At 38.3% G+C, this 288358-nt stretch overlaps 5 protein-coding genes across 14 annotated transcripts; 3 read left to right on the top strand and 2 right to left on the bottom strand.

The window, feature by feature from the left end:
• Positions 1 to 13820: 13820 nt before the first annotated feature.
• TMEM117 (transmembrane protein 117) lies at positions 13821 to 193294 on the bottom strand. 7 transcript variants are annotated; one of them, XM_059847049.1, is made up of 9 exons: positions 193191 to 193294; positions 190273 to 190577; positions 166672 to 166804; positions 119194 to 119293; positions 81623 to 81720; positions 50945 to 51061; positions 49083 to 49242; positions 23023 to 23152; positions 13821 to 14796 (listed from the first exon to the last, which is right to left on the bottom strand). In XM_059847049.1, exons 2-9 carry the CDS (start codon positions 190547 to 190549, stop codon positions 14159 to 14161), a joined length of 1653 nt encoding a protein of 550 aa, XP_059703032.1. In that variant the 5' UTR covers positions 190550 to 190577; positions 193191 to 193294; the 3' UTR covers positions 13821 to 14158. The 7 variants fall into 7 exon arrangements, with proteins under 7 accessions (XP_059703032.1, XP_059703031.1, XP_059703030.1 ...); XM_059847048.1 differs by lacking the exon at positions 193191 to 193294 and adding an exon at positions 192933 to 193014; XM_059847047.1 differs by lacking the exon at positions 193191 to 193294 and adding an exon at positions 192461 to 192591.
• On the top strand, positions 168502 to 174170 carry LOC132327668 (P2Y purinoceptor 1-like). Its single transcript, XM_059847054.1, has 2 exons — positions 168502 to 168571; positions 173212 to 174170. The coding sequence occupies exons 1-2, from the start codon at positions 168502 to 168504 to the stop codon at positions 174168 to 174170; spliced, it is 1029 nt and encodes a 342-aa protein (XP_059703037.1).
• Positions 193295 to 205479: 12185 nt separating the features above from the next.
• Positions 205480 to 224466, top strand: TWF1 (twinfilin actin binding protein 1). Its single transcript, XM_059847060.1, has 9 exons — positions 205480 to 205606; positions 208824 to 208901; positions 211501 to 211679; positions 212904 to 212999; positions 214227 to 214331; positions 218804 to 218929; positions 219145 to 219295; positions 219697 to 219818; positions 221341 to 224466. Exons 1-9 carry the CDS (start codon positions 205582 to 205584, stop codon positions 221509 to 221511), a joined length of 1053 nt encoding a protein of 350 aa, XP_059703043.1. The 5' UTR covers positions 205480 to 205581; the 3' UTR covers positions 221512 to 224466.
• Positions 224467 to 225676: 1210 nt separating this feature from the next.
• Positions 225677 to 238353, bottom strand: IRAK4 (interleukin 1 receptor associated kinase 4). 3 transcript variants are annotated; one of them, XM_059847058.1, is made up of 12 exons: positions 238217 to 238353; positions 237862 to 238031; positions 236687 to 236832; positions 236169 to 236366; positions 235276 to 235436; positions 234545 to 234609; positions 234163 to 234277; positions 232067 to 232176; positions 228933 to 229116; positions 228066 to 228128; positions 227240 to 227398; positions 225677 to 227130 (listed from the first exon to the last, which is right to left on the bottom strand). In XM_059847058.1, the coding sequence occupies exons 1-12, from the start codon at positions 238217 to 238219 to the stop codon at positions 227098 to 227100; spliced, it is 1407 nt and encodes a 468-aa protein (XP_059703041.1). In that variant the 5' UTR covers positions 238220 to 238353; the 3' UTR covers positions 225677 to 227097. The 3 variants fall into 3 exon arrangements, with proteins under 3 accessions (XP_059703041.1, XP_059703040.1, XP_059703042.1); XM_059847057.1 differs by having other exon boundaries at positions 237862 to 238034; positions 238217 to 238342; XM_059847059.1 differs by lacking the exons at positions 237862 to 238031; positions 238217 to 238353 and adding an exon at positions 237708 to 237844.
• A 42-nt stretch (positions 238354 to 238395) lies between these two features.
• PUS7L (pseudouridine synthase 7 like) lies at positions 238396 to 249910 on the top strand. 2 transcript variants are annotated; one of them, XM_059847055.1, is made up of 8 exons: positions 238396 to 239666; positions 240343 to 240502; positions 241444 to 241639; positions 243332 to 243430; positions 244912 to 244993; positions 246346 to 246623; positions 248220 to 248273; positions 248859 to 249910. In XM_059847055.1, exons 1-8 carry the CDS (start codon positions 238769 to 238771, stop codon positions 249180 to 249182), a joined length of 2091 nt encoding a protein of 696 aa, XP_059703038.1. In that variant the 5' UTR covers positions 238396 to 238768; the 3' UTR covers positions 249183 to 249910. The 2 variants fall into 2 exon arrangements, with proteins under 2 accessions (XP_059703038.1, XP_059703039.1); XM_059847056.1 differs by having other exon boundaries at positions 240424 to 240502.
• Positions 249911 to 288358: the final 38448 nt, after the last annotated feature.

The following is a 288358-nucleotide window of genomic DNA, read 5'->3' on the forward strand; positions in this document are numbered from 1 at the left end:
TTGGTGTAATGGCAGCATGGAGATCATAGCTATAAGCTATTTTTGTAAATCATAAATCAGTGTCTGAGCTCCAAACCATGGGAGTCTAGCATTCAATTCATATATTATCACTAATTATAGTTTTTTTACTTGACAATGCATCATCACTCATGCAAGTAGCTATAAGCTATTTTTTTCACCCCTAACCACACAACTTGTACACAAGACAATGACTCCTGAAAACTGTCAAGCATGAATAAGGAAAAAGATATTTTTGTTATTGGCAATTCTGTACCCAGTTGAGAAACTGTTTCTTCTCATCACAGCCCAGGGCACTGAACAGTTCTTTTCCCTAAGAGTTTATCTTTGAACAAGGCAAGGCAAGGCAGAGATTCTGAGAATGAGACACAACAGCTAAAAACTGAGACTGAGTGACAGTTTGCAGTCAGCGTGTTAATTCAATTCTTTATTTCCTTAAAAGAAGAAACACCTGAGAACAGTATAAGTCAGGATGGGGCACAGAGGCTGTGAAAAAGAATCTTGACAGACTTCTAACAAGTAACTAATTAGCAAGGAGGAGGAAATACTTAAACTTCATTGTGCTTCTTTGACTTGTTTTCCAAACTGTTGGCTGTCCTGATCACTTAATTTTCAGCATTTCTCAGCATGTGCCCTAATCCTCAACCTGCAGGTGAGAACATTGTCTCTGGAACTGGGCTCTGCAGATCATGTGCTAGCGCTTTCCCTCTGAACTCACAACTCATCAGTTGCTCACAGATGTCACCTGCATCAGCCACGACATGATCCTCACTGCAGCCCTTGCTGGAGCTGTCTTTGTCCCTGCTCCCCTGGCTGAAGGTGTCTTTTCGATCTCCAATGCTGCATCCTTTTTCTTCCTTTCCCACATCTATCTGGGCCTGAGCATGGCAGACTTATTCTGTGCAGGTCTATCTCAAATCACTCTTACAGTGTTTTGGGGTGGGTTTTTATAGGCATATTTCTTCCCCATTAACATTATCATCAAGCTGCAGCAGCTCCAGCTAGCCGGAATCACTCTGATATGGCAGAGGAGCTCAGGAGACAAAATGGGCTGAGCTTCATCTCAGTCCCTTGCCTTTAGTTATGTTCACCAAAGCCTCCTACATTACAATAAATCTTGGCAATCATACTTGTGTTGGTGAGCAAGATTAATACTGCCAGCAGCAGCCTGCTCAGATGATTTGAGCCAACTGTGTGCAGCCAGCATGGTGACATCTATGGGCATTGTGGGCTGTGTGGGGGATTTGTGGGTGTGTTCTCACTGGTGGAGAGTCATGGAGCAGGGACCCCAGCAGCACCAGCTTCCACTCTTCCCTTATGCTAACAGTGAGAGAAGCTAACCTGTGCTGTCTGAGCCTGAGGAGCATTTGGCTGGCCCCAGCACAGATGGCCAACTGGTTCTGAACCTCACCAGTACCCGGATGGACTATGTCATGAGGTTGGACCTATAGGGAAGAGGTTTCCTGGGGTGGCTTCAGCAGAGGAATCTTGAGCTGGACTATGACAAGAGCATGGTTTGCACCAACCAGGCTGTCTACATATCCAAAGCTAGGAATTTTCACATAGAGGGTGAAACACTGGAAGGAAGCGCTGGCTAACTGAGCAGCATCTTTGCACTGGACTAGGAGGTGTGAAGTCAGAATTTTTCCAGTGTGGAGGAAGTCTTCCTTTGCAGTGTCCATGTGCTCTGTTTTTGTCCCATTCTCCTTTTCACATACATCATGTGGAAAACCAGAGCTTTGCAACTATCAGTCATGTTGTACAGAAAGCAGCATTTGGGAGCATGACTAGTTCCCCACGAGCAGTATCTGTGAAGTGAACATTTGTTGCACATAAATCTATAACAACCTTTCTAGGAGCAGGTAGGAAACTTTCAGTCACAAGCAGATCACTGAAACACTCTTTGGTCATCTAAAATTCTTGCCTTTGGTGTTCTTGACCAACATCTCAGTAGTTATCCACCAGGCATATGAGCTTTGTTTTATTTGCAAATATAGTAAAGGCATTATTAGAGTTGCTTTTGTATCTGTACTGAGAGACAAGAAAAGTGTGAGACAAACACTGAAAACACCAATAAAAGTGTGGTAATTTCACTGAATTGCAGAATCACAAAGTGGTTTAGGTTGGTTGCAGGTCTTCTGGTCCAAATCCCCTGCTCAAGCAGGGCTATGTAAAGCCTGTTGCCCAGGACCATATCCAGATGGCTTTTAAATTTCTCAAAAGAAAGAGACTCTACAACCTTCCTGAGCAACCTATTACACAGTGAAAAACTGTTTCCTGATATTCAGAGGGAACCTCCTGTGTTTCAGTTTGTTCTTATTGTCTTGTCTTGCCATTGAAGATATCCTAATTCTATCATCTTTGCACCTTCCTTTCAGATACTATACAACCCAGCATGCACACACATAAATGCAGAGCCAACTATGAAGATGTACAAATCTAATAAAAAGAGTGAAGTCAGTGGGTTGTAACAACCAGTGGGGTATAAGACAGTGGATTATTCCAGGAGATGCTTAAAGCAAACAGAATCCTCCTAGAGGGTGTACTCTGCTTTCTCTGCTTCTGTTTTTTAGGGTGTGAGAGTCTGAAATGTAACAGTTAATGGCTCAAACAATCAGCCACTTTCAAAAGCAGGGGTGCTTTGCTGTCAATGTGCAAGGTAATAGCCCAGGTGCAGAGGATGACCATGACAAATCAAATTTTTGTCTAGCAAAAAAATGGGGTTTGAGCCAGATAAGGGAAGAGGCCAATAAGAAGCAGATCCTGCTAGGTGGAATAGTGGTTTTTATCATGGCCACACTTACACAACTGGCTCAGGTATGAAAAGTTCCCTCTGGGGAAGTACTAGGACATTTACACATAGGTCTGAAGATATTCATCCCTTTGAGGGGCTTAACTGGCTAACAACACTGATGTGAGAGGCAGCTGTAATGTCTTAGAAAGTGTCATAAACCATCAAAGACACCCAAGCACTCTCTTTTCTCCGGGCCTTCCATCAGAGGCCTGTCATGATCCACATCATCAGTGTTGCATCAGACAGTGTAAAACTCCCCCAGCAGGGGAGGTATGTCAGCATTCCCACCTATACCTGAACACATATTAGCCCACTGAATTTTTGGTTTTTTGTTTCACAGGCTTCCCCCTATCCCCAGCCTCTATTGGATCAAGACTGCAACCATTGCTTTGACAAAGGGACATCTAAATTTTAACAATCAAGCCTCATCACTGAATCCATGAGTGATAACATCTTTCTACTCTTATCCTTTCTTTCTCTTTCTTTCTTTTGCTCCTTCTTCTCTTAACTTCTCAAAATATTGTAAACCATACTAAAAAGAGCTCCAGTCAATTCCTTGTGTCTGAGTAAGGCTAAAGTTGGTTAAGTTTAAGTTTGCTGAGTTAAAGTTTGTGAAGTGCCTTACATAGTCTGGATGCTGTTTTAAAGGTGCCTTATTCTACCTTAATGGTGTAAAGTTTTCAAGTAAATGTTCGTTATTGAGTTTCCTGCGAATTTTGCTGGTTTTCCCAGGTATCACCCAGAGTGAATCAAACTACCTTTCCCTGAACCTGTTGAGTGGACTGGGGAAAAACACAGGGTCTGCTGGGAATCCTGAAATTTAGTCTACAGGTCATAAGTTGTTGCTACCCTAGACTAGTTTAGTACTGAAGTTAGACTGTGCCAATATATGGAAACTGTGCTTTTGAGCTAAAACCTGCAGTGGTCAAAACTTCATTTCTTCTCTGACTTGGAAGGCCTACCTCATCCAAAGGTCATTTACCCCTTACACGTACGTTAAGGTCTTAGCCTTGATGTACTGCAGCATGCTGATGCTTCCTGAAGGCTACCAGATGTCACAATTCTGACAGAAAAGAGGGAGAAAGGCTGAGTTGGAAAAATCTTTTTTTTTTGTTATAAGAACAGGTACCTGTAAAACATCCCCGTTCACAATCTTTTCAGTTAAAGTTCAAATCTGTATTTTGCCCCCTACATATATATTCATGTTCTCAAAAGGGTTGAGCACCCCCATCCATCAAGACATGCCAATGCAGTACACTTTTATAACAGATTTTTACTACTGTAGCTCAGTCCTTTTCCTCCATTTCCAGCACTGAATACTTCTCACTTGACTGTAGAAGTGCTCTAAAAAGTCCAAGAAAGCCATTTTAAAACATTAAAGAAATTGTGGATCTGACCCTTCTTACCCCGAATACTCTGTGCCCCTCACTGCTGTTTGAACAGATTGCTGCTTTAGACACTCAGCTGCTGAAATTCTCTTGGTAGCCTGTTACTGTCTGGTGTTTGATCCTCCTACACGCCCTACTTGTGTCACATCTGATGTCTCTCTAAGAAGGGTGAATGCTTGGATGCAGGTGCCTGCTGACACATTACACTTTAATCCTGGTAAGCCATGACACTGCACAAGAAATTCAGTTTGGTCTGTCTGTGAGATAAAGACTGCTCAAGGAACTGACTTCTGCAAGTCATGGAATATGACTGGTAACATCTCTGGGCTAATTAGTTCCAGAAAAGGAAGAGTTTCAGTACTACCAGGGAAAACCAATCTCATCACCAGGAGAAACCTCCCAGTTAGAGCAAACCAGAAATGGGAGCTCCCAACACTGTGGGCAGTTTGAAACTCTCCAAGCACTGCTGTGCAGCATCAGTGACACCCCAGGAACTCCCTCATGTCCTTCATAGAAAGGTTGCCCCTCAAGTCACTCTTACCAGCATCCTCTTTGCACTTTCCCCATGGCTGCAGCCACCATCTCCCTTGCTGGGATATGCACTTTTTGAGTGAGGAAACACATTCAATTATCTGCAATTGACTTAGTTCTTCCAGTGTGCCTGAAGTTCCCAGTGCTGCTGAAAACCAAGCCTCTGTGTGGGGCCTCTGGGAGATGACTCCTGGGAGCACCCTGCAACCCACACAGCTGCTCAGAAACTTTCTAGGGTGCAATCAGTTCTGTGGTGTGCTTTCAGGGGGTTTGTGAGCATGCTTCTCTGTCATGGGGCTCACATCCCTCAGTCAAAGGGAGTCAGGGAACACAAGTGCACCTTTGTACCTAGGGGGAATTGCTTAAGGCCACCATCCTCTGGAGTCCAATGGTATGTGTAGGAAGTTAATCATTGATTAGACAGCAGGCACAGTTCAAAGAGGTGATGCAAAACAAGTCAGAGAAAGTGTGATCAAAGCTGTACATAGAACACAATCAGTATCTGAAAATCCTTTTGCACCACAGGACCTACATAAGCTCTGCACACAAAGCTGACTTCTCAGGCCACACCTGCAGCGAGGACTGAGAAATTTGTTCTTTTTCTGTAAATCCCCAGATTGTGCTGGGGGTGCAAACCAGACCACTCACACCAGTCCCAACTGCAGATCATTCTGGGAAGGGAACATTCATTTCTTTCAAAATTAAATTGCGAATCTGCTCACAGTTCAAAGTTATTCCTTCTACAAAAACAAGAACAATGCTGAAATAACTTTGTGCTGTATGATGTAAGTGCCTCAGGTTTCTACAAACTGTCAGAATAGAGAACATGACTTTTTTAATATTACAGTTATCTAAGAGGCTGATGTGTTTTAGTTTCCTCCCTTTTAGATTGTTTTAAGCACTTTCTTTTTCAGAGTTAGAACTCTGAAAATGTGGCTATGCTATCCATCGCTTTTTCTCCTAAGCTGTGAGGAAAAAAAATACAGGCTTTTCTCTCAACAAGAATATCCAATTTATATTATTAAAACTCAAGGCATCTTGGAATTGATCTCCAGAAAGATTCAGTCAGTAGGACAAAATTCTAGCAGTCTCGCATTCCCCACTATTATTCAAAGTAAAGTTTTGGCTCAAGAAACTAGAGAAAGAAAACTTTAAGTCTGGATGATAAAGCTGCCAGCAGATACATGTGTTTAAAAGTGCTTATCCCACCACCTGCCTTTCACCATTCCCTCCATCTGCACAGATTGACCTTGATTGGCAAAACACTCCAGCCTTGCTGTGTGCAGGCGGAGATGCAGCACAGTACTTGTCACTTTCTGCTGCTCGCCTGTGCTCTCACTGGGCAAATGTTTCCCCTCATCTCGTCTTAATCTGATACTGGCAGACTTTCACATCTCAGACAAGACTGTGTACCAGGACTCTAGGTGCAGACTCCCATTGCAAATAGATTGTTGTTTTACAGGTCTCTCAGTTTTATCATTCAAGAAAAAATTAATGCATTCATGGTTACATGACAGGAACATGTTAGCAGAATACTTTTTGTTGCTTGTCTTTTGAAGTCCCAGCATTGCTCCTCAGTGACACTTGATAGAGCTGAAGGAAAACACAATCCAGTATAAATTTTAAAGTTTCCATCACAAAAATGCTGTCAGTCTTTGCTATTTCTATAAAAAGGAATTTAACTACTTCCTATTTACAAAGGAACAATAGGATGTCACCATTTGAGGGGATAAAAGAGTGGCTTTGTAACTCCTTTACATGTTACTTGCTGTTACTTGAAGCCCTGTTAAAATCTGTTTTCTAGATCACAGCATCTGAAAGCAGACTGGTTTCTTCTGAAGGAAACTCTAAAAGACATTTGAAGAAGGACTGAGGTACTTCCACTTCTAGTGGTGGTTACCCTGAGGCAGTTTCATGGCACGAGACAGTGAGGATCTGATGCTAACAAAACTGCCTTCAGATTTCAAAAACCTAATTTCTCCAGCTTAAATTTATGCAAGGGTGAAATATGCCTAATTCTGTTCCGGGGATATTTCATGCCATGTCCATGTATATGTGAATCACATGAAGCAAAGAAAACATTTGACAGCAAGACACTAGAAAGACTAAAGTCCTAATAAAATATACAAGCAGGGGATACCTGATATGTATGAAATTGAGCAAATAAGTTAATGTCTTAGTCTTTTAATTTTCCTCTCTACTTTACATTTCTTTTTCATTGCAAAGTCTTCAAGCAGTGCCTTTCCAATCTTTGTAGCTATATTTGTCTGAGAGACTTACATGTGACAGTGGTGCCATTACAAGCGCAATACAATGAGTGGGTAGTTTTAGGAAAATACAGTTTCCAGTGACCACAGAAGATGGAGAGAAATCTCTAGGAAAGGTCTTGTAAACTTCCTAGTTAAGTTCTCCAAAAAGTTGGTGGGTGATGTGAAGCTGAAGCCTTTAAAATGCCAGGAGAGACATTTGGGCTAAATGTATTTATTCCTCCAGGTGCACTTTGAAAGCCATTAAAGTACATCCAAATGAGCAGACACCTTTGAAGTCTCGTCAGATCAGTATTACACTGTGTCTTTGTGGCACTCCTCAGAGCAACAGGGCTACGCTGCTCAGGAGCAGTGACCTAAAACAGCCACATGGCTCACATAGATCTGAGCCTCTATCTTTGAATGGTCCTACACGACTTTCCAGAACCTGTTGGTACAGACTGGTTGCTAGCTAAGGACCTATCTCTGTGCTCTCTTGGGTGATAGATGTATCCCCTGGGACTGAAAACTGAAAAAAACCCACTCAATTTTTAAAGTGCAACAACACGTATTTCTATGGAGCTTTCATTAAATACTACAGCCTAAACCTACCTGTAGTTGACAGGTTCAACAAATAATTATATTGGCCTTTGTAGGGGGTCCAATATAATTATTGGGGGGGGCTATTATAATATAATTATAATGGGGGGGCCACTTGCTATTAAAATGGAGCAGGAGGTTACTGCCAACTTCTATTGCATCTGCTTTAACTGGTTTTTATACAAATACAAACCTCCTTAGACCTTAGAATCAATATTTCTTTCTTTTTTATTTTTTATTTTTAATTGAATGAATGATGTCTGAAGTCTCTCCAGGACTGCATAGGAAAGAATTTGATTGCTGTTCCCTTTGGGATTATTTTTGAGGAGTAGCTTTGCTGTGGATCAGCAGGTCAAAGTTGATGGAAGGGGTGAAAAGGGAGTAAGAAGGTTGCAAAGATGAAGCAAAAATGGCTAGATTGTCTACTCATGATTTAACTTTAACCTTGCAAAGATTTGGAAGACATTCTGGTTTTTTTATAGCTTCATGAAGCAAAAATAGAAAGCGATCCAGTAACCATGGAAACATGGAAACAATGATTACTGGAAATTATCTCTACTTGTGCTATCATTGGAGGACACTAAAGTTAAGCCACACGTGCATCCTCAGCAATGCTGCCGCAGCTGACAGGGAATGAACCTCACAAAAGTCCTCAAACACCTGGAGCAGCTGGAGCCATTTCAGTTTTGGAATATTCTAATTCTAGCTGTTGGTGGCTCAAGCTATACCTGCTTTTTAAATACCAAAACTCTAACCATGTCTGAGTATGTGTTTTGTTGGCCAAAAGACCCAGTAGCCACCAGCACATAAAATGCCTTTATGTGCCTGCAGAGCTCTCAAAGGAAAGGTCAGCAAGGCATGCAGTGCCTCAGAGCAGTCACCATCAATGTTAATCCCCATTGAAGGGGAGGGAGAGGGATACAGATCGTACCAAATCAATAACAGCAATTTTGGGCCTTTGGAGGGTAACTCGCCGTTTAGGTCACTAACAATGAAAGTTTATTGGAAATAAAAACAGAGGAATGAAATGAAATGGACTTTTAGTGGGAAAAACGAGAGAAAAATGAAGACAAGAAGGAATTCAATATGAAGAGAATTGTTGCAGATGTCACAAACAGCTTGAGAGCTGTGTCTATGACCTGCCTGCCAGAATCAGATAAGCTGCTCTTATGCATACCCCAACTGCTACACATTAAAGGAAAAGCATGAGATTAGAAGTATCTCTGTGTCTGTGCTGCTGATATATTTTTGAAAGGATTTGATTTTGCTACTTCACTCCTCTTTGCAAAGCAGCTGGATTCATGCTTTTCCTTTCTCCAAGGAGTTTGCTGTGGAGAGTATCAGCCTCGTGGAGCATCTCCCTTACAATTTCTTTCCCACCTCCTTTTCAGAACACTACTCCACTTCCCCAAATAGTGAAAAGCTGCTGACATCCCCCATGCAGAGGAAGTGTTAGGAGGGAATTATGATGGTGTTAAAACCTAGTTACCCAGAAGTGCTACTCACCCAGAAGTCATCTGGAATCTGGGAACTGTTTGTGAACATTTGGAAACAGGGACTTGACGCTTCTGTTTGACTATCTGAAGGGGATGGAAAAGATTTCTAGTGATTTCCTGTCTCTCCATTTGTCCCTTTGTGCTCCCATGAAACGGGACTTCTATTTATATTGACTTGCTTCTGAAATGGTCACGTAAGTGACATTCTTCACCTTAAGGCCATAAAACTGACAGACCAGACTCCCCCCTTTCGCCTGCCCTTGGTTGTCCTTCTTGGAGCTGTATATTAGGCATTGCAATAACATGCCACAGCACACTCAGGTAGCCCAAACTCACCACTGGACAGTTTTGAGTGCACAGGGAAAGGAGCAACTCCTTTGTCATTTGCAAGTTAGCACGGACAGACAGGACAGAGGGCATTTGGCAGAAGAGCTGGTCTGTCTGGTGCTGGCAGTGGCACCTCTGTTGATAAAGGTGCTGCAACTGTTTGTTAATAAATGCAGTTGGGATCTTTGCATGGCACTATCTATAATTGCAAGCACAGGGCCACTCACACATCTGACATAAGTGTTTTGTCTCCATCCTGTGCCAGGAAGCACAAAGTGAATCACCCTCATATTCTTACTCACAGTGTTTAATTTTTATGGTTCTTGCAATCTGCTCAAAGTTTAAGTTGGTTACTTTTAAATACACCCTAAAAAGAGGAAACCTTTACCTCTGCTTTCAGGATGTAACTACTTCAAATTTATAGTCTAAGATAAAAAGTCCTCTCCCAATGAGCCCCTTTGAGAAGGCTGTTAAAATTAGGGCCAGTCTATTAAAAATCTGTTACATCTTCTACTAGTGAGCCATAACCTGTTCACTTGTGGGAAAACGAGCTTGCCAGTCTACTAAGGAGCTGACTTGCTACCTTCCCAGTCTTTGTGAGGTGTCTGCTTTTTGTTCACAGGTGGTTGTCATGATGGCTGCTGTTCAGTGCAGGAAAAACAATAATTTTACACATACTGTAATACAGTGTAGTAGCCCAAAGTATGATGATACTAGCCAGAAAGGAATGAAATCTTTTAAAACACAAAACATTTCGTTTCTGCAATAAATTAAAGTTGACAAAGAAATGAATTGGGGACACAGACAGCGCAATTAAATGCTCATTTTTTGGTCTTATATTTTCTCTGCAAAATAAGTAGAGTCAGAGGAGATGAAACAACCTGGAATATGTAACTGATGGAGCAATGTAGCATGAAAAGGGCAATAGTAAATTGCCTTGAGAAACTCAGCAGTTTTCCCAACAAAATCAACTAATCCCTGGGCTCCTAATGTACATACACATATGCATTTTATATATGTGGTTTTTGAAGATATCTATACACTTCCATAAGCATGAATATTATATTTAAAGTACCTTCTACAAAAATTCTTACTTTCTATTTGGTTCAGATAATTTCCATCTCAGTAAAGTTAATTGTTGAGAATGCTAAGGCAATTTATGGGCACCTGTGGACTCATAAATCTTATGTGCTTATCCTAGAGATGTATCTTCTATATATATACTATATCAGGTGGTTTCTATCATCCATCATTGTACAATGTATCTATGGTGAAAAAAAAGAGAGGTACCAAATCTGATCTTTGTCAAAGCAGACACTGGCCAGCCCTGTAGTGATGGCAGCTTCTACATGGTTCATTATAGAGGGTAGACTGGAGATGTGTAGTTTGTGAAAAAACACTTCCTCAAGTTTCTCCTCTCCTATGGGTTTTTCAATGTCCTCAGGAAAAGAAATAGAAGCCTAATAAATTTATCCAATAGTTAGGTTTTCAGGAGAAGGTCAAATGTCCATATTGAGGTCCCAGTTATGGGTACTAGAATAGAAAGCAGTTCAGACTGTTTTGAGTTAGCAACGTGTTTCAGAATGTTAAAAGTGAACAACAGCTGACAACAATGAATTGCGCTTGGAGGAAGAATATTTCCGTTTTGGGAAGAAGACTCAGAATGACTCTGCATTAGCAGCTAAGCTCAGGAGTAAAGTTGTGATTGTGCTCACTGGCTCTCCTCCAGATCAGACCTTGAGAGGTCCTCCAGCTCAGGGTCTCTGCATGTACCCCAGCCACTATCCTTCATTCACTGTATCAGGACCAAACAAGAGCTACACTGATGTAAACCCTTGAAAAGCACAAACAGTGGGCACTGGGTACTCAGCACCAACTCTACAAACCTGCTCTTGCTGGGTTGTACTACTCAGTCATGCAGAGATAAATGACTGAGTTAGGTACTGAATCATCTTTAGGGTGTGTGGCAGCAGCTCTCTGGCCACAGAGAGCAGGTACAGGCCTTCCCAGGCATTTTTCCTAGGGAAGGCTGTGAAAAAGCTCAGAGAAAGAATTAAAACAATTCTTATCTCCACTTGCTGCACCTGTAGCTAAGCAAATGTGGAATGTGTTATAGAAGTTTGTTTACCAAAGGGTGCTAGTGTTTTAGTTAGTTGACCAATGAGGTCAAAGTTATATCAGACAAGCTAGAAGTAGTTACGAGTTTCTTAAGAATATAGTAGGAATATAGTATAGCAGAATAAAGCCATGGCTCAGCCTTCTGCATCATAGAGTCAGTGCTAATTACATCTGTGCCGACAGGGGGGTTCAGTTCCCAAGTCTCTGTCTGTTTCAGAAGGTGCCTAGGGCAAGCCTGGCCATCTAACTCAGGCTTCTCAAACTTAACACTGGAGGTGGACAAGGAAAATACTCCTCTCTTCTTCCATCTATGTCTGTGATTACAAATGAGACTTCTATGTGACTGAGAAGTCCTTTCTCCATTAATTAACTAGATGAATTGACCATGGTGAGTGGTTACACTGAATCTTTAAACCTCTTACAACTTCATATAAGCAGCCTCTATGCTTGGCCATTATTTAAATACTCATGCAAAATCTAGGTTTACTTGATGTTTTTCTCTCTTTCATGAAGGCTTATAATGACCTTAAAAGCATTAACTCAATATGAGGTCAAGGAATTATTTTTGCTGTGAAATCAGTTGCTTAATACCACTTTCCTCAGAGTCAAGAAATCATGCAGGCTGTAAGGCTCAAGTAATTATTTCATTTTTCTGCCTACATATTCATGTATTTTACTACTACTCTGCACAAATAGAGAAATGAGTTAGCGAGAGATTTTCTTACTTGGGTTTACAGTGTCCAAAACATACAGAGAAGCATGTTTCTGCAAAATTAAACAGCGATTTCTGTAACTACTTGAGAAATCAAATGCTGTTTTAATGTCATGCATCAGTATATCAGCTCTTCTATAGTACAAGCAGGATCTCACACTGTTCTATCATTACTTATTAATGTCTTGGTTTTGATTATATTGTAAGTCAATTAAACAAGTTTGTATGTTGCAGCACGCAAAAGCAAATAAATTTGGGTTTAGCCATAATTTTTAATTGATAAAAGATTTGTATGATTATAAAATGATTTTTCCTGATAAGATAATAAATATTTCATTAACAAAATATTAGATTTTGACATCACTGTGATGCCGTCTTTTTTTTTTGTGTCAGAAATATTTATCAATTGAAATAGGGCAACGCATGGGTAAAATGGTTTGAAAAATTGCAAAACTGACAGAGTGTGTTCCTGCCTTATAATAAACAATTGTTGAATGATGTTTATTAAAATTGGCTCTCAAGTGACAGTTAATAAATGCATAGTTCTATTATGCATGCTAAATTCAGCATTCTGAAAACTTAAAAGCAAATAGATCAAAACCAACAGAGATAAAAAAGTCACAAAGACAAAATACAGCAACACCAGAAAGTGACATGGAAATAATTCAGTCTTAAAAATGACTTATTATTTGGTAACTCGTAACAACAATTTTATAGAACTGAAATAGAAGGACATCAGAGTCTTTCTGATGTTTTAGATATGTGATTTCTCTAGTGCATATAGTTTGATCATACAGCAGAGAAATTCACATTATGAAGTCCCCTTCAAAAAAAGCAAAAACCCCAGTTTCCCTCTGTTTCTGATTTCAAGTAATGAATCGTCAATGGATAACAAACAAAAGACAAAAAAAAAAGGTGCAATAAAATTTAACTTAATTTTTTTTAATTAAAAACCTTCAACATTTCTTCAGTATTTGGAGAAATTAGACTACAAGAAGTATGTTCCTATGCATGTTTCACATATACCCAGACCATATCTGCACTGAATTGCACCAATATTGGATTTAATGGGCTTTGTGTCCTTTACTGCAATCACTCTATTGGCTCTTTGATGCTGCATGGGGTTGGTGTGATGATGGAGAGTTGCTTCAACCATATATTTTCACCTCTGTTTCTAAAAGGTGAAGGGCAAAACTTTAAATCAAGGAGCAGTTTATCTTTAATTAGAAAAACATAATTAGGCATTATCACATAATTGCTATTACCGATGGAGAAACTCATATTTTCACAACTAGTGGCCCATGCCGTATTATGTCTCTGCTGTTTACTGCATAATAAATCTGTATTTGTGTTTGGCAGCTAGCCAGAAAAATTAAAAGGTAATCAACATGCTTCTCTGCAGTCTGGTCATCAAAATCTCTGACTTCACAGATGAGTAAATAACAAAGTCAAGTTGTGGTATCCTAACAGAAAACCTTCTTTAGGAATAACTATTTTTCTCCTCTGTCAAGACATCAAATGACACTTGAAACAACCATATACAAAAAGCTTTGCAAAGCAGATGAGAAGAACTGTGCAATAGACCTGGTGTTGAGTTAAAAAACAGTTTAATGTCTCAAGGCACCACCACGGTAGAATTTTATACCTGCAAGTAATCATCTAATACACTATTATACAGTTAAGGTAATGTATTAATAAATAGCTTGTGCAATTTTGGGAAGCAATCTATAAAGGAATGTTAGATATACAATAGGCACGTACTATAATACAAATAAAAAACAAAATTCCTAGAAAAAGCATGCTGAGCACCTCTTGGTATAGGTTGAGTTTCTTATTCTAAACACTATGTAAATCTTAACTTACAAAAGGTAAAACTGAAATCTTAGAGTAACTGCTTATTTAAACTGATTTTTCCTGGGTATTTTCCTTTATGTCACAGGATTATTCTTAGGGACAGAGGACTCTGGTACTGGCTGTAAAGGGCTGTCTTGCTCATTCAGTTGTGCGTTCAAGTTTTCAGAAGTTAGAAGAGAAGAATTAAAAACTATTTCACTTAAGTCTGATTTTATGGATACCAGGTGTGGTTCCTGAAAATTCAATGGTTCTTCTAACACCTGTGTATTTTCTCGTGTCATTCCCATATCTGATGGTGACTTTCGTTTCATTCTTGTGTACGATTTGTCTAAATTCTCCATGCCTTGGTCAGTTTTCTGAAATCGCCCAAAGAACCAGATGAAGAAACCAAACAAAGCAAAAGCCAGCAAACTTGGAATAAAAGCCAGGCATTTGACATCAAGGCTAGAGCCTGTGAACCTGCTGTGCAAGAACATGTCCCCTTCGGCATAGGTCCGGTTCGTCAGTGGGTTAGTGTTGTTGGATCTCCACTCCCAAGATAACTTAGTTCTGTTAAGGTCTTTCAAGCTCTCTGAGTCCTTCACTGTGTAGATCTTCTGTCCAGGACCGATATATTGACCATATTCATGAGGTTTGTAAAATATTTGGTTCTTCCACATATTCAGATCCAAGATTAAAACAAGGAAGATAATTCCATAGTTAAACCATTTGCCTGTTTGGAAAAAGAAAGTTCTGTCATCTGATATATCCATTTTAGAAGCAGTACAAATTACACATAAAAGATACTCAGAGAAAAAACAGTTCTTTTTTATTCATCTGTAAAGCAAAGTTGCAAATAAATTTCCACCACAGTCAGATTTATGCTGAATATCCCTTAGTATTTCACAATTAGGTCTGGACACAAAACAATTTTGTAACACAAGCACAGGAGTATAACTATTCAATTGACATTACAGTTTGTAAGTGACCAGCTTATTAGATCTCTAGGTGATGTGTTATAGATCAATAAACGTAGAAAAAGCATTAATTCCACAGCTTTAAAAATATTCACATGGAAATTTTCCATAAAAAGGTCACATTTGACAGAACCATTTATATTCCAGAAATTACTGAAGTGACTGAGGTTTTTGAGGTTGGTAATTATATGAACTTTAAGAGTATATACTTGTGTTGTTTGATATACCAACCGTGGAGTGCAGATATATTCAGGTATGAGCAATCAGACAAACTGCGATTTATAGAATCACAGTGAAATTATTGAGAAATAGCAAGGGCTGATTGTAGACTTCCGAGTCTAGCCAGCTTTGCTTTTTTTATAATCTGTGTCTATGAATACACATAACAAATTATACTATTTTCACAGTGAAGGCATATCTTACATTCTAGTTAGACATTTGTTAAGATCTCACCTGTGCAGTGATGACTGCCATCACCCAAGAACCTGGCAAATCTACATGTCAGCATTAAATGAAAATACATAGATGGAGGAATGTTACTGCTGGTGATGAGTGATCGTGGTCTTTGCTGGAATCACATCTAAGCTTCAAGTGAAAAAGAAAATGAACCATAGGATTTACCAAATTACTTAAGCTAGTGACTTGCAAAGAATTAATGGATTCCAGTTCCTGAAAGTATATGTGTTCAAATTGTATAACCAGAATTCTTCAGGAGGGCAAGGAGACTAACTTTATTAGGAGTTAGTCTCAGGAGTTATGTTTAATGGTTCTCTTCAGTTCAGATTAAATACATAAAATAAACGAGAATATTTATTCTCTTGTTATTCTCTTGTGTTGAACAGTCGTCACTGTTTGGAAACAAAACTGAACTGAAAAGACCTGGCAGACAATCCTATAATTCCTGAATAAGTCCTCTATCAAAGTCAGGTTGGATGAGCCTTTGAGCAAACCAGTATACAGGAAGGTATCCCTGCTAACATCAGAAGGCCAAGAACCAAATGTCCCTTAGGATCCCTTCCAACTGAAGCCATTCTATGATTTCTCCCTGTGATTTTGTCAATTTTATAACTGACGTGTTAAAGAAAACTATATTTTCAGACTATTAACAACACATTAAATAATATTTAAGTTTCTTAAATCAACACCAAGAGACTGAAAGCGATATTAAAGTATGAAATAATATAACTTACAATACAATGTAACTTGATGTTTCCTGTGGATGTTTGCCATGTATTTAATGTTTCTATTTTTCCCATCACATCTGTCTTTCAACAGAAAGACACAGGATTCACTGATCAACAGCTGTTGTCAAGCAGAATTTAATAGCTGACTTCTTGTTTTTTCCTCAGCTAGGCAATTAGATGACTCTTTACCTTACCACCATTTCTTAGGACACAGTGATAATAACACTGTTTTTCATATTCTCACTGTCTGAAAACGTTTTGAAAATGGCCATGGGTTCAGAAGTTATTTGATGCTGAGTGTTTCATAGAAAGATACACTGTTCCTGTTTCATAGAAAGTATGAACCTGAAATTCCTTCACTCAGCTCCTAGACAGAGCTAGGCAGGCAGAAACAACGCCCTGAGCTCAGCTGCTGAGGTTGTTAGGTCCATGTGGGCCATACAAACCACTTGGGTCCCTCATCCCGTTTAGTGAAGATGAACTGGCACCTGTATGTCTAAATGGCAGCTAGCTGACTGAGAACAGCTGCTGCTCTGTATCAGATTTTCTCAAAAATCCTTAAATTTGTCATTCCCAGACAATTTTTTCACCCTCTGCTTCACTGTTATGCTTGATGAGCTCTATAAATTTTCCTTTTCTTTTGAATACAGTTGTCACCAGAACCAAAGGCTTTGTATGAGTAACAGTCTCTTTATAACCATATATGAGCACAATGACATTTTTCTGCTCCTACTCAATAATCCCTTTATCCAAGGGCTGCATTAATGTCCTTAGAAACAAAATGACTGAGTTAGTGCTGTATTGGGTACTTACAGAAAGTGTTTACCTCTTTCTAGAATACCGTGTCCTCTGCCATCTATCCCTCTCCAAGACAGGTGTTCACTGCTCTGCTAGCTAGTATGGCAGCCAAAGAAGCCAACCAAGCCATCCTTCTAGATCTGTGATGTTTTGGAGCACAAAGATGTCATTGTGCTCCTGTGTGGTTATTCAGAGATTTAATATATTGACCAACCTTTAACATTACAACTTAAATGTTTATATTCTATGTATATGAAATTATTGTCTATTGCAACCTAATTTTAGCATAGCAAACTTTAAGTCATATATCAAACCTATAGGAAATAAGCTAGGTAAATGAAAAGTCAATGACAACCTTTGATCTTGCACATGAACAAATTCAAACTTGTAAATTTGCAAAGGATCATAACAAATATATTATAAAGGTATAGATATTAATTTTATTTTTAAAAATTTCAAGTTTCACTCCAGATTAAAAGTGACAAGGGAAAATGGAGCCCCACACTACAAAGTCATTTAACTTGTCTCTTACCCAGCTTCTGTAGGATTAGTATTAGTGCTGCTTTAGGGTTGGCCCTACTTCAATGAAATTTGTGTGGCCAATACTGGCATATACCTGACCCCACTTAGCCCTTCTTGGATGGAAAGTGGTTTATTCAAAGACAAAATTTGAAATGGAAGGATGTAATAGGATCAACTCTCAAGACTGGAAGGCTAGTCAATCCTTTCAGCAAACTGAAAAGAGTTTTATCCAGCCTTCAATGAAGTTAACAATGAAGAAAGTCATGTGGGAAAATAGGTTGTGTCATTCAGCCATGCACTACCTGAAAAGTGACCTGGTTAAAAACTTTATAACTTTCACAGCACTGACAGTTTTCATGCTGCACATAATATTTGGAAAGTTAGGAATCTGATTTGCTGTATTTGGAAACACAGTACAATACTGCCATGTGATGCAACAAAGATCCTCCAAAATAAAAACCAGACCCAAGTGTGTTAGTGTCCTTGTCAGGCTGTGACGCAAAACATGAAATGTTTTTATAGGCACTGTAGACTACAACCAGCTCTTGGGGATGAAAATTCACTCCTGTTTTCTGAGAAAGCATGATGGTTGAAGAAGATTGTATCCTCCTGGCTAGAATACTCACCAGAAGGGAAACCTTGACTCTACAATAATCTCCACTTGTGGCAGCTTGGACCTGCATCATAAGACCTTGCTCTGAACACCAGCCTGCACAGAACACTGCTTAGAAATAGTTTCCCCCTGCAGCTGAAGCTCAACAACTGTGCACTGCACATGAATGCCAGGGGTCTTCTCATTTTGGAAGAATGGATTTTTATTTTTCCCTTTTCCAGAAATTCACATATTTTTATCATCAAACAAGATTTTTGGGCAATCGTCCACACAACATTTGGAATATATCCCAATATTCTAAAACAGCTGCTGATTCTGGAGCAGTTTTATTTTTGTATGTCCACTCTGGAACAGACCATTCATTTCCCAGCAAAAGGATCTCATGTAGAAGGTAGTCCTCAGGAACCTTACTGAGGTCAGGAGGTAATGTGAAAATTCTACTTAATAAGGCTAGACGCAAGCAGCCTCATGCTGTGCAACCACAGCCAGAGGCTAGTGTAGGAAATGTTTGCTTTAGACTTCTATCTCAACTGTAATTTGTGTCTAAAACCAGTCAGACACTCCTGTAAAACATTTGAAATGTTCTTCCTATCTTCTGTCACATTAGTGTTATTAGCTAATACATGCATAGGGACAGACCACTCACAGCTGATCTATGTTAATCCTCAGAGACTTTTTCATGTCTGTGTGCACAGACAGCTTTGGTTTTACCTCTAACCTTTCTATTTTTGCCCACAGACTCCCTCAGGCTACTCTGTGTAAGCTTGGGCTGAATCTAGGGATGCTGTTGGTTTAACTCCACAAGCCAGCCATGCTGGTAACTCCCCAGCTCTGAAGGTGATGATTTCTCCTTTGGGTGGAAGGGTACTTGGGTCAGATGAGCCCTCAGAAACTGCTACAAACAGCCAGAGAAATCTCCCATCTCTTCTGATACCTAAATTGTAACATTTTCAGTTTGAAAATTACCTGCATACTTGACAGTAGATGCTCTTGGATTTCCAGTGCTGCCAATACTGGCCCCCCGCCCCAGTATCTTTTAATCACAAAAGAAGCTGAACAAAATTTACTTTTAAGTTCTACAAATTTCCCTGGGTATTTTAGAAACTAGGATAGACTATGTATTTTCATAAACATCAGCCTAAAAAGGAAAACACACACTTTGCAATGAACCATCTGTCAAGGGAAATCCAGATGAGCTAAGCAGATGCAGGAATTCAAGTTTTTTTTTTGATGTTCATAAAAAAATTAGCTATCAAAACAAAATGAAAATATTTAATACTCAGTAAGGAGTATTGCAAGGAGTTCCTAGCTGCAAAGAAATGAGAGTAAAATGAGGCACTCAGTTACCAGCAAAAACAAGATAGCTTTTCACAATAAATTCAAAATTATGCTGAAGAAAATCAGCTAGAGTCAGAAGATGTTAATCCACTATTATTGCCAGCAACATTAAGAAATCACAAATCAGGACTAAGAAAGCATGTTATTAGTTTAAAGTAGCATGGGTTAAAATAATACACCTTGTAGAGTTGTATTTTTCTGCCTTTTTAGACACTGAATTATTCAGAAGCAAATTTTATTTTTTTTTCTCTGCAATCATGATCTTTATTTTATGAAAGCTGAAATTCTCATTTACTCACTGTATTCAGAAGTCTTTAAGACAAAATAAAAGAAAAAGAAAAAGAAAGAAAGAAAAAGAAAAAGAAAAAGAAAAAGAAAAAGAAAAAGAAAAAGAAAAAGAAAAAGAAAAAGAAAAAGAAAAAGAAAAAGAAAAAGAAAAAGAAAAAGAAAAAGAAAAAGAAAAAGAAAAAGAAAGAAAAAGCACAACTGTCTTAAGACTTGTGACAAAGTCAGGAGAGGTGGCAACACAGAGCATGTAACTGAAATTATTCATTTGTACAGAACTTGCTCAAAGCCATTAAGGACAAACTAACAGAATGGTGGCTAGAAATTCTTGACTCCTCAGAATGTTGCTTTCCTTAGAGCTGCTCCTTTGTGGGACCATTGCTTATTTGAAAAAACAATATTGAATAGGGCTGCTTTTATTTATATCAATCAACAGTGACTAAAACAGACTGTAAAACCTAATAAAGAATAAACTTTGCCAGGAAAAGGATGGCAAATGTTATTTCAGCCATGCCTTCTTTCTCCTTTCTACTTGGGAGAAAATGGTTTTCAGTTTCTAAAAATTACAGCACAGGTCATAGATTTACAGCCTGGATTTATCTTTGTAGCTAGTACTAAAAGAAATGCTTTTCAGGCCTCAGTGTTCATTTCCTGCTTGTTACTTAAAAGAAGTCCTATGATTAAATTTAACATTCTGGATTCTGTGTATTAAACAGGACTTAAATAAAGCCAGCTCCCTGTCATTACCATTGTTCTACCCCCATGTCACCTGCTGCAGTTGCATCCATGTGCATCATTTTAGACTGGATTATAACAATCTCGATTTCATATACATATACATATACATATACATATACATATACATATACATATACATATACCTATACCTATATATATATATATACACATATACCTCTCTCTCTCTCTCTCTCTCTCTCTCTCTCTCTCTCTATATATATATATATATATATATAACTAGGGGGTTTTCCTTTTCAAATATTCTACACCTTGATTTGAGTAGAATATTCAAGTATCTGCACATCCAGACAGTCACTGGAGCTTGCAAATTATCCAACATGATGCCCTAACCTAAGACAAGAACTGATGGCAAGAACAGATGGTTCAAGCAAAACTTACCCAAAGGGAGGCTCTTGTGCCATGTGTTATGGCTGTTTATTAGATCTCCTAAAGGGTGGTGTAGCTCTGAGAGAAAGCAGGCTCTCAGTAGACAGGATACGTGATGTGCAGTCAAATGGATTGATTTGTCTAGCGAATCTAATAAATGGATCTTGTTAATGCTGAGCAGGGAAAAATTTTCCTCAGCCCTCATTCATTATCTCATCCTCATTAAAAGAATGCCTTCTCACTAGAAAAATCAGAAAGGACTCCAGTACTCTCTGCAGAAGACTACAGTGCATAAATATTGGTTTTATTTGGTTGGCCTGTTTTCAAACAGCAGCATTGCTTGTGATTGCATTTCTGATCACTAATTTATGTTCTTTGCACTTGTTTATTCTTTGATTATCCCTGATTATCATCTATGTCCCTGTCTCTTCTACAATGCAAAACTGTTCTTTGCTCTTCAATTTCTCTTTTATCACCCATTAATTATATGCCAAGTTTCTGTATCTAGTGACACAGCCCAAGCTACCATGCCTCAGCCATTTTTCCTACTCCTCTGTGCATCCATTCCACTACTTTTCCTTATACAATGGAATAACAGTATGGCATCTGGGAACCTTGTGGAACTGAGCCCCTCTAAATTCATTCCCTAGCTTTGAGAAAAAGGAAAAAAAAATCTTTTTTGCTATCCCTGAATTCCACATCTGTAATTCACATAAAACATCTGAGGCCTAAACTATTTTTTTTCCTCTGCTCCTTTCTCTTTCTGCTCACTTGGGAGAGAAAAATGTACACATCATGTACACATAACAATGTACATCATGTACACATAACATCTCCTTTCACCCTACACCTTCTAGTCACTGACTGGCCATCATCTACTTTATCCTGTTCCACAAACCATGAATGGCTCAAATGGTGTCCCTCAGATATGTACCAGCTCTTCTTTCTCCTTGTTAGCTGGCTGCTCTCTGTCAGCATTCCAGCAGGGCACCTACCTTCAATTTTGAAAAACTTTCTATCCCTCCATCTGTGATTCCTGCTGGCCCATTTGCCTTCCCTCAGTCAATAGCCAACAGGTAACTTCTGCACTATTTTTATATTCTTTTCTGTTTTTAAATCTCATTTCTGCATTCTCTGCTGAAAACATTTCTTTTCTGTGGCCTCATTCAGGCTGCCTCATCACAGTGCTGGTGTCATTCTTTCCTTTTGACACATTTTCTTCCTTCTGCTTCAGCTGTCTGCTGAGCTTGTGACTCACCTGCTAACTCTTGGCCTTACCTTTGTATCATCTCTGAATGCTCCTTTTGTCCCTGGTCTGCAGGAGTTTCTTTTGGCTTGCCCTTGGTTGCCTTCATCTATCTTATTTCTGTGTGGCGTCATGTGCTGTGACTTTTTATATTAGCAGTTAAAGACCCCTGCCAATTCACACCTGCATTCTTCTGTCATCCATTATTATCCATCTCTTCTCAATGTAGAGAGAGGAGCTATAGTCCTTTTGTATAGCTTGAAGGTAAAACCAAAATATTTATCCCTATTTAACCTCCTTCGCTTTTTCATTCCCTACTGTTATTAAAATACTGACTCACAGTATGCAAGGATCAGGTACTTTTTATCTATATGTACCATCCATTTCAATAGCTGCAATTCTATTTTATTTGAGGTTATTTAACTGTCTGCTTCTCATTAGATGACTGATGGAAGTAGGGTTACCAGTGGCCTTTGCCAGATGAGAATGACCGAAGTTATGACAAGATATTAGCATAAATCATGCAAAGGCATCTGAAAGCATAAGAGATTTGAAGATGAAATAAGCTACTAATTTCCCTGAGAGAGTAATTTTAGATAAAAGAAATCTGAAGTTACATTATGTATTACTTAATGTCACAAGAAGTTGCTGAAATCCATGAGAAACAGCAGGCTTCTCCGATTTGTAAGATACAGGTTCCTCATTTCCTTGAGATGCCTGCATATGGAGAATATGGATGTGGACAGATAAAGAGACAGAAAAAGTCTGGGACAAACCCAAAAAAATACACATTTAAGACCACGGTAGCACACATTTATTACACAGAAGCAGTTCGCTGTGTGACTGTGTCACGATCTGTAAGATTACCTACCTGTTATATGTATGTGATATTCCTCTTTCAGTATCTTTTGGAAATAAGGTACTTTGAATTGCATGTGTGCTGAGGGCAAGCCTGGAAGATTAACTTCAACATCACCCATAAAATGTGGAAACTCCCAGTCCTGTTAAAAAAGAAAAATAAGAGCCTAAAAGTAAGCTTTCACAGTATATTTTTACGTTTAGAATGGCTTAAATTAATTAAGCAGAAATGTTCTATATTTAAGCCTCCATTATTGGATTTTCTTACTTTAAATTTGCCTGACCCACTTGAAATAGAATACCTTATTTATATTAGATATTACAATATCATTTTTTCCTCAGCTCCATGTAATTGTATAAAATGTGTACAAAAGTTCATCTCAGAATGACAGTCCTGAACTCAACTTCCCAGCTGATAGTAAAAAAAAGAATAAGGATAAGAATACTTATTTAAAACCTGGCAACACTATGAATACCTATATAAAAACCTTGCTATGCTACTTACTTTCAGTAATTTGTAATTTGGCAAACAGTTTACAGGTATGAAATTGGCAAAGGTGGCCTGAGCCTTTCAAACACCACATATATCTGTATTCTACTTGTTCACCTTAGAGGTGTTTTCTGTATTTTGCCTTCATACATTTAAATAAACAATCACTGTATTGCAGGCCCTTCAGCATAATCTGCCTGAATCAACCCAAGCACAGTTTTCTCCACTGCCATATTTCAGCTGACAAGGTAATGCTGGAAATGTGGAAGCTCTTACCTAGCATTATGCAAATTTTGGTAGTGTGTGGTACCCCAGCTGAGGAAGAGCTGCATTTAAGGGAATTTTTCACTTGGTTATCTGTACCCACCATCAGTCACTTGAAAATGGGTATGATAGCATGGCTCATTAGAGCCCAAACTGAAAGCAATAGTGCTAGAATCAGGATGATTACTGCCAGTGTCATCACTCTGTGCACTGCAGATTGTGGATGATCTCCTGTTACAAACACACTGCCCCTCTTCCCACGCACTCCTGGATTTGTATCCAACAAGCTGGTGCCACAAGCACCTGAATTACTAAAAATAAAATAAAGGAATCCAAAATGGGAAGAACTCTGTGAGTGACTTCTGATTCCTTCACATGAAAACCATTCCAGCATAGCTGTCTTCCCGTGAGAACCAATTCCATTATTCAATTTTCAGTTTTGTAAGGATAGAAAGTTTCCTTAAAGAGTAATAAAAAAAAAATATTCAAAACTAAGAGTTATCTACTAAATTTGGAGAAACTGTTGACTCCCCCAAACGCAGAGAGGTTCTGCAGAGAGACTTTGGCAAATCAGAGGGCTGGGCAACCAACAACTGTATGAAGTTTAACAAAGACAAGTGCCAAATTCTGCACCCAGGATAGGGCAACCCTGTCTGTTCCCATCAGACTGGGAAGTGCAATACTGGAAAGCAGTGCTGGAGAAAGGGACTTGGGGGTCCTGGTCAATAGGAAGTTGAATTTGAGTCAGCAGTGGCCTTGGCAGCCAGGAGGGCCAACCCTGTCCTGGGTGCATCAGGCACAGCATTGGCAGCCGGGCAAGGGAGGGGATTGCTCTGTTCTGCTCTGCTCCGCTCCTCACCTCGAGTGCTGGAGACAGTTTTGGAGGCCATCACATAAAACAGATATAAAGCTATTAGAAAGTGTCCAAAGGTTACAACAAAGATGGTAAAGAACCTTGAGGGGAAGCCCTGTGAGGAGTGACTGTGGTAATTTGGTCTGTTCAGCCTGCAGAAGAGGAGACTGAGGGGAGACCTCATTGCAGTTACAACTTCCTCATGAGGGGAAGAGGAGGGGCAGACACTGATCTCTGCTCTGTGGTGACCAGTGACAGAACCCAAGAGAATGACCTGAAACTGTGTCAGGGGAGATTTATGTTCTATACCTCAAATGTTTCTCCCCAAAGGGTGGTTGAGCACAGGCTCCCCAGGGAAATGGTCATAGCACCAGCTGAACAGAGTTGAAGAAGTGTTTGGACAATGCCCTCAGGCACATGGTGTGATTTTTGGGGTTGTACAGTGCACAGCCAGAAGCAGTCCTTCTGGGTCCCTTTCAACTGAGGATATTCTATTCTGTATATACCTCTGAAAGATTAATCACTGTATTTAACTTAACTTCCAAGACTTGCTAAGGTCTCCAACATTTTCTACAATGAAAGGGAAATGGAAGAGTTTTATGATCTGGACATAGCACAGCCCAATCATTAACAGCTGATTTGGGCTGTTTGTTATACTGAGTTAAATGGATTAACAGGAGTGCAAGCAAAAAGAAAATCTGACACCCTTTACCTAGTTCTTGATGTTCACAGAAATGCAGAAAGTGCCAGTTTACAGATGTAGAAGATAAGAAAATAAGGATGCTCTCATTTTGCTTTATCATTAATGCAACACATGCGCTCCTGCTAATACCTGCCCAGCTGCAGTCCCTTACCCTGCATCTGTAGACATCCCCTCGCAGGGGGTAAGCATTCAAAAAATTCCCAGAGACAAAAATTTTATGTTAGCACACTTCCAGTTCACTGTTTTAATGTACATCTCAGGACTGGTGTCTGTTGTCAACTCATACATACTCTCACCCAGGAATAAATAGGAAGAAATACATTACAAATTCCTGAAAATAAATGAACGGAGAACTGTGAACTCTGCATTACTTATAAGCAAACATGGGTCTATAAATTTGGCCTCCGGTTCTTGCCTTGCCCCAAGGCTCCTACTGTGCCTTTTGCTGATTTACAGATAAAATTCCACCATGCAGAACTTTGTGGTCTGTGTCTCTGCATCTGAGTTTTTTATTAAAAAGAGTTTTCTCTCATCTGGATGAGTACTACCTGATAATAACATTTTCTCCATATATGCCCCATACTGTATGAAGCACGCCTGAATTGTATCATGGCCCTCATTACACTGCAGCACTGTAATATGGTGTGGCCATAATTACAGAGATGGGCACAGGCTGGTGCTGCAGACCTCATAGCTATAAACAACTCACTGGCATTCAGCTAAAGAAATGCAGATCTGGGCTGGGCAAAACTACTTTTAGGGGTAACAAGGAGAACAAAGAAGTATCTCATGTAAGACATTATCTGTAAAACCTATCTGTAATGTGAAGCTTCAGATCAAGGAGGAAACAGCAAGGTCTTAACATGTTATCAAATATAAAAACAGCCCCAAGCAGCTTCTAGCATAAGAAAAAAGAAACCATCATGATGAAGATCATATCCTTCCCAGCCAAGGACTCCAGATGCCAATGACATGCCATAATGCTCCCATTGAACCCCATCAGAATGAAACTGCCCATTTCAAGAACTACAGGAACAGAGGGAGGGTGGATGAAACATCAGCAAAAGCAATAGAAACTAAGAAGTGTTTGCATAAGAATTTAGACTTTATTATTATTATTATTTATTACTATTATTACTACTACTACTATTCCTACTACTACTACTGAAACTTCTTTCTGCACAAAAGTATTCTTTTCTGAAATGATTAGATCTCAACTAATAATCAGTGGATTACACTGTTTAAATTTAACACTAATAATAAAATCTTGGCTTTATATATAAAGGTCTTTCCTCACCCATAGATAAAATTTTGAATGCAACACCTTTATAAGAATGTTTACACAGTCTGTTCTTTAAGAACAGTCCCATGAAATTACAGAAATGAAGTATTTTTTTAAAGCCACCAACAAATAATAAAACGTATTTGAAAGCAATTTTAAGACAAGGAAAATAAAATAATGACTTAAACCTACTGACTTCCATGGAAGTCACTACAGATGCAGCAGTTAGGAAAATGAAGCTTTAAGTTGGGGATTAAATAGCCTTTGGATCTTCATTTGACTCACAGCTTTGCTAAGTGTGAGTGTCAACTGTCCACAGACAGACATTATCACCTGCAGACACATAGCTGTAGTATTATTACTGTGCCAAAGAAACGTAGATTATTATTACATTTCCAGGCTAATGCCAATATCAGGCTGTCAAATCCAAACCCGACAAAGTGTCCATTTCACTATCTAGATTCTAAGAAAATGTTGTCCAAAATCAAAAGATTTGCTTGTTTTAATATGTTTGTTTTTCTCTTTGACAGCCAAAAGACAACTTAATTTCAGCAATATCCAGAAAACCATTTTCCTAAGAAATTCAAGATGCCTTATAGATATAGTCCACCTCACTTGTAACAGCTACATGAACAGACCAAATGTTCAAGCCCATAATTCCAAACATTTCCCACTCTGGAACATAGCTCAGGCCTGCATCACGTTTCCCTACACAACGTTTTCTCTCTGTGGCCTCTGATATCAGTCTGTGCTCGCCACTGGAATATGAGTACCATGTGTTATGTTCTTAAAGTTTTCAGCTCATAATTATGCAAGGTTCATTTGATCCTTGACTTTAGTCCTCATTGCTGAGGTGCCTGTACTCTGCCATTTGTGGGATCTCATGAGGAACTGGGCCCACAATACCATACTTAGAATGCACTGCAGAATTGGAAAAATAAAGCTGTACAAACACACTGTTAGCTCATCTATGTACCTTTCATACTGCACAAACAGATTGTTTCTCCTTTAAATCCATCAGCATCAGATTTCTAATATTCATTGACTTCATTGGCATCAGATTTCTAATATTCACTGGCTCCAGTGGTTCCCAGCCTGGGGGAATGGGACTGCAGCACACAACCACTCCCTGCGTGGAGACAGAGCCAACCCAGAACCAGCAGGCTTAAATCAGCCACACAGAGGTCTCTAACCTCAGCAGAAAGTTTTGTGGCATGTGCAAATCAAATAAGGTTATTGCCTCATTTCACTCTAGTCATTGAAGAAAGGGCAGCCAGAGGATGAATTTAAAATCACTGAGGGCCTCATCCTGGTGTTGCAATGGGCAGAGAGTACCTCTGATTTCCATCAGCTACCTCATTAAATGCAGAAGCACAGAAAAAAACCTGAGGACATCATGGTATTTTGATTCTCTTTGCTTTGGTTCTAGCTACCCAGGCCAAACAGATGCATATACTCTCTGCTGCAATGCCAGGCGTTAGTTTAAGACCCTATAGTGCAGCTAGCAGAACCAGTTTGGTACCTCCTTAAGTAAAAATATTTTTAGCAATGGTAACTAAGCATCGAAGACAGACTTTCCAATATGATCTGGCCATTTTTTGCCATTGTCTGAGGAAAAGAGAAGGCATTTCCTGGGCAGCCCTATCCTGACCTTTCAAGCCAGGACACACAGCTGCCCAGGAGCATATGGCAATGCCTAGTGTCCTGGTTTGGTGCAGGATGGGTCCTTGGTGTTTTGCATTGCAGGTTCTGGGCCACGTCCCCAGAGGATGAGGAGCAGGTGCTGGCAGGATGAAGTCAGGATCATTAGCTGTCTGGGTGGGGAATGCTAGCCCTCAGCAAACCACATCCCATGCATCATGCACACACAACCCCACATGCCTCAGCCATAAGCCTCTTTCTCCCCGGGGTAAAATGCCACAGAGGAGGTGGGACCATGATTAGAAAACACTAACAACTAATGCTGAACAAATGTGCCACGGTTTTATCTCTCTTCCTCTTTGAATGTAGCTTTGGTGTGTTCATTGAATATGAAATAACACTAAGAATAATATAAACACTGCTGAAATATAATAGGGGAAGAGGAATAATACACACTGAATATTTCTGCTTTAAGTAATGATGACATATGGTATATTTATTGCTATGAACACACTTGTACTTTAAATGTCTCAAAATAGTAAATAAAAACAGGGCAGGAAATGAGAAAATGCATATATGAATGTTTATGTGTTTCAGAAACTGCCTATAGCATTTTAATGTATTTAGTAAAAACATTTTGAGGTGAGGACTGTTTTCAGATATCTTTGCATCTTAGAACATGACAGACACAGACATCATGAGGAAATTTCAGGAGCTGCAATGGTTTTGTATTTTTGCAAGTGTTTGAAATAAGAAATGAACAGCCAGAATTCAGAGGCAAAGGCCCAACTCCTCTGTGGTTATGCCTAACTTCATTGCAGTGCTGCAACTTGCTGTGATGTCTACTCCTGAGATCTCTGTGAGCTGCTAAACTGCCAACATATTTATAATATTTCATTCAAACATAGGTAAGAAGGGAAGTCAGCAGCCATGACTAGAACTCACTTTCATGCTTGTGAGACCAAACTTACTGCTCACCTTCTGACCTTCTGTTCTTTGACAAATAGAGGAAGACAGTTTGATAGCCAGTGCTGGTTTTAGCCCTTGCTAAACAAAAATACTACATCTACTTTTAACATTACCAAATGGCTTCAGTGGGGCTACTTAGCTCCCACAGGGAAAGATGGCACACTATTCTTCAGAAGACCCCCTCCTTCAAGTTGGTACTATCAGTGCTAATCTCTCCAAAATTTTCAAGTCCAGAAAGTTTTATTTGATCAGGTCATCTGCTTTTGTTTCACCTGTCTGGATTGTTACTGACACTAATGATAACAAAACCCCGTTAGGATCTGTGGCACCAATTCCCTTACTGAAGACACTGCTTCACCTTTTGCCGCTCAGTGTTGAGTTAAAGAATTTAAAATACGGAGAAAACACTGCAGTGGTGGAATAACTGCTTCAGTTGAGATCCAAGCTGCAGGGACAGAAGATTGAAGACAACTCCCAGGACCAGACATAGGTATAGAAAGACTATCCCTGCACTATATGGCAATGAAAAGCATTAACATATACAGAACCAAGATGTTGGTCTCCATAATTTTTGTGCTCTTTGCTCCTCAGTCTTTGCTTAGCTTCTTCAAGCTCCTAGCCTTTCTCTAAAAAGACCACTGCAAATCTTGCTCTTTTTCTCTCATGAGACAGCAATAATTCCCACTACGGAAGAGCAGCAATGCATGCTTGGCCTTGAATGACCTCTAATGATTAAAAAAAATCATTAGAGAATCCTTTGGTTTATTATCTATTTCTGCTTATTTAAAGGTGACAATTCCCAGGCTACATAGGACCCAAACAAGCACTCAGCAGTTCGAATCTACACATTAGTGCAATTTGAGCATAGATGAAGCTGTGTATGCACGTCCTTAAAACAGCACCATTTGTTACTGGACTGTCTGTATTGGTATTTAGCTTTTCCACAGGAAGGTCAAAGTAATCTCAGTATTTCAGTCCACCCAAAATAAGGAATGCTTGCATTTCACTGAAAGTCACATATCTACACCTGATTCATGACAGATGGCACCTCCCTCTCCTACCCCTGTGACTGTGGCTTGGATATGATCCTCTCTTCACTCCTCAGAACCTTGCAGTGCCTTGATACTGCAGATTTGTTTTGCATAATGTGTGACAGATATGAAGATTCTTACAAACCCCACAGTTAAAATTTTTATCAAGCCTCTCATCATCTGCTGTTCAGTTATATTGGCACCTTTCCCTCTGGCCTTCATGGGTGCTGTTCTCCACTGATACAGAAATGCTGCTGCAAAGACCATTCTCCTGGTCTGTTTTTTTGACCATGAAATTCTTATCTTTCATACAATAAAGTACAGGCCACTTCTTTCATTCAAATTCTTTTAGATCTTTCAACACCTATGTACAGACTGTCTATATGACAGCTGCTCCTTCATTCTAGAAGTTGAGGCTATGATTTTTTCTCTATTGAGAGATTTTTTTTTTCTCCTGAGCAGTTCTCTATCAGCTGAAGAGCTTTATCCTGTCTCATTCTTCTTTATTATTCTCTTTTGCATGACAAAATATTAGGATGTCATGAATTAGGTATTGTGGCTCACCTGTCATCCTGACCAATAAAGTTGCTACTTGTACCCACCTGTCTAACCAGTTATAACTCTGGGATTTTCTTTAGCAATGAAATTCTCTAGGACTGGAGTTGTACTCTGGCTGTCTTTAATTATCATCTAGCACAACACTGCTCTGGTCCTTAGTGATCATTGCTAGTTTCTGGACAGGAAAAATACTGCTAGTAGTGTGAAGAGTGAATGGCTATCCATTAATTTTCTTCCATTACAAGCAAATTGTGTTTGAAAACAAGCCAGTGCACAAGAACAGACAGACACTAGAAGGTATCAGATCTTGAGATGTGTAGTGACCAGGAACAGCAGTGGTAACGATTTCCTGCTGAGGACTGTCCTGTCCTACAGCTACCCTTTAAGTTTTAAGTACTTATTAGTGTCAAACAAGAGCAAAGTGAAACCCCTTTATCCATTCCTGGGGAGTGGCAGGCACCATAAAGCACAGCCTCTGTGCACTTACTCCCAGGATGTCCTAGGAGCAAGCCCACCAGTTTTTTCTTCAGGCAAATGTGAGGTCTCACACATCCAAGATGACACTCTGAGGCTCCTCTTTGTTGTAAATCACTGTTACCTGTTGAACAGCTATTCACAACTACTGACAACACTGATTTTAAAAATATACTCAAAAGTAAATGCTCTTTGATTTTATTTCAGCATCTCCATTTTCTGTAAGCTTTTACTCTTTTACTGCCTCAATCATGTCAGTTGAGCTTATCAGCTATCAGATATTCCATCTGGATGAGAAACACCAGTTAAAACTTTTCCAGTTAATTCCTGAGTCTGTTAAACTGCTAAACAGTGTTAATGCTACAAAAGTGTGTATCTGTAAAAGACAAGGAAATCAGCTCCAGTAAAGCAACTGTGTCTTGTTCTCTACTTGAAATTTCCCTAAACCACCAGCCAGTTGTAATGGTTTTTCAAACTACCTCAGTGACACACTTTATGAAAGTCATTTCTGCGGTGAATAGGAGAAATGAACATTCACTAATAATACACAATACTTATATTTACACATTTTCTGAGACTACATCCTACTGTCAAGGGAAATCACAAAAGAAGAGTCAATCTTTCTGGTACCCTAGAAAATATCTGACTATGATGTGGAGAATAAAAATAAATTTTAAATATATTGCTGTACAATAATCTTCAACACAATCAGAATATTGCAGAAGTACATGCAATGAAACATGTACCACTGCATTGCAGGAAATACATGCACACTGCAGCTGAGCAGTAAAATGGTATCTGGGGCATTTCAGGATTTGTAAACACTGCTAATGACATTTGTACCTATTTGAGAATAGCAAGCTCTTCTTAGGGTTCTAAAGTAATTTTACATTAAGATAACTGTCTGCAGCAAACTTCAGCTGTATTAAAATGAATATTGTTCCTTCTCCTTCCAAATATCCACATACATGAATTTCCTTGTTGCCTGATATTTAAATTTTAATGGTGTTCTTTAGTGTTACCTAAACCTGAGAAGAGACATTTGCTGTAAAATATTTGAGCAGGTATTTCCTTTCTATAAGCTTTGAAACACAATAAAAATGGTGTTATAAAAATAAAGAGCATCTGGAGCAAGGGGATTACTGTGTGTTGTTCACTGTAGGTGGAAAGTAAATCAATCCAATGCTGCATCAATGTTAGAAATGCATGACTGAGGAGCCACTCTGTTCTGGACAAAATTCCTTTGAATTATTATATGTGCCCTGAAGAGCTTTACCATCAACTATTCTGAGTCCCCAAAATTTGTGTCTGGTTCCAAAGAAAACTAAAAATTGCCCTTGAGTATTCAGTGTGATCTGAAGTGGCAGATTTGGAGCAATGGTCTCAGTTTAAAACTTTCATCCAGCTTGTTTTGGTTTAGCTATAACTAAAAAAAAATTGCATGTGCAGGGTTCAGCTTTCTGCAATTAAGGTAGTGAAACAGTAATATTAAATTTCCATTGGGAAAAACCCCAAGTATTACATGCTGCATTTGACTGATATTGAAAAAATAATAGAGCTGAAGGTGACATAAAGTAAAAACACTGAATGCATATGAAACACAGAGAGAAATGTCTCATGAATTTAAATGTGGGGTTTGCAAATAAGTCAATGTGAATTCCCTTTTCCTCAAAAAAGTTGTAATAGCTCCTTCCAAAATTATTTTCCTCTTCATAACTTGTGCTAATTAATATTCCAGTTCTAACATATAAGGAAAGATAAAGGAAACTGTGTGCAAATGTGAGAAGCAAAACAAATGTGTGACAGCACATGGATGTGTGACAGCAAAACATGGATATCTGTACCTAATTTTTGTTTCAGGGACAAGAGTAATATGGAATATACTTGGTCTTCCCAGCTCCCTCTGGTTTTTGAAGTTGAAGTTTAAATCTGGTGGTAGGATCAGCAGCGGCAGCACACTGTTTGCAAACACAATTTCATGTCCTGAAGGCAACTTATCCCATTCCTGAGCCCCATCTCCACGCTACCCCTCTACTTCCAGTTTTATCCTCAAAAGCTGTGGTGTGGCCATTAGGCACATCTGTTCCAAGAGCTGAGAAAAATAAGAAAACAGTAAGTCTCCCTATGTAAGTACAGGGCTACTAGTTTTATCATTTTTGGTAAATAAGAGGCTACAGAAAACTAGTGTGCAGCTGGGATTACTGAAGTGCATCTTCCACTGAGTGCACAGCATTACAGCATTACATTAGTCATTCTCTGCAGTTCAGTGACATGGCATATCCTCTGATTAGAGAGAGTGCATGCCACTTAATAGTTGCAGAATTATTTGCTTAAGCTCTCTCTTTCCTATCTGCCCTCCCCTCTCCAAGAAACCCATTCATTTTCTTATCCCTTGAGGCAGTGATGATAGTACTCTATGTTACACATACATAAATTACATCCCTTAGAGAATAAACAATATCATAACCCAAAAGGATGGTCTTCAATGGGAAGAAAAATTAGGGAAGATAAGTAATTTTCTACTGCCTCCTCTCTGACGCCCAATGCAAAACTCACTTCCTGAGCATGAGAGAGGAAAAATGCAATTTCAGCTTTTTATACTAGAGCAATATATCTGCCTTTGCCAAGCACATGCAGAAAACATGAACTTCATCCTAAAAGGTTTTCAGTGTTTAGAAAGCTCCTGGGAGAGCTTGTCAAAAACACAGTGAACCAAGTTCTAATTGGACAAACTCACCCTGGTCTTGGAAAACACTACTGTTTGGTCTGAATTTCAAAACTGTTCCCATCAAAATCCTTAGGAGCAGACAAAATGTTATTAAAGTTTGTTTTTGAGTCTCAGAGACAAAATCAAAGGCTGGTGGTATGCAATGAATTGAAGTATTCTCCTAGTGAGATTTGAATCTAAATACAGCAACTATGTTGACCACAAGTTAAGGCTGAATTAAAATTAAATAAAATAAAAAAAAAAGACAGATGAGACAGGGTGAGACAGGGTGAGACAGGGTGGACAAGCTCAAAAGATTTGGAAATTCAGTGTAGATAAGAAACCATATATACAGCTCTTGGCAGAAGCTTATCCAAATAACAGACACTCTTGAAGGATGTCCTCCTCCAACCCTTCTATTTGGTGTTTACTTTTGATCTGCAAGAAATTCTTTTTCCCCCTTCCTGCTGATGTTACTTTTGGAAGACAATTTGCTAATTTCTATTCAGAGAGAATTTTCTTCAAGAAAAATCATAAGTGTCCCATGAGCCACTTTTTTGGAGGGGAAGATGGTCTCTTACACCATTTCTTCAGAAATTTTGCTCTTTCATTTACACACATAACACTGCATCTCTCTAATTTTTGCCACAAACAATAACACTTAAATTCTTTTCCCTTTACTGTCTTTTCTCCCACAACTTTCTCCCTAACATCTACAAGTGATAGACTTAATTCAATAGTACATATTTTTAATTTTAGGAACTTTTCTGACAAAAATTATGGGAAATGACACATTGACTGTTCTCAGAGACACTGTTATGTGGGCAGTAAACAGACACAGGATCTTGCCTGCAAATAAGTGCATGGCTCCCAAACTTCCAAACTCCAAAACTTTTAATTACTGCCATCAATGAATCAAGGGAGCTACATTACAGCAGCTGAGTGATTACTCTGTCAGTCTGATTAATAGGCAGGTAGAGTTTTAAAGCAAGGTTCTGCATGTGTGTATGCATGCAGGCAAGAGGTAGATGTGTGTGGGTTTTTTGTGGGAGTTCCAGTTTAACTAGTCAAGACCGTAACAGTGGACAGCTACTGAAACTTTCTGAACAGGAAAGTATAGGATTCAAGCATTGTTTTCAATAGTTTAAAGAAAATGTTAAATCAATATTCTCATCAGAGGAGCTGTTTTAGAACAATTCACCAAGTCAAGAAAATGAATGAGCTGTTCTTTCACAGCATTCCTCAAGGAGGAATTATCCCAAATGATATGGTTACTTAATACGAACATTTATAAAGGGACAGTCATTATGCGAATTATGTATTTTACATAATTTATTTCAACTTTCAGTTTATAGCAGCACTTTTATCTTCCTTTCATTCTGTGATTAAAAAAGGCATCAATTATAATTCTAACACGTCTACAGAACAAATGTCTGCTACTGATGTTGCTGTGCTCATTCAAACATATCATTATTCATCTGAGGGTCCCAGGCAATCTACATTTACCAAAATAATGAATAAATAGAAACTGCACACTTACATGTAGCAGTTTTGGTACACAAGAAATGCTCTACAAAACATATTTAGGGATGTCGTGGTCTGTAGCAGCGCTACCTGCTATGTGTTGACTTGGCTGGGTACTTCTGCTAGTAATTATGAAAATGCAATTAAAGCCCAGAGAACAAGAGGCTTGCTGCCATGTTTTTAAAAGAAAACAGAGACCATTGCTTTGATGTCTCCTCAGACACAGTACATTTTTCCTGAGGTTTATCCAGTTTACATGTACAAAGCATGGCTTCAAGATATGCAAATATGAAAGAAATACGAGCAAACCAGATTATAACAAGTACTACTGCAATGTCAAAGAATCTATAATCAGAATTGGAGAGTTACAATGAAGGGAAAAAATGCTGAACCACACGACATGCTATTATTACAGAAATGTACTATTCAGAAATTGAAGACTACTGGGCTATTGGTCTGCATCAGCATGCCTGACAGCAGAGGTCGGCCAAATGGTCTGATCTGCCCAAAATTTAATTCTACTGGATTCTGCAAGCAAAAATTCAAAAGCTAAGTTACTAATAAAAAAACATTTCTCATGTGCTATGGTGAAGACACCCTATAGACCTTGCAATGCTGAAAAGCCCTGAAAGCTCCAGCTCATAGTCTTTCTACTTCAAGTCTCATTCACAAATGTGAGACTTCCCTGATCGAGGCTACAAAAATCACTGACCAGAAAAAAATTCTTTTAAAGTTTTTGCTCAAGTGAGCCATAGAAGATTACAAGCTCCTATAGGAACATAGCACAGGGGGATACATAATGCTCGAGGACACAAAATTCATTTTAACATTTTCCTGTCTTGTATTCTTGACCAATATAAAGATTGATCAAAGTATTGACTACTCCTTAACAGTCACTTAGAATGACCAAGCCTTTTATTAGGAACTCAGAATAAGAACTAGTATTAGTATTTAAATGCTCCTTTCTAAAATATTAATAAATTTTTTGCCTCTCATTCATAATTGTCTTCTGAGTTTTCCTGCAGTGAGCTGACAAACTTTTCAAGTTACATGCTGAGTCAAAATTCAAGGAAAATATCTCTTATTTAACTCTTGTAGCAATCATTTAAGAAGCAAGCAGTACTATTTCCTTCTGGTAAACATACTATTCAAGTCTACATTGCCTCATGCCTAATTCTAAATACTTAATTGTTTTCCATGAACTCATACCCAAAACATGGAAATCCTTTAGCTAATAAAGAGACTGAAGCCCCTTGAAACAGATTCTTTGACAGAAAAGAGTGATTAGAGGCTTGCTACTTAATTGGCACCAATGACAACATTCTACTTCCCTGAAAAAGCACTGAAAGTGTTCATTGATTTCCATGATAGAAGGGCAATTACCAATCATATAACTGATATCTATATTTATTTTTTTATGAGTATGATTCTGCACAATGATTTCTACCAGAATGTGTTACCTTTTTGGAACTGAATCACTAAAGAAAATCAAGTGCATGTTCTCATTCTAACTTTATTGCTACAGAAATCTATGATTTAGACACAAAACACAGTAATAATTTCATTTAATTTTCTTATACAACCTTAAGGCTCATCTAGCCTGTATGGTTCTGTGTGTGGCTACACAGACACAGTTATTCTATCCCCGACAGAACTTGCAGTTTAGCTACAGTTTTTTAAGATTCTCACCACTTTTCTGAATTTCCAGTAGCAACCTGGAAATTCTTATAAACAGCTTTTAGAAACAAAGAAGACCATTAGTTGATATAGTAGATAAAATGCATTTGCTGGATAATACTGTCCTGATAGACTGACTCTCACTGTCCCAGTGAGGAGTACTTTCTGATAAGCTATTTGCAGAGGAAACCTCACAACTGTGTATATTTGCATTGGGACACACTGTAGAAATTTATTTACCAGAACTGTATGCAGAACAAAAACTTCATTTTCCACTTTTTTGACAGTCAAAACTGCTTATACCTACAAGCACTATGTAAAGGAAAAGCAAGATTTTTATGGCTAGAAAAATGAATACAAAAATTAGGTTGAGAAAAGTTGCATGGAAGTGGCTAGATAACAACTCTGCTCAGACTCTGAGTATCACCAATATGAACCAGGCATTTTGCTGCAAACCAGCACAGTTGTGTCAAGGTGGAGACACCATCTCAGTGAGGGCTAAAAATGGAGCCATGATACTGGTGCACAGTTGTGTAGAGCTGGGAAAAGTCTCACCTCTGCTGGCCTGAAATTCAGCAGGTCAAGGAGCTGTTCCTCCTTCCAGACCCCTCCCACAGAGCAACAGAATGAGAAAACTCAGCCCTTAGTGAAGTTTTATAAAAGCAACTGAAAGAAATGCACAAGTTCCTTGCAGTATGAAAATAGAGTGGTTTCGGGTTTTTTTTGCTATAAAAATGGCACTAGAGGAATTCATACACAAGGGCACCCAGCTACCACTGTGGCAGGTGCCATATAGAACAGCCAGAAATCCCAGTGCTGCTTCTTATCATGCAAGTGGGCTTGTGAACATACTGATCTCATTTGCTTATAACTTTTCCAAATAGAATTGCTTGGGCTGAACACAGCCCATATCTAGTGTGTACCACAGGCTGCTTTATTTTTGTTTTTTTTCCCATTTAGTTCTATTTTTTTTTTTCCTATTTGGTTTCTGGTTTAAGGTTTTGACATTTTCAACTAGCACCATTTAATCACTTCTGAGAGTGAGACCAAACAGAAAATAAGTTGCTTTGCTCTGTAGAGATATCTCAAGTGGAGACATACAGTTTAGCAAGGGAGTAACTTTGCGTCAGAGATGTGCCTCTTGCTTCCCTGTAAATACCTGCACCAAACTGAAAAAGTTTCAGGTACCTTTGAAAAGTCAGTAATTTTCATACTTGCAAGAATCTAGCTAAAAGTTCAGAAATGTGCATTTTCCCAAACTGTGCATCACTCGGCATGCCAGAGAGTCCCTGTGCTCCTAGAGCATCAACCTCTAGTGAAACTGCAAATCTCAGAAGAGAGACAGAGCATCCTCCATCTCCCCTTTGTCTCCACCCCCATTTTTTTGCTGCTGCTGCTGCTGGCAGGACTCTGAGCTGCTCTCAAATAAGGACTGAGGTGGCCCTGCACAGCAGCCAAGAGACAGAGAGCCAGCTTTCCTCTAAATACTAATCCCAAGTACACTGTGTGCAGCTGGAGCTAGTCAAGTACAGCTTGAGCTAGGCATCTGGACTGGAGGGAAGATGAGGCAAAAGGGCATTTGGCTCTGGTTCTGAGACAGAGTGTAGCAGGGACTAGTTTTTAAAATTAATTTAAAATTAGAATTAATTTTTGGTCTTTTTCATTTTATTTTGCACGTAGCCCAACACAGCAGTGTGTTGAATCAAAGTAAAGATATTTAGACCTTTTTCAAGCTGTACATAGCTAGAGAAAAACTCTGTATTACGTGCACTGGAACAGGCTGCTCAGGGAAGTGATTAGGTCCCCATTCCTGGAGATATGTAAAAGACACTTAGATGTGATGTTTAGGGATAAAGTTTAGTGGTAGACTTGGCTGTATTAGATTAATAACTTGAGCTTAAGGGTCTTATTCTACCTAGATTATTCTGTGCTAAACCCTGCCCTCCTCCCTCCCCAGCAGCCCTCTCTAAGAGGCTGAGCAGAAGGCTTGGCATTTCCATGTGCAGCCACACAGCCTGGGCCATGCTGTGAAAGGAAATGACCACAGAGACACAAGGGTTTGATAGGAAAATTGGAATAGACTACACAAAAGGAGGGGGAAGAGAGGAGAGACTTGAATGAGGGCAAGAGGGTAAGGATGAGAGCAGGAGGTTGGGATCGGCTGGTTAAGGAAAAAGGGACCGAATTAGGGAGAGGGGGAAGGGGGACAAGGAGTGATTCTGGTTTGAACAGCAGCTGCAGGGTAGATGAGTCAGATTCACTAAAAATGGAGCCTAGAAATGAGAGACATGAAGACTTAAAGCTGGGACTGGATATAAATAATGGGATATGTCACAGAACTGGACACAAGGAGGACCCAGGACGGGGGCAAAAAAGGAGACACAGAGAGAGGACTTGGAAGTGACAGGAAGGAAAAAGCCACGCTTGGGGATGTGATCAGAAAGTGTCAGTACCACACTGGCTCTGGAGTTTGACCTGGTCACCATGCCTCTAATTATCACCACTCTCTGCTGTCAACAAGCAGAGGTGAAGTCCAGAGGCAAAGTATGCTGCTCTTCTTCCTCATGAACTGTCTCATCGGAAGAAAAAGCACACTGCTATTAGCAGTTGCTCACATGGCAAACATCCCTGCCGGGGAGGTAAAAGATCCAGTACCTGATAAAACACATGGGATTTTGATTTTGAGATTGCTATCTTTTTTGTAAAAAAATATCAGATTTATGCATGCAGAAAGTCCTGCATTAAGGCATCTGCCTGAATATTTCAATGGTGAAGACTCAAGAACTCAGACTAAGTTTATCTGTACCTTGTGGGTAGGCAAGGTACAATCTTTTCTTGGTTACTGGATCACAAAGAGTTTGTTCCAGAAGAAACAACCTTTTTTCATTAAAGAGTATCTAACTTATGATTGTGAGGTGGAAATATATAGTGACAGAGACCCCTGTAGTTCTCCTGCACTCTGCATCTGCTGCACAAGCTGGAAAGTGTGTGGGAAGAAGGGTGTAAATGCAAGAGACAGCAGCAGATGTGAAAACATTTGCCTCCTGTTACAGAAGTCATTGCTGCTAGGAGAAACTGAATTTGACCAGCTCTGCTATGACACATCTCTCAGCCTACTCTGCTATGAGACATCTAAGCGATACCAAGTGAATTTCTAGAACCAAACTATTATTTTTTCCCTGTGGGATTGCCTCCCCACCCTACCTACGTTTAGATTTGTGCAAGTGACAAGTGCCCATGGCTGGTATTGAAACTAACAAGAGCTGGACCTGAATATATCACCACTGGGAAGAGGAAGAGTTGACACAATATTCGTGGGGAGAAAAAAAGTCTTGTAGTGCATGGCACTATCCAGATAGGACTGAATTGTACTCCTTTAAGATCAGCATAAAAAAGTAACCAGACTTTTTATGGAGCTAGATATTTGACACAGTTATAGGCATCATTCACAGCAAGCAAAGAAACTGCTTTTAAAATAGTTTGAATGCTACAAGAGAAATAGGGCTGTCAGTATAATAATATATAAGATTACATCAAGAAAATATGTGGCTCGGTCTGTTACTGATGAAATAATATGCTAGACCCTCCTCCCTCAATTAGGTAACTGCTCGGATAAGACATGAATAATAATATGAATTTTCATAATAATGTCCTCAGACATCTCAAATTAGGGGCACTTTGGCTTTAATTTCTTTGTGCCTCAGAATAAAATGTGGACAATAATGGACAATAATACTCCTGTTGGGAAGGCTATTGTGAAGATAAATATATTAATGCTTGAGAAGCCCTTAGGAAATACAGCAATGAGTGTCACAAAAAAAGTCCACAAGGAAATGAATGATTTCATCTTCATATCAAGGTTCCAATCATGTGCAGTAAGTAAGGCCTGGGGCCACAGGCTGCACAGAAAAGGTAAACCAAAATATCGAATAGCTTCTCATTAAGCGAACACCATTCATCCAGTGCAGCAAGTGAGAGAGGTCCTGTGGAAAAATGGAATGTGAATAGATAATTAAAGATTGTATCACAATGCACGGACAAAATAGGGGTGAAAAGTTTATACTGGTGACTTAATTCTGACATCTCCTAATTCCTGAATGCACGATTCTGCAGCTTCAGTGGTGTTACATTTTTAACATCATTTTTTACATGTCACTGTATTCATCTTGCTTAAATTATCATCTGCTCATTTCTGGTATTAGGCTTGTTTGTGTGATGCTTTTCTTTCTCTCATCCTCTGTATTTAGAACACATTGTCCAGATATGAAAATCTTTGCAGCCTGACCTTGAGGAACAGTAAGAGTTTATGTAATTTAGATTAGTACAGTAATTGTTTGGCCCAGATGCCAGAAACATCCCCAAGGGTATTTAACATTCATTCAGAAGATGTAGCTGTTGCTTTTCAACTTAAGGTCAGGACGAAAGCACAACTTAGAGCCAAAAGAATGTGCTGCAGTTCTTGCCTGGGAGGTGGCAATTGCAGGTGGCTGGGACACCACCAAGCAGCTGCCTTCAGAAATGTCACCCAGACATCTGGGAAGTCTGGACAGCTTTCTCCAACACAGAGTCTGCAAAAACTGAGCCAAATCAAGATCATAAAAATGTACACTCACACTCCTGACATGGAACAACAATCTTCTTGGTTTCTTCCAACTCTAGCTGTCTGATAAAGCAGATCACTTAATCACGTCTTTTCTGCCACCTACTCCTTAAAAGATTGTGTGTTGTACATGGGATCAGTGCTGCTGTTGAGAATTGTTTCTCCACTTTGGACACACAGTTCTGAAGTGGAATGAAATTTCATTATAGACCAAATGCATGCTGCACATTGTATATAGTCAAGTCCAAAAATCACCTGAGCGAAACTAAAAGTAAAGAGCCATCCAAGGAGGATTATGGGATTATATCCTTAAATCCATAGTGAGTTACATTAGAAAGTGATGTACACTGTTTTCTCATTTTCATCTACAAGCAATAGAATGGATTACCTAGCCACAAATTTCCATCATTTAATTCCTTGTGTGGTACGTGATGCGGGAAACAACATCACAGCAAAGCTCAGTGAGAACTGATGGAGAGTGAAATCAAAACTGGGTTTATATGAAAGAAAGAGCTTCAATGTCTCTCCTGAAAGATGAAATAAAATCACAGACAAAATGACCATTACCAGCCAGAACAACTACAGTGCAGTCTTCTGACTTACTGTATCACTAAATTAATGCTGGCAGGGGTGCAAGCCATGAATTCACTGAGAAGTGCAGTGCTCCAGAGGCTTCTACGATTGTTGAAAAAGAGATGGAAATAGAGCTGGCCAGGACAGAGTAAAAGCTTCTTGAAGGTGGTGGCCAAATTTGATGGGCCACAGCAGGAAAGCAGCCCTGCCAAGTTTGGGTCACTGAAAGCATGAGTACTTCCCCGGGAGTGGGGCACCACCACCAGCAACTGCCTTTGGTCTGTGCCTCCCCCTGTGCCTCTGGTGCACTGTACAGCACTGCTGGATGGAGGGAGACCCTTGCAGGGGATTAAGCCAATTTCAAATCTTTCTGTCTGCTGATGTGTTAACATGCACAGCAGGACTATCCTGCTACCACCATGACCTTAATGCAGAGACAGGGAACTGCTTGCAAATGTCTGCTATGAGCTGGAGGTGGCCAGGCTTGAAGCTGCAGCCATGACTGCTGGGCCTGGGCTTGTTTCTCCCTTATGGCCCTCAGAAGTGCTTCAAACCACTCCCAGCTTTGGGCTGCCTTAGGACACACACTGCCTTCTCCAGAGCCAGTCCTGAAAGCAGCTCTTTAATTCAGCTATTTTCATCCAGGGAGAAATGGATTCCATGCCTGCTGTGACTGATTTCAGAGGCTCTGACAGCTCCACCTTGCATTGGCTGCTAATGGATAGTCCCCTCCATGCCTGTGGCTGCCCTCTCTGCTAATGAAGCGGGAGACGAAAGCAGATGGCACCATCACACCCTACCTGAGGCTGTGTCATTCTGGCATTAGAGGTATCAAGACAAGTTCAGCATTGCTGGCTACTGCAGCAATCAAAAAAGTGTTGGGGAGAGTGAGGTGAAAACTACAGCTCTTTTCCAATTTGAGCAACATCACCTTTGTCTCTGCTCGTACCATTTCGACAAGAGCGGTGACGTGTTGATGTGCCTACAGCACCCATGGGCTCAGGCAGGGCTCCAAGGAATCAGAATGAAAAATTATATTGCAAAAACTATCAGGGTACTAGGAAAAAACAAAGAAGAGGTTAATTATTTGGGGACCAGCTGAGGCATAGTACAGTCCAAAGCCAGCTGCAGGACACTACTGAGACTATTTGGGAGACTCTATAGGCATGTTGATTTCGTTGTTTTGCTGCTCCAGTGGGAAAGACAGAAATTACACTGTGTTATGTAGTGCTGGTGCCCAATCCATCTGTCAGACCTGGTGTTATTCTGGGGAATCTCCTTTCCCTAAAAATCATTACATGACAGAGAAGCAAACACGGTCAGATTCCAGAAGAAGGAAACTTTTTAGCTTCTGACCTGTAGGAAAGTAGAAACCTGGTTGACTGAAGGCCACACTTACACAACACCTATGACCCACAGGGACATGATGCCAAACACAGTATAGCTGAGTAATTAATGGTAGTTGAAACTCAGAAACCATCATAACCTATAATTTCAAATCACCAAAAGCACTAGGGAATACTTCCCCTCCTCTATACATACGGAAACCAATTATTTATTGATGGGCTCAGTAAAGTCTGGATTCTAACAGATGTAAAAATATCTAATGCATTTGGTATCTCAAGACACTCAGTGATTAAATATGTCTGTTTTGTTATACAAATAAAAGCAGAAGATTTATAGCATGTTAGAAGAAGTCAAAGGCAATAAAAGTAATTGTCTTTTTGCTAATGTTTCATATTACAGGCTTCAAACTTTTCCAGGAAGTATAAACATCTGCCATTCAATCAGCTTTGCAGAAATAACTCAGCTAGACTAACAATCTCAAGCATATTCTTGTTTCTTTTCCCCTCTAAGGTTTGATTAAGAGCAACCAAGCTGTTCTTGCTCCCTCTTCTTACTTGAACTCAGCATTATTGATAGGTGGATCTGTATGCTCTGTACAGTCTTGTATGTTCAATATGCCATGTAGCTAAAGGTAAGATATGGATGGGCATAAAACTTGTTGCCAAGGCAGTGCTCTGTCTAATGATGGCAAACTGAGGTTTATCTTTCTCTTTTTAATTCATAGCTTGCATTTAAAAATTGCAAGCAATTCTATCACTTAGCAGCTGAACCTGTTCAGCTTCATCTCAGAATTTTTATTTTCACATAAAAACCTGTGTAACACTCATAATAAAGCAGATTTCTACAGTCAAATAATACATTCCAGAGCATTGCTGTGGAGAGCTGAAATTATCTGAATGTCACCATTATTGTTATATCAACATAAATCACTCCAATATACTCTTAAGCAATGCGACATTTCTTACACGTACACCCAGCAATAACAAAGCCACACACTGATTACAGCAGAATCTATGAAAAGGCTCTCCTTGCTGTTAAAGATGAAAATAGTCCCATGAAAGGTTTGCAAACAATTCCCAGATTTTCTTGTTCCTGTGTTTGTATGTTTTTCTGTGAATTTGGGCTGGATATGTTGGTTTCCATGGGGAGTATGTGAAAATGCTGGGTCTACTTTTAGACAACTGCCTTGTTATTTCAGGCAAATACCTGCACTGCCAAAGAAGGGCCTCAGTCACATGTATGGCATGTACCCGTTGTCAGGGTAAAAGGGAATGACTGTGACAAATGAGAAGCTTTTTCAGCTAATTCATTTTGTGTGTAGTCATCTCAGAGCCATGAGGCTCCAGCTGGGACTGGTGCCTGATTACACAAGAAGCTGTACCAAGCCAGCCTCCTTCACTGAGCACCTTGGGGGCTTAAGCAGACAATCACATAAACAGTGAAAGAAAAGAACTACAGTTGTTCCTCTTCTGCAAATGAGGAACTAAGTGACAGAGCTAAAAAAAGGGCTCAGCCCTCAGCCAGTATAAATTGGCACAAGAGGATTCAGGTCATCACAATGCACCAAGTTACAGTGGCTAAAGAGAACACTGGAGTAGGATTCATAATGCCTGAGACAAATATAATGCATCCGAACAAGATTTAACCATCTGCAATCAGTATAAAAAATGAAATGTACTTAAAAATACTGTGCTTCACATGTCTTGTTTAATAAAATCCACAGCATAAAATGATGGTGCCAGTTATCAAACTAGACAAGCACAGAATGGTAACACTGCAAGAAAAACCAGACAGCTCGTTAAAATGGTAAGGTATATAATGTGCAGTAAGGGACAAAATACACCCACCTTTTCTCAGCAGAAAATGATTTTGCTTATAATTTTCTTAGTCCCAAAGTAACTGAAACAATTGAAGAAATAAACTGTAATTTATAGTGGGGTCTGGCAAGGGGGCAAAAGAATGTTTCAAGGATTTTTAGAAGGAATTTATATGTCCTGCTGGATCTTGAAAATATTTCAACAGAAACTTCTGGGTTTTAATTACTCATATCAATGCTTTTTGCCCCTCATCGCCCTTTTACATAAACACTACCTACACTTTCATTAAACTCTAAAGTGTTTTCCTTTAAACTAAAACCATTGGAAGCCAAAGCAATATTTCATTCTCTGATGTGTAAGTATAATAAATTTCCATTCCCTTTGCCTTATCCTCAGTAAACAACAAAGTGAGGGAGGTGTGGAGGCTCCATGCCCTGGTTACTCAGAACCTTACTTCCCTGCCAGGAGATGGGCAGGGACATTTCACTCTGTAGGACACTCCATTTCTATGAGCTTGTTCCTGAACTGGTCATTTCAGGGACCACACTAACTAGTCCCTCTTAGCACACAATAATTCACTCCCTTGCTACCAGTCACAGAGAGATGAGACAGGAAAATTAAGAGAAACAGATTCCTGATGGATGAAAGTGTAGCTCAGGAGACCTAGTGTTCTGTTCTCAAAATTGAAAGGAAAGAGACTTGATATCATTCAAAGCAGTGACTCTCACAGAAAAAAAAAACCAAAAAAACCAGCACTTTGGGACTGAGGCATTCAATGCAGCTATAAATCCATAAGTAGCAGCTGTAGAGGCAGATTCAAGAAAAGAAATCTAGGATAGGAAAGAAGGATTCACATCTGACCCACTACAAAGAAATGCCATGGTGCCAATAATGGCATGAGAAACATGAGATTTTTTTTGGTTAAATGGTATTTAGGAATACACTCAGGTATGTCATTGAATTTCATAATAAGTACAAATAATGTGAAGCTGTAGGTCAAAACTGTTCCTTTCTACTCCTTTAATTCACTTTTATTTTCAGGATAATTTTCAAATATTTTATATCAGTACTGATAAGGAACACTTGAACAGTCCATAGATATATAGATGAGGATGTAGAAAGGACAAAACAAGAGGGGAAAGTCTTTACTGTGTGAGAGACTGCAGGAAGGAAAATCTATTACTTGCTGCAGAAAGGTTTTTCCCAAAGTCACCCTACTTGAACCTGTCCCTTCTCCTTCAGAGATCTGCAGGCCACAGGAGATACACTACAAGAGAGCCAGCCCTCACAGCAGGATTCTTGGGCAGACATTGCACAATTAGCAGAGTACAAGTGTGTCTTCAAAATGGTTACCCACTACTGTAATGCTGTTTGACAGGCGTGTCTAAAATCTGCTGGGAAGAGCAATATACTCTGAGCAGAATGAAACACTCCACATAATTCTGACAAAAGCAGTCCAGGGTGTATGGCTCCTCCCTGTAAGACCTGCCTCAGAAATGGAGCTGGATCTGTCATCAGTTTTCTTAAAGGCAAATTTCCATCTCCTCTAACTACTCTGAAAAACCTGTCACTGGTCACCTGCACTTATTGCTAAGTTCACATCTGAGAGATGACCTTCTCAATCTCTGTCAGTATCTGAAGGGAAGGTGTCAAAAGGATGGAGCTGGGCTCTTTTTGGTGGTACCAAGCAATAGCACAAGAGGCAATGGGGAGAAACTGATGCACGGGGAGTTTCACCTGAAAATGAGGAAGAACTCATTTACTGTGCAGGTGATCAAGCACTGGAACAGGTTGCCCAGAGAGGTTGTGTAGTCTCCTTCACCGGAGATATTTAAGAATTATTTGGACACAGCCCTGTGTTCTAGGATGACTCTGCTTGAGCAGGGAGGCTGGACCAGATGACCCACTCTGGCCCCTTCCAACCTGGCCCATTCTGTGATTCCATGCGATTTAATACTTCCCTCTCTCAACATAGGATTATTGCTGTAGCAATGCTAAAACTACACTTTAAATAAAACATGCCAACATATTTTCACAGTCCAAATAAATAACTTCAAGTAAATTAATAACTCCATCATACAAATATCACTTAGAAATGCAATTAGAAAGAGCCTTTTGCTTTGTGTTATAAAAATATGAAAGATTACTCAGGCCAAGCTGTTTCACATAAGATTTTTCTCTATATTCAGCAACTCCAAGATCAAAATACTGGGATTTCATTTTTCAAAGCCAAAAGGATGGCTTAATAGTTATTTTATATGAAGACAGCTCTGTTTTTCTAGCCTGCATGAAATATCAAATTCAGTACAGCTTGATATATTTTCATTCATACTTTCATTACAGCTCTATAAAGAACAATAATTTATTATACATTCTCTGGAATCTTTTTGAAACATCAAACAAAATGTAAAATTCAAAGGTAGAGAACACAAAGCACCAGGAATCTTACAAGAAAAGCAGCATTATGAGAAAAACAGTATTTCCTTTCTTATCCTCCCAGTTCTAACCATGAACCACAGTGAGCACTGAACAGTAGTGGACATAGGAAAACAAAACTCACCTATAGGACTCTATGCACCTTTCAAGTCTGGGTACAGCAGTGATAAAATCTGAGTGCCATCACTGTAACCTCTATGATAATTACTCAAGTAATAGATAGCTTTTTAAAGAGAACTGAGTGTCTCAGAAACGCTCTCTGCTGGCAGAATTAATAATATATTGGAGAGGATAGACCCATTGGTTCTTCTCATATTCCTTGCTGACCTTCAGTTCAACAGTCTAACATGTCTAGAACTAAGAGCAGTCATGGGCCTTGCATACTCCTCTTCCTTACTCAGCCCAAATGACATAATTTATCACAGATCTTAGGGTGAATTATTCACACAAGGCTCAAACCACATGCAGATGCAAAGAGAAGAGCACAGCATCACATGAAGAAGGTTTCTGGACACATACTCGTGACCCAGACTCCTTTCTTAGCAGGTAGATTCAAAGGAGCAGACATCAGGCAAATTACAATGAATCATCTCCCCAGTTAAGCTTTCAGACAGAAGTCATTACACTACAAGGACCTGTCATCAAGTAAAAAAAAAATCACGTAGAAGTGGAAAGCTGAATCTTAATAGCAAATACTAATTTTCATCTATTAAAATATCTTAGTGTGTGTATACCTAATATTGGAAATGCTTGAAATTTGGAAGTGTTTCTTTCTTGTCTGTCTGAATTTATCTCATCTTCCTAAGAGAAGATTTGAATTTGCAAAACAACCAGCTTCTGTTTCTTTTACTGATGTAATTTTTGCAGAAAACACTTTCTAATTTGGAAAGTCATGCAGTTATTACCTAGCACTCTAAGTGAAATCAGCAATATTTTCACAATAAAAGGCCAGAGGCCTTTTTTGCAAAGTTACTGAGAATGATGTTACAAAATGCCATCACTCGTAATGATTGCAAACTAAACATTTATTTACCTTTTTGTAGCCTTAGCTAAACACCATTTGCTCTAGAGGAAATTGAGTGACTAGGCAGCCTCAACAGCCTGAGCGAAACGTTGGGAGAGTGTACCTGCATGACAATAAGAAGGTCAAACACCAAGATGAAAGAAGCCAAGAAGGCTCTTGAGACCTCATCACTTGGCAGAAATCCACGATTCAGCTTGTCCCAGCTGATCCAGTCAGTAGTGATGACAAGCACAACTACAGAGGTCAGAGTAAACAGAACCGTCCTGGAAGGAAGAAGAAAAAACAGTTCAGAGAGAATATGATAGTAATGAAGATGCATCATTCTATTTTATCTGTCTTCTAACGGTCAGCTAGTATTTTATCAGCACTTTCCCACTGATGAAAACAGACTAAAGAAAATTAAGTGAACAAACAAATCTTTTAATTTAAGAAAGAAAGCAGTCAGCTGTATCCTTAGTGAAAATAAATATAGTAGCTAGTACTAAGCATGTTGCAAAATTAGCTGGAGTATATCACTCTGGTTCTTCTTTCTGTACTTTTCACTGAAGATGAAAACCAGTTAAGAAAAGTAAGAGAGAAGTAAAATGTACCAAGGCCTGCATGATCTAGGCCAAATTCAAATCAACTAATTGAGAAAACATTGTCTAAGGAACCAAAGGCAATAGAACCTTTGAAAATATTTTCTAAACTGTAGGAGCTGTAAGACACTAACTGTGAAGTCTAATTTTTATACAGAAACCTGTCTCCATAAAAAAAAATTCAGTGCCTTAAATTGATTTTTTTTTCAAATTCTGGAGATTGTAGAAAGATTTTTCTTTGCATCTTATAAAATAAGATGTCCTTTGTAAAATTTTTCAACAATTTTATGACTTTTCTGAGAAGTCAGTGAAGAGTGAATCACAAAAGTATTAAGGCCTCTGTATAAATGCTACAAGAATTCCAGAAGACACATTTGACTAATTCATACAATTTTGAAACACAGTATTTAAGAAAATATCATTCTAAGCTATCCCTGAAAAATACCTCTGCATCATTTCCAGCATCACTTTGGTGATGCCTTACAGAGTTGGCAGCAGTGACTGATTGAATTTCTGGTTCTGTGGAAGCTGGAAAATTTAGCTGGTAATTTAAGGGTGAGCAAGGCTTCTTGAAGTAGCCATAGCTGTCAGCAAATCTGTGCTATAATAGTGGCATATCAAAATCTGAATGCAGGCTCATGGCTAAATAATTGTGGCAGGATTTTTTTTTTTTCTACAGCAGTAATATCTCATTTTCTTCAGCTACTGAGGGTTGTAAAATAAAGTGAAGAATATTTCCCATGACATTTCCAAACAGGACCAATACTCAGCAGAGGGGAAAAAAATCTATACACCAGTAGTCACAGGCTACTGGTGTACAGTCTGTATGCATTTCTTTTTATACAGCAGCCTTGTCTGTGTTTGTGAGGAAGAGAAACCAAATATGCACATAGGCAATACTATAAGACATTTGGACTTGTAAACATCATTCTTCTATGACATGATGAGCTGCACTTCTTCAGAATGTAATGAGACACAAAATTACTTGATTGCTACCACCTTTAACTTGGAATATCTATATTTGTTCTTAATAAATTAACTCAGTTGCATGCAACAATATGGTTGACACCCTAACAATTTCCCTTGGAAGAATTATTACCACCTAGGCAAGAAAAAAACCAATAAATGAGGCATAATAGACGTAATTAAACCTAAGCAATAGTCAAGCCTTATCCCAAAACATTTGCTTAGTTACCACCTCAACTGTCAGTACCTGAACCTGACTGACTTTTCTAGAAGCTCCTCTTTGGTACATACACAGAACAGTTCACTTTGGAAAGACGGTTCTCTCTCTTGCATATAGTCTCTTGAGACACACAAAGGTGTTTTTTCCAAACTTATTTCGCCTTCATATCTGAAATTCTCATGGTTAATGTTCTTACTTTACCTGAAAAGTTCTCCAGAAAGAAAGCAATCCTCAGCACTTGTCTGCTGACCAAGGCAGACTCCCCCAGCCACTAGGCACCCTGATTTTCCTTGACCTCTTTCTGTGGAACCACCTCTCCTGGGACAGAGGAAGTTTAAAACCATAATTCAAATCTGTGTATTTTGCTATAGGAAGCATATACCCAGAAGTTATGTTCAAGACTATTCTGCCTCAGTCCTCTTGAATTATGCATTTGCATTTTGGAGCAAGAGTTCAAAGCATGGAAGATCAGACTTTGGCATGTAGGCAGGCAAAGGCAGGCTTATTTTTATTCATGCTTTGTTGGCATGCATGCAAAGACCGATGTGTGTGCTCAAGTCCTGATTTCCTTGAGGAAATGCATATGCACTTAGAAAACGGCTTTGTTATTATTCATTCTGAAATGTCAAATAGGGAGGGAAGGGAGCAGAAAATGGGCCGCTAATAGAATAAGAAAATGCGAGACCAACAAAGAAGGTTAGAAATAAACTTTCAAAATGGTTTCATTAAGCAGCATAATTAGCACTCAGTTGTATTTTTGACCTATGATACTGGAACACAGCAAGATATTCAATACGTGCTTTTGGAGTTATTACAAACTGAGGTTTTTTGGGTTAGAGCTCAGTTCGCTTCTTGTGAAAGTACAGTGTCCTGGAGATTAAGAAAAAAAAAGGAGGATTTCATCTTACTTGACATACCTTGTGTTGGATAAACCAGTGTGAGCTGCCCTGCTATATCTAGCCCAGTACAGTTTGCCCTTTATTCTGCAATGAACATTATTGAGAAAGAGCTACACCATCAAACTATTCCCCACATTGCTGGCAGGACCTCTCCTCATTACAGAAGGGGAAAAGCTACAAGGTGAAGGGCAAGAGAGGACTGACTTTTCTCTGTACCAGGCATTAAGAAATGCAATTTCTGTCTCTAGTTCACGAAGGAAATACACTTTTATATTTCACTTCTAATTCTAGCTTGCTGTATTGAATGATTATGTGCCCTGGACACCTATTCAGCTGCAATAACACACATTTTACAACCTACTGCATACTCCTTAAGAGTGCAAATAAACACTGTCTAGACCAATAGCATACTGAGTAGTTAAAATTATTAGGTAGGTCCACCAAAGTCACTACTGTGCTTATCACTGCCAGCGATTATTCAAAATGCCCAGTGCTACTGGGGAGGGATAAAAAGGGGGAGGCTGAAAGAGAACTTTACTGTCTGAAACCTCTCAAAAAATTGGCAATTTTTTAGACTGTATCTTTATAATAATCTTTGATTGCCAGGACTGAGTTTGGTCATGAATTTCTCAAACCAAATCATGCATGCCAAACTGAATCCATGCTACAGGCGCATTTGTCAATAGAAGACTAATCTGGTTCTCAAAAACTTGGCAAGGTCCAAAACAGATGCATCTTCCTTCTACCCCTTTCCACAACACTTTCTTGCACTATAAGCTTTGATCAAACTGACCAACTTCAAGTCTATCATCCAGCATATTATGAGAGGTTGTGAACCACATGGACCAGAAACCTCAGCAGGTTTTAGTCACTGGTGGCGGCTCCCTCATGGCAGACAGGATCACAGCCTAAACCTTGTAGAGAGGAAACACAATGAGCTGCTGTGATCTTATGTCCTGGATGCTGCGAGACACTCTCTTCTGCTGTTTAGCATGTCCTACCTCCCTCATCAGGAGCTCCTAAGCAAAGCCCATGAGGCCACAACTCGTTCTCCTGCAGCCCCAAGGCAGCACCACAAAGCCATTCACAGTGCATCCCCTCCAAACCTACACCAGAGGTATCTTTGACTCCATCCACCCACACCCTCAGGAATCAGTCTGTTATTTGTCTGTACTGAGTGAAAAACTGAACAATCCAGAATTTTTCCCTGGAAAGATAAAAAAGAAGCTAATAAATGTATAAATTTACAAAACATTTAATGTTGGAAAAAAGAACTGTTTCCAAACTGAGTCTCATGATTCTACATGTCTAAATCAGCAGGGCAAAGTATATCAAAAATGGATTCTGGTCCGTGATGGAACTTTGTTTCTCAAACTGTAACATAGAGAAAATGAAGATTTTCATTCAAAGGCTCATTCATTCACACAATTCTCTGCACAACACTACCTTCCCTTTACTTGTGACTTTGAGCTGCTCATTTTTGGAGATGTTTAGAAGTTTCTTCTCTTACATGACCCTCTGCTAAATCTTTTGTGATGCTACAGCTTTGATGATCAGATAGTAAGAGTTCTGTTAAGACTGACTGAAGAGATGAAAGACAAACTTTAGTTATTTTCTGCATTTTCATTTTGTCTTTTTCAAGAGGCAAAACCATTATCTTGCCCTTTTACTACACCTTTTCCAGAAAAAGATCCTACCAGTGCTTAGTCAAAAGTAGCTCTCAGGTTTGTAAAACTCAGCATCTTGAGAACTTTTCATCTTAATTTCACACATAATTGTCACTAAACTGGGTCATTTGTAAATCATGAAACATTGTTAACAAGGATTCCAAGTGTTGCTTAATACAATGTTCATTTGGGATGGATCACATTAGACAGGACCAAGAAACTGTGCAGTCACACTCCTTAGGGATGCCCTTTGTGGGAGTGGGTGTCTGCCACTACTGCTGTCCCACCCACATCACACTGCCAGTTCCTGGCATGTCTCTGCACTTCCCTGAGGTTTCCCCAACTCAGAAACCACCCTCCCATATGTCACAATCCCTCACTTGCTGTGGAATGCACCTGCACTGGCTCTGATTGCCTTGGCAACTTCTCATGAATGTACCCAAATAGTTGCAAATATCCTGTGAAAACAGACACAGAAAAAGAACAACAAATTTAACTGCTCTTTATATTTAAAAAGGCTTTCCAGTCCTCAGGAAAGAAAGATAATCCATAGAGTCAAATACTCTACATAATTTTTAATCTCAGAATCAGCACTGGCCAAATATACAGTCGCACAGTGTACAGTAACTATAAAGAACAACACTACTGCAGATGTTCATATACAAATGCCAACACTTTTTATTTCACTTGTTTTAATTAAGAAGGGCTCTGTTATTTAATCTGTCAAAAATAGCAACTCTAAGCCCATTCAAAATAAAATATTTAGTCTGCCTGTTGCTTGGTGTCAGAACAACTTCTGCAATTAAGCAAATATAAGAGACAGATGCTCTGGTGGTGGAAAGCATCTGTGTTCCCTGGAGCAGCATAACTTTGATCCTCCAGCTGGCCACTGCTCTTCTGCCCCTATGGGACAGTCCTCTGAAAGGAGAGAGAGCAGGGCCTCGAGATTTCTGTGTTTACCAGCAGTTACTGCTGTGCCACACAGTGACACAGTTGGAGCTGAGATCCCATATTCACAGTGTCGTGTAGTGTGGACTGACCTGAGCACACATCCATAACTTCAGCACACCACATGAGAGATCCCAGTGTCCACCTCAGATGTATCCAGAAGAAATCCCACTTGTGCACCCCAGAGCAATCCATACCTTTAACCAAAGGGCAGGTGGAGACGTAACTGGCAGGTCCACCTCAGAAATGTGCTACTGAAGTGAATTGGTAATACATACAGGCCCTAGAAATCTTGGACTATTTGGTGAGTTAATTACATTGGACCTCTTTTGTTAAAATGAGGTGTTTGATCCTGATGGAGACAAGTACGTGGCAGACATATGGAGCAATACTATCTTCAGGTTTCAGAGCACCACACTCCCCATGGCATGCTAGGCAGGCATGAATAAATGGGAGAAATAACATTAATGCAGATTACCATCAATGAGACTTAATTAGCCGAAGTTAAATATCAATTAGAAGAAAATTGTTTATAATTCAAATGCTGAATCACATTATTTTTTAAAGTCCTTGTCACCACAAAAGTGTATGCCTGACTTCTGCTCTGTTGAAAGTAATGTATAAGTAATTCAGCATTTGCCATTAACTACCTGTTCTGAAATACCTGTCTGAAATTCCCTATACTGTGTATGGCTCATAACTACTTATCAATAGCAGATACTGCACATTTTGAGAACCATAGGTTCCCAGTTGAGTCTTTTAAACAATACTTCTTGTCATTCTGACTGGTGAGCTGAAGAAATTGGACACCACAGAGTATAAAGGATGCTCTGAGTGGCAAAATTGGAATTGTTTTTCTGCTTTTTTATATATTCACTTACTAACATTATGGGTTTTCCAGATGAGAAAGATGTAGAAGAAGCAGGGCTGGGGCCTTGACGGGATTGACTTGGTATGTCTTTTCCAGTCAGTGTCCCTAGAACTTGAGGCTCTTTTAATCTCTCAACCCTAACCCTAAGTATAACCCTAATGCTAACCCTAACGCCAGCCTCAGCTCTCAACCAAACAAAATCCTGTGTGTTTTCCAGACCAGAAAAATGGAGGCCCAGTAAGGCTGGGGCCTTGCAGGGATCATGTAGGCATGCCTTTTCCAGCCCCAGTGTGCCTAGAGATGTAAGCTCTTTGACTCTCTCACCCCTCACCCTAAAGCTAACACTAACCCTAAGCCTAACCCTAGCCCCAGCACTAGGCTAGCCCTAGCCCTGTACAATGGGTTTCCAGTTGAGAAAGGAGCAGGAGCAGCAAGGCTGGGGCTTTGCTGGGATGGTGTTGGCATGGCTTTTCCAGCCCCAGGGTTCCTGGAGCTCCAGGCTCTTGGACTCTCTCAACCCTAACCTTAAGCTGAACACTAAACCCTAACCCCAAGCCCAGTTTAAGCCCTAACAGTAAGCAAATCCTATGGGTTTTGCAGATGAGAGAAGAGGAGGAGCAGCAAGGCTGGGGCCTTGTTGGGATAGCCTTGTCTTGCCTTTTCCAGCCCCAGATGTTCCAGCAGTTAATCTAATCCCTAAAACCTTTCCCACAAACCTTGCTTTACATCTATCTTTTGGCTGTAACAGTTTTGATTTTATTAGTGTATCAATATGATCCCAGAGCTATTTGGGATTTTTGCACAAAGATTTGTATAAAGCCTGAAATTACATTTATGTTAATATATAACGGAAACATTTTGTTATGTTTCATGTAATAAAATTAATAAGATTAGGTAATGTTATCACATGGTGCAATATCAGAATTCTAGAGAGCATCATTTTTTATTACAGGTAGAAGCATCTTTGAGTTTCCTTTTGCCACACCATTAATTTACTAAAATGAAAGTGTTATCTGTTTCAAACAGCAGCTCATTTAAATTAAACTCATCACCATAAGCTTTACATTTCAAATGCCATTTCCTATCTGTGACACAAAAAAGCAAAAACAGTTTATGAAAGTTCAGGGTCTTACTTGTAAAAAACACTTTCAATCACTATCATATGCAAGGTAATATAAAACTCACATGAATCATATCCAAGGAATTCTACTTCATGCTCAAATTCCAAAGTTAGAAGTTAATTGCTTAACTGCAGCAGAAAGCATTTGGAAAAAAACCTGAACCAAAACAGAAAACCAAACACAATTCTATATAAGGTAAAGAGAAGCCATTTTTCTGTTTTACTTTCAGATGGATACATCACTTATTTCATCAATGGAATGGGGAGTGGAAGACACCTGCTCAAAAAACAACAGAAAAAAGATTTAAATAAAATATTTTCAGAGGAACAATATGCCTTAGGATAGATTTGCCCGGCAATTGTTCAGCAAAAATGGTGCATATTCAGACAAGTGCCGTTCATCAATATGCAAAATTTACCTGCGAAAGGGATGATTTCTGTAATGTGAGGGAAGCTGTGTCAGAGCTGGGCACAATTCCTGCACCTCATTGTGGCTGAGGAGCTAGGGCAGCACCTCAGTTACACAAGATGATACAAGCAGTGCAGAGGCCAATACGTGTTCTAAGTCAGACCAGCTATTTGAATATTAGTGTTAATGAGACCAGCTGGATGCAATAACAAGAAGATTTTCACATGCTACAAGGTACTATTTTCAGATTCTCTAGCTGGAGCTGGTCTACTTACTATACATGAGTCAGCATTAGTCATGATATGACATTAGTCATGAGTCAACAATTCTCAGGACCCAGATTTCCTACTCCCATGTGTCTTAGTGCTTACTTACTCCCAGTCCCTGGTTAGAGTGAGGTAAAGGCTGTTTATAATAGTGGCAAGACATGGGATATATGCCAAAACATACAAAACAGGGACTTTGGCTTTCATGTTTCCAGCATCCTCAGCAACTGCTAGAAACTCATTATGAGAAGAAAATGTTATTGGCCTCCATTTCTCAGTTACCATGAAATTCTCAGTAAAGTCTTAAATTCATTGCAATGTAGAATGGGAAAAAACTTTTGAAACAGAAAAGATATATGTTTTAACATTTAGAAGGAAAAACCTATTTCAAGCGCATTTAGATGGTAATTGAAATGCTATTCTAAAAGCCTAAAATTAAGCTTTTCAGACCTAGAGCAGGAGCTAGAAGTATGTCTCAACACCTCTTTGATTTTCCTGAATTGAGACACATTATTAAATTCTAATTTTAGAAACAAGAAAGAGTATAAGTGTGGATTTAACACCACATTTTCAATCCTGCTTATGATCTGCATTATTGGATTTCTAGATGATTGATTTAAGACAAACTGATTGATTTTCAGAAGACACAATTGAAAACATCTAATAAGAAAAGTGGTAAAAATTAATTAATATAATAAAGCTATTCTTTCATGAATAATTAATTACTTCTGAGTTGCTGAATTTACTAGCATTGTTTCTGTTCACAGTTAATTTAATCATTAATGGAACTTTTTAAAACTGATCAATGTTTTACTGTATAAACAACCCTCTGAATGTTTCCTTCAGGATATTCTAGACTCATACGTCTTTTCTGCATTTATGTTAGTCCAATTTTTTCTGAAGGCACAGTGAGGTCTGCCACATTTCTTCTAGAGCCAAGCAAAACCTGATTATTATTTTTTTAAAAGACATTATTTTTACATATGGGTTAATTTAGTGCAATTAGAACATTTTATAAGGAATTCAGAATTGGCCAGAAGCTCAACCATAGAGGGCTTTTTTTCAGAAGTCTACATGTGAAATAACATGTTTAATCTCTCGTGACAGTCAACAGAGATGTAGTGCGAGATTTGCTTGCCTAAACCAAATTTAGTTTAGTGGGATTTGGGCTGCAGTGGAGTACCTTGGTTGGTCTTCAAACCTTGTGACAGAAGGTCTCCTCTGAGCTCTGTGTCCTGTCCACCAGGCCTGTGCACTATCTCAGTACACCAAAGCATTTCTAATGTAGCCTATGCCTATGTTTAGGGACCTGAATCCCACCTTTATTCAAATGAGGAAGTTTGTAAAATTAGGCAGGTGCCTACAGGTAAGTTTTTACTTGTGGCAAACTGAATGATCACCATCTGCATTGACCAGAGCTCCACTGGCTGTAGCAGGAGCTGGCATGTTGATAGCCATGATCAACACACAAACACCAGACACCTGAACCCATAGCTGGAACTCAAAACTGAAGTCAGTTCTTGGTGTTTTAATTTCTTTAAATGAAAAGCCTTTGACTTCTTGAATTGAAAAACAAATACATTTTATGTAGGAATTAACAACACTCATATTTAAATAAAATAATGGAAAAATTTTATTTAGAAACTGTCAAATGAAAGCAGTCACTGAAAAGTTGGGGTTTACCTGCTTTTTAAAACATATTTTAGAAAACTGAAATGATTTCCTCACAAGTTTTTTGAAAAGAAAACAAGAACAGACCCCATAAAATCTCCCATAGTATATGTGATTATAAAAATATCACTCTATGGTTCTAAGAGTTACAAGGCATAAAGGATAAAAATGGAACTTACTTTATCTGAGCAGAACATATGGAACATGTTGTCCTTGCCCAGATACTGTCATGTTGCTACTCTTAGAAAACATTTATGATAAGTGGGTAGGAGAGCTGTACAGTGTACACTTACATTGTCAGGGCTTCTCAGACAACACATTGCAACAAAAACTGAAATTTAAAACACAGTTCAAATTCAGAATAAATTAAACATAACAGTTTAATAGCTTTCTATGTTCTAGACTAGATTAGCTGTATAATTTACCTGTACACTACTTTTATGGAACAAGAAATTTCCCATTATTTTATGCTTCATACACCATCACATCTATGGAATATAGCTTCTCATTCATCAAGGTGTTGTGCTTTTTACAATTATATCTTTGCAAACCCTATCACAGTAAAATATAATTGCAATTGTTTTGAACTGCTCTTCAGGTTTTTTTCCCCAAAGCATTTTAAATAAATACAGGGTCTTTCACCCAACAACTTGATTTTATTTTGAATAAATGTATTTCCAAAACAACTGCAACATTAAAAAAACCCCAAAAAACAAACAAAACTTTAATCTTGCTTCCTGAACAATATATTTTTATGTCAAAAATCTGTCAAATAGTATCAATTTTACCTCAGTGAGAAAAGAGCATTAGTAGACAGCAAGCTGAGTACATGCCAGGCATGTCTGCTGGCAATAAAGAAGTTCCAACAGTGTCCAGGGCTGCAATAACAGAGGCACAACCAGTACATCAAGGGACATTACTTTGCTCATATCCAGAATATCACATCCAGTTTTTGGCCAGCAGCACACAAAGAGCACCAATAAACTCAAGTGGGTTTTTTTAAAGTGGAGTATTTTAAAGCTTTACTGGTTAGGGGCTGAAGCACCTGTCCCATGAAGAGAGCCTGGGGGATGGAAGGAACTAACAGCTGCCCCCCACCAAATGCCTCTGAGGAGGTGAGCAAGAAGATGGAGCCAACCTCTTCCAAGAAAGTGAATGACAGGATGACAAGAGAATTTATACCAACTCAAAAGTTGTCTAGAAAATAAAAGTTCATATACCTTATTTTTCACAAGTTGAGTGAATTCCAGTATAAGGCTGACATTTCTTCTTAAGAAAAAAAGAAAAATTGCATGCAAATTACTGTGATTTTGACTTCCTGGAAAGTTAACCTTTCTAACAGTAGAACAGGACTAGAAATAAGATTGAACAAAAAGAAGTTAATAAAAAGACTCACCAAAATACATCCTGACAGTCAGTGCTGTTCCAATAATTATATTCTCAGCTCTGTGACAATGTGAATATTGTCACTTTTTCAGTGGAAGATAAACATTAGAAATTTCCAAGAAGAAGGTGCATAAGGCAACTTGGGAATTGTTATGGCTAAATTGACTAAGATGCTCAGATACATACTGGATAAACTTTGAGTTTTCCAGAAAATAGTTATCCCCCTCAAACAGAAACTTTTCAGTATTTCAGAAAAAGTCCAGTGTTCTGTCCTGAGACTAATCTGTACTCTTTTGCAAATTCTTCCAGTAAACAGAAACCAGATAAATCCTGGAAGGAAGAGTAATATTGAGGGAACTCAGCAAGTGCCGTAAACCCCAGGCTAAAGCTTGTCCCACAAAGGCCCTGCAAAGAGCAGTGCAGGGGCTCAGATCAGCAATCATCCATGTGGAATGGATCATCATGCTACTGGCTACTCTGAGGAGACAGGGGTCTCACTACTTCTGATCAGAAATTCCTTCCCATGGATGACAAACACTTATCAATGAAAGTTGAACTAATAATGATGCTTATTTGAACGTTTTGGTTTTCTTAAAATACAGCAATCAAAAGCTTTACTGCAGGATTCCCAAAAAACTGTAAGCAAAGATCCCTTTCCTCCATAAATAATATGTCATCCTTTACCTTCCAGTCTTGGTCTCTTCAACTTCTAACATCCTGACAAGTAATACTTGACTTTAAAGATGCTCAGAAATAACTATCTTAGTCACATAATGCTATGCTGAAAAAAAAACCCATTTGATTTTAGCTGACATTCCCTCCTCACAGTCAGTACTCATTCAATTACAGACCTGTTTCTTCCTCCTTACCTGCCCACTTGACCTGACTTAATTCTGAATGGATTTCCATGTGGTTTGAAACTTGTAATAGAGCCTCTCTGGCCCTAAGATTTGATGGTTGTTTGTTGATCTGGGACTAATGCATAAGGACACCTCAGCAGGATTTAAGGCAGGGGAGTAGTACTGGACTGCTGAATGACACTGCAGAGCTCAGGCAGTAGGGATTGACAGGGACTGCTAGAAGCCATCTTTTTTTTTTTTTTCCTGGGGTATAATCAGAGGCATTTGTTTCTTCTCCCATAGTTTTTTCTTGTGGATCTCCTTTAGGGTTATAACCATCTTGTGATTAATCACCCCTCTTATACCTATGCAACAAGGTAATTCTTTCACCAGACCCAGGCTACAAGCAGGGGACAGGCCTTTTATCTTGCCCAAGGAATAGATGAGCTGTCTGCACAAGGGGCCACATCTAGGTGAGGGTAGGTATTCACCCAGTTTATCTCCAGAGATCCAAATAGTACATCAGATTTTCCTTTGCTTGCATCATTATACTGTGCTCAAAATAGTTTGGCTGTGGCTAAAGACACCCCAAGTTTGACAGAGATTATGCTGACCAAATTTTGTTAAACATATATTCCATGTTTACTATTCTCTTAAACTCTTTTACTCTTCACTGATTGTGTCCCCTCTAGTTTTACAGCTCTGTGATCCTTTTCTTCCTGGTAAATACTTCAACATGTGTGTTTGACAGGCATAAATGCCTACAATTGCTCAATCAATCTCCAGCAAGCACCTACAGTGAGAAGACAGAGGAATACTTTTGGAAGGGCTATATTTTGCAGCTTCTCACTTTCTCTCTAAACAGGGCACCTTTGTATTGTTGATGAGACTTTGAAACAAATCAGAATTTGAAATAAATGGGCTTCTTTGATCAACCATTGGAAAGACTAGAATAAGCCACATTTTTAGACTTTTGTATTGCAAATAACTGCATCCATTTCACAAAGGTTCCAAGAGGGAAGACAGCTTTGGGGACTAGAGATATAGCACCTCAGAAAGCTTCAGTTAGTCATTTGGATTAACTTGGTTACTATTATCTTCAGTTTCTCCAAGGTCATCCGGTCATTGTACAGACTTGATATTAAATTAATTTGACCAGTTCTTCAATGAGTTTTTTGGCTTTTTGTTCTTCCTGGGAGCCCTGAAAATAACTGTCATCTCTAGCTAAGAGGCTGTGAAAGATGAATGTGACTTACAATCATGCCTGGGCCTTTCCATCCATTACTGGTAACCCATCACAGACATTTCTAAGTTGAAAACCCCATCAATGTCTATTAAAAAAAAAAAAAAAAAGAAAAGAAATCTATTTCTATGTCTACTAAAAAAAAAAAAAAAAAAAATCTATTTCATCTGAGGCAGGGGAAGGGGAACCTTCACTAAGTTGAAGTAGGTTTTCAGTACACAGCGAGAGTATTCTGATATTTATCTGGGGAGGAATAGACTTTACATTTAAAACTCCCCAAATATTGTAAAATGTTATACTAGATCAGCTGGATTTTTTTTTTTTTAGTTTGAAAAGTGTTCATAAATGCTATAACCAATGATTGCTGATATAGGCATTTCATTCTGCATTTAAAGGTGGCTTCAGATAAGGGTTATACAGGGCTGGGTGACAACCAGTTGCAATTACAAACAGTAATTGCAGAATGCCACAACATCTTCTCTGAAGCTACCTGCCTGCTAAGCAAGATGCCCTTAACTTCATTCAGAATATTCTATAGCCCACAAGTTCTTGAGAATATGCTGCTAGAATAAATTTTAACAATGCTTCCAGACACTAAAGCTGTTACCAATTTCTCTGTCAATCAAATTATACTTTCCTTGAATTTGCATAAATCTAAATGCTGGGAAAAGACATATTTAATTCTATTTAGATTTCTGTAATTACATTTGCATCAAATTTGTTTAAAGTATGGGATATGTGTAATGAATGACACTAGCAAAGCTCTATTGCTCCACTTGAATGGGAATAAGTGAACATATGAAGGTTTCTGGTTACAAGGCATAATTCAAAGAGATTGTATAGATCACCTCTCTCTAAAGGAAAAGAAAAAAAACAACCAAAAACCCAAACAAACAAAAAAATAGGTTTTCATAATTCAGTTTGAAGAATTAAGACTATTTCCTAGCTGGACTGACCATGTGGAAAAGTGTCCTCAAATCTCTTTCAGAAAGATGAGAACAGAACAGCTCACAAAGTCAAAAAGTTTGGAACAAACTAGTATCTTAACACCTGTGAAAGCTGATTAAAATCTTAGCTCCTGTTTAACATACTATGCTGGTGGTGTGTGTGCCTGCAGTGTTGACACCTTGGACCTTGCCATCAATTTCATTCCAAATAGGTCTGACCTAGGTGCTCTTTAGAAAGGAATTGTTTAAAAACACCTCCAAGAGCTTTCTACTTACATTATTACACTTTGCAGTGATTTTTAAAGCCAATTCTTTTTGCAACCCAAGGCCTGCTAGTGATTGTTTAGTTTCCTTTCATTTATACTGAAAAACTTAATATTAGGTAGCAAATTGAAATGCTTCTTTAATTTTGGATTGTTTCAGAACATAGTCACACCTGCTGCCAATTAGTGTGCTATTAATGCTCATTCAGTTTGTCATGTTGCAAAGAAAATTACAAAACTGAGCCCTAATTGCCAGTGTCCTAATGAGCACAGCTGTGTCACAAGGCCAAAAGTTCCTGAAACAATCCAAAGCCCAGACCTTAGATGGCAAAATTGGATAATAATATCTTTTTTCCTCTTTCTGCTCATCCAGGAAGGAAGAGACACGAAAAGTTGAATTCTTCCTCCCTTGGTTCAAGTATCTCTGGTTTTGTTCTTGTACTGGGAATTACCTCAACCACAGAAAGTCACATCATTGCAGATTTCCACATAGTATGAATGATCTTAAAAACAAAAATTATAAAAGTGAGGAGATAAAATAAATAATGGCAATACAAAGTAATGAGTCCTCCCTCCTTATCTATTTCAACCTGTTTCAATTTCCAAACTGATCGGAAAACACAAAAAGTGAACATAATAACATGGCTTGATAAGATGAATGGATAGTTAAAATTTTCACAAGGTCCATAGGAAGACCTTATGATGAAACTTTACTTTGTGACTGAAGCTAGGATCCTAAATCCATAGCTAGGGAATTATATTTAAATAGTCTGATTATCTTGAGTACTGCAAGCCCCACAAATATGTAGGCCAAATTCAAGATAATTTTTAATATATTTCAATGATTAAAATAATATTATAGGCCAGTAAATTCAGATGGGTAAGGTATGAATATTTTGGCTATGCCTGAATTTTCCAGAAGGGTAAAGCATTTTTCCTATGCATTACTTTCTGACTGCATACACCCAGCTATTAGTGTCAGCTTTCTTTAGTAGTCTGTTCTTCCATTGAGAGCAAAACCTGCTCTCACAAGACACAATAATCCAATCAGGTTTCTTATATAAGAAACATAAAGATATACATGTTAAGAATATTGTTATTACTCAAAATCAGAAAATAGATCTGTAAGAAAAAACTCAATAAATGAATGTAAAAAGGAGCCGGATTAGGTGGAAACAAACAAACAAACAAAAAAATAAACCAAAAAAACCAAAAACCCCCCATGCACTAAGCATCAGAGTTTTGCTTATGGAATAATGAGAAAATAACAACCAACACTGTGAAGAAAAAAATATAGAAGTTCTAAGAGGGAAGTACTATCAAAGTTGAGAAAAGGGTTTAAGACTAAACAAATCAAACAGGAAAGGTATCATTGTATGCTTGAGTAATCTATTTTTACAGATGCCATGGAGCTTATTAAACACTTCAAGGAAAAACATCCCCTACACCTAACTGGGAAAAACAAAATCTGTCAGTATCTAAAGGAGGATTAAAGTTTCACTGATGACTACTGGGCTTTTGTCGTTGATTTTCAAAAGATGAAGGTCAGGTGCTTATTTAAACACATGTGAATGTACCTATTCACTAAAAAAAGTCAATCATCTTGATGGTTAAAGTCAATATCAAAAGCCATGGACAGCAACTGTTCAGCAGCATAAAGATTTTCTTAAATTTGCAACTTCACCAAGATTGCTTATTCTATGCATGAATTGAAGGTCCTAAATAAATTCTGCTTCTTTATAAAATTAGATTATATGACATACTGCTGATATCTCTGGTAATATGTGTGATATTAACATAATATTTCTTTCATTAAAATTATTGATATTATTAACAGTTACAGATTGACTATAGATATAAAATGATTTTCTTCTAGACCTAAAGAAAATCTGCTGGAAGTTCTGAGGCCTCAAAACCACATTGCATTTAATAAAATAATGCTAGTGTCACTAGAAAGCAAATTTTGCTTCAATAACAACCTTGTAACTATATAAAGAAACAAAACCACATATCTGGCTTTAGTTCAGTGTTTACTTCACACAAATGCCTTTGCTTCACTGTGCCATTATCCACCAGCAGAGTATGCCATTACTGGAACACGAGCTCTCATTCCACTAATGGTATTGCTTAAAGAACATATTAAGATGCTGGTGTTTTCATTCGGGAGATATCCATACATCTTCCACAAGTAATTACCTTACCAGTAATCCTTTTAAAAGGCTCTCTTTGCTCAGTTGCTTTGCCAATAGCTCTAAGCTTGGTTACACGACAATCGCGCTCACTCATAGCGCATGAACTGATACCAGATGAACCAGTTAATACACTGGTGCTCTCGGATCACTCACAAATCATAGAACCCAGAGCCATCAAAGGAAACAAATGTGCTTTACAAAGCCCCAGGTAGTTTGGTTTTATTTATGGTGAAAACAGCAGAGAAAGCTGAATATAGCACGTCCCTACACACATTTTGCGAAGAACAACAACTACCAGGAAACAGAGCCACTAACTTTTTAAGGAGTGCTGGCATTCACAATGATATAAAAAAGCAGTCTTTAACTACAGGACAAGCATCTCTTTCCTGAAGGAAAGAAGCAGCAATATGAAGGTATGTGTCCTGGTTTAGGGCAAAATTGGGAGAGAATTCCCAAAAAGGGGCCCCTCCAGAAAGCAAACCCACACGGCCCCTCCCCCCAACCGGTTCGGGAAGAATTCCTCAGAGAGAAGTGGAAAGAACCTGTTTATTTAACAGGCACAGCACCCCCCAGCACACACAATGAACAATACTGGATGACACCACTCTTTCACTGCTCTGAAAAAGATGACAAATTCAGAAAGTCTCTCCTGGGGTGATCGCTCTGTTATCAGTCCCTCCGGCGCTGGGACAGCTGCTGCAGCCACAAGATGCAAACTCTCTCTCGGTGTTTCCCAGATCCCAGTCCAAAACAGGCTCGGACAAATCCAAAAAGGAAAGGAGAAACAGTCCAGGAAGAAATTTGGACTGTTTAGCTAAACTAACTAATGAGAAGAAGCAGAAAGCGAGAGCAAGCAGAAGCAAAGCAGAAGGAAGAGCAAAGCGAAAAAAGCAGGACAAAAAGCGAAAAGCAGCACTATTTGCTGTACTATCTGTATGTCCCGCTGAGTGGCTGATAAGAGGCCCAAAACAAAACTTTGACTCTGCAGAGCCAGTCTTAAAGGCACAAAACATAATATCCAGCATAAATAGCACACACGAAGGGAGATACCAGCGTCATAACGTCACCCTAGGACAGTATGGAATACCAGGCATATAATGAAATACTCTAATCACACCAACGGATTCAGACTAAGAAGTTTTGCTAAATATTCAAACACTGCCTGAATTAAACCTGAAGACTATTTTCCATACTGTGAATTATGTCAAATTCATTAATGAATAAAAACTGTTAACCTCAATACTAACCCTGCACTTTTCTCCTGTAGAGTCTATTCCTTGCTCCTGAGATAGTGATTAAAAATAGCAACTGTCATCGTATCTGTCAGTCAGTGTATACATAGATGATGCAGGAGCCAGTGTGCAGAAATGTTTTTGAATCATCAAGCAGCAGTACACAGAAAGGCAGAGAATAAATTAAACCAAAAAATAAGCCTCAGGCTGATGTGTTTGAACTTCACTGCAAACATTCTTCATACATATTTAATTGCTCCATTGAGACTGTGACTGTTCTGGAGATGTTCCAGGCATTATTTCCATTCCATTAGTACACTTGCAGTATGTGTACTCCTTAACCCAAAATGATTGATTCTATAAATGTCTTCCCACTTACTGACCTGAACACTAATTGAGGTTGTGTATAGATTAAAAGACAGTGTATGCTTTTTGAAACCAGCCAACATATATTGTAGTCACTGAAAGATCTTGTGGCACAAGAAGAAAGCGGTGCTCTTAACTGAAGACATCAGTATGTGGTTTCACTGAAATGTTTCAGGTAGGAAGAGCTGAAAATCATGAATACGACTTTAAACAGAAGATTAATTCTAAGTCCCACCTTTCTGAAACATAAACCAATCATTTTTTGAAATACAGTTATCACCTACCATATGCTTTTGTCTGTGCTTGCACCTTTTAAATTAATTTGCTTTGGGAGCAAGTATAAATTTTTTACATTCCATAAAAATAAAACTTTAAGATTCAGATAATTTTATCAGTTCAGTTGCACAGTTCAGAGGAAAAGTTGAATGTTTTTAAAACACCTTAATTAAAACTAAGATAACGTTGTACCCTGCAAATTATTCTACTATGAAACAAAACTTTTCCTGTTCAAATTATTAAAGGTAAATATAATTACAGTTTATCAGCTAAAATTTTGAGTAAGCCACCCTGAGGAAACAATCCTCAAGATCTCCATAAGCACTGCCCTGATTCCTGATTAACCTTGACGTGCTGGAGCATGCATATTCAAAGAAGGAGAAGAAAACCTATGAAGGGTCTGGAGCACAAGTCCATATCACAAGTATATGGAAGGGCTGAGGGAACTGTGCTTGTTTAGCCTGGAGAAAAACAGGCTCGGGGGGACCTTACTGTGAGTCAAGGGGTCAGCTGGAAATGTATTTAGATAATGTAAAGTTGTAGATGAGTCAAGGGGCCAGCTGGGCATATAATTGGGATAGTAGAAGATTGCATAATTAAGTTAAGATTTTAAAATTAGTAAAGAAGCTAAGTGAGTAATATAGGTGGCAAGAATAAAGTACATTAGTTAAAGAGTAACAAACACATTAGGAAAGAGAAGCTAGGAGGGACAGGGATAGATGTAGCAACTGTGATGGAGCAGAGACCACAGAAATACCTTGCCTTAAGAATAATCAAACCATTAAAAGAGGGTTGCACTGTGACCAGCAGATCCAAAAGTCCTGCCAACCGGCCATAGGTGAAGAGTTCACCATGAGGAAGATGGCTTTCCTCCTCCCATACGCCCACTCCTTTGATTATTTCAAAATCCCACCGACGCAATTAAGGGAGCACAGCTGTACAGCCATGGTGGATATTCAGGTGATTATAATACAAAATATATCAGGTAATGATAATGGATTATGTGTCCTTAGAAACCGCTTGCATATGTAAAACCTTTTTTGTATAAATAGAGGGCAGGAGTCTGCGACTCCTTGCACACGTATTTGGAAATGATTCCACGTGTGTCCTGCGCGCCGCAATAAACACCTTTCTTTTCAACTTTAATTAGTTGAAGAGTCGTCTGTCCATGCATCAGCTGCTCTCTACAACTGCCTAACAGGAGGCTGAGGACAGGTGGGGTCAGTCTCTTGTAACCAGCAACAAGTGACATAAAATGAAAGAATGTCAAGCAAGTTGTGCCAGGAGAGGTTTAGATTGGCTATCAGGATAAGTTTCCTCACTGAAAAGGTTCTCAGGCATTGGAACTAGCTGCCCAGGGAAGTGCTTGGAGGTATTTAAAAGACATGTAGACATGGCACTTAGGGATAAGGTTTAGTGGTGAACATGGTAGTGCTGGATTAACAGCTGGACTTGAAGGTCCTTTCCAATATAAATGATTCTATAATCAACCTGAAAGCTACAGAAAGTCTTAAATCCTTAGCATTTAAGACATTAAAATATCAGTTGTACCACATTTTGAAAGGAAAAATGCCTTATAATATAGATATGCCCATGCGACTTGGTCAAGCCTGTGTCAGACATTGAAAGAATACTTGAGAAACACTAATACTCATATTATACTTCATTTATAATGTTTGCAAACATGAGTATGGTAGATGTCATGTGACAGAATACTGGAGAGAAGCTCAGACAAGAAATCTGGACCCATCTTTGAGAGAAGTTTCATCCTGAGAAATAATGCATTAAAAATTACATTGCCAGCGCTGTCTTGCTCCAGACCCTCCAGATCAAATTTATTCAATTTAAAGCTGATTGTTTCCCACTTAAATTCCATCTCTCAACTCAGTATATCATTTAAAATTCAAATAAGATATTTCCAACTTGTTTACTGTCATTGAAAACATGCATCACTCTATTTCCTTCCCAAGACCTATGCTTCCCATACTATGCCAATTGGCCTTGAATATTTCAATAGAGGAGGTCAGGTCAAAGCATGCAAATAACTGGAAGCTGAGCATGTGTTCTGGTCTATCTTTTTACTGGCACACCACTTCTGTGAGCAGCAAATATGTGTTTACAGACGAGGGATTTAGCACATTTCTTTTTAAAATTAGAATTCCAGACAGTAACCTCCCTGGGGCAGAGTTCACTTCTGGGCTGTGCAATGCTGGCACAATGGAGGTCCCCTGTAAGAGCATTTATAACAGCAGATTGTTTTTAAACCATGGTCACAGGTGTTTGCTTATACAAAAACTAATTTTCTAAAAGTTATAAAATTATTGTTTCATTTTATAGTAGGGAAGCACAGAATCATAATGGTTTGGGTTGAAAGCGAATTTAAAGATCATCTTTTTCCAACTCTCCTGCCAGCACCTTTCACTATGTCAGGTTCCTCAGAGCACTGTCCAACCTGGCCTTGAACACTTCCAGGGCTAAGACATACATAAGTTCTCTGGGACAATCTCTTCCAGTGCCCCACCACCATCACACGAAAGTTCTTCCTTATGTCTGGTCTAAACCTATCTTCTTCCCATTTAAAGCCATTACCCCTCATCCTATCTTGACACCTCTTTGGAAAAAGTCTCTCTCCATCTTTCTTGTCAGCCCCTTTAGTCATTGCAAAGCTGCTATAAGGTCTCCCTGGAACTCTTTCATCTTCAATCTGAACAACTCCAGCTCTCTCAGCCTGTCTTCATAGAAGAGGTGCTTTAAAAAAAATTCAAACTAACCCATCTAAATGAAAAGTACCATGAATGAAAAAGGAGCTAGCACTGGAGCCAACAAAAGAGCACAATCTCAAAAAGGTTTGTTCAGAACTGGGACAAAGCTGTATCTAGTATTTTTAAAATAACAAATATCTTACTTTTTTTATTATTTTAAGCATAGCATTGAATAAATTAAAACTTCCATAGCAAGTCACAAAAGTGAAATGAAAACCTCCTTCATTTTAATATAATAATTTGATAATTTCTTGGTCCTTGTCCTTTACCTTCTCAGTTGTAAGATAGTCTTTAATAAATGAAATAAAATTCAAATTTTTCTACAGCAGAACTAGTAGAATCTGGTGTGATGTATAAAAAAGTAATGGGGAAGCAGCAAACAAGAGTACAACAGCAAAAAGCAGGAAACAAAGCTTTGTAAAATATGAACCTTTCTCAAGGCTAAGTTGTTTTCCAGTTGTTTTCACTGGCTTTACTTTACCCCTTGGCCATCACAAACACGGACTGATGCCCTTTCCAGTGAAATCCAGAAATATTTACTCTTTGTCTGCATGAGAAGCAGCACTGTGCTGACCAATGCACCAACACAATCAGCAATACAAAGCAAACAGCAGTAAATTGGAGTCAAGGTGGTTTTGAGTGAAGGAGTAGATCAATTATTTCAGTACATAAAGAATCTGAAAAGATGGAAAATGTCGAGTATTGTTGTAAAAGTATTGTTTACTGAAGCCCTTTGATTAGTCAATATCACAAAATCACTCTGTTCATTAGGATAACTTCCTGCTAGACAAAGCATGCTCAAATATGCATGGTCTGAAATTTAACTGGCAGCTGGTTTTGCAAGGGCTTAACTGCTAACATGATTTTTTTGTGTTAAAAGAAGAAAAATCTAGCAAAGATGCTAAAGTATCAAAACGTACATTATGAAACCAAGAGCCTTGCAGGGCACCTTTTGTTAACAACCTTTTGTTGTGATTTCATTGAAAATTTAATCTATTCTTTGTTTTAGGACTTGCTTTTTCCAGTCACAATTGCAGTCAGACAACATGCAATTATCTGAAATAAAAATACAGCCACAATATTCTCATTATGGTACACAGCCAAAAAAAGATATGATGTTGAATGCCTTGATTAAGATAGCTGTCAGCAGATGCATTTAATTTTACAGCCATACCAATTTTTTTCAAAGTAGAAAAGCAAGTAAGAAACAAAAGAAAGGCTCCTTACATCTAAATTGAGGTTTTATACATGGACTATATACGTTCATATTTATAACTGTTTTAAGCACATCCTAAAACGATAGTTTTAATTAAGTTTTCTTTTGTATTGAAAGGGGTTCATTCTGACAGTAGTCATGGGGTGTAAGAATATGAGTGGGGACAGAATGGGATAGAGGATGAAGTCTGGTAGCACTCAAATAATTTCTTCCTCCAACTTTAAGTCCAGTCTTTGCAAAAGACAGACTACCATAATTCTTTTTTTAGGCCTAAATAACTGAATTTGGATACACCAAGGTATTTTTTCCTTATTTTAAAGCATCTCAAGTTAGAATTTACAAGATGTGATTTCACTGGTACCATTATTACTCTCTGGTTGTTAGCCTGATTGCATCAGAAAACAGGTGGATATGATGGAGAGTTTCACTAATTGTATTTGAAAAATTGATGCCCAAAATACAGCAGAAGTCACATCATGAAGAACTATCAGGAAATCAAGGGGAATAAGACTTTTATAATCAGACACTCAATGCCATATCCTTCTGAAAACTGCAGAAGATTAATAAACTCATCCAGAGTGTCCCCAGGAAGACTGGTTTCAGTTCCCACTCTTAAAAAATCCCATTAATACTGGTGGAACAGTTTCACTGTGCTAGTGCATCCAGTTACACATGAAATCCACAGGTCTTAAAAACAGAGTTTCTAAGCTGACCTTCAACGAGCACAAATCAGTGTCAGAATTGCTTCTTCAGATGGATCTGAAAGCCAAACAACATTTAAAATGATAATGTGTAAATACTCAGTATTTACAGAAAACACAGGAATACTGATTTTTCTTCAAAAGGGAAGATTGATGCCTGGCAGTTTCAGTGGTCTACTGTGATGGCATTACAGCCTTGGCGGATAAGGAAAGAGCAACTGGCATCATCCACCTGGAATTGTGCAAAGCATTTAACATTGCACTGCGTGACAGCCTTCCTTCAAACTGGAGAGATGTGGATTTGATGGATGGACCACTGGGTGGATAAGGAATTGGCTGGATGGCACTCAAAGAGTTGTGATCAGCCACTTGTGACGGGTTATGATCCCAGGGGTTGGGCACTGTGTCACATCTGTGTCAGTGACATGGACAGCAGCATCAAGGGCACCTCAGCAAGGCTGCCAACACCAAACTGTGTGGTAGAATTGACATGCTGGAGGGAAGGGATCACACCCAGAGGGAACTTCACAGGACCGAGGAGTGGGTCTGTGAGATCTCATGAAGTTCCACAAGGCCAAGTGCGAGGTCCTGCACCTGGGTCAGCTTAATTCCAAGCACAAGTACAGGATGGGCAGAGAATGTTCTGGATTAATTTCTCCCCTTGGCAGAGGAGCCCTGGGGAGAAAGACCTGCAGGTGTTGATGGAGAAGAAGCTTCATGTGACCCAGCAATGGGCACTTGCAGCCCAGAAAACCAAATGTGCCCTGAGCTTCAGCAAAACGGCGTGGGCAGCAGGGTGAGGGAGGGGATTCTGCCCCTCTACTCCCCTCTCGTGACCCCACTTGAAATGCTGCATCCAACTCTAGGACTCCCCAAAGAAGGACATGGACATGTTGGGGAGAGTCCAAAGAAGGAACAAAAAGGTGGTTAGAGGACTGGAGCACCTCTCCCATGAAGACAGGCTGAGAGAGGTTGGGTGCTTCAAAACAGAGAAGAGAAGGCTCCAGGGAGACTTACTGCAGCTTTCCAGAACCCAAAGGGGCTACAAGAGAGGTGGAGAGGGACTTTTCACAAGGGCATTGGTGATAGGACAAGAAGGAATGGCTTTAAACTGAAAGAGGGCAGGCTTAGATAGGGAAGAAATCCTTTCCTGTAAGAGTGGTGGGGCACTGGAACAGGTTGTCCAGAGCAGTTGTGGATGCTCCATCCCTGGAATTGTTCAAGGCCAGTTTGAATGGGGCTTTTAGAAACCTGGTGTAGTGAAAGGCGTTGGCAGAGGGGCTGGAAAGAGTTAATCTTTAAATTCCCTTCCAACCTGTGCCATTCTACAATTCCAGGAGAAAGATGAGTCAGAAGTTAAGCTAAGTACATCAGCAAATTCTAAGATACAAATTTAAACATGCCATTAGAGAGAAATACAGTTTTTAAAAAATACTCCAGCATTCCAGGAAGGCAAGTAATTTCATTACTTTAATAATCACATTTATTTTAGAAAACTGTATTGATTTTTGGCATCTAGCCATGACAAAGTCTATGAACTCTGGATGTGAGCATGAGCAGCTGAAAGACTTACTTTCTGATCTCCATTGAACTTTGTGGGCTTTCAGAGTTCACATCTTGCACAAAACCACCAGCTTCTGCATGTACCAGGTCTTTGGTGGGATGGATTCTTTACAGCTTTCCCAAAGAAATGAGTTTCAGTTGAACTGACCAAGTTTTGGGCTATGATTTTGCCAGGCTTCTGCACTCAGCAGCAAGGATGCAAGACTGAATTTCTACATTGATAGTCTGAAATGTTTCCTTCTGTTGTAAGAATAATAGTCCACAAAATGCATACTGATGTAATTGCAATACTTGGAACTTCTGTCTTGGAGTGGCTATCTCAATTATCTGACTATATAAATATATTTTTATATTATATATTTCTTTATCTGTTAGCACTTTTTTCTGTCTATATGATCACATGATGTGTATTATGTGACAGCTACACTTATGATTTTGGGGTGGACCTAGAAGGAGGCCTAGGCTAGCTGTAAATGCTAAAGATAGAAAAAAATTTCTAATTACAAACAAAGTAAGAAAGGTGAAGAGCTCAAGCAAAAAGTGGCAATGATATAAAAACAACCATATCACTGATTCTGCTCTTCTGGAAAATCTTCCAGTGCCTGAGTGGGGAAAGAGGTGTCTCCTGCTCAGCAAAAATTCTGCAAAAAGTGGAGAGAAGGTGCTAAAAAAGAATTTGCTTCAACTGTGGTTGAACCAAGAACTGCAACTACCCATTCAGAGAAAAGAACTTTTTGGAATTTCCCAAGGAAAATTTTTATCAAAGAATTAGAGCTTTTCGGGTTTTGGCATAGAATGGGATTTTGTGAAACTATTGTCATTTGGCAGAACTGTTATTACTGAAACATTGGAGACAATGCACTTAACAAGTTTTATTAAAGCTATTCATTGGATGACATATTTTTAGCAATTGTTCATGATATACCTCTTTCTCAGTAACAGAGATGGAATAAAATGTACTTTTAGATGTACTTTCAGAAAGAGGTGAACGTGAATTGCCATACCCATCCAATTACAAAGGCTATTCTTAGGAATCTAGCAATCATGTAGGAATAAAAACAGGGTTTTTTCCTAGCAGGCTATCAACTACTGAATTGCAAGTATCTACCAAATATAACTCAAAAAACTTAAACAGGATGAGGAACTGAAAAGATATGGTATAAAATACATACGTACCACAGTGGTTCAGAAAATGTAAACCCAAATTAAAGGTAAAATTTATGTCTGTGGGCCCAGTCCAAAATCCCATTGCAGCTAATGGATGATGCTTTTCTCTCTTCATTATAATTATCTTTCAGTCACATTGGTCTGTAATTTTTCTTTTTTTTTTTAAACCCCAGGAAATGAAATGTTTCCACACTAACACTTACCAGGGAAATGGTAAGTGCAGGGGTGTTAGGAGCTCCCTTCCTCCCCTTTGTTGCCCTCTCAAGTGTGTGGTTGCTGTGTGGATTTAGATGGGCACATGGGGTCTATTTCATGTGGGAGGAAAGCTGCCACTATACTCACTATACTCACTCTCCTCCTCTGCCTCCTTCTCTTATTCATGCCAATACAGATAAGAAGCCACATATGTTTTTGTTTGATTTGTAGGAGTCTCCATTAGAAAAAAATAGGATGAGACTGCTTTATGTAACTTGAATGAGACAAATAAAGAACTTAATCTTCAAGCTAAAGAGATCTCACAATTTTACAAGTTTTGTTTGTTGCTTTGCTTTTAAAGTTGGTTTGGTTTTTTTTGTTTTTGAATCTCTGAGTTCAGAGCTCCTTACACTTAACTATATCTCTCTCAAATGCTTTGCCTTGAGAAGAAAAGTGAGATGAAGAGTGATTTGTCTCACTATTTTTCCTATCACGACTAGGGTGTGGGAAAATGAATGACACAGCCTTTCCAAATAGAGACTGGCACAGGCAAGCCACAGATTTCTTTCTTGGTAGTTGAGACAGATGGGAGACTTCCACCTGCATGCCCTCCCATATGCATACCTTTTCTCTGCTCATCCATAAATAATGCCATGCACAGCACCCACCCCCCTGCAGTGCATTAGCAGTCTGTGCAGAACACGCTCCATGCAGCTACAAGGGAGGCCTGTGCAGTGATTGCAGTCCCTGAGATGCTCCCAGGAAAGCCAGGGAAAGGACTGACTGACAACTTTAGATCAGCAAGTGCAACGTCAGAAGCCACTCTCCCCACAGCTGACCTAGGGCCCTAGGTCATCCTTACCCTTTCCCTTTGCAAGCACTGCAGCACTTTGGGCTGTTGCTGTGCAGGAGGAAGGGAGGAAGGGCAGAAGGGAGGGAAGGGGAAGGGCAGACGTGTTCTGCAGGGACTGAGGGACACTTCCAGCTGACAGCAGTACCTGCCGAGGAGAGCAGGTTGGTGGGAGAACCCTGAATTGCTGACACAATGGTTTTCATGCACTGAGGAGGGCTGGCATCTGAGAACAAGGTCCAAAAATGTATCTGACTCATGTGGTTGCCAAGCCTCAACCATTCTGGTGAGTTTTGACCACCTTTACTTTTCCATACAAGAACTCTGAAAACACTTTGTTATCCAAGTGGAAAAGTTTTCCCTGGGACAGTAAATTTTTACAGGACTGAACATAGATATTAATAAAAAATTTCCTGAAAATATTTCTGATAATAAAATATTTTTGTATTTTTTCATTGCTTTCAAATATTCAAAATAATAAATAATGAAAACTAAAAATAGGCAGAAATCCGAAACAACTCTCATTTACATGAAAGAAAGTTCACCACTATGTATTATGATGATTTATTTTCAACATTTTTTCATGCTAACAAATTGTCATTTCACAGCATAGCGTATCAATAATACCCAGAAATTAAATAAATGCTCTCAAAAATCTTTTAGTCATTTCTTGAAAAATTATAATCATACATCTTGATGGCCAGACTAAATGTAACAATCACTATTCATGGACAGTTATATCCTGATAGAATAGATTTAACAATGCCAGACAAGATTAGTAGTCAGATCACTCAATATAAATAATCTATGGAGGACCTTACTGAATTTTTTTGTATTGAGACAAAAAGGAAACCATAAGAGAGTTATGTATTGTCTTGCTTATCCAAACTGATATTATTCACTTGGGTTATAGTATGAGATTTACTGCGAGCAATAATGCTGGAAAATATTTGTATGTTCTTTTACACTATTTATGCTATTTACCAGGAAATCTGCCTTACCTTTTGGATGATTCCAGGCTTCTGTTCAGTAATCAGTGCCTTATCCCAAGATAAATTACTTAAATATGAAAGAATTAATAGATAAACTTAAAAACCTTCAAACCAGGGAGAGAGTACTTTATGTGTATCCAAATGCACATATATTATAGATACAATTATTTCATTGTTTCATGCAGTTTTATTTGTGGGAAGTTATCCCAAAAACTTTTACTCAAACTTCATGAAAGGTTTGTTTTGTTTCAGTTAGTACACAACTTAAATTGACTGAGCTATAATGTGTAGTTAGTTTTTCTCAATGCAGCCTATTGTGAGAAGAATGAATGTTTTTAGAAGACATTTTTTGAACATTCATATATGTTCAAAAGAACACATTTTTCCAGTATAAACTTATCATCTTGATTGTGAAAATATAGAATATGGAAATATAATTTATCAAACTAAACATTCAAATAGGTGCATAATAGAAAATATCTTCTAGAAACTGCTTTTATTTCTTTGTAGGAGATGTGGCTGTCTATCTCGTAAGGAAGGTTTCTCTAGATCCAGGGTACAAAATATTGTCCAGTTAATACTAACCTAAGCTATGTTTGACAGAATCCAGTATAAACATGTGCACATAAATTAGAACTCTCAAGAAATTCTGCACAATTATTTTGAATAAAAGCTTCTAAACCTATATTACTAGGTTGATTTGTTAAATTAAAATACTGTGATTCTTAACACACATTTCTGAACAGGTATAGCTGTATTTTTTACTAAAGAAAGCTAGTGGGAGCTTATGGAAATACATACTAATATAAGAATATTTAGTTTGCAAAGTCAAATAACAAACATAGAGAATCAAAAATTTACAATTATCTGTATTACTTCCCTGTTGGTATCTGTTTTGCATTATTTTAGACAAGAATCCTGTGTCAAAGGACAATTGTCTTTACTGCACCAATAAGGACTGATCATTGTGTACACATACAGTGAATGTCTAGCCAGGGACACCACAGAAATGGATTCCAGCCTGGAACTTGCATATTCAAAATTTCAGTTTGTGTATATTCTTCCACCACCCTGTCTGCAACCAAGATTCAGCTGCACAATCCACTGTTATCTCCACAATCCCCCATTTTGATAATCTACCTTTGAATATCAATTTTCTGTTACCTGCTTACACAGACCTCAGCAGCTCTTTTCCTCTATTCCCATAAACTGGTTTCTTTTTGACTGTGCTCTGTTTTTTCCCTATGGCTAAAAGTTCACATTCTTTAAGCTTTGCTCATTATAAACCCTCCATACTCTGTTAGGAAAATTTTGAGGGCAATAAAACATCAAAATTAAGTATGATTCTATATTGTCTTATTTATTTCTCTTACCATTAGCTACAGCTGTTGACTTGTCATCAGTCTTGCCCAGGATCTTTTTTTGACTTTATTCAACAAACTTCTTTTTGCTTCTTTCAAATGCCAGTCCTCTCTTGTCATATATAATTTGTCTCTCCTGAATCAGCCAAGTTATCAACATAGCAAAAAAAAATCAGCCTGTTTCAAGTCATGCTTACAATTTTGCAATACTGATGGTGATGACAGAGCACTGGAGACAGCGGACTGTGGAGAGACTCATCTGACTACAGGTGGTGAAGATATTTAACTTCTTATCTTTCTTTTGTGACCCACAAACATGTCTGCACTTAGTAATTTCATCAGGGTTCAAGATGCTTCATTGCTACCTAGAAGTCCTCTTGACAACACACTTCCTTAATTCCATGAGAAAGTGTGTCTGTGTTTGCATTGCATCACTTAGCATAGCATTACACAAAGCTGCCTCAGAATGCTGCAATTAGCCATGAGCAGAACTGGAAATAACGAAAACAGAGATCTTCTTTATGGGGAAAAAAAAAAAAAAAAGACAACTTCTGACTTCAAAACAAGTTGAAGACACTTCAAAGTACTCCTTAGTGATGGACTACGCAAAGGCAAATAGCAACCGATCATTCTTTAGCTAGATGAGCTGCTTGTGGAAGAATTGTATTGTGAAGAAATTCAGAAGTCAGCCAGAATCCTCAGGAGCAGCCAACAAGTGGTTGCTGACAATGCTTCCAGAGAATGATTTAAAACAGGAGATGATAAGATAAATCAAAACATTTGTGAATTCGTTGCATTGGAGAGTTGAAAACATTTCCAAATGAGAAACAAAGCAGCCACAAATTAACTATCATAAATAAATGGATGGTGCCTTCACCACCTTTACCATCCATCCATCTTTGGTACATTTACAGAAGTTTTCTAATTTTGCAAACTAAACACAAAAATAAAAAAGACATTAGCAGAAAAACAAGTCTAGTTTGTATCTAAGGTTTTCATATCATCCACCACTTTGGGCTGTGTATCATAGATCTATACTAGGAATAATAAAAATACACTGCACAGTGTTGCAGTAGTTGTCCTAAACAAATGTGCTACTAGAAAATGTCCTGAATTTTGACCTACCAGTATCTGGGTAGGACACACTGTTGAGGATGCTTCATTAGGACATTTCAGAAATGAGGCTATACACATCACATTGCTGAAGCAACAATACACTAAATACAAATACCTCATGTTACCATGCTTAACATTATCACTCCTTTATTTTTCCTACCTAGAGGAGAAAACAAAAATCTACTTTTACTGAAGTCTAATTAGCTCTATATAAACAATGTCTACAGAATATTGACTATCATCTAGGCTATTTTATTTCACTGTTTAAAGATAAAAAAAAAAGTATTTATGTCACCCTTTAGGTTTTGAGCATATCCTTTAGCATGAGACTCTCTCATGAAAACCCTCTTTTTTTAAACTTATCTCTATATTGAATTTTTGGTAGGATTTGTCTGTGAATATTATTAGAAATAAAATACAGATTTTTAACATTTCAGAGTGGAAAAAATCACTTGCAATAATATTTAAGTAATTTTAATACTGTTTTATTGGTTTTCAAGTCTAGCATAGAAATTTGAAAACTATCATGTCACCTTGCTTTTAATCCTTTTTTCCCATTTTTCCAGTCTTTTAATGTAATTAAGTTTTTTCTTTAATCTCAACTAATCTCCTTTTCAGTCTTTCACACAAAGCTTTCCTTCAGACAAGGGTGAAAAAAATCAATGATGTTTTAGACTGAGCTTTTTGCTCAGATGACATTGTAATCATTGGTTGCCCACTTAGTACCTGTCTGTGAATTTTTTTGATACATCTGCTTTACCTTTTTGCCCATCCCTGCCCACTGAGACAGAATCTTCCTCTGCACATCCTGGCATGATGACAAGGAGCTGCTTGAATCCCCCCACCCCCATCCATAACTCAAGTATTCAGTCACATTATTTTTTTCACCTAGTTTTCTAAGATCCCTCTTCCATGCATTTTTCAAATTATTAACTTAATCTTTAAATTCTCTCATGTCACTAATATTGATGATGAATATAAATAATAAATACTACTTCAAACATTAAATAACGTAACTCCTCAGGCTTATCAATGTAGCAGAAAATTATTATTTTATTAATAACTTCCACTGCACATTGCTGAGATTATTTCTAAATGTTAGCACACTTAGTCTTACTAGTTTTCTTAATTGCACTCAGTAAAGAACTTTGTAAAAACCCTTGGGAAAGTCCAAATAAATAATATCAAGCATTTCTCCTTCATCTATTACTTGTGACATGTGCATAGAGTTCTAACAGATCTGAGAAGGTTTTCTTTCAGCAAAGATTCCCCCATTTCCTTTAGCAGAAATTAATCTAAAGCTTTGCTCCTAATTCCATTATTGATATAAAGTGATCTATAGTATATAATCATATATTCAATCTGTTTAGCTAAAAATGAACTCAGACTTATAGGCCAGTAGGATATTACTAGTTTGCTGGGAAAAAAAAAAGGCAGAAAAAGCAAAATATCCAAATTTTAATATTCAATTTTTCAATAGGCAATTAAGTGCTAATAAAATTTGCATCAGCTTAACCCCTTCAGCTCCTTATAAGCTTGTGTGTAGCCAATCAGCCATCTGATTCCACTTTCCTTTCAAATTTCTCTTACTGTTTCCTTTATTGCCTCAACTTAATATAATAGTTTGTTTTTACTCTTTTAAAGTTCAAGATAGCTAATTGCATTTTCTGTAGGAAACTCCATACAAATAAATCTTTCAACTTCTTTGTAAGAGTTCTTTTGAAATCCATTCTTTTTAAAACAGCAGGTCTGATGACATTTTCATGAGTTTTTCTGGTTCTGACATAATTGAAAAAATCTTTGTTATTTCTTATATCTTCAGCCTGCTTCTTAGAATATATATTCTCCATCTTCCATTTTTCCTGTCATAATTTGTGTTCTGTTTCAATAGCTACATTTGTCTGGAATTTATCTGGAAGAAGCTACATTTGAGGTGAAATAAACTCTTAACCCTCACAGCTTTTTGCATTGCTTTTTCATATTTTTCTTAATCATCTGAGACTGCTGTGATGTTTTGAATCCTATTATTGGCCACAAAAGGAAATTCCAATATCTACTACAAGGAATTACAGTGGGACACGCAAATATAGCACACATACAGCAAAATTTCACAACTCAATTATAAAGCGTCCAAATGAATAAAAGAAATTTTATAAATCAATTAAAAAATTATATTTCTACACCAACTATTTTGATTAGGAACTCCTCACTCATGTACCATTTTTGCAATTTTTAGTTAGACCAGATTTACCCTTTTTTTTCAAACATATCTCTTTCTGCCAAAGATGGTCATAGGAGACATGTTTTTCAACGTTCCGTAAAAGGTTTGTTTACAGTAATTTGATTTTACTATTTTCTTACCAGAATAAAATGATCCTAATGTTTCCTTTCTTCCAGAAAGCTCTGGCAGACTTTCCCCAGTCTGGGTAGGGTTTATCCTGAAGCATCATATCTGTGACCTATAGGGAAAGAAGAAATAGTAGACAGTTACACTGGTGCTACATAAGGCAGGGCTAGCAAGGACTTTAGGAACATTTTTATTTATGTGTGGCACAGCTGCACCAGTTCTGATAATGAAAACAGACAGGGGACTAATAGTGTGTCCAGTGTTATTTGCAATCAAGATAACGAATATTGAGCTACATATTCTGCCTCTAGAAGTGCATGAAACTCCTTGAGTAACAATGAAACCTGTAGAGATCCAAAGATACGAAGATAAGAGGAACCAATCTAAAAGTTACAGTAACCCACAGGACGTGAGTTACATTCCCCTGTGGCTGTGGAGCCTTCTGGCCCAATTTGGGAGAGGAGAACACTTCCCTGAGAGCAGCATCAGCAGAATTTCCACTCTTGAAATCAGAACTGCAGCTAGGGAGTGGAAGCCTGTGCATTAAGCCCTGCATGACATTTATAATGTCCTCTCGTTCCTGCTATCAGTATAAAAAGCACACTTGGGACTGGCAATAGAAAAAAAAAAACCTTAAAACCTGCAAAAATTTTTAAAAGTATGAAATATTTATTCTAACTTTCATAATTCCTGTCTAAAGAGACCATCTGTTTCTCTGTCCAGAGACTCATATGGATGCAGTACTTCTGGGTGGCACATGAAAGTATTAGAAATGACTTTCAGCTCACTGAGGGAGGTGAGTACCTCTGAGGCACCTGCTTCTTTGGGAAGCTGTGATTTCATATCCATTTACTTCAAATTACCTGTACTAAAAAGCACCAGAAGTTACATCACAATAAACTCATAAATTCTGTTGTGCAAAAGAGACAGAGTGGAAAGCCTATCAATTTGTAAAGATTTAAGAAATAATTGATCAGCTAAAGGAAACGGGGGTGACCACCTGCTTCAAAATGCAGATAAGTAACAGAGTTGGAAATTACTATGTGTTTTGATCAAAATGAAAATAAATCTTAAGATTCCAGAAGGAAATAACTTCAAACTGAACACATAATTTCACAGATGCTTTAAAATCCAGTTTATCATCCAAAGTGTAAGCTACCACTTTCAATCAATGGCATGAAGAGTGTTTATCAAAGAGAACATGTGGCCAGTGAGTAAATTAAAATTAGATTCAACTCCTAAATTTTGGCTTCAAGTCCATTTGGGGCTAAAAGTGCTCAGTGTATTAGCCTGGGCTGGGTCCAAAGGATAATGACTATGTTAAATAAATAGAAATGCACATTCTAGAATTTTTATTATTCCATTATACCTAACCTTAACAAAGAACAGATAATATCCTAAAATATCACCTTTAATAACTGTTTAATGTGGGTAAATCTTTTCTCTGATCAGCAAGCTATGAACTTTTTTTATAAGATCCCAATTACCTAAATAAATATTTCAATAAATATTTAGTGCTGACTCAGACTTCTGTAAAGATTCAATTAAATTCATTTAGTAACACTTTTCTTTCCTCTTAGGAAGAGTTTACATAGTAATGAATATTTGCAAAGAGGAACAGCTATTTCAAGAGGCTTTATTCAAGTTTCAAAATAGTTTCTCCAGGCGCTTTCTGGAAAAATATTATATTTGGGAGAAGGATGCAATTTGCAGCTCTATGACCAATTACCAAAGGAGCATGTTTCATAAGAATGACATTTGAGATGGAGATATTTTCTGAGGAAAACGGCAAGATGAGGCAGGAGATGTTCTTTCTGATATCAAATAGCTGGTCTTTCATGTCCCAACTTTGGCATTTATTTAAAGTCATATCACCAGATCAATGTCAGGTCAGTTGCAGCTAAATTGGCTAAAGCAGAGACAGTCATTAAAGGGATGCATTCCATAAAGAGAAATCCAATTACCTTTTGCATTAGAGAAATCAAATTCATTTTCTGATTTGGTCAAGGACAGGCACTGTAGAAAACAGCTCACAGGAGAAAAGCACTCAACACTGTCATACAGTGGACAAGTTTTAAATATGTATCAAATACCCATTGTTTTTAGAAAAATAAAAAATATAAATTTTAATTTAATTTGCAGAACTTCATGTAAAGAAATATGTGTGGGGTTTTTTTCTCTATTTGTATTTCACAATGTAATTCCTGGACAGCATACATTTATTTCTGCTTTACTGGACTATGTTTGAAAACATTGCTGATACAGGGGAATAGAGAAAAACTGGACACTTTAGTAAATGTCTGCTCGCATCTTAGATAATCAAAATAAAATAGGGAAAGCCACTTACAATGTAATTAAGTAATGTATTTTTTTCTTGAACTAGGAGATGCAATATACTTTAATCAATAATTACACTGCTTCAGTTCGAAAAGGAATGGCCCCAACTACAGACAATGTATACATTTTCATTTTATTTAGTGTCTCATGAGAGAAACAGTTACACTATATTAAATTGTAAAAGCAAAGCTGTATCACACACACTGCCTGACTTTATAAGTCTCACAAATGCTACAAAAAACTCCATTTCCATTAATAATTACTATGTTTTGTATATATTATGGCATCTTAATTTTTATTTTGCCCTATAAAATATGACTTTATAAACTATTCATATTATGATATATCAATTATGAGGCTAACTCATAATGGTTTAAAAAAGATATATTGCTGTCATTAATAGCAAAATGTTATGATTCCCATTTTTCTATTACAGAAAAATAAAATTGTTCCTTTTGACATGATCCTTTGGATGTTTGATACAATCATCAAACCACAGAAAGGCTTGGGTTGGAATGGACCTTACAGATCCTCTAGTTCCAACCCCTCCCTGCCATGGGACACCTTACACTAGACCAGGTTGTTCAGAGCCCCATCCAACCTGGCCCATGATAGATACTATTATACAGTATATAACACAGTAATTTGTAATATTATATTGTATCACACAGAAAAAAGAATCTGGGATTCCAAGTCATTCAGAGCAAGTAATCTCCTCAGACAAGAAGTGCAGAAAGCAAAATCATAAAAAACTTCAAAAACACCTCCCAACAAAATAGTAAGGTGCCTAAGATATCTGAGATGTACCAAGTGGAGCAGTAAGACACCTTAAGGATCATTTAGACAACCTCTGCACTGGGAGTGTCAGCTAAGGCGAAGCATCCCTTATCCTTTTTAAATCAACAGCAAGTGAAATTTCCTTGAAAAGAAAAGAAAAACAACAACAACAACAACCAAAAAAAACCCAACAAAAATACAAAAAAAACCCCAAAACAACAACAACAACAAAAGAAAATTGCCTTACACTTTGGTCACGCCTACAAAGTATCATCCAAATACTCCACTAGCAGGAACTATGCTATCATCATCTTCAGAGCACAAAGGGATAACCCACAGAAAACTGATGCAGCACAGGCTGCTGGCCAAGCTGTTTTCATCTGACAGGCTGCATTTTAGAAATGTAGAAATATAAAACTATAAACATCAGTTGGTTTGATAGTAGCACTTCTTCATATAGGCAGCTGCAGAAACTGTTTCTTCTGGGCTTTATATCACAATATATTCTACACTGCAATATTCATGAAGTGGAGACAAACCCTTAACAGAGAATTTTCATTGCTTTATTCATACTTGGACAAATCATCAAAACAGGGTAATAGCAGACCTCCAGAATTCAACAGTAGGTAGAAGAATCCAAGATCCACAAGAAAAGCCTGACAAAACTAACCAAATCGTGAAATATGAAATATTTTTTGTATTCTTTTGATAAAGCAGTGAGTAGCAAAAAGTCTAAAGGACAGTAGGACTCCGACATAAAATATCAGTAAAGAAGCTGTTTGTGTGCAGCTACTCAGCCGGAAAGACATGACATCATGGTGTTATTGCTGGAAAATGGAGTATCCTGGATAACTGCATTTGACAAAATATACCTATCTACCACTGTCAAATACATGATTCAAGTATTAAAAGTTTTAATTTTTTCAATTTTTATAATCTTACCATTTTAAATATCTTATTTTAAATCATAAACCTCTTTGTAAGTAGCACTACATTAGTTTCACTTGACACTCAGCCTTTAAATCATGCATAACTTGCCCATCTCCACTCACACCAAACTCAAAACAAGAAACATTCTTTTCAGTCCTGCAACTGGGGCATTTCATTGGTAAGAATAAATATCATAAATTCTAAGTTCTTTTAGAAATTGTAAGGATGCCATAGTGACAGGACAGGCCAGAGGGCAGTTTCCCATGGCAAGGTTATGAACATTGCATTCCTCATCAAAAGAATCCATCAATAGCTTTGCAAAGACTGAACACTGCCTGTGTGTTTCTGAAAAGTATGTGAGTATTATTTCTAGAAAAAGCAGGGGCTAAATCAGGTTGAAGTAATTATGTTTTCTGAAGTCAGAGTGTGAAGTCAATGAGAGCTAATGCACACCGCTGAGGGGATACACTTCCCTTGCCTTGCTGTTATGTGCTTTTAGGTAAGAGCTATATATAGGTGTCCCACTAACTGCACATCAATTCTTTATCATATCTCAGTCTTTAAGTGCTGTACTACACCACAGTGATCATATACCAAACATTTAGTACTCAGTCATTAAAAGTTTCTATCCATCACTTTTCTCTTCTTTGAAATATGTTAAAGCTATGGAGCTGTTCACTTCATGTATAAAAGTAACCTATAGGGAAAATGTTTTTATGCTTTTTCCATCTGGATTTCTGGGAGAAAATTGTCTTCTGTGGATGGTGACCAATCTGATACTCCTCTATGATGGCGTGACAGGATGGGTCAATGAGAGGAGAATAGCTGATGTTGTCTGTCTCTACTCCAGCAAGGCTTTTGACTCTATTTCCCATAGTACCATCATGGATAAGCTCAGAAATTGTGGGTTAGATGAATGCACAGTGAGGTGGATCAAGAACTGGTGAATGGCAGAACTCAGAGGGTTGTGGTCAGAGAAGTAGGATCCAGTTGGAAGCCTGTAGTCAGTGGTGTTCCTCAGGGATCAATACTACAGCAATGTGGACAAAGGGATAGAATGGCACTGGAAGCCTGATAACATAAATCCCAACATGGTTTCCTACATTTTTTAGTGTGTCTCACCAAAGTGTCATAAACCTCAGCAAGTTTGCAGATGATGTAAAACTGTGGGGGGTGGTTGATACACTTGAAAGCTCTGCTGCCATTCAGTGGGACTTTGGTAAGCTGGAGAGCGCGGCAGAAAGAATCCTAATGAGGTTCAGAGAAGGCAAATCAGGATCCTGCACCTGGGGAGGATTAACCCCAAGTGCCAGAACAGGCTGGGGCTGACCTCCTGGAAGCAGCTCTGTGGAGAAGGACTATGGGGAACCTGGAAGGTGCAAGCTGACTGTGAGCCAGCAGTCTTCCTGTGGCCAGGAGGGCCAATGGTACCCTGGAGTGCATTGGGAAGAGTGTGGGCAGCAGGCTGAGGGAGGTGATCTTGCCTCTCCATTTGGCCCTAGTGAGGCCACATCTGGAGTGCTGTGTCAGTTCTGGGCTCCACAGTTCACAAAGGCAAAGACCTACTGGAGAGACCTACTGAGATGCTCCAGACCCCTCATCATCACCCTGCACAGTGATGATGAGGGGTCTGGAGCATCTCATCTTATGAGGAGACACTGTGGGAGCTGGACCTGTTTGGTCTGGAGAAGACTAAGGGGGATCTCAATACATATAAATATCTCAAAGGCAGGTGCCAAGAGGATGGTGCCAGACTCTTTTCAGCGGTGCCCAGTGGTAGGACAAGGAGCAATAACCATAAACTGAGAAAAAAGTAGTTCTACCTCAACATGAGGAGGAACTTCTCACAGAGGGTTGCAGAGAACTGGAAAAGGCCCAGGAAGGTTGTGGAGGTCTCCCCACTCTGGAGACATTCCAAACCCACCTGGACACATTCCTGCGTCATCTGCTCTAGGTGACTGTTTTGATAGGAGCTTGGACTAGGTGGTCTCCAGAAGTCCCTTCCAACCCTTGTGATTCTGTGATCATATCTCAACTGTTACACAGCTTACACATGATAATATGCAATGCTTCTTTTAATTCTGAAATTGTTTTGGCAGTTGAGCAGTAGTGTCAAGAAGTTTGTTACACATTCTTCTGAAATAACTGTTAATTTATTTCAATCCCCTCTGCTACATTTTGGAATAAACAAAATATGTGTGTTTGAAAACAAATTTAGCAAATATTTGTAATTAGGCTTACAGATCTATAAGGAGGGCGATATTTTTCAAGCTAAATATTATTAGTCAGCTGTAAATACACTACTAGATTTTAAAGTTTAGTCTGCTTCCTTTATTTTGGAACATTCCTAATTTAGTTGATTTCTACCCTACAAAAAATAAAGCTTCTTTTAGGCTACTTCTCCTTCCATTTAATTGCAATGAATCCTTTTCATATTTGCATTTTCAAAGCAACAACAATCACAGAGACAAAATGGCCCCTTCAATATACTTTCTATTGTTTTCTCATTTGAATCAGAGCCAGAACATTGTTCTTGTATTACGAACAAGTACTGTTCTAACAATAAGTAAATCCTGAAAAACAACTTTAAATTGCTGTCCCAATTCAGTAACCAATATAGGTGATAAAGAATATTATGGTTCACTTTTGTGGCTCCCACAATGGTCTCCAGTACAATTTTGTGCATTTGCATATTTCCCACCATGCTTTAAGTATTGCTCTTATGAGCTCTTATTCTCCCAGTCCACAACATTTGGACATGTGTACTGTCTTTCACCCAACTATTCACCAAAACCAGTTAAAGAACTTCTTCTGCATAAACATGGAGGAGACATGTTAATTAATGCTATCTTTACTGATCCATGCAAATTTATTTCTCCACCCACTGAGGAAGCAGCAAGCCTCTTCTTTTTTAGCTGGAATGTCTTGATTTGGTTCTGAATATAGTCATAATTGGTTCTGTGCAATCCATGCTGGGATAACAACTCAACAAGATGGCAACAACTAAAAATATATACACTTTAGGTTCAACTTCAGAAAAATCACTTCTGACAGCATTTCCTTTCAATTTCCAAATTCATTTAGGACAGAATGCTCCACAAAGCCAACATCTACCCATTATTAATTTCTGGTAAAAAAACCAGATATCAAAAGGTGAGTTAGGGAGAAATTGGTCTGCAATTATTTTAAGTCTATTCAACTTATTCTGGAAATTATACTTTGTATTCCAATACCAGCAGAAATAATTTCTAAATAGATTTTGATTTTCTTAAAAGCCAAATCTTTAAAAAAAAAAATAAAATTTAAGAAAAAAAATTCTTTTAACTGGAAATTCCTTGACAGTTCATACATATAAGTAACTGTTTAGGATCAATTTTACAATTGAAGCAGAGCTTCTGCAGAAAATCTCTAAGCTGTGCCATTTCATTTCCTAACATGTTTCAAGTCCCTACTGTGCACACAAATCACTGTACATGTGCAACAAAATGTCCTGGCTGCCATGTGGCAAGCACTTGCTGTTTATATAATCATTGACAGCACATTTCAGAAGACTTTTTTCCTTGCTTTGCAGCTTCCTTATTAGTGTTACAAATGCAGAGGCAGAGGTCTGGGTAATGTCACATATTAGAGACAAAGTGCAAGACAGAAAGCCACATCATGATTTTCATTTAAGGCATTCAGCTCAGTTCCATTTCAGGTTGTCATGGCAGGAAAGCTTGCTTTACTCATTTAGAGAGCTTGGTGATTCAGGTGAAAGGCCAGAGACAGAAGTCATGCCATGTTTGGTGCAATGGCACATGCATCTAAATCAATGTAGATTCTTTTTAATGTCAGTGAAAAGAAAAAAACATTTCTGGAGTGAAATTCACTTCCAAATAGGTTCTGTTGTAAAGATGTACCTATTTTTCTTCACTGTAAATCAGAACCTGCTCAGATGATCACACTGCTGGCACAGGAAGTCTGACAATATAAATCCCAACATGGTTTCCTACATTTTTAAGTGTTTCTCACCCAAGTGTCATTAACCCAATTAATGACATATGTGATGGCTCATAGGCGATGAGGTTTTATCATAGGAAAGAACTGTATTCACACATCCTGTGCATGAAATGTAGGCTGTTTCAGACAGAGATACTTAGAGAATCTTTAGAGTTCTTTTGGCAGGTCCTAGAGGGATCAAGCAAAGGATTTTAGAGAATGGAGAAGTCACATCACAAAAGGGTAACCCAGCCTAGGGAGCAGAGCCAACCAATGCAAATATCAGAGACAGAAGTACTTTCCTATGTTTCCGCAGGATGTGTTTCTGTATTTCTGAGTCTAAAACTGCAGAGTTGTCTAGGGAATGATACCAAAGGTGCATTGGTTTTCTTCTGTGAGGTAGATTATTGCTTAAAGCAGTCAAATCAGTGTGCCAAATTTTAGGCATGGATCTAACAGTGCTTATATCTTAACCAGTGCCACAGGCATTATCCATTGACTTTAATTCTAAAGACACACCTAGGCAAAGTAGCAGCCTTCAAGTCTCCCCATCTTCTGTAGCTGCAGAATCAGACTCTTTACAACTTATCTATCCTTTCTTTATTCCTGTGAATTACATTGTACAGCTATCTACAAACCAAAGCACCAAAGAAGAAAGAATTGAGCCAGCCCCTGATTAGTACAGAGGTAGCCTATGGCAGAAGGTTCAAAATGAGTTCATGCTGAAAAGGATTTTTTTTGCAAAGTTCAAATAGCAATTTTTAAATTAGGTTTGGATGCCTAATATTTTGGAATATTGGAGGAATGCGAGCATTTCCTCATTGACCTCAGTATTTACAGGTTCCCAGCTTTGAGCTGTACAATCACAGCCCATAATCACAGAGGTTTTGTTTTAGCACATATGAAACTATACACCAAATGGTGGCACACAGTAATTAAGGTGTGGTTCATCCTCTGAGACTGTCTTAACCTAGACAAAATTTTTTGATGCCTGAATGTACCCGTCACAGCCAAGTTCAACTGCCTGGTCCCATATAGAACATAGAATTCAGGGAAGTCACTATCTGCAGCAATAAAAAACTGGGAAAAAATTCTGGTTTTATTTGGCACATACAACACAGATGCTGAGCTGCTCTGGATAGATTGCCAGCCATTCTGGGCACATTGACAAGGAGTAGTTATGTCTCTAAAGACAGTTCTTCTGGACTTTGCAAATAGGAAGCTTACCAGAGTACCTGCTGTAGAGCAGAATACCAGCTCAGGCATGGAATAAATATCAGCTCCCAAGACATGAAGGAGGTTCACAAGACAAAGGTTTCTACTGATCAAATTTAATTTCAGGCCTATCTTCTTTCAACACCTCCTTCTAACAATTTTCTCAGTAGCGCTGGCACGTACCCATGTGCTCTAACAGATGCAGACAGCTTTCTGCATGGGCCATTAGCTATTACTCTTGAGCAGTGCCATCATTTTTATTTGTATCATGATACCCTCAGAGACTCACAGTTAGAGTTGCAAACTGTCACTGCAACGTCTGTGTAGTCTATGTTTTAAGTGCCAGGAGGTCAGCATTTGCTGTTCTGACAATTGTAGTTTTGAAGTTCTTGCTCTTCAGAAAAAAGTGACAACACACATGTGACTTGGTGCCTTTCACAAGCCTTCTCCTTTCCCACAAATACTTTTTACTTATATTTGGTGAGTTAAGGGATGAAAGAAGAACAACAAATAAACGTATAAATGTATAATATAATGTATAAATAATGTATATTTTGTGAGTTAAGGTATGAAAGAAGAACAACAAATGTATAAATAACAAATGTATAAATAACACTTGTCCAACACTTGAGTACACAGTGTTAATGTGATTTGGGGACATGTGACGAAGCAAAAAAGTAACCTTTGTGACAATAGCATATTTCCAATTAATTATTTGGGAGGTTGCCATTAACTTCCACTTAGGGACTAAAGAGGGAGTATCTTGTTATGAATGAGTGAATGTGAGATACAATTGGTGATTCTGTCTTGATTTTTGGGAATTGATTTCACTTTACACAGTTTGTTCTAGATCAACAGCTAAATAGGGTAAATATCAGTTACAAAAGCATATCTTTCAAAATTCTCTATTGGTGTCTACATAATGCAGAACCTAGTAAAAACAAACGAATGTGTTTGAATGAAGAATGTGATTTCAAGCTCTGATGTTTGCTCTCTGCCTTCCACCTCTCTGCACCCAGGCACATAACCACAGGAGAACCATGTGAACTCTGGGATGCCCCTGGCAAAGAGCAGGAGGCACACAGGCCACTCTGCTGAGACACTCGCCTGTCTCCTCCTGCCAGAACAAGGCACCTAATTAAATGAAAATCCACCTCCATGCTGCTGGCACCATGCTGCTTTTCCAGTTGATTCAAGGCTGTGATGTACTGACAGCTCAGAGTGGTTTCAATCCATTTCATTCCTGGAGCAGGTAAAGGGGAACTTGAAACTTCCTTTACATGGCTTTTTCTGTTCTGCACTCAAGGCAAACACAGCTACTACACGACAATATTTTCAGTCTAAATAGAGAATGAGAGAAATTCTGCACAAAACAAGTTTCTCATGTAAACTCTTACTGGAAAACAACCTGAAAAAAATCATGAAGCTCTTCTGAAAAACCTTTCATTGGCTCTTTCCCATATTTTCTTTATCATACTGTAAAGGATTATACAACTAGAATAATATTTATGTGCAGCTGCTGGTCCTTTGACAGATTTATGGCAGCATCATTAATTGCTTTTAATTATATTTTTATACTGAAGCTACAACCACACTGAGAACATAATCCATCAACACGTTATAAATCCTTCTATTTGTCCCCATTTCCTGTGCAATTCTGCACTTGAGGTGCAAGCATGGCCACAGTTTTGTTCAATCCTCTTTAAATGGTAAAGAATTACTTTGGTCTTACTTCCAGAATAAAGAGTACTCATGGAAGGTATTCAGTGGAAGGTGATTAGTACCAGTTTCACTCCAACAGAAGAAAATCTCCAGACTCTGTTGCAAAGTCATTTGCTATTCTGAATAACAAATATTTTGTTTTGAAAAGTCAGTCAATTATTTTTCCTGTTGGATTATGTTCTTTAAGAAAACCTAGGCAATTTTTTAACAACTCAGATTATAATTAAAATGTAAAAATACCCATCAGAAATTCACAAGAGGATGTAGCATCTTATTAGAAAGCTGAGAAATAATGATTTCTCTTAAACTGTATTGGCATTGCTCAAGGAATTCCGAGTGCTGAAAGAAGAACACAAAATGAATGTCCCTATTCCCTGAATAGGGAACTTTTGGGATTAGTTTAAAAAATTGAGATCATAACTAAAGTTGTCTCTATTAAAAAATCATAATATTCAAGGCCTTGAGGATTTCAAGTGATAATACTATTCCCTTAAAATTGTCTGATTGGCTTATCTCAGATATATCAAATTAAGAAAGATATCACCATTAAGTTTCATTTTATTTTCATTCAGGTTTTAAGGTTCATGTTTTTGTAGACTCTCCACCAAATTTGAAGCCTTCAAATAAAACAGAGGATAAGACACTCTTACACCACACAAAACTCCACTTGGGCTTTCAGATAAAATTGCTGCTACTTTCGAGTCAAGGAAAAATATTACAAATTTTAACAGCTCCAAATATTGATATTTTTTTGTACAGCAAGCACCAAAGGGGTAGCTGGTTATTAAACATTAATGCATACAACTGAAAATGTTTCACACTGATCCTTGTTTGGGAAGAATATTGAAGACACACAGGGGATAAGGGTTTGTGAAGAATTCGTAAGTACTTGTTGGGTTGCTAGAGAGGATTTCAGAAAAGGAAGCACAGCAAAAAGAGAGCTGAGAGAAATCGCAGTATCTCTAGGGACAGAATTTTACACTCCCTTCTGGACTTGTGCTGAAATATGTTCCACAGCCAATTTGACAGTAAGTAGATAAGAGGTTTTGCAGACTGGGAAGTCAATGATTGCTAGAAATGATTGGTAGGAACACTGCATTCTCACATGCCCTTGGCTATAGAAAATAGCAGTCTTTAACCAAAATGCTTAGATACTGAGCATAGGCAGAACTTTGTACCTTGGTTGGTTTTGTTCAATAAGAAGTGAAAGAATACCAGGACCTCTGGGCAAAGAACATTCAAAAAGAATGGAAAGAAATTTGTTCCACTTTCAAGCACACTTGAGAACACAATCCTTAAAATACAGTTGTTTTTCAGCCCCTGGTACACTTTCATTTGAAATTTAATATCTCTTATATAAACAAAGAATCAAGATTATTTTTTTCAGGTTTTCTTTTTGGTTTCTTATGCATCACTATCCATCTGCAAACATTCATCCCGTGGGAAAGCAGGATTGATGCCACTCAGAAGAAAACAAGCAACATTAGATCATGGCTGCACAGTTATTTGCCATTAGTTAGTCATGTTTGGCTTTTTTATCTACTGTCTACATACAAGACCAAGGGAAATCAGCTAATGGTCACTCATTAAAACATACTTTTGCCTTATACATATTCATAAGAAACACTGTAGGGAAAACCAATACATTCTTTCAAAAAAAGAACAAAGGAGAAAAAGCTCAAGGAGACCAACTTTACATGAAAGGGAAAGTTAGTTTGCTTAAATGTTCAGATGTTTCAAATTAAAAAATGCTGCTTTATCAACATGGTGTAAAGCAGATTTTTTTATCAGATTCTCTTTTGAGCAACAATTTGTGGTCAATTACTACTTCCCATGTGGACATTTCTCAAGGCTGAGCCACACTGTGTGCACAGCTGATATGGTACAATCTTTGCTCTACAGCTGGTCTTGTTTGTCATCTCGGCTTACTTGATGAAGTATTTTAATCAGTGTTTTGCTTAAGACCATGCACCTTCTGTTGAAAATTGTCTGGCTGGTATTTAGTTGAAAACCAGTTGACTTCACAACATCTTTCTTAGACTTTGTCCATTTCTCTTGCCATGATTTTTGAAAGGTTTATAATTAGTATATTAAATTCTTTCTTACAAAACAATAATGGATGTTCTCCAATATCTGCAAATTCTATACTAATAATGACGGTAAGCTGCTTCCAGTGAAGCTGCTAAGCTATTTTAAGTTAAGTATAATGCCATGGAGAATATATAACACAACTGTCTTATTTTGAGTTAAAACTTTGACCTTTTTGCCTCTAAAAACCAAAATACTGTGTTTAGTAAAATATTTATCCCTTATCTTCTGACTGTTTTGTTTAGTTACCCCTTTTATTCACCTAGATCAGGTGTTTTGATCATTTTCTTGGACAAAGTAGTTCTGATTTTTCTCCCAGAGTTCTCAGGAAATGAAATGCAGAGTATATTTACATGCTTGAACTAGCTTTGATGTACAATCTGAAATCACCTTTATTCTATTCATGCTATGTTTATATATGCCTCCCTTATGATATTAACATAACCCAGGAGCATTATCATTTGGGCTTTTCTGAGTAGACCATTTGGCTGAGCTCCAGCTGTTTGCCTTTCTCTCTTGGCACAAGGAGGGAGCCACCACATTTTGGGGAAATGTAAATCTGCCCTTCAGAGCCCACATCATATTTTCTAAATATCTTCTAGAAATTTTTGTTGCGAAATGAGAAACAAAAGCTCTATAAGCATAAACAGAAGGACTTTAAAGAATTATATCTTTACCTTATAACTGTAAAGAGAGGGCAAAGATTCAGTTAGAGTATTAGTGTTCTCAAATAGTAACTACATATTCTCAAGTGATATGAGACAAAAAAATCACTTTAGTTGGAAAAGATAAAGATACTATCTTTACTGGATATTTACTACTGCAATAGTTGAAGAAAATTTATATCTACAGCTGATTTACTTTAAATTACATCACCTCTCTAACAAATATGTGTGTTCTGCTTTATTAAGGTTTCATCCTCCCTGCCTTGACTATATTAAGTCACCTTTGAACCAGTCCTTAGACTACAGTTTTGATGCCTCTGAATTCTCACTGTCAATCCTAAGTTCTTGCTCAAAAAACATTTTTTTTTCAAATTACTCAGCCCAGGACTATGTAGCCCATTTATATGAGAGCACTGTGAGACTGCACCTGACAACTCCACTCTGATTCCAGTTGTAAGACAGTCTGTTGAAAACTAAGCTTGGGCTGATGCACTTGCATTTTAAGCCAGGTGGATGTTAACCTAGGAGGCATACTGCTGGTTTAATACTACCTAGCCAAATTAACGTGGAACCACTTCAAGCATAAATGGCAAATATAAGTGGTGATGCTCAATGTATGTATAATGCAGAAAGCTGCAATACATATTCCCTGATTTCTTTTGTCACATAAGCAGGAATCTCATGAAAAAATCCATGTCAGTTGGCTGAAAAATTGGAACAGAATTTTTAAGGTTTATTTATATAAGCGTATAAAATTCATCTATATATGCTTGAAAACTAGTAATGTCTGTGAACAGTTTTATTAAAATTGCAGCTCCTCTCTGTATATTGGCAAAACCATTTTATAACAGATGAATAATGAAATATGATTACAGATCTAGATTAGCTAAAATTGATATGACCTTAGGTCTACTATGAAGCATTTTTCATGTAAAAATACAGTATATACAGGCATTTTAGCTTGCTATAGGGCCTCCTGAATCCTATGCAAATCCAAAATTTAATAAAGACCCTTATCAGCTTTGAAAACCTTTTTCATTTTTTGACAGGAATATGAAACAAGAAAATAGACAGTCAAAGATGACTGAAAGAGATTCTAGAAAGAGAGTGAGATGGAAGACAGAGTGTGAGAAGTGTGGAAAAGATATAATACTAAAAATGAGAGTATGAGTTGAAATAAGCTTAGCAAATTGACATAATAATGTATAGTTGCAAAAGAATGGAGATCCAATTCAGAGCTCTTCACACTACCTTCAAAAAACAGAAGGATTGACACTGACAGATAGATTATCCCTAGATTAAAGAAAACTACAGCCTTAAACCAGGATATTTCATAGGAAATCTCAGACTGACTATTAATTACTGAAGTGTTTGAAAGGGAATTCAAACAGCTGCTCAAGTAAGACAAACTACCAACCCCCAGGACAAGAACCAAGCCAAGGCAGACCAAAGACACAACTTCCAGGAGCAGAAGGTTCACATCTAAGACCCCAGTGTCATCATATGCTTGAGAGACAGGCAGAAATTAGATACTATCTGAAGTTATTAAATATAAAATACTCCTAATTTGAGGAGTCTTTAGATTTTTCACATTCATGAGTAATTAAGATAGTTCACAGAATCCAGTGCTGCCATGTGAATCACTGAAGAAACAGTGAGGAGCAATGAAAAATTGCTTAGTGATTTACAAGCCTTACTATCTCATTGGATAAACATGTGAAGACACTTTATATAAGTCTTCAAAAACCTTTGGTCCACCATGGAGCAATGCTAGTGTCCAGCAAGGAAAACTCAAAACTGTCACCAGTACAAGGCAGCGTGTCTACTCAGGGGACTGCAATGCCATCTGCACACACTTAGCTTTGGTCCACAGGCAGCTGTTCTAATGTGCTTTGGCCTCCTGAGACACAGGCAGATTAATTTTGAGGGACCACAGCACATTGCTTTCATTTTTATGACCCAGGCCTGCCATCTATGCATTGTACACCCTTGTGCTTCTTGTGCTCGTTTTGAAAATATGGATTTGTTGCAACCCTGTATTCAGCAGTCAGCAGTTCAATTAAGTTTAGCATGAGAAGACTGGAGTTTTTCATTGCTCTAAATGATGCTCTATCAACTGCTGATTCATTGGGGCTTCTTCTGTACTGGTCTTCAAACAGGAAGGTGATTGTCACTGTTAAATGAAGGTTCTCTGTGTCAGATGCCTCTGGTAATGTATCTTCACCCATAAAACTTCTGGGTTCCAATAATGTTGGACATAAATCTGAACAGCTCTTGAATCCAGTATTGCAAAGCTACCAATCCCTGGCTTTCCACACAGATGTGTCTGCTATCAATAATTTTCAATACAAAAATAAGGCTATGAAATATCTGGGATAATCCTGGGAACAATTTATACACAGAATTTGCAGGCAAGCTGGGCATCAGGCTATGGAAGGACTGACTGCAGAATCAGATCCTTCAGTCTCAGTTCTTTAGCCATGGCTAGTATTAAAAGTTATAGCCCCAGTCACTATAAAAAAGCAATATTTCTATGATTTTCAGTAAAATTGCTTCTTATATTTCTGACACAATTACCAAAAACCTCACAAAGCCCAAAACAAAACCACACAAAAAGCTGAGAATTACCAGTGATGGTAAACAGAACATATTTATAGCTGTTACTTGCAACTTGCATACAATTGATTAAAAGAATTCAAAACATGATTATTTGTTAGCTGTTTCAGCATAACAATCAAGGTAGCATAAAAACAGCAAATTGATGTTTGATTTCCTGTGTCATATATGATAGATAGATATCTACATATCTGCATACTTCCTCTGTCAGATACTTCTATTAAGCCTTTCTACAAGGAGAAAAAGGAGGATGTAGGCTTTTGAAAAAATAAATGACTTGATGGATTCAAGTTTTTAAAATTACGTTAGTTTATTTTATTGGTGGATTTTTAATAGAACACTTAAAAGTGGCAGTCACATTTTGGTGACTACACATGCAAGTACAAAAATATTAATTTATACATAAGAAAAGGTACTTTTGCCTGTCTGTCCTCTTATGATCTGACTGGCAAAGACTAACACCCTGAAAAAATTAAACTGGGACATAGGTCCCAGTGCCACAAAGACTTTACAGCATATAGTTTGCAGACTGCAAAGCCAAATGCAGTCAGCATTCCCAGGCTCAAGCTCTTGCCCCAGTCTCTAAGGCAGGGAAATCTATTACACTGGACTGTCTACCCCCCTCTTACTGTCCTGTGTGCCACCTGCCTCCCAGCAGCATGCCATCCTCAGATTTGTCTCACTGAATATCTTCCCATCCCTATAATGAAAGAACATTACCTAATAAATAAACAAAGGATCTCATGGCTTAAGACTTTTTTTGTACAAGCTCAAAGATTAATTTTGTCCTCCATGGGTTTTTCTCCATTGATGCTTCTGGTTACAAAAAATGATCTAAAAACCTTCTTTGGGAGTCAGTGAGAAAGCTCAAAGTATGCCAACATTCTGGCAATCTGCATTGTCCCTATACTGCCACAACTCCACTGCAATTTTCACGTGCAAAATAAATTCAAAATACTAGAAAACAGAAATGGGCAGTAAGAAAGTGCTTCTAGATAGGAGGCTGACAAAGAGCTGAAGATACTCTGCTGCTGCAGAAATGTTACTGAAGCAAAGAACCAAGTACTTCAAATGGAAAATTAGTATCAGTTAAAAGGGCATACACAAGCAAACCAAGGCATATTTAGATATGTTTTTTTAGGCCATAGCATCATAAAAGTCCTCATTTCAGCAATAAGCAGGATATTTCTGAAGGGTGCTATTTTATGAAGGGCATTTCTCTGCCAAAATTCTTATATGACATTCTAAATATATAGTATTTACACATCTATACTATTTTTACAGCAAAATGTCCAGTCAGCACAGACACCATACATATGGCTGCCCTTAATAAAATATTTCACAGTACACATTCTGCTGTAGGAAGATTCTGAAATAGAACTAAAATACCTTTTGCCTCTGGTCATTCTTGTTTTTCTAACTGTTGTTAGACTATTTGATTAGTTTGAGTGGGTCTTCTTTCACATTCTATATCCTACATTTTTCTGATCCAAGAAGTTTCTGATTTTTAAATTCTTGCACTATTTTATTAGCACTCTACATGTTAGCATTATACAAACGTGTCACCCTTTGGAGAAATATCATTAATCATAATTATTTTAGCAGTTTTTAGAAGTTTTATAGGTAAGAAACTTGCAACCTATCTTCTTTCTTTTTAGTAGTGTGATAGCAACAAAATTCCATCTTGAAAATAAGTTCTGTGGTTTCCAATTATGCTCCTTTCACATTAACTGCCCTATAAATTAGAAACCCAACAATAAATATTATGGAACAATAATTAGGAATAGATTAAGTTGTCAGCTGGAACGTGACTAGCAGCAGATTCCTATGGCTCACGTTGTTTCATGACAATTTTACATTTATGAATAAAATTGGGGACTTTAAAGTCTATTTTTAGCTTCCTGAGATGGAAATAACAAGCTTTTGGCACCATTTTAAGCTGTCTGACTTTGTACTGAAGCTGATGGAGAAGGTTCACATGAGCCATTCTGCTTACTCATGTGTGGTTGGAATATCTGAAACTGATGGGTGGTAAAAGACACTGAAGAGGCTGTTAAAGAAAGTTTTGCATGGCCATGACCATCTTCATTTCCAGACTTTCGTTTGGTCTCCACATCATTACAGCAAGAAGAACATGCTGCTTTGTATTTCCCAGAGAATAAAAGAAAAAAAACAAACAGATAAAAAGTACCAACTACATGGAAATGTTAAGGAAGGCAAATGAACAAAGCCCACTTAATTTCAGCTCAGAGAGTTCAAAGGTACTTGCTCAGACAGCTCTACCAGTTCCTATACTGGAGATTTCACTGCTTTTTCATCACAGAAAATATTAAATGATGGGAATGTTTTGGACATGCTTTATTTTTTTCTGAAGCTGTCTTCGCAGACACATGATATTTGTTTCTGTGTGAAAAACAGTCTAATGTGACTTTCATTTAAAATCATTTTCTAATCTAACAGTGTTTCTTGGCCCAGACCCCTAGTCCCAGACTTGGGCATTAGAAGACAGTAAAAGCTTCAAACTACATTTGTACTTTTCTGCTCCAACATATCCTCAAGCTTTGACTCAGCTCTCAGTGTTCTGATTGATAAACAGCAATGTTGTTGGATCCCTTTTCAAGCCACCACCATCACAAATTTGCTGTCAATCTGCCAGGCAAAAAGTGTGATCTTTTTACACCTGCAGCTCCAGTTATAAATGTGCAAACTTCATTCCTCTAAGAGCAGCGAGGTTCACACACCTGGACTGATGAAGTGTAACTACGGCTGGCCAAAACCAACATATTTCCTTTTGTTTGTTGGGATTTTAGTAACAATATGATGCAAATACAGCAGATAATAGAAGTATGGCTTACCATCCAGATACCTACTGAAGGGGGAAGTAGCATGAGAATCTTCCCAGAAATATGCAGGATGTTGCACATGCCTGAAGAGTATGACACATCTCTTTGGAACTGCCCTTTGCAAAGTTAACATTTTGATGTTTGATGTGGAAGAAAAGTCTCAGCTGTTCTACCCATGGCAATAGAAATGCCTTTTCCAAACAAAAAGAAAATGGAGAAGTTTGTGATTCACATGGGATCCCAAAATACCTTCTGCTCATTTTGAAGGTTAACAGCAGGTCTGACTCAGAAACTGCATCTTGCCAATATCAGTGGAAAGTTACTATGAAAAAGGATGGAAGGGCTGAATTCTGCTCTCCATTGCACTGATTATGGCAAGTCCATTAATGTGACTGTATGGCAAGAAGGACCCTTATTCTAAACCCACCTAAAAGAGAACAGAGTTCAGCCTAGACTTTACTGTTCTGCCTGCACTCTTGTCCTTCATAAGGCAGTCAGACTTTCCTGTCATGTTTATTGTACTTTCATCAGATTTGTTTGACAGAAATTACAGATCTGACACTCTGGGTTCCTGTCACTGCTCCTCATTAACAATACGTAATGCATCTAGCACAATTGGCATCAATGGGGATGGCATGCTCAATGTAGGAACAGGTATGCTACAAAGTTGCTGAAAAGTACATTTGAAATACAGAACTTAAAATCACAAAAAATCTTCATCAACTAAATAAAATTCCAATCATGGGTCACAGTTTAAAAAATGAGATAAACAGTTTTAGAAATCATGCCGACTGCAAAAAAGTTTCTAAATATTAATTAAAGGTTCTATTTAGAAGTATTTCACGCATGATTTCCATACCATCTGTATTTGTAAAGTCTGAAAAGGAGAAAAATACAACATCTGGCTAAAATTACTTGAAGGTACTAATACTACACTGCTTGAATCTAAATTCAATAAAGGCATTCACCCTCCTTAAAAACATATTATTTTCTAGATGAAAAGACTACCAATATATTATCTTTGTAGACTTGTCATGTGTCTACAAGCAGTGTCAAACTGTATTTTTAGATATGGAGTTTACTTAATCCCACAAGGTTTTATCTTGCCTTTATGTTGACAAATGAACAAGGCTGAAATATACAGGATCTGAGCTTCTGTCAAGATACACCCTGTTTCAAAAGCCATTGTTCTTGCACAGCTGTTTCCTTTAAGCTGTTGACTTAAACACAGTTTTATTATTCTTTTGGGCTTATTACTGAATTCCTCAGTAGATGCAGTTCATTTTCTCCAAGCTTTATCTTTGTAGACAAGGCAAGAAAATGCAGCAGAATTATAACATGACATTCCAAGATGCAATGGGGTGACTTGGATAACTAATTTAACACACAGGGCTGTGTTGTGGCTAGGTTTTCTTACTCCCATGTTCTTGTTTTTCAAAATATACTTGCAACATACTACCAGATGAAAGTGAAAATGCTACATGCATTGCATGTGACACCTTTTAGTTATTAGCACAGGCAGCAATCATTAGTAGCACATAGGTGCTGCAGTGAAATGATTAAGTTAGCAAGTTGCCTTGCTGAGCATAGCACAGGAGACAGACTCATTACCTTGAATTTTCATGCCCTTTCTAATCAGCATTCTTCACAAAAAGTTCTTTCACCTAGATTTTAACATTTCTGGTGAATTAAGGGTTGGTAGGCTGCCTATAAAATCAGTAAGGTGCACAAATACTTGAAATTAAGTGATTTTCCTATTGTTACTAACAGAAGCCAGAGCAGGAAAATCCATAAAATCCTACAGTAATGTCAGAGGTGACAGTAGTGTGTTTTCTTCCTTTTATTCAGTATCTATGTGAGGCAATACATTCTCTTCAGAAACATGATTTTGAATAATCCTTCAAGGTCTTCTTAACTGCTCTGTGTAAAAATATTTCAAGAGTATGACATGAAAACTGTTTCCACAGAGCAGTTAGTCTAGCTGTCAGACATGCTTTTGAATCTCCTCTTTTTTTCATTTAGAAAAAGGATATTCATGGGTTTTTCTTAAAGCACCAATTACTTTAATATAAATACGTCTTAGTTGTTATTTTCAAGCAAATTAAAAGAAAAAGAAAACACTGAGAAGCACAGAGAACATTCAGATTACAGACGGGCTGTAGTTCCTTAGTTATACAGACATGGATACAGAGATAAATTTGAACTGCAGCTCTTAACAGGAAATTCTTAATCATCTAGTCAACAGCTGCCATCATATGAGCAAAGTGGGGAACCCATAAGCCTCACACTGTACCCATGGAAACTGAGTATTCTGAAGATGTAGGGGATAGATGGAATACAAGAACCACTCCTAAATCCTGTCAAACTACTACTCCTTCCTCTTCACTCCCAACAAAGACCACAAAGAAATGAAGAAAATCTGCCACCTTACTAAACATCAACTTATTGTTGAATGAAGCACCGAAAAATATAATTCTCTTCAGAATCAATCTGCCAGAGACTTGGCAGCAGGGATCCACAAACGTATGACCTCCAGATTGATTACTGCATCTCATAGTATCCAAGACTGAAAAATACATACTGTGAAAAGAACTCCCACTGCTACAAAAGCAGCTGCTAGTCTGCTTAGCAACACGAGCCACTGTGAATGCATCATTCTGGCACACTGGTCTCTGCACAAGCTCCCTCACGATTTCAGAGTCCAGGTGGAGGTTACTTCCATGGTCCTCAAAACTCTCTGTGGGACTGGCCTTGGGTACTTGAGAGACCTCCATCCCCTCTGCAGTGATGACCTTTTCTGACAGCTCTGTTCCCTTGGAACAATGAAGCTGTCAGCCAAGGGAAGAAGCTCAGCAATGCAGAAGAACTAACTTTGCAGAAGCTAAATCTTGGTGAGAGCACTACCATTAAGAAAAAAAGAAACTACTAAATCTCACCAGCCAAAATCCTCAGATCTTCCACAAGTTTCTTGCCCACCAAACTGCAAAATGGGTGGATGGATTGGATACCAGCCTTCAGTGTATAATCATTGCCAGATGTAAATGCAAAATAGGCAAACATAGTGAGAGGTGTAATGCTTTAATAACTGCTCTTATTGTGGTTCCTAGACTAGGAAAAAAAGCATAGAAAACTGCCTACCTACTCTGTCTCAAACACATCCTCTACTGAGGCCAATGGAAATTACTGAAAAGTGAGTTTCAAGTAATTCTTCCCAATTTCTTGCTCACTGGATTAGAGTTACTGGTAATTAAAATTTAGGTTCTTTCTCTAGAAAGACAATGGTCCTTACCACCAGTAAAGACACTTCTCTCTCCTTCTCCTATAAAGTACTTTTACTTTTACTTTGGGGAACTCAACAGTGACAGGAAATTCAAAGCAGTCCACTTAGAAGTGCTGTATTTTAAACAGTGCAGTGCTTCAGATGGACAGAAAAATATCCTCTTGAATATTTTTGTAAAAGGAAAGGAACATTCAGTCTCAAAAAATTTAACTCACTTTAACAAGTGTTTTCAGCAACTGAAAGAAAAATAGCACAGGCTGTCATAAACAGTTATTAGGATCAGAAGGAATGAGACTGAACTTTTAACACTCTTCATACTATGATGATGTCACACTTCAGTCCTGAGACTTTATCCTTAACTGAGATATGGGTGTTACTGAAGAAAAGTGCTGCACAGAGTTCAGAGATGTGTCAGCTGGTGAAAGCAACTGGACTGAGTAAAAACCTTAGGGTAATAAGATGACCTGGCATGAATACAAATGCATATCATTCACTCAAGGGATTACATTCCTGACATCATACACTACAAAAACACTGCCTCAATGCTGTATGGACAGCAGCAGAACCCCAAGAACAAAATCAACACAGCTCTCTGAAGTCATTCAGTACCCTGTATAGAATAGACTGTGAGCTCTTCAACACTTGAAGTTAAAAAATTTTAAAAACACAATGAATAATTCAATTTTTCTCTCAAGTGACCTCATGCAATGATGCTGGGGCCTGGATTCAATGTTTATAAGTGAACTGAAACTGGAGCAGCAGCTACTAGTGCTACAGCACAAGGAGTGGGAGCTCTCTTAAACTTTTGAAGGGCTCCTTCAAATTGACTGGTCTGTGGGCTTGATCTGTACACTACTTTTTACACAAATACTGCTGTAAGGGTTGTGGGATGATCATTCTCACATTGTCAAACTAGTTTTGATGAGGTTGCAGTTAAATGACTTTAAAAGTGCATGTGGAATCAGACTTTTCTTTTAAAAATACCTTGGCTCTAACATCATCAGTAACAAAATGTTTTTTCTGACTTTATTAGTACTAATGCTGATAGTTAGGACACTTTGCACAGAGGTTCACTATAGCTGCATGGGTGGCACACTGAGTCCTTCTGTAATGTTGACACGTTTTGCTGCCTGGTGACGTTCATCAATGAACTGTTCACAGGTTAATGCAGCAAAGTGAGCACATTTTCCTGTGCTGCTACTAAGTCTTAGAATTTATTTTTATTTAAATACAAGCTATTCAATCTACTCCTCTTCCAAAAATGAACTGATCATTGGCTGCAATTGTACACCTTATTCTGAAATGCATTATGAATTTAGCAATTAATTTTATTAAATGAATCAAAATTTCTAATGTCAATCTGAGTTTTCTCTGACAAGTTGGCCCTGCATTATCATGTTGAAATGAATATATGTCATCAGCATCTGTGCTTCATTACTAAGAGCAGGTGTAAAGATGTTTAACCAAAGAGAAAGGACCACATTCACCAAGGCCCACCTCATGCAACTGTGTACAGATAAAAGTTACAGCCAGGGTTAATTCAGCCTACACTGTCTGCTGCAATTTCCTTTAACTGTTTTATTAAAGTATAGCCATTAGAACTGGCTAGCAGATTGCTGTGGCCATGCCCCTGCTGTATTCCTATAAATCTCCCAATTTTAGTTTCTTTTGTATAGTCTGGTGGGACACTGATTAAAACCTCAGTAAAAAGGATTCAACCTTCTACATAATATTGACCCATTTGACAGAGAGGTCTCTCCTGGGCTGAAGAGGAGCATGTCGAGATCAGAAAATACACATCAGGACTGCACAGCAAGGACAGTGCTGGGTGCCAGGGAGAGCTGTAGGCTTGTACACAGTCCCCACTGAACATCAAAACAGACTACTCACCATGTTTATCATTGCAACAGGAAAACAGCAAGCGTGGGGGTGTGCAGGACTTACTCCATTGCCCATAACCAGTGAAAAATATTCAGTACCTTTTTTTACAACACAGAAATGTCAAAAAATAAAACACAGAAGACAGAAGCACAATAAATTAATAGATTGATTAAGTTATCATTAATTAAGTGGTTAGAATTTTAATTCTGTGCGAAAGAACTGAAGTGTAATGTGTATGGAGAGGCTGTTCAGTGTAAAAATACTGGGCAAGAGATTCAGAATGAACAAATTACAAAGACAGAAAGAAATACTAGGAGTTTAAGATATTGCGTGGTGCACAGAAAGGATGAGAGCAAGAAGAGAGACATGCAGAACCAGAAAAAGAAGATATTTGGGTACCACTCAGAATATCCCAGAATACTGACACACAGAAATAAGAATAGAAAAAGACAATCTTTTTTTAGCATCTACAGTTTGAAATGAATGACAAGCAATGAGTTTTAAAAAGAAACTTAAGAGGAAAAAGCTGATTTCTGAGGCAACAGTTAGAGACATCATCATTCAGTGGTTAGATTTCAGAGCTTTTAATACAAACTCCACATTACAGCTAAATTCTCAGTACCTTCCTTATTATCCCTTCTTGTCAAATAACTGGATTTTTGTAATACTTTTTAGTAATTCAGGTTTCATTTTTTCAGTCCAAGGTTTTATTCCAGTGAGTGCTAAACAGTCTTCAATAACCCAACAGGGCAACACCATGTAATGCTAGAATGGCTTGGAGGTCTCACTACATCATATTTTCAGCTCCAAATCTCTATGCATTTCTAAAGGAGAAAGAAGGTGTAGAGTTGACCAGACAAGAAGTCAGAGAAGCAACCTCACAGAGGAATAGTCAGCCAGCGTTGGCATCTGTTCTGAAATCATTCCCAAGTATCTGGCTTTGAGCACCATGTGGCTGATTCAGGCCCTTCATGCTGCCTAACTGATTTAACAGTCCTTCATCTACCAACTAGCATGAGAAAACTTTGTAAATAGGTTAAAGCAATAAAGTGGTCGGTTAGCAAAGCGAACTTTGCAGATGACACAGGCCCAGTCTGCCTTTGGTCACACCAATGAGAATGTACATGGAAATCACCACAGGACAGGAAATCCAGGGCAAATCAATGAGCCAAAGCTTTCTGTGGCCACAGATCAGCTTAGTCATAAATGTTTGCTTCAATTGCCTTATAAAGATGAAGGCTGTTTTGTATCAGTAACAGCAGAACACAAGAAAGGCTGCCTTTCAGGAACACGCACACGCACCAATTATTTCATCTATTAGTGCCTGATAGCCTTTGAAACATGGCTTGAAATTCAGATAACTTAAATAACATTTCTTCTTAGCAGTTTTCCTAACTTCAAGGCAAAATTTAAAGTTCTGGAGGATACACTCACATGCTTGTTCTCATTACTGTCCATACAATCCTTGATTTCACACTGCTGTTGCATGTGGATTCCTGCTGGTTTATTTATGTTATGGTTTAATTTACTCACTGCTGCATGAACCTCTGACTTCATGTGAAGTTCTTTTAAGTTTCATCAGGAAATCCTTGATACACTGGAAGTATTCCTTTACCTTCCCTAATTCCCAAGGGATGTTTAACAGTAAACCATTACATGTTTCAACTCTGCTGGTTTGTGGGACAACTTCTGGCATTTCTATACCCCCTATAAGTATCCTGGGTTTTCCCAGGACACAAAACCTTAATATCTTGAATGTAAATATCTAACTCTGAGTTGCCTTATAATTTCTTTATTACCAGTGGACAGAAATAAGTGGTTTTACAATGTGATTTATTTGCATCATTTTAGATGTCAACTATAGTCCAATGACTTAGCAGGCCTTTTTCTCTTCATCAATTACTAACACAACCCAGAAAATCAGCTCAGAATAAAATATCAAAATCTGTAGCTGTCTAAATGTAAATCTTACCAATTCTGAGACCAAACTGCTGCTTGGTCACACAAACCCTGCCTTCATTCTCTGGAACAAGCGTTGACCCAAGTAAAGCACAGTGTAAAGCCCTACAGGTACAAAGCCTGTTCTTCATCTGCCATGGATATTCTGGAGGTCTATGAGATATAAAAGGAAGTGCATGCAAAATATGTCTGCATTCAGAAAATTATGGTCCTGCCTAATACAACACTGAAGTGCTGCAACTTGAGCTGTGCCTGGCACTAGTGCTGGACCTTTGTGAGTGCTACACCAATGCAATCACACCTAAATGATTTGTCCTCATTCTGATAATGCTCCTGACAGGGCTCTGTCCATTATGAAGTACCTTTTCTTGTCTAACAACTCTACTTAAATTGTTTCTTTTCAATAAAATTAGGACGTTGGGCGGTAAAACTAATTTTGTGTCGTCACGTGATGAGCCAAAAAAATTTAAGAAAGAACCTCTTCAGGTTAAGAGAAAGGGAGTACGTGCCTTGATTCTCTGCAACCACACCTTAGTAGGAGCTTCATCCCTTTGGTACAGTTATACAAGCTATATACAAGTTATACCAGAAATACAAAGCAGAAGAGAAGACAGGCCAGAAATGAGCCCAGAACAAGCCATCATAGAAAAAAATATGTACTCTGGGTTCAGACACAACTGAAGCCAGGGAAAAGGGGAGCTCAGTCCAGAGGCATTCACCACTTGGAAATATCTCCAGTGCACATACATTCCATTGCAATTTTCCATTGAAGAAATTATTCAGCATCTTTGCAGAGGCAGATACCTCTTAGAATGCTGCCATCAGTGGGGATAGAGAGAATAATTTCCCTTAAAGATTTGAGGAGATCAGGGATGGGATGAATACAAAACTGAGGGCAGGGTTTTGTCTCAGCTCCATCACCAATTCCCTTTTTTCTTGTCCCTTTTCCTTTGTTTCAGCTCTCTATTGTAAAACAGGGGGATATTAGCATACATATCTCCATGAGTTGCTATAAAGATCAATCCCTAGTGTCTGCAAAATGCAAACCCTTTTTATTTCATTGCCAGTGTAGGAGGCAATGATTTCTTTTGTGATTTGGAGAAGTGTAGTACTGTAAGAAATTACAAAAATAGCTTTTTAATGGAGGTTTTAAAAGTACTTAGAAAAGTTTAAGTGAAACTCGACAATCTCTCTATCCATTAAAAAAAGTACTTCAAGTTCCCACTTTAAGTAATGTAAAATAAAAATAAGAAGAGACCAAGAAGAGATTAGAGTCATCTTACTGAGTGCTTTCTATTAAATGAAGTTTTATAATGAGTTTCAATTCATATCCATTGAAACTTTTTAATATCTCTAAAAACGAAAAAATTTAGTTTTTAAGAAGAAATTGTATATTTTAAGTCTGATACAATCAGCAGAATTCCACCAAAGTTAGATTTGGGTTTTGACCAAGTTTTTTTTTTTTTTTACCAAAAACCTAAATTTGGGTTTTTCCAAAATCAAAGAGCTTCTGGAAGCCAACCTATCTGATTATTTCCATAAAAACTGGGTTTGAACATACTGAATTTTCATTCTTTCTTGAGCACGATCACAAGTATGGATATCAAAAAAAATACCTTCTGGCTAGAGTATCATAAGCCTTAGTTTGACAGTTTTTAAGATTTCTCCATACATGCAAGACAGAGCTAGCGATTTCACTGACAGTTCAGGTTTCCTTGATCAATTCAATTTAGGGCTCATAGCAGAGTTGTTAAGAGAAGACTTCTTATATTACAATTCATATATTATGCAGTACTGCACATGAAACTTAATTCTGTGCTGTATTTGCTCAAGCACTTGTTTAATTGCTCTGCTATACTGTGGGTTGAGTTGACCTATGATAACAGGGAATACAATTTAAGGTACTGTAGCTGTTGTGACAATAATCTTTCATTTTTAGGTATAATGCAACACAAAACGAGTAATATTCTGGTAACTTGATTGATTAGGCCATTACTTTCTGGACATATTCTAAATACATTTTCTCTACAAAACAGCATCAGAGATAAAGTTTCTCAGCTGAACACCCACCCACCAAAATTATGCAATATAAGACCAGCAATAGTGTCTTTCTTAATTTACCAGTTTTAATCCTGCTCTTCCTTGTAGAGACGAGCTGATAATGTACAACATTCTCAACATCATTTTAGGCAAGAGTGCTGTGATATATTTTTTCATAATAAAACATACGTCTTTTCTTTTTTCCCTTCTACACTGTGTACAGTGTCTAATAGTTCATCCCACAGATTCTGAAGGAATTCAGGATTCATGAAATGTATTGCTGTGTACCACTGCCATCTGCTGCTAATCTCTCCCTGTGGATACAGAAGGTCTTATTTCACCATATATTTATTCCAGTAAAGATCTTCAGCTGAATGTGCATGGTTGGTCCAATACTCCTTCCATAATACTTTTTAAACCATCTTTCACAATTTTATCATACAGCTCCTGATTACACATCTTAGAGTAGGCAATTGTTTCAATTTCAGTTTCAGAAAGAAAATTATTTTCTTCCCCCAATCAGTGAAAAAGGTTTGTGCTGAAATCTCATCCAGAACCAGACTGTTCCAGAGAGGAAGTGTCCATCTTAGAGACTCCAACAGTTTACACATTTGCCATCTGTATTCAAAGATCTTCAGTGAGAACATGTTATTTCTAGAGTCCCACTTCTCCAGCACTTCTGACACCCACTCATTCACACCATTTCTAAGGAGTACATCATGTCAGAATGCAGAATTGCTGCATAGTTACTTTAATTTATATGCTGCTCTGACTTCAGTTTATAAATACATATACCCAGGATATATCAAGACGTGCTGCATAAATATCATCAAGAAACAAATACCATTCCACATGAAAAAGAGCAAAGAAGAGTATGACAACAAGGAAGAGAAAATAGAGGACCCCCAGGCTCATTTATAGCGGTATGGCTGCTTGAAGGTACAACACAAATAAATCAGACAAGATTTCAGTTGCAGAAAACATATCTTCTCCTTACAGCTTGTCTTTTGACTTCTACGATATTTGGAGAACAGAATTTCTCTTCTAATATTTGATATGACCCTTCCTGTATTTTTAGATGAGATTCAGACTGCAAGAAAAGTGCACAAGGTCACAGAAAGCTGTGTATGAGTTCATAAGCATTGAAATTTAAAAAAGGATAATTGGGAAAATGTCACACCTATTTGAAAGAACTCCTACTACTCCTTCTACTTGCTTGTAATTGGAAGATGTCAGTAGCTGCTTTGGAGTACACTAGGAGAGAGATATGTTGGGGCCTGACTTTGGGGTTTGCATTTCTTGCTCTTGAGCTCTGAGGTACCGCTGGCTGTGGCCTTCTTCAAAAAAAAATCCTGAGGCTTTTACTAGATATACTAAGCACATGTTTTAGAGCCCAGAAAATGGTTATCAACAAAGGTAACTGCTGTAACAATGAGCTGAAGGAACTCACTGGCTGGGAAATAGACAGGGATGAAGTAACACCTCTGGCAATGCCTGGTCAGGACTGAAATGACAAAGTAACAGGGGAATACAAAAAAAGATCAAGCTTGAAAAGGCAGATAATTATAATCTAGAGCAGATGAACAGATGGCAATACCATCAATCAATGAATAAATAATAGTGCAATCTGACTTGATGGGATGATTGGATGAACTCAGATGACACCAGGCACACTCCACCTTATATAACTAAGCGTCAGTCAGGAAGCAGAGCAGGATATGAGCACATTCATGCCCCAGAAAGTGGAAAAAAACAAAATTAGCAGCTCTCATATGACTGGATATATTTGGACTGCCATTGTGCTGATGAATTTACTTGTGGTTATCACCTGGAGATAGAACCACTAGCTACAGAATGTTTCTGCAACTAGACTGACCCTCAAGAAAAGAAAAGAAAACCAAAACAAGATAGACACGTGAACAAAAGGGGCAACTAGCTTTTGTATGCTTCTCTGAATGGAAAGAAAATATTGCCACTAATAATGCTATTAGTCACATTTCTGTGCAACCCTGGCAAGTGAGTTTAGGAGCAGTGTCATCCATTTTGCTCCTTCCAGTTCATGTCTCATAGTTCAATTTCATTTCCGCTACCCGAGAGCAGCAGAGTTGTTAGCTGTACGGCACTTCAGAGGCTGCTGCAAATTCAATTACAGTTTTATTTTGTCATTTGATACCCCAGTGGAATAGAAACAATCAAGAAGATTGACACTGATCATAATCTAAATTGTCATGCCCAAACCTTGACAGAGGCATGAGTTAAAAAAGGTGCCAGTCATTCAAGACTCCTGACTCTTCAAACTGCCTTGTAATGTGCATCAAAATGGATTCTTCACTGCTTGCAAATAAACCTAGGCACTATTCTTTGCAAAACAGAATTTTCTGGATAGAAGAATTACTTTCCAAGAATAATGTAAGCTTAAAAGTTAACATTTTTGGCCATTACTTTAGTCTAAAAGTAAAATACAAAATCCTGGAAACTTTAATATTTTTAATGATGATGCTATGTTTTCTTTCAACATAGACTTTATACTGGTGTCCTTCCCTGTACTAAAGTAACCTTCATTTTTTAGTCACATTATTATTTTATTTTCTATATATTTTCACTGCAATAATTTAGTGTGTCTGCTATTTTCATCAATATGACAGTATTTCCAGCATCAATGTTGCTCACATTGTGTGAACATACCCTAGCAACACATATGCATTTTGAGATTAAATAAAATGAAGAGGTGAATTAATCTAGTTTCTTCAGAGTGGTAATGAACTCTTCATTACTCTAGGATGTTTACATAGATAGTTACATCTCAGCAAAAGAGGACAGGAATAATATTCTCTCTTAATGGACCCAAGGAAAGCACTTTGAAATCATTGAATAGCTTGCTATCCTACTCTACAAATAAATGTTGTTTGTCATGATCACAGAGGCAACAGTCAAAAGCAAATATCTCCAAATACTTTTAAAACTCTTGCCAAGAGATTGCAAGCCATTAAAAATGTTTTAATGGCAATAAGTAAACATCTATTCTTATCACAAAAAATTAGTAAAGAAGAAAGTACACAGAGAGTATTCTAAAGGTACCAGGTATCTACCAGACAATAACACCAAGTGATGGGTTTACTAACATGTAATGCATGGACTTCGTTACTTCACCCTACACTGCACTGTGTATTAGATCATTATGCTTGTATTTTATAAAAAAATCACCATACATCATTTACAAACTCAAAATGAAGGTCCAAGTGACAATATATTTGGGGCAGTTGAGTACTTCTGTCCTAAAATACAGCAATTAGATTGTGTCCACTATCTGTACAGCAGTGAATTTTTTTTAAAAAAGGGCGTTTCTCAGCAAGACTACCAAGAGGGGCTCAGATTCAGAAAATTACTTTAGCAGACACATGTCACTGTGCTCAAAATTATGATTCAACAATTCCATCCAATCATGAAAATATCAAAAACTTCTTAAGAGCCTCCCTGTTCAGCCAAAGAAATCCATAGACTACATAGGATTTCAGGAAAGAGTGGTTATGGATCTACAGTTGATGTTCTCTGAACATGGAATCCAGGCTGATAATCAGAACATAGATCTCACCACAAGCAGTGACATTCCTGTCTTCAACATAACAGCAACAGCCGTGTTCAGGCTCTGCTGAGCATTCTTTTATATGCAAGAACACAAAAAACAAAATACTCACAGCCTAATTTTTTTTTCACCTGCAAAATACTGCCCAGGCCACAAGACAAAGAGGTGTTGAGGAAAAAGGACAGAGAAAAGTAATGATGAGGTAAGATGAACATGAGGAAATAAGCTCACTGTCTTTCACTGATAAGGCAGATGAAGATGGCTCCATACTCTTTCACACATTCACAGCTCCTGAGCTGTGACTTTGTCTTTCCTGCAAACAGCATTTTCAGGGCCAGCCAACATTGCTAGAATACCTATTTAATGGCAGAGGGAATATCTGAGGCTGCAGAAGGAGCTAAGTGGCTGGCTCTGTAAACAACGGGAATGGAGATATTTCAGAACATAATTACTGAGTGAGGTCAACAGAACTCATGGATAAAGGAGATGTGTTTGAATTAGGCAAAGCTGAATTTTCTAGTAGCCTTTTGAAAAATTCCTCGTCACAGGCTTCTATGGAAACTCAACACTCAGAGCTTTAGGGAAGGTCTTTATGTTGATAAATAACTGATTAAAAGACAGGGAACAGAAGGTAAGTAGGTTAGCCAGACAGCTCTAGCAATGGAGGGAGGTCATTACCAGAGTTCCACAGGGATTTTTGCAGGGGATGCAGTTATTTGTCATATTCCTAAGCAACCTGGGAAAATGGATGAGCAGTGAGGTGAAAAAGCTTTATAATGATATTAAATTTTGCACAGTGAAAAGGATGATGGCTTGCTGGATGTGAAGAATTAGGAAAGGTGCTTATGGAAGAAAGTCGCCTAGGCAATAAATTGGCAGATGAAATTCTTCATAGTTGAATGCAAAGTTTTGCAAAAAAGAGCAAAACAATTCTAAGATCAAGAGTCATTATATACACAAAATTGCACGCATTTCAGGAGAGCATTAGAGGACTCTGCCACATGCTACTGGCTTGTTCTTACTCTCCTGGTTGACTTCTGCTTATGGTCACTGTTTGAGGCAGGACACTAGTCTGGGTGGATTTTTGGTCTGACCAGGTGGAGGAACTGGGCTTTTTTACAGTTGTATCCTGAGATCTAATATGGTGCATGTGACAGAAAAACATCCTGGCTTAGGACTCTACAGATCTACTGTGTCCTTGTATGGCAGTAACCATGAACTTAAACCTGTCAAATATTGATGTTCATAGCATTAAGAATCCCAAGGAAGGTTTCAGCCCTTTAGAGTGTTCTTTACAAACCAGCCACAGGCCCCTCTACTGGTTACAGTGGGACTGCCCAGGTAAGACATGCTAATCACATAAAATGCAAAAATACAGAAAGTTTCTTCACCAGAGGATGAAGACAAAAGGTTTAACAGAGGAATGTGAATAGAGAAAAAAAAAAAACAAAAACAAAAAACATGGACAAAATCTATTTCTTTCACAACTTGCAAAGCCAGAACACAAAATGGTGTGAGGTGTCCCCCTGGAATTATAAGGCTGAAAAACTGGAGCTTTTACAGATAATGCTGAAAATCCCAGAGAACAGAAAATCCTTCTTGCATAAGATCAGATAATCTTTATCAAGGGGAGGAGCAGTCCACCAAAAGTTATATTTCAGACTGTCACCCAATGAAGTGACTCTTTTCCCTAAAAGACTTCACAGAAGCCCAGGCAACTTGTGTATATAGGAGTCATTATCCAGTTCCACTAATGAGGTAAGAGAGGTGTAGATTCACTACTCAGTACTAACCTTTTGAAATCCCAAAACTGTGTCCTGACAAGAAGTTTTAGGCCAAAGCTCTCTAACTCCATATCCATCCATCCATCCATGTGGATATGATGTGTCTTGATCAGCACTGGATTAGCAAAACAATAGTGATCTCTCACTCTGCCATCCAGACTATGCTGGAAGTACCACTTCCTAACTTCCTACTAATTCATCTGCTAAGATGATGAAAGAGAAACAGTCCCAGAAATCTGCATCATCCCACACAAGGGAGAAGTCAAACTGAAGTCAAGCAAAGGTGTCAAAAAGAACAGTCAGGAATTGCTGCAATGATTCAGTTCACATTCATTGTGTCAAGTGCTCTGCTAAAGCACAGTGATGAGAAAATTCCTAGCTTCTCTTTTTAAAAAGAATGTGCTGATACATCTGCAGTAAACACTAGTTTGATGAATAATATACTAAATCATCCCTAGAGTTTATAATTGTTTCTGATAACAGAAGCACACACAGAGTCTCTGCTGCTCAGTGATTTCTCAAATGTTCCCAGTTCTCCCTAGCAATTAACATGGGAAAAGAGAATCTCAACTAAATTGCCATTCAGAAAGAAGGTAAATAGGAATAGGATCCCTTGTCAGGAGGATCAGCCTGGTATATTCATAGAGATCAGTACCAGACACTGGCTTTAGACAACTGCTTCAGCTTCTGATAATCCTAGCAAGCAATGTCTAAGAAAGGTACAACTTCTAAACTTCTACTGTTTAGCCTCTTTCACGTGTATGTAGGATTTGTAGGCAGCAATATGTCTCTAATGCAAATGGTAATGGCAGGTGCTAAGCAGAGCTCGCCATGTGGTACGAGTATACTTCACAGCTCAGGGCCAATGTTGTAGAGTCCCAAAAGCCACCACCAAAAGGGAACAGCAGTTCCCTTTCAGACAGTCTGAAAGCCAACACTACTCTGCTCTCTGTGTCACTTTTCAGTGCCACCCACTCACTTCTGCAGCTATCCTCTGAGCATGCCTTACCCCACATGCTCAGGACTGTGTCCCTCACAAAAACACAGCAGCAGCAGGTTGCTTGTCTTCACAGAGAGGCCACTCTAATCATCAGAGATTCTGCCCTCAAATCAGCTCCTGGCTCAGCCTGCTTGCACTCTCCCAGAAGGCAGCTGTAATTGCTAGTTTATAGGTTTGTCTGGGTGGAATCCAGCCTTTCTTCCAAGGTGTCCTACTGTGCAAAAATCTGTGGTGTCTGCCTCAAAAGCATTATCCATGAGGACGATGCACTTTTTATGGGAGCAGGAGGGCATGTCAAAGCAGGTACAAGACTGCAAGATTTACTTCCATGGCTTCAAAGGGCAAAAAGTGCAGACAGACAGTCAGTGTACTGAACCCATTTCCCTTCTTCACAGACTTCAGAATATCTAACACTTACTACAGATTTCAGCAAAGATGTTTATTAGTAGCAGACACTCCTGTCCAGAGGTACAAAGGTTCTGTGCACCCACAGCATGGCCCCATTCTCATTACACACAATGGGAATAATATTGCTGATTTAATTACAAATTGTGTCAGATCCTGTCACAAAACTAGTCAGTCAGCCAGGAAGTGTTGAGGAGAAAGTCTTACTTCTGCCTTTTCATTCCAAAACAAACACTGATCCAAAATATATTTTCCCATTTCAATCACTTTCCTGATTTAATAAGCCACTCCTCTATGTCCTGGGGTAACAGTATTGTGTATTGATTACTCATTTTTAAAATGGAATCTCATCTGTTTTACTTCTGCTTATTCCCAAAGTTTCCAATGAAATAAGGAATAAGATCCTAACTCCAATATGGTTCAAACACAGTGAAGTGAAGGCTAAATCTCTGTATTTATCTTCTACTTCAGAGTCTATGGATGGATGATTTCTTTAAAAAAACTTCTTAACATTAGAAAATATAAACACTGCTGTGTATGGTAAGATGTGCAAAACTTCCTTTACAGGTTCATGTTCTCTTTCCTGTTTCAAAACAGGATGAGGAAACTTCATAAAATATAATACCACAGAAAGACTCATATTACTTTGACATCCATTCGATGCTGGGCTTTATAGGCAGAAGGTCAAGTAAATTCAAATATAAATAACACAGCAATTTCTGTTCATATGGAATAAGATGGATTGCTTAAATTAGACGCCATGGGAGATGATCTGTGCCAATGCACATGTCCATGCACCAACATTCACACCCAATCTCATCTTTTACTAATTGAGGTAGAGACCTTGAAATTGTAGAAGTTTTGTTCGATGCTCCCAGGCCTGGCTGCCCTTGAACACTGTCATTTCCATTGCCTGGTTGATATACTTTGCCTAGAGATTTGTGTTGCAGAAGCAATATCACTATTCTCTTTTGCCCTGAAGACCTAAACATGAATCACTACACCTTTTAAATCTCCTCATGCAATCAAAGCATGTCCTAAAACACATTGACCCTCCAATCCCGTGTTTCCTACTCTTCCTGAAAGCTAATAGAACCAGACTAATTTAAACAGTCTCCTCTAATCAAACCACCTCTGTAGTTTCTCCTAGTCTCTCTCCCATTCTTGGGTGATAACTCCATCTGCCACAGGAATCTGCTGTGGCACAATCCAATTGTGACTCCGCTGTTGAAGAGACCTGAGAGGGCTTTGAGAACCCAGAAAATGATCAAGATTGTGCCTTTTGAATCAACAATTTCCATGCTTTATACAGTGTTGCACAAAACAGGAGGTTTTTTAAATGGAAACTAGAAAAGAAGGACTGAAAAAACCCTACATTACCTAATGTAGAACAGCTTCTCTTTAATCTATCACTGGAGCCTAAAGTCACATGTGTAGGATATACATGATCTCTCTCAGTTCAGTTTAAGCACCATGTCTTCTTTGATAGTGGAATAAAGGTGTGGGAAAAAAGCAAGCTAAAGGTATTCAGAAGTACCCTGAATTGTATTACCAATTCAGAAGAAGTCCACATTAATTGTCAACATTAGTCAAGGCACCAATTCTGTGATGTCCTTACTGCTTTTCATGGCCACCAATTCACAGTACAGTTTGTCCTGGACAAACCACAGACACATGCTGAACAACATCCTGAAAAAATCCTTGATTTTTTTTTTCCCCTTCTGTCTGTTGTACAGTATGTTCCAAATATGGAGGGTTGAAGACATTGCTAAAATCCAATTGCTAAAAATCTTATCTATGTAAATCTTAAAAATCTAATATTGAAAAACAATTAAATTCACTTTTTATCACTTTGTGTTTAAGAAATCCTTTTTCTGAACAATTAAAATGTGCAGATGCTTTATTTTGTTCCCAAAAATTAGCTGTTGTTTTCTGGTTCTCTTTTACTAAGCTGATCTTTGGCTTGCACATAGAAGATGCCTCTGTAAGAAGTATAATCCAAGTGAAAATTTTATTTTTCTAAGTCCTAAATAAGATCAAAACTAATCAGTCAGATCAGACTACCTTCAAATCCTGGCATGTAGCTGGCTTGTGCTTCTTCTCTCATTCCATTTTTCTCTATCTCATCTTAGAGTTTAGTTTTTCTTCTAATTCTTTTCATTAAAATTATTTATCTTTAGCTGTTACTCACTGTTTCACGGGATAGCAAGTTGTGATGCTACTTCATAGCAAAGGATGGCCACCATGTAGAAGCCAATGGCAAAATTCCCACTCACATTAAAAAATAAAATCCCCCTGATACATTTTAACTGAAACTCCTCTGGACTGTCAATTGAGTACCTACCATTATGCATTTGTTAACTCTTTACTTTTCTGGGTTGAAACACTTGAGTTAGAAAAAATGAGTTTTCTCTCCTCTCCTCTTTCTCTTGAAAGCAACAAACATATTCCTTCCCTTTTAAAATGAAATTACATTTCTTACCATCCATGCTGTGACAAAATCTCCCATCCAAGTCCCAACTGCAGCTACCTTCATAAAATTTTCATTCCTGATGCCCATGAAGTCTGTTATAATGTATGCACTGTGAAAACAAGAACACAAACATAAGATATACATATTTGCTCAACGTGGTTACAAAGAACCTGCATTAGGGACAAAATTCATCATTATCTGTGAAAGATTTCCCATTGCTTTCATAATAACTTTTCTGCTAGAATCTGAGTCTTGACATAGAACTGAACCCATCCGGGTCGATTTCAATTAGAAATGCAATGTGAATCTGATTTTGAAGTCCATGTCTCTTTTGAAGGTGCTAAAATAATAGTTGGCAAAGACTTCAGGATTATGTAAAGCTTCTGGAAGCAGAAAATGTTTTATGCTTTTTTATCTTTTTCCTTTATACAAATAGAATTACAACATTTTCCAAATCCGTGACTTTGCAAAACCTTCATGAAGAAAAATAAAAATCTTTAAGGTATCTCTAAAAAGATAATTGAGCTGCTTGACTTTTCACTCTATCAGTTATACAACCACTTTCTTAACACATCAGTGTAAGCAAGTTTTGCAAAATTTCAGTGAGATGTCACTGTTTCTAGATTTATACAATTTATTTTCACAGATATATTTTACTTAAATCCAAAAGTAGCATTTCCATTCTGCTTAAGTAATGCAACAGACAGGATTTACAACCTCACTTGGTAATTTGACTTCGAGTTCACCAAGATGCTATATGGACAATTAAAGAAGGTAAAGTTACTTGTTCTGGAATAAAACATACATTTTAATATACTGATATCCTTTTCTAAAAGACTTTTGTAGTGGTCAAGAAGAGGCAACTCTCCTCAAGAGCTAATAGTGATGAAAATAATATGAATGGCAATTGTATTTTAACTTTGAAAGCAATATCTTTGTTTTCAAGGCACTTGTAAACATTTTTATGTATTGCTATGCCTATTTAGGAGTGTTCATAAGTGACAGTACATGTAAAAGTGTCCTTGAACACTGTGCTATCCATTATTCAAATCTTACCATTGTTACATACCAAATATTGCAATGTCTAGGAGCTACACAGACCATATCTCTGCCATTGGATCAGTGCAAACTGATTCCACTCCCTGGGCCAGTTCTGTAGAAATCTAAATACCTGATAAAGATAGAAGGTCTTGCTAGCACTAGTCCGTGCATAGTGTGGTATAATTTCTTAGAAAGAATTTAGTATGTTGTAGAGCAGAAATATTATTGTCAGTGATTAGTTTCATGACACATGGAAAATGTCCTAGTGTAACAGCCATTTTCATTATACATATTATGACCTTTCAGCTGGTATGTCACCAACAAAAATGCCATCTGGTTTGGTTTTTTTTTTTGTTGAACAGCACATAAATGCTGGCTCTGATTTTCTGCTGAAAAAAAATCCAAACTATTTTTAACAGCATTCCATGTAATTAAAGGATCATCAGTATTCTAAATTCACCATGTTATAAATAAGGATGAAAGAACCCAAGAACAGGAACATCAGGTCAGCCTAAAGTCTCCATGCTTCAATGTTCTGTCTCCAAGAGAGGGCAACAGCAGAAACAAAGGAAGACTGAAAACAGGCAAGCACAACCCTCCCAGATATATTCTACTGGATGCTTTAAAATTGGGAAATATTTGGAATTCCTTTTTTCCTGTAGCTTGGGCATGCCATTCTTGTAGCATCTGTGAAGACAGAAAATAATCAAGTCTGCATTCCTTAAGAAGGTGTCTTGGTCACAAAGAAAGCACAGCAATAAGTGTCACGTGTAAGGAGTGGCCCTCAAATGCAAAGCATATCTTAGTCTATCTCCATCAGTGGGAGACACATACAAAACCCCAGGGTTCTCACCTTTTCCTATGTGCACAGCACATTCTCCTATGCATTACACATGATTACAGGTGTACAGTAAGCAAACACTTGCTCAACACCCCCAGAGAACAGGCCACTTGGACCATTCCCATAGCCCTGGTATTCCTAGAGCAGGCCTGCCACAGCCACCTTGTCCAGCAGCCTGCTGGACACAAGGAGGCTAACCAAAAAGGCTGAGAGGTCATTGATCCCTGAATGCAGGTATTACCTAGCAGAAGAGAAATCAACCCAGACATAAGCAATCCTTTTTAATGGAAATCGAAATTCTCAGTGTAATCACTTGTTTTTAGGAATGTTTGAAGTACCAGAAGGTTTATAATAAGATTGAATGAACTGGATACAATACTTAAATACTCAGAAAGGCCTTGAAAGCATCACATCCTCCCAACAGTCCTTATTGTCATTTAAAACACGAAAAGAAGCCTAGTATAAATTGTGCATTCCGGTCTACAAGTAATTAATGCCTGAATTAAATATGCAAATTGACAAACCTTCAGTAAGTGTCAAAATAGCATATTATTATAAAGAAACTGTTAGGAATATAAAATGTGCATGTTTTAAGTGCATTTACTGATTACAATACAGCTACAACTTTTTATGAACAGGAAGAATATTTTTAGCATTGTCATCTTATTAGAAATAGTAATGAAATACATCACCATTTCATTAACTGTTAGCATTGCACCCTCTGTCTTCTATGCTCTCTACAGTATTATTTTTCTTTCAAGACACAAAGAGAAATTGACTATTTTAAAATAGGGATCTGGGGCTGCTTAAAATGAATTAAAAAAAAAAAAAAAAAAGAAACCTAACCCTCCAGTTTTCATTTTCAGGTTTTAGTTTAAATAGGAATAAGAACACTTGACATTTTCAAAAAAGACATGCTTTCCTGATGATTCTAGCAGGATACATAACAGTACCAAAAGTAAAATTAATTATGTTGTGGAAAATCCTCACATTTTTCTACCTTTAGCTAGTGATTAGTTTTCTTTAATTATTTAGTCTTCTTCCTGGTTAGGACCCATGTCTGCACCTTGCAGGAGGACTAAGGTCTGCTGGTTTCCAGTTAACAGCCCAGATTTTCTATAGCTTGTCAAATAGCTTTTCTATAGCTTGCCATATGTGTACTGTGCAGCAAGGCACCAGCAGATTGCATGAGCAGCACAACCTAAGGAAACACCGAGTGAAAAAACACCCCAGTTAAAGCCCAGAGTGAAAAAGCTCTTCTGAGACAGACAGGATAAGTGTCAATAATTAAAGTCTGATGAGCCTGTACTTGTGAATATCATAGATAGAGGACAAATTTGTGACTGGGATTTGGGAGCCTTTCACAGTAACGCTGGAAGCTGCAGCTCCAGGGAAACTGCTGAAACTGCTCTCAGCAGGCCAAAGTCTAAGGAAGGTAGAGCAACATCTTAACAGAATAGACAAAAAGAGAGGGATCAAAAGACAAAGGAGATGGATAAACACAATTCTAAAACAGATTTTTAAAAAATCGTAAGTCACTGTGTACATCCATGTTGATGAAAAAGGTATGTTAATAACCATGAGTCAGTAAAAAGACATATGAGCCCAGTGTATTTGAACAGCTTCTGGAATTAGCAGCAGTGTGCACAGAAGGGATAAAGAGGGAGACAACCACACTCGCCAGGAGACTTTTTTCAAAGGAAGATATCAGAGTATTTTTTCAAAGAAGGATGACACTGTTAAAATGACAAAGTGTGGAAGCAAATGGAAGGTTTTAAATTTTACATTGGAAAAAGATGCTTAAGGCACCGTAGTACTATCAACACTGCTCCAAGCACTGGAAAAAAATGTTATGACTGAGACTCAGTGCTGAGATGGTATTTTCTTGACCATCACAGGATCTAAGAATGGGCTTTAGCTTGAATAGAGACACTTAAATGTAAGGGTAAACCAGGAAGTCAAACTCTCTATGGAGCTTGGTCAGACTGGGTCAAGAATTCAGTCGCTTCTTGATGGCTAGCATGTCAAAAAAAACCCATGTTCACATATTAAAAGGCATTGTTAAACCTATGTGACTACGTGATTCCCAGTGAAGTGACATAACTTAGTCTCCAGATGATAATCCAAAGAGTTCTGTATCTCTCATGAGGTCTGTGACATAACTGACAGCCCAGACACATCTGAACTGAACCCTGAGTGTCCAGGGACAGCAGTGAGAGCATAGACACTTTGGGGAGGTTTTAGTTGCCTTTTAAAGCAATTTTAGCAAGCTTGATGCATCTTAACTAAGCTTCAGCTGATTCTTTATACACTCTAGAGTACTGAAGGCACTGGGCCTGCACACAGAACACAGTGCATGTTTGTACAGAGCCAACAATACTGCATCCACAGAGAGTGATAACTTAATGCTCTTTAAAAAGGAGGGGAGGCTTAGATATCTTTTATGTTGAGTAACAAAAAGTCTATACATGTTCTGCAGTCCAATATTCATTTCTCTGGGGTGGTTTTATTATCTGGCCTTCCCCTTAAACAGCTGATTACCTATATAGAACTCATCTTCCTTGGTGCATCTGACAAATTGAAATGCTTTGACACTGGCAAACAAGTGAAAGCACAGGAATTTACACAGGCTGCAAAGAACGATGTGTTTAGATGTGGCACCACAAGCTTCTATTACTGTCAATTTAGAAGAGGCAGCGAGTGTCAGAATAACTGAAAACATACATAAAAGACTGCAGATACAGTTCCTGATCTGTATTTGTCACTCTAAAATGACAGAATGGCAAATGAGACACTTGGTAGCAATTCACTCAGCTGAAAAGCTATTCTTCTAATGTTAGGAATTGAAGTCAGAGCCACGGGGAACTGGAAGGTGCCCAGAGACAGAAAGACCTGCTGTCTTATAAACTGGCACATGATAATGAGGATGGCATAATGCACAGCTACCAGCACACAGCACAGAGAGCACAACAGCCATTCATCCGGTCCCTGACCATCCCCAGTGCGTGCTTTCGACACACAGATGAAACTTCTTCTGTGACACAGAACAGAGAGAATTAAGAGGCACTGAACCAGGGATTTTGCTTGACAAGGCATCAAAGAGGTAACAGCCACAAGAGGATCAGCAGGCTGATCTCCAAGACACAAAAATCTGAGAAGCAAAACCAGCTTGGCTATAGCGAGGCGGATCATGGCACAGTGCAGAACACCTGAGACTGACAGAGCGGTTCTGTAACTGAGCATCACTGGTTAGTAACTTATTTATACATGCTTTTTGGAAATCAGGCAGCAGAACCTTAATTCTGAAAACCTCTGCTCATCATTCTACAGGCCTGAGGGCTGTGTAAGTTACTCTGGGGACTTTGCTTGTAAAGCTCCCAAGCCATTAGAAGTTCTGCTGCTAGGATACACAGGAGCTCCTCACTGTCCACAGGGACAGGCCATTTAGTTTTGAGCTTTGCAAGCTTGCCTTTAAGACAAGGCCCATTGAAAACTGCAGCAATTTCAATTCTGTCTGTTAATGTAGAAGAGGTATGTCATTTAAGTGGTAGTGTACACATGAGATCCAATCCCTATTCCAAGGGACACTGGTTTAATGCCCTTCAGAGTCAGAGAATTGAACCTCACTGTCATTCTCAATATGAAAAGATGATGACACAAGAGAGAGAGAAATGTGTGTTTCAGGAGACTGTTAGGTGAGATGAAACTGAAGCTGTATATTCCATATTTTTTATAAATATCATCTTTCACATATAAGAAAAATATTCCCTTTCCTTCACTTTTAGAATGGATGCCACTGGTCAGTATAGGTGTTTGGATTAGATCACAACTACAGTCCAAATTAAGGTGCCTAAGCAAATTGGGACAGGATTTTTAACATATTTTTGTTCTTAACCTAGCTTTTGCTACTGCTAGAAGAGTTTCTTGTGTGGGTTTCTGTGGATCTTACTGTTGTAGAAGTTTCCTGTGTGGGTTTCTGTGGATCTTATTCCAACAAACCAAGCATAAAGCACTTGATGTCCAATAGAGTCTGGATGTTCTCTTTAGAGATCAGGTAGTATCCATACAGATTAACTTTTGCCTAATGATGCTAGGCTGTTTCCACAATCAATGGATCTGACAGCAGGATAGTAATGTAGTTTATTTTCTTCTATGGCACGGTGATGTCATATATGAAAATGGCCAACAGCTTACGTGTAAAGGAGTAGCAAAATGCAAATCATGGTGACAGGCCTACTGCCAGAGGCTGTGAGAGTCTGCATCTCTACTGGGAAAATCTTAGGGATCTGCAAATTCAAAAGCATTAAGGACCTCCACTATGGGAGGAATGCAGCCTCCCGGGGTACAGGTAAACTATGGTGAGTGTTGGCACATCATTCTAGCAAGTTTAAATGACAGGATTTACACTACACTTTTGTGTGTGTCTGTCAAACCCTAAGTGACAAATAAAATTGGATTCAACGAATGGACAAGTTGGGAATGGAACCCAGATTTCTTCCCTCAGATGAGCACCTTTCTCCATCATTACGTAAGTGCTCTGATAAAATTACGTACTAACCCTACAGATTTCACTGCAAGGAACTTAGGATGGACAGGATAGTGTGGGGAAAAGCATAAAAGGTGCCTGAAAAAAGAATTCAACAAACTGATTTTTCAAATCCATTATGTCCATGACATATCTTTTACAAACTTTCCAGGAGTTTTGCTATTCATGTGCAATGTGTATCATAAAAACACATATTCTGTTTAGTCAGAAAGAAGAAAAAAAAAAGGCTGCAGAGTGCATTTAGCATTTTCTTGCTGCAAATACAGGCTACAGTACTCAGCCAAGGATTGGCTGCAGCAACATTTCTAATTATACTGTGAACAGATGAATGCTCACCAATTCACACATAGCACAGCCTTACCTGTCCCCACCACACACTCACACCAGCACTGCAGCTTATGTGTAGCTGCTTACACTTCCATTTCAACTCTATGACTGCTGCATAAGTTGTTTTTAGTGAAGCAATGACACACAGGGTTGCCTCTTACATGCCAGTTTGATACTGCAGGAGAGGATTAAGACATTTTTTCACTGCTAAGTGAACTGCTTGTTGAAAATTATTTTAGTGGATAATGAAACAAGTCAGGAGAACTGCGACAAGTTAAGAGAATCGTGCCACTTTTCAGCATTTCCTTTAACAGGTTAGTAAAACCCTGCAACTAATCTGCAACACTGTACTACATGCTAGTGCATTAAATGACCTATTTGATTCACTCCATGTGCCTATACAGTAGGATATCAGAATAGTTTTACAGTAAGAAGTGCCAAAATGCAAGATGAAACAGGTGCCCAGGGACACAAATGAGACAGGTGGCCTTGGGCACTTGTTAAGTGTTGTAGATATGCTTATCTTAAAGTACAGATAACTCATTTGGTGTGTGGTAGTTCAGAATATTTCAGAATATTCCAGGTATTTCAGCTACTAAAATTTAAAAATAACAGATTTGGAAATAGAAATAACATATCTGAAAAAGAAACAGAAACTAAAGAATATATCAGACAATGTATTTATAAAGCTGAAGCTAGGTTAGTAATTTAGATAAAGAGATGTGGTGAAACTTTTTTTAAGAAATAAAGAAAGAATTGTTTGTTTTTAAACTTGCTGAGATACTGGTAAGAATGGATTTGAGTAATGCTGCAATGGCTGTACTCTTCAGAAAGGGCCATGGCTTGCACACATCCATGCCTGTTTTTGACATTTTAATATGGCTAAGAAGGGAACTACACAGATATGCAGCAATATTCTCAGAAATTGAATTTCAAAGAAAAAAATGTTATTCACTTAAAAAAAAAAAAGAGAACTGTTCATACCATCAACAGAATATAAACAAAATTAAATAAAATAATATAGCTGGAACTCTATCATTTTAACCAAGTGCTTTGATAACTTTTAAACTTCAGTGAATTTCAGCAAAAGTTCATGCTTTCTATCTTTCTCAGTTGTAAGGATGACAGAGAAGTTTAAATGCATTATTACAATGAATAAACAAGTAACTGCAGTATTATTGCTACTCAAAAAAGGAAAGTAGGACTACTTTCAGTTGTTACAAAACAACTGGATAGACTCTGCTTGTAAACAGCAGTCCAACTGGGAAAGCAGAAGCAGAAAAATATTTAACTAAATTTAATAAAAACTTGTAAGTATTAGCAGATGATACATCTCTGCATATTAATCATTCTTTAACTTACTAAAATTCCCTGAAAATTTGGTTTAAAAAAATTCCAGAAAATTACAAAAACATGCCATAAGTTAATGAGTTGGAACACAGGGAACAAAGAAATGTTGACACAGAATCTCTGCTGATAGATACTCAGTGATCATGATTGAAGAGAATTTGAGGTGGATCTGAAAAGAATTGTAAACCACAGCTTTAAAAGGGATACTTCAATCTGATATGGCTACAAATGAGCCCTAAATAAGAATCTTCTGAAGCCCTTTTTCTGCAAATGGTTCTGCAAATGTTTTGTTCTAAAACATTATCCAAGTTCTACAGCCTGCAGACACATAGCCAGTATTCTGCAGATAAATCAAAATTAATTGGGAAACTGTCATAGAAGTAAAAGTTATTATTTAAAACTACTTACAGGTGCAAACAGAAAATATCTTTCAGGTTGGGTGAGGCTTTGAGCAAGCTAGTCTAGTAGGCAGCATCTCTGCCCATGATAGGGGGATTGGAACTAGATGATCTATAAGGTTCCTTCCAACCCAAATCTTTCCATGATCCCATGATTCAGTTATGCATATTTGGCTTTGAATCTTAAAATCAGACAGAGATAGAGAAACTAGAGTTGTTAAACAAAAATTATTTACCATGCTTACAGGTACCTTTGAGACAAAATAGAAGGAAAATGAGCCTTGACAACTCAGGGGCTGGTCTGAGGATTTGGTTGGCTTCCCTCATGATGTACTATCAGCAGCAGATTGCAGAGCAGATGGAAAAGAACTAGACTTCAAGCAATGTACAAATTATGAAATTGAGGAGATTGTTTCTTTACTGCATTACTTGAAAACTGTATATAAAGAACTGTGTCTAGGGCCAGTCACTTGACAGGAGCTGGCATGTACTTGCAGCAGAGAGTTTCACATGGAAAACACAGCAAAGCCAGCCTGTTCTTCCACTCCTTGGCTGCCAAAGCAAACACCTTTGCTGTGACTTCTCAACCATCCAATGGTTGATACCAGTCCAACACTTGATGTAACTTTGCCTTGTATTGTACTGACTGCTTTATTTTCTGGTCCCTACAATACTCAACATTTTAAATAAAATTATCATTGAAATATAGAGGGAAAAGTGACAGAAGGTTTTGTTTTTTTTTTTTTAATTTTACCCCCAAATCAACAGCTCTCTGTTGCAGACTGTCCATTTTACAATACAGTCATCTTTTAATGTCTTGCACATGAGTTATCAGAAGACAGACACATCAGAACCACACACTGCTCAGGTTTTTGCTCCAACACTGTCACTTGTAATACAACTATAAGACAAACAAATGAAGAAAATACAGAATTTGTGGTCTGAACTTCATTGAAAAGAATGTTCTCCTAATTTTCCCTAAGGAGCAGCACATCTTCAAACAATGGAAGGAGATAGAAAGAGATACAGATGTATGCACATGCCTACATAGAGATGTATGCCATGCACACCCAGACACTAAGCTTTGATGCTTTTGGCTACATTTTTAAGGTCAGTTAGTTACAAATACTACTTAGTGTCATCTCAGCTAGAGACTTTTTAAAAAAGTCTCAATTTCTGCTGGTAATTCCAGGATTCCCTGGAAGAGTACACTTCTCTCCAGAGTCAATGGAGAAGAATAAGCACTTTACAGACATAACTCATCTGATTTATCTTAAACATCTGCACTGAGTCTGGCTAAGATTGAGTCAATTTTCTTTAGAGCATCTCAGATGGTGCTGTCATTTAGATTTGTGACCTAAAGAGTGCTGGTAACACATTGATGCTGTTAGCTTACCTTGTTAACATGCAAGAACACCTCTGAATCAGATGAATCATCTTCTGGGGATTTCAGTTCCATTAAATGCAAAAGTAGTTAGTTAAGTGCAAACTCATCTTTATCGGATTCTTAAACTATGAAATATGACCAAATATGGATTTTTATGTTTTAAGACTGGCACAGTTCAGATTTCTATAGTGAAGGTCTAACATTCCTTGTAGGCCTACACATATCCCAAACTGCAACTAAAACCAGTGACTTCAGTTAAAATATGTAATTTGGAAAATACCATTCTAACTGAAAAAAATTACCTTTAAAAACTTATACATAAGATTGAAAAATACATTTCCAAATAATGTAAAAGATTACATGATAAAACATTGTCAATTGGAAACCTTTATAAGAATGAGCAAACTTCAGCTAAGATTTTATAAAAATATTATGTAAATCTAAAGTTGAAAAGATGACAGCAAGACAGATATAATTAAATAAACTGTGAGGCAAATATCTTTGATGCTCAATGTGCAAAAACATTTCACAATGCTACTTTTCCATGATAATTTGATCCAGAAATAGTTTTATACTGACTGAAAGTTATCATCCACATGTTACTAGCTAAAGCAAATGAGGTCCTTAATATGGACACCTTGAGATCTTTACCTTGGATTCTCCCAAGCTTCAGGAACACCACCACTGTATTTTACAGTATTTCCTGAATTTTCATATTGATTATGTGGGAGATTTTCTAACTAAACTGATATTCTACACTGATGAGTGGAAGAGTGCAGAAAGGCTTGGCAGAGCAATTCTAAACCCTCCTCTCTGCTCAGGAACAACAGTGCAAAAGTTCTCCCTGTCAGCTGAAGCCATGAGAATGCTTAGAAGCAGATAAGATCAAATGTAACTCTTCAAGTAAAACCAAGTATTTTAGGCTTCATACAATAATACTTGGTCTTTTAAAGGACAAGATAGAAATAGTAAACAGCTCACTTTCAAGCAGCAATGCTCACTCCACTAAGAAGGTACATGGCAATAAAGTAATTTGAGACTTAATCAATAGAAACTAGTCACAACAAGGAGAGTATGATTAAATGATCATATTTCAGGACTTTAAAGTCTTATTTATAAATAACATTTAAAGACACTTTTCCTTAAACTTACATCATTTTTCACAATAAATATTTTTCTAGATATATGTCAGATATATTGCCTGCTTTTTTTCTTTTTTTTTTTTTTTAATGTCTTCATACACTCTCATGAACAAACAAGCATATGCATTCTAAATACAGCTTTACATCAGACATAATACTGCCCACCTCCATTGTTACACACATTGGGTCTGGCTGAGATAGACTTTTCTTTCATTTTAGCAGCCCATGCAGTGCTGTGCTTTGCATTTCTAGCTACAGGGGTGTTGGTAACACACTGATGTTTTGGCTATTGCTGAGCAGGGCTCGCACAGCATCAGGGTGTCTCTCCAATCCACCACTCAGAAGGACAACAGGCTCTTTGTAGACAGGCAAGAGATTTTGAGGGAGACAGCTGGGGCACCTGATCTGAGCTGACTCAAAAGATATTCCACACTGTATGCATCATACTCATAAAAGGGAGGGTGGGAAGGAGAAGGGAGGGACATTTGGGGTTCTGGTGTTTGCCTTCTGAAGGAATTGCCATGTGTACCAATCTCCCATCTCCCATTTTTCAGAAATTCACTGGACATCCATCTGTCTGCTGGCATGAAATGGTGAATAAATTTCTTCTTTTTTTTCTTCCCTTCCAACATGGCTTTTGCTTTTTTTTATTAAAGTATCTTTACCTCATCCCATGATCTTGTTCACCTTATTTTCTTTCTGTGCTGGCAGCCAGCCAAAATCAACCCTCCACAATATATTCTGTTCATACTGACTTTCTACTAACAAAAGGAGTCCACAACTGAAAAAGTAGTAAGTACTCTGGTTTAACATTAATTTAAATGTTCCTAAGCAATATTTCAAATACAAATCATAATGCCAAATTTCTGGTAAGACTTTCAGAGCTCCCCAGTATCTACATTGATTATATTTATCTCTCAAATATATACTGTTAAATGAGATTAGAGATTTTTTAAATAATTATCTTCATTTGCTAATATCAATTATTTACCAAACTGCTCCATAAAATCCAAAATTCAATTTCTTTTTTTTTCCAATTTCTCCTAATCTAGATAGAAGCACTAAATTCTTACACACAGATTAACTTTGTATCATCCCCTTCTGGCCACTGTCTGGAACGCTTATAACATTTACATCCTCAGTTCAAAATTTATGAACCAGAAAACTTCACAATTATATTTATGATAAATGTGTCAACCCAGTGAGAAATTTTAACATTACACGACAATGCAGATGATCTACAAAATCTCTAAAAGTAAGTATCACCATGTCTGTGAGTTACCTCCTGCAATGTTTAAAGAACATTTTCTCGGATTTGTTTGAAGGCTGTTCAGTCAGTAGTCTGTCACATTTGTGAACATAAATCCCATTTCTTGTTCTGTACTGAAAATGAAAACAAAATCCTCTGCTAGATAAGAGAAAAAAGAATGGATTGTGGCACTGTCTCTTTTGATTTACTGGTTGTACAGACACACTGTGCATTACACTGAGTCATTTAATTTCCCAAAGATTGTATCTCAGAACTGGCAGGAGATCTCCCCCCTGCAGGAATCCAGTTCCACTTTTTCATATCCGGTTTTCACATTTCCTTTTATACTGGAGGGGGCCATTTACCAGCACTTAAAGCTGGTAAATTTTTACTCTTTTCTGTAGTGACCAGAACTTAACTGTTCTACAGGTGATCCTTTACTCCAAATAAAAACCCAGACAAGTAACTCTGCAAATACATATTACATATTTTCCTATTTTTATACTTCTCATGAACACATAGAATGACTAAGCTTGGAAGAAAACTCTGGAGAGACCTAATGCAAACTCCTGCTAAACTCAGGGTTGATTTCAACCTGAGCATGTTGAGGGATGTTGAGATCTTCCCTCAGCTGCAGAGTACAACCTAAACTGTTGCTGAGGTTGGAGACCTCCCCAGCTGCTGTGGTCAGAGGTGAGGAGCAGCACAAGGGAGAGCCACTGCTGTGCTGAAGGTGCCACTTGGGAAACTGTTTAGGGTATCATTAGGATAATAGTACAAATATTCCTGCCCTCTTTTCCACCTTGGATGACCAAATTCAGGAAGACTGACAGGAGCAAGAACTCCAAAAGAAAAGTTCACTCCATGTTCTGCATATTTTAAATATGTTTCAACTGATCAGATTTGGAATGAAAAACACTATTCACTTAAATTTGAAGTAAAAGTTATAACTCCTTTTTTTTTTTTTTGTCAGAAGTGTATCAGTCTGCTATGTTTTTGTAGGGGGTTTTGTGATAAGCATTTTGAACTGATGAAAAAATGCACTCAATTTCTGAAAATTTCAGACGATTTACATTACTTCCTCATCTTGGAAGCAATCATGTTAGATAAAGAAAAACACAATTGAAAGTAAAACCAAACGTGTTAAGTGGTTTTGGACAGAAAAGCCCATGAAGACTTTTTGTAAACAAGGATTTACTAACAGAATGATAAATAAAAAGCTATAGTTTTGGATAGTTAAGAAGAAATCTTCACTGATCAGGCTTTGGTCTTTAACTGAACTGCTGAAAGAGAGAGCAATTATAATTTTTTTAAGTATGTATTTTTCTATCCCCCTTAAAGGAAAACAAGACTTTGGAATTAGTTTATCACATTGTCAGGAAGCTTTCCTAGGGCTGAGAGAACTCCTTCTTATTAACAGACCACTTGGGAGTGAAAGAAACCCTGCCCTGATGGGGAGCATATGGGCGTCCTCCAGAAGACAGCTGGATTCTTAACATGGTGTGGATATGATAAGTTTTCATTTACTTTTCCAACATACTTTTTCACCTTGTGTTCTCTCTAATCTGCTGCAGGCTTGACAACATCTGGCACAGCCCCACATCCATCCTGTAAGTAGCATGGCTGGCTGTGACAGTGAGCACAGTGCTGCCTTCCTATGCAAAGATACCTGTGGGAAGACAGCACAAGCCACATGGCTTTCTCCAGACAGCAGAATAACTTAGTGTTTGGAAATGAATATGAACTCTGCTGGTATCACGCCTTCAGTCTGCAAGAGGAACAGCCAACAGAAGTTTTCTGAGAGTTTTACACCACTTTTCTTGACGCCCTTTGTTTTAGAATGCTATCATTACATGCTTCTCTCTTTGTGTCCCTCAAAAAAGATTCAATTACTAGCACTTCCTTTTCTCAAAAAATGTTATATGACTATCCTGAGATAAAACTGAAACCTCAAATGAAAACTTATTTATAGAAAATAAATAAATAGACCCTTTTATTCCACAAAACAGATGATCATTAAACCAAAGAAGTTATTGTTCTTTAAGTCAATGTGGAAGTAAAGATTGGTGAGGTACAAAATAGCAACACTTCAGATGCACTTCCTTACCAGGGATTTGTTTTCATTTAAAAAGGTCATGTTTTCCCTTCTGGAAACTTTGTGACAGAAGTGTCTCCTCATTAAACAAACTCAAGCAGTTCACTTCAAAACAATGAAGAGAGAAGAGATTATTTTTGGAGTAAGACCAATAATCAATCCTGTTTCTTTATAAGCTGAATAGACTGTAGAGACAGTCAGTGTTTCAAGTCCTTCAAGAGAGAAAGTAATCAAGAGAACAGAATTTTCTTGATGCCACCAGCAGTGCCAGTTTGGAACAAATATTAGCTTTCAATAATATCAGATGACCTCCAGGGCATAGAGAGAGTCGAAAGTGGAATGGATCCTGAGCTATTGGAAGAATTTTTTCCCCCAGATAGTCTGGGGATAATTTCCCCAAAAGATGAGGAAGAGAAGTAATATATGATGACACGTTTGACAGGCCACATTTGAAATGCTGACACATTTTGTTCCTACTGTTGTAAGACACTGCTGCCTTACATTTGTTAAGAGCGTTTGAATAACTCTTCTGAGGCATTTTCAAATAATTACAAGTGCTGTGGTCAGCTTGAATAAAATATATACAAAATATAGGGTAAAAATGGGGTCCATATCCAGTATACTTCATCCTGAAGTACTTCTGCACAGGGGTGCAATATTACAAAAGAATCTGACTGGATACAGAAGAGATCAGCTCTAAGAAAAAAATGACAATGAAAAGGTTTGCTATCAGTCTCTCTTCTCCTGGGCAATGCAGGCACTACAGTAAACCTTCTTACTTCAAGGAGATTTTTGCCACAATAGAGGCCTTTGTTATTAATTGGTAGTTCCTTCAAGAGCTGATGACTATGGCTGCAAAAAGAAATTTGTGTTTAAGGAAGGCCAAAAGAGTGAGTGACTACTCCTTACTGGAATAAGAGCCATGAAACAATAGTGTAGCAAGAGCCCAAAAGAGAAGTGACGCTGAAGGAGAGGAACTCAAATATTTGTATTTCAGACTTTGTGTGGCCTCTAGTGTAACTCATGAGTCTTTTCTTAATGGAGTGGACCTACTCAGAGCCAATCAGTTTATAGCTGGAGAAAAAGGAATGTTCCTTCAGTTTTGTGGTACTAATTTCAAGCTCTGACTATAATGACTATAATCATAAATATAAGGTTATGATCAAAATTAATGTTTCTCAAAATCTCAAAATGTAAGTTCCTTTAAGACAATCCTGTACAGAACTCACACAGTTCTTGTGTTAGCAAGACTGCAACCTTGGTCACATACAGGCAACTTTGCTGGAAAATAATTTTGTAAATTCTGCTTTTCACCAATTCAATTCTGCAGTTAACAGGAAAGGCTGAGTTACATGGTAACTGTAAGGGTTACTATTTAATGTCAACAACAATTAAAATGGTTTGTGCAACGTTTTTAAACAACTGCATTACATGTCTATAAGATAGCCTAAAATATCAGTATGATATTCATTAATTTATTCTGACAGGATTTCATTAGTGGAATTGAAAGGCATCATGTTACTAATCTGCTAGGCTTCCCTAAAATAACCTGACCAACGAGATTAGGGATTTATGTGTATACCCTGTCCAAAGGCTTTTATCTTGGATCCATTCCAGCCTTGAAATAGGTCCCACCGAGAATTATTTACTTCCAAACTGGCAATAGTCAATAACTCTAGACGCTCAATTGAACAATTTCAAGTCAATGAAATCTTACAAATAGGTTCAAAGTTTACAGTGCTTGCTTAGTATTATCAGGTTACAGGAGTCAATTATTTTTACAATGCTTTGAAATTTTAAGCTAACCATCTTTTTAACTGTGTTCTAACCTTTTAGAAGCCTACACTCAATGTCTTAATAAAACCATAACATAACTGAAGTAAACAATATTCCAGCAACTACAGTATTTCCATGGGTTTATTGGTTACAAATAAGAACAAGTACTGAGACAAAATTGGCAGCAGTGATCCAATGAAACAACAGATCGAAATGCCAGTTGCATTAAGGATGTAAGGGGTACATTACAGCATGTAAGGAGCAGTGAAATACATAACTGGCCCCTACATTCATGTGACTCCCAGAGAGAAAGTGAGAACTTAGGTATTTTACTAGCAGTTAGGTACTGAAATATACTTTTTGGTGTTGAAATCAATTGTGCTGCAAGCTGGCTGCTACAGTCAGCTATAACAGAACACTTACCTTCAGGTATATCACTAAAGCTACTTATATCAGAAGGTGTGTACTTAAATTAAGCATGATTCCAGAACCACAGTACACTGGCAAAACCAAGTTCTTTGGATGCAACCTAATAATTCTGGGGAACCAGAGGCCTTTTCTTATCAGTCACTGCACAGCAGATGTTTCTCAGCTGGCTTCAGTGATACAGTCTGCAGAGTGCCCTCAGCATTCACAGAGGAAAAGTGAACAAAACCACAATTGAATAAACAAAAAACCAAAAGTATTTTAAAACAACTGTTACAAAACTACAACCATTACAGGCCTGGATCTCCACTACTTTGTGTCATATATGTGGGGCTTCACAGAAAGTGAATATAAAGTCACTGAAAGAAGTTGCATACATTTTCTTTGGCAGATGACTGGACTGCTCTCAGGATAAAAATTACACATACAGGTAAACAATACAAACCAAGAACAAGACACAATATATACCCATGGTAGGAACATGCAAAACCAGAAATAATGTCTAAGTAGATGTTATCAACTGTAACAAAGCAAAATGTAATACCAGGTTTTCATGTCAAGAATTCCATGGAGAGACTTGCTCAAAGAAAGGACAAATGTAACTAAAAGTCACAAACACTGGATCAGATAGGCAGCTAAGGAGAGCAGCACAGCTCCTTGGATTCACAAATTTAAACAACTCATGGTTTTATCTCAGCTGGCTCTCCTTTAAGTGGACTCCTTACATTTTCAGGGTCATGTTAAGTTGCAAATAAGCAGCAAATCCAATTTGATCAAAAAGGGCTAAGGTTGAATATGGGCTTCTAAATTCACAAGTGCCACTCTAAAGTGCAATTCTAAAGACTTTAATCAATCCAATAGTAAGCTACCTATTTCTGGACCAACAGAAAGGGTAAAATTTAAATTTAAAAAAGCAGAATTCAGGAAATTAATAATTAATGAAGTAGACATGTAAGCAAAAGATCAAAATGAAACAGTATCTGTTCCTGACTGACACTACTGAAAGGAGTTGTCAAATAAAATATTAAATTCATAGGTATAGCTGTAGCTCTACTTGGAATTGTCAGCTTCAAAATAAAACTTTGTTCATTGATATACAAAGTATTTTGAATGTATTAATTGAACTACTGCTACATGTTAGTTTTAGTTTTATGAGTCAAACTAGAGCTAAAAGACTATCAGTAATTTAATGTTACAGTAGGTAATTCTGAATCTCTGCACAAGGCCATGAAATACTGTAAACAGGTAGCAACTGGACTGGTCCAATTTACATTCACTTACACGCTGAGCCTACCTTTATCTCATTTCATTAAGATACATTAATAATAGAGATTATCCAGTAAAGAAAAGGAATCTCGATATGAGATAGATGGTGGTCATTAACAGAGCACATTACCTTGTTGCTGTACTGCATACAGACTGATTTCACCAAATACTAGCTTTAACATAAAATAGAAGGCTCCAACAATAATACTTAAGAAAATTGCTGCAAGATGAAGAATGTAATATCTACAAATTTGGGGCTATTACACCTTTGAATATGCCCTGCTGAAACATCCTTATCAGCAAAGCATTCAAGGGCACTTTTAACTTACTGTAATTTAGGAATTAAACACACATACTTTCTCAGGCAGACCTAAAAACAACAGTGATTTTACTGAATTTTCCCTCTTTTACTGCATTTTACAGCAATTGGCACTGTGTACAAATCTCTGCTATTAACACAAGTGTGGGGGAAATGATATTGATTTCTTTATTCACATTCCAATTCCTGAATATTTATCTACATTTTTTATTTATATGTTTAGTTCTGTCATCTCAGTCTTTTGGTTTTCTATTATTTCTCTTTATGCCACCATGCCCTAGGCCTGCTTACACTGTGGTTTACAGCACTGGAGTGTGAACCAGGAGATGCTGACACTGCAAAAATGCCTGGCTGAGGAGGAAATAATTCTGTTATGAATTAATATCCCAGACACAGACAGACCAAAGAAACCACATGGAGCTGACAAGAGATAAATAAGATCATGCTGCTAGAATCACTTGCCTTGCTCTAGAGAATGCCAAAATGAGAAGGGCTGACATTCTCACTAACATTTCAAGCTTCCAGACATAAATAGAAATAATTTACCTTAACTCCTTGTAGACAGACATTTACTCACAAAGGAACTAAATGTAGTTGAGCAATTTAACAGATGCCATTTTAAATGAATCCTAAGGCTACTGAAAAAAAAAAAATACATTGGTTCCATACATGCTAGGACAAAGGTACAGTTCTAGTCAAATTTTACATCCTAATGGGATATGGATGTGTCTATCTCAGAACAGTTCAGGTTGTTGCTTATGTTTTTGGAACTGATAAATTCCAAAGTAATTCTAATGACAGAAAATAATTTATGTATCTTTAGAATAATACATTTTTTATTTTCCAATAAATGACAGCCTGGGTTTCACCATCCGATGAAAAACCTACACCAGAGATCAGATGCAGTTGGGCATTTGGGGACATTTGACAGAACCAGAGAATCTCAGAATGAGTTGGGCTGCAAGGGACCTTAAAAATCATCTGGTTTCAACGCCCCTGCCATGGGCGGGGCCACCTTTCACTAGGGGGCTGCTCAAACCTCCATCCTGACCTTGAACTCTTCCAACAATGGGATATGCACAACTTTGCTGGGCAACCTGTTCCAGTGTCTCACAGCCCTCATCAAAAACCAATTCCTCCTTCTATCCAATCACTTTCCATTTAAAAGTGTTGACTTTTCCCCTGTCATTAAAGACCTTGGTAAAAAGTCTCTCTCCATCTTTCTTATCATCCACCATCAATATTTGCTGATGGTGCTGTTCCAGTGGACCCATTTCAAACATGTAATAGGCACAAATACAAAAAGGCTGCTACAGGGTATCCCTGCAGCCTTCTCTTCCCCAGGCTGAAAAATCCCAACTCTCTCAGCCTGTCTTCAGAGGAGAAGTGCCACAACCCTCTGATCGACTTTGTAACTCTTCACTGGACCTGCTCTAACAGGTCCATATCTGTCTTTTACCACAGCCTCACAACTGGACACAGTATTCCAGATGGGATGGCAGGAGAATTGAGTAAAGGAGCAGAATCAACTCCCTCAACCTGCTGGCCACACATCTTTTTATGCAACCCACAGTAAGCCTGGCTTTCTGGGATGCACGTGCACATTGCTGGGTCATGGTTTGTTTTTCTTTTTTTGGTAATGCAAGCATTTTTTTGTAATGAAAAGGAAAGGAAACCCAGAGATCTTTCCCACATTTCTGTTTACAAAAATGTCTAGCTTTAGAGCCACTGACAGCAAAAAGCTTAACAAAAAACTAAATACAGACATGCTTCATACAAGCAACAGTGTTAATGAATAGTTGCATCGCTTGAAGCAGGTTAAGACAATTAAGCCTTTGTTGCTGCCAAGTATGGCAGATAGATTTGTTACCTCCCTAAGAACTTGCCAGAGTGTCTCATGGTAAAGATGTTTCTACATTCTCTAGTCCTTGGTTAGTAAAAGGTATTTGCCTGTGATCACTAATAGATTATACACGTCACCTATATGGCAGCAGCTTAAAAGTCTGATTTTATAAATGTTCTATAGCTTAAAGATGACTAGTTCTCCTCCTCAGTACTTAAGGGCCTGAACTTGAGCTCAGCTTCCTGGTTGTACCTATTTTTAACAAGCCAGTGAATGCCCTGCCAAGTCTTCCTACAGCTGCTTGTAAAATTTATGAATCAGTCAATTAACTTTATACGCATGTTTAAGCTGGCAAAAAAAGGATAATTTTTCAATATTTAATAAAATAATTATTTCAAGGCTCATTTTTCCCTGAAATAGGGGCAAAACATTAATATCAGAAAATTTTCTAGTGGAAGATGAAGTCTAAAAACTCAGTTCCAAACTTCAGTTTTGAAAAAATATCTTCTGTGCTGTGTTGTGGACTATCCTGATACTAGAGAAGATTCACTACAACGTAAAGTTATATTGGTGACATGGAATTATGAACACAGGAGTTATCCAAACTATACCTCCTATAATCTCATAAAGCACCACAGTGACCTAGATTTATGCAAGCCATAATGGAAAACCCTTTTAAAAGCCACCATTTTTAAACTATTTTTCCTTAAAAGTTAAAAAAATATAGTGTCTTTTTGAAAATTTTTATTTAGCAGAAAACACAGCTTCTGTAGAAAATTCTTAATTAAAAGTTTTATCCAACTGTAATACAAATTTATGAGGTTGGTTGGTTGTTTTTTTTTTCTCTGTCTGGAGTAGCAGATTTTGGCCAAACAGCACAGTTGAAGAGCCACAGCATTTTCCAGCTCAGCTTAGCTCCAGTTGTCTTGACAGCAGACGTCAAGTAAAATCTGCCGCAGGGAAATCAGACACATATGCAGAACAAATTTGGGGAAGACTTCGGGAATGGCAATGTGCAAACATTTTTAATGACATACTGCAGGAATGCTGAAAACAAGTAGTTCAAGAGTTTCAACCCACTGTTGAAACCAGTAACTTTTGTAAATACAGACACGTCACCCAAGTTCTCTGCCACAGTTTCTGCAGTAGATTTAGTGGCTGATAGAAGAACTAGCTACATAAATGGTGCATCTCCTTTTAGCTTAAAGAAATTACATAACTGCTAAAGAGAATCCCTTTTATTACTATGAAATTTATTTATTAAGAGATTAGAATTAGTTAAAGTTGCTGTAAGGCCTCATTACCAAGGTATCAGTAAGAAAACATAAGCAGACCTAACCTTGGGGTTTTTTCCACTCCAGTGGTCAAAATGAAACTAAGTAAAAGCAGAAAATGAGATATTTTGAACATGGACATCCACAAGTACCTGCAAGGACATGTGAAGAAGTTCTATTACAGAAAACCCCATTTGGAAACATTTCTACTTTGCTATTTCTATTTCTCCTCTCTTCGCTCTTGGCCTCACGTAGTTACCCTCTCCCAGCTTTCAGGGTCTGAAGTGGCTTCTCAAGAAGCTTTCTATCTTCACTCTGTTTTGCAGCTGCTGATGCCAAAACTCTGTGTACATAAAGCATGAGTAAGATTCTCAACAATGTGCACAATTAGATATAAATGGACCTTTCCTTCTCCCATTCCCTCTCCTGAATATATACAGGCACAGACAGATGCTGTTTCTTTCCTTTCTCAGTGGTCCACAGGCAGGAGGATATCCTTGGAATGGCAGTATTTTCAGTCAGACTGTCCCTTTCTGAGCCTTCATTACTGAGCAGTAAATAGAAAAAAGCCCTAAAGTCTTCCTGCAAAGCTTCTAAAGAGAGGACATACCTTGCAAAATTAATGCTTTGTTCTGAAACTCAGTCATCTGATGTGCTGGCACAGAGCAACCTGGAGTTGCTCTGTGCAACAGAGTTCTGGTCTAAGCAGAACTCATCACCAGCTTCACAGAAGACCATGCTGTATTTTTACTCTACCACACTCTGAACTATTCACTTGATTTCAGTTTCAAATGGTACAGCAGTACAGTGCTGCCCTTGAATTTCACTGCCTTGTACCAGGTTCAAGTAATTTGTTCATTAAAGTTTCGTGTTGCCTTAACTGGTTTTGGCTGCAGGCATCAAAACCAAATTCTTTAAAATTAATATTCTGTGATGATATAAGCAGGTGGGGAAAAGCTTTTGGTGTAGTAATCACCACTGTGCAAACCACAACAAGGAGGTCACATTTTGGTGGCAGACCTTTAATTTGATTGACAAATAGATTGAAAAACCTTTTAAAATGTTTTGAAAAGAAGCAAAAATTCCAAGTTAATATGGCTTTTATATATTAAGAGTTAGAAATGAGATGAAAAGCAAACAAAGTATTCTCTGAAGTGCTGCTTTCAGTGGGAGCATTCCTCCCTGGGTCAAAAGAGCACTGTCATCCAGCAGATTTAATAACTCCATTTTAGTGATGATGAGAGAGAGGATATATAGGAAAGATTATGCAATTGAGGAAATATGCAAAAAAAAATCATTTGCTCTGCTTTGCTCCACTTCATCACTATCTGGGTGTAATAACAATTCTTTTTTCAATGACAGTAAGCAGAATTTTAGCTTTCTTTTGCAAGGTATCTGGTGCCAGCTAAATTGCTGTTCTAATACAAAAGGAGCAATAATAAATTCTAAGGGAGTTACCTGCATATAGATGTAACAAAAGGAAGAAAAATGCAGACTGGGACAATTTACTGAATTAATCTATCTAAAGTCTATGAATTTCCTTTTATGGTGTTTTCTTTATTTTATTTTATTTTGCATGTCCCAGAAAATAAATTCCATTTTATATGCATTTCCTCATGGGATTCTTCTTTCACTGTAAACTGAAATCTCACCTGGTGCTGACCTTGCAGGTACAATAATGTCATTAATTCAAGATGGCCACTGTCCTCCCTGTCCTCATCCTGCTTTTTTTTTTAACAAATTAGTCCCCACTTCTGTTTCCTGGATACCACTGAACCTAATGCCATTTTTGAGGCTTAAGTTGAGCATTTAAGAGAAAAGAAAGTAAACAGCAGCAGAAGACATATAAGAAGAGGATTATTAATTACAAAATTTTAAAAGGAGAAACAATATGAACAGAGGGTGTTATTACATGTCTCCTAACACAAAATCTAGGAAATAGCCAATATAGTTATCAGGAATTTAAAGTAAGCAAGTATTTTCCAGTAAGTATTTTGCTTAATGTAAGCAAAAAATGCAGGTAGTTTGAAAAAAGTTGAGTTCTAAATTCATGTTAAAACTCATACTACTGTAAGTATAGGCTAAAGTAGTATTAAGTACTACTATATAGGTCCAGAATGTAGTTCTGAAAGCTATACAAAATAGTATCACCACAGAAGCTTTTTATTGTTTCTGGGTGCCAGTGAAAACAAACATGTAGGAACAGTGTTTTATTTATGTATATGCTGGCAGCAAACCTGACAAATAATTTATTAATGTCTTAATGTTCCTCCTGGTACAACACAATTTCATCCAAGGACATTGGAAAATTCCACAGAGCAACTAACCACTGTTTTTTTGAAGTGCAGACAGTTTCAGAACATTTTTTTAACGTGTTGAGGTACCACGGTGCATATTTTAACTGTAGCAAATTATGCCAATAACTAAAAAAATTTTTCTCCCCAAAAGAACAGCACAATAATACAGTTCCTCTGAATGTGTAATTGTCTTTGGCACACAATATCAACAGGAAATCATAACTTGGTGCATATATAAAAAAAGATACTTTGACAAAAAATAAACACTTTAAATAGACAGGAATCAAAATTCAGTTATCTCAGTTAAGCCCATATGCTTCTCTGCAGTGTTGCATCTAGAGAGTCACTAGTTTTCAGATATCTCCTTTTAGTGACCCACAGAACTTCAGAGAAAGGGCACAAAAGGAAATTATTACAACCAGCCTGATGGCCTGGAAGCAATGTGCTGCCTTACTTGTCCTAAGAGAGAACAAAACTGGAGCTTTCACTGGATGTGATCAGATCTGTTTCACGTTTCCCATAGAACATCTGTTTGTTCACAACACAAACCATTTTCAAGGCTGCTGTGCAGCATGGTGCTGTTTTGGATGCTGGACATCAGCTGCCTCCCAGTGGTAAGGAATATAGGAACTGACTGGGAAAAAATGGAAACTGAAAGGGAAGGCTGACCACTGCTGAGGTCCCCGCTTTCTACACGGCTCCCACCTCCTGTGCTCCTGCAGGGGCACTGCTGCTCACTCCAGTACCAGACTAGAGCCAGGCTGAACCCCCCCACAACCCCCCACATCACATGTACTAAGGATGCTCGGTCCTCAGAACCGCTCTTTTTTTCTTTACAGATCCAATCCTATTTTGCTAAGCAACTTGCTAACACACATATAGGTTGCACAGGTCCCTCTTGACTAGCTGGAACCAAGACCAGTCTGTCTTTATTCTCATCCTTTTGAGAAAGCTAGCAGTTAGTCCTAGCTTAGCACAGAGCCTGGTCTTATCACTGTGACTTTATCCAACTGTGAAAGATGTTATGTTCCATCACTTTTCCTTTTCCAAGCAAGGACAAATTTTGACCTGACAGGATAAACTGGCCAAAAGTATTTTGGAATAGATATAGGTTCTCAACAGAAAAAAGTTTTGATACTCAAGGTCAAAAAATAGATACTACATTAGGAGGTAAGTTTTCACAGTGGATGTCACAGTAAGGGCCAGGAAGTTCCTCAGGAAAGGCAGATCCCACCCATACAATGTTGAATCCATGATGTATAAGCACAGCAAGACCAGCCTAAGCTCTGCTCTTCTGGAAGATGCAAACAGATGTGGGGAAGCAGAAAGAAAGGTTCCATCAAAAAAGTAACAGCAAGGAACAAGACAATCCCAGCACTTCTGACTGTGCCACTTAAAGTGGTCCTGTGAGGATAACACAGGCCAGAGCAGATCAATAATTAGGCTATTCTGAAACACCCATAGATAGTAACAGATATTTCTTTTTCTGCAATATTTACAAAGAAAAGAGAATCAAAGTGGTGGCCCTGAGGTGGCCTCAGAAGAGAATTCGGGCCACAGGAAAAGAGCCTATCATGTTTATATTTAAGAATTCAGCTAGATTTAATGCACCAGCTGAGTCATACAAAGTCCTTTAACTATCTGATTACATAAGAAACGTTTTAAATCCCTTCATCTCTTGAGGTGATGAGCAAATTGTCTGAAGAGTTTGTACCTTGTGTGGTCTGTGTGCAGCTCTGTAACCTGGATACTCCATTCAAATTTCCTGCCTAACAGTCAGGAGGTGGTGGCAGAGGGCTCTGTTTCTCAGGCTCTGCTCCTTTCCCTCTTTGAATCTCTTTTTCCATTTTTCAGGTGGGAAAGCTCACCTCTAGCCAGAAATGAAAAAAAAAAAAAAGGTTTTCTGAATTACCCAAGATATCAAGTAACCCTCTGTACCTCAGCCTGTCCCTGCTCCTTCCCTGAACCTTCCCTCAAGTACTTGTCTCCCAAAAGGCAGGGCAGTGGCCAAACCAAACCAAATGCTCAGCAATCTGAAGGAAATCCAATAAAAAAGGCAACTCACACACAAATAAAGTCAGACTCCAGGGAGGAGCTAACAATGCAAAACCAGATTTTAAAACCAGTACAAGCACATCTCTTTGTAGCAAATCACTTACTACTGAAGAAAATCTGTGGCCTGGAGACTTGAACTACACTTGTTGGACTCCCACAGATACTTTCACAGCCCAGCTATGTATGCTCATTGTTCCTGTGATACTATCGTTTCTAGCTAATGAATTAATTGCTTCCAATTAATTGACAGCAGCCTCATACTGTATTACCAAAGGATTACAAATTAAATATTAATTATGCTTCATTGTACAGAAGAAATCAAATTAAACATAATCACACTCCATTATGAAGTAAGTACACTAGACATTTTCCAGAACAGATGCACACTGTCCAAATTATAGTCAATTCTGATATATTGTAAACAAGCTAAGACTCATTTATTAAACTGAAACTATCACACCTCCCACACAGAAATGCATGAGACAAATGTTTAAAGCTTCAAATTTTCACAGATGGTAGCAAGGAGAAAACACTCCTATAAGACAAGTATTTCATGCCTGCAGTCTTTAGCAGTCACTGGTATTCCACTGAAAGGAAAACAAAATTCCCAATATAGTTTTTCCTGTACCACAGTATCAGTAAAATTGGTTAATTGTCACTGCGAGTTTGGCCTGACATCATGCAGAAATTCATCCACAACCACGGGTTGCCAGGTACCTAACTCCAAACTGCTAAAAATACATGTCTGAAAACAAGTTTAATGGTTTCTCAGGGAAGAAAATATTCTTTTGCAATGAGGGCATCTGAGTTTGAAAAAACAGAGAAGAGAGCCTAGAGAAGTGGAGTACATCACTCAGGAAAAGGGTATCTTCATCAGTGTGGCGCCTTGGAAAGGACAGCTCTGTTTTCCTCCTCATGTTCCCTGAAACTTCACCCTCTCTGGGAGAGCAAGTGGAGTATTTTTGGAGGTAGTGGGAGTAAGAAGGATAACAGAGAGACAGATATCTCCAGAGCAACCTTTTTTTTTTCCTCAAAAGATTGACTTCAAAACATCTGATTGTCAGCTTACCCAGTGAGTGGAAAATTTATTACAGAAGCTGAGCTAGATCCTTAGCTGGTAAAAGTTTATTTGGCTCCACTGATTTCAGAAAGAGGAGAGGTGAGCTCTTGAGGAGGCAAGACAGCAACTTTCTCAACAATATTGCCTGTGGTCTTGATTCCTTTTAAAAAGGTACTCTATGCATAAACAGCTGAGTGAAATGTTCAACCAAAAAATGAACCCAAAACAACCAACAGAAACAAAACAAAACATGATCCATAGTTTGAAAAGGCTTCCAATAACTTTTTAGTCATCACTATTTCACTCTACCAATTATTACCAACAACCTGAAAAGGACCATTTCAGCATATGACAGACTTCGTGTAGGTAAGTATCCTCAAAATGCTCATGCAGGTGAATCATCTCAAAAATTCTAATCCAAAGCTCCACCAACTAGCAGCCATCTAGCAAAGCCATACATCATGTGTGGCAGCAAGAGAATACAGCCCTTTAAACTGATCACATCTGAATGCAAAACCAAATCAATTTTTCACAAGTGAAATCTAAAAGAATGTGCAGTTAATTATTTTGCATTATAAGATGCAGTCATGTGCATTTAGTTCTGGGGTCCTACCAGATCAGCTGTCATTGATCTGAAAACACTACAAGTTTATTGTTAAAAAAATTGCAGATGACACGGAGCGATAGTGAAAACCAGAGGCACAATTGTGTCATCTGCATCATTTACAGAGGTGATCATTCATTACACCATACATTGTGTTCATTCAAATAACATTTTAATATTCCATAAAATAATCCTAATCTGTAAAACAAGATGGATATCATCTGCAAAAATATGCCACGATCATCATTACTCCTAACAAAACACAAGGTCCCAATGCAGTATTACAGCCAATGAATAACAACATCCCTGGGAATATAAGCAGAGGAATACCTACCAAGACTTCAATGATGGTATTCCTTGTCAATATGGAGGTGTTTATGGACAGCATGTGTATTTTCAGAGAGCTGTTTTGGGTTTTGATGCTCTGAAGTAAAACACCAGCAAAAAAGAAAACAATACATATCGTGGTAGTACTAGATAATCAGAGGGCTGTAAATCCTGCCTTAAGATGACAGACTTAAGAATTTGTGTCTCACTGATCAAAGCAAAGGTTAAAAGGGAACTTGATTACACTATACAAGTACTTACATGGGAGATTATTTATAGTAGAGAGCTCTTTAATCCAGCCAACAAGAAAGTACCATCATTAAATGATGGAAAGATTAAGTTAAATACCAACATAGAACAAAGGTAGCAATGTTCTACTATTAAAATAATTAATCTTGGAAATGTCCTGGCTCCAAAAGTCTATGCATTTTATGTGACATAAACTGGTAGAATTTATAATGGAAAAGAGAGATGCCTCCCATGCACCTAAGTTCTGACATTCTGGTATAATAAACAAAAATAAAGAACACCTTAATTTCATTGGCACTTCTCTTATATTTTACTAATCCTTGTGTTTATATTACACAAATGCAGCTAAAATTTAATTTATTGTCCTGCATCCTATTCCTGTTCAGGTAATCCTTGGGACTCAGGCACACGTTTCTGAAAACACAGGTACACATTACTAGCAATACTGAAATACTGCTTTTCAAGACCTCAAATTTTCCGAGTGTTCTCCAACAAGAGCAGAACTGTTGATATTCCTTCTGTGATGTAATATCATTTAGTTAAGAAACACAGGGAACTGCTAACTGCAGGTCACCATACTGTCACCAGTCTTCATAGAAGATTTACATCAACATGCATACAGGCATGTCAAAAAGTAGTACATGCACACAACACAATCAGATTATTGATGACAATTTTTCGGGCTATACTGCTGCAACATTAAATGTATTCATCTTCAGCTCTCACATGGGACTTGCAGTCTATTACAAGATGCTGCTTTATGCATACTGCAGACATTTCACTGTCATTTAGCAGTCTGACAACAAAACCAAAATTATCCTAGTGACACGCAACAAAAATGTGTTACCTACAGGATATGGAAAAACAAGACCATAATATGTGTACACTTGTGGTGATAAACAGCATAAAAATTGCAAATACAAGGACGGGTACTGAACTACTTTAAGGATTTGAATGTTTCATGTGATCCACGACACGCGCATGTGTGCGTGTGGGTGTCAGAGAAACTGAGAGGAGCTGATTTATCCTGCCAAGGTTTCCAGTTTCCTTCTTTGGATATTTATAACGTGATGTCACTCATTAGGGTCAGGGTAGTGATGGCTTATTTAGCTAATAATTTACGACTGTAGAGAAAACATTTGGAAATATTCAGTCCAGTGTCTGTTAGGTGCTGTGTGAGTGAATGAATGAAGACAGACTGAATGAAATCAGCACCTTGTCTTTGGAACAGATTTGTTAAGAGGAGGATTCAAACAGAACTAGAATATTCAGTGTACTCCAATAAATGTACAACGTTATCTCTGCTGTACCAGAAAAAAAACCTTCAAAACACCCTTCTGTTTTCACTTTCTGAAGTACACGTTTTGCAGGTTTCTTTCACTACCTGTGTCTTTTAAAGGAAAGAACAAGCTTTTATGCTAAAGGAGTAGTAAACGGTCTGACAGAAGTCAATTCATTAGTTTGCTGACAAAACTGAAATAACTTTATGAAGAATTCACCAACCTTTGATATCTCTCTCACATAACACTTTAGCAATTCACAGTCTCCCTTACTCTTTTGCAGCTTTGTTACATTTTGCATATGATCCTTCCTGTATGTTTAGCAGCATTGTGAGAATGACAAAATATTCATTCCATCTCTGGTGGATATTTGGTTAAGTTTGATACACCAGCCCTATACTTGCTGCAACACTTAAATAATATATACTGAATCAAAAGCAACTATTCCAAATAGAATAGCACAGAAACAGAATCCCAAATACAATTAGACACACAACCAGAATCTCAGATGGCCGTAAGCACAGGCATCTGAGCATTTTTAGCATTTTTAAACAATTCTCCTATTTCTAAGTCTATATACACTTCTTTCCCCATTTTCTTGCTAAATTTCCTTTCAGTGCCAAAGCATTTCCAGATTTTTAAGGTCATCACTCCTTATGGTATCTGGAGGAGAATTTCTATCCTTCATGAGATTTCTTCATGAGATTTTTCATTACACCTTTCATGATAGTATCTGGAAGACAATTTCTACCCTTCATGAGATTACTTAGAAGAAACCTCAAAAAGCATCAATTTTGTGTTCAGAGAATGATAGAAAGGGCACATTGGAGATGTAATCTCTAACATTCTTTTGTGTGTTTTACACAGCTTAATGCAAACACGAAAATGTTTTAAATATCTCTTTTATTATGATCAAACTTTTGAGAGACACACACTACTAAAGCTGTAGGATATAACAATAATGGCTCTTTTTCCTAACACCTGTCTGTCCCAATAATTTACCCCTGTAAGATGATCAAGGAAAGTATTAGAATAGAGAAACCCAGTAGTTGATACCTCCCCATCACAGACTCCAAGATGAGAGGACTTTCAGGGACTTTCTCTGACAACACTGTGTTCTTGTTACTGTGTTCCATGCTGGAACACTGTGTTCAAGCATATTCTTGTTCCATGAGTTTATTAATTGCTTTTGCATCTAACAGACATCTGCAGTTTTCTGTGGCAATGAGTTCCACAGCATGTTTTTGATATTACTTGATATAGTCTAAATTTTATAGCAGGATAAACAGTTTAATTAGTTAATTCTCTCTGTGCCATCCATTAATTTATAGACCTTTTCATAGACTTTAGTCTGCTTCTACATTAATAGCTTGTAATGGAGAAGCATTCCTTTGACCATCCTTGCTGAATTTCCTTATGAATTCTTAAGCTTTGTATCATTTTCTGAAGGGGAAGCAGAACCATGTACATGGAATATTCAAAATGCAGAGCATTAGTGGTGTGAGGAGTTGTCCAATAATGTCTGCTTTGTTCTAAATGCAATTCCTGGTTCTCTGCTCTTTTTCTAGTATTTCTTTACATTCTCTTCCTTGCCCTCCGTTCACCTTTGCACAGACAGTTTTTATAGGACCACCTATATTAGCTCTGAGCCCTGTGTCCTGAGAGGGAATAGCTTGTCACCTGTCATTTTGTCTTTTGCTACACTGAATAACTTGGGACCATCAAAACCTTTGCCATTCTGCTCCTTTCCAGTACACTTCTCCAGACACCAAGCAATACAAACATCAACACAGACTCCTTCAAGACTCTCCAAATAATATCTTTTCATTTTAGAACGATCTGGAACCTGTCAGGATACTGGATTTGTAATGAGATTAGTAGTTTAGACCACTTTTAATTATTATAATGCAGCAGTCAGGAAAAAAAAGCATTGCATACAGCAAACCAGAAAAATAAGCAAGACAAAGAAACAGCTCCTATTGAATAACAAATGCCCATAACTGTAAACAGCTTCAAAAGGCCTTAGTAAACACTGTGAGAAACTCATGGGTGAAGGAAACACAATTCTGTGTGAATAAACCCTATCAAACAAGACTGCTACCTCTGAATTTCTTTAGTGGCATGGGGAGTGCCAGTGCAGGGGATTCAAACATCCTCCCTGAGCTTTGTGCCTCTACTGCACAAATCCTATTGCTATCTCCTTCCCATGCTCTTGTAACACGATCAGCTGCTGGGCACTGAGGGCATTTGACTTGCACTAATTTCAGCATCTGTTATCATATATAAAAAAAAGTTAGTGGAAGCCAGCTACTGTGCTCTGTCTCCAAGGCACTCACCTATGGGGCCTACAAGTTTCATTATTCTCCTATCTTCCAACTCTTTCCTGCAGCTCTAGGAGTAGCTCATGCCATGAAATGTACACAGCAGGACAGAGATGACACTCGTTCTCCTTCAAAACAAAGGCACTTTTGTTACAGACATTAGTAGAGGTTTAAACTAGAGGTCCTTCGGGCCTTAGAAGAAACAGAAGAAAGGAATGAAGTTGAGCAGTGCAAGGTGTATCCCAGCATTCATCACTGATAGAAGCAACCAAAACACTGAGGGTGCCAGGTGCCCCAAACACCTTCTCTTCCAGTACATCTTTCAGTCCTAGTGTGTGTTAACTACAGAGGACAAGCTCTGGTGGAGGATGCTTGAGCTCTGCCAAACTCATTAATATTCAGACCAAGGTGATATCTAATGACCCCCAATATACAGGCAGTTGGACTGGATAAGGAGTGAATAACATCTTCCCAGACAAAGCTCAGTGGAATGGGAAGCAGGCCCATTCCTAGGAGTGGGTGAAGGAAGGGCTTTCACCTGAATCGGTGGCTGCAGTGCAGTGAGAACTCTGTGACTGGACACACATACAGGACAGGAAACTGGATACGCACTATTCTCTTCTAAAATTTTATTATTAAAAATACAGCCTGACAGTCAATCTCTGTGTCTCTTCATTTACCTGGGAAGGACTTTCATCAGTGTAAATCAGACTCGAATCCATCCTGCCTTTCAAACCATCTATTTGACTATGATGCATAAAAAAGGAAAAAACAGGTGCAAGAGAAGCTATTTCTCTACGTTTGGTCTTATAATACCTAGATGTAAAGCACATTGTCACTAATGACACAGAATTATTACAGGGATGAAAACTGCTTGCTGGGTTAAAAGATTATCGAATAATCAGAATAAAAGCAATTTTCAGGTTTCATTACACATACATGAAATCACAGTTTAAGTAGTCACAAAAAATAGCTGCAGAGCAATCACTCTCCTGGTTCACATTAATTTTCCTAAATAATAAAGGAAAAACAATTCTTTGTAGACATCTGGGATTATACAAAATTGCACTTATGAAATACGTGTCTTGCAGAATGATCTGCTAGGAGAATTTTATTTAAAACATGCACTGTACTGAATCCCTGAGTTACTCTTGGTTTGATCTTTATACCACAAGAGAGAGGGGAGCCAAACAAGTTTCCTGTTGGACAGAGGAAGGTACAAGACAGAAAATCAATCCGTTGTATGTTAAATTGCCTCAAACATAGCTTAGAATTGACAAAGCATTAATATAGAGAGTTAACTTTTACCTTAAGACTCTGGATTTTAATGAGAGGAATCAATTATCCTTTCATCAATTACCAGGGTAGTTTCCCTGTAATCTAAGGATTTCAGCAGGTCAATCTGATTTTTTCACACCTACCTCAATAAACATTCATTTCTTTTTCATGGTGTATTATACAATTTTTTCATTGAAAGTAAAGAACAATCAGACTGATAAGAATCAGCTTCAATTAAGACTACTGAAGGTTAATATGGTATAAAATCCTAAAAATCATTAATTTAATACACTTAGTGCAACCATTTGTTTAAGTCAGCACAGTGGGTTCCAATTAACATTTTTAAAGCATACTTTGTGCACTAGCCAGAGAAGTAGAATAACTATTGGTAGGGTGACAGAAATTCAATATCGATATTTAATGTTTGCAAGCCTACTGGAAATTCAGATCCTCTACAGGATTTACTTAGTGCTGCTGTAACGGTGCAGACACACATTTTTCAATGACACTGGAAAAAAACAAGCCCAAAAATCAGGAACAGGCTCAACCATAAGCAGCCCAAAAAGGAAAAAACTTACTCCCTTAGGACAGAAATCACTTTATCTTTGCCTCGAGCATGCATTCAAGTCACCAATAAACCCAAGACCAATAACTGGCTCAGCTGTTACCTACAGTGTCATCTTCCTGAATAAAACAGAGACAAAAGAGAGGAGTTGAGTCATGGTGCAGCTGCAACACCCAGCATGAAACTAATCCCAGCTGAACTGCACAACTGATAATAGTTACCAGCACACACCCAATTAGGTGGGATTAATAAATGATTCCATCAAATAGATGGTGTAATTAAATAACAGCAGTTAACTGGTATGTGATTAATGTAGATAAAAACAATCAGATATATCAGATGTAAACTTTGCATTAATGAACCTTATACATTGCCATTTTGCATCCTGATGAAGTGTTAAGCCAAGAACTCTGGAACTGTGAAAAATAATGTTATACATCCTTTGATTTCAACATTTTGATCCAGAAAGCAAAATCTAGTGCTCTGAATCACAAATTTTAAATTTCATCACAGCCTTACACGTCTCAATACACTTCTGTATGCATTTAAAAACATATTTTGTAAAGATTACATATTTTCTCCATTAGCTGTGCATGTATCACGGATGCAGCAGAGATTGCCTTGTGATTTAGAGTGGATTACCTGGCACCTGAATGACTAATTCATAGCAGTTTAGCTATGGACAGGCTTGGTGTACTCTACTCACATGGGAACCAATTCACAGTACATTGTCCTACTGGTTTAAATGAGGTCACAGGAGAGCAAAGGCATTCCTCAAAGAAATCAATACACCAGAATCTGACTCTAAATCCAGCCTTGTGTGTTCAGAAGCTGCCATTCTCAGTAAGTCAAAGTCTGGAACCTTTCTTTGTTAAGATTTCCATGAGAGACATCTCACAGCTGATTATATTATATAACCAAACATTGCTAGTTCTGTGTGAGGGAACTGAGCAGGTTACAGAAAACTATTACTGTCTCACTTAGTTTCCCAAACATTCAGACTAATGACCAAACAAACTCAAAAAGCAATATTTTATGTACTGCACTGAATTCCTCCTCGGGAAGCAACTTTTGACATATATAGCAATATCTCATCTGTCATTTATTCACATACATAAAGATTTTAGTATAACATATGGATACCAACTTCCTTAAAAATTATTTATCAATTAGACAAATGTGAGTAATGGATAGAAGATTTCAGCATGTGAAAACGTGCAGGTGGTACTGTAAATAACCATACAGCTTAGAGTCAATATATTCTTTTGTGACACTTCAATAATATTCAGTTCTGTATATTTTTTTCTCTTCATTCAAAAGCTCATAAAAGACCAAAACAGCATTTTTATAGTGATTTTGATGCATTCTACATATCACAGAAGACATGAGGGGTAACTTTAAAGCTATTGTTAATTTCAATTTACAGTTTATATCTAGCAAATAAATCGGGTCTTGTTACAGAGCAGATTACAAATGTTTAGCCACAGTGCCCTCTAGCTGTCTTAATTCTTATTTTACAATTTCAATGTAGTTTTCATGGAAGCAAAAATCTCTGCATGAACCACCAGCAGCTAGAAAGGTACAGGTATTGCCAACTGTGCTCCATCTACCCAGTTTTCCTCATCATGATGACCCACCCACCCCACTCCCCAAAAAAAGCCTTTCTCTAACTTCCAATGAACAAAACGTATTTTTCCTATTGAATTTCCCAGCCTGAAAATTATAGATCAGGAAACCAGCCTGAAGAAAATAGAAACTGATTAGAAATTTTCATTGGGACCGAAAAAACTTCAACAGAAAGAATGGGTTTCTATCTTTCACTGCTCTTTACTTCTGTGTGCAATCCATGCTGTTTGTTCTGAATTCGAAGCACCAGTAAAGAGCACTTGGGCACTCCTGGAAAGGAGGGCTGGTAGATAAAAGAATGAAGGCCAGGCTCCCTTCTCAGATGACATCAGTCAGCTGCAAACAGGTAAGAGGCAGTTTATTGTGTATTTTTCTAATCCAGCTGGCTTAGGGAACTGGGTCACTTTTCAAAGGTTGTGTCTTCCAGAAACACTCCCTGATGGGCACTTGATATTCTCTTCCTTCTTCCTTCTCTTGAGACTACACTTTGCCCACTTCAGACCTCTTAAATCATACTAAAACCTGATTCAACTAAAACCTGATATACTCAGTGTCTTAAATAATTCTTCAACTTTATTCTTTGTAAAAAGATGCACTCAGCTTCTTTCTTAACCTTTAATGGACAAGATGACTTACATACAGGAAATTTTTAATCATGGCCACTTTTGTTTCAAAAACCATCAGGAAATTGCAGACCTTCACAAAATAAGGGTTTATTTAAACTATTTTGCAATGAATTATCTTCAGCAGTGTGCTCCTAGTCCCTCTGTAATCCTGAAGTCTGACACAGCAAAGTTCCTTCCTTGGCTTTCTTTTTCCAGGAAAAGTAAGAAGAAGGGGTGAAATTGGAAAATTTAGGTTAAGCATCACAGAGACCCTAAGACCATTTCAAATTTCTACCCCAGCCAACTGTACTTTTAATGTATAAATCCTGAGAATAACTCTGTGGTAAACAAATTTTTTTAATCGCCATTTTCACTCTGTTCTCATTTTAAATGAAAAACAGCTGGAACTAGTAATACCAGATGAGAAACTCCAATTCTTTGCAATGTTCAGAGCTATAAAATTCAATACATATCTCTGCCACTGTGTGCACTCTGCTCATTTAATGCTTATGTTGCATTTATGGAGCTGCAACATAAGGCAAAACAAAACTATGAGAACCTGGATCTTAACATCCACTGTGTGGAAATACCTTGAGGTAAGCCCTGTCTCCTGGACACAGAGTGCTTTCAGTAATAGATTAAAAATAAGGTTTTCCTCAACCCTACCAATATGAGAACTGAGCGTTTACTCTACAGCTCCTTGAGGAGGTAAACAGCTCCATAAATGCAACATAAGCATTAAATGAGCAGAGTGCACACAGTGGCAGAGATATGTCTTGAAAAAGTCCAAAACTGAAATATCTAAAAAGATCAGTGTTTTTGAGTCACAAGAACTCAAAAACTAATGGCTTGTGATGGTGTTATGCTCTAGCTGATAGAATTTTGGTGTCCCCATACTGGCAGGGGTTTTTTTTTCTTCATTTTTCCTTTCCTAATTCCATTCACCTTACTGTATGCATATATGGAAATTGTTTCAGCCTGGAATACTTCTAGTAGGTAAATGTTGTGAGAAAACCATTCTGAAAAAGACTAGCAAATATCTTTGTGACCCCAAGTGCTGCATGATGCTACTACATATGATCAGAGGTTAAGAAGAGTATTTTCAGCCCCCGAAAATTTCAGGCTTTTGTGGTGTGTTTCAGAAGTCTAATCTGGCTTTTCTTTTTTGTTGTTGTTGTTTTTGTTTAGTCCCAAGCCAGTCCTGCAAGCCTCAGTACTAAGCCCAGGAAGCACAGCACACACAGGTCACTCACCGCTGGTGTCACAGTCACAATTGCAGGTTTCTGCCTCTGCTGTCACACTGTTCCAGGGTGGACTTGTCACCCAGGGAGGCCCAGGGAGTGCACACAGGACCAGCCTTCCCTCCTCTAGGACAAAAACAAAAGCCCTCTGCAAGGTCCCTCACTGTACTTCATACAGAGCAAGGCATCACCCTCCTGCTACGGCAGAGTACTAAAGAAATATTCCCTTTCTTAGCCTCACAAGCATTTTAAGGCTAGGAAAAGGTTCTTTGGAGTCTATTCTCATTTATTCATCTCTAGGACTAATTGTCCATGTCAAATGCTGCTGTTACCTAGCACCACTTTATGTTCTCTGTTACCATTGTGTTGGATAGACTTGAGGAATTACAGTGGGTCACCTGAAAGAAGCAGAACCTATTGTGCATCTTGACTCCACTTTTCAGAGCGCATGTCACTGAAAGTCATTTTATCACAATCCATTTTCCAGGTTGATTCCATTTAGATAGCTTCTAACCATGTCATTTTCAATGTTTCATTATAATTTTTTACAGCCAGCAGCGCTCTCCATCACAGTCATGCTGATTCTCTTACAGCAAAAATGTCTCTAAAAATAAATTCCTGTCCAATGCTTTCCTAGGTGAACCCTGGTAAGTGGCAGAACATTTCTAACCTATACTTAGAGATTTTTAGTAAGAAATCTTTGCATGGACAGTTTTGGATTGGAAAATGTTTGTATCCTAAGTTACATGAACTTTTTTGCATGCCTATATGAGTAAAACTTCAGCATGCAAATTCAGAATTCTTGCACTCAGCTATTTTTAAGTTCTTTCGTTCCTAAAACAGTGAATTGCATTAAAGTTTTGCATGCTTTTAAAAAGGAGGAAAATTCTTTAAATAACTACAGCCAGTAATGAATTAAAGGAAAGATATATGCCTGTAGAATTAAAAGAGTATATTTTCTTTTTTTTCCCAGAAACAGCAATATATCTCAATTCCTCTCAATCTACATATATATATATATATATATATATATATATATATATGTATATTCAGGTACCAATTCACAAACACATACTAAAATATACTCTCCTTTCCTTCTTTCAAAGCATATTGAATGGCCAAGAATGGAAGTAACTGTATTTTGTCTAAATAATACTGAAACTTTCACAGTATTTTTAAAGCTTTAACAGTAAATTTAATTGAAGAATGATAACATGGAGAAAGCTTTTGGCACATTAATTATAAAAAAGCTCTTTAATTTAGCATTTTTTTCTGCCATCTGGTACCACCATAAGTAGTTATCTGTACATTATTCAAACTTATTTTTGAATTCTTGAATTTTAGACTGCTTGTTAACTTTTTTACAGTAAGTATTCAATATTTTATTGAAAATATCTGCTTCAATTTGCTGAAACTGGTGCTTTGGATACTTATTTGAATGTGAAGTTGCTTTGGGTGCTGAAACTACAGAATAAGCAGTTCTGGCACAAGAAAAAAATATAAAAGAATAGGAGTAATTCCTGCCTCAAAACTTTGTACACTGTTACTACACAGCAAATAAAAACATTTACTTCAAAATCTATAGATAACTGTAGTAGGGAAATGTTTAAAATGTGTAATGCTGTGATAAACACTGAAAACATTCTAAGACACTATTTCTTGTTAACTTGCCAAAGAAAGTGGAGGGCTGCAGCTACTAGCAAGCAAAATCTTCCTAGATCATCTAGTGTGAATTCTGACTAAAGAACTCAAAATTTGGCACAAAGACTCACAGAGAGAATAAACCAGCAATCTGAGTAATCAACTGGAAAAAAATAAATAAAGCAAGAAAGCCTTTAAGGTCCAGAGTACTTTTGTAGATTAAATTCTCTCTATTAAATCTTGAACATTTCTCCTCCCTCCACAAATTTACTGTCTTTTTTCCCTCTTGAGGGCCTAGTATGAAAGTTTTTCCATACTGTAGGTATTGCTAAGAGAAGACTAAGGATTCAAGTCCAATTCCATAGGGAAAATACTGCTAGTTTCATTTTAGATTAACCTAAGTAAGTTTCAGATTAAATAAGGCAAGGAGCAGGAATGAGTTACAGTATTGCTCTACCACCTTCATTTGTGCCCTTTGCAGTCTGGTAACTATTTCCAAGTTACAGTATTGCTCTACCACCTTCATTTGTGCCTTTTGCAGTCTGGTAACTATTTCCAATCTGTCCATTTCATTTGTGGAGATTAAAACACTTGGATATTTTTAATGTTTTTCTCTCACTGGAATATACCTGAGGGTTTTCTGGAAACTCAAAAATTGTTTGTAGCTTCCCTTTTACAACCAAAATGTTAGAATTCATTAGCCTGGGTGAAAAAATCCCAGAAGACTTTGATTAAAAAAAAAAACCACTACATTTTCTAGTTTGGAAAAAAGGTAGTCCATTTTTAATTGGCATCAAACATTCATAATTTCTTATGTACAAACACATTTCTTAGTGTGGTGATTTGTAGAGGTATGAACATATTAATGAAGAGGTGCCACCTGAAAGTGATATCCCGTTTTAAAAAACACTGCATTAACCATGCAGGTTAATCACTAAAGCACTGGTTTTTTACATCACACTTAGAGATTCTCTTTAAGAAGACTAGAAAACAGGCAATTGCTGAACAGTGCAGGTAAATATTTTTTAAATTGACTACTTTTTTTGTTACAGTTGTGTTTTTAGGGTGATTGATGGTTTCACCATCAGATAAAGCAACAGGGAGACATGCATTATTACTTGTTAAATTCAGACATTTATATAAAAATGTCTGTGCAGTAATTTTTCAAGATGACAATAAAATGTGTCATACAAATGTGTGTAGTTTTGGGAGGGACTGCAATCTTAAATGTTTTTAAAAAGCTCATGTTATATTTTCTCGGAAAGCAAACCTGTTTTTCTATTTTCTTCCATTACCCCCGTACTACTAAACAGTGAAAAAAATCAGATACTTCAAATTGCCCTCTCTAGCATGAGCAGATTAATTTATGGCACTAGGGCCATAATCTGGCAAGAATTACCCCAAATGCTCAATTTGATTCACACAAGCAGTCCCCTGCAAACACAAGGCAGTTGATGTAGCCAGGAGCAAGAGAAGGGCAGAGCCCATCACCCTGTGCCACCCCTGGGAGCTGAAAGCACCACGGGAGCCAACTCTGGCTGAATCCCAGCAGCTGCTGCCGCTGCTGCTGCCAGGGGAGACCAAACGCCTGCAAAATTTCTTCCTGCACTTTCCAGTTCTTTCCCTTCCCTGCCATGGCTTTCATGTTCAGCAGTCTCCATCACGAGGGCAGCCTGCCCTCCATCAGCCCAGGAGGGCTGGGAAACAGGCTGCCTCCCCATCTGCTGCTGCCACCTACCTCGCTGCTGGCAGGCATGCTGGGGACAGGTGGGCTCTTCTCCCCAGTTCTGCTCTGATGACAAAAAGGAGAATACAGCAGCAGTACCTACAGCAAGCAAATGTCTCACCAGGGTGGCAGCTGGGCTACAGAATTTTCTATTCTAGGTTCTTGGTATCTTCAGGGTTTTCAGCCAAAACTAAGAAGGATAAAAAGTGTCAAGAAGACTTTTCTTCTTAAAAAACTCATCTTTATAGAAGTTTTCATTATTAAATTTCTATTTTTGAAACACTGTTTATCTCAATGTCCTCCTGTAAGCTAAAAGCAAACAATACAGTAATGGGCCAGCTCCTCAGCTAAAGGAAATTGGCAGTAGGTCTCTCAGAAGATAAACCTCAATTTTAGGTTCCCCTGGCAAAGGAAAAACCTCTTAGAAGTGCAGATTGCAGCTTTACAGATTTTCTAGTTCAAGGTGAGATGACCTGAAAACATGATAGCCTAGACAAGAAGAAACTATGCTTGACTCAGGCCATTCCAAAAGGACTATTCCCTAACAGGCCTCAGGAGGTGTCTTTGGACCTTTACACAGAGATATTACCCACAGACATGTGACCTCAGCTCATGAGCTGCAAACACAGGGCAAGCCACTAACTTGTTCCCCAGACTGTTTTTCTCTTTGGAACTCAATAATCTGGGCTAGAGAAAAGTATTTTTCAGTCTTCAGGGAACCCAACTCATGTGTGTCATGGGCAAAGACAACGAGAAATGAACACAGCATCAATGCTACAGCTCCTGAAATGGCAAGAGAGCTGCTGGAGCAGAGCATTTTCACATAATCCTGCTGGAAATGCCACAGCAGCAAGGTTAGTGTGGTTGAGGGAAAACACTCTCAATGTCTTCCTGTGAATTCAATACAGAGGGTATGAAATAAGAAAATTTGTAATTGTGCCATCAATTAACTTTATGCTTGCATAAGGTTTAAGAACATTGTGCTGTGATCAATTTACCTAGTCATTTATTCCTAGCGCTGGAAAGGAAATTTATTTGAAAGGAGGAAAGGGGAATCAGTCTATAAAGCCCTAAGACATTCCCACAGTCACATCAGTCTCACCACGGCAACACCACAGGACAGCTAGGACACAGCCACAGGGCTACCTGTCCCTCCGTCTTGGGTTTGAGCAAGACCCCTCTGGTGCTGGACATGCCTTTGTCTCTCCCATGCTTCTCCCATTGCAGCCTCCAGCATCCTCCGTAGCTGCTGCTCATAGCTAACAGGTCTGGCTGTGCTCAGCACTTGCAGTTCTTCCCTCTGAAGAACCTGTTATCAGTGACAACCCTCTTGGAACCAGAGTCATTGATTTTGTGCAACAAATAGAACTCTTACCCAAACAACTACAAGTACCTGAGACTAATTCAGTCAGCCTGCATGACAAGTACTTTATGCCCAAGCTGTGTCTTCTGCCTGTATCTTGACAGAGAGCTCCTTCCAAAACTGCTATGTGTCTCTTGAGATTCTATGGTTTGGCCTTGGACTGTAAGCTGTCTAGAAGAGTTTACAGGAAAATAATTTGGCTTTGATATTTTTTTTTTCTCACTGTTTGGTGTTCTCCACCAATTCCTATTAATTCAGTCATTTGATCCAAGTGATTAACATTGCTCTCACCCTGACTGACCTGCCTTACAAGAGAGTCAATTATGCCACAGGAGTTTTGGCAGCCTTTGATACCAACAACCAGCAGGTAGTGCTGGGATAGTTCAGGACAAGAGAGCTCTTTGGTGTCCTGGGATACCACCCTCCCTGGGGTCCGTGATGATTCCATGCCAACTGTTTTGTGATGTGCAAGACCTCCCTTGCCCTTTCTCTGCAGAGAGCGTGGTTTGGGGAATGAGTTTCTTGGTCATTAAAAGGTTTGGGTTTTCAGAATCATCATCTTGTAATTATACCTTAACTAATCATTTTCTATTCTTTGCCATTTCCTGGCTTAGAAGAAAGAAAAGTTTGATGAAGTCTGCTTCACCGAAGACAGAAGCAATATGGCAGATTTAGCGCATGGAGAGGTACTTTTTGAATAGTAAGTAAGTTTTTTTGGGAGTAAGTTAAGCTATAAAGAATGAAACACCATGAACTAGCTGGCTCAAGACACTTTCCAGCCACAGTGACTCGGAAAATACGTTTTCTATCGCTGCTGTGATCTCACTAGACACCTGTGCCTTAGGATGCCAGCTGGGAGGACAACCTGCAATAAAAGGCTAACTTGTAAACTTCTTACAGACTGCATTCTTAGAGCAATATTTTACACCCATAATTTGTATAACCACAATACAATAATAAATGATAAACTTTCTGCTTCTATATACTTTTACATAATGTAAACCTGTCACAGCTTTTGCTGTTTAGAAGCTACAAACATTCTAAGGGAGTTCCGGTTTGCCACGCACATTTTGAGAAAGAATGATGGCCCCAAAGGATTAATGTCTGAGAACAGCATAGAGGCCTTGCAGATTTGGAACCTTTCCTTCTAGCAGTTCACAGAAGCTTGAGCTTTCTGAAGCTCACAGCATAATTCTATAATCTTTGCCAAATATTGAGCATGACTACAGTATAAATACGCTGCTACACCAAATATACACAGAGGACACATCAAAATAAAGCCCACAAAACATATGGCCAGGTAGACAGAGCTATGAAAGTTTACTGGAGGCCCAATATAGATCCACTGTGGGCCTCACAGGTCTGTAGAATAGTAACCATGGCTAGGAAAACAGACCAAATCTTTGTTGTCCCTAAACCTTGTTCTAAAATTATGCTAATGATGACTAATCCTTGACTCTAATGAGCAATCAAACAAACTAAAGCACAGAATCCTGAACAACATGTGGCTTTTAAGCTTTGAGTAAATACACATTTCCAGGGACACGATAATCTGTGTCTTGGGGAAAAAGGAAAAGGGGCAGTAACTAATTTGGATAAGGGTAAAGTAGAAATAGAAAGTTTAGAATAGTTTAATAGAAAGCTATTATTGTTAAATAGCTGTTTCCTTGTTTCAGCTTGTCAAACAAAATGCAAGCCCTCTGTACAGGCATTTGTCAGCTGCAGATTGTACTTGGGTCCAAATCCACTAAATCACTCTAACTAAAATTAATTAAAGTTGCATTGTTATTCCTAAGGAATTTCTGCAAGTAATGAAAAATGTATTGAAATTTCACACTTTTTCTGCAAAAGAAATGAGCAGTAAGAGAAGATATAACTACACCAAAAAATATGTGCTCTCTCCTAGTGCTTCATAAGAACGACCAAAACCTTTTGACAGCACAGGTAATAAATTTACACCAAACCCTCTCCTGACACATGCAACACTCAAAGAAGTCAACCCCAACAATTTGTATTATTGCTACAGTGATGTGACAATTTGCAGCTGAAGAGAAAATGGGTTTCTCTGTTATTTCAGTGACAGTTTACAGTGTTGAATCATGATGCACCTGAACATCCTTTGGACAACTGAAAATCTCCACCTAGGACAAGACAGCTGACATTTGTGACACAAGCAGTCACAACTTTGATTTTTGGACATCATATGAAAAGTACATCACCGTGTTGTGATGTTAAACATCAAAGCATTATTTACTGGTGTGGGCACCCAAAGGAGAAAATGGGTTTCCTTTTGGTGATATATCCCCTACTTCAAGCAATACAGTTGGGAAAACTTCAATGTGAGTAGGTACAGACTTGGAACACCTCAGTATGCCAAGGGCACAACAATCACATATAAATGATAAAAATACGGGACATTTCCAGACTTGAAATTCCTTTAAAGAAAGGAACAAAGAATAAAGGGCTCTGAATTTGCTTGTGGCACAGAAAAACCCAGAAAAAAAGTTTGATAGCGAGGATCCCCGTATACTTTCAGGGGATTTCGCTTCTTAAACTGAGCCCTTTGCTGCCACCACGTGGCCTTGCCGCAAGACACTTTTTGATACAGAAAAATAAAAGTTTCCTTCTTTCATTTATGTCTCAAATACAGTCTTCAATAAATAACCCATGTTCCTCATCTGTTACACAGCTCAAAATCACTGCTTAATTTCAAGAATCTAAATGACCTAAGATAATAAATGAACACCCAAGTCCCTCGCTTTTTAAAAAAGTATTGAATGGCATTTTGGTAACAGATATAGTCACCAGATATTCAGTTCTGACTACAAGAACAGGGACCTTACACTAGTGATCAGTGGATCAGTGCCCTACACTGTGAAGTGCACTACACTATGAAGTACCTAAAAGGAAACATCACTGAAAAAGAAAAATAGTGATTTTAAATTTAAAGAGACTCATTCAAATCGGTCACAACATTTTTATTTCAAATAGTCATGCTTTCACCCAGCAGACAGCTGTACAATGTAATACAAATACCAACAACTTGTTCATATAATTATAGAATTGTTAACACTGGAAAAGACCTCCATGGTCATCAAAGGCAACTGTTTACTGAGAACCAGTGTGTTTACCTCTAAAGCCCAAGAGCCACACCTCCTCTGAGCACTTCCAGAGACTGTGATTCCACCACTTCCCTGGACAGTCTGCTCCAATGCTCAACGACCCTTTCTGTGAAGTATCTTTTTTCCCAATATCCAACACACACCACCCTGGCACAATTGGAGGCCTTTCCCTCTCAACCTGTCAGTAGATGTCCAGGAGAAGAGATGGACCCCTCCTCACTACAGCTTCCATTCAGGTCATTGTAGATGGTGACAGGGCCTCCCCTAAGTCTCCTTTATTACAGAATATACAAACCCCAGCACCCTGAGCCACTTCTCTTATGACTCCCTTCTCCAGTCTCATTGCCCTTCTCTGGCCATGCTCCAGCACCTCAATGACTTTCCTGTAGTGAGGGGCCCAAAACTGAACACAATTTTCAGCTTGTGCTCTTCCCTGAAAATTCAAGTCCCTACTGCCACATTTTTTAAGGGATATAGTCACACTATTTTAGGTTTGCTGCACTAAGACACATGTGAAGTGTCTTTTAAAAATACTTTAAAAAAAAAAAAACCCAAATTTTGGCAACTGTAAAATGCACCTTTTTTAGATATGGTTATATGACAGAGCTTTCAATCACAGGTTTCTCAAGCCCTCAAAAGGGCTTTTACTGTAGTCATCCATGCTGGCATAATGCAGGATGTATGACTTTCCTACTTGTGTGCCAGAAAGGGATTTTCATTGAGACCAAACATCTGACATAAAGAAACTTGTCAGAATCCCTCTGCTGCCAGAACCCAGGGAAAGGTGATCCAGAGACATTGCAAGGAGAAAACAAAAAAAAAGGCAGAAAAAAAGAATGTTTTTCGCTTAGTCTTGTAGACAGGAAGGCTTTCATAGCCCTTGTATTGAGCGATGTGTAATCTGGGATGCCTGTGCTTCCGAGGAGCCCGCAGGCTCAAAGGTCAGTTTGTCTCTACAAACACCCTAACCTTCATACATGCAAACTCTGACCTTCATCCTGGAAACCAGGCTCTCTGGTGACAATCATTTCAGCAAGGCACTGTGGTAAAAGATATAGACAGAGCTGTTCTTTTGCACAGAAGTACAAACCATGAAGCAAACAGCTTTCATCAGGATTACTTTTACCCAGGAAAAAAAAATTCACTCCATGGAGCAGTTGGCTTTGATGATGTTTGTTGTAGAAACCGACTTTTCAAAAGTACTGCACATTGTTCTACCCCAGCTTTGAGAGGACTGATCCAAGAGCTCTGTTTTACTGATGATTTAAGTTCTGTAAAGAGCCCTCAGTCCACTTTGAAAAGAGCCATGCAATTCCATGAGCGCATTATGGTGAACCTCCCAAAAGAATCACAACACATCCAGAGCTGGGGCATAAGCCCCAGGAAAGGAGAGGCTTCACCCCACAGAAAGCAAGAGGGCACATTGTCTGACACAGCTATTTTAGTACTATTTCCATGGATGTGGATGCTGATGGCCACACAGCCTCTTAGCTCTGTTACAAGCTAATGGAAGCTTGCAACAGAGACAGGAAGCAAGAATGTGGAAGGACAAATGAAATCTGATTTCCAGACATGAGTCAGGCTTTCAAGATTCTTAATGCTTTGTCTAACAGCTAGCTGGTTTTAGTTTATAGAACATTAGAAAAACCAAATATAAATCTTAACATGATGCCAATAATAGTATGACTACGTAAATAGGGAAGCCAGAAACCTGCAATGCTCCCTGCCTCCTCATCCTAAATTAGCCCACCTGTTATTGAGTGCTCATATTTACCACGTCATTAGTGTGATTGTTTCATAAAACAGTCAATGAGTCTGCTGCTTTACCTGCCTGCCTCAAACCAATACATTGTTTTCCTGTCACAATCTCATGATTATCCCAGCTGGTCTGTGCTTATGCTCACTCAGTGACAGGCAATCTGCCTCCTACTCACCTTTCGCTTTATGTCACATTGTTTGCAGGACTTTGAAAACTGCACATTTTTGTTGACATGCTTAAGATCTGTAACACACCACACCAGAGCCCATTACTCATCATCAGTCTGTTGGTATGGCTCTGATATTCTGCTAGGAACAAGGAATTTAATTACTTGCATTGTTCTTCAACTCTTAAGTTCTTTGGATTTTTTATTCCTTGCCGGGAAGTCTTTAGATGCTATCTTGCTTTTCGTAAACAACGTTGCTGTGGGTTTTTTGTCCAATGAAATCATTTTGTACATATTAGATGACTAATAACATAGATTTTCTCAGGAAAATCGACACATGAAAGTGTCGACATAATAGGAGAAAGCAGGTCTTAAGACAGGAAATTTATACAAAGAGGTTAATTTAAAATCAATACATATATAATAGATGGCTGTTCATCTCTCAGCCAAACACAATTTTGCTCTGTCGGATGACCTTGTGGGAAAAAAAATTAAGAATATTCTAAAAAAATTGGATCAGCAAATATTATTGTACATAACCAAAACAGAACTATACTACCCATTTAATATCCATGAGCTTCTTCAAATTGAGATGTTTCAATTACTTTTAACTCTTAACTTCCTCCCCAGGCACAGTGGTAATGGTTAATCTTGTAGATCACTCAGTCCTAACTTCAAATCAAATTTGTTTAGCTACAATTTTATTTGTTTTAAAAAAACCATAATATTCATAAGTACTATGATTTAACAGTTGCTATCATTAGTCTAGGACACCATTTTTTATAACCAATACTTTAATCCTCTGGGCTAATTAACTAATTAAATTACTATTCTACCTAAGTTCAGAAAGAAGAGGAATAAAAAAGTTTACAGTGAAGTATGTTCTAGAGCAAAAGGGACAAAAATAAACTCCTGAACCTACCTCATATTCCCTGCCATAATGAGGAACAGGTTATAAATGTGAGAAAATATGAAGAGGAAGAGGATGGTACTGAAGAACATTGTCATCCAAGACCCATGGTCCTCCCGAAACATTTTCAGACGGAGCAACTGACCTATGGTACAAAAATTATGAGAAGGCGTATTTTAGTCAGTCAGTAAATACATGTTTGCATCATAACAAAACCAAAATAAATTACTAAACTGTATTTCTTCCAATAGCAAATTATTCCACTGTGTGCAAGGAGGACGTACTTAGCATTGTGCAAAGTACCCTTCAGTAGTTCAGCATGAACAGATATTGCTACAAAATTACAATTTACTTGCAATCCAACTCTGGGAAAAAAATTGCAACAAAGGATAATTGCAATAACAATTTCAGTATTAATTAAGAGATTATGAGAAAGACTCCGGGCCATAACAATGCATTTCAAGTGCTAAAACAGGTTACTGATTCATATATAATTTTCCTTTTTCATGTTCAAGACAGCTTTCCATGTCTAAAACAGTAAGAAGTATTTGAGGTATATCCACTGACAAATATTATTTGCTTCCTTAATTTAATTTGCTAATCAAATTATGAGTCTGTGTAGAATCTTGCACTGAATGTTCTTCTTAGACCTAATCACTTTAATCATATGATATGGTGTTATACTTTATTCTGCAAGGAACACCTTTTTTCAAACAATACTGGTGGGCCTTGCCACTGGAAAAGAAGCTCTGCTTACTCTTGCCACTGGTGTTAGGTGAAACTTTTATGGTATTTTGGCCGCAAACATATTTTTCCTGGGCTTGCTTTTTTTCTCTGTCATCTCTGCCTTTGGAGAAGTGTTTAGACTATTGAAAACCTCACCAGCACAGACAGGAATTTGCTTTTGCAAGGCTGAGAGTGCCACAGCAGAAGCCAAGAGGGGGTAAAGAAAGATGAGGGATAATTCAAGCAGCAAGGTGAAGGACAGCATCTGCCAAGGACAGAGAGCAGCCTGGTGCTAGAAGATGAGAAAACAGGGAGAACAGAAGGCATATGAGGAGCTGGACAGGAAGTGTCTAGAGAAGTGATATAGCAGACTGTGATGTGAAATGGTCTGGGATGGAGGCAATTTCTCTCAGCTGGTTGGTGAACTACCAAGTCTACATTTAGCATTGATTAGGGCTGGACACAGAGGGAAGCTATAAAGTGGGAGAAAATAATGAAAAATTTGAAATGCTCCTTCAGGCAGGCAGGAAGATTCCAGGACTGGCATTGCTGCTGAAGATGGAAGTGCAGGTTTGGGGGAAGAAGACTTGAGGACCTGGAGCAGACAGGGGCTATGGGCTGAAGAGGTAGGATTTGAGCTCGGGATTAAGCAGCTGGAAGATGAGAGTTCCTTGAAAAAGCTGAGACTTTGGAACAATGTGGGAACCATGAGGCCAGAGAAGTGACAGGTAAGTAGAGGGGCACTGAATGAAGCTCTGCAATGGGACAAGAGCAACACAGGTCCACAGACCAGTCCAGTAGTAGGCCAGCAGTACATGCCCCAAGCCCCTGTACTCTTCTACATTTTCACTGCTGGAAACCATGGCAGCTCCAGGCTTGGCTAGACTGAGGATGTCCCATAAGTCTGTCCTTTCCCAAAGAGCAAGCAGAGGCTGCTATGGCAATGGCATATTATCCTGACTTACTGAGAGGAGGGGCTTAATGATAAAAGATATTTCCCTTCCAGTTTGATACCTGCTCTCTGAACAGCTGCCATTGCATATGGAATACTACCAACCCCCTGGATAATAAGCAGTACTCGCAAAATAGAGTTGTGATTTCAGGAGGTCCAGATCAATGGAGAGAAAGAACACAGCCTGGAATCTAGACTTCTGTAATACAGATAACTCCAACTTTTCTAAAACAGGTAAGAGGAATGATTTAATAAATATTCATTGCACCTGTACCCTCCAAAGCAATGCTTTTTCCTATTTAGTTATTACACACTGATTAATACCTACTAATATGTATAAATATCATATTCTTAAAATAATATTTTCACAAATACTGTCTTCAGTAGGGAAATTCTTCCACTTTAACTTTCCTTCTACTGTAGCTTGTGTTTGCCATAAATGACTTCATTGACTCTCAAGCAGGGTTCATCAGCATAATTTTTTAATGAAAGAAATAGTACTTTAATCACAACACTGATATGTAAAAATGAAAGGAATTGAATATTAGCACAATCTTCTTCCCTAATTGCATACAAATGTTGCAGATGTTACTTATTGTTCCCATCGTACCAGTAAGTATAACACGCTAAATGCACTTAAATAAAATATGTTAAATGATCCACATAATGCTCACATTGCTTTATATATCCTTTCACATCAATTCAGTTGAAATAAAAATGGGTGATCAGATGACTGCCTAACAGGTAAGTTGTTAAAGCAAAAATTGCAAATAATGCTTATTATTTTTATAACAGAAACTAGAAGTCTGTATAATGCTTTGTTTTTATAAAATGAGCTAAAAGGTTTCACTTTGAAAACACACACAACAGAAATATTATGGGGTGTGAATGGTCAGAAATTTGGAAAACCTATCTAGTAACTGGAATAGACTTGTACTAGATTAAAATACAATTCAAAACAGCCCAACAAAATTCTCAGAGTAATTCCAGAAAAATAAAACAGTTCCAGGGCTTTTAGTATAAAGAATAGCAAACAAAAAGTAGCAAGGGGAAAAGAGAATAGATAAGGAATAATATTACAAAAATAAACTTTTGACTCATCATAGCTTTCTTTTTTTTTGTTTTTGTTTGTTTGGTTTTTTTTACTTAAGGGAAAATTAGTTGCTTGTTATAAACTTGTTAAAAATGTAAAATAAACTCCAACAGGTATGACAGAGAAGAACATGGTTATTAGGATATATTTACACATTAAAAATTATATACTTAAAAACCCCAAATAAATGTATTAAGTCTAATGGACCTTTGCAAATGCAAGTTAAATGCCGTATGAATGACCACCAGTGATAAACTGTGAATTACCTATATACAAAAATCAAGAATGTCCTATCATAATGTTTCCTAGCTCCACCAGAAGTTTTCTCAAAATGTAACTTCTTACTGGAAACAGGCCTTTTTATCACCTCCAAGGCTTTGGAGAGCACATCAACAGTACTAGGGGAACACACAGGCTAGCAGAGATGTCAGCATTTGGGGTCCTGCAACAAACTAGGCAGTAAACAACCAATATTTTTTTTCCAGTCCAAGAGAAAAGACAACTCAATAGGCAGATACAAAAAATTGAGTCAAACAGGCCACTTTTTTAAAAGCTAAAGTTTTTCCAGTATCTTTAGATCCACAGCTCATAAGACAGTTGCACTCATTAAACTGCAGAAGCAGAAACAAGAGAAACAGTAAGTTGTAACTCATGCATTTAGCATGGTTTCTTAATTATGAGTGATGGAAACCATAAACTTCAACCATTTCCTGGGCATATTTGTAATATTCTAATACCAAGCTCTTCATTGAATCAGATATATTCCTTTAATTCCGGGTGCACCATCAAGGGATTGCTCTTTCTGCCTACTTAGTGCTCCAGGTCATCTTCATCTTTGACTGAAACTGTTCAGCTGAAAAATTAACCTCAATAAATGGGAAGTATTTTTTAACCTTGAAAGCCAATTCTACTTTCATCAAAGTTTGGCAAGTCTGATTTTAGTCAGCACTAACAACACATGCACACTATAATGCCATGGTGCAGTTGCTCATCCCATCCCAATACAATATGCATATATGTGTGTTGGCTGGCTTTGCTTGAGAACACATGGACTTAGCAGTGAATGCTGTAATGTTCAGAAAAATAAAGTTTTCTTAAAATACAGATGCAAAATTTTGGATTCAAACTGTGATGACAATCTAGTCATATCCTGTAGCTTTAGTTATGCTGTTGGTGCTAAGACAGTAGACAGAAATTGCTATTGTCTGATATAAAAAAATGTCACTTCTGAAAATCATTACAGTCCGTATCTTCTGGCCACAGGGTAGCTCCAATGGCTTCAGCATAGAGCAGGGCACGCTGCCTGTCTTCCTGCATGCAGTCAGCCTTCATCTGTGATTGTATAGGCTTTAAATTCTGCTAATGGAAGACCAGGAGATCCTGGAGTAGCACCAAGCTGGGGGTCAAACTCCTTGTGTTTTCCTCTTGCTTATTAAATTATCTCAAGAAAGGTTCTTTTTATCTCTGCACCTGTTCCCCTGTGTCCACCCTCTAAGTCACTCACTTCAGTTGCAGAGCACAGCTTCAAGAACCAAATCTTTTTTATGGTCTAAGCTCTACTACAGTACAAAGAATTAGCAGGAGACAGCAAAAATATTTCAGAAAATTTAAACAGGAATCCCAAGCAAGGTAGACATGTGGGAAATGCCTACACAAACAGACTTATTTTCTAATGACCCTCTGAGCTCCAAATGCACCTTACACAGCTGGGCAGCTCCATCCCCTTCAGCTACAAAACCAACTTCATACAGCTCAGCCCTGAGTGGAGCCCAGCAAACTGAAGGTGATGAAGGAGATGGGGGTTTTGTTTCGTTCAAGTCTGTGACTGCCCCAATGTGGTTACAAGGCTGCACATCCAGACTTTATCTGGCCAACTTGGAGCAAAGCAGAGCAGGGGGCACAGCTGTTTGCCTCCCTCCATTCAGACCTACCTATAGCCCTTGGCCAGAAGCTCAATAAGATTGGGAACCTGGCATTACAATTCCCTGGTGCAGCTGTGGCCATACTGTTTGTAGCCAGTTTAGGACTTACTTATACTGCCATTTGTAAGCACTGAATAGGAAGGCAGAGGGAAATGCCATTTAATTCCAAGAACACACAAACTCTAGCCAAGAGGATTTTAGGAAAATATGAATTTCTATACCTATTCAAACTACTTTTAATTGAACATATCATGAGAAAAAGTTACTTAACTATCTTTCACGTTTTAAAGAATTTACAGGGATATCTTATAAATGTCAGAAGACAACAATCACACAGTTTGTGTAATTTTTTATATTCACAAAGCCTAAGGAGCAGGGAAAGTATAGCTACCTTAGGTTAAAGTCCAGTGCTTCAATACTTTAAAAAATACATTTATAGAACAAACACTCTCCACCTGTGAAATACACTGTGAGTAGAACAGATGGTTTTCTATCTACATCATTTCCTGGAAAGTCATTTGACTGCCTTTGTTGCTGAGCTTCTAGAGAAACCACTTTTCTTCCTAATTTTGTTGCGTACAGTCTAAACCAGCTTTTTGTCAGGTAACTGAGTGGACTATAAATTTGCAAAGCACAATAATGCAATATTTATTTAGCAGGTCTTCACTCTAGCTTCTGTTTGTTGTAGTTTGACTCATGTATGTGAACATACCTTTGGAAAAGTCTTATTGTATTAAGCTTGACACAAAATCAAAGCATTACATTAGAGAAAAAATCCACTATTGCCAACTCAATGGTTGAAGATGTTTCAAAATTTTCAATGAAAAGGTTCTTTCTTCCACTCAAAGTATGGCCTGTACTGATGAATATTTTATTCTTGCATCCTAGCAGGCACTGTAGTGGACTCTGATTTATAAATTGCTGTTTGGATGATCCTCATAAAAAGCTTCTACTTGGACAGACCTCACAGTTTGGCATCATTTGGAAATTTTCTGGGAACATAACAAACTGCAATTGGTGACAGCTCATTCTGACAGAATATTCCAGCCTTTGGTTTTATTAGAAGAAAAAAAAAATCATTAGAATTAAGCAGAAGACTTAATAAGCAGTAAAAACTTGCTTTGAAAAATACACCGCAGATCTATATTCCACATTTTCCATAATGGGAATTGATACAAAGTAGGCCATAATGTTAGATGAAAAGAATATTTTCTAACCCTACCACGGCACAATCTTTTAATCCTGGGACAAATATTTACAGAAGAAAATCAAAGAAAAAAGTCAAAAAAAGAACTTTGTCTAGCACTTTAGATTGAAAAGTTTCTGTGGCCTTCACTACAAGCAGAATTTCATCCTAATTTGTTTTGATGCTGTTTCCAGTCACCACAGCTCAGTGCACAGCTGCCCACATGAAGCTTGCCCCTAGGCCCCATATGGATGCTCAAGGCAATCAAAGCAATGATGGAATGAACATGGGCAATTACTGTCCTTCTGTCACCTCCTCTGCTTTTTCCAAAGATAGATTAGTGGCCAAGGGACACTGCTCTCACTTGAGAGCGCACACAATTTTTCTCACATCCATTGTACACTACAGTAAATAGCAGAGAGGAAAGTACATAAAGCTTCCCATATAAGTTCACGAAGATCTGCTCGTGTGGGTGTTGTAGGGTAAGCTGTGTAACCTACTTGGAGTTTACATTTCCTTCAGATAGAGGAGAGAGTTTCTACATTATACTGTGTTCTGAATTCTATTGCCAGTTCATACACACTGAATTTAACTTATAATTTTTGAGTTTTAAATGCAATGTATCCAACTCTGGTTTTATTTTAAAGGCTGTTGGTCTCTCTTTTCCCTTCAGGCGTACTCCGTGGACAGATGATGAATGGTACATGCGCTATTTTCATCTGCAACAGAAATCCTAAGCTGGAGTGGTACTGTTATTTGCTGATTCTGGTTTGCCTTTTCACTTTATTAACAGGATTTCTAGGCAATATACTTGCACTACGACACTATGTTTACTGCATGAAGACATGGACTACCAATACTATATTTCTCTTTAATTTGGCACTGTGTGACTTTACTTGGACTCTCATGGCACCTTTTTCAGTATATTACAATATCCAGAGGTTTGCTGTCTTTTTCAGTCAAGCGTTTTATCAGATCATAGGACTATTTTTTAGTATTAATATCTATGGAAGTGTGTATTTCCTGACACTCATCAGCTTTGACAGATACATAGGTGCTGTTCATCCCATCAGTTCATTAACATGGTGGGACAAAGAAAAGGCTGTGCTTTGCACCATCGGGGTCTGGATCATCATAGCGATTGCATCGGCGCCTGAGATCTACTACACAGTTGCAGCTAGAAGAGAGCACAGCATCACAAATTATCTGGATAGCACTGAAGAACCTTTACAATTTGCCGTGCCATTCACACTCTCCAAAATCATACTGAGATTCCTAATTCCAGCCACAGTCATCTTTACATGCTACATGTTGACTCTCAAAGCATTACTGCAGTTCAGTAAACGTCAGCAAAGAAGGAACAGACTTGTTAGGCCTCTGTTACTGATTTCAGCTGCTATGATTGTGTTTGCTGTTTCTTTCATACCTTACCATGTGATGATGATGGTGATACTAATTTACAGAATTAACTGTCAACCACCCTGTGGGAACATGGGCACATTAAGTGCCATTTACAAAGTCACAGAGATCATCTGCAGCATCAACAGTTGCCTTGACCCGATCATTTTTACTATAGCAAATAAGACATTCTATCAAAGAATTAAAAGTATAAAATGCCATCCCAAATGCTAGTACTGCTGTTGTCTGACAGGAAGGGTAAGGGACATCACTCTGTCCCTGAGAACAATGACTTAAACACCAGTGTACAAAGACTTGTATCTCCAGCTACTCATGTGGCATTTTGTCATCAGACCCATTTCATATTTGGTCCCCATATTGTACAGATATCTCTTGAATAAGCAAGAATACAAAGAAATGCAGAGTAAAACTTAACATGACAAGAAATGCTAGCAGCTCCTAGCTTTACAGAATTGGCATTTTAAATATTGTTGTCATACCCTAATTTATTATGAAATAATACTTCTATCTCTATGTACATGCAAAAAGGAATAAAAAATTATGAAAATTTCTAAGTAGCTCCTTTAATTCTGGGAGAGAAAAATACAGCAACATTAAGAGCAGACAGCGTTTAGAAGCCTTCTTATAGTTTCTGTTAATTATTTCTTCATCAGTTTGTAAGTGCTGTCATGATTGTGATTGTGCAATTAATAACTGTCAGAATGCTTACAGCTGAAATGCTTGAGCATTAGCAGAGAGGCTTTCTACAAGTACTTCATTTTAATGCTGCTTGCTCTAGAGTTCCACTGGCAGTGGAACCCCATTAACCCAGGAAAGTGCAGCACATTTCCAAAAACAAACAAACAAAAAATAAATAGTAAGATAAAGCCCCTGAGGATAGTCAGAGTCACAGTGAATCTGCTCATGAAACAAAGAGTGGATTAGAGAGCTGTGCTAAGCCTTCTCCCAGGCAGCAGGGGATCCCCCAAACCCAGGCAGCTGCAGTTGTTTGTTATTAGTGCCCTGCTTCAGGGGAGCCCATGTTCTGCCACAAACTCTGAACTCCTCAACAGGGAGAAGTCTGCTCTGAAAAAGCTCTGAAATGCAAGAAGAGTAAGAGATGCCACTACACAGAATGCTTCTTCTCCTGCTCCTTCGGGGTCTTAGCATCACAGGTTCAGGACAGTCCAAGATAATTAGACTACAATATATTTTAGTCATTCAACCAGCACAACAGTCATCAGAACATCCACCTTCAAGAGTCATTAAATATGTGTTCTTCCATCACACTGTATGGGCAAAATAATCATGTTCCAATAATCAGCCACCTGCTGACTTGTTTTTGTGCCAAGTTCCACACATTACCTTTTTAATTATGAAAGCCCATGTACCAGTGAGCACATTAACTTTATTTTCAAAGTTACTGATGACAAAATAGATTTTCACATACTTTTTACAGTCTTAATTCTTTAATTTCCACAGTTTTAATATAATTTTCTCTTTGTATGTATTATATAATTATTCTATTCTACATAGGTATTCAATGTCTCTTTTTCTGTTTCAATTGAATTGACTAAATATATGAATATAAAATCTAGATTTTTTTTTTAATTGTCTGTCTGTAACTGTCATAAGAAAAGAATCCAGTTCTGATAATCTGAAACACTTTACAAGTGTTGGGATGTACTATTACACTCACAAAATCCCACAGAAAAATTGCATGCCTATGTGTACTTACTTCATTCTAAGTACTGCTTCTTTCCTTTAATATTTCTTAATATTTTAATTTTTCTTACTTTAAAAGAAAAATATTCCTTTTTTTAATATAATTGTCCACTGGAAACATGCCTCCATGTCTGCCTGCCTCCATTGTCTGTGTCCACAAGTTCTATAAAGCTCATTAATTGTCTATCAATAAAGCCATGTATAACACCGGTCCCAAGATGCTCATACACATAAGAGAAAAAGGGGGAAAAAGAGAGAAGTAACAACCTTATGCCTCTAGAAAGATTAGTCTCAACCAATCCTGAATAATGAAGAACAGAAGGAAAAAAGGCAGATAAGGGCATTGCTACAAAACACATCTGTGCCACAGTGCCTCTGTTGGCTGTTCTCCTAGCCTGGACATCTCATACAACACGCTGAGTCTAAAAGCACTGCATAACCTTTAAAAAAACATCCTTCCATCTCTCACCCCAAGATATTCCTGGTTCTCATGATATTCAGCAGTGAATATACTCTAGTAGCTGATAAGGGCTCTAGACATTTATTATAAATGATTATAAATGGTTATATAATCAATTAAACACTTTTTAAAAGCATTTTTGTTCAACTAGGCTGATCTAATGCTCATGTTGCCCTGACTGAAACCAAAGGTTTTCTGCAAAGTAAGAGATAAAAGGCACAAGACATCTGTTCATATTTACTTGCTTGTAATTTTACTTTGAAATACATGCTCTAAAATGTTTTATTATAATATTACCTGGATGACAGATGAAATAGAATGACAGAAACAAATAAAATTATACGTTTATACCATTTTGCTACAATAAATGAACAATAAACTAAACAGCCAAGAGCCAAAGTAAACATCTTCTACTATGACAAATATGTTGCAATACTGGTTTCTCACTGATTTTGGTTTGGATTAAATCTGAGGACATGGTATGCAGTTAAATATCTAACTATTATGAGTTTGAACACACTATATTATATTGTAATAATGTATTAGCCTACAAAACTGACTGTGAGGTCTAGGTAGCTTTATCTAGATATTCTAACATCTTCATAGTACATTCAATGAGCAAGATAGACCATGGCCTGAAAGATTTCACCTTTTATGAACATGCTCAGATATGGTCAGAGAAACAACTTTCTCATTTATTAATGTACATTCAACATGGTTTTGTAAGCAACAACTTTTAAAGCAAAAATCTCTACGTTGAAGAGATAAACTTTGCTACAAATTTCCCAAAGTTGCTAAGGAAAGCAGTCGTTATATTCTCTATTTTTCTTTGTAATACTTTCATCTCACAGAGAAACTACTGAAATGTTTAGTTATTAAGACAGGAGCTTACTTTTTTAAATAAAAATGTTCAGATGTTCCTAAAAGTTGGGCTTTCTCTTTGATATACATAAATGAGTGTATTCCGGTATCAAAGGTTTTTTTGCCATGGCTCAGAATCGCCTCACTTGGCAAAAAACTATAACAAACAATACCACAATGCTATTAAAATGCTTTACTATTGTACATTGCTTTAACCTGTGGAAGTCAAATCTCTTTAGACACGAGAAAAAATATGCCTAGACTGATTCTGCAGCTGGAGGAACCACAGCAGAGGCAGGTGATATGGCTAAGTCCATCATCTGCCTCATAAAGAAATGTAACTCCTCTGCTCCTGCTCTAAGAGACATCCAAGACTCTGAGGGGCCAAGTCTCCTGGAGCCTGCAATCAAGAGATGATGGGATGTGCTGGCCTCCTGCAGGGATCTATCAAACCTCCAGCCCTCCCAAGCTCTCTTTTCAGGACTTCAGCTTGGCACTTAGCAGCTTGATCCCTTCCACTTCACATGACTCAGCACAGATGGGACTTCCTCCAGCTGGGAAAGGTGAACCCTAAGCAGGGAGCACTGCAGCTCTCAGCTTTTGCAGTCTAAGGTAAAACGCAGCCTAATGTCACAAAAGGCAACAGTCAAGGTCTCAGCCACTGACCCAGCTGGAAAACTGATGTCCTCACACAGAATGCTGTGTGCTAAGACAAAGGGAGACAAAGAGATCTCAGGTTTCCCACCAGTTCAGCCAACATTGGTCAGAAGACTGATGTCTGTAGCCAGATGTCTTTCCACTGGGCTTCTTGTGCAGCCTGTCTTACCTGTTTTGGGTGGTCTCAAGGGCCTAATCTGAACTAAAGAGTGCAGGTGAGTGCACACAGGTGAAATGCACAGCACTCTGCCTTCCTTAGAGAAAGAAATGCCATTTTAGAAATGCCACATAGCCTTTAAAGATTTCTTGCTATTTCTCAAAGAATAAAAGAATAGAATTGTTCAAAAGAATGCACATTCATCTTTTAATACCAAAACAAGAAGAGGAGGATGGACCTTTCCTGCTGCAAGGAAAGAGCTGATACCTTCTTCTCTTAATGGATTACCCAAAGGCAAGAAAGAGGTGGGTGGTGATGGTCAGTGCCATCTGCCATATCAGACATGGCAGGGAGGTCCTGAAGGTACCACACCTCTGCTTTACATTCATGTCACTGCTACCACCTAGAAGCAATACTTCAGGCTGCTGATTCAGAAGAGTTGTAAATTGCAGATAATCTGGGAAGACCTAAAGCTGTGCCAGAATTAATGTGTAGGCAGGCTTAATTCTGACTTTTTCTGCACCTCTCAATTTCCATTATAGAGATTTAGCCCATAATTTTAATTTTAGACTTTACTATTACTGATTTTATTACTTCAGGTTTAGACAATTGTGCTGATGCAGATAAAAGGAAACCTGTAAAAATAGATATTGATTTCCTGTAATGTTTTAGAACATTTTTAATGGGGAAGTAACTGAAACCCCTGCATTAGCAACAGAAAATGCTAATGCATTTGTTCCTGAGATTTTTTAACTCTGTGACCCAATCCCAGGTCACAAAACTAACAGGAAAAAATAATTCTCTTTTTAAATGGCCTCACTGCATAATGAAAAAAACCAGTTAGTTAAAGGGCATGTAAGTATTTAATTATATTTTTGCACTCTTTATTATTTTAGAATTTTTAGCATTTTTAACTGCCAAACCTATGTAAGCAATTTCATGATCCTCCTTTTTTTTATAAATTTCAGAGCCAAAATGTTTAAGCATTATATATGTCATGCCTGCAGAAACTACATTTTCCTTCTCTGAATTCTTTGGAATCCAAACCTCCCAGCAGATAAAAGAAATGTAGCAGTGTTTATAGCCTATGTAATGTTGATGCTGAACTCTGAAGGGAAGTGCTGAAATCTCTGTTCTTCAATACCAGTTTACTGATGCTCTGCAACAACTTGTCAAAATAATCAGGCTTTTTCTATACTGTTTGTTCTTTTCTTCTGAAGCCAATTCACAAGCTTATTTTTAATAGTAAATAGAATTGCTTACAATGTATCTACTACACAGGCATTTAAAATAAACACTTATAAAGAATTTTAAGTCAGAAAACAACGCAGATTAAGCATGAGGTTTATTTTTTGTCTTCAATAAATATTTGCAACTCTGCTGCCTATTATGGAGACTGTGACTAGATCTCACATTGGACAAACAGGCACCCCAGGGGTTACTGAGCATGTCTGTGTTTCCAATCCAAAACAAAGTGGAAAGCTGCTTTTGTGGGACCAAGAGGAAGCACATCCCAGGGACAAAAAAGATACTCTCTAGCTCGCAGTGGGCTATGCACAGGGCTATGTACAGGGCTATGCACATAGACCTGAGCCTTTCCAGACTCAGTGAAAACTGCTTTTCTGTAAGCTATACACTTCTCAGCTGGCACCTGTGTATGAATCCAGATCAACACCTGTCTGAGCACCTGAAAAGGATACAATCAGTTAATCCAGTCCTCTGTCAGACTTACTGTGTGCTGCAATCTGCACAGATCTTACATGGGAAGGCTTATTATTATTCTGCCAGACTTGGACCAGTCTTAGGTTTAGCAGTTGTACTTCTAACAAGTGACTGCATCTTTGTCATAGTTTTGTTTGGAGTTTTTTATTTGTTTTTGTTTGTTTGCTTTTTATGTTGGGCTCTTCAGACTTCAGACAAGTGCACAAACTCTCATTAGGGATGCATTCTGCCCTAATTTACTCCAGGAATGGGTTTTGGTGGTGTTAGGTGTATGATTGGACTCAATTATCATAAAAGTCTTTTCCAACCAAAACGATTCTGTGATTCCTAACTTTACAAAGTGTGTGGTTTGTTAGTTCCACCACAATTTCCATACCTCACCTGCCAGCAGAACTAACTAGAGCCCTGCTCAGATGGGATTTTGATTTATCAGAGAATGAGTGATACCATATCTGTTATTTTCATGCTGTGATAATGGTTATAGCAGACGAGGTCCAGCTGGTTTATAGCAGGGCTAGCGGCTGCAATTACAGTCTGTGTAAACAATTGGCCAGAACCACCATTATCAGAGGAAAATTAGCTTTTAACAGCAATTCAGACAGAACTAAGTATCTTTCAACAGAGGAGCACCTTCTAGTGGTCTCGAGTGAACACGGCAGCTAGTTAAACAGCTCTCCAAGTAAGGAGAGCTAAATATGCTAGATAAAGAATAGTAATGCATATTTCTGTACACTATTTTTATTATTAAATTCATTATTCACGTAAAAACAAAGGAGGTAAAACAAGCATATATTGGAAAAATTAAAACATTTTTCAATTACAATATTTTCTGCTCCTCCCCTTCTCCTTGCTGACCTAATAGTTCGCTAGCTTTTTATACAGTTACCTTGAAAGAGTATTTTTTATGTTATACCTGCAACCTACCCATCCTTTTGCTTTATTAGTAATGAAATTTTTTCTTCATTATACACCAGCTCCAAAGGAAATTTGCCATGGAAATATTACTTTTTTCAGTTTCCCTGATTATTATAACACAATTTTTCCAGCCAGAGTTTTCCTAGTAAGCTTAGTTTTTGCAATATATTATATGTCCTGGTTACTTTTGTAAATAAAATAGCATCAAATGATTGAAAATTCAGTTTTTTCTTAAGTTACTACTAAATACAGTGGCTATGATAGTTTAGTCTAGTTTGTGGTCTCTTTCAATCAGTATGTAGTAGATAATCCTTTTGGACAGAATTATATAGTGTACATAATACAAATGAATTATGTGCTATTTCTAGAAAAGCAAATTAAGATTAATAAGCAGTGCTTAATATCATGTCATTGCAAGATATTTGTGCATTGGTGGAAGCTAACTATTTGAAACAGATTCATACTTAGATTTTCAGAGATTTCTCTGAATTTTGTAATTGAGTGAAAAATGTGAAGTGCAAACCCACAGATTTTCAGGAGATCAAAAGAAGACACAGCTATTAAATTTTTGACTCTATAAACATTATAAACATATTCCTGAGTTATCAAAGTAGGGAACCTGACCTTTTTGTTTTCTGAAGAAATTTTTCAGCATTTGGAAACTTCAGCCCAAAACTGAAATAAGTCTTGTGAAGATTTTAACACATGAAAGCTCATTTTGTATCATTTGTTTTGGTGATGCCATTATAAAATAGGTTTGTTGAAATAGTTAGTAATTTGGCATCCTCCATCTCCTGCTAGGAGGGCATAGGGGTAGGAAAACAAAGTGAATGGAGCTTTGGGGTTGTCAACCACTTCTGTAGCCACAGGGACAATATTCTGCAAAATGCTGCAGAGTGCAATATTCACCAGTGTTATTCATTACAATGCAGTGATTAATTTGTTGTACAAAACCTTATATGAGCCTTGGCCAAGCTCTGATTGATTTTGATAGCCATTGTGGCATTCTGATAAGCTCTGGGTACACACAGGCTGCCTGGCTCAGCTCTTGGCACAGCGGCGTGGCCCTGACCTCTGCAGAGCCCCCGATCACTGCTCTGCCCTGTGCCCAGCAAGGCAAGCAGAAACACAGTCTCCAGAGAAGTTTGCTTTTTATCTGCAGCCTAAGAGATGGAAATCTCTAGGCACACCCAACAGAGCAGCACTCCTGTTTGACTCTCTGAATTTAGACAAGTCATACAAAAGTGACCTCTAATTTAGATAAAAATTGCTCCACCTTTGGCTGCCACAGAGATAAGGCTCAGGGAATAGAAGCCCCAAACCACTTCAAACTCATCTCAGCTGGAACCTATCAAGGGTAACATGAAGCAAAGTGGTAGGCATGGAGAAAAATGTTTGTAAATACTTTTTTATTTGCTGCATGAAAGTGACACAAAATTGAACGTGGTACTAAGCCCCGAATTCCTCAGATCAGGAACTCCACAAACATTCCTTATAAAATATTAGTTTTCAGTTCCTTCTTCCTTTTCTGTACCTCTAGCACATTACACTGTCAGGTGTGAATTAAGATCCATATTTTTTGTCACTTACATCTATTAGCAAAAGAGCTAGGATATTTGTGAGGTTTTCTTATGTGAAACTGCAGTCTCTCAATATTTAGGCCTTTTACTCAAGGAAGTTAAAATGAAATATTGTTGCTGTTGTGACTCTCTAGGAATGTTTTTCTTCATCTTGCCTCATCTCCTCTCTCCCTCACTTCCCTAATTATTTTTTTCATTATTTGCTTAGCATGTTTGACTTTACCTGAATCTTGCGCAGATTTAATTTCTTTTTTGCTTTACTATTAAACAAAAGTGAGCTTCATAGTAGACAGACATTACATCAATGTCACAGAAAAAGAAAATATTATTTATCATGTACATAAGTGAGCCTAAAAAGCTCTGCACAGCTGGCCACTTTGAAAGATCATACCGAAGTGGTGCAGATGAAAGCTGAATTCAAGGCTCTGCTGCTACCTCTACTCAGATGTCCAGCCTGCTCCTGGGAGACTCCTTTCCCACATAAAGGCACCAGGGACAATGGGAATCCTCAAAGCAGGAGAGTTTCTGCTGTTCCTGAATACCCCTGACATGAGTTACTCAATAGGAAAAGGGGCATTGCCCCTTCTAATGAAAAAAGAATGCAGAAAATTCTGTTTTTCAGCATTGAAATTAGGGCATGTGCCTCTCATGTCTCAGTAATCACATTTAGAAACCCTGCATTTCTGCCCAACCTGTGTCATAGGGAACAATTACTGATCCTTCCTCCTTGAAAGTCAGTCTGGTTAGTGAAGACAATTACAAATTCTATTTACTTTTGCCATGTTTAAAATATCTATGAGAAATGTATACACCACACCTCCTATTTGCTAAATAGGAGGTGTGGTGTATACATATATATATATACAAAAATGTGTTCACAATTATATATATATATATATATATATATATATATATATATAATTGTGAATACATTCTGATAATGTGTTCACAATTTTATATATATTTTTTTTATTTTTTTTTAATAACTTTATAAGACAAGTGCACAGGCTGGATTCAGCTTGGGGTCCCAGCAGAACCATACAGAGAGAAATGTTAATTTGTATGTGAAGGACTTTCATGCCACTGACAGCCTAAGGGGACCAAGGAAATCACATTCTCCTAGGTACTCTTCAGCAGGCACATGGCAAGGTGATGTTCCTCTCCATCTCCTCCTTGTATGGGATAATGATACCTGAAATTTGCCCCTGCACTAGACTGCACCTGCACTATGCCCATCAGGATGCATCTACTAAGAATAAGCTCACTTCTATTTCTGGAAATTGGGGAATGGAGACACATCATTCCCCTAAGTGGCAGGCATCATTCCAAAATCACTCCTGGCTTCAAACAGAAAGAAAAATCTGGAACTCATGTCAAAAAGATCAAAACACAGATTTGACACATCAATGTGAAATAGCAATGAACTTATTTTTAGTTTTCAGTCACTGGATGCTAAATATTATCTAGAGCTTTCCCATTATGGAAAATCTGACACAAGTAGCTCATCCTGCACTCTTATGCTACTGCCTGGGGAGTGGGGTATGCACCTCCAGTAGAATCAAATCTTCTGTCCAAGAGGGAATAATCTTTTTGTAGCTATTGCCTGTATCTCTCCAATTAAACTCTATAGTTTACTACACAAAGACTGATTCCACAACTAAGGCTAAGTGCAGACAACAGCAGTCTTCTCATTGAGTGTGAAAAGAGGAAGCAGTGAAATGTTATGGCTCTTCTAAAAATAAGAGTAAGAGAAGAAATCAGGAGGTCACTTGCATGCTTTTCATTTATATTTGAAAGGTCACTTGTGGTCTCCCTCATGAATGATGTAAAGTTTAAAATAAACTGGTATCTGAGTTACTGTCAGCTTGCCAGAGCTGGAATCTGATGAGCCTGCAACTCATTCAGTGGCTGGCTGAGAGCTTCTTCTTTTTATGTTGCCTTTTTTTTTTTTCTTTAGTTAGAGGATTCTGGCTCTCAGAAATGCTTGCTCACAGTCATTTATGCGTTATTATTAGCAAACTGTTTGACTGGCCCCTTGGCACACATTTTGTAGAACCAAAATAATTTTATTGTATTGCTTCAACATTTTACTGGTACAAAAGAGGTGAATTGATTGTGAGGCAATCACAGCAGACCTTGAATACCTTCAACAGTATTCACTTGGTCATCGTTATTATAATACTGAACAGGCTCTTGAAGACAGTATTTTTTACCAGCTATCCACATTAGTTGTTTTCTATCAGGCTGAAGTCATCAATGGAAAAGAAAGAGCAGGAACAAAGTTGCTGGGTTTTAAGTGACAGTCCTTGGTGTAATGTAAGACACGGAGCTGACAACAGAAGAGAATATGCTCTATCAATCAGCTAGAGTTTTATGCAAGTATTGCTATATGCACACCACTTGTTTCTACAGATGGTGGTATAACTGTTCCTATCACTACCATCAAACAGGAATGGGAAGCAATCTGGCTGAAGAACAAGCATGCTAAAATCTTTACAAATCTATGGGAAGCTTCCTTTGCAAAACAGATCACATGGCTCACTAGCTATTTCACAAGCACCACTATGAAAGTGATATGCCAACACCAGCAGCAATACCACTGCCCAGATTTTCCACTAACATGACCCCTAATATATCAGGATACTAGCTAATCAAATATGCAATATTGTATGAATTTATCCTTTTACCTGACTAACATCCACTTTTTCCATGCAGTGCACCATTATTCTGACTAAATCCCAGTCTGCCTAATTTCCACTTGCAATCTTCATTCAGTTAATACAACCCATAAATCTCAGCATAAAAGCAGACACTGAAGAGTCTGCTTTTAAGACATTTGCATGATCTTTCAGAGCCTTCCAGATAAGATGTTTGACAAAAAGAATAATGTTTTCAGAACACATATCCTTGGTGGGTGTTTTGTTTGAAACCATCTATCATGAAATTGCTCCCAGCATGGCACTACTGTCCATTAAAAAATCTGCAACACTTGTGTGCACCCACAGTTCAGTGCAATTCCTATAATGAGTGCTTTATTCATTTACCCCAGTGTCTATGAAGCTCACATTATCATTTAATTTTAAACAAACTGCATGCTGTGAACTTTTGCAAGAGAGAAACCCATTAAATTCAACATTTATACAACGGCTCTAATTTACTCACTGTATTATGATTCCCCCATTTCAAGAAACACAGATTTAGCTATATAGATATCTAGCTATATATATCTTGTTTTCTGTAATTTTTTATAACACATTAAGTATTTCGTTTTTCCATCCACGCCATTTAGAAAGGAACTTACAAGTATAAATCTAAGAACACTCACTGGCAATTGATTCAAATACAAATACAATACAAACATAGTCTCTGCAATCAGGCTTTCAACCAGATTTTGATACATCTCTAAAATCAGAAAAATGGACAAGTAGAAATATTTACATTTTGTAATATGTTTTTAAAAACTGATGTATCTAATATGCAGCATAAGCTAAGGATTAGTACATGTAAGGACCAGTCAAAGCGAAAATGCTGGACTGAAAAGCTTAGATATTTTCCAAGTATACTGCCCCTTTACGCATACTGCTAAAAGTCTATTCAAATTGAAGACTTATTTTTACATGTGTAGTCCCTAGGCTTTTTTGAGGTTTTAATAACTTTCTGGTCCCTGAGTTTATTAGTTTATTCTCTTATCCAGAGATACCTCCAAAATTGTCCCTACCATGGAGTTTTCACAGTAGAGGGGCACGGATTAGAACAGCTATTGTGCTGGGCTCAGTGATAATGATTTATAAGAATAATCATGTTTATCTATACTGATGCAAAAATGCACAGCCTGAACTTTGGGCAAAAAAAAAACCCACTGGACTCAGAACTTAGGTCTGAAGTAGTGCAGAAGAGCAACTGTGCATATGCTGAGCAGGTGCCAATTAAGACCTTTCTATACCTTAAACACTGTGCTATCTTCCATACAATGCCACAGAGCAATATGAAAAATAGGCAAATGCTTATTTAAGAATTTCTTTAAAGTAAAGATTTTAGTGCATTTTTTTGAATGCATAGTGTCATCAAAGGGGTCAGTTTGGAACTCTCTCTGGTTTAAATAAAGCAGAAAATTATTCAAGAAATTACCACTTTCCCTTATTTCAAGTAATTCTTTCATACAGAAAGAAAAAACAAACCAGATGTATGTATTTTTATTTTTTATTTCCCCAAACTCCCAATATTCTTCTATGACCTTTCACTCTCCATTGCAAAAATAAAAGCACAGCAGAACACAATACCTAACCAAACAGAAGATATGCTTAGTGATGGATCAAAATAATACAGTGGATAACGGCCAAAAGACAACGTTAAAATTCTACTTGTTCTGACCACATGTCATGAATATATAAAGAATGTACTAGATAAGGGCTATTTTCCATGGAAATATTTATCATGGGAAATGTTTATCAAATGAAATAAGCTATTTCTTGACTGACAAACAAGAAAAGTAATTGTTTTCTAATCTTGTTTAAAGGCATGAGGAGTGTCTTGAAGGATTCCCTGAAGATGATACTGCTCAAAGGTTGCAACAAATATTATCAACAGAAAACATTCCACTATGTCCTCCAGCTGAGATCTCTACTTCTCATCAATATAGTTTACTTACTCCCTTATCTCTCTGTAAACTCAGAGTGATGAAGCCTAAATCAGGTTTCCAGCACCTATCTTCTTCCACTTTTAGACACATAAGGTGCTATTTCTTTTATTTTTTCAGTCCATGACAGTCATGGCTATCAGGCAGTGACTGTCACAGATGGTAAACTGTGTTATGACACAGTTCTAGCTACACTATCTTTGTAGTTCCTATGCAAACTCAGCACCAAGAAATACAGAAGACAAGGAATAAAAAAGCAGAAAGGGCATAGAGAAAGAAAGTGATTTCAAGTGAGATGTGCAGACTAATTCTTTTCATTTTCAATTTGCAGCCTGCATGGTGAGCCAAGACCTGACAGGAGAAGATTGACTGGAGCTATTTGGTTTCCTGGCTGCAGGAAGTTATGCACAGGCCACAAGAAACAACCAGTCACAATTTTCTCTGCAAACAGAGTTTAGCAGAGAAAAGAACCAAAAATGAATAAACAAACAAGGATTTAAAACTAGAGTGGTCCTAAGCAATTATACATTTAAAAAAAAAAAAAAGTTAAATAAAGAAAAATTACAAAAGTAGCAGCTACTTAAAGAAATAGACTAGAGAAATTAAAAACAATAAAGGGGGGAATTCATTAACTGCTTGATGCCAGAAGATCCAGAGGACATATTAAATGAGGATCTCAACAAAAGGAGTGATTTCTAGGCAATGTCATTAAAGTAGTAGCAAAAAACAGGCAGAAAATATTTCAGCATGGGCTGTACAAATCTCTTGCAGACACAGAGATACCTAAAGCTGTAAACTCACATTCTCATCACTGCAACGTCTATCCACACAGCTACACAGCCACATCAGTCAGCAATAGTCAGCTCCTCAGTCCCACTGCCTGCCATCTGCTCACAGTGTATCTCAAGCAGGCGCACATTTCCACTGCCACACTGTGTGGGTGCAGTCCCAGAGCACCCGAGCCAACACAAGGTATGGCTGCCACAGCCCCCAGCTACCTTGGCTGCACAGTCCTTGGCCATCTCATCAGCACTGGCACTCAAGTGATCACATCAGTTCAAGGAGCTGCTGCAGATGACAGCAGAAGCAACTGATTTTCCATGAGTTTGGCTGCCTGAGCTGGCTTGCTGCACTGTCACATCAACAGCAGCACTGGCTCAAAACGATGGGGCTGGCATTAGGAGGGTGGGGCTGTGACAGTTCTACACTGGCTCGAATTGCCATGAACCTCAATGTGCAGCAGCTAGCCTCAAATCAGATTGTACCTACCCCCTGTTGCTTGCCCAGACCACAACCACAAATATCCATAAACCAGCACTGCCTTCAGGGTTAGGAATTTCTCCCCCATTAGCTTCCTCTCAATGTTGACCCCATCTTAGGGCTGCCACAAACATCAGAACGGTCAGACATGTGATCCTTACAGAAATAAAAGATGGGTGCTGCTAATATGGGTAAGTTCCCTATCCTGTTTCACTGAGCAACTGCACAAAGGCACAAAGCAGCAGACACTGACAGATTTTCCCTGTTTGGCAGTAAGACTGAATCAAGCCACTTTAAAATTTATGTTTAGCTACATGTGAGATTCACTTACAAATCCAGAAGGAATTATCATAATAACCTACCTAGATAGAAGATAATGACTCTGTAGTCAGAAAAACATGTTCTCGTAAAGAAAAATTCATGTCTTGATGAGGTCATATCCTACAAAAACTTGTTCCACTGGTTGTCTAGCCTTTCAGATTAAAAAAAATGCTGGCTATTTGCCACTTCCAAGCACTGGACCTTGCATTACATATGCTGAACTGAAAGTTCTGCCCTTCAAATTTAAGCAAGTCACTCTCTAATCTTCTCTTTATCCTCTCAACCCTCTCACTATCGGGCTATTTTTCTAAATTTATCATCAGTTCCATCACTTTTCCTTAAACATATTCCGTTTAACAAAATAGTTGCTCAACCGGGGAAGCTAGAATTGAAAATGTTCTTGTGGTAGCCCTTGTTCCAGGTAAAATGTCCTCTTTATGGGAACATTTTACATTTACCATTACACTATGGTAAATAGCCGAATAGTCTTCATGATGCTTAATTATTTTTCAGAATAACTGCTTCAAGAGAAGTCTGTACTAAAAGTTACTTGATGTGGCTTTGCTTGTTCATTCCTCAACACAACAGCTTTACATTTGATTTATTGAAACAGTAGTGGCTCTCTCTTGATCTTAATAGAATAAGACAGACTAAGGAAATGGCCTATTGCTCATGTGCTTTGAGGTGTTCCAGTAACCATCCATCCTGCAGTGCCACCAGTACAAGAATATGGGGGTTGTCCATCTAGATCAGCAGCAACACACCCAGGATCAGACGTTTCAAATAGTGCAACTGGCAGATGTAGGAATGTGCCCCCTGTTGATGGAGTGACCAAATTATCCTTTGTCTCCTTAAAAAGGAAAAAAGCCCAGAAGTTTCTCTCCTCAGTTAGGTAAAAAGACACCTCATAGGACCTTGGAGACTTCACCTCAAACTTAAGGATAGCCAACTGGACCCAAGCCAAAAAGTCCACCTGGACAATTTACTAGAAAAAGAAGAGAACAAAGGAACTAATCGCTTCTGTGACGTGTTTTACCAGGAGCAAGAGCCTCTTGCCCCTGGCTCGGGTTTTCTCTGTAAAGAGCTTTTTTATTTTGCCTTTTATTAAAACTTTTCTGTTTCCAACACTACCACAGAAGCCATCCTGCCGATTTTATGCCATCTGAGGTGGCTGAGCGATCTCAGATGTGATATAGGTCTCCAAGAGATCATAAGACCTGGCTCAATGAGACCCTACATCAGGCAGAAACAAAGAAATCTTTTCTACTGAAGATTTCTAGTTATCTCCAGAACACAGAGACAGCCTTGAGCCTTCAGATGCCACATTCTCTACACGTAAGTTAAGACAACAATGGATATTTTTCTATCTCTATATATTTACATCTAGGTTCTCAGTCTTAGAATTTATTTCAGGGCCATGTCATCCCTTTCAGTTAGTCCATGTACAGTCCGTTCCTCAGTTAAGTCATAGCTTGTGTATGGAAACATTTACTGTCATTACATGTCATTTCCCCATTTCCTGCCTTTCCATTTTACTGATTTGCTCTTGCACTAAAACAGAGACAGGTCCTACCTCTCTAGAATTCTCATTTTCACATGGGAGCTCTTCAGCACAGCTCTGCTAATACTTACAAGAGCGTCTGCTTCCACTTAAGTGTCTTTTGACAAGACATGAAGAGCTGCTGCCCCAAGAAATTCCTTTTCTTCAAATTGCCGAGAAAGTTACATAATAAGACCTAAAAACTCATCTGATAGTGCAAAGTAAACTTGTAACACAGAAAAATTGAAAGTTACTGACCTCCCAAGTATTTAAAACATGCCAGCTTTCACTATTTTCATCCTTTTTTGACTGAAATCATTGAAAGTTATGCTGTGGCATTAGTTTCCATGACGGTGTAAGCTTTGATGTACTGAGTTCTATACAGCTCTAAACAGTAGAAGTGATTAAAAGCAAAGTTTACTGAATTGCCACGAGTAGAAAGCTAAATGGAAAAGTCAGAAAGCCATTACCAGGAAGTCAGCAGATGCATCTTTTAACTTACCAAACAAGCGCTGATGGAAGAGAAATTTCCCAGCTATCAGTCCTGTGAGAATGGCAAGGAGCCACAGAAACACCTTCAAAAATCTCCAGCCTCCTCCTTCAGGGTATTTATTTGTTACAAAGGAGAAACAATTACCAACAACAATAACATTGGCTTCTGTTTGGCTGTGAGATACTGGGTCCTCAGCAAATATTAAGAAGTTAAAGAAGATCACTAAGTAAGCCACAACTAAGCGAGACCATGGGTGCTGGAAGTAGTAGCGGAAGTCTTTATCCATCCTCAGACACTGAAGAACTGGGTTTTGCCTGTATATAAAGACACAAATGCATAATGTTATATATACTCCAAATTCTCAGAGTTTAGGACAGACTCACACATTACAAAATCAAATCATTGCAATCTTGTCATCAGTAATTTTTAACACTTTAGACTTGACTAGAAATGAAAGTCTCAAAAGATATTGTTAGATCCAGGCACAGGAAAAACTGAAATTTCTCCCCGTTCCAATCTAAAAACAACAACAAAACATATATACACTGTAGCACAAAATTTTCAGTCTCAAATAACTTTATTTCAGGTGCCTCCTCCATAATGGGGCATGAAAAGAATGAATATAACAACATGACAGGCTACCTAAAACCCAGACTGCCTTTCCAGCCACACAAAAAAATACAACACAGATTTCACAAAAATTTATGCTAAACCTAAATGGAATCTTTTTCCATGTAGGAGAAGGATGGAACCAGCCCAGAAGTCTAGAGGTCTTCTACTGGAAGCTTAAAAGCATATGACCCAGAAACATCAGAAATGTGTGCTCACATGAAAGAGTAACATCTTGGAAAAGTTTCTAGAATTAATCCTTGCAGGTCAGGCAAGCCTGTATAAATATTTTCATTGACTTCAGGGAGTACACCTATACTTTCAAAACCATAAAATAAGACACCCTGAAAACAGACTGTTCTGTATAAATGCAAAAACTGTATTTTGAAACCTGCCTATTGAAACCTACTTATTAAGTACTGCTATAGAAAAATGCAACTGAGCATGGAGCATTTTAGTTGTTTGCCATTTGATTTCTTTTTCCTTTATTCACAACCAATTAGTTGTTTCATCCTCTTCAACCACTTTGTATGCACAAAGATACAAGGCCTTTGTATTGTAGAACACCAAAATTATTCAAGCGACACAGTGTGTAGGAAGGAAAAAAAATGTGTCTAGTAATACTGCTTGTTTATTACAGCATGATCCTTCAAGGATACAGAGGCAAATTTTTGCAGTCCCCAAAAGACCTAAAACCTCTATAAATTACTCATCCCTTCCTGAACTTCTAACTTAGGACTTGCAAAGTTAGAAATGGCATGAATTTCAATGTCTCCCTTTAGTTAGTCCCAAAATTATTTAATTCCATAACCCAATTTATATTAGTAAAATTGCAAGTAATCCTGTACCTAATAAATGAAAAGGATATAAGAACCTCTCGACAGATTCAGACAATGCATTCAGTAAATAAAAGAAAGGAATAATATTCCATTATGCATAAATTACATATGAAAAAGAAAATAATACCACGTTACAGAGTTAAAAAGTTGGCACAAGGAAGTGTCGGTCTTTCAAAAACTTTATGAAAAAACCTGATTTAAAGTAGGGTCGTTGCCTAAGAAAATACCACTCTGGGGAGATTAAACTGCTTTTAGAGCCATAAGGATGCCCAAAGCTATTTCTTGTTCTCCTTTCGTTCTGTTACCATTAAGAAAAGTTTTGGTATTTCCTTATGTGTATGAGCCATCTTAAAAGCCGAATGGGGCTGGAGAAAAACAACTACACGTCCTGGTATTTTTGACAGCTGCCGAAGACCCGAGAGTTATCAAACATCCACCCGAAGACGCGGCTTCTTAGGAAGCGTTTTATAGCACCGGGAGCCAATATTAGCAACAGCAGCAGTGACAAATTGCTAACAAAAATCCTGCTCCTACCTACCTCAACGCCGAAAGCGCGGCTGCCAAGAGCGCAGCGAACCACACGCCAGTCGCAACCTGTTAAATGGACCCAATTCCCCCTGCCCCCGGCGCACACCCGGACACCCGCGGCCGCCTCTCCCGGCGCGGCGGCTGCGGCCGCCTCCGCCCCGCCGGGCACCGGGCCACGGGCCCCCGCAGCGCCGCCGCCCCGGGCCGCCCGCCGCACTCACCGCCACGGGGGATCCGGCGCCGCGGGCGCGGTGCTGCTGCTGCTGCTGCTGCTGCTGCTGCTGCTGCTGCTGCTGCTGCCGCCGCCGCCGCCGCTGCTGCGGCGCGGCTCGGCTCGGCGCCCGCCCCGATACGGTTCTCGGCGGCGGGCGGCCCCGCTCCGCTGCCCGCGGCCGGCAGGGCCCCCCAGCCCCTCGGCGCTGACAGCGGCGCTGCTGCCGCGGCGTCCCGCCCCCCGGCCGCCGCGGGAGGCAGCGGCTGCGGCGGCGGCGGCTGCGCTCCTCCTCTCCGCTCCGCTCCCGGGCGCGGGCGAGCGGCACCGGCAGTGCCGCAGCCGCGGCGGCAGCGGGCGGCGCCGCTGCGGCAGGGTCCCGGCGCCCCCGGCGCCCGTGCCCGGCCGTGCCCGCCCCTCCCCCGGAGTCTGCCAGCAAGGACCCGAAACGTGCGCGGTGTGCCGCGGGTGTCTTTTCTCACCCCGGGAAAGGGTGGCCGGGGAGCCACGGGGCTTGTCCAGCCGCCGAGGTGAACGAAACCCGAGCAGCACTGAATTCCCATCGGTCAGACTCCAGGATTATGCAAATTTACAAACACGGGAAACAGGCGGTCAAAACTGGATATTTATTATCCCAAAGCAAAAGTACAGGGCTGGCAATAACAGCCAGATCACTCAGGACGAGCTATGAATACCCTCATATTTGGAAGGGGAAGGAGGTCTACACCCAATTTACTTACTTGGGAAGGGGCTATGCTGACGCTCCAGGGTGCACGCCCAGTCTGTACGGTCACTGTGTCGGGCAAAATGCCCCTGTGCAGCCGGCCAGAGTTGTTGACGTTGCGCTTCAGCCGAATTGTCAACCAAAGCCTTTTAATGTGGGATGTGGTCCCTAGTGCCAGTGTGCTGGTATTGCTGACATCCCAGGAAAACGTTTACAGGATGCTCTTAGCATTGCATTATGACTGGGTTTTAATGCAGCATGTACTAGTTCTGGTCATTCCTGAAGACAGACAAAACAAACTTGAAGTTGCTAGACACAATATATTTTTGGGAAAAGTCAGGTAGCTCCATTGGAGTAGGTATCTGAAATTTGGCATCAGACATCTAGCTGCTTCTGGCCAAAGTAGACAGGAATGTGGCTGAGATCCTCTGAGGAATGAGGAAGGGTCCTTAGAAAAGTCATGTTGCAAAAGACCAGCACAACCAGAACAAGCAGCAGAAGATGACTTGTGAACCCCTTCTGTACTTCTGGCAATACAGTATTATGAATTTTTGTAAATAAACGTAACTGCTGTTGAAGATGTCCAACATAATCACCACATTATCTTCCTCGGTGGAATCATCTGAGACCCTCAATTTTATGTAGAAATTTGCAGTATTCAGTATTTCACACTAACACACCCCAAGCTATCTTTACAGTAAAAAAAAAAATTCAAAAAGAAAAATCATCATGTGCAATGTGAGAGTACAGAAATACAGTGGAAAGCACTGCCTGTTCATGCAACAGTTCTGTGTGTACTGCCACGCTTGCAGAACTCTGTCTCCTTATGTTCAGCTAATGAGAATCCACAGAGAGCGAGGCAGCATGCACTACAAAGAGATCATACTCTTCATGCACCTACACACCAAAAAATATTCTCTTCAGCTCAGATTGAAACCCACGCTACTACAAAGCATCCATGAACATTTTTTTCAGATAGTAAATCAGTGAGCAAGTTTTTGAAGTCACTAAGGTAAGAAAATGAAAATCATCTACTTTTCTACTGAAGTAACCAAAAGCGTAAGTGCTCCATAAAGCTCCCCTAAATTTCATGTTGCATTTGCTGTTTTAAGAGGAAGTTGATATAATTTTTAAAAGTGTAGTGTTTTGCTCATATATAAAAAAAGATGGACTGCTCCTATTTCTTCTTTTTAACTAAGCAGTCAAGATTTCCTTCATGAAATACACACCTGAATAGCAACAATTAACAAATAATTTCAGTAGACAAGACTAATCAGGCCTGCTCACTGAAAGCCAGGGACTGTCTGCAACAGAAGAATATAAACAAACTCTTACCTACAAACTGTCAGCAAATGAAAAAGCCAGAAGTAAAACCAGTAGGTTTTACCTACTGGTTCAACCTGAAAGCAGGCTGAATCAGGACAACGAGTCATCTTGAAATGTTAGTTTTGATACTTGTGAATGAAATTAATCTATCGACACTCCTACTACAAAATAGTACTTGTGTAAAGGCTGTCATTTTACACTCAATTTCCAGCAGAGCTGTAAGTATTGAACTAACCATATATTGATATCACTAATTTATATTACAGTATCAATTTTTGTCTGAGTGTCATTTTACACTCAGATATGAGGAATCAGCCTTCAGCACAATAGTCTGTAACTGGAATGTTCTCTTTTTGTAAAAAATTATGTGAAACTTCTCATATTTCAATTTGTGCCCATTGCCTCTTGTCCCTCACTGGACATCACAAGGAGTCTGTCTTCATCTTTACTCCTCCTATCTGGCTTTTAGACACATCAATAAGATCCTCTGCCTTGAGCATCCTCTTCTCAAGGTTAAACAGTAACAGTTTTCTCATTCTGTCTTCCTTCTTCTTTCATCTGTGATGCACAAATGCCTCTTCCTTGGCATGCTTTTCATTAAAAGTACTTAATTCCCTCAAACCTCAAACCTCCACTACTCAGAGATTGTGCTCTTAATATATTTTTCTTCCACCCTGCTGTTGTGGGTTGGTCATGTCCAGCAAGTAAGCACCCACACAGCTGCTAGCTCACTTCCTCCTGCCTCCTTCCCTAGTGGGATAGGGGAGAGAGTAGGAGAAAAAGAAAGATAACTGGTACACCAACAGAAAGATGGCTTAATAAGTAAAGGAAAAGAAAAGTGATAATTATAAAATGTAATAAGTAAGGATTAAAAAAAAATATGCTAGGGCAACCAAAACCCGCAAGCAGACCATCAGTCTCTGATAAACAGCTTTGAATACACCCCCTATCTCCTCCACCCTGTTTTATTGGTGGGCATGATGTTGTGGATCATATGGGGTCAGCTGTCTCTGTCCTCTCCCAAATTCATGCCTGTTTGCTGGTATGGGAATGTAGGCAGAATGGAAAAGCGAGACAGCCCTGATCCTGTGCAAGCATTGCTGAGCAATAGCCCAAACACTGGCATGTTTTCAACATTGTTTTAGTCACAAATGCAAAACACAGCACAATTTCACTGCTAGGAAGATAGTCAATTCTTGGCCAGAACCAGTACACCTGTAAAAACATCCTTGGAACAAAAGACTCCCTGCTTTGGAATTTCACACTCATGATTATGATGACATGTCTCAGCTATACCACTTCAAACTTACTGCTTATCCCCAACTCATTTCTCACTATCTTCTAAAAGAAGAGAAAGCAGCACAATAAAACATGAAGCAAACGGGAGGAAAAAAACACACAAAAGCTGGGAACAGTTAGTGTATAACTGAAGAACTAAATAGTTGAAGATCTTAGAAGAAAGAAAAGACAAATAGGTACATCTCATGGAAATGAAGAAAGTTAAGTTAATTAGAGACAATGATATATCAAACACTAATACTGCTTTATAATTAGGTGTGAAAAAACAGAATTTGCAAAAAATGTGGAACAGCAGAAATGTTTCTGCTGCATATTTGGAAAACATAAACAGTAACAGTGTTTTCACATTATGTAACATTAAATACTTTTCATTAAATCAATAATATGAAAGGATAATAAACTGCATGAACTAAAATTAAACACTTCTTTTTGCATGGCAAGTTGAAGCATTAGAAAATTAATTAAAGACATGATAGACAACAATGTTAATAATTAAGTTTGCTTCCTAACTGCTGAAATGCTGAGGAAAATTCACAGAACTAGAAGAAAGTTAATTTTGTAATGAGTCAAAGGGAGAAAAACAACCACATATGAATGCACATGTACGCACACACGTTAAGGAAAAAAAAAAAAAAGTGAAAAAAGCATTTGGATATAGATTTTAAGAAATATAAGTGATGCTCCAGCTAAAAATGTTAGTGGAATCTTGGGATATGGGTGATCAATATGTACTTTTTGGTCTTTGTCCATAGGTTTTAGATTACAAAGAGGAAGTTAGGGATGGTTTCATCACCATTGATAGGTTAAATCACAAAAAAAAAAAAAAAAGAGCAGATTTAAATACATAGATATTTATTATACATATTTAATATACAGATACCTTTACAATTCTGGTGGAACTTGGAACAAAAAAAGCAGTAGAAGAACCAGAACTTTTCATGGCCTTTTATTAATGGTCAAGCAGAACTTCAATCCTAGTGCCAAATGATATAGGTTTTACCAAAATTGAAGCAGAAGCTGTACTGACAAATTTGAAGATGATAGTCCAATGACAAACCTTGCCCTTGAATTAAGTACTTACTTCTGTTCACCCAGACCAAGTTTACTCCAAGTAAGCATGATTCTACTTCAGATAATCCATACCAGTTTCAAACAGACAGGCCATATACACTTAGCCTTGATGAAATCACTAAAGGAGAACTGAATGAAGTGAATTTGCCCCACTCATTAAACACCTTTTAAGTACATCTGCTGGCCATATGGCCATTTGCTTTCAGCAAATATAACAACTACATGAGACTTCTTTCATGCACTAGAAAAGAAAAGGAATAATCAGCTTGCAGCTACTCTGATAGCTCCATGTACAGACTTAGAGAAAACAAATTAAGAAAAAGTGGAGTCTGATTTCAGCCTTACACAGATTCTGTTTAACCACACTGTCCAAGTTAGTTGCAATGGTACAGGAAGACTTCAGAAAAAGAGAACTAAGCTGGAAGACACAAGGTCAGAAAAGTTGCAAGTGGCAACATAGGTTCTTTCAGGGAAAAAATATGCTCTAATGTTGCTGAATCCTTGATGTATGGACCATCTTTGCTGGAGGGTAGCATTTGAAAAGCTGTGGTCATTGGGTCCATGTCCAACAGAGACCAGTGATGAGGGACCCCTCAGGGATCAGTGATGGGCCAGGTGACATTTAACATCTTTGTTGTGACATGAGAGTGAAATGCACCTCAGCAAGTTTGCCAAGGACACCGATCTGTGTGCTGTGGTTGATACAGGGAGGAAAGGGATGGCATCCAGAGGGACCTAATCAGGCTGAAGAGGTGGGTCTGTTCAAACCTCATGAAGTTCAACATGGCCAAGTGCAAGGTCCTGCACCTGGATCAGGGCAATCCCAAACAAAGGTACAGGCTGGGCAGAGAATGCATGGAGAGGTGCCCTGGAAAGAAACACAGGTGTTGGTGGGCAAGAAACTCAACATGACCTGGCTATGTGCACTTGCAGCCCAGAAGGCCAGATGTGTCCTAGGCTACACAGAAAGTAGCACAGGCAGCAGGGCAAGGGAGGGGATTCCCCTCCTTTGCTCCAATATCATGAGACTTCACCTGGACTTTTGTGTCTTACTCTGGGGTCCTCAACGTGAGAAGGACACGGACCTGCTGCAGAGAGTCCAGAGAAAGGCAAGGAAGATGATCAAAGGGCTGGGACATCTCTGCTGGGAAGACAGATTGAGAGAGTTGGGGCTGTTCAATCTGGCTGTTCAAACCTCACAGAAAAACACAAGACAAAAAAAATCCTGTTTCCAACATACTGTGCCTCATAATGCTCCTCTAAAGTGCAATGAACAACTCTAGTGTGTACAACTACAGTACAATGATGCATTGCCACTGTAAAATAAAAAATCTGAAGCCTTTACTGTGTTGTCATATTAATTCACTGTATCTTGGTCCTGTTTCTGTTAAAACAAAAGTAGGTGTAGCATGAGATAAAAATTTTGCATCTTGAGAGAAGTACTTTTTTGCATCTTGGCAGAAGTATTCTTTTAAGCTCAAGCATAGTATGATAACTCAAACAATTCAATTACTTTATTTTCAAATTTCTGCATACCTGAAATTGGTGTGTGCTATCTATTACAATAAAAGGACTCTGATTGTGAATTGCCATGTACAACTGACCAAAATGGGGAAACAGAAATTCAGCCAGGGCAGGGGATGTTTTGTTGGCTGTCTCAATACAGGCTGTGGCAAACCAGACACTGCACTAATATAAATGAAGAGCAAATCTGATGCTGCCAAAGCAGACCCCTTCGGTTGTCCTGCTTAAAGCATGGCTGGTCCGAACAGTGGATCGAATACAGGAAGAGAAGTGACCTATGCTTGCTAACAACTTCAATATGACTGTCCATATGCCACCATGTTCAAATGCTACCATCCAGCAAAGATGGTCCATACATCAAGGATTCACCAACACTTGGTGAAGCAGAACTATAATCTCACTGAAAATAGTTGTGTATCAATACTAAATATGAGAAAGCTAATCATAGCCTGAAGCAAATTAATAAGAGAATCATATATACACTGCTATGTCTAGAGAGTTGAGGTTTTTCTGTCTGATCTTTGGTTTTGAAATGATAAGACCAGGTTTTGTGACCTTTCTTTTAAGCTTTTTCTTGTCCTTTATAGGGATATGCAGTATCTATTATGCAAATAGACTTTTTCCAATGTCCAAAGAACAGCCTGTGGTAAATGCCTGTTATTTTTATCTCACACTAATGCACTGTGAAAAAGAATAGTTATGCAAAAAAAAAAAAAAATCAATTATAAATGTAATGATTTATTTAGCAGCTGGAAATCTATTGAAAATGGACACACACTTGGAATAATTGCCTGAGAGAACAAGTAAGAATGCATAGTGGAGTCAAAATATCCATTGTTTTTTCATCTTCAATTTCCTTCCATTTCTAAGAGCACTGTAGTGAGTGCACTGTAGAATCTTTTGGAACTAGCATGAAGTACTGGAGTCCTTCAGCTTGTGCTGAGACATAGCATACATCTGAGTTTGTGTGTGCCTGTGAGGGTCTTATTCTGCTGGGAATTAAGTGCAAGGAGCTGAGCACTAACAAAGCAGGCTGAACTAGACAAAGCAGTCACAGTGCTAGAAAGGAACAATGTAACTACTTCGAGTTTCACTGCAATTCTTTCTCCTACCCTTCTTCCACATTTCTGTCTATTTAAACAGTAAGCACTGCATCGTAAGGATCTGTGTCAGATTTTTATTCTCTAACATCTCAGAAATGATCTGCCACATCTCAGAAATGCTTTCCACAACAAACTAACTGGCCTCATGGAACCCTTTTGGGATAAAAGTTCCCATGTTTTCTTGCTACAATTTTTATATAGTAATTCATGGGTAGAAATTGGGTGTCACTTCTACATGACTCAGATGAAAAGCCTGTCTGACTGAATTCTTCTCCTGCAAGTAGGACCCCACAAGTAGGAGGAATCCTCTGTCCCAGGTCTTCCCATTCTTTCACCTCAGCTTAGACATTCCTCAGGTCTTAGCTCTCCTCACGACGCCTATACAAAACCGTGGAATTATCTAACAACAGCTTGAACCTTTTCTTCTTTTCTCTGGAAATTTGGGTAAGACCACAAAACAGCAATAAGAAGCCTACAAGGAACCATTGGAAGGAGCCTGATACTTGGTGAATAAGGAATTGGTTGTATAGTCGCATCCAGACAGTAGTGGTCAATGTCTCAGTGCCAGGATGGAGATCAGTGATGAGTGGTGTCCCTCAAGGATCTGTATTAGGACCCATACTCCCTACTTCTGAGTCAGTGACCTCGACAATGGGATGGAGTGCACCCTCAGCAAGTTTGCAGAAAACACACTGAGCAGTGCAGTTGACTTGCCTGAAGGGTGGGATGCCATCCAAAGGGACCTGGATCCAAAGAGATTCAAGCTCAAGAAGTGAGTCCATGTGAAACTCATGAGGTCCAGTAAGGTCAAGTGAAAAGTCCTGCACCTGGGCTGGGGCAATCTCTGGAATCAATAAAGCCTGGGGGATTTTTGGATTTAGTCCTGCTGAGAAAGACTTGGGGCTACTGGTAGATGAAAATAAAATGGTAATGAGCCAGCAATGTCTGCTTGCAGCCCAGAAAACAAACTGTACTCTGAGCTACACAAAAATATTGTGGCCAGCAGGTTGAAGGAGGTGATTTTAAACCCTGCTCAGAGTCCTCAGCACAAGAAAGACATGGAGCTGTTGAAGAGAGTCCAGAGGAGGACCATAAAAATAATCAGAGGGATAGAATACCTTTATTATGAGAAAAGGCAGAGAGCTTTTTGGGTTGTGGAGACTTCTCCTTGCAGTTTTTCAATACTGAAAGGGTGTTTATAAGAAAGATGAGATCAATCTTTTTAGGCCTGTAGTGAAAGGAAAAGGGATAATGGTTTTAAACTAAAAGAGAGTCAATTCAGACTAGATATAAGGAAGATATTTTCTACAGTGAGGATGGTAAAACACTGGAAAAGGTTATCCAGAGAGGCAGTAGATGCCCCACTCCTGGTAACATTCAAGGTTGGATGGTGCTCTGACCGACCTGATATAGTTGACAATGTCTCTGCTCATTGTAGGAGGTTGGACTAGATGACCTTAAGGGTCCCTGCCAACCCCAAATATTCTATAATTCTATGATCTGTTACATCATAGCCATACCACATTACATACCATGGAGAAACAAGCAGGAATCTGGGAGCTCAGAAAGGCTAGGCAAAATGTCAAAGAAAATATAAGATAAATGACCAAAACTTTGAAATATTGATACTCCTAAGCTACAAAGTAAAAACTCTCAGCAAGGCCCAGAGACTCTGCAACACCGATTAAGAAAGGAAGTGACTTAGGACTTTGTCTTCAGCATCAAGTGCAAACAATGCCTTGGCCAGAGCTGCGTTTGCTTCCTCTGGAATTAGTTTGTACTAACTGTACCTTGTCAAGAGATGAGCTGCCATCCAAAAAGTAATGGAAAACAAGATAAACAATTGCACAAATCAGCACAGTGCTGATGTTTGAGCTGATACTATTTTGTGATGACTCAATGCACTCATCTAAAGTAAATAATATAAGAAAGTGGAAATGGGCATGAAAGGAATGTTGCCCAGCATGTCTCTTTTGAGTTCACTAGGAAAATTACTGGATCCATGCTAGTGCTGCACCATTTTATCATCCTAGATCATCTGCCACTAAAAGCATTTCACATACTTACTACTAGTAGATCCTGTTTGTACCAAAGTCAGTGAGAGAATTCTTAATTATTTCAATAGGGTTATTATATCCTCCACATAATGTTAGGAAAAATTGAAGCATAATCTCTAATTTTTGTAATATGCATTTTCACCTAATCATTGTATATGCCTTTGAATTATTTTTTATCTATTGTAATAACAAGAACATTTGAGTGAGGAAATCTTTGAGAAAATTACTGCTTTCCAGAGTACTCAAAGCTACCTACCAGCTCATTAGATCATGAAAACTTCAAATACTGCTCTATGTTTAGACATGACTACTGGCCAGACAAGCCACCCCTGCAGGAGGTAATTAAGAATCTTGGCAGATAAGATCTACTCTAAATCTAGACTGTATTGTGTTTGATGGCTCTCTGCCAGAACTCAGTAGCTTTCTAAAAGGGGTCCTTCTCCAGCCACCATGTGCTGGGCTGTCAGTATGATCATCCAAATGGAACTGAAACAGTCCTAAGCATATTTTCTTTGTCTTGGAGAAAAAGCTAGCAAATCAAATGGAGAGAAAGGCAGAGTAGTCCTAACTGACATGAAAACATACAAGGAGAGGCTGCTGTAAGACATACCCAGTCTCCTAAAAATAAATGGATACTTGAAATATTTTTTCTATCTTGAGTTACAGATAGAAGTTTTACATGCAAATAGCACCTCATGTTTGCCTTGGAGTTTTTTTAAATGCAAGATCTCAATTTTTAATATAAGTGTTATTTAAGTGAAGTTTCTGTTTGGTGGTATGAAGACTATTTTCACTCCGGTTGAATGAAAATAGTAATATGCCTTCAGTTACTGCTTTGTTATATCATCTTTGGTCTTTATGATTTGGATAAGAGTTTAATGATTTAAAGCAGTTTAGTAAGAATCTGAAGGACACTAAAATTCAGAACTTTAGGAATCTTCATTAGATATAAAATCCCTACTTGCTTGTGTTAGTTTCCATGCAACATCTTTTCTTGGTCACACATCAATCACTGTAATAGAGGAAAATATATGTGATACTGAGATTTTAAAGAAAATGTTTGACTTTCAGTTTGTCTTTTTGACAAAAAGGTGCTACAAAATGTCAATGTGTACCAGTCTTGTTTCATATAAAACTGTTGTTAAGATCACATTCCTGCACTTTAGAGCCCTCAGATTGGTGGAAACTGTAGTGGTATGACCTCAGACAGACAAATAAGAAGATCTGAATAGAGTGACAAATCTTATACTATTTTGATATTTCCAGTCTAGGCATAAATTTCCACTGAAAAAACCAGTTCCACAGTCTTAGATAGGCATCCTTGTTACCACATTGTGACAATAGCAGTGGTCCTGGGGATATTTGACTAACTGGAGCAGGAACTGATTGGTGTTTTCAGGATATCTGTCTATCAATGAAAACTTCTTTTTCCCGCATACATTTTCAGGCAACTCCATCCTTTACAAGCACCAATACCAAAACAGGGAAAAACCCAAGAATTTAGAACCAGCGGCAAGCTTGGGATCAAATAATTTAAAGTAATTGTGATAGAACCACATCTTTGGTTGCCACTTTGATTGGATCTCTAGCACCCTTTTCCTCTTGAAAAAGCTCTTCAAGAGTTTCTTTTTTTTTTTATATAATCCTGGTGCTCCTGGAGCCTTACAATAGAGGAACAACAGCCAACTACTGAGTGCTCGGTAGGTGCTACCTGTCTCTTATTTCCTGGTTTCACATGAATCCTTTTCTCTGTTTCTTTCAGCCTCCTTGCTAGAAGAAAGAAAAACTGCAGCCTCTCTGTTTGCCCAGCTGCTGTCCGTCCCCACTCATTAGCTGGTGACGTGTCTCCACAGTGACTTTGTGTTTGCTGGACTAGCATTACACAGCACAGTTCACACAACAGTTACAGTGCTGTTTCACATTTCCCAAATAGGACACTAAATCCCACATGTTCTTTAAACTGGGGATCTGACAAAGCACAGGCACCCACATTTATCAACACAGCTGACTTCAGAAATTCCTGAGCTGCAGCATCCTGGAGGCTGGGAAGGTGAACCAGGGAAGGATCACCATGTGCCTGTCTTACTCTTCAATTCTTGTCTGGTCCATTGGGTTGGATATTTGATATGCCCTCTCATAGCACTTGTGTTCCCTAGCTGAATAGCACCCCATGAAATCTGCAAACTCCCAGGAAGCTGAAGGAATCATCAGCATCAATGCCTACAGCATGTACATTTTGTCTGTGAAGTCTAAATCGAGACCACAGCACAGATTAAAAATGCTGACTACATGATGTTGGAACCCAGGGCACAGGGAATATTTCTCTGCCTGTCCTGAGAAGTCCTGATTCCCAGGAGATCACTGCTTTCAACCTTTGTCCATGGAGAAAACTTCCAAGACTTTGGGATAAATTGGAATCTTTGAGCTTATACATAGCAGTATAGTTTATCACAGGATGGAAAAACTTAAGAGATTTGGGTTTTTAGTATGGAGGGAGATAGGAGACAAGATGGAGGATTTTGGGTGTTGTCTGATCTCCTCCTTGTTCTTCATCTGCTCCATTTTCTGCAGTGCTGGGAGCACAGGGGGATTGGTTAGAAAGAACCGCAGTGCAGATGTTGCATGGAGAGAAAAATAATTAGTTGTTGGTAGAAAGGTAGAAATAAAGTACGTTCTAAGAGTAATTGGACAAAATAGCTTTAAAAGACCTTGAATCTGTGTGTCTTGTGCCTTTGGTGCCTTCTCTTTGTACGCTAAGTCTGAAATGTAGACAGTGTGCTGAACTTTCGGATAAGAGAAAAATAAACCGCAACCTGAAGGCTGAAAAACCAAAACTCCAGTCCGTCTCTCATTCCTGGCACAGAACTTTTTAGGGGTCTCCCCATCAGGGGGACCCATGAAGAAGGTTTTAACAACACGACAATGAAGCGATTTTTAAAGAAGTTATAGTTCCCATCTTTTTGTTGTTAAGAGGATGGTGCTTCTCCATCCATAGACAGATGAGCCTGAAATGAGCTAGCAAAAGCAAATCGACCTTCAGAGCATGCTTAAATTCATGATGCAGAACTCTTCTTCACTGGAAACTTTGAAAGAAAAAGCTGAGGGAACTGTATCAACAAAGTTTGAAAATATATAAAGGAGCCTTTGGCCATGCAGATAGGGCCCTGAGAAGGAGATGCACCCTTCCTAAGCATGGATCCATGCCCTGCCGAGGCAGAGGAGTGGCTCAAACACCAGATCCGCACTGAGAGAGAAGAAATCTCCATTGTTTCTGTTGATACAGTGCCACCACGTACCACATACTGCAAAATTAACAGAGAAAGACTGCCTTGTCAGGGGCAAGGGCTTGAACAGAGCGAGCCCCGGGTGTGGGCTCTGTTCCCTGACTGGTGGGCTCTTTGTCAGGGACTGTTTAATCCAAAATTTAGAGTATATGCATGCAGCCTGCTGTCACACCTGATGGCTCCTTCTGTGCTGCCCCAAGCGAGAGCGACAGGTCTCCACCACGGGCTTCTACACATCAACTAAATTTACCTCAGTCATTTTTCAGTACTTCGGTTAACGAGCAACCCGCGCCGCAGGGCACATGCCCCGTCCTGCCAGGCAGGATTGACCGCAAGCTTTGCGCCTGCGATGCCCGCGGCGATGTCGCGCGCCGGCTCCGGGACAGCAGCAGGTGTAGGGGGCGGCAGAAAGGAGAGGAGAGGGAGAGCAAAGGGCACGGGCCAGGCTAAAGCCGAGCCCCGTCCCCTCTCTGAAGCACCGAGAGGAGGCGCAGGGGGAGCGGGCGCGGGGCAGGGCGTGCCGAGGGCAGGGCGGTGCCTGGGCAGGGGCGGCCGCTGCCCTCAGCCCCCGGCCCGGCCCGGCCCGGCCGGCGGGGCCCGGAAGGCGCCGCGTTCCCTCCCGGCCGCTGAGTGGCGGCGGCGCGTCACGTGCGCGCGGCCGGGCCGGGCCGGGCCGGGCCGTGCCGGGCGGGCGGGGAGGCGGCGACGGAGGCAGCGGCGCTGGTGCCCGGGTGCGGTGCGATATGTCCCACCAGACCGGCATCCAAGGTACCCGCGGGACTCCCCGCACCTCCGCTCCGCGGTGCCCACTGCTCCTCATGACAGCCGGCCCCGTCTCCGCCGTGGCCCTGCTAGCCGGGCGGGAGGCGGGCGGAGCGCGTTTCTCCGCGGGTCGGGGCGCGGCGCGGCACGGCGTGGGGGCAGGCGAGCGCTTAGCGGGCTGTTCCCGGCGGGATTTTCCCCACTACTGCGCTCTTTGTTTGCTGCCGGAGGAACCCGTCCTTTGCGCCGCGGGCTGGCGAGGGGGCGAGCGAGCGGGAGAACTGCTGCTGGTTTCGTCCCCGGCGGCCCCGGCTCCTCGGGCTCGAACCCATAGCTCCGTTCCCAGTGAGGCGAAGCATGTAGGGTTTATCGGCCCAGCGGGGCGCGCCTGTCTGCCCCGGAGAGGCAGGGAGCCCGCCCGAGGAAAATGTTCGCTGCAGAGCCCCATGAATGGCAGGCACGGCCCGCCTGGGCTCAGGTAGTTCCCCTAGCGCAGGTTTTCCTGCGGCGGCGGAGTCAGTGTGGAGCCGGGGGCTGTCGCCTGCTCGGGGTCGCCGTACCGAGTTCGGGATGGGTTGGACAGCACGGGATATGCCGGAGGTCGCTGCTGGTTCCCTTGGAGCCAGAGCCCTGGGGAGGAGCAGGAGCCCTGGCGTAGGAGAGTCCGCTATAAAGCCCATCACTGGAGGCCACAATGGGGGAAAGTATGTGGGAACCTTTTTTCCCGTGTTTCCAGGCCTTGGACGGTGCGAGGAGCAATTAGAAGGAGACAGCGTATTGTTTCGCAGTATTAGCGAGTTCCCCTGAATCACAGAATTGCTAAACAGGGATTATATAGCAGGATTATGGAGGGGTCGGGTTTTACTGTCTGGATTTCTGCAATCTGCGTGTTCGGTGACTAGTACCATGTACTTTGCCTGCTCTCCGGTATTTATTGTTGAAGGTGACTTTTGTCCCAGCCACGGCAGCCCTTAGCTGCTCTTCTATGCCCTTTTTTGTCCATTGGCTGCCTGTGGTTTGCACCCTTTTCCTTCTCTTCTTTTCCTTCCTTTGCATGCCAATCTTTGGTCTTTTTTGCAGCTTCTTGTTTTAAGTTCTTCAGCCGTTCTCAGGCTAGAGGTGCACCTGGAATGTTTTTGGTTTGTTTTTTTTCCAGTCTGGGGAAACCTGTTAGTAAATCGTAATCCCTTGTTCTCTTGGTGATGCAGGCAGGGAGAGGCAGAAGAATACTCTGTTGCTTATTGTAAGCAAAAGAGTGCTAATCCTCTTCTGCAGCTCTGCTTCGTGTCTGAGAATCATTTGTCCTCTGAGGAGAGCTGTGGAGAGCTCGGTAGCTTTCCTTGGAGAACCTGCCTCAGCAGGCACTAATCAGGAGTCCTGTTTGCAGCAAAGCATCAGCCTCTGCCATTTGGAAGAGGAATAGCTCTACTTGTGCCATTGCTGGCTTTAGCTACAAACAGGCTACTGTCACTCATAAACAATTACAAGATTTGGCAGCATGGGCCGCTTTTTTCTGGAAACAGAAATGAAGTCATGGGCACAGTGATATGTACCAGGCAGTTGCTAAAAGGACTGGACGTTTTAAACAGGCCAGTGCAGATAAATACTGTAGGAAGTTACAGAATGTAGTAACTGGAGGGAAATACAATTGAATGGGTTTACAGTCTTCTAAATAATTTTAAAATAATATTCCCTGCAAAATAGTTGTGAAATAAGCCCAGATTTTGATTCTGTGGCCCTCTGCTATGCAGAAAGTTTAAGCAGAAAATAATATCACTGTTGTGAATTTAAAAACCTTCATGATGAGCAAAACCCATAGATCACTTGATAGTGAGCTGGTTTCACAAGTGCCTCAAAATATTTTTTCAGGAAACTGTCACAGTTCTGGAATTGGTGTAGAGACTTCTGTATTCTGTTCTTGCTTTGGTGTGTAGTGTTGAAATGAGAGAATAAGGAACAAAAGGATAATAGACAAGAAGAAGATAAAGAATGTTCTGGGGCAACAAAAAGTCTAGAAAATGGCACAGTGTTTGGTTGCTCAATGGAATGGTGAAGATGAGCAGAGATGACTAGAAAAGCTGGCGGGAAATTACTGTGAGGTCCTGCACTGGTTAATGGGAAGATGACAGCTGGGATGAAACTGGGCTAATACTGGAAACCCACTGCAGTTTTTTGTTTAACATGTTCTTTTAACATGCCATTTTGGACTCTCAGGATGGGGCTGGCACCACTTGGATGAACATAAATGTGAACAGAAATGTAAAATGTTTTGAGTACGGGCAGTAATGTTGCTGGATCCCATCTGTTCACTTGGCCTCAACCTGACTATAAATAATCCATTTTATTTGTTTCCTGGTTTGATGTTTGTTTTGCTGATGCTATGCTCTGTCCTATGGGATTACTTAAAGGACCAGCTTGCAATAAATGTTTTTCCTTGAAAGTAAATCCTTACAATTCTCTGTCTCTGGTATAATTAAACTGATTTGCACTCAGATATTTAGCAGGGCAGTTGAGATAAGAATGATCTTCATGAGAGTCAAGAGCAGTTCTTCAGTGTGCATATGGAACTGAGTCTGTAATGGTGGTGGTATAGTGTCAATGTGATTTACAAACATGTAAAAATATTTTAGTTACTTTATAAATTCACCATAAAGCTATCCTGCTGCAATAGGTTGGGGCTTGAGCAATGTTGTCAACCATAGAAGGAGATAAGGTGGTATGAAAGATGAGCAATGAGTGGCAGCTTTCACCTCTGCAGAGAGGTGCTCTCAGGAAAGACCATCACTTCAGCCAGACAAGCTCTAACATTTTCCTGGCAGGCGTAAAGTTTCTGTCTGAAAGTTTGTGCTAAGCCTGCAGACTTGGTGAAGCTGTTGCAATTTGAGATGCGTCATATTTTTATTGTGTTGCTGTATTAAGTCTGAAACATGAGATTGAAGATATGATGTCACCTGTAGTTTTCACAATGTTGAAGATCATTTGGTATGCTAGAAAGCAGGGCTGTTTTGTAATGTTGCCTTTCATCTTTGTGTGGTATGCTGATGGTTGGAACAGTGTGCAGCATAGCAGCAGCATCACTCCTGGGTTTGTTTTGCTGTCCAACTTTGTAGCAAAGGGCCAGTTGTACATTTTTTACAGTGTTGTTCTTACCCTCATGAATATTCTTTGTCCTGGGGAAGTGAAATGTGTTAATTTGATTGCTTTTCTTTTCTCTCTTTTTCAGCTAGTGGAAGTGTTAAAGACATCTTTGTTGGAGCCAGAAATGGACAATACAGGCTTTTAAAAATAGTCATTGACAATGGTTAGTCAAATTTTATTCTTTTTTTCTGGTCCTTTTAGATATTTTCCTAGTTGTTTTAATGACTTACATGTACAATTGTTTAAAAAACAGAACTCTGCCAAACTTAATGTTACTAAGGTTTTTCATATACAGAAGGTTAAATTCAAATTTTGGTGATCCTAAGCTTTTTTACTACAATACTATTGTATTTTTGCATTTGAATTTTTCGCCCAAATGTAATTTCATATTTTACCAAGAGGTGCTGTGTATTTCGTATGGATAGTATAAATAAGCTTATTCTTATCTCTTAATAAAGAAAGAGTAGAGGAAATGAAAATTTCCACACCTGTGTAGCATTTGGACACTCTGGTTACTTTCAGTAGATAGAGAGCTAGTCTTACACAACAACCAGTCACCGTAGATGTAGAACTTTTATACTGATATATCCTGGTTAAAAAGGCAGATAAAAGTTCTGCATGTAGTAAGTCCTGCTAAATAAGATGTGTAAGTAGTAATCTGGCTACATAGAAAATTTCTTTATAAATCTGTGACTTTATTTAAATTTTCAAAGTTAAAACTGTTTCTTAAATCTCAACATATATGTATAAATAGAAAATTACACCGTTTTGATCAGAACTTAAGTTTGATTTTTGAACTTCTTGGCAAGGGATATAAGCTGCAAACATTGCAAGACTGTATAATTACTTTTATTTTCTTTAATAGCAATGTTGGTTGGTTGTATATTATATTTCCTGGTTTAGTCCATTTTTTCAAGCATGTCAGTTGTCCACTTTGAAGGACAACTGAATTTGTTTTAGACTTCATTCATTTACAATACACTAAAAATCTGTTCGCTGGAGAAAGTTACATGTACGTACATACACAGATACACTTTTACTGGTAGGTAAATAACCTACTGTTACCTTCCTTGTGTTTGCTTTTCTTAGGAAGTCATCCGATATTTTAAGATAGGTTTCTTTAGGGCTGTGGGAGTAGTAAGATTACAGGCAAGACTTTGTGATAATCTCAGTAGCACAAAGTAAATGCTGACAAACCGTTGTTTAGGGGTTTTTTTCCCATTAAGTAATGCAAAACAATATGCTTTTGTGTATATGCTACTTTATAATAGGAAGTGAAGCCTAGAAATAAGATACAAATTTAATACTTTTAATTTAATATTTTTTCATTTCCTATTTTTTAATTTTTGTGTGTATGTATTCATGTGTATACACATATATATAGATATAAACACAGAGGTATAGGTATATGCATATGCATTTCATCTCTATAAGAAGCAGAATCCAGTCTTTGATAGTATTTTCTGCAGTTTAAAAGGAAACCTGTAAAACTCCCAGTATACTGGAAGAAGGGCACTTGCCTCATCTGTCTTCAGGAGCTTTAAGGAATAGATAATAGTCAACAGATAAAATTCAAATCGTGTTTTGCTAATCTGAGTTATTAAGAGATTTGCTGCTGGGCATGAAGTTCCTCTGGCTGTATCTTAAATCCAAGTGGGTATAAATCCACTTAGAGTTCTGAATTGGCAAGTACATCCTGAATACCCTTGGTTTAGGTGTACAACTTCAGGTAGTTCAGGTACTTTATGTCTAATTCAAAGAAGGACCAAACACCCTTACCCTGAGCTGTTCATGCTCTGTGAATTACTGTGGTGGAATGCTTTGCTTGAAGTTTTGCTGTTTGCTGTAGAGGCATTTGTGTGCTGTTGTACTTTTGTATGAAGTTTTGTAAGTTAAGCCCTAGACTCTCAAAAGGTGATTTGTATACTAGCTACTATGATGGTCCTCAAACTGTTGCAGGACCTCATTTAAACAAGGTATTTCTATTCCACTTGTGTGGGCTGGTATTTCTTGGGAATCTGATAAATGTTTTGTAAGACAGTATGCTAATATTTCCTTTGGAAACTGAGATGTGATGTATAAATAAGAGAAAATTCTTGTTGCTACAGCTGCTCACATAATTAAATACCATTGAAGTATTCTATACAGACTTAAACCAATTATACATAATAAACAACTTCAGTCATTTAAAGAGACCATAGCTGTGAAGCTATATTAGAAAGAGGTTTATCTTCTTACATAGACAAGTTAGTGATTAGTGCAAGCATATTCATTCCAAACTCTTTTCACTGTATAACTGGGTTATTAACTACTTACAATGAGTTCAAACACTTATATATTATACCAAGAGCATTAGTAATTAGAATTCTAAAATTTGAAAGTTTACTCTTATCTTGTTTATACCTAAGTATTCCAAACTGAAAAATAAACTAACTGTTAGAACACAGTTCTTATTTCCCTTCTATGTATGTTATGCTAGAAAAACTAACATCAGTAGTATCATTTCAGATCAAAGAACTTGATGACAACCAGCACGTTACTTCTCTACTATCAGTATTTTGGTTAAAGTAAGTTAGGGTTTGAACATACACAGCTTTTGTAGGAATTCACCCACTTTTACACTGACTGTTCTTGTCTTCCATTCTTCTGGGCATAATTATGAGCAATTAAGTGTCCAATTAGCTTCTTACTGTAATTATTAATTTTGACAGATGCTATTAACTGTATAGTTGCTAACCTGTAGCTTTGGTTATTGGTTTTAGAGCAGCTTGTTGTGGGATCCTCTAGACGGCCAGTTGGATCATGGGAAAAGGATTATGATTCCTTTGTCCTTCCCCTTCTTGAAGACAAGCAACCATGTTATATATTATACAGATTAGATTCACAGAATGCTCAAGGATATGAATGGATCTTCATTGCATGGTCACCTGATCACTCTCCTGTAAGTAGCAGTCGTCAGAGGCTTCGTGTTAATGATTTTGCAACAGTACCATTTAATCTGCATCCGAGATATAAAGGAAAAGGATTTGGGGAATGAAGCATTCCCCAAGTTCTTCCTAGATTCCCAGAAGAAAACAGCTAGGAAAATGTTTACTTAAGATGATTAAAGAGTAAATCAGTAGGTCTAGATGGAGTACAGCTGATCCAATCTATTTTTAGCCTGACTGGTGGATACAATACAGTTTTTTTGCCCTGTTTGTCTGTCTTACTGTCAGGATTTCAGAAAATGTGTGGAAAGATATAGGACAGAAATCTTAATGGGTGCTCATATAGAGAATAATTATAGTGTGAGCTCAAGCTGTTTATTCTGTTTGGCTTGCTGGCTGCCCAGCTGGCACTTGTGGATATGTGGTGTGCCACAGAATGCACTCCTTCTTAGTGCTTTGAGAGCATGGGAGAGGACTGAGGTCAGAATTAAGGATTTCTAGGAGAAACTAGGATACCAGGTCTGGGAATGTGGGATAAGGGAAGGCAGAAAGCAAAGCTGTTCCAGTATTCCTACTGCTTTCACCAGCAGTTAGGAAATAATAAGACATCAAAAGTTTATGTGCATAGAGATGATTATGTGGAAAAGGTGAAGTATTGTGGAGAGGATAACATGATGGTGAAATAAAGTGGGAAGGTGGGACTGCTGAGAGAGGAGTAAGTGACTTTGTGGGGCAACAAGTTAATAGGGAGCAAACATAACTTTTCCACTCTGTAGTTGAACCATAACTATCTGAAGTCACTATCAGATCAAATCAAAAGGAATAATGAGTTAGTTCTAGTCTGCTTTTTTGCTATCTGTTGTATCCATTAGTACGCAGACCAGGTGACAAAAGATCAAACAATTGTGGTTTTTCCCATTTAAAATTAGTAACAATTATGTTGATTTTTTTTTTTTCCCCATTTAAAGAAAAGCTCATATTCCAACTAAGGCTGCAGTTCAATTTTGAAGTTACTTTGATAATAGTAAATAGTATCATGACGTTGTGAGTTTAATAATATGAGTAAGTATCATGATTCAGAGCTCTACAAGTTTATAGTGCAGTTTCAACACTTGAAATACTTGCTCAAGAAAGATGTTTGTTGATGGACTAGGTACACCAACATGCTGGATTCTCTGTGTACAGCAAAATTTTTAAAAAGAACCAAACCAAAAAGCTACTGTTCTATTATATGCTAGGTTCGTCAAAAAATGTTGTATGCAGCAACCAGAGCAACGCTTAAGAAAGAGTTTGGAGGTGGCCATATCAAGGATGAAGTATTTGGAACAGTACAGGTATGTTTTTCTTTTCAAAGTCGGGACACTGACTTTAAATACTGAATATAATAGCTGATGTTATTGGTATGAATGTGGGTTGCTTATGGTCTTTTTGGATTAAGGAAGAAAAGAGTTAAAAGCTATGTGTATTATTCCAGTGTTAAAGTTGAACAAGTTAATAGGTATAGCTGGTAATAGGTAAAGTTGAACAAGCTATAGTTAGCATCGTCAGGTTTAGAAGTCCTTGCTTCAAATCATTATGAAAACTAAAAAACTAAGAATAATAGGCATATCTCTTAATCTCATTTCATGAGCATGAATTCTCGAATGGAAGGAGTTGGAGGTTTGGGGAAGAATAGAGGATATTGTAGTGGGGAAAAAAGCTGTGAAAGAGAAATGGGCTGTTGAGGTTGACATGAGACTAATAATTCTGTTGCTCTGCTCACTGAGTAAATAATTTGTCATATTTATCATTAACCTGTCATGGAGGCTTCATTATTCTAACAAACATATGGAGAGGCTGTATTCTACAGAAGTAGATAACTGATGTGCTAAGGGGGTTTTACTGGTAGGGATCCTGTTATTTTTTTCTTGTCTGTTCAATCAACCAGACTTTCACTGCCGCTTGCACCAAACCATTAGCAGTCTATGTAGAATGTGGAATATGTGTCTAGCCCTACAAGTCTGAGCTTCCATCTCAGTTTTGAGGAGGCAGCATTATATCTGTCCTGCTGTTATTTCAGAATGGGCCTGGGGCACATGGAAGATGACATTGATATAACTCACTTTTCCCAGGCTCACTATGTTACAGCTTATATACCTCTAAATTGCTGGTTTCAGTGTCTTTATAAACTTCTTAACTGTTGCTGGTCTTTCATGTTCATTTGTGTGAAAATCATGGCTTCTTCAAGGTGTTCAAGTTGCTGATCTCACTGAGGATCTTGATCATCAGCATCCAGTGTGTTACTTTGTCTTTATTTTGTTAAACCTAAGGATGGTTTAGTTGCAACAAGCACTGTTATTGTGGTGGAACCCTATTATGGTCCCACCTGCTAATTCATATGTATTCACCTGGATACCTCTGGGCTTCTGAAACAACATATAATGGAATATTGGAATATTGAAATAAAATGACCATAACTGTATGGAAGGCAACTGATTTTTGCAATGCTCCATAGAAAATCATTGAAGAAATTTTCTAAAATTCTAAAAAAACCCTGATCAATATTGATATTGTGCTTTCAGGATGATGTTTCGCTGAATGGATATAAAAAATATTTGATATCACAATCCTCCCCTGCACCTTTGACTGCAGCAGAAGAGGAACTTCGACAAATTAAGATTAACGAGGTACCTAAAATGTCTTCAAGAATGTGTGGGAAATGGTGCAGAGTTCCAAATGTACTGTAGGGAAATGTCTTTCTAGGGTAAAAAAAGGCAGAACAGGAAATGGAAAGTTTCAGAAAGTGTGAGTGGATGAGCATATAAATGTACTTCTCAACGGGTCGAAACTGCAGGGGGATGGTGGCTGGAGTTGAAGTGGCACGAGTGATCTCACAGTGTTTGAAAGGCCTAGTGTCCGAATCAGAGGCCTGGCAACCACAGAGCTTAATTGTTGCAACTTCAGCTTTTAGTATCACTGGGTGTCCTTCTGTGTGAAGGGTGACCAGGCACTGGCACTGGTTGCCCAGGGAGGTTATGGGGTCTCCATCCTGGAGATATTCAAAAGATGTTTGGACAGACAGCTGGGTAGGTGGCTCTAGGTGGCCCTGATTGAACAGTCGTGTTGGACAAGGTGATGTCTTCCAACCTCAGTCATTGTCCACATTTGATTGCCTGCATTTCCCATGGTGGCAGAAATTATAGAGAAAACACAGAATAGCAATTATTGCAGTGAGTGATTGCCAGGAGAATTTCAGCAGCCTTATTCTTAGAGGAAAGGCACATAGTCTCTGGTACCGGTGCACTTGTCTTTAAGACTGAGAGGAAGGGAAGAGGATTCCAATAAAAATAAAACAGAAATCTAAACCAAATAGCTGATCACTTTAAGAGACTGATAGCTTATGCTACAAACACTTTTAGAAAAATCTCTATCCTGAGAGAGCCTTTAACCAGAAAAATTGATGATTGTAAGATAGCTAGTGACTGAAAAGTTTCAGAGGATTCTTTATATCACATTTTTCCTTCATTTGAACACTGTTTATGTCAGATTTATATTAAAATAGGTCATGTGCTGAACTTATTTGTTCTTTAGATGTGTATGTTAGAGCTGTGGTACATATGTTTGAAGTATAATTTATTTCTGCAGCTGGGTACCAGGCACCCATTGTGTTAAATACAGCTGTGTATCTTTTGTTTTCACTCTGCTGTGTTTTTGCTGCAACTTTGTTGTTTATTGACTTTTTTTCCCAGTGGTGTCTTTTGTTAGTTTTCATGTCTGATTTTAACAATTCAATGCAGCAATCATTAAATACTGCATTTTACTTCATCAGCTTTTTTTAAAAAAACAGTAGTGAATGTAAAACTTTTGTGGGATTGGTGATCACTTCTGGTGTTAGTGGATGTACTACATACAATGTGTTTAGAAGGTGATTCATGGAAATCAAGTCTTCATATGTTCTGAAATTTCAGCAGCAATACCTTTGCTTTTCAGGGACACATAAATTATATATTGCTGCCATTTTGGCTTTGTTTGAAACATCTGACAGTACATTAGCTTACGTCATTTTTCTCTTCATTTTTGCACCATTACAAAGCTTGTAATTAGACTTGGAAAATGAAAAGCTTTCTGATTTTAAAAAGCTTTCCATATGTATATTCTTTCATAATTACCCTAAGAAATATTTTACTGGGCCAGATCAAAGGATCACCTAGTCTGTTGTCAAGTCCTTGAGGGAGCAACAGAAATCTAGGAAGGATGTAGGAGCAGGGCAAGAAAGCCATAATTACCTTAAATGCTCTTCTGTTGCTTCAACATTTGCAGGTAGGGAGCTTCCTGTGCAAAAGATGACATCTTACTATATAATTCTTCGTAGCAGGATTTTCATCCATCATCTAGTCTTTTTAATTCTATAAATCTACATAAAGGTTTTGTTGGCCACAGGTCCTGCGGCAGCATATTCCACAGCTTGACAAAACACTTTGTAAAGAGCCACTGACTGCTCTGTAGAATCTCTAGTTTTTTCTGATACCCCTAGAGATAGTATGGCAAAGGCAAAAAAGAGTCATTCAGTCAATCCTCAGTTTTCCCCTCCCCTTAGATAAAACCCTCTGTATGCCAGAATGCCAGCCATATCCTGGGCTGCATCAAAAGCAGTGTGGCCTCTCATGTAAACAGAAGTGTTCCTCTCCCTCTGCTCTGCTTTGGTGAGATTCCCCTGGAACACTGCATCCAGCTCTGGGGTACTCAGCACAGAAAAGACATGGACTTGTTAGAGTGGGTCCAGAAGGGGGCCAAAAAACAATCATAGGGCTGGAACATACTCCCTGTGAGAAAAGGCTGAGAGAGTTGGGATTGTTCAGACTGGAGCAGAGGCAGCTTCAGGGAAATCTTAGTGGCCTTTCAAGTACTTAAAGGGGGCTTGTAAAAAATAAGGGGACAGATTTTTAAGCAGGGCCTGTTGCAGTAGAACAAGGGAGAATGGTTTTAAGCTAAAACAGGGTAGGTTAGATTAGCTATGAGCAAGAATTTGTTTTATTGTGTAATGAGATACTGGAAGAGTTTGCTGAAAGAGGTGGTAGATGCCCCATCCCTAGAAACATTCAGGGTCAGGTTGGATGGGGCTCTGAGTTCCCTGATCTATTTGAAGATGTTGCTGCTTTCTGTGGGGGGGTTGGATTAGATCACCTTCAGAGGACCCTTCCAGCCACAACTGTGCCATGATTCTCTATCCATGGACCTCTGTTGTATTCCTTATCAGTTCTCTTCCAGGCTGACAAGTCCTAATCTGGGTAGTTCTTCCTCCTAAACAACACACTCCATACTTCTGATCCTTTTGCTTTTCTCTGCAGTTTTTCCAGTTCTGCTATGTAATTTATGAGATGGAGGGATGGGGAAGCCAGATCTGCATGTGGTTTTCAAGATGCAGGCATGTTACTGATATCTACAGTGCGTAATAATGTGTTCTGTTCTCTACTGTTTTTTCTAACAATCTGTAACATTTCATTTGTGGATGGGGAGTATGCAGATTTATATTTTTTTTCTTTTTTGCCTTGGGGTTATTTTCAGATTTAGTCAGAATGACATGCAAGGTCTTGCTCCTTAATGGTAGTAGCCAGCTCAACCTAGTCACCATACAAGTAGAAAAAGAGGGTTTTTTTCCTCCTGCCTGCATTTACATTTATTCACAGGAAAATTCATCTGCCATTTTATCCAGCACTCAGCAGCCATTATTAACTAAGTCTTAGCAGTGTGAATTTAAATATTCTTAAGGGATTTAGGTGGTTCTGTTCATTTTCCTATATTTGGAGTTAAACTGGGTTACTCTCTTCCCTTGTCTATCTCAACACTTCACAGCTTGTTTTTAAGTTTGGAGTACTTATTTTCTACCTGTATTTTAATATTGATTCTAGAGTATGGTATTTTATGATGGATTATTATTTTTGTCATGCCTATTTTACATTTGTCAGTCAGGCTTTTATGCAGATTTATATTTTACAAAACATTTTTTCTATAACCTTGTTCATAAATTTATCGATCCTTGTGCAAAGTAAGCTCCCCACCTGCTTTCTTCTCCTCTTTCCTTGTTGCTAACAAGCTGTTCTTTAAAATGTGAAGTATAAGTAAGTGTTGCTACAAGCGTTTGTTTTTTGTTTTTCTATCAGTTTGTTTCATATTTTATTAGCATCTCTTTTTAATAAAGCTGCACATCATCTAGTTGATAGATCTAGGGTAGGAAAGGTCTGCACTTTCCATTTCATACAATTTTTTTTTACATTTGCAGCTTCATAACCAATGTTAAATGTAATTGTGAAACTTTAAAAGGAAGTAAATATATTAAAAAAACAGTACTTAGACAGTAAACTAAGACTGAAGAAGACTGGAGGCAAAAGCTCATTTTAAGAGAAACTGAATGAATACTAAGATAAGCATAAATTCTTGAACATCAGATTGAAAATAACTGTTCTCTCCAGTAATTTGACACTCATATAACTGGATTATGTCTAGCTTGTCCTGGATTTTTTTTTTTTTTACTTTGTGGTAGACCTTCTAGAAATAAAAAATTAGGATTTTGTTTCTTTGTTTTGTTTGCTTTGGTTTTGGTATAGGCTATTTGCGGGAGTATATTGAACCAGGAGGGAGAATAGAAGCTTTACTTTTCCTTCTAGAATATCAGTTTGTCTCATAATTTCTCTCTTCCTTCAAAAATTTTGACTCCTTGGAAATCATGTCTTTGTTTTGATCTACAATTATTTAAGCTATAACAAAGTTTATAGGGAATATTTTCAGTTCAAAAGTATAACACAGCATATGAAAATCAAGATTTTTTTTTCCTGGATTATTGTGTCTCTACAACAGGTTTTAACTTAGAACTTCACTGACACTTGAACCAGTTTTCCTTCTGATGATTTTGTTGCTCTGCTAAGCAGAACAGAGCATGTTTCAGATAAGAAGTTTTGCAGGCTAGCAAACAAACGTGACCTGTGAATTAAAAAATGCAAATCTTTTGTATATGGGGATCATTTCTTGGGGTGGTTTATTCTCAGAATAGCTACAGCTAACTCTACGTGTAACCATATGGAATGCATTGTCAGTCATTGTATGAAACCAAATAAATGCCTGCAGAGGTTTCTTTTAACAGCTCAGCTGACTTGTGTTCCAGGTACAGGCGGATGTTGGTGTAGATACCAAGCATCAAACACTGCAAGGAGTAGCATTCCCCATTGCTAAAGAAGCTATTCAGGCTCTGGAGAAACTGAAAAATAAGAAACTCAATTATGTACAGCTGGCAAGTATAAAATATTTTAACTATTTTTTAATAATGAGTATAAAATAGATTACCCACATAATAAACAATGTGTATTGATGTAGCATGCTGACAATTACTATTTTGAATTAGATTAATCCAAACTTTTTTCCATCCTGTCATGTTCTCTGGTTTGTTGGGGGTTTTTTGGGTTTTTTTTTGTGTATTAACTATATTCATGTTTGCTTTGTTTACAGCAAATTGATATGAAAAATGAAACTATTATTTTGGCCAACACACTTGATACTGAACTTAAGGACTTGCCAAAAAGAGTTCCAAAGGATGCTGCACGTTACCACTTTTTCCTGTATAAGCACACACATGAAGGAGACTATTTGGAATCCATAAGTATGAGAAAATTTCTCAATATGAAACTTCACTGGCTTGTTTTAAATTCCTTAGCAATTTTGAGTCAAAGATGTGTCAGCATGATCATAAATTTCAGAATCATTTGGTTGTGAAACTGTGAACTTGTGAAGGAGAGCTCTTATGTGTGTAAAATAGTGAGCTATCCCTTTTGATTATGAGCACCCATAAATGTGAAAACATGCAGATACTGGCCATTCTCTTATCCCCTGTTTGAAAGGAAACACTTGCTGAAGGAAAAGCTCTAGAACAGCACTGCATTTTTTGCTTTCAGATTGCATAGTTGATTTCCATTGCCTCTCTGCTATAAATGGTTTTATGATACAGCTTTTGATAGAGTGTATTAATGGTCTGATTTGTGTTGTTGTTTTCTTTTCCTGCAGTTTTCATCTACTCTATGCCAGGCTATACCTGTAGTATACGAGAACGAATGCTCTACTCTAGTTGCAAAAGTCCACTGTTAGAAATTGTAGAAACACAGTTGTGGATGCAGATAGTCAGAAAGGTAAGTGCAGGGGTTGCATGGGTATTTTCTCCATACCTGTCTTCCCTTCTTAATGGAAAACTATAATTGTCTCTGTCACCACCTTGTCTAAACAATGACAAGTGTAATTTAGCTTGTCCTGAACAGGAAGTAATTGTTGATGGAGCTAGAGGTACAAAGTTAAATCATGGAAGTTTTACTCTGTTTCATAATTTCTACACTTTTATCTTGAACAAATATATCCTTGTGTATCAAGGAAGTATTTGAGAGTACTTTGAAGGACTTTATAGAATTAACATGATACCTTACTCAAAGTTGGTGTCATATTTTGGACCACAACATATTGCTGTTGTTAAACACTAAATTCCTTTAAGCCAAATTTATGTAGGGATTTTCAAAATAATTTCAAGCTGCAGTTCTGGAAATTAGAACTGCTATCTTAGGAGTCCTTGATGGGGCAAACAAGTATTTGCAAGTAAGCTGATCTTTTCACACTGTATAGATTTTACTGCAATGCAAAAAGTTGCTTCTCACCTCCCAAGCAGAGACCACAGAAATTGTCCACTTGTTACCTATGGGTATGTTTTTAACACCTTTGTGGAAGCTTAGTTTCTGTAGAGATTATGTTTTACCTTAAAAATAGCAGAATTAATACTAACCATTTTTAGTGAGATGACACGAATTAACTAGATTTTTGCTATATGTATTTGTATGTAATTATTTTTCTGAAATTGCATTTCTGCAACAAAACTAAAGCTCCATGTGACTCCTGAAAATTCCTGCAGACAGAAATTTCTGAAGCACATCCTTGTAACAGCAGAACTGGGGCTGGCAAGTCAGTCAAGTGTTATGGTTGGCAGGGCATGAAGTGCTGAATGCTCAGCAGAGCAAGGCCATATCATTTCTCTGAATTCTACATTCCAGCAATTTAAAACAGTGGAGTTTGGCTTGAGAACACTATTTTCTTTCTGTTTGGTTTCATATATCTAGATTTTGAAAACTAAAACACTCCCCTCCATTTTGTCCATTTTTCTTAAACTTGAGTACTTGCTGAGTGGCAGTAGCCAGCTAATGTAAGTTTCTTTATACTCCTCCCCCTCTTTCTCAAGAGATAACAATATGCATGCACATTGCTTATACAGTTAGTGTTTAAAACATGTTATAGTGAACAATTTTGAGTTTTAAAATGTGCAAATACTTAAAATGAGTAAACAAGCATTAGTTTCACATAGAACATATTCTCCTAATTACTGTTAACAGGTACACTGTGCCAAAGCTTGGGACAAAAAGAAGTCCTTAGCATATGTATTGTTTAGTTGTGCTTACGTTTCAGGAAAATAATTGAGTCACACTTAATAGTGGTAAGAGTATAGGGGAGTCTCAGAAAAATGATCCAAGATTTCTCAGGGCATTAGGCACAAGTTGGAGAACTTTTCATGCTTGACTCTGAACATTATTGCACATGTGGTTTTAATATAGTATTGAGTTTCAGCAAAGTTTCTAAATGTTTTTGACTTTGAGTATGATGTTTTTTTTCTGCCAGATTGAAATAGATAATGGTGATGAGTTAACTGCTGACTTTCTTTATGAAGAAGTACATCCAAAACAACATGCTTACAAACAGAGTTTTGCTAAACCAAAAGGTCCTGCAGGAAAGAGGGGAATACGAAGACTGATCAGAGGTCCAGCAGAGACTGAAACACCTAATGATTAGAAACTGTGTTTGTATTTGTTACAGTATTAGAGTAAGAAGTGGAATTTTGGCTTTTGGTAATGAACTGAAATCATTCCATTCATAGATGCTAGGGATAAAAAAAAGCTCTTTGTACTCTTCTCTTTTCTGACCTCAACACTTTTTATATTGTTACATGATATATTTGTTGACCATGTTTTATGACATATAGAAGAGATAATTATTTTGAAGCTAGAAGAGAAAAACTAAGCTTGTACCCCTTTATTTTCATTTAGAAGCCATTATTTAATAGCTGTACATGTGATCATAAACTTTGCAGACATGAGACTATGAAGCCCATGTATTCTGTCAGTAAGTCACAGCTGTATTCTTATGCGTAGCCTATTAAACCTCTAAGACTTTCCATGTGAGAAGAGATGAAGGACTAGTGTTGTCCCAATTAAAACTTTATTTTTTCTTGTAGCACTTATGGACAATAGTGAAATAGAAGGCTGTCTTTGGATTTTGACAGGATGCATTGCTGGATTTTGTTGTTGTTTTGTTTGTTTTTTTTTTTCCTTGTAATGGAAAAGATAAACTAAAATCGGTTATCATTCAATTAATATAAGCATTCAGGAATAGGTGGATATTTTCTGAGGCAAAAACTTGGCCATCTCAAATTTATAACTAATTTTATAAATTATAATTTAAAGAAATCTGACATAAAACACAATAGCTTTTCCAGACTTCTGTATCACTCATAAGTGTTACATATTAGGTACTGAACGACCAAGTAAGAGGAGGTAAAAATTGATGAGTTAGTATACTCAGTAGATTATGGAGCTGCTTTCAGAGCAGTATATCTAAAGTGTCTAATAAGTAATTAATTATCGGTGCAGCTGGATCTAAAAATGTGTAAGTTCAGTAAAAATTGAAGCAGTCTTGCTTCATAACAGTGAGTTATCCTTGAGGTCCTACTGTGTTTGCACTATCAACTGCAATTTTTACTTTCAAGGTATTCTGAAAACTACTTTTTCTAAATGTTTGAACTTCAATTGTAACTTATATCTGTAATTTAAGTCCAGCTAGGGCTTGACTAACTGCTGGCAGCAAGCCCCTAGTTAGGATTTTGATTTTTTTCCTCCCTTCTTCCCTTCTTCAAAACACTTAAATCAGCCAGAATAGTCTAAACTTGATTGAACTGTAAGTAATGTGTTTAACAAGAAGAGAAAAAGTAGATTATTTTAATAAGTGCATTAAGGGGGAATTAGATGGGGAAATCAAGTATTGGATGACCTTAAATATTTAAAACTGTGTGATGAAGCAAATACTTGTGAATAGATTATATTCCCAAGTGAGGACTTCTTTTTAGTGTCTTTTATGTGACCTTTGTGATTTTTGAGTTTTGTTGGTTTTGGATTTTTTTAAAGCTACTTGGGAGTTGCCAGCTTTGGTTTATTGGATATTATCGTAGCTGCTGGATATACCATTATAGAGCTGAATTGTGTGTTTACCTGGTGGAAGATGGATTTAAGGTTTGTAGGGGATAATGTTTTGACAGTAGTGGTTCCTGACATATTATTTAGTGTGGCTATATGAGCTTACTGTTGACATCTGAGATTGCACTATGTAATGTGAAGGTTGCAATAGTTGGTATTACCGTGGGTTTTTTATATGCAGCAGAAATTTTACACTTCAGCTTTTTTTCTGTTGAATTTTACACACTACATCAGTCCAATTCAATAGCTCTTGATCCTCAGCTAATCTCCTGCTTGCTTTTGTGTTCTTTTCCTGCCTCTTGCCTTCTGTACTGTGTGTCAGGCAAGTGTCATTGTTTTTTAAATATGGTTATTTGTGTGCAACTCATTGTACACTGTAATTAAATGTATTTTTAGATTAACTCAAATATTTGCAACACACCTAATTCACTTTGGAATTTTTGTTTTGGTTTGAAGGAGTGTAGCATTTAAAAATTCCTGCTAGAGGATTGTTTGAATTTAGTATTCCTGCCCTTGTGCCAGCCATAGCAGGAGTGCACATACCTCTACACTTTCTTGAGCCAGTAAAGAAGTTCAGCTTTTTAAGACTAAATGTTTCAAATAATGAACAGTTTGACCTGATATGGTTGTGTGCATGTTGTGGGGGTTTTGTTGGATGTTTGTTTCGGGGTTTTTTTCACTGTTGTTTTTTGGTTTTTTGTGCAATCCTGCCCTAGGTAGATGAGGATAGGAGATGGAAAACTTAATCTGGAGGATGATGAGAGCTGGTTAAGTGATTATGCAAGAGCATTTATAATGAGCTGCTTTAGAGTTCAGCCCAAACCAGACATTGTAAATTTCCCTTTGTGAAAATATTCCGTGTGATGTACACACCCAGCCCAGACAAGAGTCAGTCATGTCCTGAGCATGTCCCCCCCTCACCTTTTCCCAAAAAGAGAATTGTATGAAGTCTTGCACTGCTGGCTGCTTTTCCAGGCCTCTTGTAGCTATTCTCCTGACAGCAATAAGAAGTATCTATTTTCTTTTTGTACAATCTATCACGTTTACATCTACATAGTTGCCTCCACTTCCGTTCATGAATGTTCAGAACCAGGGCAAAATGTGGGCATTCATCAGTTGTTCCATTAACTGTCTCTGGTCATTAAATAAATGAAAGTGTCCATTCAAATTGTTGTTGGCCTTCATAAAGCCCAAAAGCAATGCAGCTGCTTGCAGTTAACTCACAAGCTATTAAATAGTTAATTAACAGGACAGGTAATTATTTAATAAATGTTTATGTTGCAACTTAGGGAGCTCTTGCTCTTTTAAAACACTCCTACCAACGGTTAAACTAATCAAGGTAAAAATTGCTCTGTTGCTCAGATTGACATTGTAAATAAAAAAATTTCTTTATCAGTGTGTTTATGTATTCAATGAAAGCCACCTTCAGATGCTAAAATTAACTAAGTTTACCTTATCTATTTTGTAATTTACTTTATAAATAAAGATTGATGCTTTAGCTTGGTCTTGTCTGAATAATTTCATAGTCTATTTAATGAAGATCTATTTTCTAAGATCAGAATGTGTAATAGGCAGTTCCCATGGGACTAGAAAGTGACTGTGGGGTGTAAGAAGGGAAGTGAGCAGAAACAGAATTCCTGGCTTTTGCTATTAGAGAAAAATCACTATGTTAGAAACAGCTACTTTCTCATTGCTTTATGGGAGCAGCACCGAGGGCTCCATAGCAGAATCCAAGGCTGTTCTTCTCTTGAGGTTTTTGTGCTTTCAGTAATATGCCCCTTCAAAAATTTCTTCTGTCTTTTTAAAATGCTGAAGTAGTTGACTGGTGATTGAACAGTTCTATCTGTTCTTACTTGCTCAGCATGAACTACTATACCATACTACTGGATTTCTCTCAGCTCCAGTTCTATGAAACCAGATCATCCCATTACAAGTATCTTGAATGACTCAAGTTACTGATCTGTGTCCTAGAAAGCCTTATTATAGTAACTAAAACAAAGAAGTATGTATTCTAGGATAATTTAAAGTTTTTGGAGGGAACAAAATAAACTAAAGTCAGCTACTCTTATCCTCTGTTAGTGTTTAGAGATGTTGACTTTACTGTATGGAGACCTCAAAAAAAAATCGGGTGGGAAAGGGAAGTTCCTTTTCCTTGCCCCCTGCATATTTAAAAAAAAAATAGTTGCCACATAAGTTAGCTAGTTTTACCCAGTTAACCCCTTATATTCACTAAAAAAGTTCAAAACGTTTTTCTAAATCATATGAAATAGCTAACCTGCTTCATTGTCAGTGAGGAAGGGAAAACTACTGTCAAAACCTCACTGCTGAGAGCAGCACTGCAAATAGTAGTGGTCTAGTATGACAGAGCAGGAACTCCCATGCTTGTGGCTGAGATTCTCCTCACACTGAAGAATATCACAGTTGGTGTATGAACAGAAATGTTCTACCCTCCCAGAGGTGAACAGAGCTGACCAGGGAGTTGCTACAGCAAACAGACTTCTGGGCAACACTGTAGCTGTATTCCAGCTCCAGGGAATCGTAAAAAGCAGGCATGATCTAATAAACCTTCATGTAACAGCTGGAGATGCTTAAAACTGAAGAATGGCTTCAGCAGATTTTATTCTACTTTAGCTTTATAGCAGCTTTTTTCTCCAGGTTCAGAGCTGTACAGCCTTATTAACAGAAATGCAAGCAACATAAAATGATGATTATTTTCAAGGCTCAAAGTTTTAATAGTAGAAAGAAGTAATAACGCAGAGGGGTTTTTTATGTTAACAGTTTTTTACAATTTATACTCAAAAAATCTCATCCTTTTTTCTAAATTAAGCTAGAAGTTTGAAAAGGCAATACAAAAAAAAAGCCAGAAATCTAATGATATCATTACATTGAAATCACATGCTTCCTACAATGAGATATATATTCCTCAATGAAGTCACACATAATCACAGAATTTCCAATTTAACTGCAGGCCCAAATATGTTCTTATCCCTAAGCTATTAAGAAAGTTCAAGAAGTGCAAAATGAGTTTATATGAAAATAACATCTTTCATTTACAATGGTAATATGTTCATACTTAGTAAACTATCTGGAATTTTACTAGACACTTTTATTCCATTTTTAGTCTGCTTTGATCTGTCATTGTTTCTATTTTAAAAAGCTTTCCATTTATATTTTCAGAAGTGTACTTTTGTATTTAGCTAATATACATACATATATATATTAAAAATAGCTTAATTATTTGACTAAGCAAAATACAGAATTGGTCTTCACATCATTATTCTGACCCCTTTAAGAAAAGCAACCATCTGTATTTATAATCCATATGGAATCTTCTTCTAAAGTACTAAAAATACTCAATCCTCCTAAAATAGTCAAAGTAGCTAAGAGTCTTCCTGTGAATAAAAATTAAATGGTTTGTCATCACAGAGTTCACTGTAAGAAAGCACTTGCAAATGTAAATGCATCTGCACAGCAAGATAACGATTTTGCTTGGGAATCCTTGAAATGAAAAAAACAACCTAGAAAATGTCTTGCAGCCTTTGACTAGACCAAGAAGACTAGTCTAACACCAAGGAGACTTTTTGATAACAATCACATTCACTAACAGTACCAGACCATTCACTCTAATATGAACGCTTAAGCTGAAGTAGAAGCTTGTTTAAATTGGGTAATTGTCATTTCTCAAAAAGACAACATTAAGTACCATTACAGGTATTAAATGGTTTTGTCTTCAATAGACAAAGGCCTAGTACACCTGATCAAGAAAGCAATTTGCAGAAAAAATATTCTGCCAGTTACAGTCATATTCTTTTGCAGCAGACATACTAAATATTTGGAAATAAAAAGCATCAAATAGATTGTAATATGGAAATGCATTTAAAGAGCTGCAGGAGAAGATGATGTACCAGCACTGCAGTTTGTTAATACAAGAAAGAGTTTTCCCATGTTAAGGGCCCTGTGACCAAGGCAACAGTGAAAGAGCTGCTGACAGGTTCACAGGTCACCTTAACATGTGTCCAGAAAGTTCTGGAAAGCAGAATCACTGATAATGTTGCACTAAATACTGATTAAATGTTTGGGACTGGTGTCTCCATTACATAAACACTGGTGTATCAGAAGAAACACATTATCAAGTTTTTATCTCTTGGAGCTGCTGTTGGACCTGGAAGAGAACAGACAAATATAATTAACTGATAGTGTGACCATATGCAGGGAAAACACACACACACTCTCTCACCCAAAATAAGCCTTTTTTCTGAAAGACTACATACCATCTTAATGTCTGGCCTTCTGGTTTTTTTGTCATTCAGACACCGATCAGCAATTGAATACATTTTATGAACTGAAGGTACATCCCAGTCACTCATCTTTTCATCAACATAATCCTCAATAGTTGCTTCCTCATCCTCAATTTCATCTTTTATACTTAACTACAAGAGAATTTGAACCAACAAGCGGATAACATTGTAAGTATCTGGACAGCATATGAGAGTATAAATAAACTATACTTTTTTATTAACTTATTAATTATTTTTATTCCATATCATTTTAATTACCACAACATCATAAAGCAAATTTCTTTAAGCTATATCATACAGATTTAACTGTCTCCCACTTCAAGGCTCAGTTTTCTAGTATTGTTTCTTTTGTAAGAGAAGAGGCACAATCAACTAAGTATCCTAATAACACACAAATATGCAAGCTTAAGCTGGTATAATTTTTTTAATCACTTTTATAAAGCCCCTTCCTGTAAACTAATGTCTGCCTGTAAACTAATCTTCTGTCTCCAGTCTCAGTGGCTGCAGTATCTGCTGGAAACTTCTAGTCAAAAATCAAATTTTAAATCTGACTGGTTTAGTCCAAAAGTCCTCAGTTCAACACACTTGAAGTGGGTTATCTGTAATCACACGTACTGTTTGAGGAAGCATAAATGAATAAATAAGAGGCAATGAGTAGAGGCAGATCTTCTGCCTTCCTCTGTGGGTCAGTCTGAAATTGCTGACCAACAACTGATTGTCTCAGAACCTGTTAACTGACTATGATTTCACATAAAGTGATCCTGGAGCAGTGGGAGGGAAGGAGAAAACATGAACATACGAGCAACTGTGGCTCCCGGTTTTCATCTACTGGAGGAAGACCTGTTATTATTTCTAGTAAGACCTAGGAGGAAAAAAAAAATCAGAAGAGAGAATAAAGCACAGAATAACCCTTATCATATATATGATCTGCAAAAAGGAGCATGACCTCCAGCCTGTCAACAAATCCTCTCAGGATCAGTGTTTGTCCAAAGACTTCCAATCCAATTCATTGGTTCTGTTCCTACCTTTATTTTCATTAACTGTTATTAGCAGTGTGCTTACAAATTTCAACACAAGTTATTCTCACCCTACATGGTGTTCCCTCATAGCAAGACTGAAGGATTTCCAAACTATTCAGACATAGTGTTGGGCCTACCTTCCCATGAAACTAAATTCTGTGAAGGAAGTGGTCAGTAGTGAGTAGGGTCTTGGATCTACTCAGAACAAATTAATTTTTCTTCCAAATATTAAGCTCATGCCTTTTTTGTACTCAGCTCTAAGGCAAATTCAACATGGACATTGTATTTTTGGTGTTGAATATAGTAAAACACAATAATTTTAGACCAGTTTCTTAAATTTTCTTTTTCAGCCTGAGGTACACTTTTGTGCAATACCATGCAAGCAAAAACAATGCTTCACACTACTTCAAACCGCATTTAGCTAGAACCTGGAATATTATTTTACTCTTTCCTTTAACATAGCAAATCAATATATTCAAATGATTTTAACACAGTCAAAGTTTAGAAATACTATCTTAAGAAAGTATCTATTGGGGAAAAAGAAAAATTATAGGCCAGAGTAATAAATTCATTTTAGATACCCTTGATTTTGTATGCTTTTATCATTTACAAAAGAAGTCATATACTGCTTCCCACATTCTACTTACTACTCCAAAACTGAAGATATCAGATTTAGGTGTTATCTCTCCCCGCAGAGCTTCGGGTGCCATATAGGCTGCTGTTCCAACAATTCTTTCAGTCATGATTGTCTGTGTGAATGTTACAGATGCTCTTGCAAGGCCAAAGTCAGAAATTTTGGGCACATATGTATCAGTTAATAAGATATTTGCACTGGTGGAGAGGGAAGGTAAGGGAAGAAACAAAAAAGAAAAGAGAATTTTCCAAACAGTACAATAAATAGGTTTTATGACAGATTATTAATTCTTTAGTAACCAAATGTAAACTGCTATTTTGACTATCTTGACAGATAAGATATTTATACATTATTCATAAAACAAGTTGTGTAAATTTAGTTTTGCTGGAAATTGTTCAATTTCAAAATTCATTCCTTTAAATAAATGAAGAACTGACTGCAAGATCCATCTATGTTTTTTCTTGTGTGTGCATGCATGCATGCAGAAAAAAAAAAAAAAAAGGCAAAACAACAAAACACAAGGAAAAAAACTAGATGTTCCCCCTACCCCCAAATCTTTGAAATATGAAAGTTTCTTTTAAAAGACCAATGATGTTACATTTATGGTTTGGCTTTAAGAGAGACAACAGAGAATAATTAGCTCTGATCAACTTCTACTGGATCACAGTTTAATTCTTATAATCTAAATCTCTGCTCAGGACTAACAAAAGCAGGTTTTTTATATCTATTATCTAATACTATGTCGACCATGACAAATTAATGTATCAAATGAATAATAATACTCTTGTTCTTGTCTTAAAAGAAAAACAGAAAACTTATTACTGCTAGAATATTCTACGTGCTGTGTTTTCACTTGACCTCCAGCTTTTACTTTCCTTAAAAAAAAGCAACCCTGACAAATGAGGCTCATTTCAAAGTCCTCAATGCTTTCATAAAATACTCAGTGGGATGAATTACAGCAGAAATTTACTGGGTTTTAACTTGTACCACTTAAAACCATTTTAAAATAGCTTGATTTAATATTTATGAAATCCTCATTTTCTGATCCCTTTAATGGAACTGTAAGAAATCCATAATGTCTGATATAACATATAAAACTTCCTAGAAAGTTATACTTCTAACTTGCCCTTCTTGCTCACCAAACCTGGACAAAATTAACACAGCTGTAAGTTACAAACAATCACTTGATGTTAGAGCTGCTGTAAATATTGCTAGATATATGATCACTACAAAAGGCCAGACACTTGGCATCATCCACCAACTGGTCTTCTGTTTAAAGCTCAACTTCTTAAAAAAAAAAAACCAGAACAAGATCACAACTTCATAAATCTCAGCTTCTTATCAACTTGAGTCCAGCCCAAAGAGTGGTCATTTTTTTGGGTACACCACAAAAAGCACAACAAATGCAAGTTTTACTGCAACTTTCAAGCTTCAAAAGAGAACGGAGCTATTTCCTGGGTGTAACCAATCCAAAAAACTACGAACAACTGTGAGAATACCCATTAAATCTTGTCCCCTCTAGCCTAGAGAAGCTGTTCTAATGCCTGCGTGTTTATGAATGGTCTACACAGCAAAATGAAGGCTGAAGTAATCTTGTTAGATGTCTCTTCATTTAAGTGTTATCTAGGAGTGGCAGCACTATTAATAGTACCAATCAACTACTCACATGACAAGTTGCAAAATCTTATTCAAACAAAAAAACCCCAAACCCAATTCTCTAATATGATCAACTCACAGCAGTTAGAAGGGTAGAGGCAGCGTAAGGTAAAAAAGTGCATCCCTTGCAGTCATTACACTTCTCAGGAGGCTTAAGCAGGGAAGAAAGAAGAAACAAACTGTCAAAGCAGCAAGCACATACATGAGACAGCTGAAGCAAATGCTTGTTCTCCCCAAGATGAAAGGTCACAAAACTGAATTTGCCTGTATTTAGCAGAGTTGCCAGAAGCCAGAAAGCTACTAAAACATTCATCTGTAACACGCAGTCAGTTGCTCCTTCTTAACCATCAGAAAGAGTAAGGCATTTGGGGCTTTTCTTCAAAGACTTGGGCTTCTTTTTAAAAACACCAACATAGTAAACTGCAGCAGCAGCAAAACAACAACAAAAACACCAGAAAAAGCCAACCAAACTCTACAACAAAACCCCTACCTATTCTGAGTTCTGATATCCATAGAAAAAAACTCTGGTATAACAAACTATGACCATTCGTTATCATTGAAGAACCCTGAACTTCATGAACCTGACTGAAGTAATTTTACTGCATTCATAAAAAATAGGAGTAAATCAAAGGAGACACTGAAGAAGTGTCTCACACAAAAAGGAAAAAAAAAAAGATGTGTTTTTATCTGAAAAATTCCCTATTTAAAAATTAATTGTTCTTAACAGCAGCTTCACTAGAAGCAGTTAAAGAACAGAACTTTGTGTGTTCTTATGGCACTCAAATAACTATTTGAAAGTAACAGCTACAAAATTCCAATTTAAGATACGAATTACAATTTACATATTATAACACAATTACAATTACAATGCAAAATCCCATGGCTGGAAAGCGGTCCCAGCAGCTAAGGGAGCTGGCAGAAAAGGACCCTCAGGGAAGACATTATTGCACCCTACAATTGACTGTCTGAAAGGAGGCTGGAGCCAGGTGGGCGTCAGTCTCCTTTCCCAAGCAGTAAGCAATAGGACAAGAGGAAATGGTCTCAATTTGTGCCACAGGAGGTTTAAATTAGATGTAAGGAAAAATTTCTTCACCAAGTGAAGCAGTGAAAGAGGCTGCCCAGGAAAGTGGTGGAGTCACCAGCCCTGGAGATATTTAAAAGACACGTAGATGCAAGCACCTTGGGACATGGTTTGGCAGTGGACATGGCAGTGCTGGGTTAACAGCTGGACTTGATGATCTTAAAGGTCTTTTCCACCCTAAGAAATTCTATGGTTCTAGCCCCATAATTATCTTTAGAAGTCTGAACTGGTCATGTTCCTTGTGGCACAGACAAGATTGTGGAGATGGATGTCACTTGCAGAAGATTGTGCCCTTGACTGAAGTAATGCTTTTTGCAGTTTGTTCTCTCTAAAATTACTTTAACAGGGGAAAGATTAAAAAGAAAAATGAAAATGTGAAAATGCAGCCAGCAATAGCCTGCAGATATTACCTTTTAATATCTCTGTGAATGTGATTATTTTCATGCAAAAAGTTGATGCCATTTGCTGTACCTTGAACAATTTTACACCTCATATTCCAAGGAATCGGTGGAGTTTCATCCTTGATTAAGAAGAGAGAAAGGCAAGTAAAAATCTGAAAAATATATATACACTCACATAAACCAAAACAAACATACAAAACCCCCAGAACCAAAAGCAACATCTTGCTATGTTTTGCTGTTTTCAAGTAGATGATTAAAAACACTACCAGCATATATTTCTTAATTGACTTGGGCAGAAATACATGCCGTTGTCACATTACATTCTTTTTCTGTATTTTGCCTTAGATTAAGTTGCCAGTTGCAAAAAATGTTCTTGGTTAATGTTTGATTCTGACCCTCCAAGGCCAGCTGCTCTGCAAAGACCTATCTGTATCTACTGCAGCTCCCACTTTGTACTGGCACTGATACCAGAGCCTTCTAACCAAAGTGAATAATTCAAAGCAATCCACAGCTTTTACTAACAACAAGAAGTCAATCTTACAGCATTTTTGGATTTCTTGAGAGTTTAGCTTTACTCATGCTAATAAAACCTCAGAAGTAAGGACATCTATAGTTAAACACCAGTCATAAAAATCTTGTCAGTGGCCAAGGGAAGTGGATTACAGTACCTGCCCATTCTACCACCTCCCTTGCCTGCTCAACATCCAGACACAAAGATGACACAAGCAAGAGTCTGTGCATCAAACACATCCAGTGAAGTCACAAAATTAAATTATCAGCAAGAACTGATATTCAAGTAAATACATTACTCACCTCTCTGATCTAATTAAAAAAAGATTCTTTCTAATTTATAGATTCTGATTTAGATTCCTTGATTTATGCCATAAGTTTGTCTCTTCCTTGTATTTCTCCTTTAGCTTTCAATTATCCCAAAGCTTTAAAGCTCCCTTGATGATAACAACTAGTTACACTGATGATCATTTTCATATACATCCTTGTTAAGCACTCCTCATTCGTACAGATAAACTTGCACTGTCCTTAGGTAAGACTTAGTCTCTCTCCTGCACTGATTCAGTTAAATAATTGCACCTGTAGCAGTGTATGCAAGCAAACAAATCAATCTAAACTGAGACAGCAGTGCTAACAGAACTAGTTCTTTCCCCAAGCACTGCTATTCATTCTCATCATAGCACCACTTTTTCCCCACTGGAGCAGAAGTATTTGTGCAGCCCTACAAAGGAAATGTCTCCAGATGAAAATTAAATATTTTTTTCACCAAGTATTATTTTATCAGCCTGATCAGTTCCCTAATCCAGATCTTTCTCTAACTAATAGATGCTTGAACCAGCACAACCAGATTATCAGTGCAGAAAAAAAAGCAAGCCCAACATCTTAGGTCTGAGGACATGCGTGGTTGAAGTAGCACCAATGTAAAATGTTCACCAGATTACAACCTCAGAAGCTTTAATTGCTTAGTATTAAGCAGATTTTTTTTAACTCCTTCAATAAATTAACACAGACACTAATCTACTACCTTAAGTCTGGCTTACTATTGGACTGTGTGTCCTTGATACACAGAATTGCCTCACTAAACCAAAGCAACTTGTTATTTACTTAAGGCCAAGGCTAGAACATACACAATTTGAATAAATCATAGGCATTTATACAAAATAATACTTTTTAACATTGAAATTCACATTTACTTACGTACTTCAGAAAGAGATAAGCAGACTAGGAGCACTGTATTATAACCACTATCACAAGGACAATGAACAAGGTCAGTTTCACAGATTTCACAGAATCTCAGGAACCAGCAGAGAACATGCCAACATAAGAACTGGGAACAGGACTGCAGCACCCTCTGCACTGCCTCACACAGGCATAGTCAGTGCAAGCTTCTGTGATGCTTCAGATACCAGTACGTGACATTGCACTGACAGCCTGATTTGGCTTTAATCTACCTAAAATGTTTGTGTAAAAACTTATTGGAAGAATACTTATTAGAAAACCAGAAGAAAGTAGTAAAACATCATTGAAAGACATTCCACAGATTCCTGTACTTTAGCAAAGTAAGGCAATTGGAAGCTAGAAAAAAATTCACTTACCAGACAAGCAAGTCTGTCAAGCAATGAACCATTGGGCATGTATTCATACACCAGACATGGCTGAGCACCATCACTTGAGAAACCAAGTAATTGTACTAAATTTTCATGCTGACACCTATAGCAAAAAAAAAAAAAAAAAAATCTGTTCACATGTGCTCTGAAAGACGCTCAACATCTGAGGAAAACACAAGGCAGAGGGAACTCGATTCCCAATGATTTGCTTCACCTCTACTGCATAAAACCAGGTTTGTGTGGCAATGTTTTAAAACAAACAAAATGTGATTATACTGTATAAGAAACATTTGCAGTTAAACATTTTCAGTTAACATTTTCCACAAATTGTTATGTTAGAAAGACAAAAACTGTCTTATGATGTACTCACTTTGCCATTATGTTTATTTCTTGCTCAAATTGCTGTTTCAAGTCCTGAACACTAACATCGACCATCTATAAAAAGAAGTATTTGATATTGACATCATTGGTTCATAATAAATGCACAGTTGCTCAGTAAAAAAAAAAAAGATTTGCAAGCCTTTCTTAGTTAACTTTTCACAATACACCTTCTACTCAGTTCAAAAATAAAGTATTGGAACGTGACTTTAAATTCCTTGGAACACTATAACTGGATAAATGGATCCAGTTTCAGTAATCAACAACTTACTCCAATCATTGCAGTTACACCCTAATAGCACTTAATTACAAAATTCAATATTCACACAAAAGAATGGTTATAAAGACTAAAATTCTGCGACAATACCTATTTAGCTTGTGAATCTCAGGCATCCTAATCTGATATGGAAACCACCTTAGGACCCCTTCTCTACTGGCACTTCTTGAGGGTGAGGAGAAAACAACTGGGGAAGCACTCTGCTCTTCCCAACAACTCGCTTAGCCCCTCAAAGGAGGGGCTACAGAGAAGGCAAGAATTAGCTCCTGTGACTGAGCTGACTTGAAATACTGATGGGACTAAGCTTCTTAAGCCAACTAATGTGTAGGACAGTGACAATACTTTTTCAAATGTATCATTCAACACTTTTCACAATAAACAAGATAAACAAGTCTATTCTGTAAAGTACACAGTCATTAAAATGAAAAACTCCCAGGACAACTCACAGCAATGAGCTTCTTGACAGCCACGTTTTTGCCATTGATGTAGCCTTTGAACACAATGCCAAAGCCACCTTCTCCCAGTTTATTACCTCCGGCTGATTCTGGTCGCACATCAAAATTATTTGTAATGCTTTCCAAGTCATGAAATAAAAAATTCTGGAAATCTGAAAGACATTGACATTTAGCATAAAACTATGTTTTCACTTAAGGAACAAGGTTTTCTGCTTCAGTTCTCTTAAAACTAAAACTTGCTACCACACAAAACCTGACACAGTGGAGCCCTACTTCCAGCTCTGTGATGAAGATACCAGAAACACAAAAAAAAGGCAGATAAACATATACAATTACCTATGCATCATCTTCACAACTAGCACTGCAGCACAAATCTGATTGTATTTTTGATTCATACTTGCAATACAGGTAGCAGAAATTAAATGTGTAGCAGATCACAGAGAGTGCCACAGTGCCTTCTATACAAAAAATACACCAAGGTTACATCACGTTCCTGGCAGCAGCCCAAAAGTGAACCTTTAGGAAAGAACAGACCAACTACACTCTTTACTAAAATGCCTTCTTTAGTCATTTTTTCTCCAACATTCTTGGTAATTTCTGACACACAAAATCTAGTTTTAAAGCATGAGATGCTGAACAGTCTATAAACTAAGTATTGGAAAAGTACAACCAGATTATGTGTGGCAAAAAAGAAATTGCAATTTAATCAACAGTGAAGTTTTCCCTCAAAGTAGGCAATTTATTGGCAAGATGCTGTTTCCCACAAATGCACCATGACAGGAATAGAGTCATAATTCACATGCACCACTATAATTTATTTCACGTGGGGTGAAGAACAGATCAGCAAAAAACCAGCACTGAATTCTACCAAAGTAAATGTCTACCTGTGTTACTGGACTGTGAGCTACTGTTTTCTTCACTTGAGTACGAAGAATCTGAATGCTGCTTCTCAGTACTCTGAGCTAAAGCAGGCTTTACAGATGCCACTTTTTTTTCTTGTACAGGTAGTTGTTTCTCATGTATAGGCAAGGTTTTCTGTGAAGAAAGAGGTAATGTAACTTCCTGTGGCATCCTTACAGCTTCTGAAAAGGGAATTTAGAAAAAGCGTTAACTACATTAGGAACCAGAAAAAAACTAAGTAATGTTAATGCCAGTATTTTTGAAAACTAGGAGACACATAAGTATGACCAGGTTATATTGTGCCACTATGTGCAAACTCTAGCACTCTTATTGAAACTCAAAACTCTTACTTAAACTGTTATTACAAATGATAGAAAGTGGAAAATATATTCACTTTTGGTTATTTTAACCTAATAGTTTCTGATTTTCAAGTTAATGTGAAACTCTTTAGCATCTTAGAAAACTGAGAACACAGTACAAAATGTACAAGAGTAACAGTTACCTGGAAGCAAAAGGCTTGCTGGTGCTAGGAACTGATTCCTAATCAGCAGATCCACAAGATCAGCAACTGTACAATTTGTAGTTCCCCAGTCATAAAGCAATTCACATGTGGGGCTCTTTCCCATTTGTACAAATGCCTCAAATTTCCTTAAAATATAAAGACCAGTATTAAAAAAAAAAAAAAGAAAAAAATTACCCAAGAAGCAAAAAGGGAAAGAGATTAAAGGCAAATGACAAAAATAATCCACACTGAAAAAAAAAAATCTGAATGCACTGCAAAAACCACAAATTTTCTGAAGGCACAGCCAAAAAACCCTAAACACATTTAAAATCAGGGTAAAAGCATGCAAAATATGGGAAAAACTATGGGAAATACACATATACATGGCTTCAGCTGTTTTTCTAGGATCCATAATATATTGGCATCTTGGACTAACAGAGAAGAGAACGTCAGCCAGAGACAGAGTTAGTCAGACCCAGATAAAATGGCAAAAATAACTGTTTTGCATCCATTTAGCACTCACACTCCACCTTGAATATTTTGAGATGGGCATTAAGAAGAAAATGAGATCCAGTATTCTGACCAATTAAATATTATTGAAAGAAAAACAAAGATTGAATACTACCATTACTAGAAAAGGCTGGAAACCCAAAATTATACATACAGCATGTCAAAATCTCAGTCTTTGAAACAGTTACAAGAAGGACTCAACAAGCCCTTCAAGCAATGACATGCTCATAAAATATTGCAAGCATTACTCCTCAAGTAAACTTGTTAGTTTTAGGCCTGGGGCTCCCCACGTTTATTGGGCATTTTCTTGGAAGTAGTGAATTAGGAGTTACAGTACAGCTGTCTCTTGGGCACCTGAACATCAATGCCTACTAGTCTTTAGGGTACAGAAAGTTATGTAGCCCGCGCTGTATTGCTAAAAATAGCTGCGTCTGTAGTTCTAATTAATCCTAATTTCTTAGGTCAATTTTCTGAGGCTTGTTTAAAACCCGAGGTAATTAGGAGTAATTACCTTGCATTCCCTAAGGAAATGGGAGCGTAAGACGCAAGTGCCCACCAGCACAAGAGCAGCAAATAACAGTAATGGGCTGGAAAGCGGGATTAACAAGGTATTTGTGTTGAACGGGCAATGCACGAGTTTACTCTACGGGACTTTCATGTCGGACCTTATGTGCACTTGGCTGTATCTGCTTTCACCGGACGGGTTGGTTATATCCACCGCAAGTTTCTTCCACCCGTCCTGCGGGTCGATGAGCTCCGCCAGCCGCCGCACGAGCCCGTAGCTCAGGCAGCGGACGTACGTGGAATCCGTCACGGGCTCGCCCATCCTCCGCTCCTGCTGGGACACAGGGTTACCCGTGCGCTTCGACGAGAAGCTGCCGCCCAGGGAGGCGCCACAGCCGCCCCCGGCCCGGCGGGGCCGCCCCCAGCGGCGCAGCTCCCGCCCACCATTCCCGGCTGCGAGCGCCCCCTGCACCCCGCAGCGGGGGCGGTGCCGCCCGGAGTCCCCTCACGCCTCACCATCGCTGCCTGCCCGAGGTGCCCCGGGCCCCGCTTCCCACCGGGCGGTACCGCCGCTTCCCCTCCGCCTTTAGAGCTTCCCCTTTAAGGGGGCGGGGCCCAGACCCCGGTGCCGCTCACGTCACCGGCACGGTGAGGACGTAGCGGAAGCGCTCTATCACCCGGCCCTCCCATAGGCGGCCGAAAGGGGCCTCGTCCCCGGCACGACCAATGTCCGGCCGCGAGGAGGGGGGCTCGTTGTCTCGTTGTCTTCCCCCCCAGCCCTGGGGAACTTGGTAACGTCCTTGGACCCTTTTGATGGAAGGAGGGTGAGGAGGAGGCCGTGGCGCCCCCTGGCGGCGGCTTCCGGGAGTGCGCGGCGCTCTCGCCTTCCTGTGTCCGTCCGTGCCTCGCTCCCTGCCTGCTTCCCTCCGTCCGTCCGTCCCTGCCTGCCTGCCTCCCTGCCTCCCTCCCTCCCCTCCTTTCAGCAGCCTTTTTCGTAGCAGCTGATGCTATTGCGGCCCTCCGCCTTTTTCCTCTCCGGCCTGGCGGGGAGCAGGGCAGGCCGCAGCCATGCTGCCCTCCTTCACTTACCTGACGGAGCACACCGGCTTCCGCGGCACCATCAAAAACGCGCCCAGGGACTTCGTAGTGACGGAGCTCGAGGTGCCCGAACTCTCCCTCGGGGACTCCCGAGCTGATTTGCTCCAGAAGACCAGCGAAGCGCCGCCGGCACAGGACAGCCCGTGTCCGCGGGAGCCCAAAAAGAGGAGGACGGAGCCCCCCGGCCCGAGTGCCCCCAGGTGCCCCCGGGATGCTGCGGCCGGGTCCCCGGGGCGCGGCCCAAGCCGGGCGGGAGGCGGCTGTGCTGCATCCCCGGGCAAAAGTGAGCTTGAGGGAGAGCCCGAGCTGCAGTCCAGCCTCGGGGAAGCCCCTATGTTGGAGTCCTTGCTCGGCAAGCCTGTGAGCGAACTGCTCCACAAATTTGCCTGCCGTGTGAAGGATGCGTGGGGCTTGGAAAACAACGCTGATGCTGGTGCTAGGGAGTTCTCGCTAGGACCTAGGCTGGACAAGAAAATTAGAGCTGATTTACACAGTGCTGTTAGACAGAAATTCCCCTTTCTAGTCACTGTTACAAAAGACAATGAAATGATTGTAAAAGGGAACCCTGATTACAGAGAACTTTGTCAGTTAGTGACTGAAAAGGAAACAAGTGATTTCTTTAAATTTTTAGATGCAAAGCTAGAAAATTCTACGTTTTCCTTTGAGCCTGATGGAAATAAAGAGCATAGAAAAACAGTTCACCACTTTATCAATAGAAAATTTGGAAAGCTTTTAGAAACAAAATCTTTTACTGTGACAGATGTCAATGATCAGCCAAATACATCAATAATGGTACGGTTTCGAGAAAAAAGTTGGTCCAGAAAAAGGTGTGCTGGTGGTTTTCAGGAGAAGCAAGATATTTATACAGGTAAATATGTTTTTAGTGAAGGTGACAAGTATTATGGTGTTCTGTAGATAAGACTGATGCTCAGGATCATTTTTATATGACACATAGGCCTGTCAAGTCACTGTTTATGTTGAAAGGAATCATTATCAATGCAGTGGTGTTACATCCCTGGAGAATGAAATGGAGGAATCAAGTTGCTGCAGCGATTTGACATAAACTGCTCGCTGATAATGGTTACAGTTCTTTTGATTGTAGCCACTAACTAACTCTGTGGTATTCCCAGGGTGATAGCTTTCCCTTGAAAATAATTGTGGGATTTTAGGAGGTGCATCTAGATACTGAACAAGTTAGTAAGGTCAAATTTGACTTATGATCTCATTCTTCAAAGCATTCTCTGGTACAGACAATGTTTCCTGCAATACGTCCATGCATGTCTGTTGAATTGTGTTGCATTTTATGAGGTACTGTTTTTAAAGGCATCAGAGGTTTTGATTGGTCTGAGTTTTGTGTACCATTTTTGTTTTTTTTCCTTCTGTGCTGTAAAAGTCCCATTTGATTTAGATTTGTGGGGTAGGAGGGCAGTGTCTTTATAGTTTCCACGTTGTTACAGTTTAAGGGGAAGAACCTGCCTGTCTGTCATGGCAGAAGACTGAAACATAAAGGCAAGTTTCTAATAATTCTAAGATGATTGTTGCAGCTTTCACCCTTCAGAAAGAAAACCTAGAAACACTAGAAGCAATCGGCTTGTTGGCAGCTGAACTCAATGTTCTTCCTTCAGACTTCAGCTACACTGGCATCAAAGATAAGAAGGCTATCACTTTGCAGCCTATGGTGGTGAAGAAGGTGACTCCTGAGAGGTACTTAAAATCTGGGTGCAAGCAATTTACCATGTAGTTTTTGGTGTTAATAAGTATCAACATGGTGGAATCTCTTGAAATGTTGTTACTGATGTGTCTTCCTCTTCCCTGTATATAGCACATTGGAGATGGCTTTAATCTTTCGTGGCTTTAGGGAATATGCAGCTTGGCACTCAAGCCAATGGCAAAACTCCACTGCAAACTGGACTGTAAGGCCAGTTGTCCAAGAGATAATTAGCAAAACTTTGCATTAGTGTTTAAATGATGAAGAAAAACAGGTAAATGCCTCCACACAGCAAGAGAAATAAATATGTTTTTATAAATGAACAGTTTATGAAGTTATTAAAATATTGCTTAGGATTCAAGCTCTTATGCTAAAATTTTCCTTTGATTTGAATGACTGTTATTTACACATAAGAACAAAGAGATTGAGTAGATATTTTAAGGGGTAAATATTTGAACTGTCAGCTGTGTTTCCAATTGCAAGCATGTGCAAGCACACCCAGAGAGTCAGTGCACTGAATTTGTTTTTGTTAAGGCTGACAGAGAAAGAGTAATTGTGTTTTGCAGTTTGCTAGAGCACATTACCTTTTCTTTTCCTTTAATGAAAAACAGGTTTTGAGGAGGTAAGAGTAAAAAATTACTAGTTTTTCAATTTAAAAAGTTCAGTGCAGTTACTCTGAGAAAGTTCCATGAATTGCTTAATTCCAGCATCTGTATCATAAAAATGCCAATAATTTAAAAAGTATTTCTGGATTTTTACTAAATTTTAAGACTTCTATCTCTGCATCTGATTTTGTTTTCCCATAATAATTGTTATACATCCCATTTTATTTTTTAAAGTGTTTTTAGTATCAGTGCAAAGGTGAAAAAGACAGTCATCAGAAGTTGTATAGCTTTAGTAGAGGATGGTTCATAATGTCTTCCAATTACTCATTCAGGTTGAAGGAAATTGGAAACAAAATGGAAAAAAAGGGTATGAAAATATACAACATCCGTCCAGCGCACCAGCACCTCAGACTTGGTCAGCTGAAGGGCAATCACTTTGACATAGTTGTGAGAGATCTCCAGCACCACAGTCATGACTCTTCTGCAGATTTGAAGGAGAGAATAGCTGAAGCAGTAGAAAGTGTTGAGGTAAGAAAGACTCATGATAATGAGCAGAGTTTTAAATCTGTGCTGTTATAAAAAGTACGTTTAAGGAAAATGCATGTAATAGCACAATAATGGCAATATTTCCCAAGTTTGGTGCTTTTTGCAGTTTTGTGTCTTTCCTGCATTACTTAGGGAATCAGGAGTAAAATTGCCTTCCAAGAAGGGATTACAAGTGAATTGATTCTATGTTTCAGACTGAAGACCCCAGGGTGGTACAGCAAAAGAAAAGGGGAATTCAGTAACAAATGAGTCTGGATGTAAGAGCCATTGTTGCACAGAGCTGAGGCCAGCCAAATGATGGGTCTCACTCTGGCAGATGAGGGGGGAAACAATGTACTTACACATCCATATAATGTGTATGGGATACCTGTATATACACGCATATGCTCACTGCACATCGCAGCTGGTTGCCTTTTTTGGTCATGTGAGGAACATGCATGGTTGGCTTGGATGAAAAACTGTCATGGTATGAACATACATGGAATGTCCGACTCTGAGAAAGAAGACTCTCCTGAAATGCAATAGATTTTGATTCTGCTTCCTTAGTCCCTGAAGGAAACTCTGATCATCAGACATTCTTAAACCACCAAGAAAAATAAATTATGGAAGGGAAAAACTGTAGATATTTTTACATTATTGATTTTCTTGCCCTATCTTTTGAAGTAATAACTATAATACAAATTGTTCTTAGAAGATTAATCCAGGAATAAAGTCTTGAATGAAAACTACCCAGTGTGCAAAAGCAAAATGCATTGCATGTACATTGGAAATTAATTTTGTTATTGAGAAAAGCATTCAGTTGGTACTACAATGCTTTCTTTTCTCCATCTGACTTGTTTTATTTTGCTGTTTGGAAAATGAACTCAAATTCCTATGACTGTGTGTCTTGCTTTATTAGATTTACCTTACTGGTCAGAAGATAAATGACAAAACAGGATACGTATTAATCCAAAATATGCATTTTTCATCTTGTGTGAAAGCAAAATTGTGTATGGGACCTATAGGTGTCCAAAGCAAGATAATAAAATTTGAACCTAATAACCATTTACAAAACAAGTATTTGTTTTGTGTTTGTCTACTCCATGTATACTTACTATTTTCTAGAAAAGGGTGTTCTCCTTGGGTCTCATGACAATGATTTTACTTCCCACGTGTGACCTAGAACTCATCAGGAGATTTAAAATCCCAATTAGCAGAAGTGTTCACTTTTGACCTTTATATTGCAGTAATAACAGAAATTATCTCATGTTAAAAAGATTTGTGTTTTTAAGAAAAAATGTCCAGTGGTTACTGTTCATTAGCTGTGCTGCATTTGCTTGAATAGAGATTCCATAATCTGACACATTTAAAAAGCCTAATTACTTTGACTTGACCTATAGTTTTGATTATAATAAATAACTGTATAGAAATACTTTTAATTTTACCTGGGATTTCATTTACCTGGGGTCTTTTTAATAATGTGAAGACAATGGTAGACCTTGATAGTCTTTTAAGATGTCTTTTTAGTGCCAAAAATATTATAATAAATTATGGGGTTTATTTTTTATGTAACTTCTGATTCCGGTTTTATACATTTTGGATGTAAATATAGATGTATGTGTGTTGTGTGCCTGGTCTTATTGATCATACCCAGTACTTTCATGCATGTAACATATTTATTCTTTCTCATTCTAGACAAAAGGTTTTGTGAATTACTACGGACCTCAGCGGTTTGGACAAGGACAAATTGTTCAGACAGATCAAATAGGATTGGCTTTACTGAATGAAAAAATGGTATTTCCATTTTGTAATTTGAGTACTTACTGTCAAGAGAATTTCATATTACTGTTGTAATGTCTAACACTGGAGTTGACCTTCTCAGTGAACAGTTTCATTTGTGAGATAAATCCACCTGTGTGCTGGAAGCAATTGCTAGATCAGTTTTGATAACAACATAAGTATGAAGATATTCATACCAAAATTAAAACCTCTTTTTAAACAGCAGGTGAAGCTTTAAATAATTCTGGGGTGATAGTTCTGTCTATGATTGGCATGCGATTGGGATTGTCATCATGCCACTTGGCAGGAAAGTAGTTGCATTCCATACAGGATTTGAACACTGGAAAGAAGCAGTCTTCATACAATGTTTATTCACGGTCCTGATCACCTCCGAACTGTAGCTTCTCTATCCTGCTGGGGGTCTGTTTACTTCTTAAAAATGTCACAGAAGTTCATAAGAGAGGATTTACTTTTTCAATACTGCGGTAATTTATCTGCTATTTAGAAGAGATTTCTGCTTTCCATTATTCCTTGACTACTTTTCAAACTCTCAGTTCTGCGCTTATTAAGTAATAATAAGATAAGAGTAATGTACTTTTCAGCGTATGTGGTGTAGTGCTTGGCACTATAGAAGAAGTAGGAAGAAGACTAATCAAACACTAGAAAGTCAAAAGGATACTTGAATATCCTTTTCTTCTAATCTTGTTTTGATTCTGAGAAAAATCAGGAAAGCTTATCTTTCAAATACAAGAATCAAGATTTGAGAGCAGTCCGTGAAAGTTGCTGTTGATGTATCTGACATCAGACTGCAGCTGGACCAGGTGCCAGCCCCTGAGCAGTAATGATTTAAATCCTTAGTCTTAGTAATTTAATTTAAAATAGGTAGGAATTACTGTTTATATTAAAAATGTGCCAGTATGGGCTTGCACAGTCCAATACAGAGGAGGACAAGAGCCAGGTGTCACGGGTTGGTAGAAGTGCTAGCAAATTGAGTAGCTCCTCCAATATTGCAAGTAGCAGAGATTAGTGTAGTGTTTTCCTTGTCACAGTGTCATCTAACCTAATACAGATCAGTATTAAAAAACAAAATTAAAAAAGGTTTTCCCTCTGTATGAGACTGTGAAAGTGTTCAGTCTAAATTTTTCATGAAGCATGCAGGATGGAAGGAACCATCCTGTTCAGGATAGAATCATGACAATTTCACGTGGAAAAGTTTGAACTGGATGACCAAGAAAGTGACCTGTTTTCTCACAGAGCTTTGAAAACTGTTTTACATTTTCTGGGTGACTAAAACCCCTTTTTAATCTGAGAAGGGGCACAACACATTGTTCTGTGGTTCATGAGATCTTCTGTGAAAGGAAGAATTTGACTTTGACACTAAAGAACTGATTTAATTTTGAGAGCTTGCAGAATATGTTGAGACAGAATTGGATGCATGATTACCTGTTTAGCTGACAAATAGTCATATTTAACTGAAAAAAAATTGTACTTTTAAGGTGAAAGCTGTGAAATTATTTTTCACACCCGAAGATACTGATGATCCTGTAAACAATGCAAAAAGATACTTTCTTCAAACTGGTATGTCCACTTAAATTGTCCATGTATTTATGTAAAGTGTTGCTGCACAGGGAAATACTTTTTATTTTCCTACTGCTTTATGCTACTTACACTTCATTATAATGAACTTCATTATAATTTTTATATGTGCAACTCAATAGACTTGTACATTTTGAAATTTTATGAGGATGAGGCCCTTAAAGTGCAAAATAGTGGAAAATGAATGTACTTCAGGTGCAAGAAAATATGGAAGCAAACACTGTATATCATAATGCTGGAAGAAACTAAGATTTATCAGGGAGCAGTCCTGGCCTCCTTCCATCTGTCTGCTTTTGGATAATGAGCTTTTTCTCCCTAGTGAGGGAAGTATACAGGAATATGGCACCCAACTCATACTCAGCACTTAACACATCTACTTTCTTTCTTTCTTGAACTAAAATCAACAAAATAGGTCAAAGGCAGGAGTGTGCTGAGCAGAGTGCTCTGTTGGCCATCTTTATTGGTTTTATCATTCAGCCAAACTTTCTCACCAATTTGAAGTTGCTTTCAACCTCAAACATATTTTTCTTTTCAAATATTCCACATCTATTAGCCTGCTTATCACTGTAGATTGACATACCAACTATGATATATAGCTTCAAAAGACAAAGATATGTTTGGTTTCACAAAAAAGTGTAAGATAAATGATTCTGTTCTGTACATGGCTATATGATGCATCGGATTTCCATTTGATGTGGACCATGAAAGCAGCTGCTTGCCTTTTCCTGAAAGCAGACATAGAAGTCTGCGTAAAAGGCTTCATCAGGTAATCACTTGTAATACAAAAAAAAAAAAAAAAAAAGCCTGTAAAATTTTAAATATACAGCATGTATATAATGCAGTAAAAATCTGATTAAATGCATTTTCATCTTGGCTAAGAGTCAGACTTCCCTAAGGCCAATATAATTTTTGTGTTTAAAATAAAGACATGGTTTTTACCTGCTGTGAAATACATCTGAAATGATGAGAAATAGAGATTTAATGTTCTTTTATAGCTTGGTTTTTACTTCCAGTTACCTGGTTCAAAAAAACCCACTTTGGAGTGACAAAATAAGTTTCTAAAAAAAAATAAAAAATTGTTTGAACTAGGACAAATAACTGAATGACAGCTAGTTTAATTTATACTGCATGAAACAGAATAAAGTTCATGGGTCTGTGTTAATAGGCATACAAGATGAAATTTGTCTAACACAACACATTGGAGGGAAGGAAATAATCAAAGCATGGAGACGTTAGGCACCTTTTTTCTCTATTTGATTATTTTATCTTTTTAAATGTCAGGTAATACTTGAATAACTAGGGATTACTGACATGGTTATTTTTGTTTATATCAGAAGATGCAAAGGGCACACTTGTAATGCTGCCAGAATTTAAAGTAAGAGAGAAGATGTTGCTACGAGCTTTAAATCGCTATGGTGTAAATCATGAAGGTTGTACCAAAGGATGGCTCAACATTCCTCACTCCTTGCGCATATTCTATGTCCATGCTTATTGCAGTAAAATTTGGAATGAAGCAGCATCATATAGGCTGAAGACTTATGGCTCAAAAGTGGTCGAGGGTGATCTTGTCTTCTTGGAAGAAAATGATGAAAGCATTTCCCTGAATGACAAGGTGAGTTTTCTTGTAAAGTAGGTTTTGTAAAAAGTAAACAACAACCCCCAAGCACCTTTATGTACTTGAATACATAAGCAGACATACTGTAATGCCTTTAATTTGGTTCTTTCATTAAAATATTTAATATTTGTGACTAAGTTAAAAAAAACATAATGTAGGATTTTTTTTTGTTTCACTATAAATAGAGCTACGAGCTAGACATATAATTAGCAGCTTTAATCTATTTTGGCTGTCCATTTTATTCGAGTGAGAAGAAGGAACAGGAGGTCAGAAATGTTATATGTGAAAATTTGGTCTCCATGGTATATAATGTCCTTAGGATCTGACTGGGGAAGGCCTTCAAAATAGACTCTGGGTGTTTCCATATTACTAGTCAGTGCAGATATGAGTCTTGTTCTCCACATCAGGCCTTTCCTAAATACAATGCTGAGTGTGAGTCCAGGGTGAAGGGTAGCCTCAGGCTGAACTGATAATCTCATTGCAGTTACAGAGGCAAAACATGTTTAGCACAATTACACTGGTGTTGGGTCTAAACTGGTAGCAGCTGTTCAAAAAATGCAGCAGTCTTCTTGGTAAAGTACTAAAAGGCAAGGGAGTGCTTCTGCTTGCCCATAGCTCAGCCTGGGAGCTGTGCATGAAGCCATAGGTGAGCCAGTGAGTAGAATCTGGCAATGAAGTGTCTGGTTCCAGGTTTTGACATACTCAAGTCCATTCTGAAGTGCTCTCTTCAGATGCTCTTTCTTTTAGAGTTAGCATAACTTATTGTGAAGACAGTTGCCAAGTAGCAAGTGGTAGGACAAGAGGATATAGCTTCAAGTTGTGCCAGAAAAATTTAGATTGTGTATTAGAAAATATTATTCACCAAAAGGGTTATCAAGCACTGGAACAGGCTGCACAGAGAAGGGGTTGAGACACCATCCCTGCATGTATGTGATGAGGGTTTAGTGGTGGACTTGGCAATGTTTTGCAGCTGGACACAACCTTTTCCATGATTCTGTCTGTGCAGTGTTTCCTGGAGAACAAACAGATGTGTGCAGAGGCAGAATGTAATTAATTTTTTTTGGGTGAACCTCTTACAAATTTGTAGGCAAGAGCATTTGAAAGGTTACCTCCAGTCCCTATGGAGAGCTTGTGTTTCAATTGAGATTTTTCTTTACCAGTATTTTTGAGAGTGAATGTTAATGAAACAATTAGATCAAGTAAAATTAAAAGCAGATGTATTAAATTCAGTATTGAGTTACAGAGTTTTTTATAGATATATTCCTTCTTAATATGAAACATTTTTTTTTGTATTTTTACATTTGCTGATGTAGCACAAGATGGGATTGACTTTGTTAACTTCAGACTCAAAGAATAATAGTGGTAACCAGCATCAGCAAATGTTTAATGCAATGCCATCTATCAGTAAACTGATTAATATAAATTAAGCATATTTTAAGATTTTTTCATATCCAAGTTTATTGCCCCTGCAGTAGTCAAATAACCTTAACATTCTATGCAAGTTTGTGAGTTCAGTGCATAATTCCTAAAATAAAGCATATGTTTTTACTTTTTAAAAGGTTGGTGTTTTTTTCTTCCTAAATGTCTTGTCAGGTTCATGTCGTCACTGCTGCAGAAGAATCAGCTAACAAATATTCTATGTACCAAGTAAGTCTGTATGAAAAATTCTGAGTTGTTTATCTTTTTATTTGATCAAAACGTTTTGTTTTAAATAATGTGATCAATTTAACTGGTGCAGTCTTTGTCCCTGCCAGAATGCTAATTGAAGAAAACGTATGTGAACTAATTTCCACTCTCATATTTACTTGGTAGTGGAAATAAGTACAGTGTCATTTTCAGTATGGCAATATTTATCCTGAAGCTGAATGCTTTGGGAAAGATTTCAGTCTACTGGGAAAAACTTTCAAAAGAAGTTAACATTCTAATTTTTGAAGGTTTCAAAGTGTAGTTCTGAAGTCTTGCAAGGCAACTGACTGTATGGCAAGTAAACGTCTTTGCTGCTGTATACTGCCTTGTTTTAGGAATCCTGATACATTGATTATTTTTTCTGCTTTAATGGCATTCAATATACCTGCTAATGCACAGCTTCATTGTAGATTCTCACAAGAGAATCTACTGGTTTACTATTTCAGGCCCCAAAACACAAGGTTTAAACGCATTTTAAATGATCACATTTATTTAAAGGGGAATGGATGAGCGTTACCTCAAATATGTTTGTTTTTTTCTTTGAAGGTGGTTCTTCCGATGGTGGGACACAGCATCAAGTATCCCAGTAATAAAGTTGGACAATGGTACCATGAAAGACTTTCTCAGGATGACCTGGAGTTGTGCAAATTCAGAGTGTCTCCGTTACAGCTAAATGTACCTGGATGCTACAGACTCATTTTGAAGAATGTTCAGAATCTCTCATATTTTTTGGAAAGTAGTGAAAAAGAGATCAAAATTGAGGACAACCATCTGAATGATTTAAATGTCTCTCTTCATATATCATTTGACCTTGATCCTTCATGTTATGCAACAGTCTGTCTGAGAGAAATAATGAAATGTGATTTTTAAGATTCCACTTAACGAAAGATTGCAGGAATATTGTACAATGTTGTTATTTTACATGTAATGCCAGGAACATAACGGAGAATAACAGGTTCAAGTCACGAACAGGAAAAATTTGTAGATTGAGATTCATACAGATAAGGAAAAAAAGCATTACCAAAATCCTTTGGAATGTTTCAAAATAATTCCAAACTCTGAATGCATTGAATGCATTGGGGTAAAACTGTTGCACGAGGAAGGTCTAACAGAACTTTAAGAAACCATGGGCAACCAGCGTGAATTTCCTATTTGCATAGACATCTGGCTTGCAAAATTAAGTCCTGCGAAATATTTGCAGCAAACATATGTGTCTTGTAATTCATAGTATTTTTTTATATGTTTTATACTAAATGCTATTTAAGCAATAATGTTACAAGTTTACAGCCTAAAGGTTTCTAACTGAAAAATTGTACTGAGGTTTCCCAAATATATTGTGTTTCACTGTGTTTGGGTACTTAGTGTTAAAAGGTTAAAGTCCTGAGTCAACAGTGACAAGTTGTCAGTTGCATTATCAGACATTTGATGAATGCCCCAAATTAGGTTAATGCTGATGATTTCAGGATTCAGTAGTGCATAGCTGGGAGTGCGTATTTCAGTAAGCTCCTCAAGATCAGGTGAGTACTTGACATCACTGGAAAAATATTTATAATAAAACCAAAACCATGTATAATAAAACCAAACCATTGTTTACAAGATGCAGGCTCTACTCCTGTTACTGTCAAGTCTTGTGGTAGTACAAAAAAAAATACTAACCAACTTTGGAAAAAAACTTTCCTATTTTCTTTTTGATTAAGTAAAAAAAAAAAAAAGGCAGTTAACTGTGATAAAATGAGTGGATTTTTGAAAAAGGGTAGAACAAAAAAGGCATCATTTACCTTATCTGTTTGCCACTGTACCACAATATTTGTGAAACCAAGTTAGGATATTGTGGTTTGGATAGGTGAACAACCAGATGAGTGAAAATGTGATTGGATGATGAGATGCAGAGAGTAGTTGTTAAGGGCTCACACCCTCCCCAGAGTGAGTGTCTCTGGGGTGTCTTCTGGGCCCATCCTGCTTCATGTCTGTGTCAGTGGCCTGGATGAGTGGATGGAATGCACCTTCATTGAATCTGCAGATGACACCAAATGAAGGGAACAAATGGATATTCTGGAGGATCAGGCTGCTGTTCAGGGCAGCCTAGCTATGTGGAAGGAAGAGGCCAATGGGAGCCATATGACACTCAACAAGGACAAATGTAAAGTGCTACCCACGAGAAGGGAGCACCAGTGCCACTGCCCAGCTCTGCAGGGACATGGTGGGCAGCTGAGCAGGGGCCCTGTCCAGCTCTGTTCCTTGGCAGCAAAAATGAGCAACAGCCTTCTGGAATGCAGGAACACGACCAATAGATCTTGGGAAGGTATTGCATCCCAATTTCCAGCAGCTGCTTGACCACATTTAACTTTTACATTCAGTTTTGGTCCCTAGCACAAGAAAAACGTACAAGAACTGTACCAAGTTCAGCAAAGAGCTTCTGAGCTATTAGGGCACTGGAGCCCTTGTCATTTGAGGAGATGCTGAAGGAACTGGGCTTCATTGTGCCCTTGTCATTTGAGGAGATGCTGAAGGAACTGGGCTTCATCGTGCCCTTGTCATTTGAGGAGATGCTGAAGGAACTGGGCTTCATCAGCTTGGAGAAGACAGTTTGGGGGGGAATCAACAGCAGCTCACCAGTACCCATGATGAGGTTAGCAAGAAGGTGGAGTCAGGCTCTTCATAGTGGATGTGGCAGGAGAACAAGAGACAATGAGCCTAAATTGAAATGACAGATTTACAGTGGTTAAAAGGAAGGACTTTTTACCTGTGAGGACAGTCAGGTAGTGGAACAGGTTCCCCAGAGGCTGTGCAGCCTGCATCTGAGGAGGTTTGTAAGACCAAATGGGATAAAGCTTTTAGCAACTGTCCTGGTTTCAGCTAGGTAGAATTAATTTCTTCACAGTAGCTGTTACAGTGCTGTGTTTGGATTCAGAATGAGAACGGTGTTGGCCACACTGATATTTTGATCTTTTTGCTAAGTTAACTATCCTGGATCAAGGACTTTTTTCTTGTCTCGTGCTCTGCCAGTGAGGAGGTACACAAAGGAAACTGGGAGAAAGCATAGCTGGGGCAGGTGACCTCCACTGACCAAAGGGATATTCCACACCATAGAACATCATGCCCAGTATATAAACTGGGGGAAGTTACCTGGAAGAGGAACTGATCTGAGCTCGGGAAGGGAGGTCTGGCATCAAACAGAGGGTCGTGAGCAATTGCATTGAGCATCAGGTAATTTTCCCTTTTTGTTATCGTTGTTTTGTGGAGGCAGTTGAACTAGAGGCCAGAGATCTCTTCCAACCTGGGTTGCCTATAGATGGCAGCACAACTTAAAGTAGGAAAGTCTACTCATTTTTACTGAGCAAGAATCAGTAATATCAATTGGTTTATAAATTGATTTCTCTTTATTGCATCAGCTGATAAAATGACTGCGTAATTTTTCAGATTATGCTAACAGCTGAGTATGATAAATTTCCCAAGCTTGAGAATTATAGGAATAGGAAAAACAGAAATAGAACTCACATAATTTCAATGCGTGTATAAAACTGTGCAGCAATGAAGGATACAGAAAATTCTATACCTTAAAAAAGAGGATTAGTCTGTAAGTCTGTGTCAGTAATTCAGAATTTTATCCTTAGCTTTTATATGAGGAAATAGACTGTCATGCACATAGTAGCTTCAGAGCCACTGCAGGTGTCCTACAATGCTTACCCTATTACAGTGCTTACTGCACACCTCAAGTTTATGGTATACAGGCGAAATGATGGAATAATCCATTTCCCTGCCATGACCCAACTGATTCAACGTTCTTCCATCTTTGCTTTTCAGTATCACCTGTCTTCCACCTGCCCTTAAAATCCCCCTGGTTTTGGAAAATTAATTTTAACTTCAGTGATTTTGGTATAGCATGGTTCAAAAAGACTTGTGTCAGCACAGGCATTGTAAAGTGTTCCAGTGCAGACAGGAAGCTGCATGAGGTTACAATGACCAGAAGAAATAAACTAGCACTAAAGTTCTATTTAAGGAGACTATTGTGGTCATCATCCATGTGGATGAAAAGAGCCTTGAAAACCATCTCATTGCATGCATGATTTGAATACAGAAGGTATTAAAAGTTGAGCATTGATTTGGAAAAACACAAAAGATCAGGATAAAAGGTTTTTGACTGAAAGGCATGCTGTTTCAAAATAAAAGATCAGAAGATGGTGTTGAAAGAGTTCCCCTATAATCATTTTAGGATCATTTGTCAGTACTTCTATTGAACACTAAAACTCCTAATCTTCTTAAGCAAATCATTCTTTCAGCAACTTTAAGGTGAAAGAGCTAATTATGTGTGCCCATAGGTTAAATTCCTAGGGTAGAAATGTTCTACCAGGGAAGTCAGGTTAGCTGTTAGAGTGTTTATATGATAAATATCCTTTATTTTATTTTATTTATTTGTAATTAATTTTCTTAATCCTAGCTGCTATTTTGCAGGACAGTGTACCTGAACAGCTGAATTCAGAGAGTTTTGTATGAGTGCAATACTAAGCTTTGTAAGTATAATCTATATAAGCAAAACATCTGCACCCCTGCATTTAGAAAAGAAGATTATCATTATGCACTGATCTAAATTTAAGGAAAGGATTCATGTGTTAAGACATCTCTCATTTTACTAAGCACTTCTATTGCTACCATCCTTTTCTGATAATCCTTAAAGCAATTCACTAGTGCTAATGAAGAGGGGTTCCTAATTTTATTCTTAACAAAAGGAGTTTTAAGTTCAGTGACCAGTTGGTTTTTTTTCAGCACAGATGATAGATAATTGGGGGTTTGAATGGGAGAAATGCAAATGTTCTTAATCTATGAAATCCTGTTACTTTTAATTCCCTACAAATTTGACAACTAGTCTGATCCTCAATGAGAATGTGCACATTTTCAGATCTTTCAGAAGGAGACAGCTTAAAATTACATTCCTATCATGAAGGCAGTTCAGAAGCCAGGTAGATGTGTGATTATTGGCCCAGCTCACTCGTTAAAACTCCATTAACTCCTCTCAGTGCCAGTTCCTGTCAGCTGCTGGTTTGAGCTCCTATAACCTGCTGATGAGGACAAACCTTTCCTTTATCTTGCAGAACTTCTGCCTGTAATAGGTACTCAAGGAAACAAGCTGAGAAACTATTAACACTTTCCTTTCTTTCAGTCTGAGGTCATGTCTTGCAGCACATTGGTTCACATCTAGATGCCTTCTGGAGGAAATAAAACCAGAAGGTGAGCTCCAGCTGCAGACCAAGCATCTTCATGTCCACATGGAGAAATGGGAATCCAAATGAGAGGTTGCTCATTAGGAGAGTCTCAAATCCTACACATGGGTGTGTTTGTTCTGTGGAGGACATTTCAATGCTCCAATATGTTCATCTGTTTCTGTCACACCAAAAAGCTTTCTCATGTAGACATCATCTGGAAATGTCTTAGCAAGGAAGGAAGAATCAATGAAGTCAGATGTTCACACCATCTGAAGCTACTTTATTCTGCTTAGCAGAAGTCAGTCTTTTATATTACAGCAGTTTAAATGTATTTTCAGCTTATATAAAAGTGCTTCTTCCTGCTTAGAACAGGAAGGTTTTTAATGACCTTTAGAAAGAGCTGATTTTAAAAATTGATTCAATCTTCCAGAATTTTCAAGGGATGGTAAGGGATGGATCCCTATCCATCCCCTTGGTATCCAGCTGTATGTATATGAGTACATCTGGTATGCTTGCCAAATGCATCTCCTAAATGAGGTGCTTAGCACAACTGTGCAGCTGAGCAGTCTCTTCCTATGGGTGGCTATTCCATACTTAAAATATTTGTTGTCCTTCTGTTAGCTTTTACTAGTTTTTAGTACACCCTTTTGAGAGGAATGATCTAGAACTGCACACAGACAAAGGTATATTTTATTTAATCCTAATTTTGCTCCTAAAGGTCTGATAAAACTTGCCAAAACTTGCCATGAAATTGCTAATTGGAGCAATGGGACACCTTCCATCCACTCTCAGCACAGGCTGAAATGACTGGGGAAGGCAATATCTGCTAATGGATACATCAGACACTGTGTTAAGCCAAGCACTTTTGGTCAGGTCATCTAGCATCTTCCCTGGGATACATAGCTCAGATGACAGCTATCCCACAAAGGCAGCTAAAAAGGCGTGGGGTTTTATTCCTGCAGGAAAAAAAGTTTCTGGAAGGAGACAAGAAGTCCTTCTTCTAGAAGTCAAAATGTGCTTCAGATTCAGCACTGAATTTCCCTGGGTCCTGAGGGCCTGCAACTCTGCAACTCTGGTTAGTCCTGATGCCTTGTGCCAGATTCCCCCTTTCCTGCCCATGGTGTTCTGCCTGATGCCTGGAACTGGGCTGGCCCTGGCTACCCTGCACCTGTCTGGGGCAGTGGAACAGGCTCTGACCATGGCATGATTGCCTGACAGACAAAAGATTTTCTCCCTCATAAAACTCAAGTTTCAACATGCATCATTTGTGATACACACTGCAACCAGGCCATATAATTTATCCCAACACTTCCTTGGTAAAGCCACTTTCTTTTACACCTTGAAAATAAGGCTTTTTAGCTAAACGGTTGACAAATTATTAAACTGTGTTACTTTCAAAATCCTGAAAAACTACAGGGCAGAGTTCACCATCTCACACTGTCCACAAGCCGTAAATCTTGGCTAAACACCTGATGCAGATAGTACTTATCTCCTACCAGCATGTCCAAGGCAAAGAGTAGTTTTCTGTTTCACAACATTTTCACATAAACACGCACTAGGAACTTTTAGTAATGCCTCAAGCAGCCCATCAGTTGCTTATTGTCCTAGAATGATGTATAATATAGTGTTACTGTGAATTAACTCTTGTCTGTTGTCTCTTGTTTGTTTTTCCTAGGGAGAAAAACAGTCTACTCCATCAAATTATAAAGCTCTCTTAGAAGCTGAGTCCTCTACCTCTCCTTTACTCAGAGAGCTCTCACAGCAAAGCTAGGGAAGTACCTCATGGGATGTGTGGAGCAAAAAAAAAAATTTCCAGATAAAAAAGAAACCTTTGGGCTGGATGCTTTCAACAACTGTTTTAAAAGAAGTGTGAAGGAGATGTGATTTTGGAGGATGGGATGACTGCTATATGAGACGGGGTTATTGATAAGAGTGATACTCTGTGCAGTGGTGTTGAGAAGGGCAGAAATGGAGAGCAAGATGATCTGAGAAGGAAATAGTGCTTGTAAAAGGAGAAAGTCAGTATGAGATAAGAAACTGTATCTGTGTAAATTGTCATTGCCCCATTTCACTCAATATTTCTCAGCATATTTTCAGTGTATTAGTTCGGAGTGTGACTTGTACTCACCCCCTGTTTCATTCACTTGAAGGAAAGAAACAAGTCAGTTTCTGAAATAGCAGTTCTGTTAAAAGCTGGGTGGAGATTCTCGTTAGTTTGACTGGCAGGAGCCAGCTGAGATACTTCAGGGAATATATAGTACAGTGGGGTGTGGGCTGTCAAACAACATACTGATTAAAGGGCAGTTTGAAATAAAAGACAATCTAATGGAGAAAAAGCATGATTTGGATCTATCTCACAGCAAGTGCAGACTCAGTGTGATTATAGTATTCAAACTGGCTCTAAGATTTTATTTTATGCTCCTTGTTTTCAAAAGAAGCCAAAGGGTCCATTCTGCTATTAATTTATAGCAGCTTTTTAGTATTTTTTAATCAATAAAGAGGAGAAAAGCATCATATCAACCTTCCCCCTTTTCTCCATGTCATGCATTTTTATTTTATTCTTCTATTTTACCCTGACTTCCTAATTTCACCCTTTAGTTGAAGCCATTCCTCTCTCTGATGCTGAGAACCATCCTGTGCAGCAAATGACTTGTGCCCCACTAAGCCAGAGCTGTGGCCTTTTAATGTTACCATCCCAGTCAGAGGACCTGCCATGGTCCTTCCGTGCTCATCCCTGCCTCTCCCTGCGCTGGGGACTGTCATTCAGCTTTGTGTAACTGTACTGGCATTTCTTTCCCATCTTGCTGGTACAGAAAGAGCTCTGTAAAGTAAAACTGCAGGGCAGAGGTCCAGGTACACTGTAGGAACATAGGTTCATAAAGTTACTGCCTCATTTTTTGATTAAGCTCAGCCCTTCAATGCTTGAGAGCTCTCCAACCTGGGCTCGAGAGTGTCAGACAGAGCAAGAAGAAACCCGGTTGTACCCAGAGCTTGTCTGACTTGAATTTACCCAACAAAGACCTTAGCAAACAGAAGAGAAATAAGTTTGCAGAAGACTGGTATATTGTCTTTGGCAAAGCAGCTGGCCTACAGCTGATGCTTTTTCCTCTGAGGACCTTTTTGATGCTGAATCTGTTCAGGAACTATGAAGTGATTTGTTATCTTCAAAAGACAGGTTTGTCTTTAGTGCTTTTAAGGCTTAGCTGAGCAAACAGATGAAGTGCTATTCCTAAAATGCAGTAAAAAGTGGTGTTCTGTTCAGAATCTAAAAAATTCTAATGAATTTAAAAATGAGAATCAGGTGAATGAGAAAACTTCATCCTTGAAAACTTCTCCATCCTGCTCCATATATTAAAGCAACGCAGATGTAGAAGGTAAATCCCTTACTGTGTGGTACAACTATGTTTTTATGCTGTGGTCTCTTGGGCTAACATCAGAAAGTAATTGTAAAAATACTATATCAAAGGCCTTTGTTTTGTCACATGCAGTGTTTACTTTTTAACATCATTTTCTTCCAATGTTATAAGGCTGAGAAACAATTCATGAAAAGAACCAATTAGCATTTCTACTGTTTGAACTTCATCTGTCACTGGTATTTACAGCCTCTTTTATGTTCTTCACTGTAATATATGAGCAATTTTCTGGGGCACATAACACTCCTGTTTTCAGACAGGAATTTGTGCAGGTACAGCAATTCATAATTCAGTTTATTACTAGATTAAGTGTCCATCTGAGGTAAGAACCTCACAAGAAACTTGATTCCAGAATTTAAATTGCTTTTAGGCATTAGGAGATTTCCATCCTGTCATGTTTTTAACAACTGAGTAAAGCATAAAATAGTATATTGTGCAGAGGTTCATCATGTGGCTGTGAAGGAATGTCGAGGTAAAATCAGAGCCAGACAGACAAATTCACAAAAAGTATTTGTGTGGGAAGGGCATTTGATTTTACATGCCACAGTCTAACCACAAAGGTTATCAGAGAGACCCGCGTAGGCCCGGACTGCATTGAAACAAGGTGTTGAGTCAAAAGAACTGCTACTTTCTAGAGATACACATATGAGGGAGAAACTGTGAAAATTGTGTCACATTCCTGATGTTCTGTGTTTTAAAAGGCACATTGACACATGCTTGCTATAAAATAACTCAATATGCATTCCGCATTCCTAGAACATCAGATTGATACAATTCATACAAATCAGATTCCAGTAGAGGCTGCACATACAGGCACACATGTCCATGCACGCTTAAGAGGATATCTCTGACCTGTCTCTGGTTAACCAGAACATCTGAGGCAGAAGGACTTTTCCAGGGCTCTTTATTAGCTCTTCGTGGAAAGATCTCTGCATTGGATACCTACATTCATGTGGAGCTGCTTATCTCAGCTGCAGACAGATCATTCTACTGGAGTGTAACAATTTCCATGACAGTACTAACAGGAAGCAAAATGTGGGATAATTTACTGCAGTTTTTTTTCCTTTTAATGGCTTAATTATCTATAAAAACAGTCATTCATAGTTGAAATAAAACAAGTCTGTATTAATAGACTTATGAAATGAATATGCTTCTTTTCAAGATTCACAGTTAGTACATCATACAACTTTATTCCAAAGGTGTTTCTTTTGCCTCTCTTAGTAAGCACAATAGACTAAACAGAATTTGCTAGGTTTACTAGATTATTCTGGTATATTTTAGTGGGAAATGTGCAAAAAACTATCTTATGGGGTTTTAGATATGCTATATTTTAATGGATAAAGTGTGGGTTTCCAAGGCAAAAAAACTCGTAGAAATAGCAATAGACAAAATAATGAATACTTCCCTTTAAAAGCTGAGGTATTCCTGATATTTCAGAACTGCTTATGAAAGTCAGGCCTGCCTGAAAGCTGTACATGAAGCTGACTGCAGAGACCTCCCAAGAGAAAAGAAGGCTTGGGTGTTCTAGATGCTTTAGAGTAGAGCCAAGCTCTCTTTTACCCAGTTCATGAGGGTCAGGATATTCTGAGCCAAGCACACTTACAGCCCCATCCACTAGCAGACACCCCGAGGCTGGCTTTTTCTAAGCAGTTTTAATGTTCTCAGCCAAGCTACAACAGAGTCCACAGTAAATAAAGTGGGCAGAGCAGGCGTGGCTTTCCCAGCCTTCAGCCTGCTCTTACTCCTGCTGTGTATGTAGGGAGGTTATGTGTGGACATAATTTGCAATTCCATGTTGAAGAATTTTTGGGGTCTATGCCTGCTCTTTTTAAAACCCTAGGAAATTGCTGGCTAGAAAGTGCATAAAAGAATATTATGGTAGCAAGAAGAAAGATACTGAAATTGAGATTCCCTGTGCAACCTCAATTCAATCTTCTTCTGTGTTGTTGTTATTATACAGCCCTTTATTAATTATTTTCCCACAGGAAATGTGAAGGATGGATAGAGTTCTGAGGAAGACTTAAGAATTGTGTAGTGAAAGAGGCTTTGTGTTGTGATCTGTTCTTATGATGGAGGGATCCATAGAGAAAGGAAAAATGGTCTTTTGTTTAAGACAGTTGAATACAGAATTGTAAAATGTGGAATTGCAGCAGCTGAGTTCTGTGGGACTAGATTCTGTCCTTGCCTCCAGTATAAAATTCCTGTGTAGGAAATTTGTCAAGGCGTTGACCCACAGATTTTTTACAAATGTGTCCTCACTTTTAAGGGAAGCTTTTTTTGAGACCCTGTCTTCTGCAAAGTGTGAGCCATGAACTGAAATTGAAAGTAACAATACACTGAATTTCCTTTTTTTGAAAATTCAATGTAAGGATCAGAGTTTTCACCTAAATTACATGGAGAATGTTTCCTTTAATTTCTGGGCCCCACCCCCCGCCCCCATTTGGAGATAAATGATTCTTTCATATTTACTGTTTGTGAGGCATATGTGGTACTATAATATAATTAAATGTTCAGAAGGAAATCAAAACATCTCTTCAGAGCAGGGTTTTAACACTTGCATGGAGCCTGGAGCTGTGCTAAATGTCAAAGGATGCTTTCCATAGCTGCCTTTCTGATGGTAGTGGCTGTTCTATCCCTTGGGCGAGACTACAGATTCATGGGAACAGAGTATAAACAATGTTATTAAAGTTATTTCCTAACACACATTGTCACAATGGCATTTGGTGGTATTTTTTAACTCTGAATGCTCGACCTTGTGATTTTTGTTGCATTTTCTGAATAAGCACTGATAGTTACAGTACCTTAACTTATAAACAAAACTTCCTGAGGCATCTAAAAAGTGCAACTCTTTGCTTATATGGTCTCTTTTCAGCAGTAGCTCCAAAGGAGTCATTTGTTTTGATTGAACAAGCATTTGTTATTCAGAAATGCTCTGAGAACTTGATCTAATCACCACTGAGGTAAGTGTTAAGTATTGCATTTGCTCACAAAAGGTGATGGAGCTGACTGTTATGATGTGGCCCTCAGATAACAGTTTAATTTTTCTGAATGTATATTGTAATTATCTCAGGCAAAGAAACATGCAGTCATAAGATGGTAACTTCATTTGCTGCCAATTTGAGCACAAAATCCAACAAAAATGCTGAAATGTCTATATTTTTTCCATTTTACCGTAATTTTACAGCTGCTTGCAATATCTGTTTCGATGTACTTGAAATTGTGAGAGATGATTAAATGAATGTGATGGAAGCAATGGGAACTAAATGTAGAGTTCTGAAGGTAAATACTCTCTGCCCTTGCCCTTTTGATCCAAACTGTGTCTTTGTCAAGCAGAAGGTGCTTCGAGAGAATAAGAACTCCTGGTTCAACTAAATTACAAGATAAAATGAAACAGCGGGTGAGGAAACGTCCCTCATTATGGAAACAATGCCATCCCTTGTATGTACACTACAGCTGTCTAAATCTCCAAATGAAGGTATTAACTCAGATCAAAGATATTCATACAAATGGAAAGGGAAGGCTGAAACTCAAAGTAATAAAGCAGGTAACTATAGGCATTGACAGCACAATGGTTTGCACTTAAATCAGCAATAGCACTGGTGTCCTATTTCTGCGGGCTGTGGCACCTTTCTTTCAAAAGGATTTTCTGAAATATTCAGAAAGGAGTCATCTCAAGTGGCTGAACCACTGGAAGGCAGACATAGGACTGCAGCAGTGTCAGGTTACCCTGATGGAGGCTTTGAAACCCATCCCCTTCTGTGAGCAACACGAAGGATGAGCAGCAGGCTTTACACTGGGACTTAGCAGAGGCACGTTCCTGAGCATTACAGCATTACAGCTGTGACCTTTGGCAGCTTTGCTAATTATCTCTCAGTGCACAGCATTTAATCTTTTAGTACCTGTGTTTCCTCCTCTTCTTCTGTGTTTCGGAGGTAAGCCTCCAAAAAAAAAAAAAAAAGGAGAGCCTGTTAGCCTGTTCACTTCATATCTTCATAATGAGGAACATGGGATATAGAATCAACATGAAACTTCAGTCCATTTAGCATTATGAGCTGCTGAAGCCACAAACACCCTGATTTGTATAGGATGTTCATTTTGAAGAGGAAAGTCGAACTAAATAGTAACTGCCAATGAAAAGGAAGAAAAAGGAAAGAAAAGACAGACAAAATATTCAATACCAGCCTGGTGGTCAATGAACATGTTGTCACTTCTCTGGTTTGTGTGCAGCTAGATCTGCAGAAAACACCCCAACTTTTGGAAGGAGAAGGAAATCATGGCCGACTGAGTGAGCCCCCGATTCAAAAGTGAATGATGTAGTAAACTGTGAATCTTAATGGTGGTGACTTCTGATAAGGATTGCTGGTGCTTGACAATTTACTTTGTTAATGCAAAGTATTTCTTATGTGATGGATACCCTTGAATTCATTTGATAAAACACTGATACTATTTTCTATTTTTAGTTATTAACACAGATGATAGTGAGCAGTGTAGGACTGCACAACACAGAGAAGTTGTGCCTGAGTGAGCCTTTGGAGCACAGTATGCCCTTCCTGAGAACAATCAAGTACCTCAAAATGAGGTCCCTGGAATGCAAAACTAGAAGTGTTTCAAAGATCCATGTCTTTGGTACTTTGGTACCTGATTTGGGGTGTAGGGTGACATGTGCTGGGCTGGAATTTGTTGTCTATACTCTGCGTAACTTCTTCCATCATGGTTTCTATAGGGTTTCTTTAAAACTCATGGATCAGCCATTCCTGTCCTTAACATACTTGCAGAAGACAAAGAACTGATGATACATTTGTCTTTAACTTGAGAGTATTCAGATCCACCCCTAATTACTGTGGGGGGGATTTATCTTCTGTTTCTTTGTGAAAGGTTGCTGCTCTGCTGATAAAGAATTCACAACTCATTGTAGTAATAGATGGCAGGAAGAGTGAGCACAGTTTTGTAGATTGATGACAAGATATTTCTCTGGAAGAGAGGATACCTGCTAAAAAGATTGCTTGTGGATTTCAGTCAGGGATTATTTAATTTAAAAAAAAAAAATTCATCTTATGGACAGTGTGGGAAATGAAGCAAGGGGATGGGAACTATCAGACTAAGGGAAGGTCACTGGTTTGATGTCTAGGTTAGCTGCTATGATGGGAATGGACTGGTTTATCATCCAAGAGGATTAAAAGGAGACAAAATAATGCAAAAGAAAACGTAGAAAGTAAACTTAGGAATAAAAAATAAATTACAGTCTGTTCAGAAAGACGTTAGAAGTCAGTTTTCTTTGGCGTTTACTTGATGCGAACCCATGACTTTGTGGAGGGAGTGGGCGTAGGTTAAAGGCTAGTAAGTTCTATTCCCATGTAAACTTAAAGCAAGAGAATAGAAATCACGTCTTACAACTTTTTTACTAGCACAAAACCCTTCTTTATTTTATGACAATGGCCATGGTGTTGCATTGTTAGAAGAATTATTCTTTCTAAGTATTGACCTTCCAGTGCCTGGCAATCCCATATCAGGGCTTCAGGGCACCCTGCCAAAGCACCAGCACACTTCAGCCTGGCTAAGCCTGAAACAAAGACACACTTCAACAGAAGCTCTTTTGACCTTGTCTTCCTGCCAGTGCTGCAGTAGGTAGTTGATAAAAGGTCCAAGGTGATAAAAGGTGACATAGTTAAAGTCAGCCTTCGGATTCAGCTTTAGTATCACCATTATCCAGGCAACATGTTTGAGAAACTGTTAGGAAATCATCCCAGCACCCATCAGAGAAATGTGTATTAGCTCAGTAGTCTGAGAACTTGAGTACAACAAAGATGATTGTGCCCTCTTATATCTGAATTTGAATTCTGGGATCTGACTCTGAAAGACTACATATTCATCTGAGGTTTTGCACTGTAATGTACAAAGGTTCCTGGAGAAGATGCTCAAACCAGAAATGGCAGTAAAAATGTATGGTAGGAATGCATAGCAAAAGACTGATACTGCTGAAATGATAAATACATAGAGGGATATTACACTGCTGCTGAGGACATGGAATGAGATTTCTAGATTGCAAGATATAGCAAGTATGTACTTCAAACAACCACCCACGGAGCTGCGATGTTTGTGCAGAACGTGACCTGCTCGTGAGGCAATTTCTTGTAACAGTTTTGGATTTAATTAGGGGTGCAAAGAACAGCTGCACACATAAAGTACTCCAGCAGAAATAGACTGGAAAATAAAAATAGTATTTTAAAACCATGGAAATCTTGGAAAGATTAAAACTATGAGATAACAGAGATCATGAGCAAATTTTGCAGGCAGCTGCAAAGAAAAGGGGTTTCTAGAGTCAAAACTGGGAAATTGCATTCTAATTCTGCAGAACTGGAGAGAGTTTCAGTCAGTTTACCTTCATGATGTGAAGATTAATATATTTTTTTGTATCTATAAAACCTCATGAAGACTACCCATTTTGGTAGCTCAGATGCTGTATGGTCTCCTCCATTACAACAGATGTCTTCACTGGGGAAGAAAGTTACGCTTGATCTTTATCTCTGATTGAGAGGATTGTTCTTAGCTTAAGTCTTGATTTGCTCTTATGGCAGTAATCTTGAAGTCACTGTGGACTTGAACCATTTTTTTCCTCTCCAAAACCCTCCCTTTAAATGAATTTCCTCTCTCACAAATTTCAGAAAGTTGATTAATAATTCTTCTGTTTCTCTTTCCTTGCATTATTTCTGTCCCATTATTTTTTCTTTTTATTGTCCTCAAATCTTTGGTCTATAAATGTAAGTGGGTTAAGAATGGTGAAATGGGAGAGTTTTATGCTTTCAGAAAATAGTTTTTATCTACTGTGAAAGTACACAATGGCTTTCCTCACCAAAATGTATGAAAGAAGACAGTGAATTTTCAGAATTTGTATTCCTGTAGTGTAAACCCTACAGATTATATGTGTAATGTCTTTTGAGAGACTGTAAGGTTGTCCCTCAGCACCTCTGATTTGCAAAATCTTTTTTTTGTTACATGGAGGAGAAGGGCAAACACCTGGGAACATGATCAGCCTTGGATGCCAAAGCACGCCCTTGACTCCTGCTGCAGGTGTTTGTCTGTGTCGTACCTGTGATGGCTTTTCTCTTCAGGCCTCCCACACGGCAACCTGCTCTATCTCCTTCCAGTTCTTCATGCTACAGCAGGAATGTTGCACGAGATATGCTGCCACATAGTTTATTTAAGAAATATCCAAGTGGTAGCAAAATGGTGACAAATGCTGCCCATGTACCCATGCTGCCATAACCACTGAAAACTGGTGACAGTTGCTCTTCCTAGGTAAGGTGAAGGAAAACAAGACAGAACAACTCTGAGTGAATTTTCTGGAATTATTTTTCTTCTATATGTAGTGACTTTCCTATATATTTTTTTTTTTTCTGCAGCTCTCTCCAAAATATCAAGGATTTATTGTTCTTTAAAACTTTTCTCTGGATTTTTAATTTCAGTAAAATTTTATGGAAAGAAGATTATATCAGAGGAGAAATCAAAGTTCCAGAATCTGGTCATACAGATTTCTTGATAAAAATATTTCAGAATTGTATCAGAAACATTATGAAAATTTTCTTAAATGACCACTGTAATGCATTTTTCAATGGTCAGCATATTCAAGATGCCAAAATCAATGGAAGAATGTTTTCACTCATTTTGATGATAAATGAAATTAGAACATCTATGTTTTCTCTAATGTGACTGATTATGTTAGTGACTGAAACAACAGCAAATATTCATGATGAAATTATTTAAATGATCTTATGGGAGCTACATACATACAGTTTTCTGCTGTAATATAGTTCTTGCAAAACCACTTTTTAATACATTGTGACTTTGGCACATTAAGCCTTACAAGATCTATTGGTTCTAGTAAATCAGTTTATGAAGTGCCCCTAGAAGTTCTCTCCAGTTTAGGATAAATGTCATCAAGAAATTTTGCATTTATCTTACACTCTGTTTAGAAAGACACTGAAAAAGATCTGACATGAGCAAAATACTTTTTAAAATCTGCCTTCTTTTCCATATGAGGTATTGGATGGTTATTCACTCATCAATCATCTTATTTTACTGAAGAAGTCAGGACAATAATTCAGCCTACGTTTAAGGCTAGGAGGAGTGACGAAGGCTCCACACTTGGCATCTAGAACATTCATAGGGTAGTAAAGGAGCTGTGGATTCTCTTCCTATTGCCAAGAAGTATATAAAGCTTTCATTCACAAAAGCACTAAAACCATGACAAATTAGGCCCCAGGCTCATCTAGCTCCACAGCCTACCTCCATCAGTAGCAGGTGCCCAAGGAGATTAGAAACAGGCAAGGAATGCAGTAGTAACTCCCCAGAATATTCTCCTGCCTGCCACCAATTTGTGAATCAGGATATCACTTGTCAAAGACAGCTTTTTCTTCATTTGCCTAAACTGAGATGTGTTTCCTCTGTCCACTTTCCCTGGAGAAGTTAGAGACCTTTATCAGCAGAAACATCTTGTGGCACCAAGTCCTCCAGCTCCACAGAGCTGTGAGCAGTGGGAAGAATGAACTCCTTGTTTTCTGTGAGCCTCTCTCCCTCATTTGAGGCTTCATAGTTCCGTATAGAAAAAGCAACAAACAGTCATTCCCTATTCACCTTATCCAGGCCTCTTAAAGTTTTGTAGTCCACATCCATAACACTCCTTGGTCATATCCAGTCTTTAAGTTTTTGTCTGCCTAGTTGTTTCCCATAGGAAAGTTGTTCAACAACTTTGAAGATCTTTGTTATTCTTCTATGACCTTTACTTATTTCAGTCTAGCTGAGCAGAGCTAATTGTCTTTGGTTGGCTTTGATTCATCAAGAAAACAAAAATTAGCTGTTGTTATTCACTGCAGATCTAAATATGTAGGAATAAAGGAGTTCTACTCCCTTTTCCTGCCTTCCATATAGGCTTTCAGCTTTCATTGTTTTTATAAAAAATAATTAGTTTCTTTCTAACCAGTAAAAAAAATTATCCTGTTGGTATTTACAACTGCTCCTCAGTTATCCATTCCAGAAGAAGTCAGCTGTTACCAACCATAAAACATCGTCATTTACTTTTATTATGTTTCAAGTTATATATTTTACTTTATTGCAAAAAACATTTACTAATCAGCATTAAAATAAAAAATACAGTAGAAAGGTATACAATAGCAGAAAAAATATAAAATCCCGAATTTTTTTTTTTTGGTATTTCAGCAGAAATGAAAGTAATTTTTCCGATGTCCTCCTTGAAAGGCTATAATCCATAATTTTTAAGATTCTGCATTAGGATGCATATAAAAGGCCCTGAACTTCCTCCTTGTGGCTTTGGTTTTTTTTTTTTTTTTTTTTCCTTAAGAAAATGCTATCTCCCCTTCCCTACCTTAAGCATCAGGAGCACCAGAGTGGTCTCTGGAGTGTCCGTTGTGCAGCCAGGGCTAAGGGCCAGGAAGGCAGGCAGTAGTGGGATGGGGGCAGGCACCACTTTGCAGCTTTTGATGTTGCTCTGCATTGTCTCTGAGAGGACCAAGGCCCAACTCACCCCTCTGAATTACACTCTGGGAAACAGATGCTGAAACCTATGATGGCCAAGTTAGCAGCTGAGAAGTTTTCACATAGTTCAGTGCCCAAGTTCCCTTTTGGATCTGGGTCTCTCTTAGCATGTAGAGTGCAGGGTAACAGTTACCACATTCATCCACAGAAGCTTTGATGTATGTCTTGCATCCTGCTTAGCAAAGGATGGGGAGTGGGAGGCTGCCTGGTCTTAAAGCCTTTTGAACTATCTCCAGGTTTAACTCTTTTTTTTGTAAATGTTCCAGATATGAAACAAACCAAATCAACCAACCAACCAAAACCAAAACCAAAAAACCCCAGCAATGCCCCCTCCACCACCAAAAAACCCCAGAGAACCTAAAGAACCCCCCAAAAACCCTATCTTAAAAGGAAGGATAAAAACCAGCAAATTATTATTTGAACAAGTGAAAAATACTGCAAATCAGAGAACCAACTCAGTTTTGAGTAATATTAATGTTCTTTTCCTCTGATACTGCCTTTAACTCTTGATATATCATGCCTCTGAGGAAAAGTGGTATTTCTGCTGCTGGTAATTATTTGATAAAGGTTGCAATTGTTTGCTTACTTTCCTCCCCTCTCCCCAAAAGGGTCTGATTGTTAAAACATTCTCTGAAGAAGCTGTTTCAAGCTTTTCTGCTACGCTAGACTTCATCTGTGGTGATTAGCAGCCTCTTTCCTTTGAAGATTTAGTGCAAGCAAACTATACTTCTGTGACCTTTCATTTATGTTCTGAACTCTGAAAATCCTTGCTTGGCACAAAAGAAGAAATGCTCATGCCAGCCTGACAAAAGGAAAGGAGCTTTCTGAAATGGAAAGATATAAATCAGGAAGCAATTCCTTATTCTTGCCTATTGAGATATTCACTTTTTCTAGCCAAGGGAATAGAACTTATCTTTAGAAATTGCCATTCAGAGTTTGCCCTCACAGTTTAGCCTTGAGCATGACACATCAGAAATTTGTTTTCAGTTTGTGGCTCTGATTTAGCTGTGCTGTACAGCCTTGTCAGGTGACCAGTGACAAGAGTAAATGGTCCTAACAGAGATCAAAAGATTGACTTTTAAATCTGAGTGAGTCACTGTCAGGATGCTAATCTGAACTGGACACTCTTTATAGGTAGAGATTCATTTTCTCATTACACAGACAGTTAGAATAGATCAGATGAGATGCCTTGTGACAGTACTTATTTATCTACAGCCTATATTCCCTATGGAAGAGCTCCAAGGTGACAGGGTCCTACTTAGCATTGGCCTCTTTAAAATAAACCTTTTGGTGAAGACTCCTACTTGAAGTCTCTCTGGTGCTGTTGGCAAAAATTATGGTAGTACCTTTCTAATTTTTGTTTGCTTTTTCTTTTCAAATAGGACTGTATTGGCAAAAAATGAATGCTTTACCATGTGAATTTTTGGTGCCTATGATGGCTGGAGGGGAAACACTGATTCAGGCAGGGTTCTTATTTCTCAAAACATACAAATAATAAGCCACAGCCCCAGACTTCAATGGAAATAATGTTTTCGAATATGATGAACCACAGAGACACTTGGAGCATTGTTAAAGGGTACCAGGAAAGATCACAATTCTCCAGAAAACAATCCTTGTGACTGAGAACTTTATATACTGAACCTTTGGGAACTGTAAAAGTTCATCAGTAAAATCCACGTCCCTTTGGTTTTCTGAAGTCAGGAATTTGACTTAACACCAAATCCATCACTAGAGAGTTGTTGCTGAAATTAGATTTTTGATTTCCAGGATGCAATTACTGGAAATGCAGAAGAATTACTTGGCTGAGATGAGCTTGCCTCTTGCCATAGGTAACCCATGTCCAGCTCTCTGAAAGTGCACTATCACCTCTGATGGGTAATAATTCAGTGATTATTTTCCTTTTGGCAAAACATTTACAAATATCTATTTTACTTTTCTAAGGTCTTGTTCATGTGCCAGAAGATTACACGTATATTGAATCCCTTTCTGGTGGTTTTGTACAGCTGTTGATAATTTTTTCCATTAATCTGAATAACGCTTATTTCCATTCTCCAGTGTTGAAATGAATTTATTTTTTCACAAGTACTTGTCAAAATAGTTGTATTTTCTATCCTCTCTGGAGGTTTATAAATATTTCACAGCTTCCTGGTGTTAAGCCTGTTGCTGCCTACATTTCTCCTTATGGAGAACCAGCAGAACACTACAGTTAATCAGTTTTCTTTGACACTATTCATAAATGGATAAACCATATAAATTAATTCAATCTTACCATTTCTCATCTAAGAGGGAGCATAAGGCATAACTCAAAATATTTCCAGACAATTAAGAAAGGGAAGTTCCTGAGGTTCAAACACTTCTGCTGTTTGCCTCCATTATAGAATTGAGTTTAACTGGTCCAGGCTAGTCCTGGTAGATCTAGTGTGTGAGAACATGCAGAGAGGTTGGTTGGTGTGGTTTGATAGATAGTATATCTTCCTCTCAACAACAGACATTGTCCTTTCTTTCCAAAACTTCACTCTCAAAAACTGAAATGCTGTGGAATGATAATTCTGGTCCAGAAGGAAATGCTTGCTCGTGATGTTGCAGTTGATGCAGAAACAGTCATTTTGGCAAAAGAAGATCTCTGGCAAAAGAATTTCACCTGGTGAGGTGGAAGAAGATTTTTTTAAAAAGTGAAAAAACAAAAGATAGAACTGGAGAAAGAGCGCACAGAGAAAAAAATTAACACTAATGTTCAGGAGTAGAGTCACATGGAAAAGAAAGGAACAAAGAGAATGAGCTAAAGGGGGAGCAGGACATAAAAATTAATGTGTAAATGTTTTGGAAGGCTTTTCAGAGGGAAGACATGGAAAATAAAAATAGAGATGAATAAAGGAGATTGAACCATGTGTTCTGAGGTATTGAGAGATCAGTTTCATGTGACATGATGAAAACCTTTTATTTATAACAGCACACTCTGCCAACACTTAAATAAGTCTGAGCTGATTCCATTAACATCAGCAGCTTTCTATGTAACAATTTTCAAATTTAAAAAAGTCAGAAAAATCCAGGGGAGTCATCTGACTCTCCTGGAATTCATTGGATATGCAGCCATATAAACTAAAAGCAGAATTGAGCAAGGTCAGTTGAGTCAGTGCCAGTAATAACAATTTTCTGTGCTATTTTGGGATTAGTGTCATAAAGACATGAGGTTTGTTCAAACCTTATTTTGTGGTGTTACTTTCATCGTCCAAAGACATATATTTTCTTTTGAAAAAATTTGTAAAAATACAAAAAATAAACCCAAGTCTGACAATTTCTGTTAGTTATGTTAGTAAAACAGTGTAATATGCACTTAGAAGATAAATATTTATGAATCAATTCTCACTCAGCTAGTTATATACACTCATATTTGAATATACAAGCTGCTTTTTTCTTCACATTTTTTAAAAATGCTACTCATAAAAGATTTTCATGTGTGCTTTTCCCATGTTTTCCTTTTGGGATCAATAGTGCCCTCAGGGTTACTATGCTCAATTTGTCTTTCTTGCTGGAGGTTGCTGCAGGTCCTAGAGACCATTCCTCTGAAGTGGGAACAAAGGCAACCCTTGAGCATATCCTTTCTAAATGAAGCAAAACAGTGGGAAAGAAAATTCCAGGCTCTGGGACTGGGGTGAGAGGCTGGAGTGTAGAGAGAGTGTTAACTTCTCTTTATACTCTTTGATACACAGAACAGAGATAAATAAAGAGCAGCTATTGTCCAACAGATGTACTCTGAGCTAAGCCTCTATCAATCCAATCATCATTGCATTAATGAAGTGGGATAAAGAGATTGCCCTGAAAAAAGTGACATAAGTCACTTTTCCCAGTTCCCTAATAATTTCCTTCCTTGGTTTTCTTTCATGGCGGTGTCCCTATTATTGGATGCCAAAAGTTCAGAGGATTTGGCAGACTGCTGCTGCCATGTGGCAGCCCCCTTTGCTGCTCAGTAGATACGTTGTGGGTTACATTGTGTACGTCCTTTCCACGTGCTTGAATCAGGGGACTCTCTTTATCCCATGCAATGCTGAAATATTGATACAAAACTGCAGCTGGAGCTGTAAAGAACACCATCAGCTTGAAGGCCAGCCCTCAGAGCAACTTTATTGGGCAACAAGGCAAGATTTTACAAAGAAAGGAACCAAAAAAGGCAGCAAGCATAGCAGGCTTTTTGATTCCATTTATCAAAAGTGGAGTTTTCCAGTAGGGTTGCAGATTTCACTTACCAGTGGGCTTTATTATTCTGCCAAGGGTAAGCACCTGAAATACGTCTGATGTGACTATTAAAATTTATATTCAGAGTATGTCAGATTCTATTGCAAGAGAAGATGAAATCAGCTGTTTTCCAGACCCTGCTTGGAGGGATGATTTGACTGTTTGCAGCGAAGTGACAAATCACATCCATTAACTCTAAGATCTTCAAGTGAGGGATTTTCCATTTTATAATATATCTATTAAAAAAAAACAAGGAGGAAACTAATAAAGTAGACCATTAGGAAAATTATAAAAACCTATTCTTACAGTTAGTTATATAAGTACTCAAAAAGCTGAGGGCAGTAGTGTGTATAAATCCTTCTCTGAAAGACAATGTATTTATAGTTTAAATGAGGTTGGTAGACAAATCCAGCTGTGGGCATGGATAGATTCTTATTTATCCTATTACAATCTAGAGAACAAGATACTTTGTGTCAGAATTAATTTCATGTATGACTGGAATCCTCTATTTTCATCTCTACAGTTATGAATTCAATCTTTCTTAAGATTAAAAATCTGCAGCTTTGTTGTACTTAGAGAGGAGTTTTGAAAAAGTGATTTTTACCTAAATTAAAGATTTGCTTGTTCTTACCATGTCCTTGCATCTTTTCAGTCTTGTTTTCATCATACCTGAGTAAGGTGAAAACATAGGCATGAAATGTATTAATGATTTGGCTGCAGCACAGTCAGGCAATTACATTCTCTGAGATTCTCCCTGTCTGGAAGAAACAGCAGCTAAAGCAGACTGCAAACTTGAATGCAAGCTGAAGGTGTACAAAGTCAGATTTTAAGGGGAAAAGAATAAATTAAAATACAATGCTATAATTTCTATAGTAAAAATCATAACATAATGTTAAAAATTATTTCTGAACACTCCCAGTGATTGAATCAACTTGACTACTCAGCAAAATTTTCAGCGTCACAAGCAAGCATTTGGCACTGGCAAATATTTCTGCAACTGAAGTTATGTCAGATCTATTTTTGAGGTGCTCATGTCATAGAACTCAACTGTACCTCCATAAATATTCTGTAAAAAAATACCATTGTAGGTAAATACTGAACAGACTTAATTTTGTCTGATTTTTTTCTGAATCCTGTTTATGCTCAGGATACACAGAACTTACTGCTTTAACAACTTTTACAATATATTAAGTTTTAAATTCTATCACAGCTAAAATATGGTCAAACTTTATGTGTATAAATTTCTCTTTTTTCCTTTAAATAAAAATGAATTGAAGAGGCCATGCCTGCAATGCAGCCTTCAATTATTTCTGAAGTTGAGAGAAGTCTCACTTGGAAGGAGTTGGGACAGAATAGCTGAATATAAGGTCTGGAAGAGCAGTCTAAGAAGACGATGGACTTTAACCTTCATTAGAGTAGTGTTGTCCTTTACAGAGTCATGACTGAGATCAGAATCTTACCTGCAGACTGAGGACAACACTGTCTCTTATGGTGGGAGCTGCTTGGCTAGAGGCAAGTTGTCAGTACTGGCAATGACTGGCAAAAAGGTGTGCAGGATTAGAAATATTTAAGAAGGGCGTAGAAAAGCCCATGGGGTAGAGAGAGGCCAAGATAAAGCCCCAGGGTATCCTCCTATAATATGAGATAGTGGGGCCTAGAGTCTGACTAAAGATGTGCCTGAAGAAGCTGGACTTGAAACACAGTGAATCACTTGAATCACACAGTGGGAGAGGATCCTACCCAAGAAGGAGAACTCTGTGGGTTTTCCTTCCTTCTCCTCAGTTACCATAATAGAGATTCAAAGGATGATGTGACCCTTCTCACACCTTGTCTTTGGGGTGGACATGCTAGTGAAAGTGGATTTTCTTCTTCCTGTAGAGGATGGTGGAGTAGCTTCCAAACTGATGAAAGGATTGCAGATTGCTGTTTACAGGAAAGCTGGAGAACATCAGGGTATCACCTGCAGAATACTGATCCACAAGAATGCTGCAAAAATGCTGAAGGAGATCTGGAGGCACTTTTCAAAGTGACCATCTTTTATTTTTCTTCTGCTTTAGGAAAAGGAAGAGCTTAAAACTCCAGGCTTCTACAGTCCCTCCCTTCAAGTCACTCTAAGACTCCCAGTCTTGTGGCTAACCTGGACAACCTGCAGGAAGGGAGGGGCAGGATTGTAGGGTGGCCAAAACCAGTATGACGTATTTAACAATTATGGATCATGCTGGGGAAAAAAATGTAATTAATATACGATTGAGGCTTAAGGAGATCAGCAAGAATTATGAGTGCATGACTCAAAATGCTCCTTACCTTAGCCCAAGTCACCAACAAGAACAGCACAATTTATATTTTCAGATGCCAGTTGAGATTTTATCTTCTAAAAATTTTAGTTCACCTTAAGAGTAAAGTTAAACATAGAGAACTGCATTATGAAAGTCAAGGAAAAAAACCACAAAATTATAGAATTGATTGCTCTGTGAAGTGCACTGTAGCAGATAAATAGGAGAATATCTATCTGTGAAATTATCAAAGCCCTTCAAACAGCCCATAATAAAGAGCCAGCCTAAACAATTTCTGGAAATTGAAATTCCCTTGTATCTGACTTGCCATCTGACTCTCCAGAAGTTCAGCCAGAATAAAAGTAGATTCTGATGTTCATATTGTGTGGTGTCTCTTTGAGTTCACTATGAATTCTCATTTTTTACTTTCAATGCAATCTTAGATGGTAATGTGAAATATATTGAGGGTAAAACCTTCATGAACTGAACAAGCATAGGTGCTATCTAGAAGATTGGAGCTCAGAATTATTGTTAGTATTATTTATTTGAAAATTTAACCGTGTGCTTGCTATTGCAGAAAATATAAATTGAATATTAGGCAGAGATGTGACACTGATAATGCACTTCCTAATTATTTCCCAATGTTATGTTGGTTTGGTATTTGAAATAGTCTTTATTTTTGTATCTTTGGAAAGGACAGACCTCAGCAATACTAGAGGTAAGGAACTAATGTGTTTTGCTGGCAATAACCACCAAATTTTCCATGGATGTTCACTGGTAATCTCAACATTGTGTATTCCGGCATCTCATTCATGAGGCTGTTGTTTTTAAAATGCCAAATTACAGAATTGTGGAGGCAAAAATGTCACTAATCATCTATTTAGAGAAACATTAGCAGAGAATTAATTTGAAATAGGGATTTTCTGGACCCAAATGGTAGAAGGAAGAATCTAGAGTCTTGAGTGCTGGAGTAAGGGAACAAACTGTGTGACAGAACCAGTAGCTGAGGGTGAAATAAAGGAGATGAAGGAGAGAGAGAAGGACTGGAGAAGGAATTTCTCAGAGCAAAGCTGGAAGATATTTGGAATAGTAAAAAATGACTGGGAGTCTTGCCACTGTTCTTCAGTCAGCCCTTTAACAAGATGGTCCCAATAAAGCCCCTCCTGAAGATCATCAAGAGGTAGACACAGGAGATTTCCAACAAAATAAAATCTCCCTCAAGCTGTCATTCTGGAAGGTGTCTATAAGTCACAGGTGTGTTCCAGAACAATCCTCAGGATGAATCTTGTTCATTTTGTGTCAAAATCCAGTCTGATCCCTTTGAATTCACCAGGACATTTCTGCCTTCAGGTTTTGAAGGCACTGAGTGAGAACAGCAATTGCTTTGGATATGTTCCTTGGGCACTGTTGGGCACGGAGATATCCAAAAGTACACTATTTTGTTTTGTGATCTTGTCAGAGCTGCTTCCTTGGGTCCACTCATCCTCCTCTTCACAGCTGCCCCTGACTGCCCCTCTAGGAGTGGGGAGCTTGTGGAGTGTGGCAACCAAATGCACACACAGCACAGCTTATGCAAAGCCATGTAATTCCTTGCTGAAAAATGTGATAATCTTTGTGCCAGTAAATATTTTAGGTCAAATCCTGGCCTTGCTTAAAAGACAAAATCCCTGGTGAATTCATGAAAACAGAATTTTTCATCCTTGTGTTCCTTTATGGGTGCAAGGAGAATTAATTAACTGCCACAGAGTTCAGAGTAGGTCTCAGTGTGATTCGAGTTAAAATTATTGAAAGAAAGGGAAAGGAAGTCTTCCTTTTTTTCTTTTTCCTTACATTTTTAAGCATCTGGAAATTTAATAAGCCAGATCATTTTGATTTAAAAAATAATCTTCTTTTAATAACAACTCATCTCATTTTTTAATGGTAAATGGGGTAATTTGCCATCTGAAGACACTAAAATACACTACAAAGTCTGTCAAATGGAACGACCCAAACCTCCAGAAGTCTGGAAGCTCTTGTTAGCATGCAAAGCTGTGTTCGTGAAAGTATTTTTTCATACTTGCCTGGAGTTTTAGTATATGTATTACTCATCTGTGGAACAATAAAGAATTAAGTTAACAATTTGCATTAAATTGAAACAGTGTGTATTTTAAAAAACTTGCTCACTCAGTCACTCAGAAATACAGCCATCCACTTTCAAAAACTTGCATTTCAGTCACACTTGGAGTTTAAAGTTTGGAACCTGTTTCAGGGGTCTTATCTGCAATGCCATTCTTCGCTGATGGTTTGGCTCTGTTTTGCTGTGGCAGATCTGCTCAGGGTGAAGAACTGCTTGGCACTGATTTGCATTACCTGTGGTAAATGTGAAGCAAGGGAGTGCTGAATGTGAAGAGCTTTCAGCAGAATCAGATCAGTATTTGAAAACCATCTAGGGTGAAATGTATGGGAACTTTTGTTACTGTGTGCAGCATATTTTGGCATATTTTGCCATTTCATTGTATTCAACTGTACATTCCTTTTCACTTTTCTTTGAAGACCTGGTATAAAATACAAATAAACAAGGCTGTCTCTGATTTAAAAAATAAGGCCTTGAAACAGAATGATTAAAAGACACCTGAGAACATAAAAGACTAAAGAGGAAAGTTGTCAGGGTAGATCAAACGTTGTTGCATTTTGCTTCTTGTAAAAGATCTGTATCCTGTTCGGCGAGAGCTGCTGTCTTTCAAGTTACAGCCTGCTGTTATCCTATCCCTCACACAGCTTTTGGTTCATAAGCAAACTCTTCAGACACTGGCAAACATTAATAATACATAATTATTATTCTCTCTTGCTATCAATAGCACTTGCTAGCTTGATATCTCATTGACTCTGGCCTATAATGGTATTTACATATATTTCTCCATAGTGTGTAAGTGAATATCAAACCACTGAGGCAAGTGAATACCTCAAGAAGAGCTGTACATTTGACTTGCAAGACATAATCAATTGCTTCTGCCATACCATCATCCCCAAACTTTAAAATCTGTTTCAGAAGGGTTTCTTTTTTTCCATAAAAATACAATGATAACACTGACAACAAGAAAAAGGAATTCTGGTGATATACTCTTGGCTCACCTTTTCTGTATCTTTTGACAACAATAAAGTCTTCAGTAGAAGCATAAATAGTGTTTGTCACCTTCTTTGGATGCCATTAGAGTTGAATAATTTCAGACAAGAACAGAAGATAATCTAAATTTTACAGAGGAATGAAAGATTGAATGACGTGACAGCTGTGAAGTTCAGTAAGCACCATGAAAATAAACTGTTCTCAGGGAGTACTAAGTACTGGTTCCAGAAATTAGTACTATTATACTATACCAACATACCAATCTAAATTCCTTTAGGTCATGAATAAAAAGAGACCCTAGAATAAATCAAAATAATACTAGCAGAACTGAAGCTGATGTCACCACAAGCAGAGCTGCCTGCATTTCTTAGAAACTGCAGAGATTAGTGAAAGCTGGGGACAAGAAGGACAGTTTCTTGGAAATGGCAACAGTAAAGACAGCTACAGCCAAGAGTCAGTAGATGTGGTAAACTATCAGAAAAGGGACTCTGCTCTGTCCCCTGATTTTCTTTGCAAACTGGATTGCAGGGTAATGGATCAAAGTGTCTGTTGCACTGTAGATTCACTCAACCAGAAACACGAAGGGCACTTCTATGCCAGTACCAGTTCCAGCTACTGCAGAGCCAAGAGCTGCTCTTTAGCCTGACAACTTGCAAAAGCTTTTCAGGAGCCAGGCTGGATGCAGCAAAACAGGCCTTCTTCTCTGTGGAACAGTGTGTGTCCAGCTGTGTGATCAAGCTCAGACCACTGCAATTTGGTAAGTTAAATAAGGTTTGGAAAGGGCATCAAATTTTCTGAGCACCCAGACAGCTTTACTACACTAAAGTATTGCATTAGTGAATGAGTGAATGCAGAGCAATGATGGAAAGAAATAACACTTCTTTCAGCACACACATGCCTCTCATATCAAAAGAGGCAAGCTCATTTTTGTTCATGTCTGCACATCTTAGATTTCCACACTTTTTTCACTACAACTTTAAATATTATACATGTTTTAATCATTTTCACCTAGAGGGTTAAAAAATGTTTTCACTTTTCTGGTGTAACTCTATTAACATATACAAGTTGCTTTGACAGCCCTGAAGAGTAAATTCTGATCATCTCCAGAACAGGTACAGCACAGTCAGAAATGACACATTTTTTTTTCCACATTGCTGCAACAATAAGTTTCAGCTGCTGTTGAAACAGAGAGCTTCTAGGAACAAAAGGACGGTTTAATCTCCATGTTCATTCAGTTTTTGGCCTCTGTAAAGAGACTGCCAAAAAAGTTGCCAATTAGTGCTAATTGTGGAGAAGGTTTTTGTGATGTGTGATGTGCAATGTGCACCCTTCTCCACTGAAAATTGGATTACAACCATCAAACTCATTTCCTGTGCTGCTGATATATTTTATTTAGGTCACCAGCATTTCTGCCGTTAGCCTTTTTAAAAGTAGTGCCTGATTAGACACAAAGAGAACAGAGGTTGAAAACTCATCATTATATCTAACTAACTATTCTCTCAATGTGTTAGATGCATTTGGGGAGGTTATCTTAGTTGAGTTTTCTTAACCACAATACACAAAAAACAAAATAAGACTTCAAGAGTCTTTCGGTTCTCATGTGGTTATGTAATAATAACATTAATATAAAGGATTTCCATTTTTAGACATCAAGCCCCTGACAGATGTTTTTGGATCTAGTTGCATTTAGTTAGTCTTCATTATTATGGCACACTTTGATCTGGAGAATTCCTTGTCTGTGATCAAATGTAAAATGAATTTAGATTCATTCCCTTTCATCTCATGTGGGCAAGACGTGTGAACCATGTACTTAGCCCTGCGACTCTATATGATGAGTATTGTCTTTTTCACTGGTTCCTGGTGAGATTTTTTTCTTTTTCTGGTAGATGAACCAGCTCCTTTATATGATCTTACAAAAGACACAGGCAGAATGTCACTTCACATTTGTCAAGAGCAAGCCGCACAATCTCTTTGACAAGTGATGTTTTACAATGTCTTGCAGGAGATTTTGCAAACTGATGTTAATTAGCCCAGGAAAAAAAAAAAAAGATAGCAATTAAGGCATCAAAACTGTCTTTGGAAAATCTGAAAGGTTTTACTCAACCTTGGAGAGGTAGATATTATGAAGGCCAGCACGTCAAAAGACCCCTTAACTCATCTCCTTATAACTAAGCATTGTAGCAATCAGACAAGAAAGTTTATCCTTGTTTAGGAGCCTTTGCTGCCACAAGTAAGGCTCTACAGAGTGTACTGAAAGAGTTTTTCAGTAATATTAGTGTATTTATTTTCACAGGTTTGCACCATGTCATTATCATAGCTTGTGTGCATTTTTATACCTAAATGTTGTTATTACAAGAAATATGGAAAAGGCAAACAGGTACTTTTCCCCTCACACTTTTACCATCAGTAGTTTAAAATGAAGTTTTACTATATGTCAACCATTTAAATTCTGAACTCTCAATTTGCCCATAATATTATATTTAACCTTTTAGAAAAACTAATGCTCAAAGAAGCTTTGCAGAAAAGCTTCTTATATATTTATCTTGCACATATGATTTTTGTTACCCATTTATTTGCAAACTATTTTACAACGGACACTTGTGCCTTAGGCCAACATCTTTAAAAGTGAGATACTGTCATGGACTAAAATCCTCCAGGCATTTAATCATACACATAATCCATAGATTTAAATAGCCCCCTACAAAAGAGAAGGGATGCATGCACAGCACTTGCAGAAGAGACACCTTTAGACAGAACAGAATGGTTTCAAATGTGTGCTCTTAGGTGCTGTAAGCAGTTCAGCTTCAGCTGAGATTGATTTCAGTAGCCCAAAGTGAGCCTGGCACTGCTTGACACCTCTGTCATTGTGGATTTCAGAAGGGGGTTTGGTTATATGCTTTCTGTGTTGGTCTTGCTTACGAGGTCCTCAGCTTCCTTCAGCATGGGGTGTCAGCCCAGTTCTCAACTCTGCAGTGCTCCTGGAAATCAGCATCTCTGCCAAACCTGCTGAGTGTCAACAGCAAGAATAAAGGCCCTCACATCCACCCATTCCCTGGCATCCCCATGCCCCAGGTTCATGCTCACAAGGTGGATGACTCCCCATTTGAGCTGAAACTCTTAAAGTGAGATTTAGATTACCCTAGATTATTGGAATTGCATTTATCACTTCTGGGATTGAGCTATGGCAATATGCCAAATGTCAGGACCAAAATGGAGTATAATTTCTTCTTGAAGAGATGTTTTTTGCCCAAATTATTAACCCTTAATTTGGAAGTATCAAATTAAAAGGATTACCTTCTTGATAACAGCAGTTATTTACTTGAACATCTGTACTATGTTTTAGCTTTAATCTCAACCCATGTTTATGATATCTTTGCTTGTTTTTAATGTCAGTTTAGTGTATTTGAAATACTTTTTAAAGGAAAGCTACTTTAATGCCACATTAAATTTTAGTTTAGGAAGGAGAAGTAAAGTTTATGAAATTCTTAAAAAGGTCTGTGAAATCAATAATTGCTGAATCGACCCAGTAGTAAAAGCCTGTGGGAGGCTAACTTCATCTTTTCAGCCCCCTTATATCTGTGTGGGGCCTGCTTTTGGAAGAGCAGAGAAATTCCTGGACAGTCTTTTATAGTGAAGAGATTTAGAAAGCAGTTGTCACAGCTGACTGGACTGCACAAGCAGAGGCCAGGGGTGCATTGTGAGGGTGAAGAAGCAGTTTCTGAAAATACATTACTAAATAGCAAAAGGTGAGTTTCTTTTCACAAGCAGAAAGATAAAAATATCAAAAGCTCTCTCTTGCTGTCTTTTTGGTTGACCAGAAAATGCAAACAAAGTCTGAGTGAGAAGTGACAATAAGTATAGAGAATTCTGTAAACTTTTGAAATGCTGTTGTTTTTGAAAATAGATGGCTAAAAATACAACGTGAAGGAGATGATAAAATCACCATATTGTCTGATACAGCCCAAGAAAGCACCCACAGCATATTGTTGCTCAGCTTACATGGAATTATATTAAGCCATGGTAGCTGAGTCCCTTGTAAATGCATGGGATTCCAGTACCTGTCCAAGGCAAAGCTGTATTTTCTCTTTCTTACTACTTTGTAAAACTTTCTTCTGTTTTGGCAGGAATTCAACTCAGTGAGTCCTTCTCCCCAAGCTAAAGTTTCAGCAGCACACATTATACATAGGGTAATATGCAGCTATTACTAAAGGCAATACTTAAATGTAAAGGAATAAAAAGATACGTGTGGTATGTATAACCTGAAGCTTATTGGCACATGATTGAAATACCTTTCATGGGCTCTTTTTACTTAGGTTATGTGAGCTGGTAAAATTTTAATGTCAAACCTTAATCCTATCATTGCCTTTTTAGCCATTTTTTGTTGGAATAAAAATTCCGTATGTCAAACACATTCCATCATTTCTATTTGTTTTCTGATTGGCTGAAAAGTCTTAGCCAATTTTTTTCTTAAAACATTTTTTGTCTCTAAGGTGTTGTTCACAAGTCATTGTTACTAATATTAATGTTACTAATATTAATGTTGGGTAATTGATGAATTCCTCTGGATGGCAGTAAAGAGGCTGATGTTAGGGGAGTTTTTTCACATCGGATATTTGTAAGCCACATTGTGTTGAACATTGCATCAGGCACTTTGAATTCCCAAAGGCTGCAGTTCTGGGATAATAGGAAGGCAGGGAATCTCAGCCTTAAATTGAAATGTTCCAGTCTTCAAGAGATATTTTTGGCCCAAATTTTCTCCTAATAAATCACAACCTTTCTGGCTTGCACACAATTCCGTAGGTTATGGCCAAAAAATGTAATGCCACTTGAAATCACTTAAATGTCATGCATGCTTTCCCAGCACATGTACAGAATAAATTAAAACAATCAGAAAATTAGCCCCTGAAATGGTGGATATGTCTGCTATATCTTATTGCTTAGGCAACTGATGGGCTATTCCAACAGTCAGATTAATGGCCCAAAAGATCAATCATTTAAATTAAAAATGAATTCTGCATTTTGAGTAGCATTGCATCCTGGAGAAATGAATACACAAAGGCCACTTTGCAGCTGCGGAAAAGATTGCAAATAGTTTTGTTCTGCCAGCAACTGCCAGCCAGAAAGGGCATGCAGTGTTACGGGTTCTTGTTCTGTATGGCCGTGGTGACATTTTTGGTGCATAACAATAAAGCGTTATGCTTGTAGACAAATTTCATTCAAAACAGTAGGGCCCACAGAGGGCCCATAGTTTCATCTCATAAAGGGGGATAGCAAGAACTGTGGGGCAGGCAGACAAGGGGCCTTTTGGTGCTCATGAGCATGTTGGATTAGTTCACTATTTTCCTTCAGTTGCAGGATGTTGGGATTTCCCCTTCCTTGCGTTTTATGGAGAAGAAGGAAGTTCAATGACTGTCAAATGTTATCATCTTAAGAAAGGAGACCCCCAGAGAGTATCAGGGCTGTTGTGTTGAGCCTAGAAACAGTGTTGTCTGCAGCTTCTTCAGAGATACCTGTAAGAGGCAGTGTCAAAGGCCTCTCGGGGATCCTGCCAAACTTGAAGAGAGAGTTGTAGCAGGCAGGCATCTCATATTTCAGTGTTATAAATCTCTAACAGCAAACCTCTGTTCCCAGAGGAAGGGATGATGCATCAGTTACTGTCAGTGTGAAATCATCCAATGCCATCAGCTATCCAAGCATCCACTGCCCTACACAGTGTAGGGATCCAAGAGGCAGTTTGGGATTTCGCTCACTGTTGGCATTGGAGTAATTCCTGTCCAGGAGAAACTACTGGAGAGTTGGAATTCTTCCAAAGAGCACATCTCAGAGAAATCTCAAAATTCACACAAATAATATGCAGAACTAGACCTGTCTTCTACTTAGAATTACAGCTAGGCAACCCTTCACTTCTTCTGTCACTTGGCTTGGGAGAGCTTGCCTTTTAGAGGAAACCCCAATCAGATTGGGGAGAAACCCATGCAAATTGATGAAATTCTCTGGCACTCATTTTTGCACATCTGTTTATGTTACTGTGTAATCCCATCAGCCATTTTTCGGACTCTTGCTAGGAAGGTGCTATGCAAGAAGGTTATTTTCTGTATCTTTAGATCTGGTCTTATTTCAGTTGTGATGTATGGATGTATGGATGGATGGATGGATGTACGTATGTATGTATGTAGTTCATGCATAAAACTTTTTCTAGTTGGGCTGTTTTTAATGGGATATAGTAAGCAGGTTTTCTACCATCACCCATGAAGGTTGGTTCATCAGTTGTCAGTGTCTGCCTGTAGAAAAATTTAGGAAATGGTTTTGTCTGTTTACTCAGCAATGTACAAATCTATCAATATCAGCTTCTGACACAATTTCCAGAATGACTTTTTTTTCATAAAAATTGAGAGTGAATTAAATGTCTACAAACATCTTCAGTATGGCACCTTTCTGAGCTTATTTGCTGGTCCTGGCTCCTTCTGCAAACACTGACAGATCAAGGTATCTCTTAAGTGCTATTGGAGTGGGATCACTGCCTATCATTCAATGTAGCATTTTTGGCTGTTCCATTTCATTTTTCTGCTGCCACAACGTGGGCAGCATTATCTCTCTTATAGGGATGCCTCATGACAAGGAAGGTAAAAAATAACATATCCCAGTGTATCCTTTTCAGTCACTTAAAATAATGGTGTAGAAAAGGTATCTCATGCCTATATAGCCAAGTTTGTTTATACTATTGCTGTTACAAAACTGTGGAAATTCTACCAGGGTTCCAAGTACTTTCGCAATGTTTTGGTCTTTTGCATTTCAGTCCTCAGCTTTTCAGAGTCTCTTAAGGTTTTCCCTTTCCTAATGGAAGCAGCTACTCAAAAAATTAGCAGCTAATCGGAGAAGAGAAGGCTTTGGGGTGGCCTAATTGCAGCCTCCCAATACCTGCAGGGAGCCTACAAGAAAGAGGGAGAAAGATGATTTACAAGACCAACCTGTGACAGGACAAGGGGCCAATGGCTTCAAACTGAAAAGAGTAACTTTAGATCACTTATTAGGAGAAAATTCTTTACCATGAGGGTGGTGAGGCACAGATTTACAGCATTACACTGAATTAGAACCATAAAAATCAGGGGTTTGGATCTCTCTGAAGCGCATTCCTCCCATCATGCATGCTCCACACAACCTGTAGTGCATTCAGAGAGGGGTGTGAAAGTGGTCTTGCTCAGGCTGGAAGTACAAATTAATGTATCTCTCTAAAGAATGCAAAGCTGCATACCTCACTCCCTCTTCACTTTAACACCATTTCTGAGATCCCCGCACACTGTGGTAAGTGATATAACAAGGTGTTGATGATTTAGCTAAAGACATTTGTGGGAAAGGTATGTTCCTCTTATGTTCAAACAAAGTCTCCAACTCTGTGAACAGTGTTTTCCTGCAGGCCACATAGCATACAAATGGTAGGGCTTCAAAATGGGAGTTTAAATTAAGTCTGAATTTCTGGAAAAAGATCAAATGCAAAAGCATGTTACATTTAAAGTCTAAGACTTTGAACTGACAGTTTAAAATGTGAAGTCCTCATATCTAGACACTTTTTATGGCTCTGCCACAGTTTTCCTGAGTGAAGCTAAGCATTCAAAGTCATTCAAATCATGAAGTGTTACAGTATTTTGATCTCTGAAATAAGGATAATGACACCTGCTCATCAGGAAAGTTGTCATGATTACCATTTCACTGAATCACTTTGGAATCTCTAGATGGAACTTGATACATAAATATGTAGTGATCACTGTTGTAACTGGGTAATTTATTTACTCTCAGGGGATGCTACAGTTATAGTTTGGATACTACTTTATACCTTTTGTCTTTGTTTTCAGTGGCTCTTCCTGACTATCTTGGACTGCAAACCCTATCTACCTTGATGAGGAAGTTTGAAGGAATGCCACTCAACTGTTATCAAAATTTTAAAAAAATTCTTTCAGCTGTTAAAGAAATTAAGCAGGAGTATTTGGCACTTGGTTTTGAGTATGCATGTGCAGTAACTGCCACCATGAACTGCTGCTTTGTTAAAGATAGTTTAAGATCCAAATTTAGTTATTTTTTTTATAAAGAAGTTTATTCTCCTTACAAGAGAAAACAAGAGTTGTTCGGGTCTTTTTTTTGGCTTGTATTCAAAAGCTGTTTCCACACCTCAAGCTAAAATATAAGTTTACTCACTAGCATGGTCTTTCTTTCAAATATCCTCCATCTACTCTGTTGCTTTGGTGAGGCCTTTACAGAGGAAGGTCAGTCCCAGCAGTCAGACTGATAGAGGAAGCTTTTCAGTGTCTTGTTCTTGACAGATCAAATCAGTCTTTTGGTTTGTGAAGATAAAAAAAAGTGACAGGTCTGACCTTTATGCTCTTTCATAGAAGTGGAAAAGAACCAGCTAGCGCAAGTTTAAGAAAAAAATACAGAGAGCTATGTAAATTTTTTTGTCTTTTTCCCTAGAGCTTCTGTCAGTCTAAAGTTCCAAAGTATCAAATATTTATTTACTTACTTTCTAGTAATGTACACAGCTGTGGTAGTTAGACTTTCTATGATTACTTAGTATTGAGACATTACAAAGCAACTTTTTCAGGATTCTGTTGTCATTATTCTTAACTTTTCCAGACTTTGGGCTGATTATATTTTAAAACTTTCAAATAAAACATTGTAGCCATCTCTGATACTTTGATTATGCAAATAATAAGTTGTTTTGCACCTGCTGACAAAGTGCTGCTCACCTAAAAGAAACTTTCTTGGAGCAAAGAAATTTGATACATCATAGCAGATTGGCTTTTGCATTCTCCCAGATTCTGACAAATTAGAAACTTCTGAAAATTCAGACTGCACTAGACTTCCACAATATACAAGCTAGATCCTTTACAGGCTTTTGCCAAATGAAATTTGCTCTATTTCTTTGCAGCTTCTGTGCTGATTAAATTGCAAGTACACCATTCTCACATTACCTAAAAAGATACTAGATAACTCCTTACTAACAATGCAAAATAAGTTGGAAAAAGCTTTTTTGCCTTTTTTTTTTAAACTTTTTTTATCCTCAGCAGAAAAAAACCCAGGCCTGTTAGCAATTATCAATCTAAACTAAAATGGCTGTAAGGAATTCTCTCCACAACACAGGGAGATTTTTCCAAGTCCTGGTTTCTGCTCCACCTGGCTGTGCAAATTCCAGTCAGGCTCATGTGGGCTGCTTTGGGTCTGCTCCCTGCAGCAAGCAGAGAGGCTGGATCAGTATTTATCCAGCAAACAGGATTCATTCAAGCTGAGGGGTTGTATCCTCCGTCACAGGTGTCAGCAGCCTCTCTCTAGCACAGTCCTCTTGCATGAGCCCAGGGATGGGGAATGCTGCCTGATCCCTATTTCTGCCACCTCTTTCTGATGATTCAAAGCCAACAGCAGTCTTTGACAGCCCTTCACAAACATCAGCACCCAGTGCAGAGCTCCTACACTCTCAGCTGAAGGCATCAATGAAAATGTCTAGGAGTGCCAGGGATTATAAAAGCAGCCACATTCGCCCTGCCTGTGTTTGGGAGTCTGAAACCAGATTTTGGAGCATAAGAGACAGTGGCTCTGAGGTGCTACAGGAGCAGTCCCCTGATGGCAGAGGGTTCCCACTGCTGCTGGCAGTGTCTGATGCAGGAGCTTCTGTCTCTCTTTATCTGGCTCTGCTCTGAGACCCTCCCTCCATCATCTTTCTTCTTTTACCCTTTCCCAACACACAAGTGAACTTCCTTCATTCCTTCCTTCTTTTTAGGCTGCAAAATTAAATTTTGCTTAAAAATTGTAAAAATCTTTCAGATGTTTTGTTCCAGAAGAACAGAAAAAGAAATAAATGAATAGGATTAAAATAAATAATTTTTCACTAATTAAATACTTAGTCACACTTTAAAAAGTAGAATACTTGTAATGAATGCTGCTATGCATTTATCTCACTATATTTCATCACTTCTAGCTGTTTATGAAAACTAGCTTTAGTATATTGGGTAGTCAATTAAAAATAAAAGGTTTTATAATTTAATCTTTTCTACAGTGCTGCAAGTAATTTTGTGTCTTACACATGTTTTTTTGCATTGATACAAAATGACAACAAATAAGTCTTTTAAAATAAGAGATATTCTTCAATAATCAAGTTTCAGCAGCTTTGGAAGCACATTTTAAGCAAGTGCAAAATTATGTTCTGGTGTTTCTTCAGGACACTTTCTTTCTCCTCTACAGTGTTTTATTTTACAAAAGCATAGAAGAAGTGACAGGCTATTGTGTACGCAGTCATGGCTAATTTTTAACTTCAAACACTCCTCTGTGATCTTAAAAGCTTTTCATTTGTTCATAGGCACAGGTTTGTACAAGCCCTGTGCAACATCTGTACGTTGTTTTAATAAATAGCTATAGTGGTGGCTCTCGCTACCAAAAAATTTAGTTAGATCTGAAAATAAATTTAAGCTCTTACATGAATTTAACATGGATGAGCACTATCACAAATGTTCCCACCTTAAACTGGGAAGTGTGAGGTGCTATGGCTTTTGCAGAAAAGTGTTGCACCCCCAAATCCTGCTGAGACTGGTAGGTTTCAAGGCAAACAACATCTCAGAAGATGTGGTCAGATTGAACCAGGAGCATCTGGGAACTTGGAAGTCTAAGCCCCTCGTGCAGTCTGGTGCACTTGGTGAATTTTGTGCTCTAATACTTAGCTGATATTTCAATGATATTCAGTCAGTAAGAAAAGAGTAAATTTTGAAACAATGATCAAAATTTACTGCTTCAGTGAAACTATACCTATTTATGTAAACTGGTAAACTCGGTACTAATTCTGTTGAAGGAGTAATGCATTATCACTCTGAAAAACATGTGAGTATTTTTAGGATTCTTTCCCACTTAATTCAATCCCATAGTCCACGATGTTAGTTGTAGAACTGCTGCTCCTGTGCCAGGAGCAGCACTGAGCCCATAAAATTTCTTTTTGTGTGGTTTCTCTCAAGGATCTGTCCCACAGCCCAAAGCACAGAGCAAGGAGGGAGCCTTACAGTAATACCTATTTATAGCTGCTGCTTGCTCTGTGAGAGAGCAGCAGAGAGTGAAATGGGATACATCTGTCCAGTTTGGTGGTTGTAACCTTTAGAGGAGACAAAAAGTGAGCACAGCTGGGGCTACTGAGAAAGGGACTCAGTGCTTGAGTCTCCAACAGATCACCTGAAATGAGGTGGGGACTCCTTGCAGTCCACCCCCACTGCCCACTGCCACCTGATGTTTCATATTTAATCAGTCTTGCTTTTGCATTGGTTAGTGGGTAGCAGTTTTTGACAAAATGTTTCATTTCCAAGTTTTGTCTTCCATCTCCACCTATCAAAGTGCTTTTTGACACATCCTAAAAGGAGTAGTCTTAACTTGCAAGTCAGATTTTGATACAGATGAGTCACTACCAAAGGTACAGCAACTGAGATAATCCCTCTCCCTGCACTAAAAAGGCTAGGTAATAACAGATATTAATAAAGCAGCTGTTTAATGTTTATTTTGTGTGGTAAAGCTCTCTTGATTGATTGAAGGTCTATCATTTAAAAAATCTAGCAGTGATGTAGGAAAATGTCATTATTCACCTTACATGGAGATCATCTCATCAATATTTCTTCCTAGATGCTGAGACAAGTCTGCTGTCATTGCTCTGGAAGTGCTGTAGAATATCTGAGGGAACTGTAAGCATGTTCTTTAGCTGTGCTGTGAGTCATGCACCAACCTAAAACTGACTTGATTAAACAACATATCCCCTTCTGGCAGGATCTCAGGGCTGTTGCTCACTGTCACTGCTTTAGGTTGGCACTACAGCTTACTGTCTGTCACGCCTTTCTGTGCACTGAGAGGAACAGGCCATACTGCAATCCATCTGGCTGCTGCTCTTTTTGGTGGCACCAGACTGGTTATCCCCCAGCAGGAGTGTTTTCCCTCTCCATTTCTGTGTATGCAGGAGGATGTCCTAGGGGAGAACAAAGTCCTTCAGTTTGGCATAAGGGTTGGGATTAACTGCTCTCAATAGAGACAGTTGCATGCCACTCCTCTATCTTGATATCTAGGGAACTTTCAAAGTGCCAGATGGAGTTTTTCAGGGCAAAAACAACTCTTGAGTATTTTCGTTGATGCATGCTCATTGCTGCTTCACTTGGCACAAAGGATTTCACCACAAGAGACTTACCTTTCTGCATATTTCCCTTCAGCAAATCAAAGAAGCTCCAAATGAGAAAATGTGAACACACTGATTACAAGAATCTGAGAAT

The sequence above is a fragment of the Haemorhous mexicanus genome, chromosome 5, assembly GCF_027477595.1.
Source record: "Haemorhous mexicanus isolate bHaeMex1 chromosome 5, bHaeMex1.pri, whole genome shotgun sequence".
Lineage (NCBI taxonomy): Eukaryota > Metazoa > Chordata > Aves > Passeriformes > Fringillidae > Haemorhous > Haemorhous mexicanus.

What these genes read in the sequence shown, in the direction of transcription:
- TWF1 (XM_059847060.1), top strand. Translation starts at nt 205,582, where the DNA reads ATGTCCCACCAGACCGGCATCCAAG. An exon ending in AAGTATTTGGAACAGTACAG is followed by an intron (nt 213,000 to 214,226) that starts GTATGTTTTTCT and finishes TTGTGCTTTCAG; the next exon opens with GATGATGTTTCGCTGAATGG. An exon ending in GGATGCAGATAGTCAGAAAG is followed by an intron (nt 219,819 to 221,340) that starts GTAAGTGCAGGG and finishes TTTTTCTGCCAG; the next exon opens with ATTGAAATAGATAATGGTGA.
- IRAK4 (XM_059847057.1), bottom strand. An exon ending in GAAATAAACATAATGGCAAA is followed by an intron (nt 234,278 to 234,544) that starts GTGAGTACATCA and finishes TTTTTGCTATAG; the next exon opens with GTGTCAGCATGAAAATTTAG. An exon ending in GAAGGCCAGACATTAAGATG is followed by an intron (nt 227,131 to 227,239) that starts GTATGTAGTCTT and finishes GTTCTCTTCCAG; the next exon opens with GTCCAACAGCAGCTCCAAGA.
- PUS7L (XM_059847055.1), top strand. Translation starts at nt 238,769, where the DNA reads ATGCTGCCCTCCTTCACTTACCTGACGGAGCACACCGGCTTCCGCGGC. An exon ending in AAGCAGTAGAAAGTGTTGAG is followed by an intron (nt 241,640 to 243,331) that starts GTAAGAAAGACT and finishes TTCTCATTCTAG; the next exon opens with ACAAAAGGTTTTGTGAATTA. An exon ending in AAGATACTTTCTTCAAACTG is followed by an intron (nt 244,994 to 246,345) that starts GTATGTCCACTT and finishes TGTTTATATCAG; the next exon opens with AAGATGCAAAGGGCACACTT.
- TMEM117 (XM_059847049.1), bottom strand. Translation starts at nt 190,549, where the DNA reads ATGGATAAAGACTTCCGCTACTACTTCCAGCACCCATGGTCTCGCTTA. An exon ending in ACCTTCTTATTGTCATGCAG is followed by an intron (nt 23,153 to 49,082) that starts GTACACTCTCCC and finishes CTTTTTTAACAG; the next exon opens with GACTGGGAGTTTCCACATTT. An exon ending in ATATCACATACATATAACAG is followed by an intron (nt 14,797 to 23,022) that starts GTAGGTAATCTT and finishes TTTTCCAAACAG; the next exon opens with GCAAATGGTTTAACTATGGA.
- LOC132327668 (XM_059847054.1), top strand. Translation starts at nt 168,502, where the DNA reads ATGGAGAGAAAGAACACAGCCTGGAATCTAGACTTCTGTAATACAGAT. An exon ending in CTCCAACTTTTCTAAAACAG is followed by an intron (nt 168,572 to 173,211) that starts GTAAGAGGAATG and finishes TTTTCCCTTCAG; the next exon opens with GCGTACTCCGTGGACAGATG.